Raw genomic sequence first — 222,462 nt, forward strand, 5'->3', positions numbered from 1 at the left:
CTTAAATCTTTACCTTGAGGGTGTTCAAAACCAACTTGTTGTCTTTTCTTCTTTTTCTTTTTTTTTTTTCCTTTCCCTACTGCTCCAGAGTGAGGCTTTGGATTTAACTCCTCTCGCTCCTGCCAAGGCAAGGAGCGGGACAGCCGAGCTGGGAGGGCTCTGGGGATGGTGGTGCTTGTGATGGGAAGGGTAGCAGTGCTGCAGGAGCTGCCTGGGAAGTGCCATGATTCATGGCTCAGAGCTTTTCTCAGTTGTGAAACCATCTGCAGGAGTTGCTTCCTTGCAGTGTGGCCTGTCCTGAGGTCCTGTGGCCAGGGACACACACATGTCTAAGTCCCATAGCTCAATTTCAACAGATTCTGACCACTCAGTGGCTGGGGTTGAGGTTTTATCACATTTCTGTGGGAGCTGTGGGAAGGCCACATCCTAATTGCCATCCAGGCCTGAGGGCTTCTGCAGGTCCGCTGCAGTACCACGAGGTTTGGGGACCCCCAATTTCAAGAGGTTTTGGCTCTGCCTCCCACTGATGTGGTGATTTGGGGCTGCCAGTCGAGGAGTTTCATCACCCTCTGGGCTGAGATGCCTGGAGGAGCCAGGAGGGAGGTGGTCTGCAGCTGGGCAAGGACATTCCCGCCCTTCCCTGTGTGGCAGAGCCACGGGAATGTTCTGCATGGCAATAGAGGGTCTCTTTGGTACATGGGCAGCCTGATTTGGTGCTGAGGATCTCACCTCCTCTTGCTCAGATTAGTTCAGAGTCTCGGGAGGCTTAGGGTGGATTTCAACCCTATCTGGCATCTGCATCTTTTTGTGGTTATATGGTCCTCAGGATGAAAACCTGGAGAAAGGGGAACTTGGACCAAACCCTCTGGACTCGGGGGGACAGATCCAGCCGAGACCTTTGCCGTCCCTCCATCCTTCACTGCAAACCATTCCCAGCTTTCATGCTCTTCTGTACTCCACAGTTTTGTTTGGGGGTTACCTTGGTTATTTTAGCTTCAATCATTTTCCCGCTGGCAGAGTTTGCATCTCCTTATCCAGCTGGAAGCAGAAAATCGGAATGACTTTGAAAGCCCCGGCTCGTTTGCCAAGGCAAGCGGAGCAGCCCCTCCCTCTGCCTTTGTGCCACCAAACCTGAGCTCGAGCAGCTCTTTTGGGCGCTTCCAAGCCACCCTTGTAACCTCTGTGGAGAATGATGTGATTGAAAATTGCTCCTTAAATACTCAGCTCTGAGGTCCTCTGTGTGATTCCAGGCGGGGATGGAGCTGGCACCAGAGAGGGGATCCACAGGCCAGTAATGACCCAAAATAAAGCTGTTTCCCTTCCTTTTGAGAGCCCTCAGAAGGAAAGCAGACAGAGGAATGGCTGGAGCTCTGAGTGGGCTCTGGAGCCCTGGGCGTGTCTGCAGGGGTGACCCTCCCCATGCCACTCGCTCCAGGCTCTTTATCAGCTTGGCACGGCCATGCCGTGGACTTTGGCCCTGGTGACAGTGAGGTTATCGCTGTGCTTGGGTGGGTTCACCCCACACAGCCCCTTTCGGGGGGAGGCTCTCTTGGTTTGTTTTTTCAAATGTTGCAATGCCCCCGGTGCTCCCCTCAAGGACAGACCCTGCGAGCGTCCCCACATCCCCTCTTCCCACGCACTGTGGTGGCGACACTCCGACCACAGGAGCGGGGCTGGCACCCACATTCCCAGTGCAGGCAAGACACAAAATTCCACCTGTTTCCTGCAAAACATGGCTTTGAAGGAGGCTCTCTACCTCCAAAGTTTCTCCTCTTTTTGTACCATACCCCCCACTCTCCCCCTACACCCACATCCTCCCGGCACAGCGAGAGTAGCCCTTACCCGTAGCGCTAGAGACAAGGCTTAGTGTCTATTTTGCTAAGGAATTAAACTCTTTTTTTCCCTTTTTGTACATTTTTAGTGTTGGTGTGGCAGACGGGTTGTTTACCGGAGCAGGTTTTCGCGTGGAGTCGATGCTCCTCTCAAGGTGGGTGAGGGCCAAATTGCCTGAGTGCAGCTGGGGTTTGGCTGCCGAGCGCGTTCGCTCCGATTGTTTCGGGAAAGAAAACGACTTCTCGAGGCCTGAACTTTCCCAGCATATCCTGTTTCAGCTGTTTGAACCCGTTAAAGCCAGAGGCAGGATTTTTTTGGGGGGAGGCTGAGGGCAATTAGGAAATTACCCCTCTCTCCCTCCCCTGCCCTGAAATCCAGCAGTATGAAGCCAAATATTTGCTTTCAGATGGGTGGATTTTGGAGCTGGCTCCACATGAGAGCACCGGGGCGGAGGCTTGGATTTTGGCCGTTTCGGGTAATTGTTTTTAAAACAGGACCTCCAAGCTTGCTGCCATCAGCCCTGGTCAGCAGATTCCGATGCCATGCCTCTCTCCAGCCCTGTCACAGCTGGCATTTGCTCCACTGTTGATGGAAAGCAGCCTGCCCGTGGGTTTTTGGGGTGGGAGGCATTGCTTCGCCCTGTGATGTGCTGGTAATGCTCACCCTCGTGGTGTCTGTACCCACTAGAGAGACTCAATAAAAGGCTACAAGCACTGTGAGTAGCTTTGCAATCCCATTTTTTTCCACTGTGCTCCTGGCTCTGGCTCAGCAGGAGTCATGTGTGGCTCCAGAATTGGTCCTGAGAAGTGCCCAGGCCTGCTGGGCACTCTGGGCAGACCAGCAGAGCCAGTGGTCCAAAAGCAGTCACTCAATTCAATGCTGAAATCAGATCCCGAAGCCTAAAATTATTCCTCTTTTTTTATTATTATTTTTTACGTCTGCTTCTTGTAAGCAATTTATATCCCCCAAAAATTTTGTATCTGGAAGTAAAATATTTGAATGTGTGTCTTAAAAGTATGACTGTCCTTTCAAATGTGAATTTCTGATTGTTGGAAGAAAAAATTAATAAATAAAAAGAAAAAAACCCTACCCCATATTAGCACATTTTTGTAATTAATGTTTTATGAATGTTGTTTAAAAAATTGTGTAGAATAAACCAGTTTTAAAAAGAAAAGGGGTCCATGCCTGTGTTTTGCCCGGTCTCCTCTCCCCGTGGCCGGTCTTGGGCAGCTTTCTAAGGTGTTGCCAACTCTTCAGAGGCACTGGAAAGGCAACAGTTGAACCTGGGAGCTGCTTTAATCGAGCCCTTGATACACCTTGAGGAAAGACCGTGCCAAGGTCCTGGTACCCAACAGGGGAGAAGATGTTCCCACGCGGTGCTGGAGGTGAAAGCTGGAGGTGGCACTGGCAGGCAGATGGTCCTGCTCCCACCCAATGCATCAAAAGCTAAAAGTAATAAGGAAAGGAAGCCCTGAGAGCATCACCCAGCGGGGGTCAGTGCTCAGGATGAGCCTCCAGCCACCCAGACAGGTTCCTCTCTGTTCCACTGGGTACAGCTTTGGGTCTGGCCCCTTTGGGGGCTGCAGTGTCTTTGCTCCACGGGGGCTCTCACACGGCCACAGCACCAGGGATTTATTAAGCATTATTATTAATGTTATTTCTTCCCTTTGGCAGTGGCTGAGGGGCAGGCTGAGGCCTCCCAGGTAGGAGCACTGGTCAGAAGAGAACCAATCATTTTGTGTCAATAAGAGCCGTTATGGGAGGGCTGGGAAAGATGAAGAATGATTATCCATGAGTAAGGTTACAGTGGCTGTGAGACACTGAAAACACAGCTTTTATCAAGGGTTTTACATTAATGATTTGTTTATGTGAGGTGCTTTAATTGCCATTAGATGAAAGTTTACACAGGCATTGGTTTTATATAACTCAGGCTCTTTTTTTAATGTGCACCTCAACCCTTTTTCAAGTTGGGGATATTTACTGCAAATAGTGTGTAAAAAAAAAAACAACAGCAGGAGATAAGAGACAGTAAATAAAGATTCAAAGGGAATAAGAGTACAGCAGTGAGCTCCTCTGGAGGACTTGGTGCTGTGCATGCAGGGACAGAGCAAGGAGAGGGAATGCTGCATCCCATTCCCGAGAGGGGAAAGCACCGGGAGAACGCTTGGAGCTGCACGGAGCTTCACTCACAGGCAGCACAAAATCCCCCAGTGCTGGTGTGATATTAAAATGATCTTCTTGGAATGGTTGGAAATTCAGAGGGGAATTGGGAGGGTGCTGGGGTGCATGATAAAAGGGGGTTGTGCATCCAGAGAGGCAGTGGGGGACACCCTGCCCTGCTGCTGCCAGCACCCCCAGGAGCATCAACTCACCACAGTCCATCTCCACAAATTCCATCCAAATAAATACATACATACACGTTCCACAAATTCTGCATAAATAAAAACAGACATACATTTATATGTATATACATATACCCACAGAGATATATATGTCTCCAAGGGTGTGTTTGTGCACGGGCCCGTTGGGAATCCCCTCTCAACCTGGCTGAGCACAGGGTATGGAGCACCAGTCACCACCTACTGCTCTGCCAGGCTGCTGGATCAGGCCCTAATCCATGGAAAAAGTGGGGGAAAAAGTACCTTGCATCAGAGCAAAACTTTGAGATTTTTCCATGAAAAGGCTGCAAACAAGAAAAAACCAAATCAAACCACCACCACAACAACAAAACCAGGATGTTTTCATTACTGTAACGCAGTAGTTCGGTATTTAGATATCTGTTCATACATTCAAATTGAAATGTCATGGATTAAACCTAGTTAATTATATATAATTGCTGATATTTGCACTACAAAACACATGTATGTTTTATATATTAAATATGTATATAATGACAAATATGTTTTCTATATTAAATATGAGCCACATGTCAATGTTTTGTGTTAGTTTAATAGTTTTTAATGATGTATATTTTTAGACCTATACGTGTGAATGGCATCTACTCACTTATAAATTGATTTAAAAAAATTTATAAGTATATATACACGCCCAAATCTCTCTATCTATGGATGTGCAGTGTGTACCCGAGCTGCAGGGTGAGGCTGATCCCTGCAAGGGGTTCCTGGGCAGTCAGAGGCGTGCCCAGCCACTCTGCTCCTCTTCCCCCCCGAGGTCTGGGCTGAGCTCTTTATGTTTATTGTCTTCTTCTCCATCTGTTTTCTTTTTGCAGGACTTAAATATTATAATCCATCAGAAAAACAGCAACAACAATAAAACCCAAACCAAAAACCTTTCGCAAGCGCCTTTGAAGGATTTGAAGGAAGCACTGAGGAGTGGCAGCAGTTTGGTTTTTTTAATCATCCCTGCCTCTAAATGCAAATCTTTCCTAGAGCCGTTGCTTGCTGTCGTTATTTAAAGCAAGAATTTGGAAAAGGTCCCTTCCCAGGGCTGTTCAGCCGCACCCGGGCTCGGCAGGGCTGGGAGGGCACCGAGCCGCGTGTCGGGGGACCCTCTGCCCCGGGAGGGTGGTATCAGAATCCATGAGGCATCGCCGCAGGGGGAAGGAGAACACGCAGGGTGGAGCTGGGGCAGCGCTGGGGTGAGCTCGGGATGCGCCGGCTTTCCTTCGGGTGGGGTTGTAGGGGCTTTTTCAAACGCAGCAGAGAAACCGCTTCGTACTGGCAGCGGGGCAAAGCAAGGGAGGGAAAACAGAGATGTGCTGAAGATCTGAGGGAAACACGGCACAGGGGAGGGGGAGAGGGGGCAGAGGGAGCAGGGAGGTGCGTCTGGCTGGGATGGAGGGAGAGAGCCGGCTCCCCGTGCTGGGGACCCACTGACACCCCTGCAATCAGCACCCCCGGGGCGGGGGCAGCCCGAGCCCAGTCCCGGTGCGGGAACACCAATCCCTCGGGCTCCACTTTGGACTCATTGGGCGCGTGTTGCTTTATCCCGGCCGGGGCTCCGGGGTATGCCTGGCTTAGCTGTTTTTTGTTTTTTGGCACAAGAGCTGCACTAAACAAGTCTCTCCCAATCACCTGCAGCCCCGCTCCATCCCGCACTGGAAACGCGAGGAGCGTTCGGGGGTTTTTTGGAGGGTTGTGTAAACAGCCCTGGGGTGGGGTGCGAGCGGGGCCCCCCGTGTCACCCCCCCTCCCTCGCAGGCTCCAGCTATTCCATTGTTCTGGCACGCACCTCTTCCGCCCGGGATCGGGATTTGATGGTTATAAATCTGTTGCTGTCTCATCTGGAGCATCGCTCAGCCCGGGCCAGCCCCGGCGTACGTGGCCGATGCTGCATCGCCCCAGCAGCGCCTGCTGCCCTCCCGCTCGGTCCCCGCCGTCCTGGGCGGTGTCCCCAAGTCCCTTCTGGACCTGCTCTGCATCCTGACAACCACCAGGATCCCCGTGGGTTTCCTCCCTCCCCACGTATTCTTTTTTCCCCCATGTTGATGTTTTACCAGTCCCACTCAGATGAGCACTGTCCAAAAGTGTTTTCTTTCTTTACCCTTCAGTTTAACTTTGGTTGAATTCACAGAATCACAGAATCGACCAGGTTGGAAAAGACCTCGAGATCATCAAGTCCAGCCCTTGATCCAACCCTGCCATGATTCCCAGCCCATGGCACTGATGCCATATCCAGTCTCACCTTAAAACACCTCCAAGGATGGTGACTCCACCCCCTCCCTGGGCAGCCCATTCCAATGGCTGAGCGCTCTGTCTGTAAAGAATTTCTTCCTGATATCCAACCCAAACCTCCCCTGGCACAGCTGAACACCGAGACCTCTTGTCCTACTGCTGGTTCCTGGGAGAAGAAACCAACCCCCACCTGGCTCCCCCCTCCTGTCAGGGAGTTGCAGAGAGTGCTGAGGTCTCCCCTGAGCCTCCTCCTCTCCAGGCTCAACAACCCCATCTCCCTCAGCCTCTCCTCACAGCACTTGTGCTCCAGTCCCTTCCCCAGCCTCCTTGCTCTTCTCTGCCCCTGCTCCAGCCCCTCCATGTCCTTCCTGAGCTGCCCAGAGCTGGACACAGTGCTGAGTGCAGAGCAAGAATCCCTTCCCTGCTCCTGCTGTCGCTGATCCTGAGCCAGGCCAGGAGTCCTGGGCCCTCTTGGACCCCTGGACACACTCTGGTTCATGTTCAGCTTCCTGTCAATTGCCCTCCTCTTTCCCTTCCCACATTCTGTCCTTCATCCCTTCCCACGCTCTGTCCTTCATCCCTTCCCATCATTCCCCACCTGCCCCTCCTGGCCTTGCCACACGTGCAGGGAGGATGGACAACCAGCACTGCTGACAGCGAGTGGCTTTCAGGGCATTTCCCAGCCTCCCCCTCCCACAAATATTTCAATTTATTTAAGTCCATCTTTACAAATTAACACATGATCATCCCAAAGGTGCCAGCAGCGAAGACTGAGTCATTTCCAAGTTTATTTAGGAATTATTTAGTTGAGGCAGAAGTCAGCAGGACCCACAGAAGTTAATCTTCCTCTGCATCTCTTCTGGCCTTTCAACTGCCTGGTGAGCAGCGAGTGATGCTCAGGGCAGGCACACAGTGGTCCCACCTCCATTCCACAAATCCCTGCTCTGGAGAGGAGCCCTGTGGGCTCCTGAAATGAAGCCATTTCAAGAGCTTTCACCCCCTAAAACCCCCTCCAAACTCACCAGCCAGCCTACAGCAAGGTCTGGCTCTGCAGGCACAGGACAAACCGTGGGGTTTGGCTCTGGGCAGCTGCCAGGGCTGTTTCACTGCTGTAAAAGGGAAGACTAGAGTAGGTATTAAAGCCAAGAAAACAATCCAGGCACTTTTGTGCATCATGGCATTTTCTACAGGACCCATAACATCAAGCAAAGCTGCTGCTCCAGAGCAAAAAGCCATCGGCCTCAAACTTTAAACCTGGAGAAATCACATTCTGCAAAAGCATCCCAAGAAATCAAACCAGTGAAACAAATCTTTGCTGGACACCAGGAGCCCAGGCAGAGAATGTGCCACAGCCCAGCTCTCCCAGTACCATCACAAGGCTGCCACCTCACAAGCTTTTCCCTCGCAATCCCAGGACCCTGCTGGCACGGGATGCCAGAACTTAAGAAACCCTCACAAATCTGGGACGACTCCTGTTTGATGAAGTAATCATTGTTGAGGGGACCTGACGCCTGGATTTTCACATGCTCGGCTTAGCAGGGGATTTATTCAGGGGAACAGTTGGAGCATGTGGCAGCAGCATCTCATTAGTGTCACGGACAATGCCCCGCCAGTTTAAGTCTAAAAAGTGGGTTTAGTTTTCCCTATATAACTTTATTGCAAGGATTTATGGAGCCACAACACAGCTGAGTTTAGATTCTTTACATTAAAAATCCCAAAACAGGTTCAATCACTCTTGAAGCAGCTGGGGGGAGCAGCTGGCCTGTGCTTTTCTTCCTGCCTCTCTCTTTCCAAACACTCCATCCCATGAGGAGCGGTCAGAAAAGGGAAGAAGTACCCCAGTGGATGGCTATTCCTGTCCCCCCATCGCTCAGGGAAGCACAGGGTGGCCAAACACGACCTTTCTCCTCCTACCCAGCAGCAGGGTCAGCAAAGTGGCCAAACCCATTGCCCTGTGAAGGTCTGGATCTGCCATGGAAATATATCCCGAAGGGAGGAGTAAGGAGACGTAAAAGGTTACAGGGTTTAAGCACCAAGAAGGAGGAACAAGGTTATATAAAGTTTTACAGGTCAGGACAAAGACCTCGAATATATTAAAGAAAATAAACAGAGGGATGAAGTCAGACACACACGTGTGCCAAGGTTGGTTTGTGCTCTTCAAGCAATCTGGGGGTTGATCAGCAGCTTTTAAGGAACAAATCCAGGGTTACCCAAGCCAAAGGAATTCCTACAGGGAGATGAGGGGCTGGAGACAGTGACCAGGCAAAGAGCTGCTGAAACACAAAATGCGGGAGTCACTTCAGGAATAAAGTCCCTGAAATAAAACTGACACCTGTGTAAAGACCCAGTTTCAGATTGAACACTTGCAGAGCAAGCGCCACATGGGAATGGGGGAAAAAAAGCGCCTTATCCAAGAGCTCTCCCTGCAGAGAGTGAAGCTGGAGTAGAATCCTGAGTCAGTGCATCCCTGGCGCAGCCCACGACCTTCCTCCTCATCTGAAAAGAGCATCACTCGCAGCGCTGGAGCCCCAGCCCAGCTGTGACTCTGTACCCACTGCCATGGTACCAAAACACCCATTTTCAAGCACCACAACACCTTCCTACCCCTTCTTTTGTCTCGGTGCCATCTCCTCTCTCGGGGAGCGGCTCCCACTTCCTACCCGGGGAGCGGAGCCGAGGTGAGGGAAGCGCGGGTAATAAACCCGGCTTCCCACGCCCTACCAAATTTCCTGCCCACTCAACAAAGTATTTGCACGTACCTCAGCTGCTAATTTTAGGATGAAGCTTTTAGCCACATGCGAGAGACTCTCCTGGAAGCTGCCGAGTGGATTTGCAGGGAGGCTCAGCCCTGAGAGCCCTGAGAGCCCCCCCGGCTCCGATGGAAACCTGTGCAAGGCACAGCTACTCCTGGAGAGACAACATGCAGAGGCTGCTTGGGTGTCCCACAACATGCACTGACAGATTTACACAGAAGTCTGGGACACAGCAAGATTTATTGCTTCAGTTTTATGTACCAAGAAGAGATAAATTCTTCCGAGAAGTTAACTCTGTACCTTTTCAGCTCTTCCCTTTCTGCCCAGCTTAAAGGGAGATGGTGTATGGGGTAATAAATTCCTACCACATCCACCACCCTTTTACTCCAGTGCATTCCCACCGTAAGAAAAAACCCAAGGAGTGATGATCCAGCACAAAACGAACACTTCATGCATTTTATTGAGTCTATTTAAATTTGCAGTATGACATCTTACATAAGGAACAAACTCCTCCTAAATGTTTGCTGGCAAACCTGGTCAAACTGTGTCCAACGACCTCAGAGTATCAGTTTGTATTAAACAAGGCCAGTATAAACAGATATAAAAAACAAACCAAAAACAAAATAAAATAAACCAAAAACAACACCCGCCCCCCCCCAAACTGTTACATTCACAGTGAAATACAGGGCTTCCCAACCAACAGCTTTACTAGCAGAGAGTGAAATTCAGAAATGGGGCTCAAATATTTTAGCTTAAGAGAACAAATCCAGATGAAATAAATCAAACCAAATTCAACGGTATGTTTTCTCATAAGAAGGAAAAAAAACAAAGACACAGCATATCATAGAGGCTGGGAAGCCCTGGTGTAACAGATGCAAACCTCCTTTTTAACACAACACAACTTATTTGTACTTTGGGTATGTTACCATTGATTCTGTCTCTTCACCCTCCTGCTTCCCCCCCTCGTCGAGGGTAAACAAAAAGCCCAGTGTACACAAGGGCTGGAAATATTTCTGAAGTTGTTATAAATTCCCTCAACGTGGCTCCAAGCCAACCCTCATCCAAAGCTCCTCCTCCTGGGAGAAGGCAGCGGAGCCCGCAGACGTTTCCACAAGGACTGGGCTGCTCATCAGCTCCTCACTGCTCAGAGACCTTCACACAGCACACGAGCCCCCGGTAGGAGTGAGAAAACCAGGATACCTGTTCCATGGACAGGCACATTCCCGTCAAGGATTCCAAACTAAGGATGAGAGTGTGGCTAAGCCGAAGGGATGGAGGTTTGTACTGCAGTGTGACAGCGAGGGTCACCCCGGGAAGTTCAGAACCCCCCTCCTGGCACTGCTCAAAGCTGGTGCTCAGCCTTACCTGGCCTGTTCTCATCCCCACATTATCCCCTCATCACTAGGAGCCCACTGGCTTGTGTAGGCAACTGTTTATCCTGCAGATCCAGCAGGGAAAGGGGCCTTTGGACTCCCTCATTTGCATAACCCAGACAAGTGCCCGGAAACTGGGGTGACAGTCGTTATGGTCCATTGTGCCAGCTCTGGTGGGAAATCCCTTGTCTGCAAGTCCACACAATGGACAATGATGGCCCCTTCAAACCCTCGTGGGCTCACATCCCGCAGCTGCTGGGCCTGCACACCAGCACTTCCTACAAAGGGCCTTTAAAATGCACCGAGTGAATTCCAGGCATGCGGCACCTACTCTAATCAACTAAATCTAATCTAAAACAACTCAATTAACTGCCCCCAAGTTCTTCCCCCCAAAAAAAACAGCTTCTCAAAGAAAGAAAAAAGTGCACTTGAAAGGGAAATCCAGCCAACATCAGGATTCTGAAGGGATCCCTTCAGTCTTTTAGTGGATAAAACCCCAATTAAAAAAAATAAAGTGAGCACCCACAACTGTGTCAGTTCAAAATCCAAGTTAAATTATCAAACTACATAAAAAGCACTGTGTGTGCTTGTAGGGCATGGCCTTGTGACTGCTGTAACTGCTGGGGGTACAGGTCTGTCCCCTCAGAAAAGAACGAAGCTCATGCACCACATGTTCCCAGTAGGAGTTTGGATGCTTGGAAAAAACAAAACATGGTCACCACTGAGTTGGGCAATGAAAAGAGAATCCTCCAAAACTAAAATAAAACCTGCTGATCCTGCAGGGAATTACGCTGGTGCTGAAGGCAGGCGAGGAGATCCCACACGGTGGCACTGTGACCTTGCGCTGGTGCACAAGGCTCTGGCTCTCCAAACCCATCATTTCTGTCCAACCAGGCCCCAGAACACGACAGAACTCACCATTTTAACCCTTCACACGGCCGCAGGCACAGGCAAAGCTCTTGTGCCCCTGCTGGAACACCAAGAAAACTGTGGGAAGCGCTAAATAGTGATGGTCACTATCAAAGTATTTCATAAACTGTAAATTAGGCTGATTGTGAACCTTACTGAAGCCTTTCCTATTTTGTAAGCAACTGAAATGTTAATATTGGCATTTCTTAAATCCAGTCTGAATTTAGGTAAATAGAAACTGAATTACCAGAGGCTAACAGACAGTTTGGTTAGATAAAGAAGTTCCCGCTGTATCAAATTAATTTCTGCTCACTCCTCCAGATAATGAGCACTCAGCCCCTTCAGCACGATCAGCATTGGAAAAAACAGAGGAAACACTGAACACTAAAGGTCTCCCAAACTCAGATTAAATTATTCATTCTTGGGACCACTTGGGAAACCTCCAAGATTTCATTCGTTGCTTACAGAAAGATCAAATGTTAAGACACTGCACTCTGAACTGTACCAGAACTGGAAGGGTGGCTCTACCCACAGGATGTTACTGGAAACTCAAACCACTCAAAGCCATGTTTCACGTGGATTTGGGCCCGTGGGTTCCCCTCTTTGCAGTCCCCAGCTCTAGTCTCAGAAAGGTACCTCCAGCTCTCAACACCCAGTGCTCACATAGAGGAGGGGGCTTTTTCCTCCTAATTCTCCTCTCTGGTACATCAGCAAAGCTACTGGAAACGGCAACTGAGAACGTTACTGGGGGAATGCTACAGGAAGGAATTCAGAAGTGAGGAAAATTTTGGCACAGAGAACCCAGCACCTGAAATCAACAGTCAACTTTGATTTTACAGGGATGTGTGTCCAAGGAAAAAGTCAGAACCAGGAGCTGATTTCTTCTTCTGTTCCCTCCTGGCGTGTCCCACCAGGAGGAGGGAGAGCTCAGCAGCCACTCAGGGTTTCCCACTAAAGCAAACACCACAAAGCACAGATGTAGAAAATAACTGGAATTTTGGGATGTTGTGGGATCCTTAACTAGCTGAGGAGATGTTAAAATAGCTCAGAGCAGCGATTATAGTTTGTGCAACCACCACTCTAAAACACCAAAAATGTGTTTTCCTTCGGAGGAAAGGAAGAGGCCAGCTTTGGTTTTGTCATCTGGGGAACACAGGTTAGTTCATATCCCTTCAGAACCACTGCCCTGGAGTCAAAATTCATACAAATCACTTTCTCTCTGCACATGTAAGCCAGAGGAAACAAATCCTTAGGGAACAAAACAAAGGAAGGGGCAGTGGGGGTGAAGGATGTTCCCCCCCACACACACACTGATGAGAGTTGAGGTACATTCTCCAATTTTCAACTGCAACACGTCAGGTACATGATTTTAAAGGTAAATTCAAATCATTTTCACCTCTCCATCAGAAATATAAAGAGCTTATTGAAGCTTTTTTTATTGTTATCCCTAGAATTTGCCACACATCTTAAGTGTACTCATTATCAATTATACTTTTCAAATTTAACCTAATCCTCTAATAAAGTTTTCCTTAATACTTGAGTTATTTCCCTGTGGCTCCTGAGTCACAGGCTACCACCACTGGATGTATCAGCCTGACCACTCAACACATCCAGAGATTACTAACACAGGTGATGGAGAAGAAAAATAAACAACCTGCCAATTCCTGTCTGCTGAAGTTACAGAGTTGCCTCAAAAACTCAGAGTACATGCTGATATAAAACTTGGGCATAAACCTCACTGAGTGAACTGGCACAAACCAGTTTGTACCATCACATATTTGCAACCGTACCAAGAAATAACCAGCCATTAGAACAGTTTCTAATTTTTATCATCTTTTTTTTTTTTCAGTGGCATTACTGAGCCAAAACACTGCAATTATAACATTTAATTTCAGTTGGTTTTTTTTTTTCTTTTAATGCAATTAAATGTCTAATCCAACTGGCTTTATGTTACAGTAGCTGTTCACATAAATAGTACAGATATGCACTGCTCCTGACAGGCACACAGTCACAAAAGCAGCTCTCTCGTGTTCAGTTTGCTCTCTGTGTGGTGGGGGCTGTATGAAAAGCATTCTTGATTTCTAAGCATGGTACAGTTTTAATTCTTAATGCATTAGTACAACAGTGCATTGGAAAAGTACTGAGCTTCTACAAAAAAGCTTTACAATTTTAAAACAGATTTGTTTTCTTTATTTAAACAAGCATAGGCAATTCTTATATTTCCACAACAAGATAAATATCCCAATTAAGCTAACAGCTCATCCTACAGCGTGCCATAGTGATGGGGAAAGGACTAATATTAGTGTTATTTACACAGACATGTCCAATATTAACCCAAGAGGAAAATTAAAAGCATGTTTAAGTGTGCAATTACACTCATTTTTTTCAGATAGCTGGATTTCTTGCAAAAATTCCCCTATGGCTCATGGACACTGAGCTGGGATGACTTCTCAAAGAACTCCTCACAAGCACGATCTTGAGGACAAACTGTTTATTGAAGTGGGATGGCAGGGGCTGGGTGGGGGAAAGAAACTTAATACTCTTCACAAAGAAAAAAAAAATATTTTTAAGTGGGTAGACATCTTTGGACAAGTGAAATTTAACACCCAAACTGACTATAACTCAAAAAACCTAATTAAAGAAATTTTCCGATTTCCGAAGCCTGAATCCAGAGAAAAAAATGAGGGAAGATTCACTCCAAGTCATTACTATACACTGAGGTACCACTCAAAAAGTGGCCATAAAGGAAGTGACTTCTTTGCCCATCACTATCACACCAGCTGCTTGGCCATTGATTCAGATATCCTTCAGACAACACTCTCCCTGTTACCAGAAGCTAAGACTGCTCTGCGACAAATGGGACAAGTGGAATTCTCCGATAACCAGCGATCGATGCAGTGGACATGATACTCGTGGGAACACGGCAGCTTCCGGAGCTTGTTGCCTTCCGTGTACTCCGTGATACACACACTACAGGTTTTCAGAGCATCGCTCTCACCGAAATTCCTCATGGCTAGGTTGTCAATCTGCTCTTTGGTGAGTCCTCTTGGTTGGTCATCGTCATCTTCATTTAGGAGGAAAAACTGTGCAAGGCTAAGGAATGGTAGAGAACCACTTTCTTCAAACGTGACCGATCCCCTCGTATTCCGGCCTTCCCTTCTGGCCCCAGACGTTGAACTCGCTTCATGGCCACCCTCATACACCTCCCCTGAGCTAACATCTGCATTCTCGCTGCCTGAGGTGCCCCCGGCCCCGTTCTGCGGCTCAGAGGCATCCACGTTGGGGCCGGGGGTCGGGGCGCTGGCATCTGCATCGCTATCACTGTACATGAAGTAACTGAGCTCCCCGAAGCCTGTCATGATCTGCCTCAGCATGGTCTGAATGGCAACGGACGTGGTCTCGCTCAGGCCCGTGTTTAAGATCCTGCGGATGGGAATCCGAATGGTGCTGACGTAAGTTCTCACCCCGGCCCGCTCCGAGCGGGAGAACGTGCGCCTGAAGCCGCCCCGCTCGCTCTCGTAGGTGACCGTGTTGTTGGGGGTCTGGGAGCGGGACCGTGTCCTGTTGGCGATGCTGTCCCTCTGCCGGTACTCGCCCGGCCGCACTCTTCTCACCTGCAGGTCCAGCACTATGGTAGGAGGCCTCTGCCCGGGAGCTGCGGACTCACCAGTGCTGGTGGTTTCTGAAGAACCTGCTGCCTGAGGAGCGGGTCTCGTTTCAGGGGGGGAAAACAGAACTGCATTTTCACTTGGCACCTCAGTCCCCACCGTGTGCTGCCTCAAGGTCACGTGCTGCCTAGTTCTAGAGCTGCCCTCAGCCTCCTGCGCTGAGTGCTCGAGCGTTTGAGATGACGGGTTGTGGTGAGGCCGGCGAGGAGCCTCGCTCACTGGATTAATAGGTGACCTACTTCTATCAGTCCTAGCCCGCGTTCTCCGCTGTTCTGGACTCCTACTTCTGGCTCTCCTCTGCCCTCTAGGAGGGGAAGCCTCCTCGGCCGTTACCTCCTCTGAAGTGCTCCTTTCTGATCCAGGCTGCCTCACAGATGGTGATTCAGACCTCGGAATTTCAGAGTCACTTTGGCTGTTTTCCAAATCCTCCCCACTGGAAGGCTCCACAGATGGCTCGTTCTCAGTTTCTGGATTTGTGTTCCCATTGTTACGGTTGACATTGATTTCCAAACTGAATCTGAAGTCACCACTGTTGGGGTTAGTCCGGCTCACTGCTCTCCAGGACTGGTTTCCTCGCTGCCCACTCCGGGTTGTATTTCCAGTCTGTCGGACTGAATTAAGCCAGTCGATTATAGAATCTCCGTTTGAAACATCTTCTGCGGACTCTGCACCTGTGAAAAAGACAGGGAACTACCAAAATTAGAGTACTGAGCTAATTTTGGAGTGATCTTTTCCAAGAACATAATTGCTTAGTTTAACAAGTGACAGTTTAGAAGTGCTGAACACTACCAAGTGCTGCCGTGGTGTCACACACGGCGTGACAATTCCCAACTGCCAGAGCTCTTCTAGAGGAGCAGGAGTGGACACTGCTCTAATGTGGACAGATAGGCTGCAGCCATCACAGAGCAAACAAGTCATCAGAATAACACATACTGTTTACTGTAAGTAAATGGAAAGACACCCCAGGTGTCATAACACATCAATATTCTGTGTTTTCCTTTCCAAACAATTAAGTGTTCTATTGACCATTAAACAGAGAACTAAGTTTGTCCTGAGCCTTCACATGAAGAGCTTCGTGGCAAATCTGTCTCACAGAACAATGAATCCCAGTGGTCAGCTCTGAGCATCCTCCACCAATCCCTACAGAAGGGTGATAACAAAAGAAACACAGCACCTCTGGAAGGGGAGAATGGGAAATTAAAGAAGAGGGATTGCCAAAAAGCATCCCAGAAGGGAGCAGAGAGGAAGGCAATCTTAAAAAAAAAAAATAAAAACAAACCCAAGTGAAACTATCTTGATACAAGTAACAGATTGTGTCATGAACGAAATCTGTCCCAAACTGACCTCTGCAGCAGGTATCAGACATAAGGAGCACTGAGTTTTGGAACAAAGCTCACCTTGCACCTGCCTAGGCTTAACTCGTTCCACTCCCGCACCCAAGTTAAGGTCCATATGGGTGCTAAAGGTAAGAGTTTGCACAAACACTGTATATACCTCTATTCTCATCACTGTTTTGCTGTGGTGGACCTTCTTTAACTTGGTGTAGCCTTCTCAGCAACTCTTCTTCAGTAATTTCACCTTAGAAAATAAGCAAAAATTTCCAAAAATATTTCCAAATCATATATGTATGGCAAGCATTATCAAAAGCTTCTCAAGAAGGCACAAGCCACTGCTTGTCTTTTGTCTAATTAAACCCTGCCATAATGACACTGCTGAATAGGGGAAGCTCAGACACTTTAGCACTGTTGTCCCAAGTAAGTTTTGCTGAAGTTGAGATATCCAACAGCTCCATCCTATTCAAGACAGATGTGCTCTCTGGTTCTGTAACCTCTACAACTTCACAGCAATTTTTGTCATCCTATTTGTCACTCTGGCTGTCCAGAGTAAAATGTGTGAGGTAACACCTTCACAAGCATGAAAAAAGGCTTAAATTAGTTGAAGTCATGGTTTGAAATCCTATAAAGAGTCAATTTAAAGTAATAAGTTGAGAACTGAAATCAAAATGCCCATGTAGAATCTCCCACCAGACTACCTACCCCAGGTACAAACTCAACCTCACCAGCAGAAAATTTGCACACAGATGCTTAAGGGAGATTTTTTTCCCATTTCAGGGTCCATAACTGGAACTGGGTCAAACCTGGGTATTCCTGCCAACTTGTGTAAACACTAGACTTTTGTAACTACCTCTCCACTAGTCAGGGGGCCACTCAGATTTGAGTATGCACAAATTAGCAAGAAGCTACTTCCTGGCATGGAGCACAACCACAGCACACAAATTAAATGGGGGAAACAGTTTCGGGAGAACAGGAAAGGACACAAATTGCCTACAAGCAATTCTAGTAGGATGCACAAGCATTACCCACCTGGTGTTCCTAGCAAATTGTTATCTCTCATAAGCCTGTAGTCCTCTTCACTCAGGTTGTTTACAAACTGATAGAAAGCTTCTTCTCGATCTAAGCGGTCCAGCTGACTCTGCCGTTGGGCCTCTGACTGATCGATATTTCCTTTATCACCGGAATCTGAGCTTTCCATCTTGACGAGTGAGAGAGTACCTAAAAAAGGAGAAAACGAACCCTTCACTGAGTGCAGCAAAGCAGGGCATGACATTCAGGCATGTTTACAATGTAGAACAGAGTACAGGTTAAGGTAGTTTGCTAATGAAGCTTCAGTTAAGATCAGGTGCCACAACAACAGGGATCAAAACCAAAGCCCTTCTCAAAGCACGAACCTCTTCAAGGAGTACAAACAAAACCGATGCCCATCACGACCAAATACTCAGCAAAGCAGCAGGTATGAACACAGAGATACCATCTGCCAAAGCCTTAGTCCTCCTTTACGTTCACATAGTTGAGCAGGTGTCCGTAATTATCTGCTTTTTGGCATAAAACATCCCTAATACCACAACTGCCTCCCCAGGCAGCCTCACAGTGGTGTAGTACAAGGTAAAAGCCAACCCTGATCACACTCTCTGACTCTAAAGGATGTTCATTGCTTCTCCCTGCTTCCTACAAGAAACACCCTCTTCACCATCCAAGTGCATTTTAGCAGAATGAGGGGATACGAAGAACTCAAATAGCATCTTCTGATGCTATGGAACGCTAGGTGTACAAAAAAAAGAAAAGGTTTTTGTTTCCACAAACATGCAAAAAGGTTTGTAAAATCACATTTAGTGTTTTACATCAAGAGAAGAATTTCAAGTTTAAGCATTTACCGCATTACTGATGTTGACAATCAAAATTTCCAAGACAAACCCCCAGCACGTCCCAGGTGTACGTCTGCTTTCAAGAACTGTCTTCTAACATTGCATATTTTTAAATATAATCTACCCATATTGTTTTTCATTTGGGTGAAATACTTGATAGAGTCTCTCTTTCACAGAAAACCATCGATGAATTCCATGTCTATATCTGATAACTATTATAACAAAACACATGCAAATGCAGGAGACATTCTGGCACTGGCCATGCAAATGCATCAAACGAAGATAAAATAACTGGTTTCCTTGATCACCGTGCCTCACTATTCGCAGCATCAAGAGTTTTCCTGCACAACTGGTAGAATCTAGTTACTCAGAGAGGTGATTAGCAAGCTAATCCTCTGCATGCTGAAAAGCTCTGCAGTAACATTCCCCATCAGAAAACATTCCTTTCATTTAAACCATACTTCATGTGACACGAAAATACTGGAAGAATAAAGCTTTTCTGCTTCTCGCTGGAAAACTTCCAACACTTAGACATCTGTCTAGTGGAAAAAGCATCTTTTTTTGGTTTGTCAGCACAGCTGTCAAGTCAAGACTGCCCACAGTTTACATTAGTGCTCCTCCACAGAAGAGCAGCACTGCATGATTTCCACGGGCACTTTGCTTCAGCTGCTACAGTGAAAATTAAAGTGCATGACGACCTCAGTGTGGAACACCGGAAAAATTCCACAGGATAGGACATCACATTATTGCAGACTTGTAAATTATGAAATTGCCACTCCAACCCTCTTTGTCTTGAGTTAGGACTTGGTTTTAGGTTAGTGGTATTAACTTGTTGTCACTCAGGGCTATTAGCTCTGTGAAGTTCTCCCATTTTAGCCAAGCAGTTCCAGTTCCACCTTGTTTTCCAGGAATCAGCAGCAACCACAGGGTCACCCCTGTGCCGAAGGGAAGTCATCAGCTTTCTCTGCGTTTCTGCCTCTCTGGTGCAAGGCAAAGGCCGTCCATCTGCAGCCCTGCATGTGATGTGCTGTCAGACACCCGTCAGCGGCCCCACTCCCAGGGAACATTGAGCAATGGTTTCAGGAGGCACGTTCCACCCTGACCGGGCTCAAGGAAGAGATCTGTGTGCCCTCCACACGCCAGGCACGTACTGCCAACGAGGACAGAGCCGGCTTCAAAGCCAAGCAGCTTTTTACAAGCTTCCTGGAGCAGAATTATGGCTCCAAGTAACATCACTTGAAGATATTCTAGAGAAGATCCCAGAAATAAAGACAGCTGCTTTTAAAAGTAACATCTGAATAAAAGCCTCAAGTAGAATGAGGGAGTTGCATCCAAAATAAAGCTTTGAAAGATGAATTAGTTCTCTGGGAATATACATCAAAACTCTAAGCGCTATTCCCTGCTTTAGGATAACAATGAAGCAAAGTCAACAATAATATTAAGAAAATAAGGGAATGCTATAAGATGCTGAAGGATAGGAGAAGTAGAAAGTTTTGTAAAATATTCTACCCCAACTGACTGCCAGCTTGGGATTTACTGACTGCAAAACACCCAGAATGTCTCCATAAATCTGGCCATATTAATATCTTTGTAAGCATTAGACTAATTCTATAACAGCCTTTAAAAAAGAAAATCTCACTATGCATACAAAGCATGACCTCGGTTTACTGCTCATGCTTTGAAATTTTCCTTTTATCTAAAAATTCCAGTGCTTGCAGTCACCTTGGCTTTATAATGCCCAGTGGATTCAAAGGCATTTGCCTACTCATTTCAGAGAAAAAGGAGCACCACCCTTGGTCAGGGAAAAAGGGAGAGTCCAAACAAGTCAAGTGGGGATTAAAAAAGAATGTAATCTATTCTTTATCAGCAGACTGATGTACAGTTCAGTAGGTGGGTGATTCTTTCCAAAATGCCCAGGACAAGTAACATCCATGTTAGCTCCCCTCTTCTCCTCCATCGTCTCTTACCTTCCCTCCTAAACCATAAAACCAGCGAATGCACAAGACTGAAAAGCTTTTATTGCCTCCAAAGTGGGATATTGAATGAAAAATTTAATTTACATTAGGACTATTTCTACTCCTGACAGACTCACTCTATTTCCCTGTTGCAAGCTACTGTAACAGATGACACCAGCCCACTGTCCCCCACTCTCACTACCCTCGAAACGCTGTGAGTCTACATGGGATGTTTACACTGATGGAAATACAGATGGCAAACAAATGCACAGCAACACATTGTCCCTGCCGTACTGTTGACAGCAAATGGGATGATGCTCTTCAAACCAGAGCTCTGAGATTAAAACCCGCAAATGAAAAACAGGATTTCTCCCCCAAGGCTTCTGCTACTTTCCCTTTCTTCCCTGTCCACTCTGTGCAGTTTAAGGCTCAGCTCCCACCCTGCTGCAGAGCTCATGGCCAGGCTGACCCTACTGGAAGGTTTAACTCCTCCTGCCTCACTCAGCACAGCTCCACAGGGCTGTCCTGCAGGAGCTCCATGCTGCGAGCTATGACTCCTGTCACGGCACTCAGCAGAAATAACCTGGAAATCTGTGCCTCCCTCAGCATCCTGCTCTCAGCTCACACCCCACAGGACATTCACACTGGCTGAAGGAAGCTGACTCCAGTAACAGGGAAACCTGAGGAGGGAAACCCAACAGGTGTCCTATTAACTTACAACAGAACAACCAGCATTTGATTATTTCATAACCAGGTAGGCTTCAACTGTTCCTCCTTCTTCCAGGGGGTTAGTTCAGCTCAAAGTAAGACTCTGTTCTTATCCAAGCTAAAAGATTCAGAATTTCCTTCTTTAGTGTCCTTCCTTGTCAGCACTGAGTTGACAAAGGGTGGGGAAGGTCACAACTACGAGCAGGAAGTTCAGACCTCCCGGTTATTGCCAACTTCAGCTGAGACACCCAGCAATGACAACCTCTTTATAGGAAGGTGGAGGGGATGATCACCTAAAGGTTGCACAAAGCAAGAGAATTACTGCCAGAATAAATAATTTTCTCCTTAAAAAAAAAAAAAAAAAAAAAGAAAATATTCTTCAGCAGCTGAATATCCAGACACAGTAACTACAGTGAATCCTTAACTGGTGTTCCCATCCTACCACAAGTCAGCAAAGTATCTTCCCTGCAGTTCCCTTCAACAGCCTCAGAGACTTCAGAGCACAAATGACTGGCTGTGTCTCCACTGCTGCTCCAGACTGTAGCAAACCCACAAAAGCTATTGTTTGTTACATTCTTTTATTCAAGAGGAAGTAATACTATGCTATTTTGGAAAGAATTTTAGAGTACCAGATATTCCCTCAATAACACAAAGTTATCATTCTCACAGCACAAGAAATATTTTATGTTTTCTCTTATGCCAAGTTGTGTGTAAACTAAATCCAGTCAGGAATGCACTACTGCTCCAAATCCAGAGCTCACAACCTACTGGGACAGCAAATTGGAATAACATACTTGTGTTATCCATTTATCTTCATCAACAACACAGTGTATTGACTGTGGAGTACAGAATTCCTCCCAGAAAAGGTACTAATGGACATAAGGCACTGTGATAAATCACTAGTCCTTCCACCTTCAGAAATGTGTGGTATCTCCTGACATCAGTTAACTGTAAACACCAAGACAATACTTTAGCGTGCATTTCTGGTTTTTTAATTTAAAAGAAGTCTCATAAACATTAAAACTCTCATTAAACCAACTAGGTAAAAACTTAGAAGAGCTGACCAATTCAGAAATCACTCATTAGCAGGGTTAAATGAAAAAGCAATACCTTAAAGACACAATCCTCATCAGATTTAGGGGGCAAGTCTCAAGTTTTAACAGGGCAAGGCACGGAGTTAGTTAAACTGCAGACACAAGTCAGCTGCTCACCAGAGCTGTACAACAAGAACTGCCTCCAGAACTCCCCCCAGTAGGTGTTACCGGTATTTCAACCTGCCACGAGGCTCTGTCATGCCCTGTATGGCAGGAATGTTTCCTGAGCTCCCTCACGTCCCAGCAGCACAGTTAATTCCTTTGTATACACCAAAGAGAGGATGGCAATGGGAGTGTTTCATGGATGTCCTCAGCACAAGGCCAACTTCCCATTTATGATTCATCACCTCATCTTAATTAGGTCCTTCAACCAGTTGAGCACCTTGCTTTACTTCCAAGTCTGCACAACTTATCCAACCCTTGGACTAGAAGAAGTGACTCAGCAGTGGAAGCCAGAAATCTGTATTTTTGGTTTGGGCTGTTACAGACTATTTTCGCCCTGCCCTGCTCTCAGTGACCAAACCTCAGGGACATGTCAGCTCCTCACAAGCCCGGCACAGCTGCCTGTCCAAGAGCTTTCCACGAACTCCGGCTCCAGCAGCTCCAACGTGCCATCCCCTTTGGCAGGACCAGCACTGCCTCCGATTCCATGGCTCAGATGACACGGGAACAGCCGCCAGAACAGGCAGTTCTCTTACACAGAGTTCTTCACATGAGCACAGCAGACCCAAATTCATGTGCAATGTTCATGCAACCCACCCCACCTCCCAAGTACCACATTTCCCTAGAAGGATTAAAAGTAGAAAAATGGGTTCCACTGCCAGTCAGTATCCAATTTCTCAATACTCAAAACCAGCAAGGAAGTAAGACATAACAAAAACTACACTTCCATCTTAAATATTTCATCATTCAAGTCCACGAGCTCAAAGGCAAAAGCAAAAACTGCCAGTGAATCCCACCATTAAAGGAAGAAGATTCCTTAAGACAGTGAAAGTCATCTTATCTGCATTATATATGGAGTTTGGCTATGTCAAATTTGTTTGGTTTTTTTCTCTTTTTGTGCAGGTGCACAAGTTCCCTTTTGTGGTCACACCAAAGGCTTTGGTACCAGAGGTCCAATCTGCTCATCTACAGTAAAGAGTAACAAACTTCCCCAGTTTCCAAAGTTGCATCATGAATTTTGGACATATTTTTTCCCCTGATGTCGTCATTTTCTATCTCTACTCCAATTAACAACAGCCTCAGGTTCCTACTAGACTTCTACTACACTTACCACAAATTTTAAACTCCATAACACCCCTTGTCCTTTTTGACTCAGAAATTATCCTGGAACATGCACCACTTTTGGAGAGCTGGAAGATAATTTTGTCTCCTAGTGAAGTGTTCTGTGTAGAGCAGTGTAAAATTGAAATGCCATTTTAATGAGGAGTGTTAAACATCCACTCAGCTACTGCACTACTGCAGTGTTTCAAAGCAAAGGCCCTGAAACAAGATGTCATTCTGAACCTAGGTTTGAAACAACAGAAAGCAGATGAATACTCTTGCAGAACAGTTGCAGAAAATTCCACAGAATTAAACAAACAAACAAACAACAACAACAACAAACACTTTAGCAGAACCAACTGTTGAGATAAAGAAGAGAAACACTAACAACTCCTGGTAAGGCAGAGAGAAGTGCTCAGGGTATGTATGAAAAGAACACTGAGAGCATGTGGAACCAAGATGGAGCTCTGAAAATAAAACGTGGGAACAACTGCCAAAATACAGGGCTTCACATTTTGTCATCTGCACTTACTAAAACAACTCTTTTCATGTACAAGTGGAAAAGAAAATTAAGATAGTTCTGCCTTTTGCCATCAAATTCAGATATCACAGAAGAGAAACACTGTACATGAGGTTCAGCAAGTTTCCAGCACTGTTATCTCATGAAATGATGCTCTTTTCACCCAGAAATGAGCTTCCTGCTACGTCAGCAAGCAGAAGCTCAAAGGAAGAAGTAAAGCTGCACACAGGTAACCAGTGTGGACACAGAGACAGCAGCACAAACAGGACTGATATCCAAGGACATGAGAGGTTTCATTCCTGAAGAAACAGAAGTCATGATTAGTGAAGGCACTTAAGCCAATCAAAACTCACTGAACTTCAATAAAAAAAGGAAAACCCACCTTTAAATTTACTGCTGGCTCTTACTGCCTCCACACAACTGCTGCTAGTACAGCTACTACTGATAGTAAAAGGCCACCAGAACAGTGAGAATCACTACAACCACAACCCACACAGGAATTCCGAGACGTGCACTCTTGTTCTGCTTGGTATCCGGTGCCCAACCAAGACAGAAGTGCAAAATAAAACGCAGTAAAATCTACTGGAATTTACAGAGGCATGTGTAGGATGAGAATTCCATCTCTGCTGCCATCCCAAGGCAGGCAGGCCCCTGCATTTCAACAAGACTACCTTGCCTATCGAAATTCAGAGTGCTCCGAGCGAGACATTTTTGAATTACTGAGCTAAGATAAAATGTGTGCTGACTTTTCCTACACATTCACCTATCACTGGATGGTTCTGTGAGATCACACAAGTCTGCAGACCTCCTTGAGTAAAAGGCTGCACACCAGCCAAAAGTTATTACCAGGAGCCTTGTTAACATAAACCTGAGCAGTCTGAAGGAGACACAGGCTCGTGTTTCTTATGGTGTTTCTCACCTGCAGCCAGGAACCTGTGCAAAAGCAAAACCAGTTCCTGGGATGCTTCTGGCTATCCCTGCTCACCACACAAAGCTCCCTGACTAAGACTAAACATTTGGTTTTATCCCTTCAACACTAATTTCTGCAAGCTCAAGAGCTGATAAATTTTCACCAAGACTGAGATTAAGGATAAAAATTTGGATAAACACCCAGTGATCATGTTTAAATTCAAATGTGTTAATATGGGGGAAGTTAAGTCCTCTATTTAAAAAAAAAAATCAGAGCAACCCAGTAATGTGTTAAGCTACAATAAACTGGACTTGCATGCAATCTTTAGACTGAACTATCTGAAGTCACAACGTTATATTATGACTGAAAAAAAAGAAGTACAACAGCTCCACTGCAAAAGGAATCATTCCACTACGATCAAGGAATTTATTTTGGTACATTGCCATAGGAAAGAAAAAGCCAGGCAGGTATATGATATACAGGTGTTTTGAAAGCATTTCCATTTAAGGAGCACACATTCCTCTAAAAATAACCATTAAAAAAAACCCCAAATACATATATTGGAGACCAGACACTTGTAGCACTTCTGTCCAGTACACTCTGGTATGTCCATGAATTCACTAATATGGAAAATAAAGATGATACACAGGACAACGACTACAGGCTTGAAAAATGCTGGTGTGGTTGTTTCAGGGACAAACATTTACGCAGTGGAAGCTGCTGATGAAGAGAACATCGTGGCTGTTGTGCTTTAGTGGTCTAACATAACAAGAAGCCCTTAATTTTATAACGTGTGGTGTGTTTTCCCTTCCCAGGACATAATCCTAAGCCATAAGTCCTTTAATTTCAAAATGGTAAACCTGTAGAGGGAACACAGTCAGTTTAAGTGCTAGCTGAGGACTGCAACAAAACTAAACATCTGACCCTCAATTTAGGATAATTAACTGCCCAAGAAGCAGCCAACTGTTTGTTTTTTTTTAAAGACTTGGTAAGTCACTGCAATTAAAATTCAGGGACAAATTAGAGTCAGAACTTTAGCATTCTGACAACTTGAAATTAAGCAGTACTGGCAACATGGACAGGGAAAATAAATGTGATGTGTGATAATACTACTGGGTATTATCAAGACTGAACTGCTGTTCAGAAGCTTCTCTCTATCTCCACCTTCCTGGAAAATGGTGGAACAAACAAAACTACTATTAAAAAATAAAATGAATCAGTGTCTTCTGCCGTGAAACCTTTTGTCAGGCTCCTCCTACACACAAAACAGATCTTAATAACCACATTTTATATACATGCTATTTTATATAACCTGATATTGCTCCTCAATTAAAGCAGATCACTGAAGATAAACACATACATCCAGCTGGAGTTGAGAACGGCTTCAAAACACACAGAAACCTTAAATGTTAACAAACAGCGTTAAAAGGGGCACGGGGAAAACTCGCACAGGAAACTACGGTGACAGAGCAAAGATGACGCGATTAACTGGAGAGAAACTCAGCTCAGGTACAGCGAACAGCACAGGTTTTAACCGGTCAGAGCTGATCAGAGCACTGCGGGATGGGAAGGGTTCCCCTGCCCGTGTCCCTCGCCAGGGCTGTTTGTCTGAGCCCAGCGGGCTGAGAACACGGCCCGGGGAGCCGCGACTGCCCCGGGCAGAGCCACGGCCACCCCCGCGGCACCCAAACCGGGCCTGCTCGGGGTGCTGCCCGCCCAGCCCGCGGGCCCCGCGCAGCCCCGGCCCCGGCCCCGCGGAGGGCGGCGCTGGCGGCGGGAGGCGCTGCCGGGGCGCCCCCCGGGCCGGCGGAGCGGGCCCAGCCCGGCACACCCGCCCGGCCGCCATCGCCGCGCCCCGCCCGCTCACGGCCCCGCGGGACGAGCCCCCGCGCCCCGCCGAGAGCTCCCCGGCCGCCTCCGCTCCGCGCCGGGGCCGCTCCCGCCGCCTCCCCCCGGGCCGGGCCGGGCCTCTCCCTGCCCGGGCCATTTTGAGAGCCCGCCCCCGGCCCCGGCGCTCGCCGCCCGCTGCTCACCGCCCGCCGCCGCTGTGGGCGCGCCGCCTCCCGCTCCGCCCGGGCGCGGTGCCGGAGCCGCCGGTGCCGCTGCCGGAGCCGCCGCGCTGCTCCCGTGCCCGCCCGGCCCTGCCCGCTCAGGCCGCCATTTCCTGCCCCATTGTTACCAAGGAACGGCGCCGGAAGCGCCGCCCACACGCGGAAGTGCCGGAGAGCGCGCGCCCCCGCGCAGGCGCCGCCCCGTGGAGGGGCGGCCCCGCCCCGCCCCGCCCCGCGCGCGGCCCCGGCCCTCAGGGCTGGCCGCCATTTTAGAGGGGGCAAAGTGGAGGGGTGGGGGACACGGAGGGGCATGGTACGGGTACCTCTGAGCACACGGACCCCTGAACCACGGTCACTCCTGAGCCCACAGCCACCCCGAGCACACGGACCCCTTAAACACAGTCACCCCTGAGCCCACAGCCACTCCTGAGCACACGGACCCCTTAAACACAGTCACTCCTGAGCACACGGACCCCTTAAACACAGCCACTCCTGAGCACACGGACCCCTTAAACACAGTCACCCCTGAGCCCACAGCCACCCCGAGCACACGGACCCCTTAAACACAGTCACCCCTGAGCCCACAGCCACCCCTGAGCACACGGACCCCTTAAACACAGTCACTCCTGAGCACATGGACCCCTTAAACACAGTCACTCCTGAGCACACGTCACCCCCTCCTCAGCCCAGGGCACCCCCTCAACCCGTGGCCACCTGGGAATGGGGAGGGCAGCAAGGGCAGCAGGAGGGTCGGTGTCCCTACAGTCCTGTATCGTGGAGGCGTTTCATGTCACCTCAGGGGGATGTGTGTGTGCTGGACAGAGCTCATCCTGCTCAAGGCTGATAGTGGCCCACAGTTCCAAAAACCAAGTGAAAATTGGTAGTGCTGGTGTCTGTCAGTGGGGACATTCACTCTTCTCCCCCTCCAACCATGGACATTCCTCCCCTCTAACCATAGACATTCCTCCCCTCTGACCATGGACATTCCTCCCCTCTAACCATGGACATTCCTCCCCTCTAACCATGGATATTCCTCCCCTCTAACCATGGACACTGACTCTTCTCCCCCTCTTCCCACGGCAGGATTTCCCCTCTCACCTGGTGCTGTATATCACAGACAGCTGGCATGCCATATAAAAGCTGGGGTATTCCTGTTTTCCAATATGAGCCATAATTAATTGCATGCCAGGCTTCCCACGTTCTGCAGGGTTAAATTTGTCTGCAGTTTTTCCCCTTCTCACCACTGAAACTATCCAAGGGCAGGTGTGTTCCCTGCAGGATCAACCCATCTTCCTCATGGCATTCTGGCACAGAAGTGAAATTAGGAATCAGTGAAACAAAGTGGAAAAAAATCTTGTGCCTGAAAAGAAATAGTTAGGAGAGAAAGCACTACAGTCAGAGTTTTGAAGGCAATGGGAGTTTAAGGAGAGGGAAGGGTAAAGGCTCTGCAGACTTGTCTCCCGTAGAGGGATTCCCACTTAGTCTTGAGAGATCCCATTTTAACACCTAAAAACTCTTATCTTACAAAGGCCTTGCGAGGAAGTCATCTTCTTTTTCCAGCAATATCCCATACACAGGGAAAAAACATATCTCTGAGAATTTACACAGTTTCAGGAAGCTCACAAGGCACCTTTGTTTCTATTCATTATAATAATAGTGACATTACTCTCAAGTTGAGGGGGGTGTTGCATTTAAAAGTTGTTGAAACTGTTGTGCAGAAAAATCCAAGCCCAAATTTTAATGTAAATGAAAATTTCTCCTGTCGGACTTGAGAACTCAAAGGCAGCTGCAGTGTCCGTGCTAGAGAGGATGGGGGAGTAAAGGGCATATTTCTCACCAGTTTTACTTGCCACAGCATGGGACTGGCAAAGGAAGATTCCAAAACCATTAGTAACGGAGAGCAGAAGCACTCCCAGTTTCATCTGGAGCAGATGTGGGTTCCCAACTGTATTTTTGTTGAAATAACCACTACCTGAAGTGTGGGAGTTTATTGCAGCTGCAGAAGGACAGGTCATACTTGATACAGCATAGAGTTGGAGTGACAGAGAGGTGATACCTAATTCAGCATAAAAATTGCTTGCAGGAGGTTCACCTGCTCTGTTTTTTAAAGCAAATTGGAGTTGGGAGAGTGAGTTTAAATCAGATTAGTCCTTTGCATCATTACAGTTCGATTTACTGTAGGGTCAAACCATGACCTAACAGCTCTGGTTTGACTGTTCAATGTGAGTAAAATCTAAGAAGAAAAATTAAGGAGAGAGAATTTAATGTCACAAAGTAATTTTGCAGTATTAGTGCACCAAAATATTTGACGTAGGGAAAAGTTGCCTTGTTCCTGACCTGTGACAAATGGATCTTTTTATGTAGCAGTGCTCCTACCCCTGACGGATTCCAGAGAGGGGAAAGACCCTGTGGCTGAATGCGAAGGCACAATTTCATTTCCTACAGGCACCTTTGAGGCAGGGAAAAAAATCCATTCGGTTGTCAAACATGGCTAATTCAGGGAGCAGATGATGGGCACACAATTGATCCACTTTATCGAGGCAGTGCCGAGGGTGAGTACCGGCAATTATCCCCGCAGCTGGACTCCCTCCCAGTGCCCCCGGCGGAGCTCTAAGGGCCGGAGGGATCGGGGCGAGGGCACCGAGACACAGTGATTGTGCAAGGAAGTGAGTCCTGCCTTTCCCCCCAGCTTTTCCAGGGTGCCAGGCAAGGTCAGAGCAGGATGTAGGTGGGTTTGTTACACAGGAACCTACGCAGCGAAATGTTAGGGATTATTGAGCCCAATGGGAGGTGGAGCGTGTTCTGTTTGAGCAGAAGGATAAGATGATGCTTTATGCTCCTGGAGCAGCCTCTTGGTGTTTTATGACATCTGCCAAGTCATTTTGTTTGCCTGTTTCTTTGCCCCTCAATAAAATACCTATAATTGATTAATCTTACCAAAAGTCTCGAAAATCATCAAGTGGCAAAGAGGAATCAAACATTGTTCTTTCCTCCAGGCAGAGGTTTCCTGGTTTTCTGGGAGATGAACACCCCCAAGGTGCAGAGATGGCAGCTGGATCCTGCTCATCCTCACCTTACTGAGGGGTAAAAACTTGTAGCTGAGGTTCAGGGCAGACAGTTGAGGAAAAGTCCATCCCTCAGTGTGATTTGGTGGATTTATTCCTAAATGGCCTCACAAGAGTCAATCAGGTACAGAATGAGCTCTGATGTTTCAAAACCACTTAGTGGATTTCAGTATCCAGTTGACATTAATAACTATTAATGACCTGTGCACCCACATCTCCTTAACAGCTTTGACAAAATTAGGAGTGATATAGCAGCATATTGCAAAAAGCTTGTAGGGGAAAATGTATTTGCATAGAGAACTTTGCAGTATAGGGAAAAAATCCAAAATCTATAGAAAAAGCATGGTGTAATTCCTACTTAAGTGTTTTCAATTTGCTACTGTATGTATAGCAGAAGAGAATTACAACACTTTTCCATGGTAAGTTTAATGTCGTTTCCTTCAACGAGGGTAAATAAATTTGCTTTAAATCCCCAAGGGTTTTAAAAACTGCTTATTAGGAATGCAGTGATAGATGAGAAAAATGCTGGTTTGCTTTTTTTTTTTTCCCTCCTAAAAAGATATTAAAATAACTTATTCACAATATAGATAAGTAATAATCCAAATGCAGTGAGGTGAGGAAAATCTGAATCTCTTGGGAGCTTCTAAACCTGAAGCAAAAAAAAATTAAAAATAAAAGGCCTGCCAAACTCAGATCCTTGTATACTCAAAGTAGTGGTAGAGCTAAGAATTAAGCAGGCAGATAAAGCCAATTTTCACTGATGTTCCAGCCCAGAACAAACTGGGCAGTGTAAAGGCAGGAATTCTGACTTTCTCCACACTACCTGGTGTTAAAGCTGGGCTGGTGTTTACTTTTAAATTGACTTCGTTTTTCTGTAGCTTCCTAAAGAAAGTTGCATACAAAGAGTGTGGTAAGTGCAGGATGTGTGAAGTTCTATGGGATATGCTGGGTAAATACACTGGAAAACAGAAATTCCTCATGCTGCAGGTCACTACTGCAGGTAACAAAAGAGAGAAATATTCAGGGTTTTAACACACAAGCGGCTCTTTCAGGGGTAAAATCCATTTCCACTTTCACTGGAGTGGTCTGTAGGATGGATCTGTACCTGCATTGTGGAAAAGGCCCAAAGGATTTCTCATCCCAAGGGATGTTACTTACTTAGGTGCTGTTTCACCCACAAAATTCAGGCTATAGAAGACTAAGTAGTTAAAGCAGAGTGTGGCAGTTTAACAACCCCAAGATGGAGATGCTTGGCCATGTAACCAGAGTGCTTTGTACCTGATCCCTGTTCAGGCCAGGACTCACCTAAGTCAAGTATTTCCCCCTTTGGCCAAAAAGGTTCCCAAACACACCCTTGACAACACAACAGTAATAAAATGTAGAAAAAAACCTCTTGTAATGTCATAGAGTCACATCCAGTTGTTCTGAGACTGTCAGTCTGTTCCAAAATACTTCTGTCCAAAGTGTGTTGGTGCAACAGGATGCACTTCTGTAGTTAGAATAGTGATTTCTGGGAATTCCTGGATGATGGATTTGGCACCTTTTGAGAGACACCAAAGGTCTCAGTGTGTCATAAGTGTAGAGAACAGGCTGAGCAGGATCATGACACCTTGTTGTACATCATATTCTACAGGCACTTTGACATCCTCAATGACAGCATAACCAGTACCTACAGGGGAAAAACAGATTTTATTTTTCCCTCACGGTTGACAAACTAGTCCTTGGCCATCCAAGAATATCCATGTGCGATTGAATGACGATTCTGTCCTTTCTGCCTGGAAAACTCTCACTTCTGCTTGTATCAGTTGCAGAAAACTTGTCTCCTATTGAAGGAGCTTCATCTCTATTCTGAAAAAGCCAACTCTGCCAGGTTTTAAACACAGAAGTTGGTGGATTTTATTAAAACCCCGAGGCAAGAAAGCTCATCTAAAATAGTCAAATGGAAATCAAAAGCTCCATGGGTACAAGAGAATGAACTCTTAGACAGGAAAAGTTACCTCATCCTGACAGACTACTTACCAGATTAATTTTTTTTTTGTTAGCATTAACTTAGTTTAATTTTAAAGTAGTTTACTTCTAGTTTTATAATACTAATCCAAAAATGGTTTTTAATGGCATGAGAAAAATACTGTTTGAATCTTTTCTCATGGCAAAATTTAAAAAAAAAATCCATTTATATCAAGTCTTAATCTTCAGCCTTTCTCCCAAACACTGCCATGGCCAAAGGATTTGCTTTGCATTCCCGCTGGTGCAGCTGACTAATGTGTGTCCTGGCACAGCCTGAGAATTCCCTGCTCTGTCACCCAAACCAAGCAGAAAACCTCACCCAAGCCCCTGAAATTTGGGGGGTTTCCTTTCATCCAGGCCCTGCCCCATCAGAGGAGTCTGACTGTCCATAAAGGGGGCAGAACTCACTCAGAATTGGGTACATCAGCAGGACTTTCCTCCTGTAGATGTCTGGAGGGAACTTGGCGTAGTACACCTTGGCTCGCTGGGTCTCCTCGTCGCTCTGGATCAGGATCTTCCCGATGCGGATGGAGCGGCAGCAGTCCCGGAGCCCTTGCTCCATGGCCTCTCCTGCAGGGAGAGCAGAGCCCAGCAGCACAGGGAAACAGGTGAGAAACAGCCCCACTGCAGCCACAGGGACAGTCCCACCACCCTGAAACTGCCCCACTGCAGGGACAGGGACAGTCCCACCACCCTGAAACTGCTCCACTGCAGCCACAGGCACAGGGACAGGGACAGTCCCACCACCCTGAAACTGCCCCACTGCAGGCACAGGGACAGTCCCACCACCCTGAAACTGCCCCACTGCAGGCACAGGGACAGGGACAGTCCCTCCTCTGTGCTGGTGAACAGTTCTAAAGGGAGATTGTTTTTCCTCAGTTCTAAAAGCACTTGAAGTTCTTTTCCTTTTTTCTCTGCTGAGACAAAAATCAAATCTCTGCAGTGTTCCTAGCCCTGGCTGTTGGTGTTCCTGAGCTGTTGATGTTCCTGAGCTGTTGGTGTTCCTGAATCCCTGGTTGTTGGTGTTCCTGAGCTGTTGGTGCTCCCCCCAGCAGTGCTGAGCTCTCAGAGGGCAGAGCTGGCAGTGGCAGAACCAGCGTGTGGGGTTTGGGAATATCCATGAGCTCTGCCCGGAGCCCCCCCGGTGCAGAGTGTGGGGCAGGAGCTGTGGGACGATGGATTTGACAGCACAGGTCCCAAGGTTTGCACAGCACTGGGAAATCACTCTGCCACCACAGAGCGTGGCTGGAGTGGGACCTGGCTCTGGGCACCAGTGGGAACCAGGGCAGGGCAGTTGGCCCCTCACAGGGAGGAGAAGAGGCAGAGGAAATCCCCTGCAGCCATTTGTTGCCTAAAAAGTTAATGAAAGATACTCCTGGACATTTGTGAGCAAGGATATCTAAGAACAAAGAACAACTAGTTATAGATTCTAATAAATAATGGGTTAATAAATCATTTCCAGGAGATACTGTAACAGTAAGAGAAGTAGACTATGTCAGGTTAGCCAGATATTTTCCTTAATGTCATAGCTTATAATGATCTTGTTTTACATCATTCGTCTTTCTCAATCAAAATATGGTGAAAGTCAATATGGCAAATATTAATTAGACTGAAAACTAACTGATAGGTCTCCAAGGGTAATTATAAGCAGAAGCACCATGGAACTCGGCAGAGCTCCCTTCCTGTGGGATCTTGACCTCACACACTTAAGGTGTGATGGCTGACCTGCAAGAAAATGCCAAATCATTATTGGTGATCTGCAGCTGCACAGAAGTTGGGGCAGGTCACTGATACCAAACCTAATCTAGATCACTTAATGAGCTGAGCTTAAATAAACAACATGTTTTTCAATGCCACCAGAACTAAAGTCATTAGCCTAAGAATAGAGCAGCAGCTGGACCAAGGGCTGGGTGACAAAGTCAGGGAAAACAGTGACTCAGAAGAGGAATAATCAGCTGAAGATGAGCTCCTAATGAAATGCTCTGCCAAGAGCAATCGAAAAGGGAGGTACCAAGGAACACAACGGTCTGTGGGCTCCAGGAAAACTTCCCTGAGGGCTTGAAAGCACACCTTAGTGAGAAAACACCCAAGGAACACCGTTTACTAAGAAATAAAAGGTGAAGGGACATTTGAAATGCAGCCTCTAGGAGGGAACACGGCAGTTACCACTAAAGGCCCTGGCAGAGGTTGCCCCATCCCTGGAAGTGTTCAAGGCAAGGCCGGGTTGGACAGGGCTTGGAGCAACCTGGGCCAGTGGAAGGTGTCCCTGCCCAAGGCAGGGAGTGGAACGAGGTAATTGTTAAGATCCCTTCCAACCCAAACCAGTCTGGGATTCTGTGATTTATCTGGCAAAGTGGTGTTTGGTAGCTGGACATCAGTCCAGGTTGCTGGATATTTTAGGAATGGGGAAAACTGTACATTGAAACAATCCACGCACAACTGGCTGACTGGGACAGAGTTCTTGTCACTGAAGAATCAGTGGAAATACTTAATATTTTTTTTCCAAGGGAAGCACTTTAGTTTGAACAAGAATTAATTCAGAGGAATCTAGCAGCCTTCATTAGGCAGGAATTGGGAGCAGGTTATTAGAACAGCTCCTGCTAGATTTGTTCTGAATAAATACAGAAACTGTGTGGCTGCAGGCAGGGCCAAAGGGAGGGGTGAACCAGGCACAACCTCCCTGGCTGTGATGCCTGTGAGCTCCTAGGTGGGTGAAAAGGCCGTTTTCACCTAAACTCTCCTCCCTTCTCAGGCCCAGGCTGTAGTCAACCCTTTTCTCACATTATGAACATTATCAGTGTGAGTCACAGCTGCCCTCAGCAGCACCATCCTCAGGGCAATCAGCGTTTGCAAAACAACAGCTACCAAAACATGCCTCTGACAGTTTATTGCCGTGCCTTTTGCCATAACTCCGTGCTGGAAGAGCAGGATTAGCCACTGGGAAACTTAAACATGCTACAAAGTGAGAATACAAGCGAGTACCATCAGCTTTATTGCTGTCCCTTGGCATTTTGAAAGTATGGGGTGCCCATCAGGTCTTGGTTGTTGTTTAGGGGAAGGAAGGACTCTGGGCAGCCTTTGTCCTTTCATTCGTTTGTGTGGAGAAACCAGACTGGAGGTTTTAAGAATCAAAACCCTTAGGAGAAAAATGTGGAGAAGAAAAAGCAGGAAACACAGGTTGGGGCTGGAGGAAGAGAGATATTTCCGAGATATTTTGCTATTCAGTGTTGATGGTCACCCTCTTACGTCCAGAACACAGTTGTGATGGTCACTTCCCAATCCTTATCTCAGAGCATGATTTCTGTGTCCCCCGTGCAGCCTGGGCTGTGTCAGGGCCTGGGCACTGCTGCCTGCTCAATCACAGTGCTGGCAGGGGGGACCCGCAGTGCCTTCTGCAGAGGCTTTTTTGCAGCTGTTTCAACGGCAAATGCTAATTCCTCTCTCAATGTTTTGCTCTTTCTGGGAATTTAAAAATAACTTGCCTAATGAAGCAGTGCTGAGCAGCTCATATGTCCAGACAGATAGGAGTGAAATGCTTCAGTTCAGAAAGCAAAGCCGTCCGTGGTGGCAGTGCCTTTGAACAAGTCCCCCAAGGCCCTTTTTCAAATAATCCCAGGACTGGCTGAAATTAATGCGGGAAGAAATTCAGAGAAGGGGGGGGAGAATCACGTCAAAGAGCCTGGGACTAGGGAAGACATTTCTGGGTGAGCTGTAATCAGGCCCATCCTATGATATCCCTTTAGCAGTGCAGTTTAATTGCTCCTTTTCGGACAGGGTTTGATGTATGTGCTCTATAGCAGGGACATCCAAGAACATGAAAGGAAACTGTGGCACTTACTGAAGGCTTTGCAAAGATCAGTGAAGCTCCTTGTCCCTTGGTGGAGCAGCAAGAAGCCGAGCACAGAGTGGCAAAACTGCCTGTCCAAGGGCAGCCACAGTTTTCAGTTTCTCCCTCCAAACACCTTGTTTTGTTACTCACCTTTGGTTTTCTGTCTTCTGTAGCTGGAGATCACCATCCTGGTTGAAGTTTACCCTGCATCACCAGGGCAGGACATGTGAGAACCGTGCTGGGTGAACAGGAGCTGTAGGAATAGTAACAAAATGAGCTGGGCATGATGTGCTGGGAGGCAAAATTGCTATGGAAAGGCAGGCATGGCAGAGAGAGAGATACTTGGCTTCTTCCTCTGGGCCCAGACGGGAGGCAGAAAGCCTTCCCTGCCCACTTCTACCCACCTTAGCCTCATGCATTGATTGGCAACATTATTGTTTTCTTATTTTTTAGAATTAAATAATTCACCTTGAGGTTTCAGACTTACTTTCTGTGGGTGCCATAATACTCAGCAGAGTGTAAATGCTACTCTTTCTAATATTTCAATGATAAAACCCTCTTTTTGCCCCCTAGCTAGATGAATGATTATTACATTCTTCAAATCAATTCTAATTTTTCTTTAATTGCTTCTGATGCCCTTGGCACTGTTGAGTGACAGGGTCTGCTTTCCAGCCTCAGAGGCTGCAGGAGAGGAGATTATTGATCCTAAAAGGCTGGTGGTTTTATTTGGGGCAAAGAGGATGAGGGAAGCATCAGTTTGCCAGGCTGTTGTATTACCTATGCTAACCCTACGAAGACTCTAAGATCTCTATCATATGTTTTTATTAAATTGTTCTTAGGACATGCCAGCTCTAGAGTGCAACTCACCATTCCCTTGAGTCTTGCATCCAAAATGCCACACTGCAAAAGGATGAAATGAAGCCAGAACACGAGGATCATGTGTTGCTTTGTCTCTGTGCTCATGTCAGGGAAGTGGAGGACTTCCACCACTGGGAGGTGACTGCTAAAAATCAAGAGCCTCTCTCCCTCTATACAGAATAAGGAATTTCATCATCATCCATCATCCATCATATTTTATCCTTCATCCATCAAACAAGAACGGGGCCTGTGTGATGTCCAGAATAGTGCAGGCAATGGCACATTTCCCTTTATGAACTGTAATCTTGACCTGGTTCACAACTATAGCCCTAAAATGAAACTGGTGATTGCTCCTTGCCTGACAACACAGGTGCTGTTCTCCATAACCAGTGTGAGCCTCCATGTCAGCATGTTTCCTGTGGGACAGCATCCATCCATCTCATCAGGATTCCTGTGGGATAGCATCCATCCATCTCATCAGGTTTCCTGTGGGATAGTAAGACTTCACAGACTTGGCAATAATTGAGAGATCTGCACCTTTCTGTTCTCAAATCCCAACCCTAACTTTAAACAACCTTGACCAAAGCCTTACAGTGACTGTCTCACAACAGGAACAGTAAGAAAACTGACTCTTCAACTCCTGTTTTCAATAATCCTGGTGTCAGAACTCCAACAGAGTCTGGAATAGTTGCCAAGGGGTCATGCCAAGCACCCACCTTCAAACAGAGCCAGGTCTAAATTCAGTGGGTGCCCAGGATCCAACGTGTAGCCAGAGGCAGACTCTGTGTCCTCAAGTGATTTGGGATGATGCTAAATCCCTGACACAGCTCCAGCCACTGCTGGACAGATTCCCTGGCTGAACATGCCAGGGGCTCATCTCAAAAAGAAAGATGTGAAACAGTCTCCACAGCCAACGCTGGCGTTTTGCTTCTCTCCGATGGGAGAGGAAGGAGGGATAAATTCCTTGAAAATAATCCTCATGGTGTTAAATAACATGATTAAGCAGGCTGCCTAATTCTCCTCGCTTCTAAACTATCCTCTTTATCCCTGGGTTCAGCTCTGCCCCCTCACTGCCCTGGCCTGAGCACCCTCCTCTGCTGCAGCTCGGGGCTGCTTTGACACAGCCCCGTTTTAGCAGCTGCCTGCTGTAAAAACGTGCCCTTATCTCTCAGTCTGCAGTTTATGCTCAGTCTCTTTATTTCCCTTCATGTAATCATCAGACATTTCTGCGTTCCATCGTGATAAATACCAGACTGTTGAATCTCTGGGGCTGCCAAGAAATGCATCTCGGCACAGCACAAATAGAGCTGCTATTTTTTTTTTCGTTCCTTCCTTTAGTTTAACATTTATCCCTGCTATTGTTGTCCTAAGAAGGATAAATAAGGCTGCATCTCACTAGCCAGTTGCTCCAAATACATTAGATTAAAGAACAAATAACATGATAACCAAAGGCTATGAAGACTATATTAATATATTATATTGAGATAGTCAAGCAAAGATGTGATAATGTGCTATTCATTATACAGGTGCGCCAGTGCTCACTACAGGATAAAATTAGATTGGCTCATCTGTAGGTCATGTACCTTATACAGCTCAGAAGTGGCAGAGATTTTCTTCTGTCTGCACTGGTAGTGCACTGAAACAGGAGCACGCCAGTGCCAGCCCTGCCCTCCACGCAGGGGTTCCTGAGGTCACACTGTGCTGCACAGTGGAAGGCTCACCACAGCTTTGGTGCCACAGCTCAAGACAGCTTTGCATTTCCATTTTTTAAGTGCCACAGGTTTCTCTTTCCCCTCCTCTCAGACAAGATGGGAGATGGGCAATGTGTGCAATGATAAGAAACACATGGCACCTGTTGGACAGGCTGGTGTGTCAGGCACTGCCCAGGTTATTGGCTCTGGACCATCAGCTGAAGGTCTGTTCGGTGATGCTGAATGACTCTGAGGGGGTGATGCCTTGAGTGGCGAAACCAGCTCACATGAACCAGAGCTGACAGCCTGAAAACACAGTGTGGGTCCTTTCCCCTTTCCCTTTCCCTTTCCCTTTCCCTTTCCCTTTCCCTTTCCCTTTCCCTTTCCCTTTCCCTTTCCCTTTCCCTTTCCCTTTCCCTTTCCCTTTCCCTTTCCCTTTCCCTTCCTAATCTAACCTAACCTAACCTAACCTGTCCAAACCTTCCAAACCTTCCCAAACCATCCAAACCTTCCCAAACCATCCAAACCTTCCCTTCCCTTTTTCCCCTCACTCTGCCAACTCACAGCCACCATTCTCGAGACACTTCTGCCACACTAACGAGCTATAAAATGCCTTGTGCTCCAGAGAACACATCCCTGTAAGTACTTTTCTCTCAGCAAGAGGATTTGCTGTCTGAAGCTGCCCCTGTTGTTATTTCCATTAAAAGGCTGGAAGCCCAATCTTGCATAATCATGCAGTCTAAAAGATCCCTGAATGAAATCTGAGGGTAAAGAAAAAAAGGTGCAGGTATAGACAAGGAGAAGTAGAAGCATCTCTTGTGCTTCATGCGGAAAACAAAATAAAATTCCACAGAAACTCATTTGTTTAAATCCTTCTGTCGCAGTGACAGAGACCAGCAAGCACCTGTGATGTCATTTGGGCTGCCTGGGTTGTCTCCCTGGGTGACTCATCTGCAGGAAAGGCTCTTGAATGGGTGCCCTGTCGGTGCATCTGCTGGCTGGTCTCTCTCTCTATGGATGGCAATCACTTCCCCTTCTGCATTTTAAGATTGCTCAACACATAAACTTTAAAAGAAAAATCCAGACAGAGCTTGTGATACCTTGAGATATCACACAAAAAGACCTCAATTTTAGCATTCTCAACTTTGAGCAGCCTTAAGGGCAGACCTAAGAGTGCCACATGGTGCCTCAGCCTTCACCTTTCCATGGTGTCCCTCAGTGTGGTTAATGCTAAAGCTGCCTGGGCCATGGGCAGGATGGGCACACACAGGATCCTCCTCTGAGCTGGGCAGGGAGCCCAGGGGCAAAGGTGAAGCACCAGCAAAGGGCTGGATTTAAGCTTGTCTTGCAAACAAGCAGGATTCCGCCTCAGGAAAACCATTACAGCCTGAAGGAGCAGAGGCTTCTTCTTCCTTGCCAGTTTTTATGAGCTTAGTTCTTACCCAGTGTCCGATCTCCCATCTGTGACCCATTTCCCAGCCACTGTCCTGAACGTTGCTGCAGCTCGTGGTGGTCACTGCAGCTCTGGGGGGCTGACCATGAAGCTCTGCCATCCCATCCCAGCAGGACCAGGTGTCTCTCTGGTCTCTCATCTCTCAGGTAGCTTGCACAGCCAGAACCACCTTCTCTTCTGCCCATGGGCAGCAGCTGTGGGTCACTACGCCCTCCTTGCTTGTCTGTTGGCTGCTGCCAGCAAAGAAATGACAAGGGTGTTTGGCTGCTTTTAGCAGTAAAGCACAGGGACTGCTGGGCTTCTGAGGGGTATTACTGCTGAGTGTTGAAACCACAAAGTCATTAAGGTTAGAAAAGACCTCCAAGATCATCAAGTCCAAGCTGTGCCTGATTCCCACCTTGTCACTCTGCCCAGAGCACTGAGTGACACCTCTGGTCATTCCTTAGACATCTCCAGGGATGGGGACTCCACCACCTCCCTGGGCAGCCCCTTCCAATGCCTGACCACTCTTACAGTGAAGAAATTCTTCCTGATGTCCAACCTGAACCTTCCCTGGCACAGCTTGAGGCTCTGTCCTCATGTCCTGTCACCGGTTACCTCGGAGAAGAGCTGGACCCTCACATTGCTACAACCTCCTGTCAGGGAGTTGCAGAGAGCAATTGTCGTGGTTTTGCCCACCAGCCCATCCCTGGGGCTGAGGATGGTTTTGTCCAGGTGATTTCCGGACAAAAAACCAATCAAAAAGTTCAGTGACGCCTTTGCTAATTACATCTTTAAGAAAACGGAAGAGAAGGTTGTGGCGCAGTTGAAATTAAGAACAGCAACCATGTAGAAGGGTAGCGGGCCCGAGGAGGGCCAAGGCCCCCTCCTCCCCCGGCTTGGGCCAGGGGGGGCAGGTGCAGCACTGAAGCCTCCCTTCTCTCTTGTAAGAGAGTGAAGAAAAAAAAGGTTTAAAAGACGAACTGCTTAGACGAGAAACCGCTGCAGAAGAATTCCAGCCATGAGATAACAGAATTTCCAAGGTCAAAGCTGCAGTCGCAAGAGAGAGAAGAAAAGTTCGAAGGGGGGAGAACTGCTTTTTCTCTTTTTCGCTCTCCCTCCCTTCAGCAGGGTAAAGACTGAAAAATAAAACCCTGCCACCTGTAGAAGTTTGTTGGGGTGAAGAGACCCCCGTGCGGCTCACAGAGGAGCTTGTGGATGCACCAGAGATTTGTGACTTTAACAGAGAGAAAGCCTTATGCTGGAGTAAAAGTGGCTCAGATGAGGCAGAATCCTGTTGAAGATTTATGACCCCGAGGGGGATGACGACCTACGTTGGAACAGAGAAACGGTTCGGGTAGGGATATTGGGATCCATGTGTGGGATCCATGCTGCTGGTGCTAGAGATTTGTGATCCTGAGAGAACCTACGCTGGAACAGAAGATGGTTCAGGTAGGGATATTGAAGATTTATGACCCTGAGGGGAATGAGAGAGCCTTATGCTGGAGCAGGAACGGCTCGGGTAAGGATATTGGGATCCGAGTAAGGGATCCAGACTAGACCCGTGCCGAGAAGTCAATCAAGGACTGTTCTCCCATGGGGAGGGACCTCCATAGGGAAACAGGGGTGAACTCTTAAACCATTATCCCCTGTAACCCTGTGGAAGAAGATCCATAGTAAGCAAGTGTCCCCTTGCAAGCCTATGGAAGGAAACCCTTCAGGACCTGGGTAACCCTCAGCCTTCGGTTTTAGCCCAGGAGGGGAGTAGGCCCAGCCCTGGAGGCCAACACAGAATGAGAGGGAGATAAAGAAGTTCCAACTGCGACAAAAGTGCTGCAAAGTTACTGGAGAGAGAGAACTGGAATTCTAAGAACAGAAAAAGACTGCTTCTCCTCCTTGGACTGATATAAAGGGAGGTGGGGGGAGAAGTATCTTCTGTAAATACATAATACCTTTTACTTAAGTAGAATTGTTGTAAATATAATTCTTTAGTTTTAGTTTGTTAATAATAAATACTCATACTTTTTTTTTCAGTTCAGTCTCTTTTTGTCTGCATAAACCTTCTCTCAACTGATAGTAATTGTGTGGGGGGTATAAAAGTAAATTAAGCCAGGGCAAAACCACGACAGCAATAAGGTCCCCCCTGAGCCTCCTTTTCTCCAGGCTGAGCCCTCCCAGCTCCCTCAGCCGTTCCTCATGTGACTGATTCTCCAGAGTCCCCAACTCCTTTGCCCTTCTCTGGACACACTGCAGCCCCTCAATGTCCTCCTTGAATTGAGGGTGAACTGACACAGGATTCAAGGTACGGCTCACAAATCCAACACACTTTCCAGGCATGCAAATAAGCCCCCTAACCAATCATTCAGGTAAGATTGCAGACATGGATGTCTTCTGAGCACGTGGCAGTTCGTGAGCTTCAGAGATATCCGCGGAGTCAGAAATGCAGGAGCAAAGTTTCAATCCCCACTTCCTTCTCTTCCCACACCTTTATGCTGAGCATGATGCCACAGGGTCTGGGGTATCCCTTGTGTCAGCTGGAGTCAGCTGTGCTGCCTTTGTCTCCTCCAGCTCCTTGTGCACCCCCAGCCTCCTCGCTGGTAGAAGAAGCAGGAAAGGCCTTGATGTTACTCAGCAATAACAAAAACACCCCTTTCAGCACAAGTCCAGAATGCAGCCCTGCACTATCAAGAATTAACTCAAGCAAATGAACTCCATCCCAACCAAAACCAGCACACTGTCCCAGTCATGGGATGGACAAAGCTCTCCAGCATATGCTACTGGAGAAGAAGAAAACCAGTTACTTGTTTTGCATTCAACTTGTTGGAGCTTGATATCTTTGGAATCCTTTTATTTTCCTCAATTAGATGAAATTTGTCACAGAGTTCAAAAGCTATGGAAATTGTCCAAAAGACAGGCTAGCAATGCAATTGCAGAAATTCTCTTTCCTTAGGAAGTCAGCTTAAACCCTGTAATGGCTGGGGAAATGACACCACAGCCCATTAGCTGGTGGCCATTTCCATTTCAAGGTCGCTGTCACTGATGAGAGGGAGAATCCTTCCTTTCTCATAATTAAAGCTTATGAGCTGGAGACTCATTTTTAAGGTGCTGCTTTCTGTTGATCTGTAATGCCACTTTAGAGGTTATAACTAATAATATTAGATTTTAATCAACTCAGATTTGGTCGTGGATGCTACTTCCAGCTGGAAGAATCGAGTTAACTGCCACTTGCCTTTTTCCTATTTATATTTTAACTGCCTTGTGTGAGAATAATGTAACATCTTCATTCAGACAGAATTAGTCACTTACTTTATGTAGAAATCTTCAGCATGTAGTAATCTCACCCATATTCAGCCAAGCAGGTAAGCACATACTGAAGTCTACAATTAAAATCCTTAATTAAATCCTTAAATTAAGCACATACTTAAACGGTTTGCTAAAGAGGGATGTAATCTCCAACATGCTTAAGATAAAGTGTATGCTTAAGTGCTTTATTGAACCAATGCTTTTGCTGCGACACAAAGTATATTTGCAAAGCAAAAGCTGCTGCTATAGGTGTAATCCCATAAAAAACTGGGAGGGGAGGAAGCCTGTGGGCGTTTATTAACATAAACCACATGGCACCTGTTCTGACAGTTCACACCTGGAATTTTGTGAGGTGTAGAAATCCTCTGGAATGGGATGTTGCCAGTGGAAATGGATCAGCTGTGCCGGGAGGAAGAAAGGACAGTCCCAGTGTGGCTGCTGGGTTTTGCATGGTTTGCAGAGCTTACATCTGAGGTTTGGGGCAGGCTTGGTCTCTGTGTTGGCTGTGGGGAAGTTAAATATATTTCTAGGTTTGAAATATATTGAAGAGAAGCACTTATGAATACCCAAAATGAAGCAATTCACCTTTTTTTTTTCTATTGACTTTCTTGCATGAAGACAGAAAATGTATCCACAGTTTAAGCCCTAGAGGCCTCAAGCCTGCAAATGGTGCAGCACCAGGTGATTTTATGGGAATGTTCCCACCTTGTTTCAGCCAAGGAGCCCAGGAGAGCCAGTGGCACATGTGCCCTGGGCTGGTGGTGCAGTGTGAAGGTTTCATTAGCAAGACAGACACCAGCCGACAGGTAAGACTTGGGAAGAAACATTTTGAAACCTTGAGATGTGATGTTATCAACTCAAGGAAAGGCCCAGCAAGGAGAAAAATGGTGCTGCAGGCCACCCAGGCTCTCCTTTGGAAATGGGAGGTAAGAAATCCAGCCAAGGTGTTGGCACGGCACACAAACTGAAATGCTTGGCAGTGCTGGGGCTGCAGCATCTCCCTTCAGAGTGGATCTACTATCCCTAAACACTGCATAAAGTGAGCCCTTGGGATGCAGCCTGGGCCTGCTGGCTGGCACTTCTGACCCTTTCTGAGGGGTTTTGCTAAACTCACTGGGCAGTTAAACAAAGCTGAGGTGCTGATGGATCATTTTTCCCATCGCTGCCTCTCTCACACTCCAACTTCTTAGGCTGTAGCATATTGCAAATCCTCCCCTGGTGTGCTCAGCAGCAAGAGGTGCATTAAATTAAAGCAAAAACCAAGCAGGAAAATGTAGAGGGAAAGCTCAGCTCCTGAGTGGAGGTGAAGGTGCTCTAAACCATCCTATGAAATTGGCTGCAAAATCCTATTCCTGCTTCGGGATGTGGTGAAGGCCGTTAGGCCAACCCAAGGGATGCTGAGGTGTCCCAGGTTTGTCCCTGCCCAGCCATCACCAGCCAGAGGGCAGTTCCCACTGGCAAGACGGAGAAGCCAGTGGTATTAAATTACATTCTAATTAAAATCTGACTTTGCTTCCCTCACAAGGAAAAGTCACTGGGCTGTACGCAGCGAGGGATGACAGTTCATCCAGAAGTTATGAGTGTTTTAATTACATGTGCTTATAATATAAATGCCCTAGATCAACACAAAAGCATTTAGCAGGCCCTTTCTGTGGCATTACTCAGGTATGTGAAGGCTCTACTGTTAATTAAGTGTGTTTTGGTACCACTCACTCCAACCACAGACCCGCCACATGGCAGTGGCATCGGGCTGGTGGCAGTGCTGGGTCTCCCTGCAGAAAGCACAAGATTGCAACAGGGTCCCCAGAGAATGCTTTTGAGCAACATAACCCTGATTTTGGAGACAACCTGCAGTAATAGCTCAGAGAAACATCAGCCTTCCAGGTTTCTCAAAGTCCTCATCACCCTGGCCTTGGACACTTCCAGGGATGGGGCATCCACAGCTTCTCTGGGCAACCTGTGCCTCCCCACCCCCACTGTAAAAAATTTCTTCCTTAGATCTAGTCTGAATCTACCCTCTTTCAGTTTAAAACCATCATCCCTTGTCCTGTGGCAAGAGGACCTGCTAAAAACTCTGTCCTCAACACTTGCACTATGGAGCTGGAACTATTTCCAGTCATGGAACCGATGCCATGTAGGATAGACCAGATGGTTTTGGTGGCCGTGGGCTTGGCCAGTCCCTCTACAGATTTTACTCACTGGCAGGCAAACCCTTCTAGCACCAGATCAGGTTCAGTCCTTAAAGCTGAGCTGTCCATGGGCTTCCCTGGCCAACAGCCCCACCCCAGCGCTCGCCCCACTCGCTGCTCCGGGCTCCCCACATCTTATACCAAGTGTTATTGAACTGTTAGAGAGAGTCCAAAGAGGGCATCAGAGATGGTGCAGGGCCTTGATTTGAAGATGGGTGAGGACACTGAGGGCACTTGGTGTGTTCAGCTGGAGGAGACTGAGGGGAGACCTCCCTGCAGTTCCAGCTGCCTGGGCAGGGGCAGAGGAGGGGCAGGACTGAGCTCTGCTCTGGGGGGACCAGGGACAGCCCCCAGGGAATGGCTGGAGCTGTGTCAGGGCAGGCTCAGGGTGGATCTCAGGGAAAGGTTCTTCCTCCAGAGGGTGGTTGGCACTGAACAGGCTCCCCAGGGCAGGGGCACAGCCCCAAGGCTGCCAGAGCTCCAGGAGGGTTTGGAGGATCCTCTGGGACACTCCTGGGGCTGGGCCTGTGCAGGGCTGAGGGTTGGACTCGATGATCCCTGTGGGTCCCTTCCAGCTGAGCATATTCTGGGATTGTGTGAAGACATTGGGATCTGCAGGACTGGCAGCAGCACTGAAATCCTGTGCCATTTTGCTCATCTGAAACCCACCTGTGAACTGGCAGCTTGTGTGTGAGGTACCAGCTCTGCTCTCAGGGATCATTTCCCAGCCCCTTGCCAAGGGATCCAGTTGCTTAATACAGTGTCCATGTCCTGCTTTCTGCTGGCAGGGCTTGGAACACCCCAGCCTGAGTTAATGCCTCTCTTCCCTCCCCGTTGTTGCTATCAACATTAAGGGTTAATTGAAGGAACAGTCATTTTAAAACCAAGTAATTTTTATGCCTTTTCTATAAGAAAATGAAGGCAGTGGCATTTCACTGCACCCACCTGCTCCTTCCCAGGAAAAGGCCAGTCTGGCGGTGCTTCCTGGCACTGCTGGGATTCTGCCAGGATGGGGAATCCACACCCCAGCAGAGGGGACTGGGAAGAGCCTCCCCTTCCGACAAGCCCAAACCCATCTCTGCGCCCTGGGAAGGCAACGGGTTAACTCTGTGTTGACTTGAAGTTTCCATTTCTCAATTAAAAACCGATTCCTAATATTCAATAAATGGCAGTTTTAATTTCTTCTTCATACATGATCTTAAAATGAGATTTTTAATTTTTTTATTTATTCCATAAACAATATAACAAAACTCAGCAAGTTAACAATATGACGTTTTCACCATACAGAGTCAGTCACAAATATTTAAAACCTTTGCAACAAGAACAACAAAACCCAAAATATTACAAGAATAATTTACAAGAGGATCTATAAAACAGCAAAGCGCTCACAAATTTTCCAGTTTCCTTTACACAATATCACTACACTCTTTCACAACATTTCTTTTTATTACAAAATTCCCAACAAAAGTTTAATTTTTTTCTTTGTATTTTGGTTTTTAAAACCAGAAACTTTTAAGTATACATCCTTTTATTAACACCCGAAGGTGCAAAAAAAGGGAAACCTCACACATACAAACACTTCACAGCACTTTTCTAAGAAAAATATACACTTACAAAATATTTTACAAATTGGCACACTTAAAAATATACAAGATTTTGTAGGCGTCTTAGAGTGATCCTTAAGAATTATACTTCAATTGACTCTACAGAATATTTATAAAGCTTATTCTAAAAGAAAAAAGGCAAATCATTTCCAAACATGTTAAAATTGCAGTGTAAAATGTGGAACAGAAATGGATATGTTACATTCATAAAAAGGGCCATTTCATAGTTCTTAAATGCTCAAGGGGGGGGATAAAAGTTTTCTTTAGCACCATAAAACAGGAGCAACTTCCTAACGAGGTGCCTCTAGTTCTATGGAAGGGAACTCAAGGAGCAGTACATTCACATCTCTGGAGGCAGCAGTCGAGGCGCCCGGCCGGCGCCGGGGCAGCGGAACAGAGCAGCTCCTTGGATTTCTACCCTGCTTCCCACCGGGAGTAAGAGACAAAAGGAGTTTCACTGGTACCTTGGTTTTCTTTTTTTTGTGTGTGTGTGGTTTAGTCTAGGTTTAAAGTCTTCCCTTTGTGCTTTTGAAATGGACGTCTGTCTGTCTGTCTAGCTAGAGAAGGGTAGTGAAAAGACCAATTTGATTTCTCGTTTCCTTTTGCACCAAGTGTTTAAAGGCTCAGTAAACGTGTCTGGCAACCCAAGCGTCCTGCGAGATGGAGGGAACCCTCCTGCTTCACATCCCAATTCCCTTAGATGGCTGTTACTCCACTGTCATTAGTGTCACTTGTTTACCTGAGAAACAGATTTGAAAAGCCTTGCTTCTACCACAGACATTGTACTTTATTTTATATATTTTTCTTTTTTTTTTTTTTTTTTTTTTTTTTTTTTTTGCATTATTTCACACGCTGAAGAGCTAAAGAGGCACATTCTCAGACAGATGTCAGCGGCTTGAACCTGCAACCTCCACTGGGCCCCCTGGGAGCTGCACAGGCAAATCCAACACACTGAGGTGAGAAAAGACCGAGGGCCTGATCCTGCACCAACCCAAGCCCACGCACCTGAATCTCTTCTCACTTACACTGACTTCAAGGGAGTTTTTCTTGGGATTTGACATCACCAGCCAGCCAGGAAAGCACTTGGGGAGCAGGAGCCCTGGGGAGCAAGCTCCCACCTAAGTGCTTGGCTAGATTGGGAGCTTGGGGAAAGAATGTGGTCCAGCAGGTAAAGGATGACAATGCTTCAAACATCTTTATTTTGGTTGGTGGCTCATTTGAGCCATAATGCCAAAAAATTAACAGCAATCTTGACTTTTTAAAAGAGCAAACAGAGCAACAATGGTTTCTCAAAGCAACCATGGCCAGGCTGAGCTGGCCTTGGCTTTTCCTCTCCGAGCAGTCAGATGGCACAGTGTGGACAGGACAGCCCTGTGGCTGCCCCTGCCCTCCTTCTCCTCCTCTTCCTCCTCCTCTTCCCAAAATGCCTGGCTACCTCTGGTCTGCAAGCCATTATTCTCAAGACATTTTTTCAAAAACATCCACCCTCTTATGCTTGGAAAAAAAACCAACAACCCAAGATGTAAACCTGGTAAGATTTTTTAAAATAAAAACCCAATAGGTTTTTACTGGATCCCCATCAGCGATATTTTTTCTATTTACAAAACCTCTACATGCAAGTGTGTCCAGCAAACGCTGGCTGTGGGGTGGGCTGGCTCCTGCTCTGCTGCTGCAGGACATCTGTGCCTGGCACAGAGAAGGGATCCTTTCCCAGACCCCGGGACAGTCACACCCCATGGGACAGCGGGGAGTGCCACCCTCCCCAGCTCACAGGCAGCTCCTGCTCCAGCTCTGAGATGAGCAAGAGCCAAGGGCTCGAGCTGCACTGCCCTGTGTTGTTCTCCTCTTGGACAGACTTTATTACCATGCTTTGGAAGCAGATGGTTTCTGCTTTTTAATGTCACTGCCAGTTTTAAGTGCCCCAAACACCAGTGCTCAGTGGGACACGCCAGAGTAGGAGCGGAATGAGATAAAGTAGAAAAGATGCTGCAGATTAAACATGTTTTATGTGGCTTGCCTTTGTCACCTCAGCCAGGAGCCCAACTCGAAGGTGTGAGAAGGATGGGAGTTGCACTGGGACTGGCCAAGAGGATGGGCCGAGACGGGAGCCAGTGCGGGCAGGCACAGGGAGCCCTGGGTGTGTGGGTGGTGGGCAGGGATGGATGGGACCCACCTCCCAGCCCTGCCACAGCTCTGAGCTGTGCCATGAGAAACAAAAATGCACCAAGAAGGGCAAATGGAAAACAGGAGCTTGTACAGTAAGGGACGAGGCAAAGGTGGGAAGTGATGAAAACCTTGAGGTAGCGATAGGCAGGTGGCGATGACTTCTAGGAAAGCAAAGTTCCAGCTCTGCGAGGAGTTAGTCAATAGGATCCCCTGGGAAACTGCCCCCAGGGACGAGGGAGCAGAACAGAGCTGGCAGATCTTTCAGGATGTTTTCCATAGAGCACAAGGGCTCTCAGTCTCCAGGTGTAAAAAACTGGGCAAGGCAGGCAAGAGACTGGCATGGCTGAGTCAGGACCTGCTGGTCCCAACTGAAGGGCACGAGGAAATGCACAGGCAGTGGGAGCAGGGAGAGGTATCCTGGGAAGAGTACTGGGATGCTTCCAGGTTGTGTAGGGATGGGGTGAGGAAGGCCAAGGGGCAGACGGAGCTGAACTTGGCAAGAGATGGCAAGAATAACAGGAAGGGCTTCTACAGACTGAAAAGGGAGGGTCAAAGAAGGTGCAACAAGACTGGCAAAGGGGTATCAACAGAAGAGAAGGCTGAGGCAACCTCTCTTCCCACCACCCTTGAGTGGATGAACCACAGGACAGGGACTGCAGGAGCAAAGTCCCTCCCACTGTGAGAGAAGATCAAGTCTGTGACCACCTGAGGAACCTGAACGTACATAAGTCTATGGAACCTGATGAGATGCATCCCACAGTCCTGAGGGAACTGGCTGATGTAGCTGCCAACTCTCCATGGCATCTAGAAAGTCATGACAGTCAGGTGAAGTCGTGGAGAATGAGAAAAGCAAAACACTGCATCCATTCTGAACAAGTATAAAAAGGAGGACCCTGGGAACTACCGACCTGTCAGCCTCACCTCTGCCTGGGAGGATCATGGAACAGACCCTCCCCGAAGCTCTGCTGAGGCTCCTGAAGGACAAGGTTTGGGACATCCTATACAGCTTCACCACAGGCAAGTCCTGCCTGTCCAACCCAGTGGCCTTCTCTGATGGGGGTGACTCCATCAGTGGACAAGGGAAGTGCTACAGATGTCATTCATCTGGACTTCTGTAAGGCCTTCGACACAGTCCTCCACAGCATCCTTCTTTCTAAACTGGAGAGAGATGAGTTTGATGGCTGGACTGTTCAGAAGACGAGGAATTGGTTGGATGATCACATCCAGAGGGTGGTAGCCAACAGCTCAGTGTCCATATGGATATCAGTGAGCAGTGGTGTCCCTCAGGGGTCCCTACTGGGACTGGTGCTGTTCAGTATCTTCACCAGTGATGCAGACAGTGGGAACGAGTCACCCTCAGCAAGCGTGCAGATGACAGCAAGCTGAGCAGTGTGGCTGACACGCCTGAGGGACGGAGTGACAGCCAGAGGAACCTGGACAAGCTCGAGAAGTGGGTCCATGGGAAACTTGTGAGGTTCAACATGGCCAAATAAGAGGTGCTGCACTGGGGATGGGGCAATCCCTGGAATCCACACAGGCTGGGGGATGAAGGGATTGAGAGCAGCCCTGCGGAGAAGGACCTGAGAGAGAAATTTTTTATGAGGGTGGTGAAACACTGGCACAGGTTGCCCAGAGAAGCTGTGACTGCCAGGGATGGCCCTGGGAGCGCTGAAGGTCACTCACACAGAGCTCTGAGGAACTTGGTCTAGTTGAAGATGTCCCTCTTCATTACAGGGTGGTTGGACTAAATGACCTTTAAAGGTCCCTTTAAACCCAAATATTCCATGAAGATCAAGAGAGAAGAGGGTAAATGGTTGGCTCAAGACAGTTTCCAAATTTTGGGGTGAAGCAGCAGAGGGATGACTTTGTCAAACCCCGGGAAGGGCCAGTGCCACACCATGAGGCACCCAGGCTGCTTAACAGAGACTTCTGGGGTGGAGATGGGATGACCACCAAAGATGGCAGTGAAATCAGAGCAGCAGGAATAAAAGAGAGAGCAACAAGGCAGCTGGTATTTGTGACTACCACCGTCCTGAAACACTGAGCTGGGTTTTCATGGATCGCTGAGACATAATAAAATAGTCGATATGTTTTACGCCTGATCTTCATGCCCTATTGCACATTTCTCAAATGCAATAAATATTGCTATCCACTCCTGTACAAGGTGTTTTATTACAAGTCCCATATTCATAACATTGAGCACAACAAGCACAGTGCAGGCCAGGTGAAATGTGCTTTCATATAAGGGTTTGAAGTCAAAAGAAGGTCTGTGCCACATCCCAGCCCTGGACTTGATCTGTCTCCGTAAAAGCAGCAGCCAGAACATCTGAAAGGAGGGAGATGCCAGCCCCTCATCCTGCAGCACATGGGAGGAACGCTGTAAAAAATGGGATGTGCCAACACCACAGCAGTGGCTGGAGCTTGTAGTATCTGATGAGCCTACGGATAGAAAAGAGCTGCTGGGGAAGTGGGGAGAGCACGGTGGCTGCAGGCAAGCCCAGCACCCGCGGATGGAGCCCTACCTCAGCTCTTGTCTCCAAAATAAATCCTGAACATCTTCTGGATCTCCCTCCTGGAGCCAGAGCTGGGGTGGGATGATGCACCCTGTGAGATACCCAGGGACCACCCTCATCCAGAGCACTCCGGGCAATGCCAGCATTTATTCCAAGAAAAAAATGAACTGAAAGGATGGGGTTTCTAATTTTTTTTTTTTCCCAGAGTTCTTTCTTTCATCTGTTAAATAAAGCACAACACGACTGCTGAGCTGTTCTCTTTGGGATCACAGAGCTGAGCCTCAGCTACACCTCAACACCTGCAAGTGCTGGAACCATTTTGATTCAAACCAACACTCTGCATCTCCACTTTGATTACAAGTGCTCGCTCCGGTGTTTTTGCTAAAAAATTAACTTAAACCACTCCTGCTGCTTCGCCTTGCGCGTGGGCAGAAAACGACCTCCTAAGTAAGGGAACCTGAGCCCAGTCCTGCCATCGTGGGAACCATCTCTGCTCGTGAGCACATCGACAACGTGAGCCGTCCCATGCTTTATTAAGGCTCCTCTTCCTCATCGTTTTCTATTGCATAATCACGTCCAAGCCTCGCATCCCTCTGCTCCCAATCGCTCCCAGTTCGCAGGGCTCTTGCATATCAAGGCTTTTCGTAAGAAATCAGCAGCAAAACTCACAGGCTCTCAGTTGCACAAGGAAAATAGATATTGGTCGGGTTTGTTATTCTCGTGGAGGGCAAGGGTGTGGTGAGTAGGGTTACAAATAAGGCCTTTTGAGAATACATTTAGCATTCAATACTTAACGCTGTCTTAATAAAGTCCAGTCATGGATGATCCGGCCCTGATCGGTGAGATTACAAATAGCTCCGTTGGTTTTTTTTTTTATGAACTGAATCAAAGAAAAGGTTCAGAGTTGTATTTAAAATGAATTACTTTGCTTTTGAAAGTTCAAACTATATATTGGCATCGCAAGGTTAGACACTGAGGAAACACCAAAGCTATGATGGGAGAGCGCTTCTGACAGGCTCTGCATCAAAAATGTTTAAGAAACTACTCAAAGGAAAAGTAAATAGCAATCAATGTATGAAATGTATTAGTTCTGTTTTTATACCTATTTTAGAATTTATCCCAGGTTCTTATAAAATATATAAAACTGAGATACAAAGAATTAGCAATGTAACTTTGCATTTCAAATGATCTTCAGCTACAGGTTTTGCTTTAAGAAAACAGACACTTGAAAAGCAGCTGTTCTGTAGTCTCTAGATGCAGACACTTGAGTTCCTGGCAAACTTACCGTCAGTGGTTTTCTGAACTCCTCCACCATTGCAACTCTCTCCTAGAATGAAACTCAACATTTCACCATTAAGTTTATCCGCTCGTGGTTTCAAAGAGAGGATGTTACCATTTCCCAGCATCGCTTTCAAAGTTCCTTTTTCCTTCCCCTCCCTTTTTTTTTTAAACTTTCTCTCTTTTTTTTTTTTCCTTTTTTTTTTTCCCTTTATGAGCTTTAAACCACAGGGTGAATCCATGAAATGAGGTAAGTAAATTTGGCACACTTTTAGTCATGTCCATAAAACTTTTGGTAAGTTGTATCAGTGAACAAGATCGTTTTCATCGTGAGTTACAGGTGCTTTCGAAGGGGGGTGGTTAGTACTTAACAACTGGAATGTTTCTAGTAAAACCAAAAGGCATAGCTGCAGAAAACACTCACAACCCAATGTTGATAGAGAAGTAAAAATATATACAATACAGTCACTTGTTCATAGTTTGGCACAATTTTTTGTTGTTGTGGGTAATAGTGCATAAACTACTGTACAACAGTATGACTTTTAAAACAGTCTTTCACAGAGAATACCAGATTAGGTTCGCTTTCAAATAATAAAATTCCCACAATTTCAAACTCTTCATTTCAGCACTTACATTTCAACAGACCACAAGGCAGATTTCGAAAAGGAACCGACGGGAAAAAAAAAACAAACCCAACTGAAAAAGAAATGGTAAGAAAAGAACCAAACATCAACCGTCTTTCTAGAAAAGGGAGTCTCTTCTTCAAATACAGGAAAACCCAAAAATGTTGTTTCTGCTTTAAGAAGAATGGAGTCTGATTCCCTGCAGGAAAAAATCAAACATTTGATGCCATCTTAGTTAGCTCGTCTGGAGTCACCACGACGGAGCGAACGTGCTAAAGGCGGGCGGGTAGAGAAGATGCAGCTTTAGATGATGCAGGTTAGGAGATACAACAGCAGAGGGGGCCAGAAAGCACTCAAAAATTGCCACGTGAAGCTCAGTTAGGAACAAGTTCTCATTTGCAAAGTAAAGAGCCTTTAAGTTTCAAGATCTTGGCTTTTGGATGCAGAACCTCTTTTTTTTTTTTTTGTGGTTTATTTTTTACAAAATGTTCCAAAAAAAAAAAAAAAAGTCTTTCCTCCTCAAAATCATTAAAAAGATCGTGTAATCATGTTTTTTTTGTTGTTTTTGTTTTTCCCCAATAAAGAAGTAATTAAAAACTGAAGAAGCCAAACAGCAGAAAAGAGTAGCCTTGTTAGTTTTTTTAACCCCAGCCAAGCCAGAAAATTGGTCATTCTTTTAGGTAGCTTGCAAGTCATAAGTATTTTCATGCATTTAAAAATAATAATAAAAACCAAACCAAACAAACAAAAAAAAAAGAAACCAACCCCAAAACCAAAACCAACCAAAACTGTAAAAGGGGAATGTCTTTTTTTTTTTTTTTTTTTCATGCAACTTTTGCTTTCAGGAAGGAAAAACTGAGGAACAGCGGGCCTAGCAGGTGGGAGGGAGGTTAGGGGCATTCCAGCCAGTTTGGTGCAGCATTACCTCAGTTTCTCAAAAGCAGCTGTCACGGGTGGGTCCTTGTGGGGCTGTTCGCGGTCCGTCCGCTTGATTTTACAGTTCTCATCCCGCAGCGATTTCGAACTGGATTTATGACGGTAGAGTTTTTTATGGGTAGGTCCATTATTGCCTAAAGTGCTCAGGTTACTATAGTTTTTATCAAAAAAGGGAGCGTGAATGTCCGTGGTGAACCCAGTCGAGCAGTTGGGGCGACCGGGGTCGCAGGTTGCGGCTTTGCCGTTTTTGCTTGAGCCCTTGTTGTTTGACTTGTGGTTCTTCGCTGCCCCCGGAGAGCCACCGTTCGCCTTCTTCTTCGACTCTTGGGACGTCCCTGCCAAAATTTTAAGAGTTTTCAGTTTCAGGCTGTTGGACTCCGGCGACCGGAATATGTCTGGAACGCTGTTGTGGCCCACAGGCCCCCACAAGGGCTCGATGGAGGCCATCATAAACCTCTGGACGTCGGCCATTCCTGACGCGATGTTGGACAGGATGTTGGAAGGCTCCTCGAACTCCCTCTGATCGTCGTCCAGGAGGCTGGTGGCGTTGCCCAGGCTGGGTTCTGACCAGCCCGTGCCCCCCTCTTTTCCCAGCGCCCACTCTCCGGAGAGCCCGTTGTGCTTGCCCAGCTTCACCCCGGCCGGGCCGCAGTGCGGAGCGCCCTCGGCCAGGCCCTTGGTGGCCGTGGCCACCGTGCTCAGCTGAGGGACTGCCCTGCCACCAACGGCCGGAACCTTCTCGCCGTTGACTCCCGCCACGTTTTTCCCTTTCCTCGTGGATTTGGGTGCCTGCCTGGAGTTTTTCCCTTGTGGCTTATCGGTTCCTTTGTTGGTTTTGGGCGATTTTTTCCGGGTGGCTTTCTGGGAAGAGCTTTGGTTTGTACCCACATTCTTGCTGGATGAACTTTTCCTCTTCGATTTTGACACTTTGCTATTGGTGCTAATTTGACCAGATGGCTCATTAAATGTTGACAAGCATGGACTCTTTTCGAGAAGGCTGACAGAATCTTCATCGTTGAACATATGGAACTGGAACTGGTGATTATTTAAAGCAAACCCATTATCTGTCTGATCCTCAGTCTGTAGGACCCCACAGTTCCACTTGACCTTCTCAGAGCTGTTAAGGGCGGCCTGGGGGCTCTCCTGAAAGCCCTTCAGGGTGCCCAGAGGCTTGGCATCGGAGCCAGCTATCTGCGGGGACAGGTTGGGAGTGTCGGGAGGGGACATCTCTGAAAGCGACGACTGGCGGAACCTATCAGGCGTGAAGTTGGAAATGTCTAAAAGGTCCGTGGACTCCTTCAAAGGGGTGATTTCATCTATGCTCTGCTGGATCACTAACTTGGGACTGCAGTGGGCCAAGAAATCATCATTAATATCATCCTCGCCGTCCTTTTCACAAGACTTTAAACTTAAAGAACTGTAATTACTAGAACTAACTGACAATGAACCCACTGAATCAAAACTAATGAGCCTGCCATCATCTGTACTTAGTGTACCTCGTTGGAAATGAAAGCGCCCCTCTCCATTATTAAAATGACATGACTGATAAGAATCATCAGACTGCACTTGTTGGCTATCCGGCATGTAATTTTTTTGGTATAGCAATTTGCCGCTATTCAGATTGACTTGAGTGTATCCAGAGGCGGGGAGCCCGTCCGTGCCCGGGGCGCCGCCTCCGCCGCCGAACTCTCCGGGCAGCCCGGCTGCCTCCGGCAGGTCGCCGGGGAAGCCCTGGCGGTCGCTGCCGGCCTTGGCCGGCCACAGGCTGCCGAAGCTGCTCTGCTCCATCTCCAAGTGGCCGGGCGACTGCTGCAGCTCCGACTCGGAGGGCGGGGAGAGCACACAGCTCTGCGCCGGCTGCAGGGCCGGGAAGGGCTTCTCTGGCGGGACGATGCTGGGGAGTGGGTGCTGCGGCTGCTCGGAGGGGTGCTGGGCGAAGTATGGGATGCCGGTGTTGCTCGACAAATCCGAAGCATCTAACAACGTCTGCAGATACCCTCCAGGGATCAGGGGTACATTGGTGGTGATATTAGCAGATGGCAGAGGCTTGTCTGAAGAGGAGGTGGATGGTAGGAAAGGAGAATTTTTAGCAACCTTATCCTCGTGGCACTCCGGGAGATGGGAGCTGTCTGAAACACAGGGACTGTTTTCGTCCTTCAGACGCGCTGCAGAGTCCTGGTTTTCCGGTGCTGGCGAGTCCTCCACTGTACTGGCAGCAGCTTTGATCTTCTTGCACTTCAACCTGGCCTCACTTTTGAATTTGATCCTGCGGAGCACTTTCCTTTCCGTCCCCTTGTGCTCCCGTTCCTGCGATTTGCATTTCACGGCGGCGATGCCCGCGATGTCGTGGACGTGTAATCCGTTGGCACAGCTGGGGGTGGCGATGGCTAACGCCGGCAGCCCTTTCAGGCCCACGTCCTCCTTACTGCTGCAAGGCTGCTTGTGATCAGAGGAGCAAGAGCCCAGCTTGTTCACTGATTGCTCGATGGCTTTAATTCTTTGAATCCGGTGCCTGTTTGCTAGCTTGCATTTTCGCTTCCGTGGGTGAGGGAGGAACGAAGCATCTGAGCCGTTAAGATAGAAATTCTGCTTGTGGTAGAGAGACGATCTGAGCAAATCCAGCCGGCTCTGCTGCCTCTCCTGCCAGAAGCCCTTCAGTGGGGCCAGCTTCTTGTATTTGCTGAGCAGCTCCTCGTTCAGAGTAACAGTTGTCTCGTTGGCATCCACTTTGCTGAGCTTCACCAGCATATGCTTCTCCCCTTTAAACCTGTTAATGATGATGTACTTGATGATCACGGGGGGCTCCTTGCGAGAGACTTTTCGCCGTTTCTTGGGGCACCACTCGTCGTCGTCCTCCTCCTTGGGCCCATCCGGGAGCCACTCCTTCTTGTCCAGGATCTTCTCGTTCTCGATGGAGTCCACATCGTACAGGTAGTCGTCGCTGTACCGCACTTTCCTCTTCGCCCGCAACCCGTAGTTCTGCTGGATGAAGGAGCCGGAGTGGTCCCGGGCCAGGTACCGGCTGCAGTCCTTGATGTCCCGCAGCACGTCGTAGGAGGACTCCGTGCAAGTGCTGTCATCACTGAACTCCCCGGAGTCCTCCGTGGAATTCACCGAGTCCAAGAAGTGGCTCCTCTTGGAGCCCACGTACTGCACCATCTCTGTGCTGTTGCAAGATTTATTTAAGGCAGCTTTCCCCTCCTCCTCGCCGTCCTCTTCCTCGCCATCCTCCTCCTCCTCCCCCCAGATGATGCCTTCCTCAGATTTGAACTGAGAGGGGTCGGTGGCACCGCTGGGCCCCCTTTTCAGGGTGCTCCTGCTGTCCCTTTTGGTGCAGTTGCTGAACACGCTGGGGAAGAAGTTGAACTGGGCGTCCTCTTGTAGGGTGGTGGTCTTCTCCCGCACGTTGTCCTGGAAAGATTCGTATCTAATCTTTAGGGAGCAGACATCACTTCCCAAGGTGGAATCGTCATCATCGAACATGTAATTGTCCACGTCTTCCTCAGAAAACAGATTTACAGAAAGCTCATTTTTGGAGCAGAGGTCAAGCAGCTCAATTTTACTTTCACTAATGAAAGATTCGAAATAGCCCCATTCCTGGTTGGGATTTGTTAGTAAAGGTTCCTCACCATTGCATTTGTCTAATAGTAATCCCTCGTAATAATTTTTCTGAGTGGGGTCCTCTGAATCACTGTCAGATTTTTCTGCATCTCTTTTGTCCGCTGCCCTCGATTTATGCATAGGGAAGCTTAAAAGCTGGTCTGAAAGCAGTTGATCCCCATATCTCATGGTTTCTCCTGTGCTCATGCAGTGAATCCCTATATCAGAGACCGAACAGGTGTCATAATCCCTATTTATATCCCCCACTTTCAAGCTTATTCCCGGCTCCGCATCAATGCCGTCCTTGGATTCAATAAAGCAGCCCAGACAGGTCCGGCTCGGCTGCATCAGGCAGTCCCCCGTCAGCGCCGACATTCCCCCGGGCTCCATCATGGTGAACGGGGCCTTCTCGCAGTCGCCCGGCAGCGACCAGGAGCTCATGCCCTTGGTCACGCAGGACGTGAGGGAGATGGCGTGGGCGGAGGAGTCATCCGAGGCGTGCTCGGGGACATCGGTGAGCCGCAGCGGCGACGGGGGGCTCAGCAGGCAGGGCTTCTTGGCCGGCGGGGCTCGGTGGCACGCGTGGCTCTCCCTCTGGGCCGCACTCAGGGCTGGGAACGGCACCGCGGCCTCGGCGGCGCTGCAGGGCCTCTCATCGCCGCCCAGGGCGTGCGGCTCTGGGGGAACGGGGAACGGGGAGGGAGGAAAGCGAGACAAAGAGAGAGGGGTTACTACCCTTGCACGTCCCCGGGGTTTGCCACCCCGCTCCCCTTCTCCCAGAGTTTGGTGGTGACTTTTCCCCACTGCTCCTTTGGGAAGCAGCACACGCCCTTCCCACGAGCGCGCAGTCCTTCCCTCCTGGATCCAATTAACGTGGGGATGTGCACGGAAGGGAGAGGTAAACACGCTCCCCTCTGCAGCCAGCTGGAAGAGGTACAAGAGCACGTTTGAAAAACCCAACCCATCCACTCTTCCCTCCTCATATTCATACCGTTACCTGGATACTGCCTCTCAAACCTGACAAGGTTATTAAAAAAACAAAACAAGCCTAATAAAAATGTTCCCATTAACATTGAAAAAAATTAACAGAAAAACAAGATTCTTAAAGAAGAAACAAATCATTTCCGCTCCCCCACCCCCCGCCACCACTGCCCCCGTGGTGCCTGAGCTTACACACACCTGAGCTGCATTTCTGCTCCAGAGACAGAAAGTTACAGCTGATTTTAAAAACCCAGTGGCCTTTTTGTCACTGTCCATGCCAAGGGAAGGCAGAAGATAACACAGAGTTTAAAGCAATTATTGTTAGAATTATTGTGAGTTTTGCCATTTTTCCCTAATCTCTAAAAGTGCCTTTCTAATAATGTAAGGATTTTTTTTTTTTTTACCTAAGGATTTTTGCAGTTTTACCTCGTCGTGCTCTTTTATGGCAGAATAAAGTTATGAATGTACTTTTATCTGACTTCTGGCTCAACGGACGACATGACCCTTGAAATTTAAATACGACGTCTTTTCATCCACGAACACGCTCTGATATCTCTGTATTAAAAAAATATATTCCAATGAGTGCATTCATCCCAGCCAGAGACCTGTGCTGACTCTGAGCCCGGGGCCTTTGTCATGGCTCATGTCTTTCCTTTTTTGGTGGCTCCACTGAAGGCAGAGGGGGAGAATGGAAGCCACGAGGCTTTCCCAGGAGGAACAAACACTTTAAACCACAACCGGAGCACCAGGATGCGGCATTAAATGGGGGATCCAAAGGGATTTGGCTGCTGCAACCCTGCCACAAGTGCTTTTACTCCCAAAGCAAAGGAAAGCGAGTCTCCTGAATCTCTGGCATTCTGGAAAGGGAAGGTTTGTGTAGGCACAAACTTAGAGGAGATCAGAAACCCCCCAATCCCACCCCCAAAGCAGTTTTGTGCTGTGGGGGCCTTAGGGATGCACCCACCAGCGAAGCCTGAGCAAAGTACAAGCTGCAGCCAGAACCACACGGTGGCCTGAGGACTTTAAAGCACTTTCCAAAGACTCCATAAATCCAACCAGAAGGACAATGTAAGCATCTTCAACATGCACGACTTGTAAAAGACCAGACTGGCTTGCTTGGAAAGGGTTAAAAAAAAAAAAAAAGAAATAAATAAAAAAGCTGATTTTTGAGTCCCTCCCACCAGTTTTCAGATGAAAAATGCAGAGGTGGTATCTTTTTCCTTAAGCACCAAAACAAATTAACCAGTGCAGTTCCACTTCAGAAGTAAAATAAAATAAAAATCAGCTTGGAGCTGACAGGAAGCATGGTAAATTTGAGGATAAAAGAAGAGTGTCTGTGAATGCTGTAAGACTCAAAGAAGGGGGAGGCAGAAAGCTGAAATTCAGTCTGGAATGCTGCAGTCAATAGGCAGAGCTGCTATTATATAAAATAAACTGTCTCTGGGCGTTTCTTTAGGTTTATACTTGTATGAGTGAACTTAACTCTTGTGAAATACAAATGCCAAAACTTGATTTTCTAGGGCTCCCTATCGGCCTAAAATCAGGCGTATGTTCCACCGATGCTCCAAAAGAGTGCAGTTCACACAGAGAAGGCTGAGAGGCAAAAACACTTTTCCCAGTTTAACTCAATATCCACCCAAAAGCACATGGGCAAGGGGAGGTGGTGGCACCAGAGTGCTGGCTCACTGCTTTGGATTCAGCAGCAACTCCTACACACCAAGGTTTAAACTGGAAGTTTAAACTGACAGCGGGGAGGTTTAGATGGGATATTGGGCAGAAATTCTTCCCTGGGAGGGTGGGCAGGCCCTGGCACAGGTTGCCCAGAGAAGCTGTGGCTGCCCCAGCCCTGGAAGTGCCCAAGGCCAGGTTGGACGGGGTTTGGAGCAACCTGGGCTGGTGCAAGGTGTCCCTGCAGGGGGTGGAACAGGATGAGCTTTAAGGTCCCTTCCAACTCAAACTGTTCAATGATTCTATGTCTAAATAAAACACTTTTTAAGCCCTGTTTAGTTGAATACCATGGATGTGGTATCAGGGGCTAGAAATCACCCCTCTTACTGAGCAGGGAAGCACTGATTTTACTGTCCATGGGATCAGACAAGGAGATCATAGCTAGAAAATCCCCTTGCAGCTTCAGCAGCTCCAGCAGCTGTGGATTTACCATGTGTAGTCAGGAAGGAGACAGAAACCTCTCAAATTACACCACCAGCACGTGTTGCAGGGTCCCCACGGGCACCTGTGTGTCTGGAGTTGCTCCAGGTTGTTGGTACTGGACAAGAACAACATTTGTCTCCACACACCCTGTTTGAAGCTGACAGAAGGACCTGAATATACAGCGTGTCAGATGACCAAGCCCTTGATATCTAACAGGATCAAATTTATATATAAATAAATATATCTCCCAAGATTTATAGGCCAATAGAAAATGTAAAAAGCCATGAAATTAAACAGAAAACATGTTGAGAGAGTGAAAATGTCAGGCTCTGCCTCCCCTCTGCATTTCCTGTGGCCAGTGACTACAGTGCACGTGACCTGGGAAACTGCTCAGAGGCACATTTATTTCAATCAGGGTTTCAAACAGCTGAGCACTATTACTTCTAATTAGTTATTTTGAAAGCAAGCATGGAATCGATGGAACAGATACAGGCAAAGTTGGGCATTTTGGGCAGGCTGCTGGAAGGGGCTGATCCTTCCCCTCCGATGCCGGAGGGAGCTGGAATGACTTGGTGGCTCCCAGTGGCACCAGTGTGTGTGCAGAAGAGAGGTTATGGGAGCTCAAAAGTCCGACTTCTCTTCCCATGGGAAACAAACCATCCTGCTTTGCTCCTTCTACCCAATCTGTAATTGACCCCATTTGTTAGCACTAAGTATCTTCCAGTAAAATTTTGCTCATATGGGATAGTGGGTTCATAAGTGATGAGAGAGGGAAAGATTCCCAACAGACAGAGGGGCTACATAGTCCTGGATGATTTTTTTCCCCCCTAAGAAACCAGACTAAAATCTCTAATTCAAACTGTGTGTGCACAGAAGCTTTTCCAGCCATGTCCACGCACGGGCAAAAGCAGTACTTGTTAAGACTTAAAAAGGTGTAGATTGATGGCAGGAGTGACACCTGGGCAGAAAACACCCATTTACCTCACTGCTCCCCATTGCAGAGATACCCACAAACTGCTAAAATTAAACACACACAAGGAATTAGGAAAATAAGTTGGCTTGCAAGTTGTCGCTGCTCCCTCATGTACCGTAATTAAGTTCCTTACCATTTTCTTTCACCCCATTAATCAGGATAGTTTCTTGGTCTTCTGAGGCACAATCCTGCTCTTGTTGGTCATCCATCAATTTAACCTCTTTCTGTTCACTCCATGCTCCACTGCATCTGGCCAACCTGCACATTTCCAGAAACACAACCACAGTCAGTGCAATTCCCACCATCAGCTCAAGGAACCGTGAATAGAAAATAACAACAACAAAACACCCCCCCAACACCACCTCACGTGCTGCCCCTACCCTTCTTAAGAGGACAAATCAAATTTATTTATGGCTCTTGGACTGTCACTTCCCACTCCAAAAGCCAAGTCTAGTGCATTCCAGCAAGGTTAAAATGTTGTGTGTCACCGTTTCATCCCCCAGAGTCCTTCCCTGGCAGGTGGAGCAGTGCTTGGCACCTCTGCAGCACCTTTCACATCCCCCAAAACTGCTTTGCAAAGGCAGGTCACCTCTGTCCAGCCAGGTGAGCTCACCCATCTCCAGATGGATGAGTGGAGAGATGAAGAGAGGAGGACTCACCCCAGTTCATCAACAGCAAGTCTACACTGGAGTTGGAAGAGAAACACGGATACCCAAGTGACAACTGCTCGCCCTCTCAGCTACTGCTCTTCCAAGTGCTGGCAGGTATGAAAAACTCCCCCCAAAAGGCAGGTTTTGGGGAACAAATATTTCTAATGTCTTCATCACGAGAGCTCCATCCTCAGAAGCCTCATTCCCCAGGCCCCTACAACTGCCTGCACTGTCCCCACGGGGTGAAGCTCCACCTCACGTGGATGACCACCAGTCAAGGCTGACTGGACTTGATGGGACTTCATCAAAGCAATGAGATCAGGATCAAGCCCAGAATTTTCCCCTTTCTCCCCTGAAGATCCCCCCACCCATGAAAACCTTGCCTAGGGAGAGGGAGCAGGTGTGACAGAGTAATGTGTCTGAACTCCGGGCTCCAGTGGCACAGGAGAACCCTCATCAGTGCTCTCATAGACAGAATTTCACCTCTTTTACCACAAATTCAAGTAAAAATCTATTTTATTTCCTTCTGGCAACTCGAACTCTATTTTTTCTCTCTCACAGAACAGGTACTTGGTTTAGGTGTTTTTCTGGGTTTTTGTTTGTTTGTTTGTTTTTTAAAAATCAACATTTGTCAATGTCTGCTGTTCCCACAGTGCTCACTGCCCTGGGGTTCAGCAGCCAAACTTCATTCATATTCAGATTTGCAGTGGAGTCCTCTTAATTAACGTGAAATCTTTACAACCGCCTTAGTAAGTGAAACCTTCACTGAACTTAAAGATGTTGTGACACCAAGAGTAAGATAAGAATAACAAGCATCAGTAACTCCATTCCTTTGCATATTTAGAGGAATATTTAACTAACCCCGAGAGTTTTCCTTTGATGCAAATCCCCATTTCAAAGCCCTCCGTGCCGGGCGGTTTGCTGTGGTAAGACCCCTCTCCTGCCAGCACCCACCCCTCCCTTCCCCACCCCCCCAGCTCCCCCCACGGCCAGAAAAGCTGCAGCATCACTGACATGTTGGAACAGGAGCTACTCGAAAAGCCAGAGCACAGATCAGAGTTATCTCCATGCAGCTTGGAGGAGATTAATGTCGGAGTGGGAAAGCTGCTCTGTGTCTTCCAGTGACAGGCTGCAGCTCCCTGCCTCCCTGATAATATCTCCTGCCTGTTAAATGTATCTTAATTAATAGAAATATTAATAAATTAAGTTTTTAAAAGATCTATTAATGAAAATATTAATAAAATATCATAAGCCTTAGGAGAACCAGTGGATTCTCAAGAGACCAGAGACCACATGAGCCAGTGTGGCTGCTGGGGAAGGGGCTGGTTGCTGCCTGAGGTATCACAGAACGGTCTGGGTTGGAAGGGACCTTGAAGGTCATCCAGTTCCACCTCCTGCCACGGGCAGGGACACCTTCCACTAGCCCAGGTTGCTCCAAGCCCTGTCCAACCTGGCCTTGGACACTTCCAGGGCTGGGGCAGCCACAGCTTCTGTGGGCAACCTGTGCCAGGGCCTGCCCACCCTTCCAGGGAGGAATTTCTTCCCAACATCCCATCTAACCCTGCCCTCTGACAGGGGGAAGCCGTTCTCCCTTTTGCTGTCACTCTGTGTCCCTGCCCAAAGTTCCCCTCCAGTTTTCTTGGAGCCCCTTTAGGCACTGGAAGGGGCTCTAAGGTCTCCCTGGAGTCATGCAAAGTAAAGGGGGAAAGGCCCTGTCATGAGAACAGGCTCAGTCCTAGAAAGGCCGTGGAGTATGATCACCATTTAAATATTTAGTGAGATTTATATCCACAGTATATCCACATGGCAACATTTCAAGCATCTAAATATATAATGCACATCAGGATACAATGGAATTTTTCCTCCCTGGTCAGTGTTCAACCCCCAGGGAGCAGGTTGAGGGGTAAGGGTTGATCCAGGGTTGCTGTGGAAAGGTTCATCTTGCAAGTCAAGTGTCTGTTTATCAGTATGAGACCTGCAGTTCTAAGCCCAGAAGCATCACCAAGCTCTGTGCTGAGCTAATTTTTGCTGGGTGTCCTGGTTTACAGTGATTTGGTGTAAAATGCCACAGGTTTTTATCCTGTAACACCATCACAGCCACGTTACAGTAAAAAGGCCTGCAGAGAATAAAACATAGGACAAAAGCAGGAATAAAAACTCTCCAATACTGTAAATTTGTCACTTCCAGCACACAAAACACCTCCAGGGAGAAAGCAACAGCATCCACATAAACCACCAGGGAGCTCCCCAAGGGAAGTCCCAAGCATCTTAAAGAATAAGATGGTGCCACCCTATTCCTGCTGGGATTTCCAGCAGGGGAGGAGGGAGCAGGGTCCCACATGTGGGTTCCATGCCTCTGCCTGCTCCCCTCTTGCTCTTTCAGTCCGTGCAGTCGGTGGTCTGACTGGTTTGCAAGCAGGTCCATGAAGAAGGCATCCACCTTTCCTTGGTTCTGATGGATACTCAAGGGCCAACCTTCAGGGGGAGGGCAGGGCTCGCCTGGGCAACAGGCAGGGGGGCAGGCAAGGCAGCCAAGCAAACAGAGGCACAAAGAAAGAGTTTACAGACCCTTAATCTTCCTGGTATTATTATTTTTTGGGGTGTGTGTGCACAAGTAGGAGGGAAGTGCACGAGGGACATTTCTGGTGGATGAGATCCAAAGGCTGGAGCAGATGATGGAGACAATGAAATGTAAGAACAAAGGGGATGTGCTTGTGCACAACTATTTTCCTCGACTCAGAGAGAGGAGCTGAGCTCCAGAAACAAGATGGAAAGAACTGAGAGGGGTCCAGATGGGGCATCTTCATGTACGGTCGGACAGAGATGAAGTGTGAATGAGACAATCTGAGTTCTCAAAGACCTGCTGAAAAAGGGCACCTTTGGGAGCAGTGAGACCATGGAAGGTGAGATCCCAAGAGGGACGGGGAGAAACAGCAGCGACTGGGAAAGAAAAGCTGACAAAAGGGCTTGACGTGATGCAGAACAAGAACAGAAGGCTGGGGACAACAAAGAGGGGGAGAACAGCTGGGTCCCTGGGAAGAAAAACTAAACCAGGAGAGGTCTGGGGGATAAAGGTGACGGGCAGAGAATATACTGGGTAGCAGGAGAGCACAGAACACAGAGTCATCTGCAGACTGGAGTATAAAAGAGAGAGAATATGTATTTCAGACAGTGTCAGGCCACTGAAGAGAGGCACGGCTGGGTCACGCTGCTATGAAGTGCTGGCAGGAGGAAAATCAGTCACCAGCTTGAAGTTTATGCACTTGACTGGAGTTAGAGTGGATGGAGGAAGAGGATGGCGGGCGGAAGGCGACGGTCAAAGACATGGAGTCAGATGAACTCCAGGTCTCTGGAGGAGGAGGAGGAGACAGGAGCACAGCAGGGCTGGCTGTGCTTCAAGGACAGGCACAGAGGGTTCGGTCGTAGGGAAGAATTCAGAAGGACTTTTGTTGACTGCACCGCGTAGTTCAGGGCATTGGTCTGCTAAGATCACAGCTGGCACGACAGAGAAGGCACTGGCTAAGAAAGGAGATCAAAGGGAAGAAGTCACAGAAAGCACAGTGGAGCTAAACAACAATCCAAATAGTTTTAAGCATGAGATGGACAAATTAAGGGACAGAAGGATGGGACTGCCCATGACACCATGAAATGAAATCAAGAGGTGCTGGTTGTTCACCTGTAACAGAGAAGGAAACACCCAAGTTGCAAAGCTAAAACGTCTGGACACATTCCCACATTCACCTCCAGTCACATGAACAATGGACCTTATGTCCACTTCTGGATTTAACCATGCTCCTACTAACACTAATTTTACAGATACAAAAGGGGAAATGCAACCATTTTCTACAACCAGAAAGATAAATCTGCTCAATACCTGTCCTCCACAAAGAGAGCAACAAGTTGCTTTGCTTCTTTCTCAGCCAAAAAATGCCCATTATCCCTCCAGTACTGGTGCAGCTTTTCTGAAGGATGTTTATCAAGTGTACAGGTCCACAACTTCACTGCTGTCAGAGGTGCCATGGGGAGATGGCATCCTCCTCGAGCTCCCCAGATGCCAATTCAAGAAAAAATTGTGCCAAGGGACCTGCTGGAGAGATTTCCCCCCCCTGAGGACTCTATCTATCTATCTATCTATCTGTCTATCCATCAACACTTACCCACTGCTAGTTGAACACCTCCCGTTCCTATTTCCCGGGCACCACTGTTGCACCACTGAAGCTCAATACTCTCCTCACAAGCAGAGGAGGAAAAAACCCCTGACAAGGTAAAAATAACCAGCCCACAAGCCTGAGTGAAAGCCCACCTACACACATGGGAATTCTGTGAGATGGCCAGGATCACGCATCAGCAATACCTGCTCTGTAATTAAAGTCGTGAGAGTGTTTCGGCTTCGAGCTGAATAAACAAAAGGTCACTCCCATCCAGACCAAACCCGACGTGCCAGCTCCTATTTACACACAGCTTTTACATCCTGAGTGGTGCAGATCATGAGGGGAGATGGAGAGGCAGTATCCAAAGTGAAGGAGAACCTTTTTATGGAGAAGTGGGGGAAGAAAGCGAAGAAGAAGCTGTGGCTTTTTTTCCCTGCAGAGTTGTGAATAAGCGCAGGTGTTCTATATATGCAGTTGTATCTTTCAAAAAAGGAGCTTTAGAGAAATTAATTACATGTCAGAGCCTCTGACAGGTCTTTTAAGAATTGTGATACTTTTGAATGAAAACATTATACACTTAAAAAGAAATACCATGTAAATGTCTCCGAGATATTTACAGTCAGGGGAGTAATAGTAGGAGAGGATTCAGCTCTACCCGTGGTACGGGTGGATGCTGAACACGCCGTGCTCCTCCTGACGACGTCTCCTGCCTGTACACGACCTCAGAAACTCTGCTGCACGAGCACAGAGCAGACTTCAGGGCCAGGAATTGGATGGGAACAGGTCCCAGGCTCTCCCAAAGTGCCTGTGCCACTTCCCTCTCCCCTCGGGGTTCCATCCCTGAGCACCCAGCTCCTCTCCACAGCCAGGACATCACACCACGCGCCTCCTCCTGCACTGCAGTGCAGCTGCACCCCTGGAGAGGACAGGAAACAGGTGGCTTTCTGCTTGGTTGACTTTTTTTTTTGGTGTCCCCCCCCCCCTTTTTTTTTCCTTTAGTCCTGACAAAACCCAGGACACAGGACAGAACTTCCTATGGAGAAAGAGGTGGGGCAGCACTAGAACTCACCAGAGCAATGCCAGGCTGGTTGTTCACTGACCTGAATGGTGCTGTTTTCCTATCAGATTCTGAAATTCCCCAATCCTTTTTATTCTAGGGATTCCACCTGATCCTTGTTCTTTCACTCTAATTTGACAACTGGCAGGTGAAGTGATAAACATTTTCACCTGCCAGCAAATGGGGATGTGTTTTACCACTAAGTCTCTAATGGTATCTCTCTGAGTAAACCTGTGTTTCCATTACTTTACATTTCTATTTAGACCAAGGGTCTCTGAATTTTGCCCAGCACCATAATAAGAAAAACACTGAGAGCACTCGAAGCTTCCAGAACTGACAGGGTTGGAAAGGTGAAGTTCCTAAGGAAAAGTACATTGTGAAACCATCCTCCCACTCTGCCCATCATGAAGTGCTGGTCCAGCCTATCAAAAAGATGTTAACACCTGAGGGTTCTGGTTTCAAAGCTATTTTCCCAAGAAAATCTTACAAGGAAATCACATCTCCCAGCAGTTCCCCGGGATTTTCCTATCAAGGATGGTGAACAGATGGGAGAAAAGGCCAAATGAAGGAGAAAAAATGGGGTTTGTGGGTCAATCACAGCAGTGAGACATCTAAAACCCTTCAAGAAGGTAAGATCTGATGGAGCCAACGTTAGCTGAGAATAGGTTCAGGTATAAATACAGATAAAAGCCTCCAATTAGGAATAAATCTGGGGGTGGGAAATAAAGTTGGTAAAAAAACCAGGGTTTGCAGAGAAAATGGAAAACACAAACCCATGAAAAGAAGAAAGAGTTTCAGAACTAGTGTGTTCCCAGAAGGTGTAAAGGATGGATGAGTTGTTAATATTCATAGCAAGCCTCCACTTTTCCTCAGCTGAAAGCAGATGCAACAATTACTGCAGAGCCCAAGCCCCAACTCCACCAGACCCTCAGATATGACATTAAGAACATACTATTTAAAGCCAACTCTGAAATAAATGACAGTTTCTGACCTTACTCTGGGAGGACATAAGGTGTGAGTGTTCCAAGACCTGTCACAAACAACTTTAAGGAAAAAGGAAGGAAGTGAACAAAATTACAGCCTTCCTGACAAAGCACACGTTAAATACCGAAGGAGCTTTCTCTGTAAATGTATTCTCAGACATCAAGAGCAGCAGTGTATCATAAAGGGAAAAAGGTGGCAATTAAAATCCTGGAGAAGCTGAAACGCATGAGGGAACGCCTGAAATATGGAGTATTTCAGCATAATACTGTCCTGTGTTAGGGAAGGGAGAGCTGCTACATCCCAAGGAGGAGAGAAGCAAAATGCAAAGCAAGAAAGGGAAGAATCAGTGAAGAATTACTGGAGAGAGGGGGAACCTTGTGGGGGGAAAAAACAAGCTCTCCATGGAGAACAAGTCCACGGAGAGCAGAGAGACTGAGAAAAAGGGCAGGGAAAGGACAGTCTGAGGTCAAAACCAAAGGACATTGGCCTTGGATGGGCACAGCTCCACATCACATCCCCAGAGACCTGGGGTGATCAAGAACCTGTTAGAACCTTGGTGATTCAGGTAAGGAAGAAACAAATGTCCCTTTTTACCAAAGATGGGATGCATTACATGGGTCAGGGTGACCATTCCCCTGGGAACAAAAGGATGAGGAAACACAGGAGCCCAGGTGGACCCATGAGGGTTTCACCTGAGTTTAGGGTTGAGAAGCATAAAGAGGATTCCTGGTTACCAGGAGCACAGGAGGATGATTAAGAAGAGTTGCTGTGTTTCTTTTTGGTCATCCTCTCCTATTTTATAGAAGTGGAAGGAAATGAAGCACTAATTAGTGTCACCAGCTGCACAGTTTTGAAAAGCACTGGGAAACCGAGGGGGAGATTTCCATCTCCTGAAACTGAGAAAGAATACAGACCAAAGTCTGCACTTAGCTGTGACAGCCAAAAGTAAAAATATTTCTCATTATCAGAGTCACAGAAACACAGGATGGCTTGGGTTGGAAGGGACCATAAAGCTCATCTCATTCCACCCCCTGCCATGGGCAGGGACATCTTCCACCAGCCCAGGTTGCTCCAAGCCCCGTCCAACCTGGCCTTGGACACTTCCAGGCTGGGGCAGCCACAGCTTCTCTGGGCAAGCTGTGCCAGGGCCTGCTCACCCTCACAGGGGAAACTTCCTCCTAACACCTAATCTAAATCCCCCCTCTGTCAGTTTAAAGCTGGTCCCCCTTGTCCTATCTCCCTGTCTCCATCTCTTTTCAAAGCTCCCTTTGAGTACCAAAGATGCCCAAAGACATCCCATGATGTTGCTTTTTTGCCTTTCCTCCTTAAAAACAACTGTATTCCAAGCATGTCATTTTCACTCAATCTCTGGATATAAAGTTAAGATAAATCAGAAATGTTAAGGGCCTGGATTTCTGAGAAAATTAGGCTGGAATGATGAAAAACTCCAACTCTCACGAATCTGCAAACGCTGAAAATTCAGCATGATCCCGGGGTATTAACCTTACAAAAACACTTTGCAGGACTCTCCAAAGCTAATTATACACCAGTGTGGTCTAAAATAACAAAAGCCATTAAAGAATAGTTCGGGATGGAGGTTCCTTGATGGGTAGAATTGCTTCATTTAAATGAACTTATTACCCGAATTCTCTTCCTTCTGCAGTATTTACGGGTCCGTTGGCAAGGCAGTATCAGAAAAGCTTAACAAACTCTTCCTGTGAACCTCATCAGGAAATATGAGAGACCAAGGTCAAGTGCAGTAAGATTACAGAAGCTGATGAAGGAAGGGGATGTTTCACAGTCCCTCACACACTGGATTTATCAAATAACTCAGCTGAGAAAGGGTGTGTAAAATTTTGTTTGAAGATGTGAATTAATACGGAGCCAGAACAGCACGAGGAGATGGTTTTCACAGGGATATGCTGAAGAAAAGACTTAGTCATAAAATTTAGCATTACCTGTTTTTTTGACGTCTCAAGGTTTCCTATTAGAAATACTCCCTTCTTGTCCCCATTAAAAAAAAAGATTTAAAAAAAGAGCACCAAGTTCAAAAGAAAAAAAGAAGAAAGAAAAGAGGAAATTTTTTTTCTGTAGAAATTTGTAATATATTAAAGTTTGGATTAAGGAGGGTAATTAAGCTTGTACCAGAGGAGAATATGAAAGCTCATCAGGATATTTGCAGTAACCCTAGTGGGGTAAACATTTCTCTCTTCTAATATCTTCAAATTAGAAATTTTACAGGAGAAAAGAAATTTTAACAGATCTTGTTTGCTTCTTATTATCAATTAGACAACGTGCAGTCAGGATAAAAGGTGGTAATTCCCAAAGTACACACAATTGTCATAAAAGCACAGATAGGAAACCAAACCACGGAGTGCTTGGCTTAGGCACAGGAAGGAGTGAAGCTGGAGCAAGGGGAGGAAGGGCTTTAGAGAAAGAACTGGTCCAGGGACCTCTGCATGGACAATTCCTGCTCGTGGTGGGGACTGGGGGCTCCTGTCCCCATCAGTGCCCAGATGTGGGGGGTGGAAACTCCCACAGGAAAAGCCGGGAGAGCTCTGCCCAACCCGGCTCCCCCACTGACCCTCCTCTCCAGGATGTCCACTCTGGCCACAACACAGCGTGTTTTCACTGTGGAGCAAGGGGCTGCTCACACCCAGAAGGATTTTTTTCCTTTACTGTGGGACACAGAATCCCAGAACGGTTTGGGTTGGAAGGGACTTCAAACCTCATCTAAACCAACCCCCTGCCATGGGCAGGGACACGCCATGTGCTAAATCATGGGCCATCATCAGCTTCAAGGAATTAAGGGAATCAGATTGCCAAAAAAGAGACAGTGGGGAGACATCCTGGAAAAAGAAGGGTGACATTCCACAGGGATGTGGAATCTTTCATCTGAGTTTCTAGCCAGATCTTTTGAACATTCCTGAACAACTCCAAGTTTTATATGAATTTTTCCTTTCCAGATATAAATGGCTACACTGATAGCAGATGGGCCCTTTCAATACAATGTCCTTTTTAAACTTTCAGCTTCATGCAATTCCTGCATGTTCCTTGTGCTTGGAAAGGAAAACCTGTGCTTTCATCTCCAGAGTACAAAGCTGGGGTTACTTCTGCTCCCTGGCTTTTGGTTTTAAAACCTTTAATTGCACAAGTAGATGGCAACTCTTAAATCCATCACCGCCATCGCTTTTCCCAGAGACCACCTTGGTGTAGTGAGTCTGGCAGGCAAGGCATGTCTAAAAGTGACTTTTACTTGGGGAAACCATGAGGTACCTACTGACTTAGGCATATTTTCCTGAATACTTTCCTACAGCTGACACAGTTGGACCACAAATTTCCCAGGTAAAATAGCTTCCCAGTCTCATCTGTGATGTGCATCCAAAGAAGTGAATGTTTATGACTAAAAAGGGATTCAGGGGAGGGTAGGAAAAGGAAACGATCAAAACATTTATCATATCGAGAAAAGAACTTATTAGGCCCGATAAGGAGTTGGAATTGATGACAATTATAAGATCCCATCCATTTTTAGCTAATAATTCAGAAAACGGATGAATTATTTGAGGAATAATATGTGATCATTTATTTAAAGGCTTACACTGGTGTATACGGTGGAGGAAGCGGAGCTGAGGTTGTAAGAACACTTTAACATTTACATTTCTGGGTGGTTATCCCTTTCCACTCAAATGCAGAGATTTAATAGCACTGGATTTAGTTTTAGGGCCCGGATATAAAACACCAGGCCATTTTCCAGGGCTGTTTTATACACAGCCTTCTTTTCCTTCCCTTTCCTATTCACGTTTAATAAATCCACCAACATTTTGCCTTTGAGAACTGGTTCGTTTATTTAAAATTCCCAAACAATCCCATCCTCACTCCACATGCCTTAGCAGTTCACCAGATTAGATGGAAGCATCGATTAAGTCTAAAGCCAAGGCTCTTAATTTTACTTGGAAAGATTTTGGGATCCGGAGGCGATTTCTGAAGGCAAAATCCCGCATTAAGAGGGACTGCAGCTCCTAAGATATCGGTCCAAATCTCCATCCGTATCCAGGTAACAATCTGGAATGCTGGTATTTAAGAGGAAAAAATATCTGGACAGCTGCCCCAGCTCCCTGGGAAGCAATGTTTAGTTAAAGTCTTGGATATCACAGAAAGAAGATGTGGGGATGTCACACTGTGGCTGAAGCGTTTTTTCAAGTGCTGAATTATTCACCCGTGAATCTCAGATGTGAAATCCAAATGCTCCGGTACTGCCCCGGCTTTAGACAATGGCTAATTCCTTTCTGTGCCACTGCAGGGTCTCTTCATCAGCTTTCTTTCATCTATAATCACAGCCAGGTCATGGATTATTAGTCATATTCAGTGCAGAATTCAGACTCTGCTACGCCAATCAGCCAGCCTGGGACTCCCGAAACGCTCCCCCGGCGTTACTACCACAGTGCCACAGGATCCAACCGCTCCCAGAGCGGCCTCAGGGGGACACACAGAGGGACAAATGGCAGCAGCCTCTTGCCCAGGGCAGGAGGGACGAAGGGCCGAGCTGGGAAAGGACACGGAACAAGGTGGGGTGGCCACGGCTCTGCCCGAACAACCCAACGGCAGAATCCCAGAATGGTTTGGGTTGGAAGGGACCATAAAGATCATCTTGTTCCACCCCCTGCCATGGGCAGGGACACCTTCCACTGGCCCAGGTTGCTCCAAGCCCCGTCCAACCTGGTCTGGGACACTCCCAGGGATGGGGCAGCCACAGCTTCTCTGGGCAACCTGGGCCAGAGCCTGCCCACCCTCCCAGGGAGGAATTTCTTCCCAATATCCCATCTAACCCTGCCCTCTGGCAGTGGGAAGCCATTCCCCCTTGTCCTGTCCCTCCATCCCTCATCCCCAGTCCCTCTCCAGCTCTTCTGGAGCCCCTTTAGGCCCTGCAAGGGGCTCTGGGGTCTCCCTGTCTCCATCTCTTCTCCAGGTGACCATCCCCAGTTCTCCCAGTCTGGCTCCAGAGCAGAGGGGCTCCAGCCCAAGGGCTGGTATTTGCAGAGCTGCACAGTACCAGGAAAGCAGCTCCATCACCATACAAGTCAAACACTTGAGTTAACTCTTCCATGCACAGCACCCTTTCCTTGGATTTAAATTCCTCCTATTTAGGAATGGAAGCAAAAGGTATTTGATGCTTTGGGCTTCTCTTCCACCAGCTCAGGTACAGCGAGTGCTGCTCCTCACCCCACATGGCAGGGCCTGCTGAGCTGCCTGATGTGCAGCCCCCCCAGCACAGCACCCCCACTGGGAGCTCCTGGGGGACTGGGGACCCTCTGTTGTGTGGCACCAGCCTTAGACTGTGCCCATGTGACTGTCCCAGCGATACCCCACAGGTCCCACAACCATCCCCACTCCCCACTATCCAGCATCCATTATTTTCCTTTTATATAAATTATTTTTTTAAACTAACAGGAAATCAATGTGTTTCCCTCCACGTGAACTTAGAGGGAAGGAAAAAAACCATAAAGGCAGGCATTTATCAGGCTTTGCTGGAGGTGTTACTTTGCATATCAAGCTGTGTGGATGCAACTGTTTCATTAGGACCTGGGAGATGTTTGTATCGTTTAACGAGTCCTGCAGAACAGAAGCAAAAAATACTACGGGCGCTGCCGCAGCAAAGATAAATAGGTAAACATCCTCTGCCTGACATTAGTTAATACATCACAGCTTTGCTCACTCAGGGCAGCTGTGAAATCAATTCTTCAGTAAAAATAAAAAATCTGTACACACAAATCTGCACTCGCGTCCGGACGACGTAACGGGGTGGGAAACCTCAGCTTGGCCGGGTGCTCCGGGCCTGCTGGTTTGTCTCCACCTAATGCCAAGCCCTGCTAAGTGCTTTGTTTTTCACAAAATAAGATTTTTGTCCTTTTTTTTTCCCCTCAAAAGTAAACAATCTGGCTTGTTTCAAACGTTCCCAGAAGACAGCAGCGACGTGTTCCGACCTCCCAAGGACACTTCGCTGTCAGTGCCAAAATAGCCCAGCTAAACTGGGAGCAGTGATGGAACTGGTAAGAAAAACCAAAACCAAACAAAAAAAACTCCAGCCCCTCTTTTGTAGAGCTATAAAACCATTTAAAACTGGTTCAAATCCCACCTGCTTTCCAGATAAACTTCTGAGCCTCACACTGTAAAAAGTAAGACTGTGACAAAGTCAAAACCCAACCGAAACCAACCTCTTAAATGCCAACCAAAGCAAGAATTCGTGGTTTCATACTGATTCCCCCGGAAAACCAAGACCACATCCCGGATAACTCATCATCTGCAATGAAAATGAATCTGTTGGAACTTCCTGCAGATCCTGCCACGGCTGAGAAAGGGTTTGCTCTTCACAGACAAGCACTCACGACGTGCGATGCAATAAGGCAAACCCTGCCCGGTGATCACACGGTACAGTGGCACCACCAACACCTCACCTTGGATAAAACAGCCTTGGAGCAGGAATCTGGCTCTTCCATGAGCAGTGTGAAGATACCTGCTGCCCTTGCACACACTGGGTTTTGCAAATACGACACAGGCTGAATCTCGAGGCTTTCCTCCTGGGTGAGCTTTGCTCATGTCCCCACTGTCACAAACCCATGCCACCCTTAAACAGGTGCAAAGATTTAAGGGAGGACCACCCTCGTGGAGGTCCCTGGCTAAAAGGCTTCCCAAGGGGCAGCACATCTCAGTCCATGAGAAGGATGCACGTGATGAGTGGGCACCCCCTGCTCCCCAACCCCAAATCTCCATTCCCCTAACAAAACACTGATGTTCTTCACAGACCCCGGCACGCAGCAAAGAAAGGGGAAATACAAAGGAAAATGGAGCCCACGGGCTCTGACTTGGCAGCAGAAACACCATGAGGGAGGAACAGTGTCATCCATGTGGCTGCACGGTGCCATCTGTACCCTGCAGTGCTCGCAGCTCCAGCAGCCGCTGCCAACGCTATTGGCCTGAGCTGGACAAAATCCAGCTAATTCTACCCTCAAAGTCAGTGTTAGTGGATGACCAGGGTGCACATTTATTATCTAAAGGAGGAGAAAGTCGCTTCTCTTCTAAATCTTACCTCTAAACCTCCTAAAGCCAGGCCTACTGCTGGGATAAAAGGAGGTGGGAAGGATGTGACCTTCACATCCCGTGGCAGCTCAAGGAGACACAGCCAACTTCAAGGGATTTAACAAAACCCCTACACCACCTTATTCCCTTTTAGCCTTAACAATCTTATTCACCACTCTGCAATTAAAAGGGGTGCAAGGCAGGAGCTTGGGGATCCCGCACATCACAGAGGCACCTCGAATCCTGTTCAGACTTTCTGAACCATTCAGTGCTTTTTTGGGCAGCAGCCGTCGATTCCGCAGCCGCTTCCGTCTATTTTGAGCTCAAATTGATTGGCAATTTTGAAGAACGCGCTGCAAATTGCTCTGCTAATCACAGCAACTCCAGCCATGGAACTGCATTAAAATAACATCAGTGCTGAGACAGAAAACCGAGATCCGCCAGGGAATGCTGAGCTGAGGTTGCCTGCTCGGAGCCTTCATCTCGCCTGCCCGGGAAGCTGCAGCCTCCCTGTTTTTTCCTCCCTCTGCAGTGGTGTGGTTCCAGATTTCAGGAATTTCAGACTTAGGGTTTCAGTATTTCCAGAGGAGCAAGGGGGTTCTGTGGTGGGTATGGCCTTTCCCAGGTTGCAGGGCCCTGCCCCACATCCCCACAACCCCACACCCCACTGCAGCTCCGGATCTTTGAGTGTCTACAGCACCTGGAAAAGGCCACTCATCCAGCTGAAAAATAAGGTATCTCTCCAAGGAAACACTGTCAGACACAAAATAAAGAGAAGATTTTAAATTCCTCTTACGCCAAGTCGCCTCTAAATCCTTTTACTGGAGACAGGGAGAGATGGGACTTGGCGACAGGAGAGGGAAGAGTCTGCCCTGAGCACGTGAGTGCCACTGTCTAACCTCAAACCTTGGGCAGTTCTGCTTTTCTGTGTCTCCATCCCCTGAGCTGAAGATGGACATCTCTCTCCCTTCTACACTGGCAGGTGAGATCCCACCACCTCCCACCGGGGTCTGCAGAACTTGGGTCACCAACTCCCACTCCAAGGTAAGATCATACGGTGAAGCACGCTTGGAAAAGCGTGTTGTCCTAATTTCCAACTCGTCAGTTCAGATTCATAATAAAATTAAATTAAAAAGTTGGATAAACAAAAAATCATCCCTCAGATTCCAAGCAGGGAAATGCACCCAAGGCTGGTCCTGGTCATTGCCACGGGTCAGCCAAGCTGTGGCCATCTGGATTCAGTGCGTGGTGCAAAGGGGCAGGACCCTGGCTTGGGAAGGGGCTGTGCTGCATCCAGGTTGTCCAGAAAGCACAGGGAAAACAGGAGATACGGATTAAAACCCTTCCAGCAGACAAACCCTCCCATATGCCAGAGGGTGTTCCAATTCCTGCCTGTCCCTAGAGAGGGAAGGGGGCCAACAAACACAAAGGTGGAGACGGAAGAATAAATCACCCAGTTACCTCTTCCACGCATTTCCCTTGCACTGGTGAAATATCCTCGGCAGTGGATGAAATCAAAGTCCATCTCAAGTTCAAGAACACGTTTAATGCAGATCTATTCATTTCAAGGAGTGCCTGCACAATGGAGAGCCTTCCCCTTCACAAATTATTCCAAACCACACACTTCCTCTTCATTCTTCAGCATCTCAACATTTAAAAAATACGGCACGTGTGTAACGAAGAAATGTGTTGTATAAACCACAGCCTTCTTTAAAAGGTGGATTTCACAAAGACCTGCCAGGGTGCAGGGACAAGGACCACTTGTTGATAAATTACTTTCACTCAGAGAGTGGAAAGACATATTTCTACACACCATGAGTGGTGCTATTGTTGAGCAATTTGATGGAAGTCCAGTAAAACACGCTGTGCAGGTTTTATTTAACCTCAGTTAAATCAAATTAAGTGACAAGGATGGTGTCTAGGGGACAAAGCAGAGCCCTGTTCATATGTGCATCAAAGTGTATCTTCTGAGTGAAGGAATATCTACATTGAATCACTCACTTTGGCTGTCCTTATCTCTTCAGGACTTACCTAGAAGACCAAGGACCTGAGCAGCTCCATGGTACAGGGTTTTCATGTTGCATGAGGACTGGGCAGCAGGAGACACAGCACACTGTGTCACTGTTTCAGGTAGCTCTGCAATGCCACCAAGATTCTACAAACCCAGAAACCTGCAGGGAGAGCAGCCTCTGCTCAAAGCCCAAGACACACCCTGGTCTCAGAATCACAGAATCATTTAGGGTGGAAGAGACCCCTGTGATCACTGAGTCCAGCCCGTGACCAGTCACCACCTTGTCAACCAGACCAGAGCACTGAGTGCCAAGTCCAGTCATTCCCTGAACACCTCCAGTGACCCCACCACCTCCCTGGGCAGCCCATTCCAATATCTAATCACCTCTTTTGTGAATAATTTCTCCTTAATGTCCAACCTAAACCTCCCCTGGCACAGGTAATAGAACAAGAAGTCTTGTGGAAAAAGAGAAGACTGAGAGGGGACCTCATCTGTATGTGTAATTACCTCCAAGGTGGGTGCCAAGAGGATGCTGCCAGAGTCCTTTCAGTGGTGCCCAGTGACAGGATGAGGAGCAATGGCCATAAACCAAAACACAAGAAGTCCCACCTCAACATGAGGAAGAACTTCTTTATGTTGAGGGTGGCAAAGCACTGGAACAGCTGCCCAGGGAGGGTGTGGAGTCTCCTCTCTGGAGACATTCAAACCCACCTGTGTCACTCACTCCAGGTGACCCTGCCTAGGCAGGGGTGTTGGATTTCAGAGGTCCTTCATGACCCTAATAATTCTGTGATGCTGTGAAGGTGTCCCTGCCTATGGCAGGGGGTTGGAAGGATGGTCTTTAAGGTCCCTTTCAACCCAAACCATTCTGTGATTCCATGATTTGCTGATGGAAAGATCTGGTACCACTGCGAGAGCTGCGGGTAGACACGTGCACAAAAAAGGAAGTAACACCAAAACCCCTGTGACCAGAAAGCCAATGTGGGAACGGAGCTGAAAGCTGAAAGCCAAGATGCATCCAAACCACACAGGAAGCTTTCAAAACCAGACATGGGTAAAAAGTGCACTGGTTAAATGCTGCCCAGAAGAGCCTGGGGTTTGCTCTTCCCGAGCCCCAGGGACCTGTGCCGAGCAAACGCCACGTCCACCCCAGAACGAGAAAGGTCATTCAGAAAATTCAGACTCCTGGAAATTAGCGCAGAGCTCCAGATCACAGAGATAACAGGCTGCCTAAAAATGACCTGGGATTTCATTAGGCCTGATGAGGGTGGGAAAAAGATGTTCCCACACGTGCATTACAAATTCAGTCTGCGGAAACTGTTTCAAAGGTATCTCGGTTAAAGCAAATGATGTGCGGGCGTTTGATTTGCAGCAAATAAGTGATTCTGCCTCTGGGAGCAGCAGCAAGAGCTGCTGGGGGTGGAGGCTGCAGGGAAAGCAAGGGCAGGTGAGCCTCTGGCAGGGCAGATGGGAAGGAACCAAAATCTTTGCCGTGGCCCAGGATGTCTGTTGAACTCCACGTGCACAACTGCAAAGCAGGAATTGATCAAATCTCCCCCCTGCTGAAAAAAAAATGCAGTTACAACACGGGAGCTTTATGAACCCCAGCATGAGGGATGACCATGGTGGGGATGAAGAGGGATGGTGAGTGGGCAGAGGTGCTGGGCCTGTGCTGCCTCAGCACCACCTGGTCACATGCAACAGCCACTGTCACTGCCAGCTTCCCACTGGTGCCATGGAGGTTATTTCTGATTGAAGAATGGGAGAGGGTCTCCCTTGTGGTCTAGCAGACACCAGTGTGAACTCATAGAACACTAAAATGGTTTGGGTTGGAAGGGACCTTAAAGCCCATCTCATTCCACCCCCTGCCATGGGCAGGGACACCTTCCACCAGCCCAGGTTGCTCCAAGCCCCATCCAACCTGGCCTCGGACTCTTCCAGGTATGAGGCAGCCACAGCTTCTCTGGGCAACCTTTGCCAGGGCCTCCTCACCCTCACAGAGAAGAATTCCTTCCTAATATCCTATCTAACTCTGCCCTGTGTCAGTGGGAAGCCATTCCCTCTTGTCATCCATACCCTTATCCAAAACCCCTCTCCAGCTCTCCTGGAGCCCCTCTAGGCACTGGAAGGGGCTCTAAGGTTTCCCTGGAGCCTTCTCTTTTCCAGGCCCAGCTCTCTCAGCCCTCCCTCACAGCAGAGGTGCTTCATCACTCTAATAATTTTTGTGGCCCCCCCTGGACTTGCTCCAACAAGTCCTTCCTGTGCTGGGCACCCCAGAGCTGGACACAGTACTCCAGGTGGGGTCTCACATCCAGCTTATGTCCTGGCAAGAGGGATGAGAACAAACTACAGAGCAACGCATAAATTAAGTCTTAAACTCGTCCTCTAGCTGTGCCCATGGCTCCTGTTTAAGGAAAAGGCATTAACACAGCATCTTAAAGTCACCGAGAGGATTCCTGGATATTTCCATGGCGAGGTGAGGCCGTGGCTGATGCTGCAGGCAGAGCCTGCTTTCTCACCCTGGATCTTAAAAATGGGGATTGGCATGTCAAAGTATATTTAAAGCGCAGGGGACAGGCTGCTCTCCCAGCAGGACAGGGCCTGCAGCAATGTGAAGTGATGGCTTTTGGCTCGCCACGTTGGAGAGGTTAATGGAGAAGGTACCGGGTGGCACGTCTCCCAGGCTGCTTGCTAAACCGACATGATATCCCAGGCATGCTGAAAAACCTCGGAGCAGGAACTGATAAATGGGCTGTGGCGAGCTCAGGGCTGCAGAGCTCGGTCTACACCCCAAGAAATGTGAGCTGTTTCAAAAGGAGCCAATTTGCCCTGGGCACGGCGAGGTGGAAGCTGTCACTGCCTAAATGAGAACAGGAGCTGTCAGGACTGGCCAGCCCCTCACGCTCCTGGAGGCACTTTCCAAGGGCTCGGACTGTGCTCTGAAAGGCTTATTTGCAAGTTCGTTGATCCTTAAAAGCACTGAGGGGCTGGAGCATGTCCAGAGGAGGGAATGGAGCTGGGGAAGGGGCTGTAGCATAAGTTTGATGAGGAGGGGGGCTCAGCCTGGAGAAAGGGAGGCTCGGGGGGACTTTCTGGCTCCCTCCAACTCCCTGACAGGAGGGGGGAGCCAGAAGGGGGTTGGGCTCTGCTCCCAGATCAAGAAGAAATGGCCTCAACTTATGCCAGGAGAGGTTGCTGCTAGGTATTAGGAAAAATTTCTTCATGTGGAAAGGGTTGTCAAGCACGGGAAAAGGCTGCCCAGGGAGGTGGTAGAGTCACCATCTCTTCAAGTGTTCAAAAAACGTGTGGATGTGGCACTGGAGGACATGGTTCAGTGGGGACCACGGTGGTGGTGCTGTTGACTTGGTGAACTCAGAGGCTTTTTCTAAACTTAACCATTCTGTGAGTCTGTGAAAAAAAGCCAAACCCAAGGAAGTGAGGGAGTAATTGCACGGCTCAGGGTGCAGAGCTCCAAGGCTTCAGATGAACTAAAGACATCTTTAATATCTGAGAATATTAAACAGCTCCTGGTTGTTTTCTTTAACAGAGAGGCTTGTATCATGGAGATAACCTGTGATAAGTTGCTCTTGTACCCGAAATGATCTTCAAAACAGGTGTTGCAGCCACTGAGGTAAGGGTGGGGTGCAGAGGATGCTCATGAGCCCCAGGGCTCACCCCACATCCCTGTGTTGGGAATGCTGCTCAACACTTGCTGCCCAGACAACAAATAACCAGGGTAGGGAGGAACAGGTTTTTTTTTCAGCATCCTCTTGGGTAAAAAAGGCTCATAGCAGTGATTTTGGCCACCCATCCCCCCTTCAGCTCTGCAGTGATGCTCCAGATCCAGCCAGTCTCCCACAGGGACCCACGGTGCTCCGTCAGCCCACGACAAGCAGGAAATTTCTCTGTGCAGCCCTGTAAGATTTACTCATGCTGGGCTGAGTCCGGCTCCGTGTCTCAGTCTGCCAGGTGACAAACGTCCTTGGCTCCCATTTACCTCAAGATGTGCTGAGAGCCTTTCAGAATTAAACCTCTTTATTCCAAGGTAAATGACGCATGTTTGGCTGTACAATCTCGTTGCCTATTATCCCCCGTGCCCCTCTCTGAATGCAGGTGTCACAGATGGTGCAACTCCATCGTACTAGAGGGTTTTCATCCTCCTTTCTTGGAGCCAGGAATATTTTCTCTCAATAGCAACCAGATCTCTGGGTTGAATTGGCTCAGCCGTGTCGGGTCACTGCTGCAACTCCCCTGTCTACCAGCACAGATTTCTCTTACTGTCGCTTTTCCTGGCATGGATCTGCTAATATTTCATTAACAGATCCCTGATATCTGTTCTTTGGATAGCTTGGGGAAAAAAAAAAAATGACAGCGTTACTCTGGCTCTTTGGATCTGATTGTGGGAGGGAGGTGAAGCGCCATGGGATTCACGCTCAGCTTTGAAAGGATGCTATCAATTTGAAACTCAAAGCACTTCCATGGTTTTTTCACCTCAGTTAACAATCCAGCAGCCCTGCAGAAGTGGAGGATTTTAAATGATCTAAATTTAGTGCTTCCAGCTCACCCAGTGCGATCAGCTCTGACTGTTTGGTGTCTTTCCAAACGCTTGAGCTCCTGGAGTCAAGTGATGACCTGACCGTCTCACCTAAAACAAAAGTATGTGTCTGACCCACCAGCCTGCAAAGGAATACTTGAAAATATCAACCAAGTATGACTTAGAAACTCAAAAAACCAGCACACTCATGAAAAAAATAACCAAGATTTACTTTTAAAATTGCATTATTTAAGCCAGTCTTAAAATTTCTGAGTATTTAAGGATTCACCATGTTCCTTATCTTTTACTAGTTACCCAATCTGTGTATGTTTCCCCCCCAAGTCCACCCTTACTCATCCACAGTAATGAACCGTTCCTGTTCTGATTTACCTGCCTGATGTCACCATTGCATTGAACGATGCTGATTTGTTTGAAAACGCAAAGTTGCAAGACATTATGTTGTTTCCCCCTTTTTAAAGAGGTTCAAAGTAAGCAGAAAACCCATTCTGGATGGCAAATGAAAATAGTATGTGAAGAGTAGTTGTGGTTGGTACCAATTCCCTGTCGAAGATCCCTTTTGCACACACGAGCATTTTCTCACAAGACAAGCTAAAGAGAAATTGAAGATGCGCAGGAGATTTTTCTTGAAAATCTTGTGTCATCCATGAAAATACGCCCCAGCAAGTTAGAATCCACTTTTAAAAAACACAGCTCTAAAATGGCTCAATGGATGAAACCATTTTTGGTTTTCCGTTATTTTTTTTTTATTTTTTTTTTTTTTAAATTGCATCTGGGCTGACAGCTTGAACACTGAGCTGCAGCCTGTGAGACAGAAATACCAACTCAATCTCACCAGTCATGCTGCTACCAGTTGCTGTAATGATCTTAATCAAAGAGTATTGTGATGGTACAAAAAGGCACTTTGGTTTGCCTGCCTTTGGAATATCCTGAGTATCCGTGTCCACATCACACACGACACAGTCAAGAGAAGTGAAAATTCCCTTGAGAGCGAACCACGGAATCCCAGAATGGTTTGGGTTGGAAGGGACCTTAAAGCTCATCCACTTCCACCCCCTGCCATGGGCAGGGACACCTTCCACCAGCCCAGGTTGATCCAAGCCCCGTCCAACCTGGCCTTGGACACTTCCAGGGATGGGGCAGCCACAGCTTCTCTGGGCAACCTGTGCCAGGGTCTGCCCACCCTCACAGGGAAGAATTCCTTCCCAATATCCCCTCTAACCCTGCCCTGTGGCAGTGGGAAGCCATTCCCCTTTGTCCTGGCAGTCCAGGCCCTTGTCCCCAGGCCCTCTCCAGCTCTCCCAGAGCCCCTTTAGGCACTGGAAGGGGCTCTCAGGTCTCCCTGGAGCCTCGTCCAGGATGAACACTCCCAGCTGTCCCAGCCTGTCCCTTTAGGAGAGGGTCTGTGTGCAGCAGGCTCAACATTCTCCAAACTCCAGGCCATCCCTCTATGCCCCAAAGCCTGTGGGAAGCCAAGGGGAGAAATGCTGCCTCCTGCTCCTTCCCCTCCTGCCGTTCCTGCCGCAGAACCGCTGCCTGCTGTTGGGAGGGAAGGCTGCAGCGGGCAAGAGGAGATGTTAAATGTCTATTAACATGCACTGCCCTGTGCTTCCCAAAGCCAGAGCGCTGTGGGATTCCCACACCACGTTACACCACACACAGGCACGTGTTCAGAGGCAGAGGCACCAGCACTCCCACCAGGGTCACAGGCCAGAACATCCCTGTGAAGGATAAAGCCATGACCCCACCCAAATAGCATTTCAGGAACCAAAGCAACAACTTTTTGATGGTGCTGATGGGTGTTTCACAGCATTCTCTGGATTCACAAGAACAGACATCTGTGACCATCTCCCCTCGTGGGATCCCTGCATCACCTTCCTGGCTGCCACCTCAGGCCCCTCAGACTCCAGGCACGCTCCAGCCCTGCAATGCCCAGAGCCACCCAGGGACAATTTATCCCCACTGTGAACATTTTACAGTCTAGTTTCTGGCAAAAAGCAACAGGTGCTGTACCACAGGCAGGGGAATGTGAGGAGGAGGAGGAGAGTAACACCAAGGGGAACAAATGCCTGGATAGACAAGCCATGCCCAGGGAGATGCTCCATTTAAATACCGTGTCAGTTCGAAGTTAAGCAAAAACACGGTGATGAAACAAATACCTCGCTCCTGCCTCCCACCAACTGTGAGAAACGGCGGCAGAAATAGGTCGTGCGAGTTCAGATAATGAAAGCACATTGTGAAGTACTATTCCTGCCACACACAACCCCACGTGGCTGTGGAGCTGCTGGATACAGGCAGGCTGTGTCTGGAGGAACGGAGGAAGAGGCTTTCCCTCTGTCAGGGGGGTTGCAGAGGAAGAGGTCTGTCTGCAGCGGGTCACACACGTGCCAGCCCCGCCAGGAAACACTTAAAAACCTCACGGCCTCCTGGGAATCTGCACCGTTGGGAAGAAGAGGGAGGGACAGGGTTTTGAAGGCAGCCAAAGAGCTGGTAGCCCAGTATCCTGGGCTGAACCAATGGAGAAGGCAGAGGGAGAATCACAGAATCATTAAGGTTGGAAAAAGACCTCCAAGACCACTGAGTCCAACCTTTCCCTGAGCACTGCCACGCCCACCAAACAATATCAGGAGGTGCCATGTCCACTCACTTTTGGAACAACTCCAGGGATGGTGACTCCACCACTGCCCCAGGCAGCCCATCCCAATGTTTAACCACTCTTTCAGTGGCAAAATTTTTCACAGGATCCAACCTGAACCTCCCTTGGTGCCACTTGAGGCCAATTCCTCTCCTCCTGTCCCTTGTTCCCTGGGAGCAGAGCCTGATTATTCCCCCGGCTCCCCCCTCCTGTCAGGGAGCTGCAGAGCCAGAAGGTCCCCCCTGAGCCTCCTTTTCTCCAGGTTGAGCCCCCCCAGCTCCCTCAGCCGCTCCTGCTGCTCCAGCCCCTTCCCAGCTCCGTTCCCTTCCCTGCACACGCTCCAGCCCCTCCGTGTCCTTCTTGGAGTGAGGGAAGGAGCTGTGGCTGACACTCCCTTCTGGGCAGAGGCACTTTGTCCTGAAAAGCCTTGAATGATGGTGCTAAGAATAACCCCCACCTCTGAGAGCCTGGTCGGATTTATACCGGGAAAAACAAAGAGAGAGCATCTGTCACCAGCGCTCGCTTGCCAAGATGCAGCATCCAAAGTACTCCATCGAGTCCAGACTGGCAATTCTGGGCAATCCTGGCCGGAGCTGCATGGGTACATGATCCACACGTGTCACCAGGCTGGTCCCTGTGCCTACCTAGGTACAGAAACTCTAGTTGGGGTCTGTCTCTGTTCCAAGGTTCACCTGGAATTGAGGCTCAAGTCACCCCATTTACCCACCATGACTTTGGAGCTGGCTTGGAAGGTGGAGGGAACAACAACAAAAAGTTAAGGGCATCTTCGGAGAGAAATTCTAGACTTAAGCTGTTAAGGTTTTTCTTTCTCCCGTCCTAGGTGAAATTCTCCATTTTTGTAACTAATAAACAGAGAACTGCAAGGGAAAGCTTTGTGGCACTTCATTCATTAAATGACCAAGTCTTTTTCCAAAGGTGAAACACTGAGTTACTGAATTTTTCCAAGTTTGCCAATTTGGGAAGTTGTTTTGGTCTGTTGCTTTTAATGCCTCATTGTACAAGTCAACTTTCCCTGCTTTCCCTGCAGGATGCAATGGTAGAACTGCCCCACATCTCTCTCTAAGCTCCTTGCACACTGGCACCTCCTCTGCCAAAGGTGGAGCGTGGGGTCTCCAAACCCCTCGGGAGCACAGAGGGTGATGAGCCCATGGATGCAGTGTTTGGGATTGCGTGTCCCAGCTCCAACTGCTTGGGCCTGTTTTTCTGAAATTATCTCTCACTGGGAAGAGCCAGCGGATTGTGAAGCCGCCTCAGCTCCCGCTGGAGAAACCGCCTCGAAAATCAGGAGGAAGCAGAGAAGTTCAGCTCAGTTCATGGCATCTCTGTGCACAGATTCATTACTGTGGTTTAAGTCACAACAACAGCTCTGCAGCTCCTGTGCTCAGAGAGGAAGAGAGATGTTCCACAGGCAGGTGACAGAGGTGCCTGAGAGGCTGCAGTAAATCCACCTTGGCTTTCCTCCCCACCCAAGCCACAAACCCTCCATCATTTCCCAGTTTTCAAACCAGACTAGTGCCGTCTTTACAGCTGACACTTACACACAGCATGTACCAAGGATGCTGATATATAGGGCGACTTTCCTTCTGGGTGTTATTACTAAAATAACTATTGCTGGCTGCAGCATTATTGGAAATAAAACAACATTTTCATTTCACTCCAGCAAAGTGTCTTTGCAAGGCAGGAACGTTCCTACCCTTGCACCCTGCCTATTTACTGGGGAAGCAGAGTACAAATAGAAATAGGAAAAAATGTTCATAGTAGGTTTAGGTGCAACTTTAGGCGTAAGAAAAGCTTTGTTCAACATAGCTATGAGCAAAATAAATGTTTCCTCTTTACTAGTTTCAGTTAAAAGAGCTCTTTTGTTTGAACTTCTCTCTTCTGCATTTGAGTGGCACCAAATCTACAGCATTGTTTGAAGTCATAAAATCAGAGAATCAGAAAATCAGAGAATCATTTCGGTTGGAGAAGCCCTCTAAGATCTTTGAGTTCAATCACTCCCCCCAGCACTGCCAAGGCCACCACTGAGTAGTGTCCTGTCCCCAAGTGCCACATCTGGACATTCTTTTCAATCTCTCCAGGGACAAATATTCCACCACTGCCCTGGGCAGCTGTGCTAGGGCTGGACAACCCTTTCAGGGAAGAAATTTTCCCCACTATCCAACCTGCCCCTCCCCTGGCACAGCTGGAGGCCGTTCCCTCTCCTCCTGTCCCTGTTCCCTGGGAGCAGAGCCCGACCCCTGCATCAGCTCCCCCCTCCTGTCAGGGGTTGCAGAGCCAGAAGGTCCCTCCTGAGCCTCCTTTTCTCCAGGCTGAGCCCCCCCAGCTCCCTCAGCTGTATGAGTGTGAAAGAAAACACTGAAAAAGTAACAAAACCTGGAAGTGGGATTGATGGATATTCACTGTCCACAACCAGCAAAGTGCCAGCAGCAATCAGTCCTCCATCAACAGTGAAAAGAGATGTGAATTTTATTCCCTTTTATTTAAACAGCACAGTGCCATTATGGATATGCTGAGCAGAGATGAGAAGAGCTGACAAAATTCTCTCTTTCCCCCCTTTTTTATCTCCCAGTGCCATGTGTTGGGCAGAGGACAAGGCTTGTTCTTTCACACAGTTCCTTCCAGTGGAGGGAATCCCTGTGGATAAAGATGTCCAGTGCCAAACCAGGAGGCAGAGCTGCCCTTCATGCACTGACCCCAAGACACATGTGGGTCACTCCTCATCACCCCAGGCAGCAGCATCACAGCTGGGTGAGATTCTGCCCACAGGGAATGGAATGATGGTGATGACAATGAGAATGGAAAAGAAGAGGAATGATGATGATGATGATGATGATGATAATAGCAATAATAACAGTCATAACAATAAGCACCCCACCAATGAAATGAAAATATTAATAATTCTATATAACTGTAAAAGAAATAATATAAATATATAATATAAAATACATAGATTATACATTTTACATATAAACATAAAATTTTAAATAATTTGAATTTAAAAAATCATAGCCACATAAAATAAATTAATTAATTTAAAATGGTGCCTTTTTGACCAGGAAGGGACGGATGCACACAGACGTGAGGTGGTGCAGATGGGTGCAACATGTACCAGAGGCTTGGGGGCTGAAAGGGGTCCAGCAGGGATGGCTCTGGCACATCTAGGCCTCTCCACAGAACTGGAGCCAGGATGCAAACCCCTCCCTCCCTGTACTGCTGCCAGGTTCCAGTAACTCTGCTGATAGTGGAATAACTGAGCTCTTGCCGCTAAAAAGGCCCCTTTGAACGTGCTGGAGTGTCTTACATAAGATGGCAATAAACTGGTACCAAAAAAGAAAGCAAGTAATTACACTACTGCCTTGTAAGCTTTGATTCTGTGCTGTTTGGGAACAATCTGAGGATTTTTTTGTTAGGCTTATGAGGGTAATGCAGAGAACGGCAAAGGTTTGGAGGTGGGGTGGTCCAGCTTTCAAGCTCCCATGTATAAAGCAGGTTTCCTTAGAATTTCACAGCCTGACAGGCACGACTAGAGAGAAGCAGGAGACATTTCTGCCCTTTCCTAGCAGCTTATGTATTATTCCTTAAAAAAATAAAAAAAAAAAAAGGAAAAGAAAAGAAAAGAAAAACTTTCAGAGAAATGTGGTGCCTTTATTCCCTTGTGTTGTTTAAACCTTTTTTCATGGCACCACACAATGAGCTTTCTTCAGGAAGTAGAACAGTAGCTTTTCCTCAGACCACAGTAAAGCAGTTACAGCTTCAGTGCCTTGAGAAGGTGGTGGATAAAATAAAAAAAAAAGGAGAAGAAGCAGCTAAAAGAAAGAGAGAATGAATGGGGAACTTGAATCAGGAAGAAAGGGATAGGAAAAAAGAAGGAACAGGCATCAAGTGTAGGCATAATTGCAAAGCCCCAGCACACTCCTGGCACCAGGGAAAAAAAGGAATTGTAGATGAATCAGGAGTATGACAAAGAATCCCTTCAACAAGTTGTCTTTTATCACAACTTTGCTACTCTGCAGCTACACTGCAACCAGAAGAAATTGCATCATGTCAACAGCAAGTTTATAGAGATAAACTGACTCTGCACCAGGGGGAAGATGCCGGCATTTACTTGTGCCTTGCTCACCAGGCTGCGAGGAGCTGTGAGAACAGCCCAGACAGGGTGTTATAGAACCAAAACACACCTGCACCGAAATGAGGCATCTCCATAATTATCCTGGGTGCCCATGGAGAGGGAGAGGCCTGAACCTGAGTGTTTGTGTGCAGGGAGAGCACCCAGCCCAGGGCAGGGACCGTCCCCTGTGCTGGCACTGCCGAGGCACCTCCAACCCTGGGGGCAGTTCTGGCCCCTCACAACGAGGACACGGAGGGGCTGGAGCCCAGGGAAGGAGCTGGGAAGGGGCTGGAGCAGCAGGAGCAGCTGAGGGAGCTGGGGGGACTCAGCCTGGAGAAAAGGAGACTCAGGGGGGACCTTCTGGCTCTGCAACTCCCTGACAGGAGGGGGGAGCCAGGGAATGTCAGGCTCTGCTCCCAGGGAAGAGAGAAAACGGTCTCAAGTTGCACCAGGGGAGGTGTAGGTTGGATATTACGGAAAATTTCTTCATGGTAAGGGCTGTCCAGCCCTGGTACAGCTGCCCAGGGTATCCCCATCCCCAGGAGGATTTAACAGCCATGTGGATGTGGCACTTGGGGACATGGGTTAGTGGCGGCCTTGGCAGTGCTGGGGGAACACTTGGACTTGATGGTCTTAGTGGGCTTTTCCAACCTAAACAATTCCATGATTCTGTTATATGATTCTGTTTTATGATTCCCTGCCCCTCTGATCCCTCACCAGCCAGTGTGGATGTGCTGCTGCACTGAAGGGCTTCTCCTGCTCCTTCCACAGGCTCCATCACCCTCCTCCCTGGCCTCTCCCCTCCGCCGAGTCCCGGAGACCGGCTGCTGGTTTAAATGCAAATAGTGCACATGCAGGCACAGGATCTTTTTTTAAATTCTGAAAGCTGAGACTTCTAAGTTTATCTCAGAAGGACACTGGAAAGATGAATAGAGAGAAATTATGCAGAGAAAGAGAAAATATTCAAAGAGTAGAATTATGTATGCATAATTGCCTGGCTCCCTGGGGTGCACGGGCGAGTACACCAAGTCACTTTGTGAAATCATTCCCCACAACTCCTGTATCCTAATTATAGTGCCGTAAGTGGGGGGAAGCTAATTTTTAAACAGCCCTGATGGGGTAACTGGAAGAACCATGAGGATGTTGTTAACCCCTTGCCTACCAAGGGGCTTCAAGAAAGAAGCAAACACAGAAGTTAAAAATGGAATGCTGGTGAACACAGTGCATCGTTCTCTGGCTGACTGAAAGGTGTCCAGTATGAGAACCAAGCAAGCACAAGCCTTCATGCTGGAGGAGAAAAAGGGCAGACATGAAGAAATAGGTCAAAATGAAAAAAACCCCACCACTGGTAAACATGATCTCTGCCCACACTTCAAAGGAGTTTGGATTCAGCGTTATGGTGCTTCTGTGCCCCTTTGCTCTGCACAGCACATTCGCAGCCAAAAGCTTTTTAAGTCCTAAATAAGCTTGTGCAGGAACCTCTTTATCCATCCAGAAAATGCAACCATGGCTGTGTGGGACCTCAGCACGTCCCCCAGTGCACCACCACCACCTGCAGCAGAAAGAGCTCCATTTGGTGCTCCCTGCAAGCATCTGGCTGGTTGGCATGGGAAGGACCTGGGTCCAGCAGGGAGCTGCTGATCTGACACCTTATCACACCCCTGCAGGTCACAGACATCGATGAGACAGCAAGAAAGGACAGCACCATGTGGGTCTGATGCACTGCTTATGCAGTGCTTAAACCTGACTTTATTTCAGGAAAATAAAAGGCAGGAGCAGGGCAGCCCTGCTTTCAAGTTGCACCAGGAAAGGTTTAGGTTGAATATTAGGAAAAATTTCTTCACCCAAAGGATTGTGCAGCCCTGGCACAGCTGCCCAAGGCAGTGGTGGAGTCACCATCCCTGGGGGGGATTTAAAGATGTATGGCTGTGGTACTTGGGGATGTGGCTTAGTGATGGCCTTGGCAGTGCTGAGGGAATGGTTGGACTTGATGATCTTAAGAGGGTTTTTCCAACCTAAGTGTTTCCATGCTCTCACACTGCCCTGTGAGCTCAGCTCATGCAGAAATCAGCCATCAACTGTCTTTTATTCTCACCATACTCAACAAGGCAGAGCCAACTAAAAACACTGCAGTAAGTCCCTAAATTCAGATATTTTGACTAAAACTATCGCCAGTATTTCGACCAAATTCCCTTTAAATTTCTCAGCTCAGTAATGTTTGTTCTCATTTACTCTAAACCCCTTCAAAATGTTCCAATTAGCATTGTTTTCCCCCTACTGGAACAGATGCAGGCACACAATATTAAAAAAAAAAAAAAAAAAAGGATAAAATGCACCGTTTACCCATTTCAGATAGGCAGAGAATTATTCTGTCCCTCAGCCATGCCTTGCACAATACCACTGAAAGCATGAAAACAACATTAGGACTTCCAGGGATGCAGCACGTGCATCTAATACACCTGGACTCCAACACCTTGCCAAGGGAGAGAGAACAGCCACCCCAGACTGCATTATTTTGGATCCCCAGGGTATCCTGGTGTTTGTATTTCTGCCATGCCCATCTGAGGAGATGGACCTGTGGAAATGGATCTCCTTCAGCAAAGCTCTCAGCCTGGGAAATGAAAGGGCAGACACTTGCAGTTCTCCTCCCTGAGAAAAGCTACCTCCAAAATTTTATAGATAGCCATGGCATTTAAGACCTGAAGACTATTTAAGAGGACCTCCTACAAAAATAAGCAACTAAATCTTCCCCAGTCATTTCTTTGTTGAGGAAAATTATTTGTTCAGAGGAGAATTTGCAGAAAGTCGTGCTCGACTCCAAGCACTGATCTCAGCACATGAAGAACTCTCAGCACAGTCTTACAACTGATGAACTCTCTGCCAAGCCCATATTAATACCTAAACCTCACGTTCTGAAAATTAAATATTCAACTCAAATTGAATAGTTATTTTTTTTGGCCAAAGTAATAGACACAATTTTGCTACTTAATCCTCTCCTATTGTCTCAAGTTCACTCAAATTACAGCCATCTGAACTGTGATCTGAGCTCCCCTGTGCTTAACGAACTAATTAGACCAAGGACAGTCAAACTTCCCAACTTCCTGAATACTAAATTCTTCATCTGGCCAAGAGCCACCGGACGAGCACTGTGTGGTGTGTAAAGCAGGAGGAGAGAAGCAAAGAGCAGGAGGTCCCTGGTGGGTGACTCAGCTCCAGAGACATCCCAGTGCTCCCCCCTCGTTCAGCTTCAAGGCAGGGGGACAAACCACCACGAGCTGGCAAAAGAACATCAGTACTGAGCAGGAGAGACAGTTATTCTCCTGCATATTTTCTATACTTCCTTTGAAAGAGATGTTCTGAAGAAAACAGGAAAACCTCACAGAGAGCCTTGAAACCCTGCTCTTTGTGGCACTTGCCCCAGAAGAGGAGATTCCGGTTTATAATCCCATTTTGGGGGGTGGTGGTGGGATTCCATCCCTCTCCTGCTGATGCTGCTTTCGAGAACCTCACCGAGGAGTGCTCAGTTTGCCCGAGTTCAGACGGCCCCTCAGGCCAGTGGGTTTCATTGTACCTCGTCTCACTCCCTGTCATGTCCTCTCCAGCAAGGGCAGGGTGACACAGCCACGCCAACGTGAGCAGATCTGGGATGGCATCCAGCTGTGCCACACAAGGTCAGCGCTGGAAAACACGGACACGCAGCACTGTCTGGGCCAATTTGCTTCTCCTGCTCTTGGGAAGGGAGAGGAAATCAGGCTCCTGGGGTAGTAACATTGAAAAACAGATGCAAAGGAAGAGCTTGAGGATAAGAAGTACGGCAGAGCAAACAGAATTTCCTGATAGATGGTTTATTGCTGAGCCTGGGCTGAGCCCGACACAGCCATCAGCAGCACAGTCACCTCCTGTGTTACAGCACAACAGGAATGTCAACACCTGAGCAGAAACTGAAACTGCTCTCTGTACTTGAAGGGGGTCCTGTCTGAGCGAGAATGTGCCAATAAATCCGCACCACTGGGGTGAAGTTCTCGGGGTGAGCTTCAGGGTTGTCAATACAGGACTCACAGAATGGTTTGGGCTGGAAGGGACAATAAAGACCATGCAGTTCCACCCCCTGTCACGGGCAGGGACACCTTCCACTAGTCCAGGTTGCTCCAAGCCCTGTCCAACTTGGCCTTGAACACTTCCAGGGGTGGGGCACCCACAGCTTCTCTGGGCAACCTGTGCCAGGGCCTGCCCACCATCAACCCCACAGATTTCATATTATCATTATCATATGAGAAATACCCAAAGAAGAAACACATAAGAGATGTCAGGACCACAGAATCCTAAAGTGTGTTTGATGCAGCATCATCACGTTTGCCATCAGCAGAGAACAGGGGAGGAGGTCAGAAGGTTCATAATGCCAGATGTGTCTACTGCCCCTCCAAATCAGCACTTCCTGCAGACAAGATGTTAGAGAAGAGGTTAAGGAGGATCTGTTCAAACCACTTTCAGTGCAGCATGAGTAGGCCTGCAAATGTTGGGAACACAGAGCCAGGATATTCCCCAGAAGGCACAACAGGTGGTACAGAGAGTACAGGACCAAGGACCATTGGGCAAGGGCAGGAAGGAGGAATCCTGGAAGACTGAATTCAGGCAGACTTCCACAGGGATTTGCAAACTGGCTAAAGGGGTGTCAGAGGACTGAGTTAAAATTTGCTGTAGTTGCTTAGCTGGGTCCTGGGCACCTCCTGGAGACAGATCATCACAATGAGTGGGGGCCCTCCACAGTGGGGAGGCTCTGGGATGGGTCACCTTACAAGGAAGATCCAACCAAGTCCTACCCCGAGTCAGGGCTCTCGGCAGCACCGAGAACAGGCCCAGAGCAACAGAGTGCACGTGTCCCCCTTCCACCCCCAGAGCTTCCATTCGGTGCAGATGATCTTATGACAAGATCGATGAATCCTGATATAGCAGCACTCGAGATAAATGTTGCTTCAGAAGGGCTCTTGTGTGAGTATTTGGAGTGAAGAGGAGCTTGGGAGGGACGGATGATGAATGTGAAACAACAGAACATCACCAGCTGCTGGAAGCACTGTACCACCTTTTGTACAAACACACCTTTCAGGGTGATACTTGAAACTACCTGCAAAATTGTTTATTTCCAAGCCTACTTTCCACAGCCTTCACAAAAGCTCTTTGCATCCAGGCAGATGTGTGTGGATGTGTCTGACAGAGAGAGTTCCTGTGTCACTGGCTCAGCGTGCTCCTGCAGCTCTGGATCAGAGGCAGCCACGCCTCGTGGGTGAGCACATCTCCTCACCTCCAAGCAGGTGAGCATGGGCTCACCTCCTTCCTGCCAGGCCAGGCTCTTCAGAGGGATACACTCCAAAATCCTGGGCATCTTGAACCTCACCCTGTGGACCTGCCTGTGCCTTGGGTTTAACACCTCCAAAGAGACCACAACAGGCTACATCTCCACAATGCCTCCAGTAAGGCCACAACCACAACAGCAGGAAAACAACTGTCCTGGTGCCTCTGGAGACAAAGCTGCCAGAGCACTGCCCAGTGCAGCAGCACGAGCACCAGAGCTCACATCTCCGAAGGGATGGTGGCACATGGCATGGAGCAAACCCAACCACTGCAAAGCCAAGAGATCAAACCCAACCACTGCAAAGCCAAGGGACAGCTGGCAGTGAGGCACACCAGGGCACTGTTTGAGCAGGATACACCACCTAGAATGGTGGTGTAGCACCTGCACTGCCTAGGACACAGATCCACAGACAACAGCTTCTTCAGGAACTTGATTCCCATGATCGTCTTGTTTTTAATTTCCACACTGGCTTTAATTAAAAAAAAAAAAAAAAAGAAATTAGGACTTTCCCCCATCCTTCAGCCAGGTAAAGTCACCCACAAGCTCCCAGCTCCGGCTGGCACAGTGACCAGTATCAGGAAGGGGAGGGAATGTTTATAAAATGCTTTTAACCAATTCAGTTTTAAGGCAATTTGTGCACAGTGGCAGAGGCAGCCCTGACTGCAGCAAACAAGGGAGCAGGCTGGATCAATGGCAGGGTGGAGGTGGGGGCAGGAAAGCAGGAGCAGCAGACTGTGGCATTGAGGCTGATAGCTTTGGAGCAATTTATTCAGTGAGAAATCCTGCCCAGAGCGACACAGGGGTCTGTGCGGGGAGTACGGCAACGCCTCAGAGGGAGACGCTCCCCAGCTCCAGAGAGGATCAATACCAAACAGTCCAGGAAAAGCAGGAAACTCTCCTTTTCTTAGAAAAAGAAAATAAATAAATGATGGATCCATGGATCCAATCAGGCCCTCTGCAAAAACTGAAAATGCTGTTGAAGGAACATCACACACAAAAAATACCCAGCAAGACAAAAGCTCCAGCGCTGGTGCACCATCGCTGCTGGGACAGCCCTTCCTCCCAGCCCACACCCTCAGGGCTCCTGGCTCTGCCACCCTGCCCCCAAACAAAACCCTGCTGCCAGCAACGGGGACGGGCTCTTCACTTCCTGCACCAGTGACAGGCAAAACCCCATGGAAAAAATTCCAACCCCTTCTCAGGCCTGGCCTCACATCACTCCAGCAGCGATGCTTTACCTGCAGACACAGCGTTCCCTCCAGCCCTGCTCTGGATGGATACTTAGGGAGTGGACAGGGAGGGCTGATCTGGGGACAGAACAAAAGGGAAGCGGCTTGCTGGAAGCCGGTTTTGACAAACGAGGGGAACAGTCGCGCCCGACGGCCGCGCTCGTCCCGCCACGCGGGCTGGGCAGCTCCGCGGCCCCACACCCACAGAGCCCGCTCGGAACCGCCCCTGCAGCCCCAGGATAACGCGATGCTCTTTCCACATCCCGCTATCTCCATGCCCAAGCACATATGGTCTGGCTAAACAAGAAGCCTTGGAAAGGCTGTCAACAAGACTCGGGGAAGGTGTGCATCTGTGCAGAAACATATGCAAACCCCAGCGCCGCACGGTGAGCAGCGGAAAAGGGTCCTCACGCCCAGAATCCCACCAAAACCCGCCTGGGTCCAGCAGAACTGGACCAGGGACACTGTGGCTGCCACTTTTCTTTGTGCTGCATGGCTGAAAACCCGTTGTTCTGCTTCCAAGGAGCCTCCTGCCAGGGAATCTAAGATGCTCCCTACATTGGTCCAGGATTTCACGGCACTGCTGCTCCGGCCTTCGTTTATAGACCCACTTATGTGTTTGCTTCAAAGTCTGTACTTTCTGTTCATCTGTGAAAATCTCCCCCGTGGTACTAAAAGCAATGGAATAATCTACTATTTCAACCCTCATCCCTCAGAGAATTCTGCAGTTTAAAAAAAAAAAAAAAAAAGAAAAAGGAAAAAAAAACCTGGTTGAATTTGATTAAACCTTTGGAATCTCTCCAATATTTCCAGTTATTCCATCTGTAGAAACACTCTACTGGCACTTGGCACATTCAGAGCATTAACTGCCTTCTAAATCAGCAGCAGTTCTGCCTAACAATTTGGCATTTGCACAGTGCCTTGTAAATCACCCACCTTACATCTCTGGGTACGAGGACTGAACCCTCCAAAAAGCCCATTACTGCCTCTGAGAAATTCTTCAGGAAGAAAATACCTTCTTATGGGCTTGTCTCTTGACAAAAAGAGGGGGGGATGGCACTCAGTGGGCACAGTACTAACACCGAGGCTCATGGTGTTACTATGGCAGTAAAATGAAACCCAATGCAGCTGGCTGGTTGCTGTACTGCTGTCAGAGCTTCTTTTCTGTTTTTGACCTTTCTGGAACTCTCCAAAAGGCATTAATCTGCACACAACCCAACCAGGATCTCAGGCGTGACGTCAGGTGAAGGTGTTGGTGACGGGGTCCTCCCGGCGGGCTCCATGGAGGGGACGATTCCCATTCCGTTGGCCAGGATTTGCTTCCTTTTTTTTTTTTTCCTTTTTTTTCTGTAAGTCAGGAACCAGGCTCAGAACGGCTGCAGCTCCAAATCAAGCCACAGAGCAGCAGGAAAGCACTCAGCAATATCAGCAGCGATTTGTGCATTTCTTGGTTGCAAACAAAGAGCGGAGAAGGTCGGCGTTATTACCTCCCGCTTCCACGGCGCCTCTCCTCTTTTGTCTACCCAAATCCTTGGAGGCTGAAAACCTCCCCTTCCCGAACAGCTCCCGGCTCCAAGCTCTCCTGAAAACCCTTTCTCCTTATCTTTATCCACACCTGACCCTTTCTTCTGCCTCCCCATCGACAAAGCCTAGGAAAATCATCAAATTAAGCGCCCAGTTCATGCCTTCTCTCGTGCCTTTGCCTCAGACCTTGTTTCCTTGCTGGGTCCTTCCCAGCATGGATTTGGGCTGTGAACTGTATGGGGGGAGGGGGAGGAATAAAAAAAAAAAGGAAGAAAAGGCCAAGGTAAAAAAGAAAAGAAACACATGCAGTTAACTCTCCTCCTCCTCCTGCCCTTTGCTTCTAAAATCTGCCTTATTGATTTGTACACATACTGTGACCTTGTAGTGTCACAAATCCAGGGTCACCTGAAGACTTCGAGACGGTCACTGTGCCCTGCAGTGGGACTGCTTGGAATCTGACAGCAAGACAGAGTTCAGAGCTTTCTGCTTAAAAAGGGCTGCCCAGGACAGTTGGGGCTGGAGAGGAATTTCTTACTTCTTGTTTTGCAGGTGGAGATCCAGCACGAGGAGCTGAACTGCTCAGGGCCTGTCCCACTACAAGAGGCAGTGATTCCAACTAGTCTGCTCATCCTCACTCTTTTGGAATTAGTGGCTTACTTAATGCTCCCCATGCTAACATTTAAAATAATTGTATTTTTTCCATTCTTTGGTGTTCTGTACTCTTTTCTTGCTTGGTGCCTCTTTCCTTTTAACTCCAAGGAAGAATAATTTCCCTTGGCTGCAGTTAATTGCACCAAACAGTAGTGAGGACCCACAGTCTCCTTCACCCATTTTTCCTCAGTTCATCAAGCAGAGCAGGGTCCCATCCTACATCCCACCATGGATCAGCAGGATCCTGTGCCACATCCCTAAGCCCAGGGTTTGGGTTCTGAGGCACTTAAGTGTTCAACAGCAAATGGTTTAACCCACCCCTCTGCAAGGAGCTGGTGGGGACTGGGTGTCACCGGGACACCAAAGGATGCTCAGCAACAGAGCTGAGCAACACACCCCAGTGTGCCCCTTGTGCCCCCAGCCCAGGCCCTGGGTGAGGTGCAGGGGTTCCAGAGCTGCCCTGGCACAGAGGAGCAGGATAAAGGATCCTGAGGTTTGGAGAAGGACAGCTGAGCTCAGGTAAATGCTCCCAACCAGGGCTGGGAGAGTGTGGCCAGCACTGGCTCCTGCAGCCACCAAAAAAAAACAGATGAGTCTCGCCTGTGCGGCCACTCTGCCCATGATGAAAATGTCTGCTCCCTCACATCTCCAAACCCTAAAAATAATAAATAACTAGAGCTCTGCCTGCAGCCAGCGATGCATACGAGATGACTGCCTTCTCAACACGAGAGCAAAAGGGCAAATGAATCACATTACACTCCATGAATAAAAACAGAGTCTTAATGCAACAGCGACTTAATGATTCCGTCTTGGATGTACGAGAGTTTGGCCTCGTTGTTGGAGGTGTTGAGCACCCTGAGCCCCCCCTCAGCCCCTGGGGACGGCCAGATCTCGGCACCTTGGGGCTGTCCTGAATCCCACCTGTGCTGAGGAAATCCCCCCACCTGGCAGGGAGGCTTTCCCTGAGGTTTGGGAAATCAAAAGCTGTCAGCAGCTGGCCTGGGCTAAAGACCTGCTCACCTCAACCTGCTGCATCCAAATCTCTGGGAAGGTGGATTAGGGTTTGCAGGCTCTGTTTGAACTGTGCTTTTATTCCCTGCAAAGTGCAGATGAGCAAGTCCTGCCCGTGATGCTGCCCTTGGAGTGGAATGCGAGCCCTGCAGTCTCCAGAATGTTTACCATCGGCACCAGGAGGCAACCAGGGCATCTTCCCTATGCAGGAGTGGAAGGGGATGGTGGTATGAGCCTCCCAAAATGGAGAAAACAGCATTTCCACATGACCCTGTCAGCAAGGTGCTCACAGAGCTGTTATGGAAAAGCACATGTGGAGGGACAGCAGAACAAAACCAAATCCCACTGTCATGGCATTATTGGGAATGGGTTTCTGCACAGCCCAAGGCAGCCAAGCAGCAGTACAAGAACACAGGGAGATCAGGAATAAACTCCTCTGGGACCCTGCTGGGGTGCTGGACATGCCACCTCCCCTTCCTGAGCTTTCTGGGCTCCCTGTGGCATTTAAAACCAATCCTGTTCCCACTCGGTTTGGCAAACCTCGCTGATCTCTTCTAAACATCCCCCTGCACTGCTGGGATTTCATCCCTGTCACAGTCAATGTGCCATTGGCGCCAACGTGCTGCACCCTGGCCCTGGCACCAGCCTTCCCAGGAGGAGGGAAAAACCCCCACACCTTCCCCCTTTTCCTACATCTGTTTGGAAAATACATCCCAGGACAACCTCTCCAAAACAACATCCCTCCTCTGGCAAACAAAAAGGAAGTCAAAGGCAAACCATTTATTGTCAAACCCTCTTCCTTGGTTGTAAAATACTGCTTAATTTTATCCCTTAGGCATCTATTATCTCATAGCCCATATTATTTTTCCAGCTATTACTGCCGAATTTTCCCCATCCAAAAAGTCCGTACAGACACAAGCCAATTTCCGTCTTGGCATAATTGTTTGGGAGAAACAAGCAGCTGTTTCACTGGGGTCCTAAAGAATAGAGAGGGGGAATCGATGCTTCCCTCTCCATGAGCTGCCCACAAGAAACCTCAGAGGAAAGCCACGTGTTCCCTGCCATTGTCACCCTCCCTGTTCCATTGTCACCCTCCCGGGGAACCTTTGGGGATCAGGGCATCCTGCAAAGCCAGGGAGGAGAAGCTGGGGGAATCTCCCAGACCCCTCATTTACAATCCCCCTCTGTGGTAGAAATAAAACATATTTATGTTGAGCATAAATGTCTTTTTTTTTTTTTCTTTAAGTACAAACTGCTGATTTTTTTAGGCAAAGTTTAAAATAAAAAGGCAAAACCCACGGCTAATGGAATCTGCTTGTCGAAATGCTTGGACTGCTTCTGTCTCCCGGTTTTGACAGAATTTGTTTTGCCTCTTGTTGGTTTGGTTGGGTTTTTTCACCAGCAGAGCTCCTGTGGGGGCTCAGAATTCTGCAAAATGCTAACACTGGCCATGTAAGTAAGCACAGGACCTTCTCAAGGAACAAAGTCCACAATCCTCATTTTATGGCCACGTGATTCCTGCTGTCATTTGGCACAGGAAGGACCAGCACACACCTGACAGAGGTGCAGGTTTGCAGAGGAGACCCCAGGAAACAATCTCTGCTTCTCAGACTAACCCAGACTGTAGCACAGAGCAGATAAAAAATGGCAAACAAACCTAGAAACTCTCATTAAAAAAATACAATTGAAGCAATTAAGTAATAACCAAAATTGCAAAGTATTGTAAAGGCATACAAGAAACGACCAGAGTTCCTGGTAAAAGCTGTAGAGACAAGGTGTGTCTGTGTGGGTGAGGGGACAGAAAGCTGGGTGCCCATCCTGGTTTGCATTCCCATGGGTGTTTTCCATGCAGTATGTCAGAGAATCAGAGAACATCCTGAGCTGGAAGGAACCCCCAAGGATCATCCAGTCCAACTCCCGGCCTTGCCCAGACACCCCAACAATCCCTCCCTGTCCTTCAGAGCATTGTCCAAACCCTCCTGGAGCTCTGGCAGCCTTGGGGCTGTGCCCACTGCCCTGGGGAGCCTGTTCAGTGCCAACCACCCTCTGGGGGAAGAACCTTTCCCTGAGATCCACCCTGAGCCTGCCCTGGCACAGCTCCAGCCATTCCCTCAGGTCCTATTGCTGGGATAGGGATGCAATTCAGCTGAATTCCAATCTGGGTTAAACAGTTGCTGACGCCATTGTCCCTTAAGACACAGCTATTTACAGTAGTGTTGGGATACTGGAGTTTACTTTTCATGTCATGCCTGCATGTCCAAGGACTCTCCAGTGAGTGGGCAGAAAGGGATTTGTGATAACAGAGAGGAATAGGAAATCATTCCTTAGGGACCATGCAAGAGCCCAAGAGAGCTCAGCACCTGGCTGTGGGGCAGAGCATCCCCCACATCCTCCTTCCTTTAAACACTTCATTCCTGCTTCCAACAAAAGACTTTCCCATCCTGGCTTTAGATGCTCAAATAAAAAAAAAAAAAAGAAAAAGCACCAGGGCTTTGCCACACTCCCATCCTGTCCAGTGGGTGTTCCCACAGCAGACAGGAGCTGCAAGCAGAGGCCGCGTGGCAATGAGTCAGGGAGGCAGAAAGGCGTGAAAACAGGATGAATGGAACGGCAATAAACCCGCAATATTTCAGCGTGGAACTGAGCTCCTGCACAACCTCCATCCATCAGCGTTATCGCAGCCCGGGAGCTCTCCAGGGCTGCGCTCACAGCAGTGGCACTGGCACAGAAGGGGCTGTGGCCATCCAGCCATCCTCCATCTCCTGCCCCTCAGATCCTCCTCCAGAACAACCAGGAAAACACTCAAGCTTTGACCAGCACCTCACGTGAGAAAACTGATGGGCAGCAAGTGCCCCAGGCCAGGAAAGGGATCACTCCAGGAAAGGGACTGATGGTGGATGCAGGTGTTGAAATGTTGATCTGCTTGGGACTGTCCAAGGAAGGAGGAAAAGGGCTCACACATCTCGGGTCTGACCCCAGCAGCAAACTGGAGGCACTGCTTCAGGAATAGGAACCTGAGAAATATGTTTAAAAAGGAAAGTCGTTCCCTGTAAAAAGCTGGAAAACAATTCAAAAAATCAAATCAGAAAAAGGAGACTCTTCTCAAGTCACCCCCAAAAACTCCAGTGCCCTTTCATTCCCCATTTCTCAGGGAAGCACAAAATGTGACAGCTTCTCTTCTGGGGCAATGATGGGCAACCTTCCCCTTCTTCACATCTACAAAGGGATTACATAAACACCACTAGGAAGCAGAAGATGGGGACTACCTCAATCCTTTATTTCCTGGAGCATCAAGTACAAAATACACTCCCAGTCCATTTTTAGAAACAGCCACTTGTTTTTGCAGGAAGATCTAATGGCTGCCTGCACTTCCTGCCATCACTGCCCGTATCTTGCTCCATCCCCTCTATCCTGGTGGGAGATCCATCCAACGCTTCCACGGCAAAAAGCAGCCGTGCACAGGCTCTCCCTGCATGTCATGCTCATGGCATTACACAGAGAGCTGACAGCCACCCCCAAAAAAAGCTCTGAGTCCCCCTCAATGACCTGCAGCTTGGACACAGGTTGGGGCAACCTGTCCAGGCTGTGAATAAAAATCTCCTCCAAAAGAAGCTGATTCCCCATTAGTGCTGCAGCAAACTCAGGCAGTCAGCAAGAAGAAAGCTTTTTAAAGAGATATAACCAAGGATTTTTGTATTGAAACACACGCCACAGATGGTGGAGCAGACGAGGATTAATTCATGAATCATATTTCTTAAATGATACAATCTCTCTTTTCACTTCCATACTTTCCCTTTTTGACTCAGAAGCAGGGATTTAAGATGCCCTTCCCAGATATGAATTTTGCATGAACAAACACTGCAGGGGTAAGAAAAAAAAAACCCACAGCAGCAATAAACCAGAAAATCCAGATGTTTAAAAAGAAGATCTCCCATGTAAGCAAAGGCATATCCTGTCCATCTACATAAGAACACTTGTGGAAATGCAATATATGCAAGCACGGAGCTGGGAATGGAGTGGGAAAACGCATTCCCTAACATTTGGAGCTCACTAATGCTTCAGCCAGGGTTCTGAATCTCACAGAAGCTGGTTTTCTACCTCCTCCTATTTTATTCGCCACCCTCGCAGCAAAAGGAAAGCCTGAAGACAAACATTTCCACCGAGAGGCCGTCCCCGCTCTGCCGGGCGGGTTTGTCCCTCCTCCAGCCCCCATCAACGCCTTCCTCCGGAAAATCCCAGCACAGGCACCGCCGGCTTGCTCTCCAGGAAAAGCTCGTGGAGCCCCCAGAACGGAGGGACTGCAGAAATCAGCAGCAAGGCAAAACATCCTGCCCCACATGCACACGGATCACCAGCCCAGTTGAGACAGCTCGGAGTGGGAGAGAGAGAAGGAAATGACACAAGAGCTCTTCAGCAGCAGGAGACTCCGATCTCCCAGCTCCTGCTCAGCTGGGAAGCTCCTTCACACCAGCCAAAGCCATGCCAAGCCCCCAACCTCGGCAGAGCCGCTGCTCCCACCCAGGCAGGAGCAGAGATGGGTCCAGGCTGAGAAGAACCAGCAATAATATTCCAAAGTGCCAGTACCAACATTCCAAAGTGCCAGCACCAACATTCCAAACCGCCGGCACGCTGCCGTTCTGGGCGCTTTGTCACCTGCAATACCTTTCCTTCACCAGCAAATCAGCATTTCAGTCATTTTTTTTCCACTTTGCACACAAAGCAGCTGAGCATGTGCTTAACAGCTATCTTTACACAGTCCTGCACTTACTACTGTGGCTTTACACACGGGATAAAGGTGAAAAAAATTACTTACCCTTCAATTATTTCAACCTTTCCCTGCTCTGTGTGTGACGTGGGCTTCTCTTTTGGTTACTATTTCCAGATTTGGTCTTTGGGTAGGTGAATGGAAGAGGAGAATGAAAGGAGTTGTATTTGATGACGATGAAGACTGCAAAATAAAGAGAAGCGTTTCAGTCAGAACAGTCCCCTCTATACATACAGATCAGATTATATTAAATTAAATTAGTGACACCTACATAAATGCTTCCTACTGTTTTTATGCACACATACAAATATCACAACTGTCAAGGAGAATGTGGCTGTCAGTGATACGGCAGGGGGGAAAAAAAAAAGAGCAATTTCTAAAATGGAAGGAGAAAAAGGAAATCTAGGATAACAAGCAGCATTTGAGCAGCAGCAGCAAAGGGGCTGCTGCTGGTTTGCAAGGAGGCCCATGGAACTGCCATGGGAGCACTGGAAAGGGCCTGAGCAGCGTGGAAGCACCACGGGAAGAGAGAAAACTGCAGCAATAACCCTGACAAACGCCCTTCTGCTACCCAAAATACCACATCAGCTTGTGAGAAAGCAGGGAAGGAGCCGAGTTCCGGCAGACACAATTCACCCATCCCCTGGAATGATGGGAGGACTCCTAGCACGGGAAGGGATCAGTGATTTGGTCACTGTACCAGCAAGTACCCCCCTAAAAAACAGATTAATCTCCCACCATCTGCTTTAATAGCAGAATCTCTGCTGAGTGGTTTCCCCCTCCACAGCCCCACACATCCATGTAAACAGACAAACAAACCATTTGGCCTCCCGCAGCCCTGGGGCGCAGCTGCTCCGAGCAGGGCTGCTGCCTTTGACTCCCTGCCAAGGCTGAATTCCTGCCATCCCATTTCCTCCTACACCTCGTGCCCTGCTCCCATGTACACTCTTTAAGTCTTGGGGTGCCTCCCCAAATCCCTGTCCATCTCACATGGCACCCTGGGATCTGTAAATGTCGTTTCATCGTAACTGCGAAAAAGGTGAGGAATGAGAGGAACTGACTTCCACGCTATTATTTTTCTCGTGGCAACTCTCCCATCCTCTGGATGCAACTGGCACCTCCAGCACTGTGAGCACCAAAAACACCCCTAAAAAGCATATTTATGAAATTACTTCAGAGATGCCATGCCAGGTAGTGTTAAAAACCAAATCTTTGCGTCAAGGAGACTGTCTCTTTGGTTGGAAAGCCACAAAGGTCACCTCGAGGAGTACATTAAAATACATTCTAACATTGAAGAGGTATAAACATAACACTAAAAACCACTTTTTATACCCAGCTCAGCATTTAACACTTGCCCAGAGGCCTTTGATAAATCCCAGGCACTTTAACAAAGCAAGGAAGCTTTTCACTGCTATTTAGCAGAACAGGGCAAGTAAAGCACAAGAGAATAAAACTGCTCAAGACATCAAGGACCAAGTCAGAAAGAAACAGCCAGGTCTCCACATCCAGCTCCTCCATCACCAAACACCCTGCCAAGCTGCTGGATCGAAATAGAAATACTATTGTTAGCCCTAAGCAATGCAGACTCATTAACATTTATTTTAGTGCTATAAAATATATTTTTAAATACTTGAAGAAATAATCTGGAGGAAGTGCTAAAGCTCAGAGCACATTTTCAGCATGTCCCAGCTTTTCCAGAGAGATTTCGGACCCGCTGGAAAGACACAGACCCTCCTGGGGGCCACAGTGTGGGAGCGTGTGGGTACCTCCAGCCACCCAGAAGAGCAGCACAGGCAACTCCCTGGCCCTGCTTCTCCTGCCAGGCTGTTCAGTTAAACCTAAAAATGTCAAGGGTTTTAATTACTCACGGACAGCAGAACCCCCAAATGATCATTCCCCACAGGTTTTTAATGTGTGTGGGTGTTTAATTTGTGAATAACACTTGGAAACAGAGGAACCCGATGCCCATAGGGACATGTCCTCAAGGAGCTCGCCAGGAGAAACCCATCAGCACAGACAGATCCTGGTGAACATCTCCCACAGAGCTCCAGGTCAGGGTGCAGGTCCCAGCACCTCATCCCAAAAGCTAATGGAGACAAACAATGTTTGCAACTTGTGGAGCAGAAGCACGACCAGGGAGAGGAAAGAAGGATCTGCCCACCTTCGTGAAGAGCAGCAGCCCCCGCCATCCCATCAGCTCTCAGGAGAGGGGTGTGGGGTTGGTTGAGAGGAGCAGTGGTTGTTTCAGTGGTATCCACAAGCACATCCAGAGAAAAACATGGTGCAGGAAGACATTGAGCCATGAAGGCAGAAGAGATTCAGCACAGAGAGCAGAAACCAGAGGTACACACAGAGCACAGTGCCCTGTTTCAAATGGAAAACTTCAGTTTTCCATCTGATCCAGCCAGCATTGGACCACCATGGATAAAATAAAATGGGAGGAGACAAAGAGGGAGAAGAAATGGTTTTCTTCTTTTTCACTGTCAAAAAAAATTTATCCCAGAGTTTGCATTTCACAGGCCTCCCATGCTTTCAGAGCAGTCCTGAATTGGTGTTTTGGTGGAGGAAAACAAAGGACCAAGACAATTCCTTCAGTTCCAGAGTGGGATCAATAAACACCCACTGCAATTCACCAAACCCAAGCTTGGAGACAACGCCTTCCCCAGGACCAACAGGCCACCCTGTCAGGGGGCACTGGCCGTGGCACAGCGGAGCTGGAGGAGCCAATGCTCTGATCTTTAAAGGCACTCATGCTGTCCCAGGGTGGAGAGGCAGGACGTGCTCTGGAGCCCAGCCACGGTGGTGGCCGGCTCGGTGCAGATGGCAGCCGTTCCGATACCCGGCGCTCGACGCAATCTGCACGAGCTGCGGCAGACACCGAGTTCAAAGTCAAAATGAACATTTGTTCTACAACAAAACACACTGCAAATGATCCCTAACAAATTTTAGCTGTTGGTACAGTCAGATAAGAGCACAGTAGCACAGATCATCCCCGTCGTTACCGCAGGCTCGGTGCTGCTGAACATACGAGTGGCGATGCAGAGAGAGAGTGATAGTTTGTATTTTGGTATAAATTACAGAGCAGCGTGATAGACCTGAAGAGGCAGCTCCACTCTTCCCTGCATTGCTTCCCTCACATTTGGAAGCCCATTAAATTTCTTCCTGTTTAGTTGCTTTATTTTGGTTCCTTGCTGCATAAAATCGTTCCGTGTACGCCGAGCGTCGAATAAATAATGGCAAAACTTTTGCCTGCAAAAACTCCGAGAGCTGTTATGTAAAGCAGAGAGGGGATCAGCAGATAGAGACAACTCAGAGGCAACCTGAGGGTTGGGATTCTGTGTCAGCTCGACACACAGGGGAAATAACCCTTTAATCCAGTGCAGTGTATTTCATTTACTGTAGTGTTATCCAGTTCGAAGATGTTATGAAAGGAATCCCTGGAGAGACTTAAGACTTCAAAACCAGCCTGAGTTTGAACTTAATTCCACTGTTGCAAAAGACTGGAGCTGTGGAAGATGACCTTTTCCATACCTTGCATGCCAGGAGCCATCCTGCCTCATAATGTCACGCCAAATTAGAATATTCTCTTTTTGTTTTACTCAGGATTTTGTTTTGTCTCGTCTTTTTAATTAAAAGCATCTGTCACTATTAATGAAACAGGGGGAAAAAAAGAAAAAAATATCAATAACACACAAAAAAATTAAAGCCAGTGATGTCCAGAGAGATGAGGAGAGCCAAAAAGCTGGATAATTAACAGAGGAACTTTCACCTGCACATGAGCACTGAAGGAGCATTGGTGCCATCTCCTTGCCGCTCATCACCTGTCCAAAACAAAGGGAGGCTCCTCAGATCCATCCCCCAAACCCCACCAGCAGTAGGACCTTGGGTGGCCTCTTTTTGGATTGGAAATGAGAGGGGAAAAACACCTTTAAAGTGCAGACTCCAATACTGCTCAGGTCCTTTCAAGGTTATCCTAAATAAAAGTCCAGATACACTTTAAAAACCAGCCCATAAAGCCATCTTAGTGAATCAGAAGCTGGTGGAACCCCTGTGAGGGCAGGGATGAAGGTGTGAGCTCTCATCTTCCACCAAGCAGAGGAGTTTCACTGCCCAGGGAATAATTTTGAAGCAATCCTGCAGGAAACTTATTGAACAAGTCATGGAAACCCCAGTTAAAGTTGTTCACTACTGTTAATTGCCTCCATGGACTTTACTGTTTGGAGGTGAACCATAAAAGGCCAGTTTTCACTTGCTGCATCTTCCAATTCGGATTGGGAGTGCAATTAAATGTACATTTATATTTTCCAAAAATAGGGTTCCCCCACAAAATACTAAATTAATTACAAAATATCTTCCTAATGTGAAATTATTTAGCCTGCTAAAGTGGTACAAACAGCTTTATTGGATCATTAATGGTTAGAAACGTTCAGTCAGCACAGTTGGAAAAAATGTAAACTAAATATGTCAAGGATAGGTTGCTTTCAACTCTCACTATTTTTTTAATGTCTTATTTCATGGTAGATAAGTGAAAAATCTTTTTACCTGACTTAGTGAGAGGCTCATTTACTCATGCAAATTTAAAACCAAGTGTCATAATACAATGAAATTATAAAAACATATCAAAAAGGAGTTAGTGAGTCACTAAATTTAGCTCCTAATGGAGTTCAAGCTGTCTTACACAGTTGTATGTGCTCTGGTGCTCTGTAAACATCAGAGCAGGGCTCAGAAACCATCCCATGTGCCTGGGGTTTCTGGAGAAGTCCTTCATATTTCCATCCCTCCTCACCTGGGTCTAAAGGAAACTTGGATTTCGATCCCAGCCAAGGTTAGGAAGACACCCAGCATAAAATAAATTAAAATCCATCGTGGAGAGCAAGCGCCAGGTCTGAGGAGCCACATTCCAAACTCCGGTACCAGAGCAGACCTGGGACGATTTGCAGGTGAGACACCCAACATCCCTTGGGATTTCCCTGATCCACACAACACAGCAGAGCTGGCATGGGGCAGCACTGACTTTGTGGGCTGGAAGGTACTGAGCAGCTCCAGGACTCAGCTCAGATCCCTGCAGATCCACACGACAGGGCAAACAGGTGTAGCTGAAACAATGGCAGCAATCCAGGTGCCGAGGGAGGAGCAGGATCTGCCCTACAGCTGGGAATTTCCACTCACCCATAGTCCCAGGGCAGCACCAACGTGAAGCCTTTATGTTCAAAAACATGTAATTCCAGGAGCAAGCCAAGAAGATGAAAGGGTTGTAAGAAGAGGAAAAGGGAGGGCCAAGGTTAAAACATGACCAGTCCATCTTGTAGACCTCCAATATTCATCAAAACCAAAGTACCTACAGTGGGGAGAAAAGGTGCCTCTGCAGAGAAACTGGTCTAAGATACTGGGAGGCAATTCCTAAGGGTGATAAAGTCCTTAGAGCCCCTTCTGGTACCTAAGGGGGCTCCAAGAGAGGTACTCTGGACAAGGGGGAATGGCTTCCCACTGCCAGAGGGCAGGGTTAGAGTGGATATTGGGAAGGAATCCTTCCCTGGGAGGGTGGGCAGGCCCTGGCACAGGTTGCCCAGAGAAGCTGTGGCTGCCCCATCCCTGGAAGTGTCCCAGGCCAGGCTGGACAGGGCTTGGAGCAACCTGGGATAGTGGAAGGTTCCCTGTCCACGGGAGGGAGGTGGAACAAGATGAGATTTATGGTCCCTTCCAGCCCAAACCATTCTGTGGTTCTAGAACACCCTTGCCCATCAGACCAGGCTTGGGTTTGAGTCCCAGCCAGGTTTGCACAGGGTGGATGAAGCAGAAACCACAGGAGGGGAGGGAGGGAGCAACACTGCCCCAGGCTGCCCCCACGAGCTGTGAGTGCAAAACTGTGGCCCAAAGTCGCATGAAAGGAAGAAATAAATATTCCCAGTGCTTCCTGACCTAGCAGAAAATCGTGAAAATAAGAGCCTGGAATGAGAAGAGGCAAAGGAACTAATGGAGAAACATTGAGTTGGATTAAGGGCTGTGTTAAAGGTTTACAACGGAGTCTCCAGACAAGTCCACTGATATTCCTGAAACCTCATCGATGCACAGGTCAAACCAGGAACAAAAAATATCAGTTTTAGAAAATATGACCGGCTGAGATACAATAAACCCACCCCACTCCTATGCACAGGTAAATACGGAGACCTTCCCACATGAGAATAAAATCTGCTGCAGAGCTTGACTGTAACTATAAATTCACTGACCTGTCCTCATCTGTAACATGCACAGGCTGTTACAAGGAATTAGGGAGATGTCCTACATGACTGCTTTAATTAATTTGTGAAATTTTGCACCCTTCTTGGAGGTGGGCGACATGGCACTTTCTGCTCCCTTGGATTGCCACTGCTCTCAATTTTATTTTTATCCTGAGTTCGATATGAATCAGGCTCTGCAAAAGACAAAACAACCCACTGTAATCATCCAGCATGCCAATTAAACTTAAAGATACCCTGGAAATTAAAATTAAATGCCATATCTATGAAAAGAAACAGACAGCTTCCTCAGAAAAACACAGAAAAAGCCCATATTATAGGAACACGACCGTGGCAGCCCAAAATTGTCACTGAAGCTGTTATGTAACTTACTACCATCCTTCACATCTGCATAGTGTAGATCTTCATCAAATTGGGTATGTTTTTGCACATTTATCATCAAGATTTATTGAAGTTGATTCCATAAATTTCATTGAGTTGTTCACTGCTGCTATTTGTTTCCAAGGCAACAAATGCACTTTGCCCAAGCTGCACAGTCAATCACGACTGTTCAGAATTTGGGGGTCCCTGCCCCTCGTGCCACACAGCGCCTGCCCCTCCCGATGCCAACGGCAGCGCTGGCTTAGTGGTGGTAGGAATTAGCAAATTTTGGGGGGGATTTATCAAAAAATAATCCCTGTTAGGGCAGAAAAATGTCAAATGAAGCAGGCAGGGAGCGGGCTGCCGGCAGGAAGGTGGGATTCGTGCAAAGCCCCCGCTCCCATCTCATTTACACCTCGGATGGCTGGAGGTTGAGAAATCCATTCACAGGTTCAGGAGGAGTCAGGAGGCTCTTTCTGCACAAAATAATGATAGAAAGTCGTCTTCTGGTTGTGGTCGTGGAAAAAGGGACAAGAGCAGCAGTGAGGGGAAGGGAGAAGCAGAGGATTTACAGACACTGCCCATGCGCCCACATCTCCCCATCTGATGGTGATGGCTCTTGCAGGGACCGACCGGGATTAAGAGCCCAGGCACAGAGAACTTGCAGGCAACCTTGGAAAAGTTCAGCCTGGGACAGGGAAAAACAAGCACCAACCTGAAGGAAGTGCTGTTTATCACCCGACTTCATGCTATTCAAAAAGCAGCACCAAAGGCCACCCCATCAGCGTTGGAAAAGCTCCGGAGCCGCTTGGGAGCACCTCTCCCTCCACACCACAGCCCTGCAGCGGTCACAAGGCAGAGGGACGACCCACAATGTCCCACACAGCATCACCAAAACACCTTGGAAACACAGGGCAGTGGCACAGGTAACCTCAGCTGCAGGAATGCAAAATTCAGCAGCAGGAGATCGAGGTGAACCAGGCTCTGCTCCCAGAGGCTCCTCCGGGAAAAGCCTCCTGCAAAAAGCCATTACTTCAGCATTTCTAAAAACAAAACCCATCTTGGAGGCGATGCCCGTGTTTCAATGGGACACTATGTTTTTCCAGAGACAGTGCAGTTATTTTTGTTGATCTGCCATAAGCAAATATCCACGACTGCAACAGAGGTGGCTGCCAAACTCAGCACCCCAGTGCTGGCCAGGAGAGACCGAACTGCAAACTCCATGGTGGGAATCAGGGAAACCTGAAAACCATTCAGCTTCCAAAGCCAGTCACAATGTGCCATGTAGCTGCAGAGGAGACAGCCCCAATTATCCAGAGCACAGGAAGCTGCAAACCCTTCTCTTTTCCCCGTTTTTTTAACAAAATTGCTCTTTGTTGGGCAGCGCATTCCCTTGGATTCCCAGAGCGATCAGAAAAGACAGCATCCCTGATGACAAAAGCCACTCGTTTTGCTGCTTTCAGCCTCAGAAATGTTAAAGGATTGTTTGCTTTCTAAGTGCAAGTCCACATTTAAGAGGAATAAAGAATTTCTCTGGCAGGCTGGATCAATGATGCAGCAAGCCAAGCATGCGACCTCCCGCAGGGAGCCTGGGTCCGGCGCTCCTGGAAACAATAAAATAACCTTACACTGCTCCTGATCGACTGCACAATGTGGGAAATGGGGGAAAACTTACTCCTGACCCTTGATGCAACGAGCCACCCTCCTCCAGCTGTAGGAACTGATCGCTTTCATTAACACCACTGTGGTCAGGCACGTTCATCTCCTTCTCCCCATAACTGCAGCAACTCGGACTGGCATCCACAATGCAAACCCGGCCATGGCAGTGGTTGCAGCCCATGAATTGCCCTCTTCTTCCAGGAACAGTGTTGGAAACACACGGCCCTGCAGTCGGGTGACGGCTGAAGAGCATCCCACGCTGCTGAAAACATCTAATATAAGAATATTCTCCAGCCAGCAGCACAAAAGCAAGGAGAGGGTATAAATAGCCTTTGAGGAGGGTGTATAAACAGCTGTAGGTAACATTTGTATGCTATAAAAATCCTTTGTTTTTGGCCCAGCTTTGCAAAAGTGAGTTTCCTTTCCCAGCACTTTGCTCGTGCTTTGGAGAACGGCCTCCCCTTCCCTTCCAGTCAGCACGGTGGGGAGAGGGCAGGGGCTGCTCCGAGCCCACCAGTGCACCCTTGGAAGAATGGCAGGAGTGAATTTCCCTTGCCAGCTGTTCAAACGAGACCCTATCAAGGCCTATCCTATAAAATGCCAAATAAGGAACCAGAACTTGGATAGATCCTTCTGCAGGAGGCAGGTGTGGGGGGCAGTGTGGGACTGCGGGGGTGGGGGCAGTGCTAATTGCCATGTCTTCCTCAGACATAAACCCCAAGTTCATGGGGGCACGCACACGGCCACACGCACATCTCATGCTCTCTCTGTCCCCAGAACAAATCCTGTGTGCCCCCTGAAGTAGGAATTGTGAGTGCCAGGCTGGGAGCTGGGTGAGCCCAGCCCGGGAGCGCAGCCGGCGCGTGTGCAGTGACACAGACATCTGCATATCACGCCACCCCTCTGCCTCCCTCCCTCCCGCCCGCCCGCCCGCCGGGGCCATTCTTACGAACCCGCAGAGGATAAAAAATGCTCTTTAAAAGACCTTATTTTCCTCCCCGGCTATTTGTTGGCGATGCAGCCTGTGGGTTCACACGGCCAAAGGAGTGCGAATTTCACACGGTGACAGGCTCAGCTCAGCAAGGCTGTCCCCTCTCCTCTGCCGCAGCATCTGCATCCCCAGATGCTCCAGCCCAGCCCCATCACTCCCAACGTTGTCCCCATATGAAGCAGTGTCCTGGCATATCCACGCAGCCACGATCCCCCTCGCATCCCTCTCCAAATCCCTACTGGGGGCAGGGTGAGGCCAGGGAGGGAGCAACCCCCTCCCGCGCTGCCTCCCTGGGAAGCGGGGCTGGAGAACAAGGCTCGGCGATGAGCGCTGGCACGGCTCGCTCACCACCCGGTGAGCGGCTCCCCGTGGTGTGCAGGTGGCTCCTTTGATTCCTGATTACTTGTCAGCCTTCCTTCGGGCTGGCACCGTGCCTGGGTCAAACTTTGCAGCAAGCGGGTCACCCCACCGAACAGCCTCTCGGAACAGCCCCTCGGAGCTCGCACGCCCGCGGGAAGGGAATGCAGAGCCTGAGCAGGGAGGCACAGCTGCAGCCCGGGTCACCCCGTGGTGGGTGGGACCCACAGTCACAACTGCCCCTCCAGGGAGGGCTCCTCACCATCCATCGAGTGATGCCCCAGCCAAAACCTGGCATGCCAAGGAGAGTGCAGAGGTGCTGCAGAGCGGAGCTGTTAAAAACCAGCCCTGTTGAATTTGTCCCCCAATTCATCAAGGCCGAAATGTTGAGTCAGAATGTGCCAGATTTAGCGGAAATATCACTAGGAGTGTCTTGGAAACCCCAGAGCAGCTCACAAGCATCATCTCCCAGGCAGGAAGACCTGGGTCTGAGTCCCTGCTGTGTCCAGTTCCCACCACACATCAGGTCCCCCACCCCTCCTGGGGCAAAGCCCATGGGGCAAAATAACCAGAGCAAAACCATTCCAGGGAGTGAAGCAAAACCACCCAGGGGTGTGGAGCACCACAAAAAGGCCCAAGTGTCTGGACAAGCCATTACAGAGCAACAAACCACCGTGTCTAATGCACAGCTCCTTCGGCTGGTAACAACAGCTACCCCAGCTCCACGTTCTTCAACAAAGCTGGAGAGCCCAAGACTGTGCTGGGGAGTCCCAGCATCCTCCAGGCAGCTGGGTAATGTGGCCTTTTTAACTTTGCCCAAACCCTGCTTTAATTCCCCCAGCATTTCGGGCACATGGTGTTTCCCAGTCTGGGTTTGACCCTTCAGCTGAAGCTCTCCGTGTGAGTGCCTGTACCAGCAGGGACTGCTCGTATTTGTGGGAGAATGAAGGAGCTAATTCAGGGCTTTGGTGAGATGAAAGGAAAAACCTTAATTAAAAAAAGTTTTAAAACCCATCAAGATTTTTTTTTTTTTATCTTACTCAGATTAGCATCCTAAGATTCCACTCAGAATCCAAATGCAATGCTTCCCCTCAGCTGTCGTGGGCTTTGCACACAAAGCCCTTAAGACATCAAACCCCACACCAACATAATAAAATAAAAACTGGGGGGGAAGTACATCTGACAGTAACTAAAATTACACAGACTGCCTCCAAAATTGCAAGTAATACCCTTATTTTGTAAAGAACTTCCTTCCCCCAGCCCAGCTCAGAACGAGCAACATGGAAGCACTCTGCGATTCGTGGAGGGTTCAAGCAGCTTTTCTTCTTCATGGAATCATGGAATGGTTTGGATTGGAAGGGACTTTAAAGCTCATCTCATTCCAAACCTCTGCAGGGACACTTTCCACTAGCCCAGGTTGCTCCAAGCTCTCTCCAACCTGGCCTTGGACACTTCCAGGTCTGGGGCAGCCACAGCTTCTCTGGGCAACCTGTGCCAGGGCCTGCCCACCCTCACAGGGAAGAAAGGGCTGGCTCACACAAGGGTTTCCACAAAAACAACATTCATTTCCCTGCGGATTCTCCAGCAGACACCAAGAGGAGCAACTTGACTGAGCAACTCCAACCACCCCATGCTGGGCTCCAGGCAAAAGTCCTCATCCTCAGCTTAGGGAACCTTGTCCCAGGGCAAAAGCAGGGGTGGGACAAGGATACAGTTCCACAACAGCCTGATTTTTTAAAGAAAAATCCCAAACCATAGGCACTGAAGCTCTGCATGTTTGCAACACTCACTTTGATCCTGACAGAGACAGAGCAATGAGTGGTCACGAGTGCATGAGGAAATGCCATTTATCATCGGGGTTCTCCAGCCCCTGACTCCACTTCCACCACCGTGCATGATCCCCAGGCATCCACCAGCACCTCTCCAAGGGAGGATTTTTTTGAGGAACATCCGAAGAATTACAGCAACTGCCTCACACAAACATGTTTTACAATGAGGAGCAAGCACAGAGAGGGAGAGTCCTCCTGTCATAATTCCAACTAGAAAGATTACATCAGAGGTGACAAAAATCCTTCCTGCTCAGAGGTTTCTCCAGGAACACCAGTCCTTACCTTCCAGTACCCAACTGCCCTGGTCCCAGAGTACAGGATGGGATGTGGATGCTTGCTGTGACATACAGCAAGGCAGGGAGGAGGAAAAGCAGCATTTCCCAGCAAAACACTCTGGCAGATATTTGTTCTCCACCCCACGGCAGCCCGAGCCAGTGCATTTACCTGTATTGCATTCCAGGTACCATCAGTTTGATATTGAGTTTGCTTTAAGAAAAAGAAGAACCAAATCGATTTCTTGGGAGGATAAACTCGCAGCTAAAGGGAAAAACTACAATTACACTTTTCAGCCATGAAAAGTAAATCAGATGGTGCTGAAATCCCAGCAGAAAACACAGATTAATTAAAGTCTGCACTTTCTAAATCTGTTATTCAACTAAACACAGCTGTTAAAAAAATGATGCCTTTGCTGTAATTTCCATGTACATTCATACCACTGAAATACTGCGAAAAACATTATTAAGTGTGTTCAGTGGCTGCTGGAGTTGTACAGGAAAGGAAAGCACACATATTTGTTCAAGGAGTGCTTTATTTAAAAGAATAAATTTTGCTTGGGAGCTCAAATGCTGCCTCCAAGGATGGGACGGAATTTACTACAATGAGAGGAGGGCAGGAATGGGACCTTGAGATGGAGCAAACCAGCACCACCTCAGCAGGGTGGGAGCTCAGGGCACTCCCTCCTCCTGCATCACCGGTCCATGCCCACGGCACGTGGATCCATCAGCCAGATCCCGGCTCTCCTTCTGCTGCAAAACCACTTGTACTTCCAAGTGCTTTTGGCCATCTGTCCATCACAGGCAGCGCTTCCCAATTTCACTGATTCCATTAACCCTAATATATTTTAAGATCTCACACAGATTAAAAAAAACCAAACAACCCCAACCCACAATCAGTTTTTTTTCCAGGGCCTCATCTGAAGCCCATGAAGGCAAAGAGAGGCTCGTGCTGAACCCTGCGAGGTGCGGATCAAGCGCCGCTTCCACACGGAGCCAATTTATTCATCAGGAGATGGCACAGCCACCGATGCAGGGAAATCACAGAGGAGACACAGCCCAGGCCCCCCACACACCCCAGCCCCGTCACGCTCCACGGGGGCTCTGGCAGGGTGTGTGAGGCTGGCACAGCACAGCTACACCGACACCCTGTCAGGTGGGGACAGCGCAACACGCATGAAACAAAAGCTTTCCTCCTCTCTTCTTTCCCCCCCTCTTTCCCTCCAAGTCTACACGAAGGATCAAAGTGGAGAGCTCCTTGCTCTGCCACAGGGGGAAGTGAAATTGCGGTGATTTGAATGGAACCTCAAAGGCACTCTGCAATTCAGCTCAATCAGGAGAAGGTTCCTCCCCTATGGAAGACAAAATAATACTTGAACCTTGTCTCCTCTGCAAGGGGGAGAAGGCATGGGAGAGCCCTCGCTGCCTCTCAATCCTTCTCAAGTCATTGCAGCTTAAAATATAATTAGGATGATCTAATACAGTAATATATTAACGTTGGCAATCGCTCCTGGCCCTGACCCCAGCCCGGAAAGCCTCTCGTAATCCAGACTCGCGGTCGCCCCAGGCAATGGCACCATGACAATGATGCCACCAACGTGCAGGTATTGACAGTACAAGGGGCCTGTGACCTTGGAGTGGGGAAAATCCAGCAGCTGGATTGCCATGTGCTGAGTCATGGCACCTCTAGGAGACATCAACCACCAGTGTGGTTACCCAACACCGACACAGCACAACACCTGCGACTGCTGTCACAGCATGAAGTGTAACAGCCATCTTCCTGAAGTACAACGGATACTTATTTGCATTTCACCTCAACAAAAATGCCTATATTTTCATTCCCTTCCTCTTCCTTTGTTGTTTTATTTAGGAAGGAGAAATTGGATAGGAAAAAGAATATCTTCAAATTTAAGGAGGCTGTAAAAAAACCATTCTCAGGTCCAAGGAGACCCCCGAGTCTCCCCATGGCAATGGTCAGTCAGCTGTGTGGAACAAGAAACACGTGGAATAAACCGGTCTAAGCAACTCCTCCACAACTTCACAGGAAAAGACACTTTTCAATAGGTTTTATCGTCAGTGGCTTTTGCATTAAACACCTCACTGCATCTACTTATTATTGTTCCCCTGCCTAGTCTACCCAACCACAGCAAGTATGCACCTTCTGCAAATTCCTGAAAAATCATCAACTAGGAGAAAAAGACCTATTAAAACCAAGGAGGTATTGGTAAAAAAGAGGAGCTATATTTCTCAGGGATGAGCAAGATACACTGGTAGAGAAGTACTTCCTATAGTCTTCCATTACAGGGTGAAGGTTTTAATAAAAAGAAATAAAAAAAGCTCACATTTTGATCTTTTCCCAGAGCTAGACATGGTTTAATTAGCTTGATCTCATTATGTAAACTGGAGAGGAAAAAAGAACACCATTAAAGCAATATCCCACTGGCAAATGAGACAACCTTGACATCAACTACGATATTTTCTTGGAAAAGTCTCCCCCGCCTGCGATGAGGCTTCCACACCTCTTCCTCATCACCAGGTCTTCATCATCCCACCTCTTCCAGCTGCCCTCCTCAATCCAACAGCATTTCTTGGCTCCTGCTTCCCTCCAAGCAGCCTGAAAAGTGCTTTTAGGAAAAAAAAAAAAATCCAGCTCGATGTTGTCTCGGTTCTATTTAGCCCGAGATCAGTCAGTGTGTTCTTTAGAAAAGATCAACTGGAACTAAACGCTGCCATAATATACTCCATCTGGTAAAGTACATACTTTTGTAATAACACATTTAGAATTCAATAAGAAAAGCCAGAATTACAAACAAGGTGTCCATAATGAGCCTCAATATAATTATTAAAGCAGATAAAGTAAGCCTGGGTTTCAATACAAGGAAGTTATTTGTACCTTAATGATAATGAAAAGTAAAAAGCATCTGTAATTTCCGCTGAAATGTATTTCAGAAAGTCAACTAAGTGCATGTCACTTTGTTAAGACTATTCTTATTATTGTGTTTGCACTGACAGCAAAATGCTTCTTAGTTCCAACTCCTGGGTTATATAAAAATATGATTAGAGCACTATAACAATACAACAATGGATTAATTTGCCCAAGCATTACATTTGGATCTGAAAGACTTTGATAATTTATTTTACCAACTGAAAGGTGGTTATTTTGGGATCCTGGCTCATAACTAAGTAGTTCAGTGCAGCATTTTCAAATAATTTTTTTTATATTTCAGCACTGGCAATACTGCGAGGTTCCACTGATTTCCACCTGAGCTTTTGTGCTAGCCCTGTGCCAAGCCTTATCCCGGGATTTAGCTTGGGCTGCCTACTCCAAAGGGCATCACACATCCCACAGCCTGCAAAACAACCAGACAGTGGTGATTTATGTGGTAAAACCACTACACAGGTAAAAGGAAATGACATTTTTGGGGGATGCTGAACAATCTCACCTACAACAGGCAAGGACAGCATAGAGAGCTAACAAGTGTTGAACAGTGCAGTTAACAAACACTGGACCAAAAGGTGTTGCCCGGAGGACAAATGATATAAAGGAAAGTAATTAATAACTCATCTGTTCAATGTCAACCAGAACCACCCTCTAGAACAGCAAGATTAGCGTGAAATAATCACAGATTATTAGCAAATTCAGGTGTTCCATTTCAAATCAGATGGGGATTAGAAAGGAGCGGAATTTGCCACTTTGGACTAAAATGGGGAGCAGAACCACATTTTTTCAAGAAAGCAAAAGCCCCCAGGACCTCAGTCATTGGACTGTTCAAAAAGAGAGCAGGTCTGCAGAGGCAGGAACAGCCCAAGGATCAGAAATAAAGACCAAACCAGAAATGCCCAACACTGGTGCCATAGCACGGACAGGACGAGCACAGTCCTGACCCTGGGGCTCTTTGAGGGATTTTCCAACCCAAACGATTCAGTGAGTCCATGATCCCAAGATCATCGGGTCCAACCATTCCCCAGCACTGCCAAGGCCACCATCAACCTGCATCCCCAAGTGCCACATCTCCACGTCTTTTAAATCCCCCCAGGGATGGGGACCCTGGGCAGCTGTGCCAGGGCTGGACAACCCTTACCACAAAGAAATTTTCCCCACTATCCAACCTGCCCCTCCCCTGGCACAGCTGAGGCCGTTCCCTCTCCTCCTGTCCCTGTTCCCTGGGAGCAGAGCCCGACCCCTCCCAGCTCCCCCCTCCTGTCAGGGAGCTGCAGAGACAGAAGGTCCCCCCTGAGCCTCCTTTTCTCCAGGCTGAGCCCCCCAGCTCCCTCAGCTGCTCCAGCCCCTTCCCCATCTCCATTCCCTTCCCTGGACACACTTCAGCCCCTCCAAGTCCTTGTTGGAGCGAGGGGCCCCAAAGTGACCCCAGGAACTGAGGCACCTCAGCCGTGCCCGGCACAGGGAGGCAGTCACTGCCTTGGGCCTGTGGCCACACTATTGCTGATATAAGCCAAGATGCCAATGGCCTTCTTGTCGTTAATTAATTGATTAATTAAAGCAATTTCCCCTTTAATTGCAGTGGCAAAGCAGAGAAGAGAAAGTGCACAGGGAGGCTGTACTGGCTCCCTGCTCGCAGCCAGCGTGTCATGTCCTATCCCAAGGCACACCAAGATCCCACAAACTGGGAGCTCATGTTTGCCTTCCACGGGTTTAACCCATCATATGTGGAAAACACAACTACTTCATTTCTGGATTATTGTTTCAGTAATATCCTCAGCTTTTAGGCAATGAGAATCGCTATGGAGCAAATCGTCCAAATCTTGGAAGAAGTTTTTTTTATCCTAAGGGAGATTTTAAAGGAGTAAGAAATTTCTCTTCACATTCCTCCTTAACTCTAGTTATCTTGCAACTAGATATGCTTATTTTGGGGTTTTACAGAAGAAAATTTGGTAAAGTATAACATGCCACATGCCCTTTTTCACTTGAGAATTGAGTAAAAAAGATCAAATCTTCCAGAAGAGGAAAATTTCCAGGAGAAGGGAAAAACGATGAGGTCAGGCTCAATGACATGACTGCCAAAAGGTGTCAGTGAAGCCTTCTGAAAGGTCTCATGCTCCAAGTTTTAATTAAAAGTAATGAAGTCTATAAATGTTCTATTCCACGTTTTCTTCCCCAGAGAGTCTGGGACAGAAGCTCCTGGGCGAGGATTACAAACAGGACATCTCAAAATGGGCATCAAGAAGGATGGGTCTGAAAAACCTTGAATTCTGTGAGGTTTTGAGCAGCCTCAACTATTGTGGCTGGAATCCACATGTAGTGTTTTGTCAGGGTTTTGTCCCCTCCCCTGCCAGCAGCAAGACTGATTTACAAGCTAGACAGTGGGGTAGCACAAAGTTCGGAAAGGAAGAAGAGGATAAAGGACAAATGCAGACATTACACACAGAGTCATCTTAAAACTCCTCCTGCCTTGCTTTCCATGTGAAATCATGTCAGCTTCCCATTCATTACTATCAGTGCTCTTGCCGGATTTGGAGGGTTGCCCAATTGCTACTGTTGCCAGAAATCCAAAACATCAGAGGGGTGATTCATCTGATGCCTTGACAGCTCGGGAGCTGGGCCGGGGTGGGGGAGGACCCAAAAAACCAAATACCAGGATGGAGCCCTCTCAAATCCTGCCAGAGCCACTGACACCACTAACACCAGCAGGGTCATCGCTTCCAGCTGTCCCTGTCCTGTGCACTCCATGACCAAAGGGTGGCTCTCCCAGGAGCAACAGCAAACACACCTTTACTTTATTACCTTTGTCAGCACCTCAGGAGCTGTCATGGCAGAGCAAAACTGTATTCCCATTCATTCCATAAGATTTGAAGCCATCAGAGAGTGTCCAAAGGAGGCAACGAGGATGGTGCAGGGCCTTGATTTGAAGCCGTGTGAGGACACTGAGGGCACTTGGGGTGTTCAGCTGGAGCAGAGGAGACTGAGGGGAGACCTCACTGCAGTCACAACTGCCTGGGCAGGGGCAGAGGAGGGGCAGGACTGAGCTCTGCTCTGGGGGGACCAGGGACAGCCCCCAGGGAATGGCTGGAGCTGTGTCAGGGCAGGCTCAGGGTGGATCTCAGGGAAAGGTTCTTCCCCCAGAGGGTGGTTGGCACTGAACAGGCTCCCCAGGGCAGTGGGCACAGCCCCAAGGCTGCCAGAGCTCCAGGAGGGTTTGGAGGATCCTCTGGGGCACAGGGTGGGACTCCTGGGGATGGTTCTGTGCAGGGCTGAGAGTTGGACTGGATGATCCTTGTGGGTCCCTTCCAATCCAGCACATTCTGGGATTCTGTGATATGAAGACAGGCTGAGAAAGTTCAGGCTGTTCAGCCTGGAGGAGAGAAGGTTGTGAGGAGACCTCACAGAACCTTCCAGTATCTGAAGACGCTACAGGGAAGCCAGAGGGACTGTTCATCAGGAACTGCAGTGTCAGGAGAAGGGGGAACAGATTCAGACTGAAAGAAGGGAAATTTAGGTTGGATATTAGGAAGAAGTCCTACCCTGTGAGGGTGGGGAGGCCCTGGCACAGGTTGCCCAGAGAAGCTGTGGTTGCCCCTGGATCCCTGGAAGTGTCCAAGGCCAGGTTGGACATGGCTTGGAGCAACCTGGGACAGTGAAATGTGTGAGGGGTGAAAGGGGGTGGAAAGTCTTTAAGGTCCCTTCCAACCCAAACCATTCTGTGATTCTATCCTGGCAAAGCTCTTCCACCAAGATGCCAGTTAAGTCTTGTTTATGTGGTGCTCGCTCATCCAAAGAGTTCACAACTAGAGAACAAGGGAGGCTTTGTACCTCCTTGCTCTGCTATGTTAAAAATTGATTTAGCATAATGGTTTCAAAGAGATTAAAATCCAATTTTGTAAATCAAAGCAGGAACTGTACTGACTCACTTCTCCAGCAGCAGAAAGGAACCTGCTGAATTCTAAAAAACGAGAGAGCCTCTGTTAACACACATAAAGTGATGAACCAAACAAACCCACAGTTTAGTAAGCTGCATTTTTACTGAATGCATCTGCTCTGCACATCACTAAGACAGGATTTTCATCTGGAGGAGAACAGGGAGCATCTGGGTTTCACAAAGCTTCTCAGGTAGCATTGTCTAGCTGTCCTGATTACTGTGGACAGGTACTCGAGCAGAAACACGAGATCCTTCTCCTCCAAGTATTTATCATCATTCAGGATTCAGCATTGCATTATTCCTATTCTATAAATGGCTTTTAGCATTAAACTTTAAAAAAAAAAAAAGTAAACAAACACAAATAAGTAACACAGAGATAAAACAAAAGGGCTCTTGCACACCAACTAAAACCTCCAGCATACAAATTACCTCCTTCAAGGAAAACACATTCCCTTTAATACACTGGATATGCAGAAATAGCTGTAAAGCAAAAAATCCACACGTTCAGAATCATTTATAGTGAGTATCTTTGATGGTTACAGCATCTTTTGAAGGAAAACACAGCCATACTTGACAGAGCCCGATTCCAGGCGGGACGGAGCCGTTCGGTGCTGCCGACAGCCCAGCACTCATTAGATCTTTGAAACAAATTCCACATCATTCCTTGCAAGCAGCACAGATATCACTAATTCACATATGAACAAGCAATCTGAGCTTTAAAGAGCACCTGAAGCTCTACACAGGCACAGAAGAAATTCTGCATATTCCAGCTCATGTGGTTACATAGACGAGGTGCAGTTTGGGGGGGGAGGTAATTTTGTTTTCTTTTAGAGGGGAGGATATGGACATTTTCCTGGCTTTCTTTTTAATGCAACAGTTAGCCTTGTTTATGCTACTTATTTCTCACCTAAATCAAGAAGATCTCTGTTCCACTGCACGGAAATATTTCATGTCTCTCCACAGTCCCCATCTCCACCAAATCTACCCCATAAAATCCCCGTGGAAAGATGAGGACTTGTCCCAGGGACACATTTAGGGAGGTTTGGAGCCACAGAAACAGAAGACATGGAGGAAGCCCTCACGTCCCAGACATTATCCCAAGGAATGTTTTAGAGCTGGGAGCAATGAGGAGGCGGCACTGGGAAATTAAAGGAATTCAGAGACAGCGCGCACGGGGTTGGTGGAGAGGCAGAGTCAGACTCACACTGTGCCCTGGGATGAGAAAACTGGGAAAGCCCTGGCCAAGCCCAGATCCCAGACAACCACTCTGAGATGTCTGAGACAAAGTGGGTGAAGTTCTTCACTCACCAACACATCCTCTTTCATTCTGGTGTCCCTGGAAGCCCCCCTGGCAGCCAGGCATTGCCGGCTTTGCATCCTCCTAAGCCACCTGAAAAAAATCCTCCTCCCTTCTGGGCTGGCCGGTGGCACATCCCAGCACCACGGTGGCTCTGCTGGCTCAGGCACCCCGGGAAGAATCCCCCAGGCTCTGCAGGGATGGATCTCCCAAGCACAGCAGCTCTGCCAGCCCTGCCTGTGAGCCGGCACGTGCCACCAGAGCCATCCCCAGGAGCACAGAACCCGTCCTGGTGTGCCTCAGCCAGGGATTAGGGAAGGGGAAAAGGAAGGAAGAAATTGTTCCTCCTTCTCCCGCTGACATGTGAACCAAATACAAACATCCCTTAATTAGTAACACCCTCCAAATCCCCGGCAGCTGCAGTTTTGATGGGCATTTCATCTAATCCAGCAATTCTTTGCATGAAAAACAACCACCTTAGCCCCACTTGGAGGATTATGGATTTCGGTGGATTTCCGTGGGTGCTGAGTTAACTCCCTTGGAGCACCAGTCACAGTGAGGCAGTCAGCAGGTCCCCAGGGTGCAGATGAGCTGCCTCGGCTCCAGTCAGGGCTCCCAGCCCAATTCCAGGATTTCATAACCAGCAGAGAACTTGCATGATCACACCAGTACAACCAGAAAAAAAAAAAGAAAAGTCTTTTTTTCCTGAAAAACTGTTGAGGAATATTTTGGAAATGCTGCCTCAACGTGCATCTGTCTCTCTTCCCCTCTCTCATCATCATCATCATCATCAAGAACCTTCAGCACGCAGCAGCACCTCTCACCTCACAAGGTTTTCATCCCATTGCTTTTATCTCAAATGAAGTTAGAAGGAAAATGGTGGGCTGTTATTTCAAGAAGAAAATGACCTCCTCAGTGAGAACTCCACATCCTTCCCACCTTCCAGGCTCACAGGAGGGATCCCTCTGGGAGCCACCGGCTGCCACAGACCCAGGACACTCCGGAGTTCCTGGCTCACCGCTCCTCACGGATGAGGACTCAGGAAAAAGGTACCGTACTGAGAGCTGGCCTGAAGCAAGGAATTAATGCAAATGAGAAAAATGAATATTTAAATAAAACATTTATTAAGAACAGATTAACTCTGTCAATCACTTCTCACTTTTTGTTTTGCTGTGCCAGTGTTCGGAGGGGCTGCACAATAACCAGTTTCGGTTTTTCCAGGGTATATTTAGTTCTGTATTTAGAAGTGCAGCTTCCTCAAAGATTTTTTTTTTTAATTTAAAAATGAAGTGCATTTCCTTGTGCAAAGGAGAACAAATTGCTACTTAAACTTTCTTCTATTGTCTATTTGCCTGCAATTTCCACCTCATTTACAGCCTTTTTGTGTCTGCCCTTTTGTTTAGTTTTTTACCTTTGACATTCTCTTAATTTCTCTTCAGAGATACCTGACACCTTTACATTAAACTCACAATGTGCATAATTCGGGAGTTTTTGGAGAAAGGCTGCTCAGCAGCAGCAGCAGCTGCCAGCCAGGCTGAGAACCCTGATGTCTGCCGAGGGGGACCATTTGGAAAATCATTTCCAAAGTGAAGTTTTATTTCTCATCTCCAAAGTTTGCAGGGAGAGGAAGGAGCACTGGCCCACTGCGCTGGGCTGACCCAGCTGGACACCAGGTGCCCACCAAAGCTGCTCCAGCCCTGCCCTCCTGGCTGGACATAGGAGAGGAAATATAAGGAAAGGCTCATGGGTTGAGGTAAGGACAGGGAGAGATCACCCAGCAATCCCTGGCATGGGCAAAACACACTCGATTTGGGGAAATTCATTTATTACCAATTAAATCAGGAGAATGAGAAATAAAAACTAGACCTTAAGAACACCTTCCCCCCACCCCTCCCTTCTTCCCAGGCTCAGCTTCACCTCTAATTTCTGTATCTCCTGGCCTGCAGTGGCACAGGGGGACAGGGGCTGTGGGCAGCTCCCAGGGATCCTGCAGCCAGAGCGGGTTCCCAGCACAGCTCACACAGTGCAACCACCCCGTCCACTGGCACAGCAAGGGAGGATGGACATGAACCACGGCTGCCCAAGCTCCAAGTCTGTGCAAAGGCATCCCTTCACCTCCATAATTCCCTTCCTCCTCCTCCTCCTCCTCCCAGCTGTTCCCTAAAATGACCTTGGTGCCTCACCCGCTACGCATGGCCAAGGGTCTCAGTTTCTTCAGAACTGTCACAAATTGAAAGACTCAACCCATCACCAACACTGAGTGGATCCACTGGAGTGGGGATCAACCCTACCTCAGGAACAATCCCACCAGCAGAGATCCCACTCATCCCACCCTGTGCCAGTTGAGCTCCATAATCAGCAGCCACCTCAATCCACCCCACCGTCCCCTGCAGCCCGGCCACTCCACGGCAGGGGTGGGGGAGGATCCACCCCAGCGGGTTTTGCTTCTCAGCCATCCCTTCCCCAAGGCTCCTGCGGGTGTGCAGAGGATGCACAGCACCCATCTGCAGCTCCCTGTTCAGACACAGTACGCCAAACCAAAGCATTTTGCTGCATCTTTGTCCTTTTCCATCTCAGTTCCCTTGCAACGAGTGTTCCAGTTCAGCACTGCTGATAACAATAGGGTTATAATATATTGCTGCCAGAAGAAATAACGAGAGTCTCCTCCACCTCAGCGTCTCCTGGAGCCCGTGTAAGCTGGAGTGGTACTTCACTGCATACCAGGAACAGGGCACACTCTAAATGGTTATTTAGAAAAGCACTGAGCCCATCACCCCAACCCTCAGCGGATCAGTCGCTCTGCTTTTGCTAATGCTTCCATTTTGTTTGCAGAATAAAGTGAAACAGGTTTTCCCCTAAATGTTTGCTCCTTCTCTCTCTCCCAGCACTCCTTTGCTCTTGCTTTCTCCCCTCCTGATCTCAAACCACACCAGCTGTTCAGTTTTGCTCCCCAGGCAGAACAATCTGCCCATTCCCCTTCAATAAGAATAGAGGAGAGGAGGGAGGGAAACAAGCAAACAAAAAACCCCAAAACACAAAACCAAGGACAGTCAGGAACTGGCATCTCCATCAAACACACTGGCATCAAAAATAAAATCAACAAAGAGACTCTTGACCGTGAAAACATGCATTTCCCACCTCCCAAGGCTGCAGCAGTTCATAAAATTATAGAATGTGTTGGGTTGGAAGGGACCTCAAAGATCATCCAGTGCCACCCCCTGCCATGGGCAGGGACACCTTCCACCAGCCCAGGTTGCTCCAAGCCCCATCCAACCTGGCCTTGGACACTTCCAGGGATGGGGTAGCCACAGCTTCTCTGGGCAACCTGTGCCAGGGCCTGCCCACCCTCCCAGGGAGGAATTTCTGCCCAATATCCCACCTAACCCTGCCCTCTGGCAGTGGGAAGCCATTCCCCTTGTCCTGTCACTCCATGGCCTTGTCCAAAGTCTCTCTCCAGCTTTCCCTGCCTGCTCCCAACAGTCAGGAGCGAGGGTGATGCCCTGAGAGCTGTGGGCAGCACAGCTCCCCCTTCCCCAGCACCACATTCCCTCCTGGAAACGCCACCAGCGGGACCGTGGAGCGCCAGGTCAGAAATTCTGAGCGCGCTGAGATTTGATTTTCATCTACTTTGTTAAATTTCTGCTAATTGCTTTTAACGCACTTCCTCCGCCAGCGTCTTTATAGCTTAATTCCTCCTGGGCATTCACTCCAGAGTTGCACTAAGTACAGCAGGAAAATGAAATCTAACCACATGTTGGTGATGTAATTGCTCACGGCCTCTGGAACAACCGGAGAAGGGTTTTTTTTGGGGGGATTGGGTTTTTTGTGACCAATGGCCGTCATCAAAATGTGTAAATTGATGAAACCCAAGCAGAAGAAGCTGCAGTCCTGTAAATACCAGGAAGCAGCGAGGCTGGATGTGATGTCGTGCAGTCCAGTATTTTATAATTGTTTTAAAATTTTACAATATTATAATTTATTACTTATAGCACATTCAAAAGTACAATGGAAAGACTCTGATCTGAAATACCTGAGCTCACGTTGGCACAGGTTGCCCAGAGAAGCTGTGGCTGCCCCAGCCCTGGAAGTGTCCAAGGCCAGACTGGACAGGCCTTGGAGCAACCTGGGCCGGTGGAAGGTGTCCCTGCCCATGGCAGGGGTTTGGAATGAGATGGAGTTTTAAGGACCCTTCCAACCCAAACCATTCCACAACTGTGTGAAGTTTTAATAAAATTCATCACTGCCTTCCTGATTTAGACTGAGAGAAGTTGTCACCACAAACTAAGAAACCTCACATCATTTTCAGTCATCAGCAGGCTACAGCCAGCAGAAATTAATGCATTAATGCTCCTTTCCTCTCCAACAAGAAGGATGGAAGATCCATAACTCCCAAACAATATTATGCATCGCACATACTTTTCATCATTACGCATTAATAGATTTGGGAGTGAAAGTTGGAGGGGTGGTGTTACATGTCAAAATTAATTATAATGCCAATAAGCTGAAATTCAACAGGGAAGATCAGGTTGACTAAATTATTGTGTTGAGTTATCAGCACTGAAAAATCAACTGCAAGAGGCTGTAGCCTTTGGCTGCAAATCCAAAGGTATATTGAAAAATAATGAGAAATAAAAAAAAAAAATTCCCAGCCCAACCCATTGCAGAGGATTTTAAGTGACTGAGAGGAGTTCCACATTAGGCTGAATTTATCTATGATGTAATTTGGCATTACAGCTGTTGGAGAGATCAATTGGATCTTAAGTTTTCATCACAGGCTTACTAAAATTTGGGACCAGTGAACACAAACAATGTCAGCTCAGGTAAGTCAGGCTATTTGCTTCCTTTGTACTGTAAAGCCATGGAGGAAACCCCAGCTCTGTTTCTCAGTGTCTTTCCAGATGAGGCACCTCCAGCATCCATAAGGACAATGAAAGGGAGACCATAAATTCCACCTGTGCTGAAAATGGGCCAATTGGCAAATTTAGAATACCATGATTAATTTGGTTGCTTAAATCAAAACCTGAAACAAAAAAAAACCCACAACAAAACCCAAACAACCCCAAAACCCTACCAGCAGAGCCTCCCCTGGACCCCACAGCATTTAAGCATTCATTGTCTTCCTAAGAGCTGAGTAATAAGGAAAATATTACTGTGTAGAAGGATGAGAAAAAGCAAGCACCACATTTAATTCCCTCAGGCTGAATTAAATGGTAACAATAAAATAAGGGTCCGAATTAAGGCTGGACAAAAGGATTAAGGAATGAGGGAGGACTTATTTATAAACATACAAACAAAAACCTGGTTAAGAAGAAGTAGGGGAATTAATAAAAGATAAAAAGAATGATTCCAATATGGCTAAGAAGGGGAATTCCTTTATTAAATTTGTCTTCAAAAGTAAATTAAGAAAAGATGCCTGTGCTATCAGAGTGATGGCGAGTTTATAAAAATAGCTTCCACTGAAGGAGGGGAAAAAGGGAGTATCTGGAAAATGCAGACAAGTGCCAAATCACTCAATCTGTGCAATTAACCAACGAAATCAAGGGTTGTTATTTGTGAAGCATTATTTTTTTAAAGGGAAATTTAGCAAATTCCTTCAAAACATAAGCTTAATACCTAATTCTGGAAATCACTTAAATGGATGGATGCAATTAAGTCCTATTCCTAGCAAAAGAATGGGAAAAACATTCAGGGAAAAAGTATCTTTTGCAGAGAGCAGCTCAGCAAGCTGCAAGTAGAGCCTTGCAGAGAACGCCTTGTTAGGCACAGTCAGTTTGTTAGCACAAACTATTTATTTAGGGAGAAGAAGAAAGGAAATGCCACGTGGATTAAAGGAGCATTTTCCAGAGTCAAGCCTAAAATTAAAAGCAATAATCCTGCAAAAATCTGAGCAGCCTCAATCCTCCCAACTTTAGAAGGGATTAGGATTTAGCACCTGCAAGGCCAACTGGAAACAAAGGAGTTGGGCGAAATAGCCGAGGAATCATGTGGATCTGTGTTTGATTTCATTTTAACAGCTTTGTTAATGGTGTGGGAGAGGAAAGAATACAGTTTATTAAGTTTCATCTACTATTCAGTGAAATGCTTCGCAGGACTCGACAGGAAAAATCAACACATAAAAAGGAAGTATTGCTTTGATGGACTGGGACATCATCAATTCGGGAAGGTGCCTCACTCCACTCAGGATCACCTTGTCAACAGCATTCAAAGAAGAAATTTCCCTGTCCTCTGCAGGAGGCCCTCCCAAACCTGCCAGATCTGAAAGAAGATGTCAACATTGGATGAGGATTTTCCCATTTGGAAAAAAAAAATAAAACCGATGCTGAAGGGATCGATCACCAAAGCACAGCCATGCTCCCAGAAGGAGCTGTTGGGAATGCATCCATCCAAACAGGGACCTGGAAAGGCACAGGGCAAGCAGCTGGAGATGACATTGCAGAAGGATGTGGCAGCCAAAAGGACAGTTTGGTTTCAGGGACAGAACACGCAGAAACATGTATCACAAAGCAGGATGTTCCTGTCTCCTCTCTCTCCAGATGTAATTAATCCATAAATGGAATAATGTATTCACTTCTGGACACCTCATTACCAGAAAGACATTGACAAATCGAGCAGAGTACAAAGAAAACAACAAAAAAATGTTTTAAGGGTTTGAAGGGAAAGATTTCTACGGGCAGATCAAAAGATTTGAATACGTCCAGCTCTGAGCAAGCCCAGCTCAGTCAGACAAGATGTGCATCGATATGTGTTTGAAAGGTGTAAACATCAAGCAGAAAAACCAGCATGGGGGGCTATTAGGAGGAAAAATGGAATCAAATTATAAAAAGAGGAAAACTTAAGATGAAAATCTGGTTGCCCTATTAGTCAGTCTCGAGGGATGCAGTCAACGTTTGCAGGAGAACCAGGCTGGACAAATCGGAGTAACTGCACAGCTTGGATAACTGCACACCAGGCACTGGGGTTGGGAACTTGCACTGCTCATCTCTGACAACTGCTCCTCCTCTTATGTTAGGTACTGATATAAAATCCAGTTGTAGATTTTCACTTAAGGACCTTATTTAAGGATCTGGATCAACATAGTAAAACAAAGAAAAGGTGTATTTGCATTGCTCCCCCTAACCAGATGAAAACTGAAGGACTCATTCCTTTACACTGCAAAGACAGACAAAATAGGGGAAAAGATGTGTTAGATCTGCTTTAAACAACCTAAGCTGCTCTAACACCCGCCCCTGCCAGCACCACAAATGTTTCCCAAACAAACACTGTCTCCAAGTCCATCAGACTTTGCCCAAGGAGATCCTGCCAGGTCAGATTAAGCCTCTGTATCACAACATGTTCAATACCAACATATTCCTCCCCTTCTGCTGACCACAGAGTGGACCAACTAATTGAAATCAACCTTATACTGAAAGAAGATAATTAAAAAATTGCATTAGGCCAGATGCAAGCCTACAGCATCTTTTAATGACTCTTGTCAGTAAAGTCAGACGGACACTTGGTAGCTGTGCCCCATCCAGCAGGTTGTTACCTGAAGGATTAAAGCATGAAATTTTCTTTAAGGAAGAGTCTTTCAGAGCTGTGAGCAGGGGAAAGAAAAAAAAACACAAACAAACCAAACAAAAAACCAAACCAAAAGAGAAATGAAATACACAACTTGATAGGAAGACCCACACCATCCTCCCCTCTCTGCTCCAGCAACAAGTCTCATCCAGGCAATACCCTCCCATCACCAAACTGCTGCCAGGCTGTCCTTGGCATGTGTTTCTGCAGTCAAGAGCACTGAGAGCACGAGATGTGCTTCTCCTCCCTAAAGGATGGCAGACACCAGCTCCTCATCCAACCTGCAAACGTGAGAACCAGGAACCTCAGACAGACATGGAGCCATAAAACACCTCTGAGTTCCTATTTCCCCTTTTTTGTATGCCTGGGAACTTCAACAAAAGGTTAAACTGTGAAAGAAGAAAAATCTGCAAGACAGGTCATGTAATGGCTCTCTCCTGGTGCCTGCACAGGGCTGTGTTTACAGCTTATTGATGTGCCTCAGCCTGGGTCGCTGCACACTCAGTGCCCGGGGTGTCTCCCTTTTTCTCCAAACATTCTGAAGGAGAACAAGAGGAACCTCTGCAGAGATTGGCAGGGTGTGCTGCCCAGGCATTGCCTCATTATCATGACAAAGAGAGGTTTGAACATCCCTCAGCAAACCAAGGCACCCTTCTCATATCCCACTGAAAACCTGGCAGTGAGTGTCTCCAGCTCCTGATATCCTATTTACTCAGGCAGAGGAGCAGCAGCAAATGCATTTAGGACCCTTTGCAGTTTTTCATGGAACTGTCTTTTTATCTACAGGATTCTCCCAGCCTCACAGCACTGCCACAGTCCTGTGTCTGCAGTCCCTCTGGTAGCTCACAATAAGGACATGAACTTCTTCATCAATTTTGCCCTTCCCAAAACGCTACAGGGAGAGCTGGCAAGATTTTACCACGTGAAAATGTCAATGTTTGTTGCTTGCTGAGGCAGGATTTACAGCGAGCCTGAGCCAAGCAGCTTGTTTCACACCTTCAAATTTAAGGGGAACAGTGTTCTCCTCTGGAAAGCACGGCCCAGACGCTGCAATAACACAGACACAGATATGTCAATCACCACGGATGCAAAGCTGTGAAAGCTTCCCAGAGGAAAGCATTTAGTTCCCCACACAGAATGATCAACTGAACACCCCACCAGGCTGCTCCCTGGGTGGGGTGTTCAGTTGTGTTCAGGACTGCCCCAAGACCCAGCCTGCAAAGAACAGCACAGGAAACAGCATGCACAGGAGTGAGAACAGGGCAACAGAGAAGACAGACCTGAAAAAGAAGAGGATTTTGGTAGCTGAATTATGACAACGTGGGCTAATCTGCACTGAAAACATGGACAGGTTACTAAAGCATCACATGGGCCAGAAGCATCAAGACAGGGTCAGCAAGAACCGAGTGCTGCAGATGGCAGGAAAACTCAGGGAGCCTTTGGAGGGCATAATCCTGCTGAAGTGAGAAGAGATCTGCATTATCTTTGTTGGGAAGGTAACACCATATGAGATGATCATGCTAAAGTGGCTGCTGTCCTGAGCCTCAGGGGTTTGGTGGGTTAGATAAGCCTGGTTGAAGTGCATCAATCTGCAGGCACTGCAGTTCTGATGTTCCCTCCAGCCCTGAAGCTGAGACAGGTTCTCTCAGCTGGGCTAATCTGGAAGAAACTTCAGCCAGCACCTTCAGACCTCTAGGCTCGCAAAGCAGGATCTGCACCAGACGGGATTTCAGTAGGACAGCAAACACACAGATCCTGCTCCCTCTTTTCTGCAAGGATTGTGCCTCACCACGGGCATGCCAAACCAGACTCTCTTCAAAGGCTCCAGTCTTCTCCCATGCTGCACCCAGAAGGAAGTTCATGGGTGAAGTGAACCCACAGTTATTCTCTCCTGTTTGCCCATGCCCAGCTCACAGACTGAGCCCTCAGCACACTCTGGGGCTGTGTCCACTGTCAGTCCTCCAGAAGATCCCCACAGCCACGTCCAGCCGTACTTCAGAAGGTCCCACGGCCTCTCTGGCCACCCAACTGCCTAAAGCTTCACCTCCTGTCAAACAGGTCCCACAGAGACATTCCTGAGCTGGAAAAGGCTCTGTTACACGTGGTACACGTGCTCCTTGCCAGAGTTATTTCAGGGTACTTACAAGCCCCTCCACCTGTGTGAAGGAGGATTTTGCAGGGGGTTTCTGTGACTGGATCTGGGTACCCACAGAGTGGGCAGGCAGCCCTGGATGCTGCTCCTGAGATCTGAGAGAGGTACCTGATAAGGTACCTGCTTCCACAGTCAGGCTGTGGATGCCACCACCATCACTGGCAATGCCCTGTGTCCTGAGGTTGCTTCTCACCCCCAGACAGGCTCGTGCCTCCATGTGAACACAGCCAACATCCTGACAAGTACAACAAGTCTGCCCCAACAAGGCTGCTAACAAGACTCTTACTGCTTTTATTTTGTTTTTCCAGATATTCTGCACAGCACAACCAAGTTTTGCTGTATAAATTGTAGGTGCTAGAAAACAAGGTGTTGAAACGACTTTGATTACACTGAAAGAATATCCTACTGTGTCCTTAGGGAAAGGAGAGAGCAGAGAAAACACATTTTTAAAAAAAAAATTGTACTGGCTCCTATGTAAACCTACTCCTACACTGGGGCAATGTATAAAAAAACCCAAAACACCTTTGTGCAAGTTCACAGAGGAGGAAGGTGACTCCAGTGAGCAGCTCTGCTCTCCTACTCATCAGATCACCAGCAAAGCCACAGAAAAGGATCATGGAACAGTTTGGGTTGGAAGGGACCTAAAGTTAATCTCATCCTACCTCTGCCACAGGCAGGGACACCTTCCACTCTCCCAGGTTGCTCCAAGCCCCGTCCAACCTGGCCTTGGACACTTCCAGGGATACAGGGGCAGCCACAGCTTCTCTGGGCAACCTGTGCCAGTGCCAGGCCCAAGCCAGAGCTGAGCTGTGCAGGGATGCTCTGCAGATGGAGCGATCTGGGATGTGGAAGGAGGAACATGAAATCCAGGCTGTGGCTGTGCAGCCACACCCCCCCATGCGACGCAAGCTGCCGTGGGAAGAGGCTGTTTCAACTGAATTTATTTTGTTCAAAATATCTGAACATTTTGTTTTTGAGTTCTTAATAAATTTTTTGCCCTAAATTTCTCCTGGAGCTTCACCAGCTCTGCATACAGCAGTGCTTGTCACCCCATCGGGAAAAGACAGCAGGCATGGATTAATTTTTGAGGAAAGCTGCTTTCATGCCAATGCACTTGGCAATAGAGAATACAAGAAGAGCTATCCCAAAAATGCAGTATTTATGAGAGGAGTGGTTTCTAAAATTGTTTTCACTATGGATACGAAGAAACACCACCTGATTCCTGACTCCTCTCTCCTGCACATGTTTTCATATGATTATTTTTAAGGTGACTTGAGCATCTATTGCACAGACTTCCAATTCAAAGCAAAGCAGTTCCAGCTGGACATCCAGGACGACTGGTTTCCAAAAGTCACCGAGCAGTTTGCAAATGGAAACTGCACTTTTATACCTACAGAAAAAAATAAAACGTTGCCTGCAGAAACAGAGAGATTCTCTCAGTGTGGTTGTGATTCTAAGATTTAATTATCTCAGCCCAGAACTGCAGGTATCAATGCTTCAGAGATAAAGAACAAACAAGGCAATTATTCCCAGAAGTCCTCCTTTTTCCCCTCTAACAATCGCCAGGGTTACAAACATGCCAAGGTCAAAGAATGTGTAATAAAGAAATTTATTTCCAATCGGAATGCACAGAAACCTTGCACTATAATGGTGGAAGAGCAGTGGTGTGAAACTCAGCAGCACTGAGATTAATGCATGGCTAAAGATCATAAGGACTAGCACGGAGCCGTGTCTGAAATGACAAGGAATAAAATTAACAAGCATCTTTCCAACCAACTCCAACTCCTTCCCCCTGCAGTTTCCCGCTGAGCCCGGAGCTGTGCTGTCCATTAGCCACGTTCTGTGTGTGCCAGGGATGGCTCCAGGCTGTGCAGGGATGCTCTGGGTGGGAACTTCTCGGGGTTCAGCCTCCCCAGAAGGAACAGATCGGATCAGGGAGCAGAGAAAGAAAAGCCCTACATGGTGGCAGCCTCAGAAGCTCCTGAAAGCGACACAGAACAGGACTGAAACACCTTGTTCAATTCCCTGGATTTACTCTTCAACTGTCTGCGTTATCCTAGGACTCCACAGGGAATACTGTGGGCACCCACCCCAGCAGCACAGACTGCAGGAAGCATCAGGCAGCAACTCAGTCCCTGCTGGTCCTTTACAGGGACAACACGGGCACGTGAATGTAACGAGGGCAATGACACACAAGGTACACTGTCACTTAAAACTGCCTTAAAAGGATGTTGTTTATCTATTAAAACAAATAGCCCAACTACCCTCATGGCCTACTCCAACACAGCACAGCCTCCAGCATCTTATTTTTCTGCAACACCCAATCACAATATTTTCAGATATAAAGACAGAAAAAGTGTAATTTGGTCTAAAACGGGGGGAATACCTTACATGTTCCAGTGGCCTGAAACCTACAGCCATATCACTGCAATACAGCAAGTTGTTCATTGCTTACAGCCCAAACTAAACTGAAAGTGAAAATAATGATTTCAACAGTTTCAAGTCTTATACTTCGGACTTCTTAAAAACACTGCAAAAATAATACAGTTTTTCTTTCAAACAGATACATTTCCTTGCTTTCAACTTGCAACACTATTTGACTCAGACTTTCCAGCTGGTTTCCTCTCCCTCTCAGCCAGAGCCTAAACAAGAAAGTTTTTGCCATCAAAGTTATAAATTTGAGAAGTTTTTTTTTTAAAATAGCAAAACTGTTCATATGCAGTTTTAAGCAAAATATGCACAGTTAGAAAAATGAACATGGACCATACTTGTAACAACTTTTCAGCAGGAGTATCTCCCCTGTGCTGGCACTGCTGAGGCACCTCGAATGTGGGGTCAGCTCTGGGCCCCTCACTCCAAGAAGGACATTGAGGAGCTGGAGCATGTCCAGAGAAGGGAATGGAGCTGGGAAGGGGCTGGAGCAGCAGGAACAGCTGAGGGAGCTGGGGGGGCTCAGCCTGGAGAAAAGGAGGCTCAGGGGGGACCTTCTGGCTCTGCAACTCCCTGACAGGAAGGGGAAGCTGGGGGGGTCGGGCTCTGCTCCCAGGGAACAGGGACAGGAGGAGAGGGAATGGCCAGGGGAGGTTTAGGTTGGATATTAGGGAAAATTTCTTCACTGAAAGGGTTGTTCAGTCCTAGCACCGCTGCCTATGACAGAGGAGGAGTCACCACCCCTGGACAGATTTAAAAGCCATATAGATGTGGCACCTGGGCACATGGGTGAGTGGTGGCCTTGGCAGCACCAAGGGAATGGTTGGACTCGATGATCTTAAAGATCTTTTCCAATCTAAATGATTCCATGATGCTATGGCAAAGCATATTATAATACATTATTTTAAACCTTCAACCCCCAAATCAGATGAGTACAACCCGCTTCCTTGTGTGGATGGACATTCAGTCATCCACCAAACAGTGCAGAATGGCACAATCAGGACTTAAGACACAGATATTCGAGCAACCAGTCCCTCCAGCCCCCCGAAACAATGACACTGCACCTCACATTATACAAAATCCCAAGCACTTTTGCTCTCCTTTGCTGGAGATGTTCTGCTGGGCTGAGTCCCTCTGGCTGGTTTGACGTAGACGACAGGAAAAAGCGCGGGTGGGCTCGTTTGGATTTGGCTGTGAGCATTACAACTCGCTCACTGGCACATGCACAGTCTCTATGCCGTCTTCTCAACTTTTTTTAAAATTGAAAAAGTCTGAGTTTCTTGCAAAAAATTCCACCCATTGACTGCTCTGTGTTTGGCAGGGAAGGCAAAAGGAATAAATAGAGGACGCAGCATTTAGGCTGGAGAAAAAAAAAAAAGTATCTTTGTTTCGAGTCATAACTTTACGAGAATAATATTGCAAATTAAACCCACACAAAGTTAAACAGTAGTTACATGTGCTTGAACTTTGTCAGTCTCTCCCAGCAGGGTGAAGCCAGTTCCTAACCCTGGCTCCCCATATGCAGCCTGAGCCCAGTGATCCCAGAGCCTCGCTCAATCTCCACAGCTCAGACTCTGACACCCCACTAACAGAGTCCCCCAAGGACTTCTCATATTCAGTGAGCAAATTTAAGCAAAGACACACAATTTTTGAGCAACAAGGAAAGCAGAAAATACTGTGGTATCTCCTAGAGCAGAGGAGAGACGTTCAAAGCTCAGCCAACACTCCACAAGTGCGTTTCTGCGGGGCTTTGTGCATACTACAGCCCTACAGCACGGGCAAGCACACCAGCAGGAGCAGCAAACCTCACCCAAAGGCAAAAAGCTGTATTTGTTTGGTTGGAATCCACCCTCACTGGCAGAAGGAGGGATTTATCACCTCTCCCAGGTGCAGCAGGGCTGCCAGATGCAGTCACATCAGGCAGTGTCCCACCACACAGAGCACAAAACAAACCAGAGGAGACAGTGACAGAACAAGGGGAATGGCTTCCCACTGCCACAGGGCAGGGTTAGGTGGGGTATTGGGAAGGAATTCTTCCCTGTGAGGGTGGGCAGGCCCTGGCACAGGGTGCCCAGAGAAGCTGTGGCTGCCTCAGCCCTGGAAGTGTCCAAGGCCAGGTTGGACGGGGCTTGGAGCAACCTGGGCTGGTGGAAGGTGTCCCTGCCCATGGCAGGGGGGTGTGGAACAGGGTGGGCTTTATGGTCCCTTCCAACCCAAACCATTCTGGGGTTCTAAGAAGGGTGGGTGTATCGAGGCAGATGAGGAGAAGAATGAGGAAAGCTGAGGTGCTGTACTGAGCTCCAGCCCCAAATCAACCTGCTCCCCCTGCACAGGCAGGGCACAGAACAGTGGGGTAAATCCCAGCAGTGTGACTGCAAAGTGACTCACATTAGTGTCACATTAGTGTCACCAGCACTGCAGACCTCCTGGCAGGAGCCTCTGGCTCCGTTATTTTCTTTGTACGGAGGCAACCACCACTCCCAGCAAAGTGGGAAGGAACAATGGGGGAATGCACCAAAGCCTGGCTGGAGAACTGCGGGGTGAAGAGCAGCACTTTTTAACTGCACCTGAGCCAGACAGTCCCTGCTTCTTCCTTTCCTGGGGAGAGAGACTCACTCCTGACTGAGTCTCTCTTATTACAGCGACAATTCCCCACCTCTCCCCGGGGACCAGCCGCATGGAGCTCGCTCTCTCTCTCTTGTTGTTGTTGCAGCTGCTGTTAAACTGTGCTCACCGATCGATCCACACCTGAAAAAGCTTCGGGAAGCACATGCTCCTGGTTGAGCCCTGCCAGGAGAAGGACCTTCCATGTCCTGCCAAGGGAAAGCTGCTTTGACCCTTTTCCTACACCGTGGGACAGGCCACGTGACCTGCAGACCAGGGAGAGATGGAAGGGGTGGAAAAGTGGGTGAAACAACAAGCTCTCCTAATTTTCTACCCAAACTGCTCTTTGTGCAGGGATCATTTTGGGTGTGATGGCTCAGCCATGCACAGCCATGTCAGGCACTCTTCATGAACCAAGAGTCTACACCAATCTTTTACTTATTTTTGTCTTTACAAACAGGCATTAAATACAGGAGACCAAGGTTTAGGCTGTTGATTTCAAACCTTAGGTTGCTATGGACATTTTTAAGGTGTCCATAGGCATCACCCTGCCCCTTCTCCGGACACTGCAGATGCTGCCAAGAGAGCAGCCTCACATCCATGAAAAAGCCATCTCCATGAAGCCCCTGGCTTGGCTGGGCTCCAGAGGGGCAGGGGGAGACCACAGCTGCCCACCACAGTCCAGGGAGCAATGAGGGAATCACGATGACCAAGTCTGGCATTGCCCCTCAACAGTTTTCTCGAGGAAAAAAACAAATGATGCGCAGAAATTACCAGCACCAGTTCACAGCTCAGAGTGATTTCATCCCAGGATAAAGATTTCCTACTGACGTGCAGACTGCTCACAGGTACTGCAGACAGGCAGATTTTTCACATATTACCACAGAAAGGCCGTCCCTGATAACAATAACACAATTCCCGGCCCTTCCAAAAGGCGCTTCGCAACCCTGGCTCCAGATGTGCAGCGGCTTCTCCAGCTGCTGCACAAACAGCAGCATTTTCAGCCACTTCCACAGCCCTGGGAGGAGACAGGCACAAATTCAGTCTGCCTGAAACCTCCTTTCTTCAGCAAAATACCACCAGACACAGCGCTGACCTGATGCTTCCAGCGGTGACTGAATATCCGCGTTTATTTTTGTTTTCCAGAGGGATTCCGAGCCCGCAGCCCCCCGCAGGACACACACAAAGGAGGGAGGACCACCACTGCTTCTCCAAAGAGAACAGAGTTCCTGAGGTCTGAACCAGCGTGGCACAAAGGTCACCTCATTACTGCAGTGCTGGTGACCGGGGCAGAGCAGCTACGGGTTAAAATATTTGGAAAATAAACGCGTTTGCTAATTCATTTTTATTCTGTAGGAAAATGTAAATTGGGTGCAAAAATAAAACAAACAGAAGAGGCCTAATTATTTATACAGGCATTTTAATCAAACAATGAATAGCACACAGCAACCTTCTACATCAATTAATAAATCTGGCTTCTGCAAAACAAAAGAGTTACACCATGTGCCCTAATTATAAAATCCAGCCTGGAGATGCTGGGGTTTTTTTTTCCCTCCCCCCATACACCTGGCTTAATATATCCCCACTGCATTCCTGAGCTGAGGACACTCGTTAGCCCCACTCTCTAGTTACAAATTCATTACTGTGCTGCATTTTTCCTCCTGGCTCTGACAGTAGGAGTGGTCACACTGCAGCACTCGCAGGCAAACCAGCAGCTAATTGAAGGCAGGGGCTGGGGGGCTGAGAGGAGGGTCTGCCTCCTTTTCTCTGTGCAGGAGGCAGCTGCTTCCACTTAAGCTTAGCACATTTCAGGAGATGGGGATAAAATAGGAGCTATTAGATGTTTGCATTAGATTCCAGGAGCCACCTCAATGTTTTGCATTAACAAAAAAAAAGCGCTTTACGACGCGTTTCTTCCCGTCTTACCTTGGGCTTCACTTGATCAAACATCATTCACCGTGTGACCAAACTGGCTAATGATGAGCTGTCCCCTTTTTGACAAATCAGAGCCTGTGCCCTCTGAGAGCTGAACTAGCAAAAGCAGCCCTGGTGGCTCAGAGCTCCCAGCACATTCCCAGGGCAGGGAACACTCTCAGCCTCAGAAGGGCTGGTGCAGCAGGGCAGGAGTCACAGCATCTCCAGGCAGACAGTTCAAGCTAATGTTAAATGCATTTTGTCCCCAGTTCCACAGGGTTTGGGGTGCAGGGGGTGCTGCTTGTTTATTTTTAAGTAGCGACAACAAAAGGCAACGTACGAATCGTTACGTCTATTTGGAATTCTGGTATTAACCACAAGTTAATGAATATTTTATGAATCAACCACATCAAAACAACTTCCTTGGGGCTCAGCAACACGTGGACTGACCCAGGGTACGTGGAAAGTGGGGCCATTGAGCCAGAACAGGCTCCTGCACTGGGGTCATCCTTCCCTTTCAAAAGCATAAATGAAGCTCTCCTCGATTCTCATCTAAGCAAACACAAAACACACCCAGGAACTCAGAAAATGCCTCCATTCATGTTTTCAAAGCACCTCTCCCTGCAGTTCACAGGTGGGGAAGACCATGTGTGCAAGGGTTTCCCAATAGGGATGAGATCTCACCCGAGGAGGTAAAAACCTGGGAGAACAGGGCAAGGAGACGCCTGAGCAGAGAGGGGCACCCGGGCAGTGGAGGACACGAGCCTGGGCTGGGCTTCCCACCATGTCCAGCCACGTATGTTAACAGCTCCATGCCTACAAAGTAACACTGGCAGGCAAGAGCAGCCCAGTCTACGCTCACAACACCAGCATCAACCTCCAGGGAGCCAGATCCATCTCCTGGGTGCCCACCCAGCGCTTGTGTTCCTCTCCGAGCCCATGGAACCTGTGGGCACTGCCAGGGCTCCGCAGCTTCTGCTCAACCAGGCCGAGCCAAAGGCTTTGGGTGCACCCATCCGCCCAGCTGCACAAATGGGTTACCAGCACAGGGTGTTTTGAGCACTGTTCCTAAAAAGGGACAGCTCATATTTTGTGTTCGGCGTTGCAGAACATCTAAAAATGGTGCTGAAGTCAGACCAGCATTTATCCACACAAATGGAAAAATATTGCTGTAAAATAGATCTAAATACGAGAGACAGATTCGCTTTTGTCTCTCTCAGCAGCACGAGGCAAGAGACTGATAAATTGATTTAAAAGATTTCATGCTAGAAAAATCACACTCATTTAATAAATTTGGTCTAAATATTAATCTAGGGGAAGTTTCGCATGCTTTAGGAGTTTGGGGAAGAGAACTTTAAAGCCTAAAGTGTGTGTTTACAGGTTATGTTCCATTTCTCAACAGGTAGGACAGGCTGGTAAATGGCAATAAAAATGATGATTATCCTTGGCCAGCACTCACTGAAACCATCCGGATTTACTCTGAATTAAGTCCTTCATGCAGCACTCAGGCACTGCAGTGCCAATACTGCAAGTGGTACTTTCCACAAGGCACAAAAATACAAATATAGGAATGCAATCGCAATTGAAATCAGTAAGAAAATAAATGGATTTTTGAAAGGCATCAAATGTAATCAGATATTACTGAAGCTCAATTATTCGTTGTTATGTTTAAAAAATTTTGTTAATATGCATTTGATTCTCCTAGAGAGTATCACTCAATTAGAAAGCTCTCCAAATTTCAGAACTGATGCTTATGTGGAGTCAGTGAAAATGCTCAAAAATGTACTTGTCAGCTCCTGTTGCATAATAGACTGGGTGGCAGAGGAAAGCAAGTTGCTCCCTCAGTGCCTGCGATTCCAATTTACCAATATGAGTCATGTCTGGGGCTCGACCGCACGGAGGTGCCTTTTGCCCTAACTCTGAGCTCCAAAGTTTAAACAATAGAGTTTTCAACAGCCCTGGCACTGACAACAACAACAAAAGAGGCACCACGGAATACTTGATAGAGGAACAGAAAACATCGTCTGCTCCTTGTTCTATCTTGACATCGCAATTCCAAGAAATAAACAGTGGAAAAATCAGAAGCAGCCCCTCAGCTGCTTGCCCTTAACTCCAAATCTGGGTGTGTAACACGGGCCATGCAAGTGGCACCAGCTGCCACCCCTGGTCCTGGCCACACTAATGGGCCAAGCAGATGCTCAGATGTCACCAGTTAAGGGTAAGATGGAGCCCCTCTGCTCTGGAGCCAGGCTGGGAGAGCTGGGGGTTTCACCTGGAGAAGAGAAGGATCCAGGGAGACCTGAGAGCCCCTTGCAGGGCCTAAAGGGGCTCCAAAGAGATGTGGAGAGGGATTTGGGATAAGGACCTTGAGGGACAGGACAAGGCAGAATGGATTCAGACTGCCAGAGGGCAGGGGTAGATGGGATATTTTGGAAGGAATTCTCCCCTGTGAGGGTGGGCAGGCCCTGGCACAGGTTGCCCAGAGAAGCTGTGGCTGCCCCATCCCTGGAAGTGTCCAAGGCCAGGTTGGATGGGGCTTGGAGCAACCTGGGCTGGTGGAAGGTGTCCCTGCCCATGGCAGGGGGTGGCACTGAATGATCCTTAAGTTCCCTTTCGGACCAAACCATTCTGTGATTCCATGATTAAAAGCTAAGATGGTAACAACGAGTTTTGGGTCCATTCCACCAGTAAGGGATTTCACTGATTTGCAGTCACCAATATACAAAGTTCAGCATCAACAGCAAGAACAACCCTTTTCCTCTTTCTTCCCATCCCCTCAAAGTCGTCTTCAGAAGCACAGGACATGACCACGGAACAGCATCACTGTTAGCCAGAGAAATATTAACACATAATCACTGTTAGACTGTACAACCTGACACCAACCTCCTCTAGACCCTGTACCCAGCTCTCTAATAACAACATTTATGAGTGTCCTTTAACAACTCCTGTAATGATTCACTTAGAAAAGAAAATAAATCATTTTTTATTGCAGTTTCCTGCCTCTTTAGGAAGATACAGCATCCTGACAAATAAAATGTACCTACTGAACAACAAGACCTTAGCTGTGACATTGTGAGCAGTGAAATAACACTTGGAGAATAGATGTATTCCAGAACCAAATATCCCCAGGGAGCTTGGATGTTAAAAGCAACAGCACTTGCAATTTTGGATATACACATCTGAAACGTCCTTCTAGGCTATACCACAAATTTCACAGGTAAGAAAAATAGAAAAAAAAAAAAAACCAAACCCCAAGTGTGAACCAGAAATGTGCTTCAGAGAGGAGAGATGCTGCAAACAGGGCTGCTTTCTCAGCAAGCAGCAGGACTTCCCCTCTTTGTGATTTACAGATACTTAAAAACAAGTAGGTTAATGAAGCAACAATACACTGACTGCAGAGTGCTGATTAATACAAACTTCCCAGCACAGTGATCCATGAACCAATTCAGCACCAGGGCAATGTCCAAGCTGTTTGCTAGGGTTATTAAAAAACAAAACAAAACAAAACAAGCCTTGACAAAGCAACAATAGCATTTATTAAGCATTAACTAAATAAAATAATTCCCGAGAAATAACTGCATACATCTCCACTGTATGGGGACTAAAACCACACTGACAGTTTACAGTCTTCTACTTTTCACTCTGCATTTTGAGCTTGGCTTGCCTCAGAATTTTCACTACTGGATTTTTAATAGCTCAATTTAGAAGGAGCTTGGTCCACCAACCTGATTGCACAGTTAACCACCAGGGCTGTAAATGAGCCCCCGGCACTCAGTGAGTCTCTGCCTCAGTTTTCTTCTCTCTAAGGCAAAGGCAACACCCTGGGTTGGGGATTAACCACAAAAACACTTGGGAAGTGTCTTCAGCACTCACAAAACATGCAATTTCTCTTTCTGTTAGGAAGCACAAGCCCATCCACTCCTCACCCAGAGGACCAGGAGCCCACACAGGCAGAGGAGCACGGCCAGCCCTGGCAGGAGACAGGGATCACGTGTTTGAGTTTTTTCTTCATCCAAGAAAACAAGATGCAGAAGCATCTTCAGACTCCTCGAGTGGCTTTTCCAGGGCTCAGTGCTGATTTAAGGAGCAAGGCACCCACAGCCAGGAGCGGAGCAGGGACGTGTCACCTCGGCCGTGGCACCAGCTCAGAGGTCCAAGCCTACACCCACACGTGAGCTATCCAAGATTCCTTCCCAGGGCTGCTCTGAACAGCTGATGCCATACCCTCCTAGAAAAAAACATGCTGCTGGAACAGAGAAGCCACCCAGCTTGTGTCAACACCTCAACCCCGAGCTCCCAAACACTGTAGTCCCTCCAGCAAAGCACAAGATGCTGCAGCAACATTTTACACTTTTTGTTGCAAAACAATGGATGATTTCTTACTTGTATGTCAGTATTTCTACCTGCCACCTAAAATGAAGGTTTCCTGAGTTCCACAAAAAAAAAAAAAAAAGAAAAAAAAAAAGAAAAGGAATTGAAAAGAGGGCCTTGAGTGGGGTTAGTGAGACCACACGAGGCAGTGTTTTTAACCACTTTTCCATCTCTGAGAAGGGCGTAGCCAAGCCCAGAAGTGATCTGCACTGCACGGTGGCTGTTTAGCACTCAATGATACACTACTGGAGGTCTCAACCCAGTTCTCAGTGAACAAATGGTTGTATAAAAATAGCCATTACCTAAGACGACCATTTTCATTCCAGGACAAAAGAACATCAGGTTGAAAATTGCAGAATTAATCCCTTGAGTCTGCAACCCACCACAAGGTCTTGTGTTTAATTTGCAATGGAAAAAAAAAATAATCACACCATGGTGACCAAGAACAAAGGACACATAGTAAGAATTAATTTCAACATGAACGACCACTGAAACACAGGGCAAATTGTGCCCTCCCCTAAACGTCAGACCAAAGGCTCCTGGGCATCAACTGAAAGCAGAGGTGCTCCTCCTGCTGCTGCTGGAATTGTTATGAAGGACATGGAACTGCTGGAGAGAGTCCAGAGGAGGCCACGGAGATGCTGCCAGGGCTGGATCCCTCTGCTCTGGAGCCAGGCTGGGAGAGCTGGGGGGGTTCCCCTGGAGAAGAGAAGGCTCCAGGGAGACCTGAGAGCCCCTTGCAGGGCCTGAAGGGGCTCCAGGAGAGCTGGAGAGGGACTGGGGACAAGGGATGGAGGGACAGGACACAGGGAATGGCTTCCCACTGCCAGAGGGCAGGGAGAGATGGGATATTGGGAAGGAATTCTTGGCTGTGAGGGTGGGGAGGCCCTGGCACAGGGTGCCCAGAGAAGCTGTGGCTGCCCCATCCCTGGAAGTGTCCAAGGCCAGGCTGGACAGGGTTTGGAGCAACCTGGGCTGGTGGAAGGGGTTGGAACTGGATAATCTTTGATTATCAACCCAAACCATTCTATGGGATGATTCTTTCCTGTCACACCCAGCCTGGGATCCAAGGAGGAAAAGGCACTAAATACAGATGGTCAGGCTGCAACAAGGGAAAATCTGCTCTGGCTTGTTTACCATTGATCTGCAAGACTGGAAGTGTTACTCCAGCACCAGAGTCTTCTGCTACAGCAGTTGATACAATCCATGCACTGAGTTTGTCACTATATAACCCACTTTAAAGAGAAGTTAGAAATAAAAAACCCACCAACAATATATAAACAAAGCAAAATAAAGGGGGGGAATGTTATTTCACTCCAAATATTTGGAGATTTTTCCTTTTTTTTTAGTTTTGAAATGTACATCTACCATCACGGAAAGCAAAGGCACTAGCTGGAAACAATGGGTCACCTAAAAAAAGAGCCCATGTGTTCCCTTCCACCCACCCTGCTGCATCTCCTTATTCTCCACACTGAAACTTGCCAAATTTATGCCAACAACAACCACCTGCCCTTTCAAATCCTGGGGAAGGGCTGCACTGGGACAGAAACGAAAGGCTACAAATCAATCTTCAGGAAAGCACAGCAGGATGGAAGGGCCATTTAGACAAGAAGAGCATTCATTTGTTGTGACTAATATTGTTAAAATGAGTAGTAGATTAGCACCAGGTTAGAATCAAACACAGCAGCTGGTTTACAGTGACTAACCAGGGCAAACAGGGATAACTGTTTAATGAGGCAAGGGAGTCTGCCAAAGGAATTCTCCAAATATATACCCAAGAGAGCGAAGGTGTAGAAGGACAAGGAAATGATGATCTGAATGACAGAGCCAGCTCTTTCCTCATGGCTGCTGTGCTGAGCCTCATGAAAGATGCTGCTGAGTGATGCCAGCACCAAGGCATTGCCCCCCACAGCCTCTGACAGCGCCAGCCACGTCCACCTTCCTCTCTTACCGACCGTCCCTTCCTCCAGCGCCACCAGCCCTAAAATCAAGCTGTTGCACATGAGGGATTAAAAGGATAAAAAAAAATTATAATAATAATAATAATAAAAAATCAGTGAACCCATTTTTTAGGGTTCACAGAGAACCTTTTAGGCACGGCCCAAGCGTCAGGGTCACCCTGCAAACGCCGGTCTGCAGGTGGCAGCTGCATCCTGCCGTCGCTCCTGCATCCATCCCAGCACGCTCCTGTGCTCCCTGCGTGTCACTGAGTGCTTGGGGAAGCTCTGGAAAAGGTTATCCCTAAAAGTTTACCTCTGAATGGTTGCTGATAGGAACGAAAAGCAAGCAGATGTTGGGATGAATAACTCGAATGCGCTTGAACAGGATTTCGGAGGAGTCAGAAAACGTCCCCGGGGGATTTATCTTGATTTGATGTTTAGCATGGTGCATATTGATTAAAAGCACCGGTGCAGGTACATGCTACCACAAAAGACTGACATCTCTAAATCAGGCATCTCTGAACACCTCTGGGGTGCCCCCACCACCTCCCAGGGGAAGGACACAGCCCTGCCTGGGGACAACTGCCCTGGGTGGAGCTTTTGGGAAGTCTTCAGGACAGCGTTTATTAATGCAAACGTTTTTCAACATGCTGCTTCTACCCTGTTTTCACAAATACCAGCCTGATGTGTCTCTTAAGGAGGTCTCTCAGCTCCAAGAGCAAGCAGTGATTCCTTTGGTTCTCACTGTCCAGCTGGGAGGAGGATTTTGAAACGGAGAACACTCGCAGCTTTCAGTGCCTAAAGAGGGGCTGCTAGAAGAGTGCTAGAAGAGACAAAAAGAGTGACTGATATACATTTTGACTCAAAAAGACTGGAAAATGTTCGGTTTAGCCCAGTTGCAGTTGAAAAGTCTGCTGCAGGAAGGCAGCAGGATGAAGCCTTGAAGGATGAAGCCTGTAAGGGTGAGCAGTCCTGGGGCAGAAATACAGCTGGAGGGGATCAGTGTCACTGCAGACAGTGGGACACAGCCTAGCCAGGCCACTGCAGAGGGGCAGAACTGATGGCAGATGCAGACCACATACACCTACAGCCACCTGGTCCATGGGCTTCTGTCTACTGCAGACACTGGCACAACCCACCCCACCTGAGCAGGCTGCACATCACCACCTGTCCCCCCCTGAGACCACAGCTGTGCCAGAAACAGCACAGGGAGAGCAGTAAAACAGCCCAAGAACCAAGAATGGAATGCAAAGGCTTGAGGACTTGTTGATCCTGATTTCAGACAGGAGAGTGAGTGGACATCCAGCCAGGAGGTTCAGCAGGGTCACTGGCACCATCCAGGTCAGACCGCCCATGGTCTTCATCAGACACCCACAGCTGACAACCACAGAACCACAGAATGGTTGGGTTGGAAGGGTCTTAGAGATCATCTCATTCACCCCCTGCCATGGGCAGGGACACCTTCCACTGTCCCAAGTTGCTCCAAGCCCCGTCCAACCTGGCCTTGGACACTTCCAGGGATCCAGGGGCAGCCACAGCTTCTCTGGGCAACCTGTGCCAGGGCCTGCCCACCCTCCCAGCCAGGAATTCCTTCCATCTAACCTAAACCTGTCCTCTGTCAGTTTAAAGCCATTCCCCCTTGTCCTATCCCTGTCCATCTTTCTTGCAGCTCCCTCCAGGTCCTGGAAGGCCACAATTAGGTCACCCCAGAGGCCTCTCTTTTCTCCAGGTTGAACAATCCCAATTTCTCAGTCTTTCCTCTTAGGAGAGGTGCTCTACCCCTCTAATCATCTTTGTGGACCCCTCTGGACTCGCTCCAACAGGTCCATGTCCTTCAAAGAGCACTTTAGCACTGTTCCTGAGTACATGTTCTCCTCCTTCACTGCCCATGCATCCTGACCCCTCAGGAACTTCAGCCAAGAAGCTGAACACCATCATACCCATCACAGAGCCCCACTAAAGTGTCCACTTAATCCCCTCACCCTTGATTTTATACATCTGCCTCTTGCAAAGCCCAATTTCTGATGCTGGAATTCTGTTTTGCTATCACCACCTTTGGACCTACAGCCACAGACTGTCACTTTTAACACTGGACATCTGGCAAAACACGAAGAAACTCACAAATCCAACAGCTCAAAACTCCACACAACAGTTCTGGCTGCTGCACAGCAACGGGGAAAAGCACACAGTAAATCACCCGTGTGACTGCTGGGAAAGGTCCAGCTTTCCCTGAGAACCTGGCTGGAGGCAGCACTTTCACAGGTTCTCCACAACAGGCTGCCTGAATTTGCTCTTTAACTACCCAGAGATCAGACATCAGCCTTTGCTGGCAAAACAGCCTCCAAAAAAAGCCTAAAAAAAGCCCAAGTAGTGGTGTGCTGCAGCAGCTTGTGCTGGTGCAATTCTGCAGAGCCTTGAGGGTCCTGGGTTTGGGCAGAGGACCCACCAGAAACAAGTGGTAAGTGAAAAAAGACCCAGATCTATTTTGAAATTAGGAAGTATGGATAGAGCAGTAAAAATTTAATAAGATGTGCAATACCCCACCTCTTTTTTCTCCCCTTTCATCCTGTTTCTTCCCACCTATGTCATTCACTGGTGGCTCCTCTGGAGCAGCCACTGTCACTCAGTCCTGCACAAGGAAGGGATCTCCATCACAGTGTCTTACATACTCTTGTAGGGGAACAGATGTTCAGCAACTGTCTACATGGCTTCAGATACTGTTCTGGCACAGCAAAACCAGAGCCCTGTACAAAATGAGCTTGTAAATACCCACCAGGAGCAAAAAACCACTGGATAATAGAAAAGAGGCAGCCACTGCTCACACACAACATAAATCTGATCTACATGGTGTACAAAATCAACCTAACAGCAAAGCAAGCTCTGTCTCCATGTAATTTTGGGGTGTTTGTAGCACCTATGCTTGATTTTCCAAAGCCTATCTGCAAAGAGGGCACTCTGGAGAGAAACTGAGGCAGCAGGCTCAGGGATCCAGATATTTCATTTCCATCTGTGTTTAGCCTGTTTCTCTGCTCCTCTGTGACTCACCAGAAAAATAGAAGGAGAGGAAACTGCTCAGAGATTAAGCTGAAAAGCAAACACAGAGAAAAAAGGGATGACTTCATGCTACGGAGTCTGGGCAGTCTGGTAATGCTGCACACCAGCTGCTCCCAAAATTTACCCTGGTAGCATTTATTATCCATCTTCAATGAGACAAATCACAGGGGACATGGTGGGCTGCATGCAGTGGTTACAGAGGACTGTATGAGCCTCTTGATGCAAGCCCAATATTTTTATATGGAGCCTCCAGGCACAGAATGTCCTGAGGACAAGTGGTCTCATAATTGGTTAAAAAAGGCAGAGAGGGTCAATCTGTGAAACATTAGGCCTGTGGCCACCTCTGTACTCAATTTCAGCACTATTCCTCTTCTCTCCACAGTCAAATCCTGCTATTTATTTCCACCTACATACCATCAGGCAGATGGGAAACACTCAGCATAATTCTTCACTTTTATCCCTCCCCGTGTCCCTCCAAAACCTGATTTGATTTCTTATGCAGCAAGACAAAAATCATATTAAACTGCGGGGAAAAAAAAACAACCCACAACCCAACCAGCTATGCTACACACAGGATTTGCATCTGATCCCAAATTTCCTTCACAGCCAGTGCGTGTGTTCTGCAGATTTCCACCGTAGCAGGACTTTCATCCCTCCCTCTGCACAGCCACCGCTTGTCTTGCGGTGTGAGATTGAAGTAGACAAGTGTGAAAGAATCATATAGGGCTCAACATCATTAGGCTCACCCTGAAAGCACAAGAGTTGACAGGTCTGAGGAAGCAACTTCCGATTTTCCCCCTGGGGCTCAGATTTGGGAGCTGGGAGGTTGGGGAGGGAAAGGAAGATCTCTAAAAAACAAAGCCAAGGGAGGCTGGGTGTTTGTCCCTTTGCAATCTTGGGGGAGTCGTGAGGCTCCCAGGATGTCAAAAAATGATGAAGAATTAAATAGCTCTGAAAAGCCTCGAGTTAAACCTAAACCCAAACTGCGAAAACACAATGAAAGTTCAGCCTGTTAGAAATAATGTGCTGGGCAAAACATTAACACATTTACACTTGAAAGTTGTGAAAGAGTCAGAATCATCCTGCTTAAAATGTATCAGACAGACGAGATCTGATTTCAGGACAGAGCATCCTGCACATACATAAGAGAAATTACTTGAATAGGCGTCATAACACAAACATCCATTTATTTCTGTCAAATAAAATCAGTGTCCTCTCTCCACAAAGTAATGCTCCCTGCAAAAGGCTGGAGCTCAGCCTCCTCACAGAAGAAGGACTCACAAAATCAAATGGCCCCCAATATTTCAGTTATCAAACAGGCTCATTTGCACACTGCAGGGCATTTGTTCTCAATTCAGACTGCTGGATTTATACAAAATAAAACATAAAATACCCTCACCCTAAAGACTGGCAGACCAGCTTTGCCTGAAAAGTCAAGCAGCCTTTTCCTGGCTGAATCAACGGCAAAGTTAAGATTCTGCTCACTGAAAAATCCCAGTGGTTTCGAAACTGGGGCTATTACATATGCAACAATTACCTCACCATCATTCCTGGTAATCCACATCTTCCTCAGTGGCTCCTGGAAGGATAACTGGCATCTCTGAAATGGGAGCAGCAGATTGAAGCAATAATTGGGGGGATCTGGTGTGGGGCATTTTTAAATTTCTTTTACATTTGTATGCGGAAATAAGTGTGAAAGGCTGAAGATCAAGTCAACAACATCAATGAGCAGGATCAAGTGTGGTGCCCATTGTGTACCAACTCTGACCTCTCACGGCCTTTCAGCATCACCTTGTTCAGAAAACTCCCCAACAGCTCAATCCAGAGAGCACAGAGAGGAAAGGGCACTGATCTACAGCCAAAGGAAGCAGGTACATGAACACACCGACAGGATCTATCAGCCTTGGAACCCCAAAAGCAACCAACATGCATCCCACAGCTCAGAAGCCAGGGGAGAACTAAAAAGCAAACTCGGGTAGCTGTCTAAAAAGTATCACCTGATTTTGGGGGAGGCTACTTCATGATTTTTTCAATAAATACACCCGGCACGTGGGTTGCAGTGGGAATATACACTCATTAATTTCCAGCCCAGTGTCAGCTTTCCAGATACCAGGCTTGTCCCAAAACAATGACTGTAACAGAATACAAACCTTCCAGATCACTGCTGTGCCTGGGGTATTAAACAGCACTGAGGAATAAAAGGCAGAATAAATATTTCAAGGGGTTGTAGCAGCAAGAGCAATTGTCAGGGATGAGAATGGAGCAGCTCCTGACCTGAGTGGTTCCAAGGCACAAAGTGGGCTGGCTTTTTAAAGCCATGACTCGCCAAAACTTCCAAGAGCAAGTCACAATTCATGGCATTCCCATTTATGACCTGTCCAGGTGAGATACTCCATCTGCTTGGTTTCCAGAGGATGGGCATTTAGCACTTCCAAAATAATTCCTCCCCATCACACGTGGGTGCCTGGACCTTGATGCTCCTAAAAAACTGGTTTTACCTTTCTGTCTCAGTTCCTCAACTGCAACATGGAGGAAGTTCCTTCAGCTATAATTCCATCATTCCTAAGATTGCTGAAAGGTCCTGATTGAGGTCTCCTCTTTTGTCAGCTACTGATCTCTGATGCTCCCCAGAACTGATTTAACACGTCCTGCTTGTAAAAGTGAAAACCAAACAGGCAGAAACTCTTCTTGCTATTCAGGTGCTTGCCAGAAAACTCAGCTGCAAACATCTCCGTGCAGCACCAAAAGCCTCTCCCGAAACCTTTCATGTGTCTCTCTACACGTCAGGCTCCCTTTCTTCTTCCTTTTATCTTCATATTTAGATAATTCTCACTAAAAGCGAGGTGGTCGTTCTTGCAAAATTACCATAACGTCTCTTGATGGACTTTTAAGATCTGTGCTGCTTGTTACACAGCGCCTGCGACGTGTTTTGCCAAGAAGCCAGACATTGTTTATTCTTGTATTAGGGAGACAAAGTGTTTCCCACTTAAGGGTTTCATCTCTCCTAAAACGCGGGCGTAGCAGAGAGAGTGGCAGAGCCGAGGGGAGGAGACTCCTGACGGCACCGGAATTTCAATGCCATTGATTAGCGGCATCGCCAGCGCTAAGGAGATTTACTGCCGAGCCCAAGTGTAAATTGGATTCCAATTGCTGTCCCCGTGTAAAAGGGGGTCTCACATAAAGGATTAAACGCAGGCCAAGGGTGCACAATGAACCCACTGGCTCATTCACAGTCAGCTTTGTGTACTCATTAGAAAAGGGAGCTAATCACCCCAGTTTGTGCTGGTTTCAGAGCTGCCAGCACAAAAGGCTGTGACCTCCCACTGCGAGTCAAAGACAGAATATCCCGCTTTCTCCCATGTACCAAAAACTCTCATTTTGTGCCTCCAAAATTCAACCTTCTGATGGACCCACAATGAAAATTAGCCATGGTCAGCAAGACTCAGCTACCCCTAAAATCCCAATTATGTTGCTTAATATAGGGGATGAATCAGGAAAACTAAACATCTGTCCAGTAAGGAGTCTACCAGTGACCTAGTTCTGTCCCAGTGTGTGGCTTGCTTGTAAATGTGTTCAGAGCATGTGCAGTGCAACAAAGCACAGAGATTTCCTAGGCAATCTCCCAGGTAATCAAAAATCACATTTTAAGCAGCACGTGGAAGTGTGTTCCCACACCTGTTGGTACAGCCCAGAAAAGCACAGGAGTTAAAACAAAAGTCACACGTAGTAGGAAGATAGGAAACTCTGCTGTGAGCAGAGGTTTTGGAACACAGCACTGGTCAGAAGGTGGAAAGCCACATGGGATGTTCCCCCACAACCCCTTTGGTCCTACAAACAGCTGTTTGAAAAGAAAAAACACTCTGAGGCTGGACAGCAGCCCTTGCACATTACACACCTCTGTGTCCAGCTGACAGAGTCCACAGCATCCCACAGGTCGGGGTGATGGGCACCTCCAGACACCACGTGTCCTTAAACTCTTCACATTTCCCCAGCGAAACAACATCTCAGCCTCCCAAAAAGGGGGTGACTCCCATGCTGAAGTCACCCCCCATGGCCTTCCCTGGGGTGACAGCCCCAGCACTTCACTGCTGAGCCCCCACCTTGCAGATGTTCACCGTGTCTCGGGAGGGGCAGAGGAGGGGCAGGACTGAGCTCTGCTCTGGGGGGAGCAGGGACAGCCCCCAGGGAATGGCTGGAGCTGTGTCAGGGCAGGCTCAGGATGGATCTCAGGGAAAGGTTCTTCCCCCAGAGGGTGGTGGGCACTGAACAGGCTCCCCAGGGCAGTGGGCACAGCCCCAAGGCTGCCAGAGCTGCAGGAGAGTTTGGAGGATCCTCTGGGGTATAGGGTGGGACTCTCAGAGCTGGGCCTGTGCAGGGCTAAGGGTTGGACTGGATGATCCTAGTGGGTCCCTTCCAAATCAGCATATTTTGTCATCCTGTTCTCCATGGACTCCTGGCACACTTTTGGCCACCACATATCTCCAAGCAGAGCTGCACCACTGCCCCTCCCATGCATCATCTCGAAATAGCTCTGTGCCACTGCCATGAAATGTGTTATCAGCACTGTGGCTGAGTATTTGCAGAACAACAAATGTTTTGTCCTTTTAGAGAGGAGTTAATCACTCTGTTTCCTTTTCCTCCTGTTCCTCCCATCTCCTGGCTGTTTGGCCAGACTGTCCAGTCTCCCACACGGCCAAGAACGTGTCCACCATGAACAGTGATGGTGTCACCAACCAGCTCACAAAAATGCCACGGACACTTCATAGTCCAAAGCACCTCCCTGGCTGGGAGAGGAGCCAGCCCAGCAGCCCATGTGCCCCCTTTCACTGACCACCTGCACAGTGCCTAACCATGACCCAGGTATCAACAAAGAGCACCACAGAGGGACACCACTGATGGTTCTCGATGCTGGAGTAAACCAGGACAGAGATTCCCTTAGAATCAGAGCCAGGTTGTGCACACAGAGGAGTCAAAAAGACCAGACTTCCATAAGCAATAAACTCCATCCATGGAGTTTTCCTTCATGGGGATTTCAGGGATAAGTAAAATATAAGAACAGTTTGGATCAGGAAAGGTTTAGATCGATGTTACATTACATTAAATAATCCTTTGCCTAGAATATAACTCTTGGTTTCCAAATTCTCCTTGACTGTGAAAAGCCACAGGCCAAAGGAAAATTCCCAGCATCCATCTATTTGCAGATTAGGAAAAAAAGTTTGAAATCACAGGCAATCTGAGAAAATAGAACCAACTAACACAACATGTTTTTGTCAGGCACAACTGACTTCACAAAGAACCAAGGGAAGCAATTCCTGTTTCCTTGCAAAGGAAAGGAACCCAGTGCAGCCACAACGACAGAGATACCACAGCACTTCTGCAAGGAATGACCAGCACCAGGCATACCACAGGTCTGCCACACGAGCTTAAAGGAGAAAATGGAATGGTTCACCCACTTGCTGCTTTTTCTACCCCTCCCAAGCAAGCGTCAAAGCACAGGCAGGCACAGCCCTCAACGTGGTGTCTGCCCTCCCAGCTGGCTCCCAGCCCGGGGCTGTGGGACACATCACTGGCATCCCAGAGAGAGGAATGCAGGTCAAGGCAACTGAAGAAATGCAGAGGAAAAGGTCAGAATGATAATTTTCATATTACTTATAGCATAACTATTTTATTTTTTTTTTAAATAGAGGATGTTTAATGATTTGGAGGAAATCGGTGGACCTTTAAGAAGGAACAATTCTAAAGGAAGACAGTCCAAAAATATGCTGAAGGACCACTCCTGTCAATGGGGAACAATTTCTCTGCCCACAGGGACCTTTGTCAGGCAAATAAAATCTTCTGTCAGCAGCTGCACACAGAAGCTCCAGTGCTGGAGGATAAAATCTGATTGTGAGCACATCTGAGGAGATGGTATCTATTCACTACCTATCGGTGCACAATGTGCTGGGTAGAAACAGTTTAACCTCAAATCTCATTCTCCTCTTGAAAAAAAGGAAGGAAAGAAAAGCTGTAGGCTCAAGGCAGCAACTCCAGTCCAGATGTCTCTCACTGCTGATTTGTATATACAGAGCAAGTGTTTCATTAAATGATAACCTGTTGGCAATAAGAAGGCAGAGTACTCTGGATGCTTTTCAGTGACACCAAATTAAACTTTTTTTTTTTTTAAGACAGATGAGAAAAAGCCAAATCCAAATGACACACAGAAGTCACAGAGCATTAAAATTACCCTGAGATTTTAGATTGAACAATCCCCCAATGCCTAGTGAAAAAAACACATGATTTTGTTGTTGTTCTTGTTGTTGTTATTGGAGTTGCATTCGTATGCTCCAGTTTCAAGTCACTGTGCCACTTAATAATAATCACTGGTTTACTGTCCCTGGAAATCAGTGCTTAGGAGCATGACATTTCACTAACACAGTGCCCTTATGACATACTGAAGCACTTAAAAAATTTCACCTCACTCTTCTGCCACTCGACCAGCACCCTGCAACCAGCACACGAATCTCTGCTTCTCCCTCAATATATTCACAAGATTCTCCCACCAAGATGATAATACTCAATCTGCACTTATTTTCCAGATGATCAACTGGACTTCTGCACGCCTTACAACCTGGCCTTTGGCATTCTCAGCTAGAGCAGCATTAGGTCCAATGATCATTATCTCCATGACTTCAATTTTCCTCTCAGCCTCTTGCAATCTCAAACCAAAGCTTTCCAACTCCTTATCCACTGCAGCATGAATAGCATCTCGCTCTTCTATAATGTCTGCCAACCACTTAGCGAGCCCAGCACCGCTTGATAAGCCAAATCCATGGCTCCTGACAGCACGGAGCTGAAGGCAGTCAAGCCTGACCCACCCAGCTAGAAAGGAAGTTTAAAAGTGAAATATCAGGCCCTCAGAGTGCTCACTTTGCCTCATTTCTCCCCAGCAGCTGCTATCACCGAGAGCACACACAGGCTCCAACATCCCATTCCAGGGTCACACCACCAGCTCCTGCAAGTTGCCCACATTTGCAATGCCCCAATTATCAGCCTTGAAGGTCTGCATGGGTTTATTGCAGCTGATAAATAAGATTTCCACTTCTAAACACCGGAGTGCACGCACCATTTATTATATCCCAATTCCAGAGGTAAAAAATGGCAAGGCAAAGAGGGAGGCAACTGTATCACTTGGCATTCAGAGCTACAAGAGGTGAGAGAAGTGCCTGAGGCACAAGTCCCTTTCCCAGCAGGAGCTCTGCTGCCGAGAGCCCAAACACTGCCATCCTTTCCTCACAGCTCCAGACATGTCAATTCCAGATGCACAGAGCAGACGAGTTCCTTCCTGCCTCACCGAGAGCTGGGGAAAAAGCTGTCCACGTATAAAACCCACATGCCATCTCCCTTAGAGTTACATCCTCAGTGATTTCCCTCTGACAGGTTAATTGTGGTCCCCTACATCAGGGTTCAGGAGCAGTGTAGTTCCCGCTGCATCTCCCATGGATCACCCTCGCTCCCAGTGACAAGGCTGATCTCTTCTGACTGATTTAAACCTGCTTTTTGTCAGGGATCTACGAGGAATCAGCTGTGGGCTAAGGAAAGAAATCCTGTAAAATAAAGGTTCTTTGGTTGGGGTGGAGGGGTGCAGATGAAGGAGGGAGGCTAGAAATGACACAATCTCTAAATAGTCAAAATACAATGGACTAAAATCTATTTCTTCCATAACCTGGAGAATTCAAACAGCATCAAACTGCACAAACTCCAGGAAACTAATACCTGAAGGACTCCAACAGAATATTTGATATACAACATCAACTCAGCTCTGAATTGCAGCCTCTTCCACTGGGGAACAAAATGGAATCACAGAATCACTAAGGTTGGAAAATCCCTCTAAGATCATCGAGTCCAACTGCTCCCCCAGCACTGCCAAGGCCACCACTAACCCATGTCCCTAAGCACCACATCTACACTTTTTTTTTTGAACACTTTCAGGCACAGTGATTCCACCACAGCCTGTTCCAATGGGAAAAAAACGGGTGTTGGAGGACCAGGAAAGGTTTGGAAGACAGCTGCCTGTAATCTTTCCTTCTTGCTTCTCTGCTCAACCACCTGCACCTCCTGACACGCTCTTGTTCTCCACATGCCATGGACATTTGGAGGCTGGTGTCCGGATTCCAAAGTGAGAACTTGGAGAGCTGGGAAGAAAGGATCAGGGAGCAGCTCCAGAATGCCACGAGACGCTCCATCCCCCGGCAAGTCACTGTCACAAGAGAGCAGGATCCAGCAGCGCGATTTCGTATTTGCAATTTCTGTCTTTAAGAGCTACATAATTGTTCTGACTAATAATAATGGACCTGTTACTGCTTCCACCATCCCCAAAGGGAGCAAAATCACGTTTGGCATTTGTAATTATGAAAGCTAAACCAGGAGTTATCAAGTGTCACGTGAAAAGAATAGAGGGCTTGATCCCGGGCAGTGGCGAGCGCTCTGGGCACCGCTCAGCGTAACGATCACACGTCTATTAATTTACTTTTTTTAATATACCTAAATTCATCCTGCCTCATCACAGCCTGGCTGAGAACATGAGGCACAGGGGAGGCTTTGCTGGCCACAGCTGGAGGCAGCAGGTGACCTGTCATGGATCTCATCCCACGTCCTCCACGGGATCTGCTGGGCGTTCAGGGTGGGCGTGTGACAGAGCAGGGAATCAGGGTCAGACAGAACCGATCAGACTCCAAGTGTCCAATGCTGAATTGTACCCTAAAGGACTCCACCACATTTGTTGCTGGAGCTAGTGGATGTCTCATCCTATTTACATAATATATGACCTAATTTTGTGTTCACTGAGTATTTAATTACAGCCGATTGAATGCAAAAATGACTCAAAATACTCCCAGCACTAATAATTAATGTTTTAATCGTGGTTTTTTTTGTAGGGTTGTTTTTTTTTGCCTCATGTGCAACGTTTAAATAATTTGAGCACATACCACATAAAAAAAAAAAATTCAAAATGAAAATGCACTGCTCCTCCTGAAGCCAGCTCGGAAGGGACAAGGGCTTGTTCAACATGGTGGCCCCTCCTTTTTCTCCACGGAAACAGAGATTCTGTATTTCACACTCTCACTACCAGAATTAATAATTCCAGCCCATTTTGTGAACTAGAACCTCTGTCAGTTCACTCACCAAACTCCATCCCTCTGGGATAGGGCCTTGTCAAGCCGTGGAGCATCATCTGGTTGCCTCTGGCAGAGCTGAGACACAACTGTGTTGAAAGGAATCCGAGCACAGCTGCTCAGCAACTGCTCTCCCAACACAGGACAAAGTGTCTCTGTGAGTAACATCAACCACTCGTCAGTATCTTCAAGATATTTAGTAGGAATCTCCATAGTAAGTGTGTATCTCTGTCCCACCCAGGGCTGGAAATCCCCATCCCATGGCCAAACTTATCCCAGGAAATCCAATCCTGACTGTTTCTCAGAGCAGAGTGGGAACAGCTCTGTAATATTGTATGTCAGCTCATCAAAAGACTTCGGAAAGAAAAGACCATTTAATCAAGCCAGTTCAAAACACTTCCAGAACTGGTTCAACACCTCAGATAGTGACAGATTAAAAAAATAAAGATGAATTAGCAAGAGGACTAATAACTACAGAACTGTTCCCATACCTTAAACTGAAAGGGCTCATGTGTTCTCAACATTTAAGGAATTACATGTTCTTAATATATAAGGGACAAATCCTTCAAGGAATCACTACCACAGTGCACCAGTATCAGTCCTCCAGCAGCATCTCTAATAGAAGTGCTCTCCGTGTTTTCTTCCCTGGGAATGACTCAGATAATGATAGCAAGTGGCAAATTAAATCATACCAGTGCTATCCGAGAGCTGCAATCCTTTATAATTAGGGGGCTTCGTTTGTTTAGGAGAAAAAAAATCACATTTATAAAAAGCTTATCTCAAGGATAAGGGGCCATTGTTTTCTGACTGTTTTTGTAATAATGTCAGTCTTAAAAAAAACCCACAAAAAACAAAAAACAAAAACAAACTCTAAAAGGTCTTCTAAGCAGAGGTTTATCATTAATAAAACAAAGCATTAGCCTGTAAACCACTGTTCCTGCAGAGCCAAGGAGTGCTCAAAACACACGCAATATGTTAATCCCACACAAAGTTATCCACCATTTGTTTTCACCTTAAAGCAAATTAATTATTATTGTAGGAATTACAGTTTACTGGAATGATAATCTCCTCCTCCCGATTCTTCTGCTGAAATAATAATTGCGCTATTATACGGCCATAAATGAGTAATCAGACACCAAGAAAACAGATAGTTGTAGAACAGTCTTTTAGCTTTTGAGATCAATAAAAATTATTACGCTCAGCATTTCTCTTTCAATATACTTAAACCATGCTGATCACCTCAGCATCCAAGTTCAATACAAGAGAAGCAAAAACTTGTTCACAACGCAGCATGTTTAATCCTCCAATGCTTGACAAGCACCAGCCAATATCCAGAACTCCCTGGTGGCTGCTCCGAAGGAGCAACTGCAGGGCTCAGGTTTGGAGGCTGAACATGGAGAGGGTCTCGGTGCCTAAAATGGGGCTTGGGCCAACATCAGGCTCCTGAGTCCAGAACCCTGGTCCAAGAAGTCCACCTGTGTAGCAGCCCCCTAAATCTGCAGGTGCCTGGGCTCACAGCACCTTCCCTACGGCGTTGAGCCCAAAGCTTCCCTTCCCATGTCTCCAAATCTGTGCCCATCATCCCTCTGCTTATAAAGAAAGAATTGTCCTCTCCGGCCTGGGAAACTTTGGAAGGTGCTCCAGGTCCTCCAGGCTTTAAATAATCACCTTGTCCAGTGCCAAACTCTTCTATGCCCTCTGTATTTAACTCAGGTTTGGGGCTCCACTCAGGGATCCAAGCACTTCAGAATATGCTGCTGCAGCAGCCAAGTCTTTTATTAAATTCAATCCCAAGCGACCTCCAACATCAGAGCCACGGTGACTAATCCAGCAATTATCAGTGAGTGTCTCTGGTCAACAATCAGTACAATCACGAGGAAAAAAAGGTAGGAAACAACCTCAGGATTTCGGTCTTGTGGAAGCCTGGCCTGGTGCCCGTTACCCACACGGATCCCCTGGAGGAGGGCAAAGTGATGACTGTGCAATCACTTAGTGGCTTTTTATTCAAATACAAGAAATGCAGGAAAATGAGTGTTGGAAAAGGCTACCTGACAGGTTAGTCTGTCATGGACAGAGAGCCTGTGGCAGCAGTGACATTGGGCTCTGCCTCTGCCATTATCTGCCGAGGTGTGAGGCAGGTCCCCCTGACCCAGGGGCCTGGGATAGAGATCAACACTGCCTATAAACACCCTTTAACACACCACTCATTGTTTCTAATGCCTCAGATTAGGTTTGGTTTCATTTTTAAATGGAAAGTAGATCCTCATCAATCTTGAACGCTCATCCTTGGTCTACATTACACACATTATCTGTTCATCCTTACTGGGCTTCAGTCAGGATGGCTTGAATACCACTTGGAAAAGAACAGCCCTTTGTAATTACTGGTCTTGATTAACAAACACAGCCTTAACCAATACCAAATTTGACTTCTAACCACAGGGACCCAAAAACTAATCTTACATTTTGTAAGAGCCCAGAACATGGCGGGAGGGGGAATCAGTCTAAGGAGTTTCTTTATTTTTGTATTTACTATCTAGTATCACTCAATTCTTCATCAGCCGTTTTCTGGCAAGGTTTTATTAATTCTAACACTCAATACAATTTTAATTTTATTAATTTTTAACATTCAATACAAGTCCATATATTCATCTGCTTTAGTCCCTAATTAACCCCTGTTGAACAACTTCTGACTGGGGCTTGGAAACAGTTTTTTCTCACTAGAGCAGCCATGAAACTTCCCAACCTCTGTGTTTACAAGGTCCACAAACGTTTCCAGGAGAGGAACACACATGATATGACCTAAATCATTATATCCACAAGTTAATCAATGGAGAACGATTCAGAAGAGAGTGGTTAAAAAGTAAGGTGGAATTTCTAACCTCCAACAGTGGCTGGGCAGCCTCACAACCCCCTGCTTCCTCCTGCCCACACCAGGGCTCTCTACAGGAGGATAAGGAGAAGCTGGGTGGGGGGGTGAAAGGAGAAGAAAAAATAAAGCTTCCTTTGTCTTCAACAGCTTTTGTAGTTTCTGTTTAGTATTTTAATGAAATATTTACTTGTCTTGTATTTTATGCTTTAATTATTCATTACTGAAATCAGTTTAAAGAGCTGCCATGCTCTTAAATGAACACCTCAGAGCTCCCCATTTATTGTAGTTTAGGGGCTTTCATGTCAAGTCTGCTCTGCTTGCAAGGCACGGGGCCTCCTTGCTCCTCACCAAGATGTGACAAACTCATTCCAAACGAGGAGCTTTCCATTGTCCTGATGCCACTTCCACCAGCACAAGTGGTAAGGGCTGCCTACAGATCACGTGCTGAAGCAGCAGCAGATGCACAAGTTGGCTCATTCTGCCCCAGCACGATGGTGAAAGGCCCTCACTGTCTGGCTGCATGGGTAGAACACCCTTAGGGGGTGTGGAAGGGCTCTGGTGTCAGCACAGGTCCACCAGGGGTGCACCACACACACAACAGAGATGATCATCATCCAAGAAATTTCAAAGGCAAATGACAGAAAAAAAGAGGGCAGAGAGAACTGAGGTGGATACACAGCAGTGGGAGACACAGGTGGGAGCAGGGCCCAAGGACAGGGTCCTCCACCCACAGCCAACCTTCTCCTCAGTCCCCTCCTCCCTGTGAGAGAGGTCTGCAGCACATGGAGCACCCCAGAAGGAGAGGGCTGCTGGGGGTTTTGCAGATAAAACCTCATTCCTCCACACTCAGAAGAGAACAGCGAAACACACCCACAGCAAATGCCAAGTTTAAAGTTCACCTGGCATGTTTTCACAGCCAGAAGTGTCCGTGGACAGCTCAAAACCCTGCTGCATTGACAGGATCTAACAATAAAATCGCTGCCTAAAACTTCTCAGTTTGTGAGGAAAACAAGAGCTGTCATCACCTCACCTTCACTAACCCAGGGCAGCTTTCAAAAGCAAAGTCTCAGTGAAGGGGGCAGTTTTTGACAAATGACCATGGTCAGACAAGCCTGAAGGTCCCTATCACTTGCCAGAATGTCTGAAAATGCATTCCTTGGTCTCTCCTAAAAGTGAAGCTCATGGTGGTGACGACAGAGAGTCCCAGTTCCTGGTGCCACCACACAAGCACTGAACACTGAGCCGATTTCAGCTCACAGTCCAACTTGATATAACTCTTCAGGGAGAGGGGAAATAGGAACAAGCAGACTACACTGGTCAATGTGACAGTCATTTGTCACCAGCTGAACTGCTGACAGGTTTGGGGAGTTTCATTTTCTTCGCCACTTCAGCATCACAGTGTCAGATTCTGAACGATACCAGGGTGCCCGTGCAGATGTGGAGAGAAGTCTCCCAGGAGGGAGAGCAAGATGTTTATTTGAGTGTTTTAGGAAAGGAGCAATGGAAGTTGGCAGCACAAGCTCAAGGATGGTTCTTGTTACAATCACAGAATGGTTTGGGTTGGAAGAGACCTGAAAGATCATCCCATTCCACCCCCTGCCATGGGCAGGGATACCTTCCACCAGCCCAGGTTGCTCCAAGCCCGGTCCAACCTGGCCTGGGACACTTCCAGGGATGGGGCAGCCACAGCTTCTCTGGGCAACCTGTGCCAGGGCCTCCCCACCCTGACAGGGAAGAATTCCTTCCCAATATCCCATCTAAACCTGCCTTCTGTCAGTGGGAAGCCATTCCCCCTTGTCCTGCCACTACATGTCCTTTTGAAAAGCCCCTCTCCAAAATACACTGCTATTATTCAAGGAACATCAAACACAATGTAAAATCAGACCCTGAGAGTAATTACGAGGTTCAGGATAATGCTACTCTTATTTCTGGCACTCAGTTTCTCTATCTAGTGCCTAATGCATCTCAGAAGCTCATTATTATCTCAAGAAAGTAATGTCTCTCTACCTAATTCATGAACTGTGAATACTAACTACTTTGAGATTGTGCTTTGTTTGTTGTTGTTCTTTTTTTAAGAACTCAAATTTTCAAAACATCTAGAGGGCTCCCAAGGAGTAGCATAAAACAAATATTTTGCATTTTCAAAATTAAAATTCTGGAAGAAGCTATAAACCCAACACCAACCACTTATGCAACTTGAATTTTAACCATCTTCATATCCTTAATCTTCATCATGTTTAGTACATTATATTTCTTTGACAACTAATCAATCAAAGGCATCGTACCTACTGTAAAGCTGCCAATTTAGTGTCATTTTGCCCTCTCTCAACAATGATGTATTTTCTGCAGAAGCTTCCTTGTTTATTTTATATATGTATAATTTATATATATATAAATATAGCAGAACAGATAGGGAAATAAGAAAAGCAAAGCAGCCAACACAATATTGCACTGCTCAGGACTGTCAAGAAGCAATCCACGGCTTCCACAGATCCACGGCTCAGTCAACAAATCATCGAGGACATCCCCACGACTCAGTGTCCAACAAGGGGAAAGCAAAGAATTGGCTCTAAAAGGACTAAGAAGCTCTGGAAAGAGGCCACGAAAGACCCAGCAGCAGTAATAAGCTCTTCTGAATGAACAGAGAGGAGCAGTTAACAGCTCTGGCACAGGAAAAGCAGGAGACGGAATTTGAAATACAGTCTGCTGGTTCTGCTCCGCCAGGATAACGGAGCCGAAAATAAAACCGCGGAGCACATCGCTATTTGTCCACGACCTGACACAAACGTCATAAAAGATAAAGGGAGAGTGGAAAGAGATCAACATTAAACACCAACAGAAGCAACAGCACAAAACCACTCAAGGAAATGGCAGTTCCGAAATCGCAGCAAATCTCCCCCAAACAGGAAAGCGAACATCAAGGGATGCCCACCAGGAGCAGATGTCTCAGGGGAATTCTGCCTAGCAGAAAAGGTAGATCCTTCTGCCAGGTTCTGCTCTTCCTAAAAGCAGGGGGTTTTCAAAAGAAGATTGATTTCCTTAATGGGAACAACACCACAGACTAATTCCATTATTTTCAAGGGAGCTGAATTTGAAAGGTCTGCTCAGGTGTGATGGCACCTTCTGGGGAAAGGCAGCGAGGAATCAATTCTACAAACCACGGTGATTGAGGCCATTTAAAAACCAACAAAAACAACCAAACCTTTCACGGTAATTCAAAGAACCACCCCCTAAAGCACCTGACCATCCTTGCTGCAGCACACCTGGGCCCATCCCTGTTTGCCCCCAGATACTGGGACTCCACTCCTGCTTCCCACAAGGTTTCATGCTACTCCTGGGAGAACATTTTCCTCTAGACAACCTCAGGGTGAGGAATGCAGACCCAGGGCTTGCTCTGGCTAAGTGGCCTGAGGGAATGGTGCAGGGCCATTACCCCTATAGGGCCTTGGAAAGAGCAGGAAAGGGAAGGAGAAAAGGCAGGGATAATGCCTTGGAAGCAAGGGATGTCAACACCGACTGGTAGCTGATATAAAGATGTATCCAGCCCACAAGCCTCCCCCTCAGCGTTAAAGCAAACCCATCCCACGCCACGGCAGCGTTGCTCTCAACCAGCTTTCAGAAGAATCCAAGGATTCCAAATCTGAGGCTGAATGACTGATTCAGAGAGGAGGGGGAGGGCGTGGGGAAGGGAAGCTTCCACCTGCGGGAAAGGCTTACAGCTGCACTCAAACTCATTAGCAGGAATCTGCACGGGAAGGTAATAAAATTCAAAATTCAAACACACAGTTAGGGAGGGCAGCTGGGCACACAGCAACCTCCCAGCTCTTCTGGTATTTTTGTTAATGGATATTCATAAAATTTACCAAAACTTGCCGGTTACCTCAGCAGTTCCCCGCCAAGCTGCTGAGCAGTGCTGTGAGATCTGGGTGGGTTGCAGAGTGACCTTTTCACACCACATTAGTGCCCATAATTTGCTGAACTAACATTTCCTCCTGCTGCTTTTGAATATATATCAAATGCCTTTTGAGCTACTGATCAAGTCTTAAAAGCTTGTTACGTCCCCCCTCCTTGAGTCAGCTTCAATTCGGTGTGCTGGGCACAGAAATCTTGCAACGCCCTCTGAGCCCTCAAGAGAAAAAGTTCGGCCTAAATTTTACACTTTGCTGGACTGGCACTGAGAAAATAAAATTAAGTAGTCCAAGGTCCTAGTAGGCCCTAAAAGGCCTACAGGTACCTCCCATCTCATTTCTAAAAGTTGTACCCAACACCTCGTCATCAGAAATTTCCATCAGAAATTCTTGTACTTCCACTTCCCCTCAGTGAGACGTCAGTAAAACAATTACACCCTTACACTGCACCATTTGAGACCCAAAACTTTGCACAAAAGCTACACAGTACCTACTTTCTGTGCAATAGAGTGTATCAGAATCCAGATTTCATTGCTTTCATTGGTTCTGATCACGTTTCCAGGATTCCTGCGAGCATCACAAAGAAACAGTAATTCCTCCCCTACAAAAATAACCCTGAAGGTCAACCCAACGAGACACCAGGGCTGGGCAACTGCCTGCCCAGTGTCACGAAGGTTGGGCAAGCCTAGAAGGAACTGTTATTAGCTGTCTGTGAAAGGATGAGTGAGGAACACCCAAGAGCTGGATGACGAGGGGAAGGAGGACAAAGAGAAACTATCAGATATTAATCTTCTAATAAATACAGACATATTTGTAAACTCATACTTACCACCCTCTACACTGTGTAGCTCAGGAGGCACCTTACACAGGAGATCTGGCATCTGTTAAAAGGTGTAAGACAACACTGCTCTGACCTCTGAGGTCCTGGACCAGTGCACTGGCAGGTGATGTTGCCACAGCTGTTCCTCCTGCCTCTTATTCCAATGAATCCTGTTTACTCCTCTCCTGTGTGCCTCCAGACAAAAATGGCCCTTTAGCTACTGTACATCTTATTTGTCCTTGCTTTTGCAATAAGTACTCACATCAATGAGTGTTTAAAACACTGCAAAATTCAAAAGAAACTCCCCTAGGTGGTCTATGCATACAAATAAGTATATATTTTGCTTTTTTCATAAAAAGACACCCTGCAGGTTTCAAGCTTCTCTCACTGCAAGAGATATTCTCAGGCAACAATGCTGATTTGGTGTAAGCTGATCCGTATCACTGAATCCTGCCTTTGTTTTTGGCAGTCCCCTTTCAAGGTGACTAAATTAAAGTGAAAGTACAGTTCCAGAGAGCCCAACGAGGGGCAAGGCTGCTTTGCAGAATCTAAAAGGCTAAGTAAGATGAAGCAGACCTTCAAGCTAAAGAATTAGCTCACCACAAAAGAAAAATTGAAAGAGCCACAACAATAATAAAAAAAAAAAAAAAAAAAAGTCACCCCCAAAAAAAGCCACACCACCACCCACGAGGCTCTGAGAATGTCTTGGTAATCATGGAATCAAAATCATAGAATGGGTTGGATTGAAGATGGTCTCACTGCACCCCCTGCCATGGGCAGGGACACCTCCCACTGGCCCAGGTTGCTCCAAGCCCCGTCCAACCTGGCCTTGGACACTTCCAGGGATGGGGCAGCCACAGCTGCTCTGGGCAACCTGTGCCAGGGCCTGCCCACCCTCCCAGCCAGGAATTCCTTCCAAATACCCCATCTAACCCTGCCCTGTGGCAGTGGGAAGCCATTCCCCATGGTTTTATCACTCCAGCCCTTGTCCCAAGTCCCCTCCAGCTCTCTTGGAGCCCCTTTAGGCACTGGAAGGGCTCTAAGGTGTCCCCAGAGCCTTCTCTTCTCCAGGCTGAACGCTCCCATACCATAACTGGGAAGGTTACACCAGCCAGGTGAAACCAACGCATTCAATCGTCAAAGGCAGGGGTAGAGTTCAAGAAGCTGCTTCCTCAGTGAATCTGATTTACATGAACACAGTGAACCAACGCAGTGTGTCCCCCCAAAACACACGGCTCGCCACTGACCTCGGCGCTCCCACAACCAGCGTGCACAGCACACGTAAACAGGCAAATCAGAAAGGTATCTAAGTTTGTTTTAAGTGTATGAGCCTGAAATTGCTAAGAAAAAATATTTGCTGTCTGCACCTGTGTGAAATTGAGATCGCGGGCTAAGTGCTCTCAGCAGCGAGCACGCTGTGGCACCAATACACTAATCACGGAAGGGCTCAGCAGCCCTGTTAAAATGCAACAGCAAAGAGCACGTTTCCTAATCTAACACGACTCCAAGGAGGAGCTGATGCACCCTTCCTTCACAGCAAAACAAGGGCTTGTCAACACGGGGCCCTGTGTGCACCCTAAACTGAGATTTCGGTAAATGAGGCCCTGCCCCACGTGAGCACTGGCCACACACCCCGTTCCAGAGGTGCTAAAGCATATTTTCAGTTTTTTCATACAGTAAATCATCTCAAACAGACATGTTCTTCACATACATCCACACTGTCCCTGACACTCCAGCTCATCGCACACGAGCCTTTCAGTTTGTCTAAAACCCGCATCCTTAAAACAGTGCAAGACTCAAGGTAGCCTTGGCAAGGCCTGGGTGGATCTTCACAGCACTACAGTCCCAACGGGAGATCTGGAAAGCAAAGCCTGCAGGTGTGGTGCCTCCTCCTGCTGCAGACACTCCTCGTGCCGGAGTTGCTCAGCAGCTCCTGGCTCAATCCCACCCATCACGCCTGGCGTTGTCCTCTCACCTCTGAGGTCTCCTTCAGCCTCCACGAAGCTGGAGAGTGAAGCCACATTCCCAGCCCAGAGTGGGTAAATCAGGCTGTGCCACCAGAACAACATGAGAGCTCAGAGCTGAGCCCTGGTCACTCCCTTCCAGCCAGGGAAGGGCCTGGCTGGGTCGCTCGGCAAAGCCCCTGGAGCTGGGGGAGAGGCTGGGGAGGCACCGCTGCCCTGCCCGCTCTGCCATGAGCTCCACTCACCCCCCCAGGCCACACTGCTGCACACCAAAATAGCTGCTGCATAAAAGGCACAGCCAGCTCTGCATATTCAAGATCAGAGCGGAGATAGATGATGAGATTCCCAGTGCTACGCACAAAAGCCAAAAATCACCAGTGCATTTACAGTTCAATATTCTCCTAATCCCATCTTTATTTCTGGTGCATAAATGAAGCTCATTACAAATTATTTTCTTCAGAAACCTACCAGTAACCCAAAATAATTTATGAATGTGCTGTTTGCATTTATACATCCTTGACACCCACAGCAAACATCAAAACAAGGAATTCAGTCAGTCACATTGGTTGTAATACATAATTCCTCTTTTTCTCTGTGGATTCTGTCACAGCTACACCCAGCAAACTCCTTCAGCAGCATGTTTTATGTTATTAGGAGCATACATACACAAGCACACTTGTCCACTTTGTGGGGGCTCATTCTCAGCCCACCTGGCTTTCCTGCAAAGGCATTTTGTGACAACACACATACACCAACTGAATATTTATTTGTACGAAATAAATAATAAAAGAACAGAGCAAATATTTTCTTTCTCAGTATTGACCAAACACAAAGCTCGCTGCTCTCTGCCTTCCAGTACCATGGAGTGCCTCCTCTCCTCGCTCTCACACACTACACCCCTTGCCCATCAGCTGCAGGAAATCCTGCAGCTCTGACGTGCACGGACACACCGGGGATGGCAGAGAAGTGCTGTCAGTGCAGGAGACAAACAGCACCACAGCCTGTCCCACCTAGCGAGACCCAGAGCTCCTGCCAGCCCAGGGAGGGCTGCTATAGAATGTTACCCACACCTGAAGCACCTGCCAGCCCAGGGAGGGCTGGTACAAGATGCTACAGAGACCTGGAGTTCCTGCCAGCCCAGGCAGGGGTTGTTCAAGATGTTGCCATCTCACCTGCCTGCTGGGTCACTCCCTCCCAGCACCCAGGAGGCAAAACTGATACAGCAGGACTTTGCATCTCCTTCCCTGAACACTTCCACTGGACACAGACCTTTAGGAACAAATTTAGAGATAGAATTCCCCTTCTTTTTAATTCTTGTGATTGTAAGACCGGGCCTGTCCCCACCCACCCCATAGACACATCAACAGACAGACCCACGGCAGGATAAGCACAGCCAGACGTGCAGGGGCTGCACAGCTCAAACAGGGACACATGTCCAAGGTGGCACATGCCCAGTTGCAAGAGAAGCCCCCACACCTCCCTCCCCTCAGGGCTGTGCTGCAGGAGAGACCGTGGTCAGCAAGGAAGAGCAGGCTTAAGTCAAGGTGAGGTGCCAGCAGGAGGGAGAATCCAAGCCCTGCTGTCTTTGCCCCCTTCAGCCAGCTCAGAAGGGGCTCTGAGCAACCTGGAACTGGATGAGCTTTAACAAGCTCCCTTTCAACACAAACCATTCCATGATTCCATGAAGACTGCCAGCAAAAAGACCCACCCAGGTCCCAGCAGCTCTCACAGCACCCAGATATGCAGGAACCAGATCTCCTGCTCCCCCAACACACGTCAGGTGCTCTGCAGGATCCGAGCTGGCCACCTGAGAGAAAGGAACCACCACAGCCCGAGAGCACAACTGCCTTTCTGTCTCAGGGCTTTGTGCTTGCAAGAACCAGACACAAAGAGGGACTTACCACCTACTCTGCACTGGACACACACACAGAGTCCTCCTGACTGCACACACGAGCTAAAATGAAGTATCATGAATTTTCTTCAAATGTCGTGTTAACCCCCCTCCATCAATCAGCAGAAATTTGCTCCTTAATCCCTGAACACTGGTTATTTTATGCAAAATTCAATGTTTGGACTGAGCAGGATGGCAATTTAGGAAAAAAAGGAGAAAAAAAAAAAAGAAAAGAGAGAATAGTACATTTAACACATTTGGAAATACAATTAGTCAAACGAAACTTCACAATAAGCAGTCCCCTCTGCCCCCAAAATAAAAAAGAAAAACTTGAGTGCAAATTTAGGAACTGAGAACGAAGCTTGGAAATTTGCCACTAATGGAAAAGAATGGATACAGCTTATGAAATAACCCCACCGTTTCTGTGTATAATCATTATTTTCAGTTTGGCCTCCCTAAATTACATCGGTTTTAATCTTCCCTGCTAAACTGGCACAACGTTGACTTCAGCTTTTGGGTGTCCATTTGTTCTACCACATGACATCACGAGATGCCTGCCAATAACAGAGAGATGCCTAAAAGCCTTGAAATTCTTGGCTATGGGACTCCAGGTTTTCTGAGAACTGTTAATTTACTTTGGCTTAAATCCTAGATTTTGGCTCCACTTGAGAAAAGTATTTCTCACACAGTAATTAAACTTGTAGTGGACAACACTGAAGCAATAGGAGACGAGCTGCAAAGAGAAGATGTTGTCTAGGCACGTTTTCCTGAGGTTTCTCTTCTTGCAGTCACAAGAAGAAAGCAGTAAAAGACCAGTAACACAGTTTAACTCCTAATTAGACAATTATGGAAGAAGAAATGGGGTTTGTTAGACAAAACTTTATATATCATTACAAAATTGGAGAAAGCCAAGCCGTCAATTAGAGAGCAAACTCAGACCACGTAAAATTCAGAACAAGAAACAGCAGCAGAGAAATTACCTTTCCCAAAGCAACACTTGGTGAGGTCTGAGCAGCATCCTTGTGGTGGTGCAAAGCAGAAGCCTCACCTCTCCCACCCGCATGGGGATTCACCTTCAAAACACAGGGGACAGCAGGGGACAGCACAAAGAGAGTGTCTTGACCCTCAAAGCCATCAGGGGGACAGGCTTGGCTGCTCCTCCTCCAGAGCTTCAGAGGAATTTGGCTGTATTTCCCTGCACTGCCCGTGGAGCAGGAGAACAGAAACAGCACAAGACTGCAAGTTCAAATACATTACAAAATAGTCTGCAAAAATAGCTGGGCCTTGTAAGAAATATCCTTCTCCATGGAAACCACCAGACGCTCCGAATTCTGGCAGACTAGAGAAAACGGGTTTGTATTATTAAAGGAAATGTCTGTGTGTTTGGGCTTTTATAATTCTAACCTTCAGCAAGAGAGGAGCAATTGCTGGTGTCCAGCACAGGTCAGCTGAACTTCCTACATCCTTCCCTCTCCTCATCCAGGGCCGGGAAATTCCCAGGGGACAGAAGGATGGGCGGGGGGGTTTGCTTTGCAGGTCGCTGCAGTGCTTTTAATTACAGATACAGAATGGAAAGAAGCAAGAATAAAAGACTCCCTGGGGGTTTAAAACACCTGTCCATACAAATAAGACACCTCCACATATTTTTGTGTGGAATGAGGCAAAGCAACTCTCCTGTAACACACTAATGAACGTGGCATATACATTTCAGCATCTGTGTATTCCAAACCTCTCACACTCAAGCAAGTGCAAGATAAGCCATTACTATTCTCTCCCTCACCCAAAACACTTTCCACTTTGGTGCCAGGTGGGGAACTATAGATTAATTAACTCCCAACTGGCACTGATGGGATAATTACAGTCGCCTGTCTCTGGATTTCGCTATTTCCAGCTGAACCGCCACACCAAAAGCAAATCCAAACCATGAACCTCCACTTCTCCACTGATTCCCAACAAGGCACTGACCTTGTACCTGTGGAGGCTGGGATACACAATTCAGAAGAACTTAATAGAATATTTTTAAAGAAATAAAAGTGCTGCAGCCTCAAAACATGAAAGGGCTGGGCTACAAAGGAGCACTCATAGAGAGAGCAATTATATTTTTGATATCTAATGGTTCTGCCTCAGGAAGCAAGAGCTGGCTAGCATCAAACTGTATAAAAGAAAGGATTATGGGCTCATGAAAAAAGAATGCCATTTTGATTTGAAACCCAGCAAAGCATAGTGCAGATTTGTTATTTTAACTCCCAGCGCTTAATTCCTGTAACAAGCCCGAATGCCATTAAGGACGAAAAACACACGGAATGCTTTTGGTGCAAGAACTTCACAGCAACCCCACTCCTCCTCAGCACCTCCAAACATGCTTCTCCAAACCCTCCTGCACCTGCACAGTGCATCTTGGGGAGACCAGACTGCAGCAGGAGGAGCCACAAACAAAACACCCCCAACTCATTTCTGGGAACCTTCTCCTCCCCCCAGCATTCCCCGAGCCAGGATATGGGAATTCCCTGCCAAAGGAGCCCAAACCCTCCTCATGGCTTCCCAACCAGCACCAAAAGCAGCTCCCACCTGACTTCTGTGACTTTGTATGAGGCCACAGGTACCACATGGAGTTTTTAAAAGAAATTCTCAGCATTTAATCCCCAGTCCCAGCAATCATCATAAGGGGTGAAATACAGAATTTGCACAAAAAGAAAAAGATTTAGTTCTTCCTCAATTCAAGAAATTAAAGGATAATCCCCAATTATTCAGAATACTTTTGTAGTCTGGTATCTCAATTTGCCTTTTAGTTTTATAGTGGGGTTTTGGATGGTTTTGTTGTGGGTTTCTTTTGAAGTCTCTTGTGTCCAGAGGATTTAGAAATTATGCAAAACTGGCTGCTGCTCCCTGTTTTAAAGAAAGGGTGTGTTCAGTGTGCCTAGTTTAATAAAGCAGCGTGGGATATGAGCAAATAAAAATACATTGATTATGTTCTTCTTTTTGCATTAGTCCATTAAAAAGGGGAAAAAAAAAAAAAAAAGGCACCCAAAAGAGTTCTAACAAACAGACATGGAAGTGGCACCTGCACCATCCTCACACCAACATGTGACGTTGGTTAAAGATGAGAAAGATGGAAAACAGACCAAAGCACAACGTGGGGCTGGAGAACTAAATCAGCTTGGCTGCAGGGATTTCTGACAAGGGCAGGGAGTGCCAGGACCAGGGGGAATGGCTTCCCACTGACAGAGAATGGAGTTAGATGGGATATTGGGAAGGAATTCTTCCCTGGGAGGGTGGGCAGGCCCTGGTACAGGTTGCCCAGAGAAGCTGTGGCTGTCCCACCCCTGGAAGTGTCCAAGGCCAGGTTGGACGGGGCTTGGAGCACCCTGAGCTGGTGGAAGGTGTCCCTGCCCATGGCAGGGGGTGGGATGAGATGATCTTTAAGGTTCCTTTATCCCAAACCATTGGAACAGGATTTTTTTTCTTTCTCAAACGATCACCCCAAATCATGTTTGAAACTTCCATTTTTGTTGGGTAAGCCCTAGATAAATATCCTGGCAGATAAATAAATACACTGTAATTGTTAACAAACCACCTTCTGACAGGACTGATGATCCATAACATGCACATTATTCTTCAGGAAGGAGAAAGTTCACCTCCTGTCACACCCCATCTATCCCAAACCACTCCATTTCCCCCAATCTTCATCTGCCCACTCACAGGCTTTTTAAAAAGCCCCATCTCCTCCACACTCCATGAAAGCTGGACAGACAAACTCCTCAAGAAGATTCCTGTGAAAACCTCGGGAATGGTGTCAGTGACAGGACAAGGAGTGTTCTGGTGAGAGGTGCAATAGCAAATGCCACTTGCTTTCTGTTGAGAAATGACAGCTGTATTTCCTCAGGTGACATATCTCTGTGGTCATCACTTCCTTATAAACCCTCCTGAAAACCCAGTCTCTGAAACTCTACACTAAATTATCCAAAGGGATGAAACAAGGAAATACCAAATTATTATGTCAAAAAATAGAATTCACCAATCTGAGCAACAAGTCATCCAAGAGCCATCTAAATAACTCCACTCCCTTCCTCTCTCCCTTCCTCTCCACTCCCTTCCTCTCTCCCTTTCTTTATCCCAGGTCTCAGATCCCAAGCCCAGAGACTGCTGGTTGCATTTATATATTTATATATATATAAATATATATATATATAATATATATAATATATATATATTTCTATATTTTGGGGGTGCAGGTCACATTGTTTTGACTAATTCCAGCTGGATCAGCAGAACAGAACAAACATCTCCATGAGATCTGGGTGCCTCAACCTGGCTCCTTTAAGAATGCTCCTAATAAAAAACAACCCAACCAAAACCATCCCTCAGTATTACCCTTTAAGTAAAAGTCCTGGGTTTATTTTTCCTGAATCCATAAAAAAATTTTTACTAGGGCTTTTATGACTCTTTTGATTTTTATAAGAGCTGTTTAGGAGGGAATAAAAAACCTACTGACTATTCAGGAAAATGAAAATTTTCTACAAAAAAGAGCTGTCAAAAACGTTGGCTAGTTAATAAAACTTGCTGATTTCTTTAAATCACAGTAAGCTTAAATTTTGGGTGAAGCCACAGCAGGTACATAAAGGCCAAACTGTAGTTCTCCTCTTGATGTCTTTAAAAAAATCAGATAAAGACAGAAGAAGAAACAAAATTCACTGGTTTAAACTGATGGAATACGTTTCTGAACAACTACAGATAATTATGAAAATACTTAAAGATGGGATCTGAAGACAAAAGGCTGATGGAGGACAAGTGTGAGACACCAGAGCACCACGGGTCAAAAGCAAAGTAAGATATCTGCTCCTGACCCATTTGCTGCTAACCTTTGAGAAGGATGGAAGGAGGAAGGTCATTTTGCATAATTTTGTGCGTAAAGGCACCTCCAAATCCTTATTATTAAGTATAATAATGAGTAAAAAATTCACAGTAGATGCAGTTAAGGTTCTGCATTGTTCCAGGTAGGACTGATAGAACAAAACCAACCCCAAGCAGGGAGAAGCAGCTTCTCTGCATTAACCCTGAGTGGAAGTCCAGCACAACAAGCAGCTTCTCCATTGACAAGTGTTTTACCACACTCAGCCCCAGCTTTCTCTTGGGTTTGTTTGTAAAAGCTCCCAGGGACAGCAGAAGACTGAAAGAGCCTCCCTTCCCCAGGGCTCTGCCCCAGCCAAATTCAGATTTTTGCCCTCTGAACACTTCACACAAACTCACCCCATCCTTCCAAAGGCCTCTACAGCTTCGAGCACTGGAAAAACACAAATCCACACAAATACCTGGATCTACCTGTGCCCACCGGGGTCAGGCTCCGGGACAGCCCCAGCCTGGCTCAGCCACATGGGCTCAGAGCAGGTGCCCCATCAGGGTGGGCTCTGCCCAGGCCCCACTCCCCTCCCACAGGAGGGGCATCTGAGCTGGGACTGCCTGATGTGCTGGAGGGACCCATCTGCAGACAAACCACCTTCTTTGGTTGCTCCACCTCAGCAAGGTTTACAACTCATTTAAAGGCAGTATCTTGGATTTTTTAATACTGTTTAAAGCTCCATTTTTATAGGTGCAACAGTATCACAGCTCAAAATCAGTCATGCCACGCAATGAAAGGCTTGTAAGAACCAGCCCACTGCCTCATCACCTGCCCATCCACACACAAACAGCACCATCCAGTTTGCTCTGCTGGGGGAAGAGGGAAACTCCTCAGAAACACCCCTTTCAGTACTCACCAGTATTCAGCCAGAGAGCTGCTTCCTCGCCTTGCACTGACCTGTATTTGCAAACCTGCACCGAAAACATTTTTTCCCTCATTTTAATTTAATTTAATTGAGAAGCAGGTGCCTGCTGCAATCCCGCAGGGCACATTTATACACTCCTGCTGACGTTACAGAGGTTCCCTGCCATTCCTGCTGCACGAGCCAAGCCTGGCTCAGCCAGCCAGGCAGGGGCAGGAGCAGCTCTTCCCAAATCTCCACGGCAGAGGGAAAAACTGGTGCAGCCTCACGTCCTGCTGAAGGACCCACAGCTGAGCACTGGTCCCACCAGAGGGATGGATGGACAGACAGCCATCCCCTTGTCCTGGAGGACAAGTGGCAGTTCCCAGGGGCAAAGGCTGCCCAGGGTAACTCAGGCTGCTCCGGGTGCCCAGAGCAGAGCTGTGCCCCAGGGTGGTGGCCACGGGCGACTGGGGCTTGGCTGAGCTGCAGTAAAGTGGTTTATTCACGACTGGTCCCCTTGCAGGGATCATTCCAAGCATTAGCTGATGATACATGACTTGCATATTTCCAACACAAAGAATTAAAACCAGTGGCCAAAATAAAGCTGCAGTGGGGGTGACACATAATTCAAACCAAGAAGAGCAAAACAGGGCAGGGAGGAGCACAGTGAGAACAGATGAGGAATGGAAAGCTGGAGAGGCTCAGTCACCTGGGAGATACAACCCTCTCCAGGTGAGACAATCTGCTGTTTTCCCAGGTTAGTCCCATGCCAAATCCCAAAACCACATGAAGGTTGCTCGGTTAAAGGGTCAGCTTCCAGAGGTCAAGAGATCTCAACACCCACGGCCCTCAGCATGGGCCGTATTCCCACGCACATCTCATGCATAAAAACACTGCCCAGCTCCTCATCTGTTGGTGCAGATGCACAGCAGGACCGGGGAGTTTGGCATCATCAGCTCTGTTTTACCAACTGCAAAGCTAAGACAGTGAACTGAAAGGTCTTGCCCAAAACTAATCCTTGCAGAGGCAAGGAATAGTAGAACCACAGAACCATCAGAGTTGGGAAAAACCTTTAAGATCATCAAGGCCAACGGTCAACCCAGCACCAGCACCATGTTCACCACTGAAATCATGTGCTCAAGTGTCACATTCACTTATTTTTTGAATGCTTCCAGGGATGGTGACTCCACCACTGCCTTAGGCAGCCTGTTCCAGGGCCTGACAACCCTTCCTGTGAAGATATTTTCCATAATATCCAATCTAAACCTCCCCTGGTACAACTTGAGTCCGTTTCCTACGACGGCTGATTTGGAGAGGGGGCACCTTCAGGTCTTGGGGGTTAAACCATTCTCTGGAGGTGTAATGCTCTCCCAACTGCCCCTCTATGAGCCCGTAAGGACACACAGGACCACGGCTGAGGGACGGACGAAAGAGGAAGTTTATTTGGGGATGGGGGTTTATATGGGTTTCAGGGGGATTGGAAAGGGACCAATTACAAAGTCAAGGTACCACAGAAAAACCTAATCAGGTAAAGAGTTAACAGCCAATAGAAAGAGGTGAAACAAAGGCCAATGGGAAGACCTCAGGGTATCTTCCCAGGACATTCCTGCATAAGGGTCCTTCACAGGGGGGTGTCGGGAAGGAGAAGCAGTGACTTTGCAAAATACAGAAAAGCCATCTTAAGATCTGTTTAAACAACATTAAAAACTTCTGTTTCTATAACCCTTGAGCTGTTTTCTTCTTTTCCTTCACCAGTCCATCTCTGGCAGGATTTCTTCCACCCTATATAAGGCAAATCCATTCCTACAGTTTCCTCTCATCCTGTCACTTGTTCCCTGGGAGCAGAGCTTCACCCCCACCTGGCTCCAACCTCCCAGTAGGGAAGTGTAGAGAGCAGTAAGGTCCCCCCTGAGCCTCCTTTTCCCCTGGCTGAGCCCCCCCCAGCTCCCTCAGTCACTCCTCATATGACTTACATTCCCTTCTTCCAGCTCCATTGTCCTTCTCTGGACACGCTCCAGCCCCTCAACGTCTTTCTTCTAGTGGAAAAGCAGAGACAACCCAACAGGCCAGAGTTTCTTTTCATCATTTTATGCTCTGGTTTACACCTCTTGGTACCCAGAACAAGGCAGAGTTCACTAAAAGGACACACTGCCAGGAGCTCCAAACATTTCATATCCAATTTTTAGTAATTTGAAACCCTCTAAAGTCAAAGCAGGTATTTATTTATTTCCCTGAAACCATATAACTGCACACCTTTGGGCTTTTTTTCCTTTTTTTTTTTTTTTTTTTGTCATTTTCTTTTTTACAAGTATTTAAGTCAAGAATATTCATCCTCATTCCGTCCACTCCTCGGGAGGGTGGGCAGGTATTCAGTGCCAAAGGTATAATCAAGCACTCAGATAAGCTTATGAGGTTTAAAGCGAGACATCAGTAATAAAAGCAATCACAGTCACCAAACCACTAAGAAGAGCAGTAATGGGATTATCTGTCAACACAAACAAAAGGATAAATACAAGCAAAACCATCAGTCCCTGAAACATAATTCTCATGTTAATCTGAGACTATGGCAGGGAGATTAAGGAACCTGAGGATCAAATAAAAAGTTATTGATTGTAAAATTCTTGCTTTAAACAAAGTATGTGTTTATGGTTTAAGGCAATCAGGGTCCCAGTGTATGGCAGCAGCTCATTTAACCACAATAAAAGACTGCACCATTCCCATCGAGCAACAACCACAGGGATACAAGTCAGAGACTTTCCTCTTCCAGAGGAAACTTCTCTCCCTTTATCACATTCAAGCAGCAGGGAAAAAAAAAACACAACACCAACTCACCCCTAAATCACACTGTAGCTGAAGGCAAACACAGAGTGGCATTCAAACCCCCCTTTCATTTGGGCAGCTCTACTCGTGTGAACAAGGCCAAACTGAAACACTCCTTCAGAGCCCTCCCAGTGGGCAGGGCAGCCCTGAGACTGCGGCTGCAACCCCCCCAATCCCTGGGAGTGAGGGGCTGATCCCTGAGACTGCATCCCCCCCCAATCCCTGGGTGAGGGCTGATCCCGAGACTGCAACCCCACCTGGAGTGAGGGCTGATCCTGAACTGCACCCCCAATCCCTGGGGGAGGGCTGATCCCTGAGACTGCATCCCCCCAATCCCTGGGAGTGAGGGGCTGATCCCTGAGACTGCAACCCCCCCAATCCCTGGGAGTGAGGGGCTGATCCCTTGGACTGCATCCCCCCAATCCCTGGGAGTGAGGGGCTGATCCCTGAGACTGCAACCCCCCAATCCCTGGGAGTGAGGGGCTGATCCCTGAGACCGCATCCCCCCAATCCCTGGGAGTGAGGGGCTGATCCCTGAGACTGCAACCCCCCCAATCCCTGGGAGTGAGGGGCTGATCCCTGAGTCAGTCCTGGGCCTGGAGCCCTTCTCAAATCGGCATTTTACAGCATGGCATCACCTGCCCCTGCCTCTGAAACACAGAGGTTGTGTTTGGCAGGAAAAGTGCCCCTGGGCTTCTGCCCGTGCTGGCAGGTGAGCAGGGACAGGTGCACACACATGAACACACATGAACACACATGCACACACATGAACACACATGACACACACGGTCCTGGCAGGCATCAGAGCACGGGGAGGGAACCAGCCGTGTTTTCCTTCCTCCCACTCTCTCCCAGCAAGCCTTGCCAGCTGCCCTCTTACCTTTCATATGTTCAGCACAGCTGCCAAGGCTCCATCCAGATGAAAGGTTTGAAGCATGACACACAGGCATCTACCCCGCTTCCCTCTCAGTCCAATTACCGGATTCACCTGAGCACACGTAGGAGGGAAGAGAGAGGGGGCCCGGGAGCAGGAAAAGGCAGCTCCCAGTTAATTTGATGGGACCCAACTCTGATCCAATTACAACCCAGCACGGGGGGGACTGGCAGAGCTGTTTGCAGCACTGCCGACCCTTCCCACCTGGATGACTGATCCCAGAGCTCACGGCTCATTGCTCAGGGCTGGCACCCTCGGGTGTTGCAATCAATGAGGAGATCCTCATTTATTTAATAGAGTGGGATCAGGCCCTTGTTGCACAAAAAGCCACAGTGATGCCAACAAAGCCAGCAGTGCAGTCAGAGGGAAGGCTGTCTCGGGTAGAGACACCTGCCTGTGCCTTGTCTGAACAGGAGCCTTGTTTCCCTGCCCCTGCTCTGGCTCAGACGCTCTCTCTCCACACCAGGATTTCAGATCCCCACATGTTTTTAGGAATCTGTTCCCTCCCCTTTTTTACACAAATGCCTCGAGTCCACTCTGATCCCTGAGTGACAGGCACAGCTCCAAGCTCCCAGGGAAGGGTATATAAAGACACCAGAAGGCTCCATACGCATTTTTCATCTTCTTATGCAACCATGCCCCTCTGCACATGGCTGAGGAGATTTTCTGCACACAGTTCAGCCATCCACCTAATGCTTACTTAATGGGAGTGTTTTCAGAAAAACACTACAAGAATTTTCAAATAGAAACAATTAGCATTCACAGTAATTTGCATCTACTTTTCCCCCATTCTAAAGCAGCAGGCTCTGCTTTAATATTAACCCCTGCCTGCTCCTCAAAGCCCAGTGCAGGGGACTGAGCCACACCACTCCCATCAGAGACCACGGGAGCAATTCACTTTAACAGGGAGATTACATGGCGACACTTGAGACTTTGGGGGACCACCCTTTGCTTTTAAGCACCCCTTGTGCCAGCAGAATGAGCAGCTTCCATCTCACCACAGCTAGTGTCACCAACGTTCTATTCCCTAATCCATTCTCCTGTGCATCCAGGGACTAGTGATGGGATTGACATGGGCAGGATTCACCAAATCGCTCTCCCCATCATCTGGGGTGCCCCAAACACATGATGGGCTGACAGCAGAGCAGCCAAGCTCCAAAAAATCCTGGAGCCTGGGGTGAGGAACGGGATGGAAAGTTTTCACTAGCCTAACATTTTAATCCAGGCTCATTCTGAAACACAGCTATGCCATGAACGTTTACATCTCGGAAATCACAGTCAACACCTTCACACTGGCATGCCTGGGTTTTCCAAACCATGAAACAGCAGGTCCTACCTTCCAGATTCTGCAGAATAATGGAACGTGAGTGCCTCACACCCACGAGTCCATTTGTGGCCCAAGCAGGTTGGCCCCTGGGCCAGGCACCGTTTCCTGATGCCCACACGATGCCGAGGAAGGTGAGCGGATGGGGGCGAGAGGAAGCTCAGAGTAATTCCCACAGAACAAGATGTATTTGCAAAGGTGCCCAAGAGAGTTACGGCTCAATCAACACGAGACGAGCATACTCTATGAGGCAGAGAAGAAAGGGAGCAGCTTCTTATTAAAACACAGCAGCTTTTTTGCTGTCTAGCACAGAGCTCCACAAGAGAGCAGGTTTTTCTCCCCCCTCTCTTCAAAAACCCTGAAGAATTCCATGTAAAATAAGTCCAAGTTTAAAGACTCCACATCTGACGGCATCTAAGCAGAGCTCACTTGAGCAGTGCAGTGCTGTCCCCTGTGTACATGCACTGCTATTCAGTCTTTAAGAGATCACATACTCCTTTTCCTGCAGGACCTCAGCCTCCTTCAGCTCACTGGTTTGATGGGAAGCAGCAAGTGATGCAGAACAAACGGGAAAAGTCTTGTCAATCTCTGCCTGCTCCGGTAACAAGTTCTGCTGGCAGGGCAGATGTGGATTTACACTCGTGTTACTGAAATACCTGAGTTCTGTAAACAAGATGGCTGGTGTGCAGTGAGGAGACAACAGATTCAAGGAGGATCTGGATCATAGAGAGGATGCTCTGGATTATTCCTAATGAGCTCAGAAGCTGGGATAACACTGTACAGCGTGCACTGAGTGCTGTCCAAACAGAAGGGACACACAGAACCAACAAAATTCTCTCTGCTCTCTGGTGGCCTGAGGGAGTGGCACAAAGCTGTGTCAGGGGAGGCTTAAGACTGATCTCAAGAAAAGGTTCTTCCCCCAGAGGGTGGTTGGCACTGAACAGGCTCCCCAGGGCAGTGGGCACAGCCCCAAGGCTGCCAGAGCTCCAGGAGGGTTTGGACAACGCTCTCAGGGACACGGGGGGATTGTTGGGGTGTCTGTGCAGGGCCAGGAGCTGGACTGGATGATCCCTGTGGGTTCCCTCCAACTCAGGATATTCTATGACTCTGTGAAATACTGGGTTGTTTAAACCATTACAATATAAACTGTAGAACTGAGGGATTTCCAAGAGATCCTCTTTGCAAAACATATTCTTTTGATGTAGGTGTTGAAGGGCTTTTTGGGTAAGAAGGTTTTTGTTTGGTTTTAAAGAAGCTGAAATAGTCAAAATCACTAAATTACCCAAACCTGTCTTGCATCAGTAAGACATGTAACAGACTGAACAACAGAGTCCCATGTCAACATCTCCTGAACCAAGTAAATGCAACAGGTCACAGCTAGTGATAAAACAATTCCAGGGCACACCAAAAGACATCCCCCTCACCTTCTGCTCCCAAGATAATTTCAGAGCCTGCAGGTACATATTGACTCCAGAAACCTCAAAATGATGCAAATCAGGAAAAGGCTGTATTTTATCATCACCCAAGCAGCTGATGACTGGGTATCAGCCCTGTACCACTCCTGTGGCAGGACCCTGCAGAGCATCAACGCTTCTTGCATATTTTGATATCACTATTTCCTCCACGTGAAACTAAATGTAGTTAAAGATAAACCTCAGGAAAAGGTAAAACTAAATATCACACCAGGCTTTGCAAACACCTTTCTTTGCCTACTCATTGATACAAGTCATAGCCTGTAGTAACACCACCACCAGAGAAATGAGGCTGCTGACTGTGTTTCCATTTTCCACGGACACAAAGCTGAGAATAAAGTTCCCCTCCAAAAGCCACACCGTGCTCTCCTGCTTTTCCTGTGAGCTCAATTAAAGATCTGCTCAACCTGCCTCCATACAAAATTCAGGAGCCTGGAGGACTTTGAAATGCATTATACCCTGGTGTGGAACAGCCACTGGATCATTAATACTCTACTTCAATGTAAATGTTTAAAAACTATGCAAGAGTTGAAAATGAGCTCCGTCTCCACCAGTTTGGTTTGTACACTGTGAAAAGTCACATCTTGAAGACTTCAAACTGCCAGCAGCAAGTACAGCCAGCATGGTGCAGGGACACCTTGCTGACAGCACTGAAGAGGGTGATGCACCAGCAAGGAAAGAACAGAAAGCCTCGGCTGAACCCTGGTCCAGACCCAGGGTGGGCTCCAGAATGAAATCCAGAGCGCAGGAATATTTGTAAAATTAGTATTCCCACAAAAACTTCCTCTGGAAACGAGCTTCCACCCTTGAAATTCAGCTGCTTCTGCTTGCTTTTCTCTGCCTGGAGCAGCGCTGATGGCACCTCTCCCACCATGAGCTGACACATTTCCAACCACAGAAAACAAAGAGAGCAGAGATCTTGTCCATCACCTGGTGATAAAACACAGGCATCCCAAGCCTGCCTCCTCATGCTCTGGCTCACTGCAGCAGGTAAGCACATGCTTGGAAGTGCTTGTCAAATAAATCACAAAAGAAATACATCCAGAATTGTTTTCCTGAAAGTTTTGGGAAGAGGAAGATCCCATGCAGCTAAACCACTTCCCAAACCATTTTTCAAAGGGATATCATGAGGATAAATTGTTAACTTATCCTGAATTATTTAACTCTTTTTACAGACAAGAAGCTATAATGAAAGTCTAAGGAATAATTTTCTGGGAACCCAGTCATCTGCAGCAAGGTGTTGGAGTATTTGTGTACCTCCAAAACTCTAAAAAAGGGGGGGGGGGAGAGGTAAAGAAGAGAATCTGACATGGATTAAACGTCCAGAGTTCCTATACACATACCCGTGGGAATGCCTAAAAATCAAACAGTGACAGAACCCCACAGTGCCAGGTGTGCAAAAAAGGAGTCTGCAGTCCTTGACAATGTTTGTTGGAGTCCATGAGGTGTTTAGCAAACCAGAACAGCACCTCCAGTGAGCTGGCCCAAAACAAGATCTAACCAGAGGATTTTATTGGGAGGCACAGTTGGGAAAATAAAGAATTAAAAAAAAAAATAAAAATGAAGACAATGAGGGACAAGGTAAAGAAGAAAAGATGTGGAGTGAAGACAAGGGGAAGAGCAAGAGGAATGACAGCCAGGGATCCCAGCTGCTTCCTCCCCACACCGCTCCTGGCTGCCCCACAACAAACCCACACCCACTCTTGCCCACGTGCCAGGATGGCCCTTTTTCCCTTTCCAAATCCACGTGGACCTTGAACTCCCAAAGCACCCAGAGCTGAGACAGGGACACTGTCCCAGCCCCCCATGGCTCCTGCTCGGGAAGCCGCCGCCCCCGGAGCAAGAGACTTCCCCGGATCCGTGGGCTGGATGCTGGTGATGGATTAACTGTGCAAATGATGAATTCAGAACTGATTTCCTTCCTCCTCTCTTTCTACAAGAGGTCTTGGCAAGGTAACTGCAGGCCCAGGAATACTTGGGGTTTATTTGGGGTGTCTCCAGGAATTTTTGGAGGTGGAAGGTGGGTTTACCTGCCTTGTTTTGGAGATGTGAACCAGGAGAGCCAAAGCAGTGAAGATCTGCTATTTCTGGAAGGACTGGACGGGAGGAAACAACGGTGCAGTTTCTAAAGGTCAAAGCCTGTGCAGTCATACATTTTGCATGGGTGAAAGTCACTCCTGTGACAGAGGGAACAAAAGAGTGACAGGAAAGCAGAACAGCAGTGGCAAAATTTCAGTATCCGAGGTAAAAAGGCAAATTGCTGCTCTCCAGTTCGCACACTTTTGGGAAGGTGGTTTCAAAAGCAACTTTTATATTTTCATAGATTAATCCCTCATTTTCTGTTTAATACACTTTGTTTAGAAAAATCTCCTGAAAGCATATTCTAGATGTCAAATATTGTATCAGCAACAATGGAAAATAAAGGCTTAGGCAAAATATATACTGCAAACATCACCTTTTTCAATTGGTTGAAGTCATTTACTCCAGTAACACTGTCACGCTGAGAAAATGATCTTTTGTCTATAACTGCTACATAGCTATTAAGTATTTTAGCATATAAGTATGATATTTTTCTTCTTTAGTGTACAGCTCTGCTTGGATAGAAATAAGGTGTGGGGGAAAATAAAATCAACATTTAAGCTTGGATAGGAAGTTCAAAAAACAAACACACAGTCAACAAGGAGACTGTGTTTACACTGCAGAGAGAGAGAATTAAAAAACATTTAAGTAGAAGCACAAATGGCTGCCCTGTGACAAAATCAACAATAATGCCACATCTGTGGCTTGTACAGTGGGTCACTCACTAAATAAAAAGTGCTACTTAGAAAACATGCAACAAGAATTTGCCCCAGCAGTCCCACATACCTGGGGGTGCTGATGAAGCAAGAGGTACCAAAGCATGGACATCTTAATTTACAAATCATCCTTATCAAGCAGAGCAACCCTGTGCTCGTTTTTTCTTTAAAAAATAGTATCAGAAAAACTTGAAGCATCTGAACAAAATGAAAGTTCCAAGTGGACGCCCACAGACATGGGAGGGGAAGGGAGCAGGAAAGAAAGGAGGAGCAAGAGACACATCCTTCCTTTTACTATTCCAAGGTGCAAAGACTTCTCCACCACGACAGATTTTTTAAGAAGCTATCACACATTCATAACACTAATTGATTTTCATAGAGAAGAGAGCAGATGAGGTCTCTTTGGGAACTGCCTGCTACATTTCTGCTTGAAAGGAGATCGCTGCTGGTGTGCCTCAGCTCCTTCATAAAAAATTTAATTAACAATATCTCCAAGAACGAACCCCCCAGTCAGGTCCCCGGCTATCATGTGACTGCCAGCGCCGCACCACGGCAAATTAAACCCGAGCACACCATACCTGCCGCACGTGACCGTCTGGGCAGCATCCCGGGGAGGAGCAGGGATGTGCTGGGAAGCGGGAACGCGCACAAAGGGACCGGGAGATGCCTGCATCCAGCCCGGCAGTGACAGCTTGTTTTCCCGGCTGCCACTCGTGACGGTCACACGCTCCCGTCCCCGGGCCGGTGGCGACGCCAGAAAGCAAAGCGTGGAACAAGCCCCGGTTCCAGGTGATGATTTTCACAGATCTACGTTTCGGGAACAGTGGACACCGCGGCACGTGAGCTCACAGATCGGACACCGCGGCACATGAGCTCATGGATACAGAGGGACAGCCGTGTAAATGCAGACTGGCACGTCCCACGGGAGAGGGACCCTCATCCCCGAGCCGCACCAGGAATAGAAAGCCACCATGTGCCGGTCTGGGAGCCCCATCTGGCAGAGCAATGGACGAGAGAAGGCAAAACCGGATTTCTCTTCTCTCCGTCCCCACCGCCGCCCTCGCTGCCGTACCCCGGAGGAGCTCCCATCCTTGGAGGAGCTCCCATCCTTGGAGGAGCTCCCATCCTCCGAGCATTTGCTCCTTCGACAAACTGAAAGCGGGGGGCGGGGGGGACAATCTGAAAATAGCCCCGTCCAAACCCTATAAACAGTTCACCAAACCACTTCTTGTCGCTGCACGTGGACTCCAGGCTCACACGCAGCACAGGGAGTCACACGTTTGAGGATTCTCCCAACTGCACAGCAATTAGTGCTGATTTACAAGGAACAGTGTGGTCAGCAGGCCCAGGGGAGGGATCATTCCCTGTGCTGGGCACTGCTGAGGCATCTCCAATCCTGGGACACTACAAGAAAGACACTGAGGTGCTAGAGTGTATCCAGAGAGGGACAACAGAGCTGGGGAAGGGTCTGGAGCAGCAGGAGCAGCTGAGGGAGCTGGGGGGGCTCAGCCTGGAGAAAAGGAGGCTCAGGGGGGACCTTATCGCTCTCTCCCACTCCCTGGCAGGAGGGGAGAGCCAGGGAGGTGTCAGGCTCTGCTCCCAGGGAACAAGGGACAGGACAAGAAGAATCGGCTTCAAGCTGCATCAGGGGAGGTTTAGATTGGATTTTAGGAAATAATTTTGCATGGAAAGGTTTGTAGAGCATTGAAACAGGCTTCCCAGGGCAGCAGTGGAGTCACCATCCCTGGAAGTCTTGAAAAAACAAATGCATAAGGCACTTGATGACATGGTTCAGTGGTGGTGGTGCTGGGTTGACCGTTGGCCTTGATGATCTTAAAGGTCTTTTCCAACCTTAAGATTCCATGATGGGTCTCTGCTGTATTCTGAGCCCCTGTTTTCTTATCCTTTAAAAAATTTTACCATTTCAGATGCAATGCCAATACACTTGACTTATTCTCTATAATGTCAAAATTGAAAAGGTTAATCACCATTACCAGTGGAAATGAGGCAGGATTATCACTTGAATGACAACGCTGACAGTGGGAGCAGCATAAGGGGGGAAGGGCAGGCACGTGTGGGCACCGCTGGCACTCAACCTGCCCAAACCACGGGTCCTCCACCCAGCCTGCAGCACAGACATCACCCACAGCAGGGTCAGAGTCTGAAGTGTCTCCACCAAACACAAACCACACTAAGAACACAACAAAGTGCTATTTCCTGCAGCCTCAGAAGCACTAGCAAGGTGCACTGGTGTTGCAACTCTCAGTTACTTAAGGTACCTCCAGCTTTGCCCACCTGACAAAATTCAGGTGAGATGCTGTGCCAAGGGCCACAAAGCTGGCAGAGGTGGCTCTGGCCAGGGAAGGGTTTTGGAAGCAGAGTTACACCAGGATAAGGGAGCAGATGCCCCTTACACACCGTGCCATCCCACACACACAACCCCCAGCCCTGCCCATAACTCCACCCCGAGATTCCGCTCTCCAGCCCCAGCGCTGAACTGAGCTGGAACAACTGCTTTGATTCACCTCACAGGGAACTGCACTTCAGTCTCGGGTAAATTTATCCTTAAGAATGAGCTGCAGACTCCAGCGATGCTGAAGCTCTTTTGAAAGGAAGGCCGGGGGAGGGAAGGGAACGTTACAAACACACTAACTATCCACCTCGCTCGTCTCCACGGCAGTTGGCAGCATTATCTTTTTCTTCAGCAGTTCAAAAAATATAAAAAAAAATCAACCACCAAACCAGCACCACTAATAGGATGCAAGCAGAACTATTTTTATGTATGCTGCCTTTTCCAAAAGCCCTGTCAAGCCAGCAACCTGCAAAAGAGGAGCTCCGGAGCACCCTGCTGCACTACACCTCTGCTCTGAAAGCACCAGGAAAAGGGGTTTGCTCTCAAACCAGCAGGAAAACCACTGGCAGAGGCCAACCCACCTGCTTCAAGTGGAAAGGACTGGGCCCAAGGTGCAGCAGCAGGGTGTTCAGCTTGATGCACCCAACCCAGGTTTCAATAGGAAAAAGCCCAAGTTTCAACAGTTGTGGAATGTGGGTAAATGTGGGATAACAAACAGTAACACACATTTGCAAAGATAAACAAAACTGAAAGAAGACAAGATGAAGTTCAAGGATATTTTAAAATTAGACCGAGATGGTATTGGCAGGAAGGTCAAAAAACAAAATTCAGGCCTAGCATTTAATTGCTGTGATAGTTGTGCCACCACCAAGATGCCCAATGACACTCAACGTTGTATTTCCACAGGATTACAGACTTGCTTATCTGTGTTTTGAAGGTCCGTCCTAACCTGGAATTCAGTAGCAAAAAAACAAAGCCCTGGATCTACTCTGGGATCTACTTTCCAAAACAAACCAAGTGTTAACCACACACAGGTTTTAATGCTTACATAAAAACAAAAATAAGATTATGCTTTGCAGTTGGTGATTGCTGATCCTAATGTGCTTGTAGGGACTAACAAAGAGACATCAAACAAAAAAAACCAAACCACATGTTCACAAACATGTCTATTGACTATCTTCAAGATAAAGGGACATTTCATTAAAACCTATTTATTGTGAGATTACATGCCATTTTACATTCATAAAAACAGGCTTTAATTTCACCATTTTCGTGTAACCAACACTGTCTTGGTGATTTTTTTAAAACAGATTCAAACTTGAAAAAAACAGTATTTACATTAGTCATTAAAATTTGAGTTCTGTGTAACAAGCAACTGTGGCAACTATTTTTATCTCTTTCTAATTATTAAGTATAGCAGTCCAGTGGTAAGGAAGGCATGCAAATATAACCTGAAATATTTATGCTCAGTGCAGTATCTCTGAGAATAAAAATAAAAAAAAAAAAAAAGGAAACTAAACTTTGAGAGGTATAAGAAAGGTAGAGGTGAGTAAAATAGTGCTTAAATCCAGACAGGTAGTGCTAGGAATGGGGTGAGAAAATCCTCCAATGGATGCAGAAAGGTCAGTCTGGCCTGCAATTCCTCATTTGGGAGGTCTGTCATTCAAATTTGGGCAAAAGCTTGGCAAAGATAAACTAACCTTGTTCCCAAAAGGCCCGACAACCATAATTGTAGGTGATACCAAGTATTTTCCCTCTGCCTTGCTCTGAAAACAAACCACAAAACAAAACCAAGAAAACAAACGACAAAACCCAAACTACAACAAAAACAATCAAACAAAAACCCAAGCACTCATGCAAAATCAAAACAGGGGAGAAAAAGCTGCAACACAAAAAAACCCAAGCACAACACCGGCTGGGGGTGAACCATATGTTTCCCTGCAATGCTCGGGGATGGAAATCCGGCCATCAAAGAGTTAAGAGACGCTCTAAAAGTATCTCACCCTGATATGCCGCGAATTTGCTGGGATCTCACGGAGAAACGGGTGATTCTTACATACCATATGTTCTGCAAACGCCTGCAACAACACAGAGGGGAGCGGGATGGAAATCCACCTTGGCTGGGGAGCTTTCCTGCTTCCTCGGCAGAGGGAGATGGGTAAACCGGGAGTGAACCCGGCAAACCCCACCCGGGCCAGGGACAGCCAAGGCTGGGCTGGGGAGGGAGCTGGGATGGGGAGGGAGCCCGGCTGGACGGGGAGCCGGGCTGGACGGGGAGCCGGGCTGGACGGGGAGCCGTGATGGAGAGGGAGCCGGGATGGACGGGGAGCCGGGATGGACGGGGAGCCGGGATGGACAGGGAGCCAGGATGGACGGGGAGCCGGGCTGGGGAGGGAGCCGGGCTGGACGGGGAGCCGGGATGGACGGGGAGCCGGGCTGGAGAGGGAGCCGGGCTGGAGAGGGAGCCGGGCTGGAGAGGGAGCCGGGCTGGAGAGGGAGCCGGGCTGGAGGGAGCCAGGCTGGGAGAGAGAGCCAGGATGGACAGGGAGCCGGGATGGGGAGGGAGCCGGGATGGAGAGGGAGCCGGGATGGAGAGGGAGCCGGGCTGGAGAGGGAGCCGGGATGGACGGGGAGCCGGGATGGACGGGGAGCCGGGATGGACGGGGAGCCGGGATGGAGAGGGAGCCGGGCTGGAGAGGGAGCCGGGCTGGAGAGGGAGCCGGGATGGACAGGGAGCCGGGATGGACGGGGAGCCGGGATGGGGAAGGAGCCGGGCTGGGGAGGGAGCCAGGCTGGGGGACATCCAGGGCTGTCCCCGGGCTCTGCCACCCAGCCCAGCACCCACTGCCAGCGCTGCACCGTCCTCGGCATCACCTCCCGTGTCCCGGCTCCTCCGTCTCACCCGGGGCAGGGCAGCAGCTCCAAACACGCCGAGGAACGGCTGGAAACAGCTCAGGTCTGGACCACAGCGCTCTCTCCGAGACTGGGCCTGAAGATCCCACTGGGAATGTTTTGTTCTGGTTTGTTCCCCTTCCCCGGTGCGTTGTAACCAACCCCACGTTAGATGCCAACGAAGGCAAGGCAGATGCACTTTTATTACGCTCATAAATCAGTGTATATCCAGAAATCTCTCTTGTTGCAAACCTCCACTTGCTACAGATGCAGTGCCCGGCCGTCCCCTGGATTTCCTCTCCTCAGCTGTTCCGGGGGAGCAGGGAACCCTCCACTCTGTGCAACATGATTGTCACCATAAAGTTACTTATTTTACAGCTATGAAGGAAGTTCCTAGGTGCGTGGTAGGCTTAATGCTACTTCTTGTCCACTGAGGTTTTCTGCAAGGGAAACCCAACTGTTGCACTGATTTCAGCACTGCCCGAATAAATGCAGACAAAAATATCCTAGAGGGGGAAAAAAAAAAAGTACAAGCCCACAAACTGGAATCTGTAAATAACACGTCATGGCACTGCAGTGCACATCTAAGCTGTTGTGAATTCATCTCGTCAAGGGTTTCCACATCAAGAACTCATCACTGATGAGAAAATAATAATTTGATTTTATTGTTTGTATTACATGGTGTTACCTGGGCAAGATTATACAATAGAAGGCCAATAAGATTTTAAAATCTATTAAAATTTACAGGACTTGGAAGTAAATTTCAAGTCCTTCTGCCCCAGGTTCTCCCTAAGAATTTACAAACAACGCTTTTTTCCAACATGAAGCCTTTGTTCTTTACTGCAGCTGTGTGAAAAATCCATACAAAATAGGAAAAACTCTGCTTGTACCAGTATCTTCACAAATATAGCTGAGAAAAACACAAGAACCCTGATGATCTTTTCTCAGGATTGCTTATTTTAAATGTTACTTGTAGCACTGGGAGGTAAAAAAGCCTTCTTATAAACAACAAATTTTGAAGGTGATGACATCCCTTTGCAAACAGTAGCTGCTGCCAACAACTAGCCACACATTTTTTTCTTCCTTTCTCCCATACCTACACTTTTAAGGAACACTCCTTTTAATTAGAGCGAGAACACACGACATGGGAGGCCACAGGATTGCGGCCTAAAAGCCACATGCACGTTTTTGCTGACTAGAAATCTGCTTTTTTTAATTGCCTGGACAAAAATAAAAATAATAAAATAAAATTTAAAGACAAAATCCAAGAAACAACCTCACCACAGGACGCAAAACCAAACCAACCAAACAAAACAATCCCCAAATCCCTCTACCAGCTCTCCCCCAACATTCAGAAAGTAATGGAAGGAAGGCAGGAACACAAACTCCAAATTCAACTTCTGCCTCTGCTTCTCAGCCAGAGCAACCCCTGCTGAAAGCATTAGCTGCGAATTAATTACCAGCATTTAAAACAACTTTTATAGCCACAGATACAAAAATTCTGCAATGCATTTCTCACAGAGGTGTAACCCAAGTATGGCAAATGTGAAAGCAAACACGTCAAAATGTTCATTCCAGGGTGCTCAAAAAGCTTTTCATGCTAAATTATCACATGCAAATACAGGCAATATGACATTTTTTGAGGTGAAGGAGCAGGGTGGAAGTTGGAAGAGGTCGGTTACTTAAAACTGGGCTTTGTTTCCCAAATCTGATGCATTTGAATTTTAGAGTTAACACAGCCTCCGAGATGAGTCTCTAAAGCTCATGTCTCAATATGCTGCATATTCAGTACAAAATGAATTAAGAGATTACACACTGAAGGTCACATACACATCTACTGCGTATGTGGAACTGGAAAACATTTTCTAGTGGGAAAGAAAAAGCTTAAACCAAAAAGAAAATAAAATGTGCCACTGCAATATTGCTGCTGGAGAGCAAGGCAATGCCCTACAAGAGCTATGATCATTTTAGACACCATGCCCTGCAGAAACCCATCGCAGCCAAAACATCATCATCATCATCATCATCATCATCATCACCATCCCCAGCTGCAAATCAACAGGACAAAAGGGTTCCTGTGAACTACTGGGGTGTGCTCACACCCTTGGCAACAAGAACATGGAAAGTTTGGAAGTTACAAAATCACAGAATATGTGGAGTTGGAAGGGACCCACAAGGAGGATTGACAACTCCTGGCCCTGCACAGACACCTCAACAACCCTACTCTGTGCCCCAGAGGATCATCCCAAGCCCTCCTGGAGCTCTGGCAGCCTTGGGGCTGTGCCCACTGCCCTGGGGAGCCTGTTCAGTGCCAACCACCCTCTGGGGGAAGAACCTTTCCCTGAGATCCACCCTGAGCCTGCCCTGACACAGCTCCAGCCATTCCCTGGGGGCTGTCCCTGGTCCCCCCAGAGCAGAGCTCAGTCCTGCCCCTCCTCTGCCCCTCACAAGGAAGTTCAAGCATTCTGGTTTGGAAAACTGCCCTAGGACAAGGAGGAGGAAGAGGAGGGGGAGGAGAGCCTGAGAACATCCCCCCATGCCGACACCGCGTCCGGTGGAGACAGAGCTGGTGGAGGTGAGATGCCAGGAGGCCGTGGCAGTGAGCTAATGCAGGCACACAGCATGTGCTCCCCACTCCAACTGTTTATCAGATCCGAGCAGCACTGCGGCATCCAGGAGCGGGGATGTGCTGTTTTGTTCACATTTTAATGTGCCATCTTGCAGTAGATGCTTGCACAGCAGAGTAAATACAATCTCTATATATACCCTGCGTGGGCGTCAGGGGTTATTTCTGACTGTCTTCATTACATTTCATTGCCAATTTAAACGTAAAAAAAAAATAAAACCCTCAACAATTCTCCAAAGTGATTTCAGTCTGATTTTTATAATTATTTCCAGAACCTTTTCATTATGCAATTTTGAATACTTATTGAAAGCTCTCTCTTACAAAGTTATCCTTGATGCAAGTCAAGCAAACCAGACAAGCTAAACCTTCTCCCTCTTCCTTCTTTATTAATAAACACAGACATGAATGACATTCAGTGTTTAGCCTGGAGAACAGTTTAATAATAATGCTGCATCTTGCTTTATAGGGAGGAAGCTAAAAAGGAAACTCAAAGGCTAATAGGTACAAATATTGTGCTTCAATTGCAATAAAAAATAGTGCTGAACTGTAGAATGTAACTGATAGCAGCAATCTGAAAGATGTGGGTTCTGGTAACCCTCAAGCTAAAGCCGATTAGGTTTTGTTACATCGGTCCTTTGTGTATTTTTGTGCTGCTGTACCAGTTAAATTGACCTCTACAGGCATGTGTGTTGCTTTTATCCTTTAATGGCTTCCCATTCCAAACCTAACTTAGGCTAAAGAAACCAAAATAAATAAAAAAATTCCCCCTCCAGCCTGGCACGTGTGTTAAACCCACCTGTGAAAGGGAGATGTCCGCAAGGGAACACCACGCATGAAAATCTAGGGAATGCCAAGCAATTAGCACGATGGAAGGAGGTTGTGTGAGCTGTCAGGCGGGATGCTGGGGCTCCAAAATGGAATTACAGTGGGAAACCAGGCAGAAATGCCAGGCCCCAGCCAGCCCAGCTGCCCCACCAAACCATGCTGGGTCAGCCAGGCAAGGGCTGTGCCTTCCCCACCCTGCAGCAGTCAGGGATTAACGTTCTGCAGGAGGACACAGACATTGCAAAGCACAGCACAAGGAAGAAACTCTTCCCAGAGTTACCTTATTTTTGATAATTGCCTGTAGAAGTCTGTAATCAGCTCTACAAATCACAACCAGCGACTATGAATGAAGCCCTTTGTAAATCCAAGCATTTCATATCCAGCAGAGCGACCGAGCCCAGAGTTGGTCCATATTTCCTCTCTGCAGTGATAATGCACCCAGCTGGCCCACTCTCTTGCTCTGTGTTTTGATTTTTTTTTTTTAAAAAGCAAAGATCTGAGGAGTTTATTCAGGAAGAGTTTTTTCCATTCCATGATGTAAAGGAGCCCAACCAGCACATCCAGGTAAAACAAGCCCCCCTTGGCTGGAACAGGGCACAGCTGCCACCAAAGACAGGCTCAAGAAAAAGGAGAGAGAGATGGAAAAATTTGTTCAGAATTTTCTCCAGTTGAAACACCTCTATTTGCCCACTTAGCACAGCCCAACCTTAGGGGAACGTCACTGAGTCACCAAAGGGAAGTTTTAGCCGTGTTCTAAATATGTGTATTTTTCTGGAGGAAGCAGAATTAGTCAGTCTGGCTACAGGCCATACAACATAATTAGTTATGTGAAGTATGTTTAAATATGTAACTACAATTGCTGATAGGAGTGTCCAGCCCCATAAATTATATGATGGGCAAGCAGCTGGGCACAGGCAAAGTGCTGCAGATGATTCCCAAAGGAATCAGCACCTCTTCAGAAAGAGAATTCAGAAATTGCACTCAAAGTGATAGCATAAAGTGGTGAAATCAGTAAGGAAGGAGGGCAAAATGGTGCATCTTTAGAACATGTGGAACATCAAAAAAAAAAAAAGATAGTTGGGTCCTTTGAGAAGAGAAGCAGGAAAAATCTACTCGTGGAGCAAGAGCCTGTCTCCTGCCTTCAGGCAATTTAAGGATCAGTGGACAACAAACTTCCACTGGAGACGCAACAGCCAGAAGCCAAAACTGCCAGAAAACATCACAGACACAACAGCCAGAGGCCAGAACCCCTAGAAAACCTCCCAGACAGAGCTGAGCAGTAACAAACCTGCAAGATATTAAAATAAAAGAATGGTGTTCTAAGTGATGTGGTAACTGCAATTTGTCATTTAGCACTGAGAATCTATGGATTTTAATGACAGGGTCTCATTTACATTTAACAATCAGTGTACTAGAACATTTCTTGGGAACTGGGGATATTTTCTTGTCTCAGTAGGAATATATAGGAATTTCTTCCTGATTAACAACGGAGTAAAGGAGTTCTGCCCTCAAATCTCAGTCCCTTGGTTTCTGTCTAGAGCTGGATGAATATCAACACACCAAACTGCAATCCTGACAAAAAAGGAAAATTCAGCTGTTTGTAATAATTATGGATTTAACAATTCTTCCACAAGAATAACATTATAAAGCACCTTTCATTGTATTGTTCATTTATACCACACATCTGCTTTAAAAAACATTAGCAGCATATCTTGTTTTTAATGATACATTTTGGATGTGACTTTCAAACGCATTTACAGCAATTTAGGAGCATAAATCCCACTGATACTCAACAGTATTTGTGCCCTTAATGCCTTTAGCCATTACTGAAAATCTCATTCTTTTCCAGAGCTTTGGAGATATTCCAGAGGTCGTACATGTAGAAAGAAATGGCAAGTGTCACAAGATATTTTATGTTTTACAGAAATGCTATGCAGCTTTAGGACAGGCATCAAGAATACTGAATGCACGTACTTAAAACAATAATGGGGAGTTTAGGAAGCAGGGAAAAGTTTCAGTCAAATTTAGCCAGTGAATTTGGGGATAAGGTTGCTCTCTGTTACACCCAAGGGAGCAAAAGTGGAATTCTCATTCTTTTTTCTTCCACTGGCTCACGGGGCGAGCTGCAATGTAACTATAAACAGTTACAATATCACTCACCACCCCTACCAACACATCTTCTCCCTCTTTGACAAGAATAGTCAAAATCTTTAGGCCTTTGTTACAGCTAAATTAAACTGCTAAACAGTTCAACTAGGCCATTTCAAGTGCAAATTTTTGGGCTAGTCCTAATTAGCTTCCAGCAAGGACAGGAAACCCCAGCCTTGATTAACAACCACCTCACTACCTGCACCCATCACTGGAGATCAGCAGCTGGTGTGAAACTGCAGAAGATTTTAAGTTCCAAGTAAACATGCAGTTCTACATGGAGCAGACAATTAAGAATCCCAGAACGGTTTGGGTTGGAAGGGACTTTTAAACCCATCCCATCCCACTCCATCCCACCCCCTGCCATGGCAGGGACACCTTCCATTAGCCCAGGCTGCTCCAAGCCCCGTCCAACCTGGCCTTGGACACTTCCAGGGATGGGGCAGACCAGTTTGCAGTGGCTCTTGCAGCTGTCACTGCTTCAGGTCTTCCAAGATCACAGAAATAAAATCCACTTCAACGCAATTCACGGATGAACATCCACCAGGTCCTGTTCCAAGGAACAGCTCAATCCCCCCCAGTAGCTGTACAGGAGACCTGCTTGCACTGCATGATTTGACAGGAACACACAAGCTTCTTTTGCCAGATTAAACAACCTCTGCAGCCTGATTCTCATCACCCTCCCTGACACCCACGGGAAGTGAGCACCTAGAGCACCTTTACACAACTGGACCAGTAACTTCCTCCTCTCATTTTAACCTTCTGTGAAAAAAGGATTAAGGCTCGTTGATGAACATCACCAGTAGATAACAGAGCCACAGGGTTGTTTTTGCAGCCAAACAGGCTCAATTTGATGGATACCAAGAGCATCCAGCACTTGTACACAATTGAACAGACACAATGTTTCTGTGGTAAACTTCTACATATTGCAAAAAGAATTTTCAAGAAGCAAAGTGCACAGGAGTTTGTTCACAACAGACATGAAAGCTGTATTGTTATTATGTCATGAAGTGAGAAGCAAGAGCAAAATATAAACTTCCCAGTGAACACAAGGAAAAACTCATGCTACAAACATCTGCTTGTAAACTGCTTAGAATGAAGCTTTTTATTCCCTCCTGCCCCCCCCTTCCATGCCATCACTTTTGTCTTGCTGATTTAATTTCTTGAACATTTGTGCACACTTACAAGTTCGACTGCATTACTTGCTTAAACCAACAACAAACCCTGGGTAGCTGCATAAGGAAGGAGACAGACCATAATGAATTTTATGGTGTGTGTATATACATATATATATATATACACCAACATTGCAGGCTACTGTATTCTGTAGAAGGTCCTGCAGGCAGGCAGTCAGTTCTGCTCTGTGGGAACAACTCAGCTCCAGTGGCTGCCAGTGCCAGGTCACTCCCAGCACCTCCCCACCACCATCTGCAGTCTGAGACGCTGCCTCCATGCCAGCAACACAAAGGATACGAGGCAGGGGAAGCCAGGGAGACAAATCAACCAGCCAGGCAGTGCCCAGGCTTTCCTGCCAGCAGCATGACAGGCCAGTGTGGCCATCCAACCCCGCGTGGATACCCACGATCTCCGGTACCGGCACAGCCACTGGAGCTGGACAATTCCACTGGAATTGGAGCACTTACAATTACTGTGCAATTCCACGTCACCACCACTGGCTTTGCTTCTCCTGAAAAGCAGCTCTGCTGCCTCTGCAGCACTTGACCTGCCAGATGGCTAAACCTGTTCCACGATACTCAAGAGACACCGTGGTCAAAGAGCATCCCAAACTAGAACTGTTATTTCTTGGAGATGGCAGAGTGATGCCCCCTGCCCCTCCAGCTCTCCCTTCAGGCACAGCCTATCATGCCAAATTCTTCTGCTGCACTCCCTTTCTGCCCAGGAGGGCTGGAAGGAAGACAGAACAGCAGCACAGCTGCAGCAGATGAGTGGTCACTCCTCCTGCATTGGCTGCCACCTCAGAGCAGGCCAAGGAGTCCCAGGGCTGCATCTCCCCCAAACCTGACAGTCTGGGTCAAACACACACACCTGGCAAGTGACTTCTAACCCCTGACTGGAACTGCTGATCCATACTAAACAAGCTGTGTATCATTTCCACCCAACCTCGATTCCTCCTCTTACAGTCGTGTTCCTGGACATCCTTCAGACACAGTTTGAGACTCTCTCCAGAGAACACGCTCGAGTTGTCGAATCGAGACCTTGAATAGGCTCGCTGCAGATACACTGCTCAACTCAATCCTTAATTAGGTTTCATTTTTTAACGTAAGGTTTCAACAATTAGCTCAGGAGAAACTGTAAAAGCAGATGCCAGGCCACCAAGGACTTCTCCCACACACATCTCTCTACCAGCTACACGTCCCTGCACAGCTCCTGCAGTCCATCACCCACCTCCACCCAGCACGGACACTTAACCTGCCATGAAACTGCACACAAAGGGAACTATGGACAGGAGAGACAACTGACAGACACCTGCTTTGAGCCAGAAAATAATCGTATCTCCTCAGCGTCTGATCTACAACTGAGGGCTTTATTGTTTTCATAATTTATACTGTTTATACACACAGTTTCATAAAACTCACCACTAACCACTCATCTCCATAATGAACTGAAGCAGGTGGAAACCAGAGTAAGGATTAAAGTGAGGTTTCATCAGCCTAACTCGTTCACCCAAAGGTGTCTTCAGTGAGCCATGTACCTTCCACGTGCTGCCCCTGCCCTTGTCTGCAATCCTGCTGCCGTGGGGAACACGGAGCACTCGGCATTTTGGCACTTCCAGTTTGTTCTCTGTACTTGTCTGCACACAGACAGGACAGCCACCCATGGGAATTAGCAGAGGTTTGAGTTTTAACTCCAAATCTGAGCTTTAAATAGTAATTTTTAAAACTCTCCTACAATGTTTTGACTCAGTAAAACATAAAACTTCTTAGATAACATGTACAACCATTAGGAACAACAGCTTAAAAAAAATAAAAATAAATCATGATTTAGGACTAAACCCTCTAGATTATCTAATCACAGTATTTAATACCTTGCCTGTGCATTTCCTGCTCTGACAGGAGTCTGCCAGCAGTTCAAAAGCAGCTCCAACCCAGGTCAGTCAGTGAATTGTTGCCCTGGTTCCACATGTTCTGTGGTCAGCACTACAGCAGGACACACCTGCCATGGGGGGACTAACAAAAAGGGTGGAAACATTCACTTGGTTCCCTTCAAAACACAGAGCATGAGTTCAGCTCAGTATTGAGTTCTGTAGTTGCCTTGTCCTCTGCCTTCTTCCCCCAGATGTTCATCCAAGTGCTCCATGGACCCAACCCCCATGGCTTCCAAAACAACAGACAACTCCCAAACTCTCATACTACACCAGCAGCCACTTCCAGAACAGCTCCAGACCCTTCTTACAGAAGAGCCACACTCTACAGACAGGCAGATGCTCATATTGGCTTTTCCTGAAGCATCTGTCTGAGAAGTACTGATTTTAATGGTGTTATTTACAACTAACTATGTTAAAATCCATACAAGCATGAGTTTTTATAGGTTTCTTTTCTGCAGTAATGTTTAGCTGACAATAATTGTGTGCACCACATGCTTACAGAGCAGGAAAACCTGGTCACCAGTTTCCACTGAGGTCCCATTAAGCAGCAGGCAGTGGTACCACTGCTCACCCACCCTCACTTCTCCAACTCAGCCACCTGAAAATTCAGGTTTCCTCTCCCTCTTTTACCTGTATGTCTTATTTTATTAATGTTACTAAAGCTACAGTCACCTTGTATGTATTTATCTGAAATCCCTTTCCACTGAGTTTCCATGAAACTGTCTCTGTAACTCTACTACTGCCATGACTTTTTACACCAGTAGCTCTCAGCCTGCAAAGGCAAACTGGAAAACTTAAACTGAACCACCTCAGTTCCCCTTCAGTTCCAAAGAGAACTCTGCTTCTGTTCTTGCAAAACAGAAACGAATACTGGAAAGCCCTGGATACCTAAGGCTCTCCAGGTGAATTAAAAATTAATGAAATCCCAGATTTTGGAAGAACAGCAAGAACTGTAGAGCAGGTTTTGTTAACCTTGAATAAATATCCTGAATAGGGGTACTGGAAACACACAGAAATCGTGGAAGAATAAGAAACTGTAAGAAATCACACACTTAGCAAATGGTTTCTCTTTCCTGCATGCATTTCAGGAAAAACAAGGCTGTCTTTGTTAAAATGAGCCAATTGCCTCGCTGTCACAGCCAGCCCGAGCAGGGCACACTGTGATACCTGGGGCTTTCTGACTCTTCATAACCAAAGCCCTGCCCAAACCCAACCAACTCAGGAGGAATTGGCACAAACCACCCAAACCTTTTTGTTCCACACAGCTTGCTCCTGTTGTTTCCCCAAAGGCCCTGAGCTCAGTGCACCCCCAGAGCAGGGGAAGGCCGTTCTCACATGATCAAGGCCAGTGGACACTTCTGCATTTACTCACAGACTACCCTGCCCCTCACACTCACTCCAGCACCTACTACACCCTGCTTAAATGGTATGTGGGTCTACAGGCAGCTGGATTTGCATTTTGACATATTTACTACGGTGTTGGCAGGTTTGATGCACGCTTTCCAGAGGTGTACTTTTAAAAACAGAGGAATAACACCTTGTTCTTGCTTAGAAGTTTCTAAAATATTTGGGTAGACAGAGATCCAATTCCAGGCTTTAAACTGCCTGATAGACCTTGACAACAGGGTTGGCTTTTATGCATCATCTTGTAATGCAATAAATTTCACTTGAAACATCTTCACCTGTGCACCAAGACACGTCACTGTGATACAGAAAATCTGACATGGAAATAAAAAAATTAATAAATTAGTTGCTCAGAGAACAACTGTCTGAAAAACACACTTCCTATGAGAGACTCAAGGAGATAATCTTATTTTGTTTATTGAAAGGTAATTTAAGTGAGGAATAATTATGAAGTACAACTAAGCAGGCAGCAAGTAATTCAAGACTAGAGACAAAGGTATGAGAGCTGATAGCCACAGTCCTCCAATTTCAAACTGGAAATGCAGTTAATGAAAAGCTGAGATTCCAACCTGAAGTTAATATTCTACCTAGAACGACGGCACAGGAAGTTTTGAAGGTGTAACCTGAGCACCCAGTAACAGAAAACAAACAGAAGAGCCTGACATTGCTCAATTTTTAATGCCTGTGTTTCTGCATGCCTGCTTTTTTGCAGATCAGCTTATTACAGAAAACCCTCTCCCCTTTTCAAGCTCACATTGTTTGCCAACCTTCCTTCTCATCACTGAGCCTCATCATTCCCCCCTTTCACTCAGGCACTCTCTGCCGATGGCATTCCTGAAAACCCTCCGAATTCTCATCCTCCTCCTCCCTTTCAAACCCTCCACACACAGATGTTTTGCTTAACACACGAACACGTGAATCAACACACTGATTTGGCCACTTCCCACTGGGGAACATCACCAACATCCAGAGCAGATTCAGGAGGACACCTTTGGAATCCCCAACCACCGCTCCCCGTCCGGGCTCCCGGGCCAAGGGACAGGTGCCCACGCCTGGAGCACGACCTGACACTCAGAAAGCTGCCAGTGCCCATCCTACAACACTGAATGGATGTGCTTCCAGCCTACCAGCACAGGCTCTGTCCCTGGGAAAGGAAACCAGTGTTTTCAATAAAACCCAGTCTCTCCTCTGCAGGGTACAGCTCTCTGCATATATCTGCTAAAAACATCTCAGTATTTCTCCACCCCCTCCCCATGTTTCTCCTTTTTGTCAAGCTCTCCAGCATTTGTTCTGGGATCTAATTAAGGTCCCTTATCACCATGGCAAGAGGGGGGCAAGGTCTAACAAAACAGCATTAATGAACTGATTGTTTTCATTGGGCACATACAGAGTTCTAATCCCCAAGACTGGAACATATCTGCAATTGGGGAAAAAAAAAAATTAAAGGAGTCTGTGTTGTTTACATTTTTACAAGACTTCTAACTAGAAGCCCTGTAAAACTGGCATAATCCAACAGCACCTCAGAACTTATTTTTAATGGGAGATTTATTCCTATTAGACCAGGCAGCTTCATTTTGTTTCCCCTTCTGAGCACATGCAGAAGTCTCGCACCCAGCACGTGACTCTCCTTCAAAAGAGATGAGCTTCCCGTAAACTTCATTACTTAGATGCCATTTTAGAGGTAATTCAGAACCTCTTCCCACCTTTCTGGGTTATTAAATCTATTAACATCCCAGGATACTGTTATGTAAGTACTGCTCATCTCCATTATGCAGCAGAATTAGACGAGAGCGATTAGAACCAAGTTTGCCTCGTTTCATCTCATTCTCTGTGTGAACTCAGACACCAGGAGCAAGACAACCTTCAGGGGATGCAGCTTTGATACTGAACGGAAAGACAAGCAAAGGAGGATGGAAGAAGTCCATGAGGGGAAGGTAACACGGGCTGGTGAGGTGAGAGTCGTAAGGGAGATGGTGTGCACTTTTCTTGTCCTGCAAGAGTAAATTCTTCTCTGCCTTCATCTTCAATCCAACTTCCAGCCCCATCCAAGGATTTCAATACCACCTACAGTCAGCCTAGATGACCCCTTGGAAGGATCCCCTATGATCCCTAAACCAAAAATGCTTAGTTTAAATGCTACAGAAAGTGTTCCTCTTAATTCTACACACACACCCCCTCACCACCACTCCTTGCTTTAGGTTCAACTGACTCCCCAGATGCTTTATGAAGAAACTGCTAAAAGAGGTTAATATTTTGACAAGAAATCGGTCCTGGCCACAAGTAATCTGCAGAAAGATCTCTTCACCTTTTACTAGAATAGGAATCTTGAAAATAGTCCCATGAAGGTTTCAATTAAGTATGCTAGCTCCTCTGTGTCATTTAAAGGGGAAAAGTTTTACAGCCCAAACTCTGAAGGTTGCCTTATTTTTTCAGCACTTCAGAGTGTGCAATTTGAGACATGTGGGGTCTGTTTCCCTCGAGGATCTAACAGCTGGCTGGTCCAAAAGGCTTCATCTGTGCTTGCATTGGAACTGTTTGTCCTCAGAAAAGATGCCAGCAGTCACCACCCTGTCTCAGTGCTGGAGACAAGGAAGTATTTCTCCCTCAAAATGTCACCTCACATCTCCAGGTCCATCCCTCCACGCTCCTGGTTCACCTGTCTGCTTCCCAGCTTCCTCTAGAGACACAGATCACACTGTAAGAGCTGCAAGGATCCCTCCTGGTCTAAAAACCTTCTTTAAATAGCAGCAATGGTGTATCATTGCAAATACGTGTCAATGCCTGCCTGACCCACGGTCCCTGCTCCGCCAGGAAAGCACAACCAGGAGGCTCCAGCTGCGCGAGGTTTCCTGCCTCCTATTCACTCTCTGTGTAATAACACACACACTGAAAATCTGAGCCTCAACTGCAGGATAAAATACGATGTTTTACAAAGCAGGATGCATACTGGAAGAGTCTAGGGATACAGCACAAAAGCAACAGGAATAATGAGGGGAAACTCCAACAGAAGAGGAAGTATTTTTGCTAAAATAAATAGAAAAGCATTTTTAAAGCAATACTTGTAATAATGCTCAGCACTGAGAGACTTCTTCGACACAGGTTTCATACCTTAACTAATTTTCACAACGCTCCTGGGAAGCAAACACATCCATATTAATAATCCCATCAAACAAGGGGGGTGAGCAGGACAGACAAATGATGTCACTGTTGCATGGCCAAGAGAGAAGCCAAAGGCAGTGCTGGGGCCAGAGCTCCGTTCGCTGGCTCAGTGAAACCTCCCGTGCATTTTAAATGCAAACCTACTTCCCTTGTCAACTGTTCTACTGTCATCACACATTTTGGAAAATAAAAGCCCATGCCACACAGGGGGACAGTGACTTTAGCTCGCTGCTTCAGATCCCACCTACCTGTTAAATACCTGCTCCCCACCTTGGTCACCTGCTCTTCGAGACAATAAAGTATCTTCTAATGGGAGCTGTTCTGCTCAGAAGAGCATCAAACAATGCAAATAAAGCTCATCATACGTTGTTTGTTTCCCCATCCTCTCTGCAGGAGAGAAGCATGTGCATGTTGTGATGTTTTTTAATAAATCCATGTTTGCAGGCAGCGTGGCACAACAAGAACGTAAGGTACGAGCGGTAAGAACACAAACACCAGCACACGCGTCTATGTAGATGGCAAAGGCAAAGCAACACCCTCACATTCAAACCTGCCTTCATTTTTGATTTTGTCACTGTCCTTCGCTTTCACTTGTGGTCCCCTGGCCTGAGCAAGCACTTGTTACTTGGCAGAATAAAATAAACTGAATTTTCAAGACAGAAAGTTCTGCCATGCCGAGGAAGCAGCACTGCCAGGTGCAGCCTTATCTTGAAGCCTTGTTAGGTCTTCCAGCTATCACATGTACAGAGCACTTCCCTGAAGACAAAAACATTGAACTTCATTCAAAATTAAGCAGGGGGCTGACAAAATAAAGAAAAACTTGGCTGGGTTGCAGTGGGTACAGCACAGTGGGTACAACCCATCTTTCTCTTCCCAGTCCTGCCTAAATGCTGAGGACTCCGTAGAATCATTTAGGTTGGAAAAGACCTCCAAGTTCAAGTCCAACCATTAACCCAGTGCTGCCAAGAACACCACTAAACCATGTCCCTAAATACCACATTTTGGAGGCTGACTCTAAAAATGTTTCTTGTACGAGAGTGCTCAAACTCGTTTTATTTCAGGCACAATTGTAAGACAACTATTTCTTATTAAAACATACAATTAGTGGCTAACTTAACAAAATAAAAATGGCCATGAAATTCAGAATCAGGGTATTCACCAGCAAGTCAGTGATTTTTTGGCTCAAACTCTCCCCAAATGTAAATTCACTTACATTGACAAATGCCACAGAATTACAGCTCTGGCCTGCTGGCTAAATAAAGTCAGTGTGATTCCAAATGATTCAGAGGGCCAGGAGTTGGACTTGATGGGTCCCTTCCAACTCAGGATATTCTATGGTTCAACAAAATTCCAGAACTCCTGCGTTTCCAGAGACTCTCTACCCTGCACATACATTCAGAAACTAAGTACAATATATAGAGGTAGTAAACAGATTTGTAATGGGTGTCACTTATCCCTGTCAACTGCGCTGATGAATAACACTGTTAACATGGATCAGATCGCCCACCAACTACAAATCACAGCCTTCCCATGTCCAAAAGCCACGTGCTTCTCCAATTACTGCTCAAAACTAATTGTCAGGTGTCACTTTCAGTCAGCAGTTTCTTCTTCCTCCTCAATATATCCCTTTTGCACGTGTTCCCCACAGCACCCGACTTGCTCAGCCGCCCTCCCTCCCTTGCACACCCAGGCATCGTGTCTTAGACCTAATCTCTCCTCACAGCTTTGGAGCAGAACTCTTCCAGGCAGCTGACATTTAAATAAGCTCTGTATTGACTTTCCTCTGCTGTACCTCAAGTCCTCCTTGTTTTCCTTGTGTTCATATTCCAGCTCCGCTGCCGTGCGGCTCCTTCCGACTGATAATCAATAAACACCATCACCCTGCAACCCCTCAGACAGAGCCCACAAGGAGATTCCCCTCTCTTCCCATGCATATTCACTCTTTTGGACAAGCTTTAAAAAGCATGGGGAAGGCTTCTCCCCAATCTGCAGCGTGTTTCAGACAACACGAAGCCCGTGAACTTTCCTTTAACTCGCGTTAAACCGATACAACTTTTAATTAAAAAAGTAATTTTGAAAAATTGCTTGTGCGGTGCAGGAGGTGATGTTCACACAGCATCACTGATCCCTGGAGTTCCGCAGCCTTGAGTTTAATAAACTGAATTTTCAAAAGTAAACACAGCTTGCATCAGCACCAACCTTCTATTTTAGCCTAATATTTTCCATCCATTCCTTGCTCAGCCAGAGGAGGAGGCTTTCAGAGCTTCACTAAACACTGCATGGGTGTCCTGGGCTGCAAGGGGAGAACATTCCCAGACCCTGCAGCTTTGTCCAACAGGCAGCTGAGGAAGCCCTGCCCCTGATGGAGAGAGGGAGGGAGGTGAGACCCCCCCATCTCCCACCCAGGGGGTCACATCGACACCCAGCACCACCAGGGCCGTAGCACAAGGGGCTCTGAGGCACAGCTGAGGGAGCTGAGGAATAAACACACGGCCCCCCTGCCTCTTGGGGAAGGAAATGCCATAAAATTTACACCTGAGCCTCTGCAACCCTGTGCTCACACAGCAACCCCCGCCTCCTACAGCTGTAATTTAGGATTTATTTTGCCTAATTCGTTATTTCCTGTAGCAGGTAACCCAGCAGGGGGGTGGGGGGCAAAGGGCAGGTCAAAAGCAAAATGAAAATCAAACCAAAATATCTTGCCCTGGGCAGATAAACAAGTAAAAAAAAAAAAGCACTCTCAGGTGTCCTTCTGTTTGTTTTTATAACTGTTTACCAGGTCTTTTTGCAGATTCTTTTAAATGAATAATTTGAATTATCTTTAATCCAAGACTTCAAAAAGATGCTCCATGACAGTAGGTGCCATTTCCCCCTCATCAATTTATCCCAATTATCCCATTGCCCAGCACACAGGCACAGGTGAGTGCTGGGAAGTGAAGATGCTTGGGTTTGTTCCACAACTTGCATTTCTAGCAGGTCATTAAGTGCCCCCTGAGCTGGTCTCCTCCTCTGTACAGCAGGAGGGGTGGGCTGTGCAGCTCCATCCATGGTTATAAAACAAATACTCTTGAGAATCGAGGCATGCTGGTGCTCATCTGAAACACCAGGCATTCTGTTATTGTATAAAAATAAATATAACATGGGTACAGGGACCATTTTCACTCTACTTACATTTCTACTATTTTAAAACTTCTAGTGTTGTCAGAAATACCAAAAGCAGACCACTTCATGTTCTGATGCCCCAGGAAATGATAGGCCTGAATGCAATTTTTTTCCTTCTGCTGAAACCCAGTGTATTTCTAACTGCATCTCCTCACTCAAACCTTCACAAGAAAGCAGCTTTAAAGGTGTTGTTTGCAGCTGCAGTGACATAAACACTTAAACATTCAGAACCACCCATGCTGAGGGAGGTATTTCCTCTTCACATCCCTTAACTCTCAGCATCACCACTGATTATCCTGCAAAACTTAATTGTGGACGACGTTTTATTAAATATACATTTGGATTTGGTCTCGGTTCCACAAATATTTAAGCATGTGCCTAAACATTAAGTACTCCACCACGTTCAGATTTTGGGCTGTCTGGTAACACATTCAACAAACTCCAGAAGATAAAACACATTCATTCTTTATCTGAAGAGCTCCACTCCACAGATCAGCCTTTCAGAGATGTGCCAGCTTCGACTCTAACAAGCTCTTCACACTTTTTTAAGACTAATAGGCTCCACATATTCATCTCCAAAGGGTATAAATTCCCTTCCTCTCTTTCCCTTTTAAATATGTCAGGCAATATTACAAAAAATAACATCTGTGCCACAGTTATGCAATCAGCAGCACAAGAACCATGACTTAATAAAGAGTTGGGCTGAATTAAAAAATAAAACAAACAAACAAACAAAAAAAACCCACCCAAAAAACCAAAACAAACAAAAAAAAACCACACCAAAAAAACCAAACAAAAAACCAAGCAAACAAAAAATAGGAAAAGAAAGTTGCTTATTCCAAACTCCCTGTTCTGCTGTGCTTCTTCATTGGCTCTTGATGGGAGGCCCGAATACACAGGTCATGAACAGCACCCATGGACTGAATCCAGATGGAAGGGGCTTAAGCACCCAGTAAGAAGATGAAGAATCCCAAAAGTGGTTTTGGGATGTGTGTACATTTTGTCAGAGTATACCAACAGCACTATATATTCCTTTCTTGCAGCACTTAGCAAGCCTTCTCTTCTCATAAATGTAGGTCAACAGAGCTAAACTCTGTTTTTGCCTCAACTCCCACTTTAAATGCATAAAAAATTAGATTTTTAGGGAGCAGAATGAAAGAAATGGTGTATTTCATGCTATTATATACCCAGCCAAGGATCCCAAAGGGTTTGTTTGGGCTTTAAAAACAAAACAAAAACCCTTGGCATTTGTCAGACTAAAACCATTTTTCTTTGGTCTTTGCACAATCACCCTTCCCAGATTTGAATAAACAACATCAAACAAATTATTTTGACTTCCATTCCCATGCAATGCACAGAAGTTGTTCAAGGAGAGACAAAGCAATGTGTAAAGCACTTGGGGACTCCAAGGAGCATCCTGCATAGCCACCATCAGATCTGGACATACTCATTCCAACCTCTCCACTACCCTCTTGTCATTTAAGCAGCCTTATATTGCCCAAAAAACAAATTACTCAAGCAGCACAGAGATCAAGTTGAGGAGCCACCACCACAAGGTATGGCTGTACCCGTAAATACATGTGAGGGGACTGAAGCTATTAGCAAAATAACAAAAATACTGACCGAACACATCAAGTTTTCAAACTGACTCTTCATTTACTGCCACTTGCAAATGTAGGTGGGATTTAACACAGCCCCTTCAGCAAATGCCCAGGCCTAACTAAATAACAGAATATAATATATAATAATACCCTTAAATATAATGATGTATTACATAAACACAATATATTTTTAGATATATTCTGCAAATAAAGTAATACCCTTAAACTCTCTTTTGTTTTAACCTCAGCCCCCAGAATGCAGGGCGAGAACTCACCGTTGATATTGTCAGCTGCAGATTTTAGATATTTTATGTTTATTACAGGCTGTATGGGAAAAACAAGCCTCATGCTTCCACCTGAGGTTCAAGGTCCCATATGAAGCATTTCTGGTACAATATTTGGACTCCACCGTGCACAAACTTACTGATCACAACCCAGATGAAGACTTTTCCATGCCACCCCTGGCAAACACCTTCAAAGAACAATTTGAGCAGCATTTTCCTCTTCTCCCCATCCTTGAAGCTGAAGTGTCACAGGTACCATGTGCTCCAGCATCCCCACCTACCCCTTCCCAGGAGCCACCTTCCTCCATCCCCACTCGTGGCTCTGTGCTGATGCTGAGAGGGTTGGGGTTGTTTCGTTCTTAAGCCACTCATTTTGCAGAAAGTCCCCTCCAGACCACCTGCAGTGGTTAAAAAGATAATCCAAGATGCTTCTGAATTCATCCTGAACCAACCTTTAGGGAGCCTTAAACCCGTCCTGGTGTTTGTGGTGAGCAATCCAGCACACGCACCGGCAGGCCATGTGTGCATGAGCAAATGCCATCGACAAGAGAGGAAGGGAGGATGGAGTTTAATAGGGAGGAAAAAAGCAGAGAGGGACTGGGATAGCAGGGTTTGCTTCACACATGAATTGGAATCAGTAATTCCACACACCAGCAACCAGAACCAGTAATTCCATACAGCAGCAACCACATAACAGCCGGTGCATCACTCAACAGCTGACTCTACCTCCAGCTCTGCAGCACAGCCAATGCCCATCTTTCCTGCAGAGCCAGAAATGCTACAGAAGGGTGAAATCAGCACTAAACCCTGTTGATCATTAAGCACCAGATCTTAAACAACTGTCTGCAGAAGAAGGGGGAGCTGCAAGCAGCACTCTTAGCTTCACTCTGTACACAGACATCAACTACAACCTGAAGGTAAACCCCGACACACGACTTTGCATTGCCCAGTACAGAGGTAAATTGTGACCCTGAGCCATCAACCCAATCAAAAATTCACCCTTCCAAACCAGAGACTTCCTGGAAATACACTGGATTGCCTGGCCTCCCACTCACCTTCCGAAAGGCTGGCATTTGTAACTGCTGCTGGGGAAGGCACCGTTCAAACCCAGAAAGCAGCAGGGCAAGGAAAGAGCACCAAAAAAACCCAGGCAAAATAAACAAAACTCTTTTTCCTGCAGTACAGACTCTCCATCAAACGATAAGCTAACCAGACAAATAAGACAATTAAGTAAGTGAAGGTTACTGGGTTAGGACAAATTATTTGTTCTGCGGGAGGTTTCAGCTGACGGGTTTGCCACGCCTGGCTGGGTTAACACCACGTGGTTCCTCTGCTTCCCATAAACTTGTAGGTACCGTGGGCTAGTAATGGTCCTAAATTCCACTATGATACATTAGCCATGCTGCTTGTACCATAATCTGCTGAATTTCTGCCCAAGCTGGCACTGAATGCTCGATGTACTTCAGAATTAATCTCACACACACAAAGAATCTAAGACAAGTCACTACATGGACAGGTGATTTTGATATAGTGGATTTTCTCCGAGACAGACATAAACAAACCATGGGAAATTATTGCTTGTTGCTCCCTCAGAGCCAGCGGTGGCAGGAAGGCAGGAGTTCGCTTGTTTGCTTTAACACGAGCTGAAAAATTGTGGTCAGCAGCACTTTCCCTTCTGATCTTCCCAAAAATTCCACCCATCCTTCCACACTGAAGGCATGGCTATCGCTGATGTAAACCTGCCCATGTGATGTAAGCAGAAGTACTAAAAAACCCCACCAAATCACAACTTTCTGTAGCTAAAATCATCCCTCTCCACAGCAGTTTTCTTCACTCAAATGAGAACAGTGACCACCCTGAAGAAGGCAATTTTCATTTTTACTCTTGAGGTTCAGAGAGGGCCAAGGTTACCAGTCCGTGAAGCTATATGAACTAAGACCAAGCATCCACCTGTTTTACCACTAAAACACCAGCATGGCCCTTAAATCCATATCCAGAGTATATTAAAACACCACCTTGCAGGCCACCAGCAAAAATGCTGCTCGCTGGCCAAAGAGAGACCAGATTCACCCTGTGCTGGTTAAATTGCCACCCACACCCCTTGTTTCCATGAAGCAGTTAAGTATTGCTCTGAAGTTATTCAACAACTGTGAAGGTCAGGCATTGTCCTAACTGGCCACAGCCAAACAAATGCACCTTTCATGTCAGCCTGTGCTTCAGCCAGAGGGGAAAAACCACCGTAAATTAGAAGCAAAGGGTACACACCTGGTCTGTAGAGCACAGCCGGTGCTTGCAGAGGGTCTGACTGACCCAGCAAGAGACCTGAAAATTGGGGCCAAGGCAGTGGATGGGAAAGAACTAAATTTTTTTTTTTTTTGATGTATAAAACTCATAGTTTCAGCTAAAACACGAAAAATTAAAAAAAGAGCTTCACTGGCACTTCTGAAGAATAAAAAAAAGGATTTGGAAGCTTTAGATTTGAAGCTTCACAAGCTTCTTATGAAAAATGCAAGCTTTGAAAAACTTCTGAAGAATTAATATTCTTACTTTGGGCTCTTCTACTGCCAACGGACTAGGGATGCTGTAACTAATAAAAAATAATTAATGCCAATAAACAGGCCCTTCATAAGGCTTCAGCTTCTCTCCTTCATCAAAGACTCAAGTCATTCATTGGGACATTATACAGGAAACAAAATTCATCCACAGAGCTTGTCTTTGCCACGTTTGGTTCTTCCGTGCTGTAACTCACACGAGGAGCCCTCCTGGGTAACACAACCCCACGTGAGCAAGGTGAGGAGGTTGGTAAGATGGCAAAAAAAAAACCCTCACTGGTGTCTAGGCCAAGCCTGCAACCCCTGCTGCTCCTGCAGAGCAGGACAATGACACGCTGCAGACTGGCACTGCAACAAGGCAAGGTGACATCCAGAAGTCAAAGCTCCCTCAAGACAGAGGCACTCGTGGTCTCAAGCCTAAGGAAAACAGAGACAGTGATCCCAGATCCCAGTAATGGCAATTCAGAAGAGTGTTAAAACCGATTTCCTAAATTAATGAGCTGAGCTCCAAGCAGAAGCAGTGCCAGCCCTGTGCCAGCCCTGGTCCAGACTGTGGTCCTACCCTCCCACAGGGCAGTAAATCTGGATAAGAAGACTGATCAGAAACTTCTAGTGACACATCCACCCATATTCTGAAGATATGGCAAAAACCAAAGAAACAGAAGATCAGTGAAAGGCAACAATTAGCCAGCAGAATTCTCTATCACGGGAGACTATTGAGACAAGAGCTTGGATAAATTAAGCAAATAGGGCAACACGTAGTAAAAAATGTTTTCAGAGCTCTGTAAAGGCCAGACAACACTGCAAACATGAGTTCAGACCGCTGGGCACAAATCACCTTCTGAATACTTAAGGCTCAGAGGAACACTCTGCCCAGGGACAGCGTCCCCATCACTGCCCACCCCCAGATCCCCCCGCATCCAGACCCCTCCTGGGACCAGAGGGCACTGGGCCACAGCCCTGGATCGTTCCCAGAGCTGACACAGCAGTGCAGACACAGAGTCACCTCATACGTGTCACTGTTTGGAGCCTGCATAATCACCCAGCTCAGCCCATGCAGGAGCAACATGAGGAACACCTTCTGTACAGAAGAAACGCTCGAGATTTAAAGTTTTAACACAAGCTAACAAACGCCAGGGATGAAAGAAATCCTGGGATGAAAGATCTCCATGACACCTGCTTTGAATAAAAAGACATTGCTACAAAAATATCACAGACCTGCTGGTCTAGAGCCTTTGCTACATGTCATTCCCCAGACATCAATTTGCAGCAGAGGCACACAAAAGCAGCATTACACAGATTACATGCTACTCCCCTGAACTGCAAACAAAATCCACCCAGCACTACTGCCACAGTCCAAAGCACCACTGAACCAAAGCCACCTCCTCGTGCCGTTCCTAAGAGGACTTTGTGAGGATAAGGGGTCAATGCTCACTTGCAGAGCTGACAGCTCGTCCTGCGAACTTCGCTCCGGCTCAGCTTTGCCCAACATTCCCCATTTTTCCTCCTGTCCACAGCCAGGGAACTGGTGGTACCAACCCCCTGGCACTGAGAGCAGGACAGGTTACCCTCAATTCCTGCATCCTTCACACCTGGATGCTCAAACCAGTTCATCATCTTCAGCATCTGTGATTTCTGCACAACACAACACGTGGTAATGATTTAATGTTTTGTTGCAACGGCACCCAGGAGCCCTAAAATCAAAAAAAATCAAAAGGCTGAGATCCCACCACGCCCCTCACACCACATACAGGTAACAGATCAAGTGGCTCCCTGTCCTGGAGCAGCCCAGACCCTCACACAGGTGACACTTAGGGGTGTGTACGACCTGCTCGAAGGAAAGAGGGAAGAGCAAGGTACCAACAAAACATGGTTTGCTCATTTTTATGCCACATGGCTCATTTACTCACTGCTGGCAGCTTCCACAAAATCAGGCTCGTCAAGCACCTGACTGTATACACAGGTAATGATTATAAAGCCAACTCAAGCGGGGCTAAAAGTACACAAAGATCCAGCATAAAAATAAAAAAAGTGCAGCCCTCTCCCAGGTGGAAAACAGGACTTTGAACGTAACAGGTGGGTTATGTAACAATTATTCTGCTCCCAATTCTCAAAATATTATTTTTAAAATACCCTCACAGACCAAAAATCGTCATCACTGAGAAGCAATAGCGATTTTACTCAGTTTAACACTCAGAGTACCCACCTCTCCCAGGGCCAAAGATAAACTCAGCTGTGACAGCCTCTACACAGCCCCTGTGTGAGGATCAGGGCAAAGCCTGGAGTATCCATAGCTCTCCTCCCTGGGTTCTGCCCAAGGAGAAGATAATTTCCTAATGCTGCTTTCTGCTTGTGACAGGGCACAAACTTCATGGGGACAGTTCTCTGTTGTGCCTGGGGAAAGCAGCACAGCTGGTTTGTCATCACTCTGGCTATGATGGAAACAATATCCAAAAAATGCACCTTGCATCGATGGTTCTGTCCCACACCAAGGATGCCAACCTGTGCTGGACTCTTTTGTTTGGGAACACTTCCTCCCCAAGCCTGTGGCCTCCTTGGTCCTGCAAGCACATTTGAGTCTTTTCATACGTCTCTTTGCAGAGACAGGAAAAAGATCCACACGTGATCCATCACAAAAACATCCATGAGGCCTCACCATCTCAGAAGAGGAGGACACCATCAAGGCACTGCCCCACACAGACATACTCCCTGTCCCAGCTACAGAAGTTAAAACGCACTGGCCACAACCTTTTCCCTATTTTTCTATCTGAAAGAGACTCCTCAGCATTCAGAACTCAATGCTGAAGTGGGCTGCTGGAGCCTCGCCTCCTAAAAACGGCAACAGCAAACACAAAAAAGCAAAAACAAAACCAGAGAAACCCCCCCTCCCCGCCCCCAGAGCCGAGCAGAGGGTGAGGTGCAGAAAGGGAAAGGGGGCCGAGGAGCTCGGGGAAGCCGGCCGGGTGCTCCCCTTTTCTGCCTCCCTTTTATTCCTGCTGAGTGGAGTAACACTTGAACTGGCTCTCTTTCTTTGCAGCCGGATACGCTGCTTTCAAAGATACTGCACTACTGTGCAGGCCAAGCAGGGACTCTCTTTCTTCCCCTCGGTTAGGGCTTTTGGGAAAATAATTATTCACCAGAACTGCCGTCGTGAACAGAGCAGGCTAAATCAATGTAGCTTTGTATGGGCCATTGCCACTGCAAAGCAAATACTCCATCAAGACATGGATCAGTGAGAATTTTATCACTAGGAATCCTTATGCACATTTTTGTGTATTTTTAATATCCACCTTATTACGTGGCGTGCCCCTTCCCTCCCCACACTCCCGCACCCCACCCTCCCCACGGATTCGTCTCGTGTCACCGGCAGCCACGGGGCTTGGCCATGAGATTCACATCAGTAAAAACATCTTAAATACACAGGTTTATTCTCCTTAAAAAATAATAATAAAGCATTGGTGCAGAGCAGATTTATTCACTGAACAGGTTGATTTATTTAACAGACCTGACATACATCAAAACCTACTACAGGCTTACATAATTGTTATCCATTTAACAGGTCTGGTTTTTTTGTCAAGTATTTGTTTTTCAGAAGTGATTCACTAAAGACTGCTGCCTTCTGCACAGCTCACATACCTTAACAAATGCAGTCTTGCATGGGGTATTAGCTGGAGTGACTTTAAATTGCATCCTACCTGCTTGAGTGCTGCCGTTATTTTTTTTTTTAGTCTCTGTATTATTCCATTACTAAACCGCACCAAAAAAAAAATTTAAAAAAAAAAAAAAAAAAAAGACAAACAAGAGGCAGGAGCGTGTGTAGAGCCACAGACGAGCCCCTTCCCAGCAGAGCCTGCCGCGGGCTCGGTGTTACCGCAGTCCCGCCGTAGCAGCGATCCCAGCAGGTACCTCCGGCCCGGAGTACCAGGATGTTGATGGCTGCACGGAGCTCTCGGGGCCGGCGTGGGGCAGGAGGGACGAGCAACGCGCCGGGCGGAAGCGGGGAAAACCTCCGGGAGGATGGAAGGACCACAGAGCCGTTTTGTTTTCCCGCAAAAGGCTCATTGAGGCCTCGGCTCGCACAGGCGCACCGCTCCCTCCGGCCTCACGCATCCACCCACGGCCGCGAGCCCCCAAATACGCACCCACCCTGCGCGGGTCCCCGGCGGGAGGCGGAACCCCCGGGAGCATCCCCGAGAGCAAACGGATCGCCCTGGCGTTCACCGCCGGTCCCTCACGGCTTGTTTGGGTTCATCTATCACACAGAGCCTCGCTCGCTCACCGCGGAGCCGAGGATCTCATCCCCCGCCTCGCTCCAGCATCCTCCTCGAAACACACACACACCGGGCACATCCCGGGGCTCGGGGATGGCAGCGCCCGGGTACCGATCGCACGGACCCGGCGCTCCGCCGCCCGCCAGACAGATGGTTAATTACATTCACAGCCGCATTTTGCGCTGGGATAGAGTTTCAGACAATGAGCCAGTTTTATTTGATTAGCCAGTTCTCTAGTTTAATGCGCGCAGTGACAGCTACTCCCAGAGCTAGGGCTTTTTTATTTTTTTTTTTTAATAAAAATAAAAATCCCATCCCCCCTCCCTTTTATTATGTTTTTGTTCTGGCCGAGGCTGAAGTGAGCGGCCCCCGCGGGGGCCCCGGCGGGGACCCGCTGCCCCCGGGCCCGGCGGGGCGGCGCCCCCGCCCAGCGCGGCACCTGCCCAGGGAAGGAGAGAGGGGGGGACACACACACACACGACACGGCGCCAAGTTGCCGCCCCCCCGTCACCTCAGACCACCCTCACACACACACACCCCGCAACTTCCCCGCAGGCCTCCGCGCAGGCCGGCGCTGCCATCCTGCCATCAGCATCCCCTCCTCCTCCTCCTCCTCCTCCTCCCGCGCTGCCCCCGCGGTGCCGGCGGGGGGGTGGGTGTGTGTGCGGACGCGGCGGGGCCGCGGCGGGACTCACCTGAGCGGGGGCCCCGCGCCCGAGGGGGCTCCCCCCGCCCGGCGGGCGCTCCGGTGCCGCGGCGCTCAGCGCGGATCCTCCATGCGCCCGGGGCCCGGCGCGCGCAGGTGGACGCGCCCGCCCCCGGCCCCCGCCTCCCGCCCGGCCCCCGCCCCTTCCCCCTTCCCCTTCCCCTTCCCCCGCCGCCGCCGCCCCACGGACGGGCCCCCCGGCCCCGCGTCCCTGCGCAGGGACGGGCGGAGGGCGGGAGGGAGGATGTGGGGGGGGGGCGGCACCCTCCTCGCCTCGCCCCTCCGCCGCCTCCTCCTCCTCCTCCTCCTCCGCCGCTGCCGCCCCCCCTCAGGCCTGCGCCCATTCAGGAGGTGCCGGGCAGCGCCGACGCTGCCATTGTTCGCTCGGAGCGGGACCGGCGCCCGCCCGCTGCCCGCATCCCGCACACAGGCACACACACACACGCACCGGGAGCGCGCACCGGCCATAAAGGGCGCGCGGCCGCGGCCCCGGGCCCGGGCAGGTGCCGGTGCCGCCCCGGGAGAGGGGAGCGCACCCTCGGCGGGGATGCGGCACCCTCGGCGGGGATGCGGCACCCGCGGGCAGACAAGGACGGAGGGTGGGCCCCGTCGGGAAGGGGGGAGGACGGGCCGGGCCGGGCCGTACCGGCGGGGAGGGGACAATGGGGTCGGCCCCGGGCGTTCAGCCGGAGCCCGGGAGTGAAACTCGCTGCCAGCGCGGTCCATGCGGTTTAATTCTCTACAGTGGGTATGGGAATCACCTTAGGGCTTGCAACAGCTCCTCTGATTTGTTTTCGTTATCGTGTTATTAATAACAACGTCTAAAAGTATGCTTTACCTTCAGATGCCCATTAGAAGGAGGAGGCTGCCTCATCTCAGGATGGCTCAGGACTTGGCGAGATGCCGGGCAGGCGAAGGGAAGGCAGGGACGCACCAGGCACAGCCTTTTGCGGAGCGGGAGGGCGACAGGAACAGGCAAGGCAGGAGCCCACACCTCCCCAGTGTGGGAGCTTACAATATACAGCCCTTCTCGCAGGACCCCCAGGGCAGCTCTGAGTCCTGTTCGTGACACCCTCACACGTGCCCCACGGCCCGAGGTACGGGGCTGCAGGAAACTTCTGTTATTCCATTTCTGAATCAACGGTATGGTTCAGCAAATAGAAGGCAAACCAGACACACCTATTCTGACCACAGTGGGAAAAATGCAAGTTGAGTATTAGCCCTTTATTAAATTTTACTTTGATATTTAAGAGAAGTTTCTAGTTCTAAGTTACAACTTGAGTGAAATTTTGCTGCCTTTGCATCTTAAACAGCAGGTACAGTTTACAAAATTGATTAGGTAAAACTGTGACTGAAATATTAAAGTATCAAGCACTTCAGTCCTTTTTCCCACAGCACTGGAGAGAGACCCCCATACATGCAATAATGACACAGGAACAGCGCTGAGTTTGGAACACCTTACACACCAACCTTCAGCACTGCAAAATAAGCAACTAATCTTACTTGTCCTTCATTGACAGTGGTACCCAGGACATGCCATACAGCACATGTGAATAAATTATTGATTCCCACTGTGTTAGGACTCACAATTGAAGGGTTATACCCTGCTGGAGAAATAGAGACCAGCAATGATTTGACCAAGGCCACAGAGTGAGGCAGTGTCATAGAGGGAGCACTATCCTATCCTGAGTTAGGGTTTTCCTCTCCAGCCTCACCACGTTCCTGTGAGAATTGCACCCTTCAGTCCCTCTACCTTTGCATATTTGTAATGCTGCGTTTTATTTCACTCCTCCCCCATCCTCTTCTTGATAGAAAGAGTCAATTAACATAAATGAGTAATTAATCAGGGTCAGGTGAGACAGCACACCTGGCAGTGCTCACACAAAAGAAACACACAGGTGGTGGTCATGAACTGCTTTCAAAATGTCATGAACTCAGGGCGGTTTTGCCCTCAGTCTCCGCCCCCGGCACACTCACGTACGGGCTGTTACCTTCCAAAGTGCCACCAAAGGCACACCAGTAAATCTGGCAGCTCCTCTGCTGAGGCACCTCACGGGGCAGGAATTACCCGGCCAGAATTACCGGGACACCGACACTTGTACAGCCCCACCCCACTGCTCCCTGTGCCTTTGGAGAGGAGCCACAGCGCTGATGGCAATCAGCTGAGCATAATCACCAAGGTAAGATTAGACCTGAGCGAGGGGAGAGCCTCGTGGAGATGAAAAGACACATTCAATTAAATGAGTGTTGCACCTGGATCCAGTTTAGAAGACGACAACCCAAGTATTTATTTAAGTGCTGTGTTTTAGAGGGAACACAAACATTTTAAGGCTCAAAGATTATCCTTGGAGCTGTGATACAATGCAATGCCTTTAGTTTCACTTGTCCACACCGCCCATTTAAGGCCCTTCAGTTACAGAACCACCACAATACTGATCAATCGGCTGCATAAAATTCTGCACAGCGTCCCGGGCCATCTGAACAGTCTGTGTACAACTGGGATCTCCTCATGAACTGCCACAAACAGATGTGGAGGGTGCACTGACGTGACGGAAGCACAGCTACACACCTTGGCTGGGTATTAATTTTCCGGGCTGTCAAATAGAGACTCACAGGTGCGAGAACAAGGTGCTAAGAAAGCTCCTTTTGGCAGGAGGAGATGAGCAGGCCCCCCCCTCCACTCCCGAGCGAGGAGTGATCGCCGTGCCAGCCCCGCCTGGCTCTGCCCTGCTGCTCCTCCTCGCTGCCCTCCCACCCTCTCCGGTACCGCCCCGCTGCATCAGGCATCACGACCGCTCACCACAGCCTGTGCCACGGAGCAGAGCAGGCATTTACAACTGGCACATCCTACCAGCTCTCTTCTCACAAAATCCATGTGCCCAGACGTGGGAGCCTCTGCTTGCTGGTCTCTCCAGGAAGCAAGGGTTGGGTCTAAAGTAGAAGAACATGGGTTATGGCAAGTGGCCAGTGCTGTGGTTGTTTCCAGTTCTCCAAGTGCCCATTTCCTGATCATTCCTTCTTTTTGTTGTCATTCCTTCTTCGGTGCATGGGAGCCTCACTGCAGCACACCCAGTAAGCATTAAATCCTTAATTTCTGCCATACACAGTCCCCCTGCTAAACCAGAGGTTCACTGGAGGGTTCTAGTTTGCCTGTGCCACAAGTACAACACAAATGTGACTTGCAAAGATCTCAAATTCTATACTATCAGGTGAGCCTGGAAAAACATGGTTCAAGCAGAAAGCTGCCCAGACAATGTGAGCCTTAAAAACACACAGGAAAATGCAGCAGGACAAGAGGAGGCATCGCCCTCCTATCCATCCTACCACAGAGGGCTGGAGAGGATTTCTTCCCTTTGTCAGCATTCCAGGACCAACTTCTGAACAAGAACACTGTAACAGACTGCTGGCAGTAAAGGGAAGCACTCGGGGAGGCAGGATGGGGTTTTGATTCAGGTGAGTGAAGGACTCACCCTCTCACCTCCCCCTTCCTTCCCAGGTCCTGATGTGCAATTCAAACCAACCTGTGCTGTGGGCAGTAATGCTGAGCCTGCAAACAGGGAGTCGTTCTGACTGAGGCTGAAGCAATTCCTGAAGAAGAAACAAAGCTGGAATCGTCATCTGTCACAGGCTGAATTTCTCCTTTCCTCCCTGGCACACCTGGCAAGCCCTAAAGCTTTGTCAAAAACCCATCCCAACCCCCCAAAGCAGCTGCTCAGGGTGACCCCCCTGCCTGCAGACAGACCCCCCAGCACTGCTGGCTGTTTGCAGCCCCTTCCCCAAGCACTGTCCCAGAGGAGCTGGAGGAACAGCTGCTGCTGCTGCTCAGTCCACACCTTCCCTTGGCCCTCATGTTCCAGACACACTCACTGCAAGCTCCAGGCTGTCTCTGACCTCGCTGGACAAGACAAATGCCCAACGTGCCTGCCAGAGGGACAGAAGGTGAGGAGGGTCCCTGAGTAGACACCAGGCCTCTCTGTTCCTTGACAGGCTCCTTGCTCCACCAAACACCCAAAAACACCCAACCCTGCCTTGCAGCCCCTTCACAAGGTTGAAAACCCACCCCATTGTTCAGCTCAGACAGTTCCAGCAGGTTCACAGCCCCTGAGGCTCCCCTGGCCCCACACAACATTAAACTGCTGCTGAGGGGCTCTGATCCCCCCAGGTTGGTCCCCCCCTCTTCCTCCCAACATTTCAACTTCAAATTGCAAACCTCTCTCTACGCTGGGCACTTCTCTTACCACAGTTCCGTGGCCAAACCCCTCACTCTTGGCGGCTCCTGAGCAGCAGGAACGAAAAGCTCCCACTTGTGCCTGGGCCAGGGCGAGTGCTCTGCAGACAGAAGGCTCTGTGTGCTCTCCTTCCCTTGGCAGGAGTAACAACCTCGGCCACTTCAGGGGAGCTGACTGGATTAGCAGGGGAGAAAGGAAAAAAAAAAACTAGAAAGGGAAAAAGAAAAGCAACCAGGAACAACCAGAGAGGCTCGAGCATGGCCTGGTGTATTTGCAGTGAGGCAGAGCACAGGTTAGAACAAAACCTGGAGAAGGCAAAGGGATCAGGATGTGAGAAATCTAAAGCTGCTGTGGATTCCCTGCAGGTTTGATCTACTCACAGGCAGTAAATCCACGGCCCAGGCGAGGCCTCTGCTGTGCACTGGGCTGATGAACTGCAGAGGTGCAGGAGATGTTTCTGAGTATTCCAGAGTCCAAACCCAGCTGCTGGCACCTGGAACTCCTGGGTGAAGCTGGCAGGGCCCAAAGGCTGGGCAGGACTCTCTGCTAACAGTGGAAACTCAAGTTCTGTTTGACATTTCCATTCCTCCTGTTGTGCTGTGGGTCTGCCTGGGGCAGCTGCCCAGACCAGCCGAAAGCCAAGTGCTCTTTCCTGCTGCTGGAGCTGTCACTTGGAGTGTTCTATAAATGATTTCCTTTCTTTAGGAAACGTGGAGCTCTTTGTGCCTGGAGACACCTTGTGCTTTATGCTCTCGTTTCAAGTGCAGAGGATGCTCCAGTGGTGAAGAGGTCCCAGAGAGCAAAGATGGGGAGAAGGGTTGTTTTGAACCCTGCTGGGGCAGCCACGTGCCATGGCCACAGAGCTCCTGCCATCCCCAGTGCTGCTTGGCCAGCCTTCAGAAAGAAACCCAGCCTTGGAGAAATGTGTGAAGGTAAATTCCTCTGGCCAGCAAAAGTGGATGTTCAGGGGCATCCTGAAACTACTCCCTGAGGCACTGACACCTGGGTGGGTTCCAGGAGCTGGTCTGCAATTCTCCTCTGCCTCAGCCTGCACAAGCACTGAGGTTCAGCTCTCTTCAAGCCCCATCTAATTATGCAATTTAACTGCAGCAAGAACAACAGTTTTGCTGAATATGCAACAGCCTCCTGATTGTATTTTGATGTGGGGAGAGAGAAGGAAAAGGCTGTTCTGTTTAAAGTTCAAGCATTTCTACAAGACTTGCCTGATGTGGAGAAGGCAGGAGCCCTGTCTGAAGTCACAGACCTTTTCCTGGTGTGTCTTGGATGCACCCACACCCACCTGAACAGAAAGGAACAAACCTTGGCGTTTTCCCTGCCCATTTTTCTTCCGGACTGTAGTTCATTAACTCCAGTAACGCGGTTTCATTAATGTGCATTAACCAATGACTCTCCCATTACCGCTGCTGTCTCCAATCAAAGGCTCATTTATGGAAAACAAGGGCAGAGGGAACAACATGCTTTGGCAGCTGTAAGATCACACGCCCAGAGCTTTATACCCTCTGTCTTATATTTTTTACGTTGAAGTATCACGAGCTATTACCATATTTTTCATTATTATTTGTGGCACTAAATACTGCAGCTCCCAGTGCCAGATGGCGAATATTCAGAATAAAAATATTGCGAGGCCAATCTTAGAAAGACTCGATGGGAGGGTAACAGCACATATTCATCCTCCTCTCTTAATGCACAGAGT

The 222,462-nt window shown here is 47.7% G+C and overlaps 3 protein-coding genes across 7 annotated transcripts; all 3 read right to left on the reverse strand.

Moving 5' to 3' along the window:
• Positions 1–9,653: 9,653 nt before the first annotated feature.
• RLIM (ring finger protein, LIM domain interacting) lies at positions 9,654–26,997 on the reverse strand. 2 transcript variants are annotated; one of them, XM_050310636.1, is made up of 4 exons: positions 26,856–26,997; positions 17,534–17,722; positions 16,665–16,748; positions 9,654–15,841 (listed from the first exon to the last, which is right to left on the reverse strand). In XM_050310636.1, exons 2-4 carry the CDS (start codon positions 17,700–17,702, stop codon positions 14,310–14,312), a joined length of 1,785 nt encoding a protein of 594 aa, XP_050166593.1. In that variant the 5' UTR covers positions 17,703–17,722; positions 26,856–26,997; the 3' UTR covers positions 9,654–14,309. The 2 variants fall into 2 exon arrangements, with proteins under 2 accessions (XP_050166593.1, XP_050166594.1); XM_050310637.1 differs by lacking the exon at positions 16,665–16,748.
• Positions 26,998–31,154: 4,157 nt separating this feature from the next.
• Positions 31,155–52,845, reverse strand: LOC126637545 (uncharacterized). The gene is given in 3 exon segments (XM_050310893.1): positions 31,155–31,607; positions 32,354–33,296; positions 52,816–52,845. Coding segments are annotated over 3 exon segments (1,209 nt in total). The 3' UTR covers positions 31,155–31,371.
• NEXMIF (neurite extension and migration factor) lies at positions 47,651–216,653 on the reverse strand. Of its 4 annotated transcripts, none has more exons than XM_050310627.1 (4): positions 216,509–216,653; positions 103,894–104,028; positions 62,206–62,330; positions 47,651–58,644 (listed from the first exon to the last, which is right to left on the reverse strand). In XM_050310627.1, exons 3-4 carry the CDS (start codon positions 62,279–62,281, stop codon positions 54,353–54,355), a joined length of 4,368 nt encoding a protein of 1,455 aa, XP_050166584.1. In that variant the 5' UTR covers positions 62,282–62,330; positions 103,894–104,028; positions 216,509–216,653; the 3' UTR covers positions 47,651–54,352. The 4 variants fall into 4 exon arrangements, with proteins under 4 accessions (XP_050166584.1, XP_050166586.1, XP_050166587.1 ...); XM_050310629.1 differs by lacking the exon at positions 216,509–216,653 and adding an exon at positions 215,238–215,271; XM_050310630.1 differs by lacking the exon at positions 216,509–216,653 and adding an exon at positions 215,179–215,198.
• Positions 216,654–222,462: the final 5,809 nt, after the last annotated feature.

This window comes from Myiozetetes cayanensis, unplaced genomic scaffold (assembly GCF_022539395.1).
Source record: "Myiozetetes cayanensis isolate MyiCay16 unplaced genomic scaffold, myiCay2020 scf15, whole genome shotgun sequence".
Lineage (NCBI taxonomy): Eukaryota > Metazoa > Chordata > Aves > Passeriformes > Tyrannidae > Myiozetetes > Myiozetetes cayanensis.

Coding starts and splice junctions, on each gene's coding strand:
- RLIM (XM_050310636.1), bottom strand. CDS start 17,702: ATGGAAAGCTCAGATTCCGGTGATAAAGGAAATATCGATCAGTCAGAG. Junction 16,749..17,533: donor CAATTTGCTAGGAACACCAG/GTGGGTAATGCT, acceptor TTATTTTCTAAG/GTGAAATTACTGAAGAAGAG. Junction 15,842..16,664: donor AAACAGTGATGAGAATAGAG/GTATATACAGTG, acceptor TCTTTTTCACAG/GTGCAGAGTCCGCAGAAGAT.
- NEXMIF (XM_050310627.1), bottom strand. CDS start 62,281: ATGGATGACCAACAAGAGCAGGATTGTGCCTCAGAAGACCAAGAAACT. Junction 58,645..62,205: donor TAATGGGGTGAAAGAAAATG/GTAAGGAACTTA, acceptor CCGTTCCCCCAG/AGCCGCACGCCCTGGGCGGC.